The 278,928-nt window shown below is 40.2% G+C and overlaps 13 protein-coding genes, 1 long non-coding RNA gene and 1 other non-coding gene across 19 annotated transcripts; 10 read left to right on the top strand and 5 right to left on the bottom strand.

Annotated features, from left to right (window-relative positions):
* Positions 1-3,663: 3,663 nt before the first annotated feature.
* mypn (myopalladin) lies at positions 3,664-40,462 on the bottom strand. Its single transcript, XM_030772225.1, is given in 26 exon segments — positions 3,664-3,833; positions 4,628-4,761; positions 5,756-5,921; positions 6,635-6,842; positions 7,885-8,011; positions 12,493-12,569; positions 12,656-12,805; positions 13,121-13,342; positions 17,962-18,039; positions 22,327-22,459; positions 23,955-24,001; positions 24,004-24,063; positions 24,065-24,106; positions 24,687-24,978; positions 25,183-25,452; positions 26,504-26,777; positions 27,205-27,276; positions 27,489-27,572; positions 27,575-27,604; positions 28,355-28,378; positions 28,628-28,769; positions 30,177-30,242; positions 30,651-30,795; positions 31,574-31,619; positions 32,596-32,771; positions 39,486-40,462. Coding segments are annotated over 26 exon segments (4,212 nt in total).
* A 10,427-nt stretch (positions 40,463-50,889) lies between these two features.
* On the top strand, positions 50,890-65,113 carry dnajc12 (DnaJ (Hsp40) homolog, subfamily C, member 12). Its single transcript, XM_030771120.1, has 5 exons — positions 50,890-51,040; positions 52,799-52,877; positions 53,931-54,070; positions 63,899-64,058; positions 64,375-65,113. Exons 1-5 carry the CDS (start codon positions 50,963-50,965, stop codon positions 64,455-64,457), a joined length of 540 nt encoding a protein of 179 aa, XP_030626980.1. The 5' UTR covers positions 50,890-50,962; the 3' UTR covers positions 64,458-65,113.
* Positions 65,114-69,860: 4,747 nt separating this feature from the next.
* Positions 69,861-73,653, bottom strand: LOC115809454 (protein yippee-like 5). Its single transcript, XM_030771122.1, has 3 exons — positions 73,569-73,653; positions 71,984-72,146; positions 69,861-71,312 (listed from the first exon to the last, which is right to left on the bottom strand). Exons 2-3 carry the CDS (start codon positions 72,122-72,124, stop codon positions 71,088-71,090), a joined length of 366 nt encoding a protein of 121 aa, XP_030626982.1. The 5' UTR covers positions 72,125-72,146; positions 73,569-73,653; the 3' UTR covers positions 69,861-71,087.
* Positions 73,654-84,138: 10,485 nt separating this feature from the next.
* sorbs1 (sorbin and SH3 domain containing 1) lies at positions 84,139-144,593 on the bottom strand. Its single transcript, XM_030771876.1, has 27 exons — positions 144,507-144,593; positions 132,793-132,835; positions 126,810-126,902; positions 123,520-123,633; positions 122,222-122,331; positions 121,594-121,729; positions 117,404-117,564; positions 116,879-116,939; positions 116,648-116,722; positions 114,456-114,488; positions 113,963-114,056; positions 112,992-113,106; positions 111,416-111,499; positions 103,905-103,954; positions 100,847-101,022; positions 97,014-98,465; positions 93,760-93,845; positions 92,933-93,100; positions 90,838-90,884; positions 90,191-90,305; positions 89,422-89,547; positions 88,954-89,148; positions 88,174-88,704; positions 87,190-87,285; positions 86,232-86,416; positions 84,593-84,699; positions 84,139-84,287 (listed from the first exon to the last, which is right to left on the bottom strand). The coding sequence occupies exons 3-27, from the start codon at positions 126,838-126,840 to the stop codon at positions 84,220-84,222; spliced, it is 4,416 nt and encodes a 1,471-aa protein (XP_030627736.1). The 5' UTR covers positions 126,841-126,902; positions 132,793-132,835; positions 144,507-144,593; the 3' UTR covers positions 84,139-84,219.
* Positions 138,328-139,271, top strand: LOC115809986 (uncharacterized). The gene is made up of 2 exons (XR_004025244.1): positions 138,328-138,486; positions 138,679-139,271. It is a non-coding gene; the product is annotated as an uncharacterized LOC115809986 (long non-coding RNA).
* A 2,240-nt stretch (positions 144,594-146,833) lies between the features above and the next one.
* pik3ap1 (phosphoinositide-3-kinase adaptor protein 1) lies at positions 146,834-161,912 on the bottom strand. Its single transcript, XM_030772226.1, has 17 exons — positions 161,885-161,912; positions 158,521-158,946; positions 157,587-157,987; positions 156,882-157,026; positions 156,571-156,713; positions 156,140-156,272; positions 155,704-155,900; positions 154,570-154,741; positions 154,040-154,111; positions 153,615-153,863; positions 153,223-153,285; positions 152,769-152,971; positions 151,972-152,038; positions 151,550-151,717; positions 150,115-150,185; positions 149,879-149,976; positions 146,834-146,945 (listed from the first exon to the last, which is right to left on the bottom strand). Exons 2-17 carry the CDS (start codon positions 158,924-158,926, stop codon positions 146,834-146,836), a joined length of 2,700 nt encoding a protein of 899 aa, XP_030628086.1. The 5' UTR covers positions 158,927-158,946; positions 161,885-161,912.
* A 2,115-nt stretch (positions 161,913-164,027) lies between these two features.
* On the top strand, positions 164,028-166,864 carry LOC115810301 (gamma-crystallin S-1-like). Its single transcript, XM_030772227.1, has 4 exons — positions 164,028-164,075; positions 165,218-165,253; positions 166,056-166,298; positions 166,589-166,864. Exons 1-4 carry the CDS (start codon positions 164,028-164,030, stop codon positions 166,862-166,864), a joined length of 603 nt encoding a protein of 200 aa, XP_030628087.1.
* Positions 166,865-173,032: 6,168 nt separating this feature from the next.
* kifbp (kinesin family binding protein) lies at positions 173,033-177,879 on the top strand. The gene is given in 12 exon segments (XM_030771556.1): positions 173,033-173,479; positions 173,632-173,730; positions 174,374-174,453; positions 174,808-174,997; positions 176,110-176,203; positions 176,402-176,517; positions 176,694-177,053; positions 177,055-177,075; positions 177,077-177,133; positions 177,135-177,173; positions 177,175-177,517; positions 177,520-177,879. Coding segments are annotated over 12 exon segments (1,902 nt in total). The 3' UTR covers positions 177,576-177,879.
* Positions 177,880-183,760: 5,881 nt separating this feature from the next.
* srgn (serglycin) lies at positions 183,761-187,533 on the top strand. Its single transcript, XM_030771886.1, has 3 exons — positions 183,761-183,883; positions 184,533-184,671; positions 186,665-187,533. The coding sequence occupies exons 1-3, from the start codon at positions 183,817-183,819 to the stop codon at positions 186,948-186,950; spliced, it is 492 nt and encodes a 163-aa protein (XP_030627746.1). The 5' UTR covers positions 183,761-183,816; the 3' UTR covers positions 186,951-187,533.
* Positions 187,534-190,568: 3,035 nt separating this feature from the next.
* vps26a (VPS26, retromer complex component A) lies at positions 190,569-197,396 on the top strand. The gene is given in 13 exon segments (XM_030771980.1): positions 190,569-190,624; positions 191,640-191,789; positions 192,618-192,650; positions 192,652-192,684; positions 192,686-192,695; positions 193,147-193,303; positions 193,556-193,720; positions 193,852-193,958; positions 194,118-194,143; positions 194,145-194,171; positions 194,173-194,188; positions 195,360-195,502; positions 196,358-197,396. Coding segments are annotated over 13 exon segments (984 nt in total). The 5' UTR covers positions 190,569-190,621; the 3' UTR covers positions 196,472-197,396.
* Positions 197,397-198,851: 1,455 nt separating this feature from the next.
* supv3l1 (SUV3-like helicase) lies at positions 198,852-207,416 on the top strand. The gene is made up of 15 exons (XM_030772046.1): positions 198,852-199,231; positions 199,427-199,504; positions 199,726-199,833; positions 200,386-200,500; positions 201,273-201,441; positions 201,810-201,921; positions 202,321-202,398; positions 202,711-202,802; positions 202,951-203,131; positions 203,490-203,583; positions 203,862-204,081; positions 204,435-204,515; positions 204,884-205,060; positions 205,651-205,799; positions 206,113-207,416. The coding sequence occupies exons 1-15, from the start codon at positions 198,949-198,951 to the stop codon at positions 206,522-206,524; spliced, it is 2,349 nt and encodes a 782-aa protein (XP_030627906.1). The 5' UTR covers positions 198,852-198,948; the 3' UTR covers positions 206,525-207,416.
* Positions 207,417-209,806: 2,390 nt separating this feature from the next.
* hkdc1 (hexokinase domain containing 1) lies at positions 209,807-229,668 on the top strand. 3 transcript variants are annotated; one of them, XM_030771544.1, is made up of 19 exons: positions 209,807-210,113; positions 211,472-211,634; positions 212,047-212,195; positions 212,821-212,940; positions 213,225-213,309; positions 214,357-214,367; positions 216,742-216,841; positions 220,879-221,062; positions 221,414-221,569; positions 221,885-222,118; positions 222,584-222,888; positions 223,914-224,062; positions 224,327-224,446; positions 224,890-224,985; positions 225,375-225,474; positions 226,010-226,193; positions 228,065-228,220; positions 228,959-229,192; positions 229,410-229,668. In XM_030771544.1, the coding sequence occupies exons 1-19, from the start codon at positions 210,051-210,053 to the stop codon at positions 229,546-229,548; spliced, it is 2,748 nt and encodes a 915-aa protein (XP_030627404.1). In that variant the 5' UTR covers positions 209,807-210,050; the 3' UTR covers positions 229,549-229,668. The 3 variants fall into 3 exon arrangements, with proteins under 3 accessions (XP_030627404.1, XP_030627403.1, XP_030627405.1); XM_030771543.1 differs by lacking the exon at positions 214,357-214,367 and having other exon boundaries at positions 213,225-213,320; XM_030771545.1 differs by lacking the exons at positions 213,225-213,309; positions 214,357-214,367.
* A 7,823-nt stretch (positions 229,669-237,491) lies between these two features.
* On the top strand, positions 237,492-255,596 carry hk1 (hexokinase 1). 3 transcript variants are annotated; one of them, XM_030771540.1, is made up of 18 exons: positions 237,492-237,577; positions 240,040-240,202; positions 244,742-244,890; positions 245,394-245,513; positions 245,754-245,849; positions 246,280-246,379; positions 247,452-247,635; positions 248,120-248,275; positions 248,484-248,717; positions 249,885-250,189; positions 251,247-251,395; positions 251,650-251,769; positions 252,189-252,284; positions 252,683-252,782; positions 252,902-253,085; positions 253,541-253,696; positions 254,195-254,428; positions 255,140-255,596. In XM_030771540.1, exons 1-18 carry the CDS (start codon positions 237,515-237,517, stop codon positions 255,285-255,287), a joined length of 2,757 nt encoding a protein of 918 aa, XP_030627400.1. In that variant the 5' UTR covers positions 237,492-237,514; the 3' UTR covers positions 255,288-255,596. The 3 variants fall into 3 exon arrangements, with proteins under 3 accessions (XP_030627400.1, XP_030627401.1, XP_030627402.1); XM_030771541.1 differs by having other exon boundaries at positions 248,487-248,717; XM_030771542.1 differs by lacking the exon at positions 245,754-245,849.
* A 13,854-nt stretch (positions 255,597-269,450) lies between these two features.
* On the bottom strand, positions 269,451-273,205 carry tacr2 (tachykinin receptor 2). The gene is given in 6 exon segments (XM_030771711.1): positions 269,451-269,578; positions 269,581-269,642; positions 269,967-270,163; positions 270,669-270,819; positions 271,370-271,564; positions 272,805-273,205. Coding segments are annotated over 6 exon segments (1,131 nt in total). The 5' UTR covers positions 273,203-273,205.
* A 1,398-nt stretch (positions 273,206-274,603) lies between these two features.
* On the top strand, positions 274,604-274,768 carry LOC115810991 (U1 spliceosomal RNA). The gene has a single exon (XR_004025252.1). It is a non-coding gene; the product is annotated as a U1 spliceosomal RNA (small nuclear RNA).
* Positions 274,769-278,928: the final 4,160 nt, after the last annotated feature.

A 278,928-nucleotide genomic window follows, 5' to 3' on the forward strand; every position in this document is an offset into this window, starting at 1 on the left:
CTTTACAACATGAAATGCAGATCTTGTGTATTACTAAATTTTGATTAAATGACAAGCAGTAAAAAATCCATAGAAATCCTCTCTTAGTCACCCAAAGATTGCTCGTCACTAACAACCACATCTAACGGAGAGAGTTGGTCTACTGTGTTCCTACTGGATACTAAACAATAAAAAACTTACTCAGACATATTGCAGCTGGTTAAGTAATTGCATTTGCATAGCAAAAGATGTCCCAGCTAGCCCATTTGCTAGCTATCTGTGTACAAAAAAAGCAGACCACCATTCCATTCCATTATGCTCCAGGGATTTATGCGGGAGCAGTGTCTGGCTAAAATGTAGTGTTTTTGAAAAGTTCCATTACACTGTAATTATTTAAGAAATATAGTGTCAGCTGAGGAGCTGGGGCGGCACAGTGGCACGGTGGGTAGTGCTGTCGCCTCACAGCAAGAAGGTTTTGGGTTCGGTTCCCGGCAGGGTCCTTTCTGTGTGGACTTTGCATGTTCTCTGCATGGGTTTCCTCCCACAGTCCAAAGACATGCAGGTTAGGTGAATTGAAGACACTAAATTGTCCTTAGGTATGAATGTGTGTGTGTGTCTGCCCTGTGATGGACTGGCGACCTGCCCAGGGTGTTTCCCCACCTTTTGCCCTATGAGCGCTGGGATAGGCTCCAGCACCCCCCGCAACCCTAATCAGGATAAGCGGCTTAGATAATGAGTGAGTGAGTGAGTGAGAGGAGCTGCTTGTTGTCTGATACTTCAAGTTTTGTCAGTCCTTGTCTGAAGAATCTGCATTCGAAACAGGGAGCGTAAAGAGAAGTCCTCAATAATAGTTTTCCAAAGGTAAGTCTAAAAATGCTTATGTGTGCTCTTCATGCAAATTGACCATTGAGAAAGCACAATATTCATTTACTGGGTTGTAAATAGTGATATTTATTAAATAAAAATAATCATTTTTAAAGCGACAAAGTATATAGGGTTTTAACTTCTTAATATAGCCTGTTAAAATAGTTCACAAATATTTCACTATCATTAAGTAATACTTATGAAGTAAACACTGGGCATTTGTAAAGTGCAAATCATCTCAAGGCATCAGCAGATGGTAACTGAAAGCCTTTCAAAACTTGCATGTCAGACAAATTATCATCATGAACATTACAGTAATTTACAAAAGCACTGGACAATACCATTCACAAGGTTAAGATAATAGTATTAATTATAGTGAACTGAAGTCTTTTCAGTTAAGTCATTAGTACAGTTATAGATTGCTTCATTAACACATTCTAACATCTTATAAATACATGAATTAATCATCTACCTAGTTACAGGCCATCAGTTAGGACGTATGCTCTTGATTTGTGTTTGATTCAACTAATGAAACCTTAAAACGTTTAATACAAACTTATAAGAGTGAAGTGATATCATTGTCATATACCAGACCATTCATCAACTACAATTATCCACACTTCTCTTCCTCCCAATCACCAGCAGCAAAATCACCTGTTTTGACATACAATACACTGCACAAGTCTAAAACTGTACAGTTCATTGAATAAGCTGCACTACAAGCATACATTCAGCAGTCAGTTTCTTAGATACATTGACTTGCTGCATAAAGCAGGCAGACAGGCCTTGATGGATCTGATTACTGTTGAACTAACTGTTAGGATGAACAAAACAAGTGACCTAAGTTATTCTGAGTATAGTATGATTGTGCTAAACACTGCATTTGGAAACAGAATACTTCTTGGTCTTTTCTCACACAACAGTGCAAGCTGTGGCAAACAAAAAACATCCGGTCAGTGGAGAAGAATAGCACAAGCGGAAAAAGCAACCAGATGAGTCACAAATGGACAAAAAAGGCAGAGTACAGCAGCGGTGCACAGCACAGCATTTTTGGATACGCAGCTCATCACGAATAGGCTTTAGCAGCAAACAGCCACTCATCAGCTAAAAACAATCCTGTGCACACAATCAGAGGCATTGGAGGTCTGCAAAAATGAAAATAAAATGGATGAAGAAATATCAGCTGATCTGAATTCCAGTTCCTGTTGTGTCAAGCTAATGACAGGAGACAGATTTAGTTTAAGCAGAATGAGTCTGTGGGCCCATCCAGCCTGCTGTTGATGATATGCGGGTAGTGTAATGATGTGCGGGATACATTAGACTGCTTGATAACAGGTGCACAACATCTGAATGGCAAGTCAATCCTGAACACCATTGCTAACCAGGTGTATCTCTTCAGACCTATGATTTACCCATCATCACATGGGTACTTCCAGCAAGATGATGTTTCATTTTACCGAACACAATTTTTTTGTAACAATTCCAGGAACATGGTTGTACAGACACCTTACCTAAGCAACCCAGTTAAGCACAGTCCCCACACCTCAATCCAGTAGACCACCTTTGAGGGTATTGTGCAGCAACTCTGTGATGTAATTGTATGAGCAAGGACCAAAATTCCCATGGAACATTTCTGAGGTTTCTAGAAGACATGTCCTGAAGTGTTCAGGCTGCTCTGGAAGCAAATGGATGTCTAATCGGGGGCAAGACTTGAGTACCTAACAAACTGGTCATTGAGTGTAAATAGTGAAAGAATATCCTTAAAACATCATTGACAGATCTTGCATAGATCTTGCAAATCAACTATATTAACGAAACCCTGTGTAATCAGCAACAGCATCATTAGTACCACCCCAAGTGTCATTAATCTGGATGATAAATTATGCAGGTTGGTGGTTTCAAGTGATATCCCATTAAGAATCTTCTTCACACTCTCTGAAACAAATCTTTTCAGACAGAACTCTGATTTATGAATTAAAGTCTGAAGCAAAACCTTGATTTGAAAATACCATTAAGAATTAAGATTTCATTTCCAGAGATGCCCTCCGCTAGGATCCTCTATTTTTGTAAGATATAAGTAATATCCCGAGACTTCACAGAACATAGAAGAACAAATTTTCCAGTGACCAAACTCATGACCAACCCTGTAACCACTATCATTTCATTTCATCCTAATTAGGGTCGCAAGAGATAAGATCTTGAAATTTGATTTGTATTCGTACAACTTCAGATGAAACATGTCCCTCTGTCATAAGTTTTTCATGATGTCCCCTAATGTCACACACATCAACCCTTTCTGTTCAGGAAAATGAACACTTCAGCAACACACATGTGCTGAAATAAATCGACTGGATTAAGAGGCTGAAATGACAACATGGCTCTTCATTCTGCCAAACTAAAATCAATGTCTATTACCAATTGGAAAATAAACAGATTTCAGTGGTTCCCTATGAAAAAAAAATCAATCAGCTATCAACAGCATTTAATGTTTATGTAACTTGATTATAAGTACAGAGGGCAGTGTTTGGATTGAAATTGATTTATGCATCAACCAACAAGGTTTTAAAGGATAAAACCATTTCTATTCCTGAATTCTGAAAAAATTATCTGCTAATGGAAATCACATATGACAAGGAAAAAAAATATAAAGGAGACAGTATTTGTTGCACTAGTCGTAAGATCTCAGACATGTCAGTTGAACGCGCTCCTTTTTCAAAACAAATAAATCACTCTGAGGATTTGTAATGTCAAGCCTCAAAGAAACATTATGTGTAGAAAAGCTTGGTGGAGACATATGTCTAAAGAGACCCTCTGTGTTCCTCACAGCTCTTCACTCTCTGGGGTCGCCTCCTGTGCAGAGCTGGAGAACATGATGTCAGTTGAAGGGAAAGCAGATTTTATGTCCAGGCCATGACCACCAAACGTTGCATAAGAACCTCCAGACTGTGAGAGTTTCTTTATTGGCTGATGGATCTGCTGGTGCCACTGGGCTGTAGATAGAAACAGTAGAGAACAAGCAAATCAGTCAATATGATCTTTGGCAAATATCTTAGTTTTACATGGGTTGATGTTTGAAACATGATGTTCCTTGATGTATGTGACATCATGTCTGTTTTGTCAGAGAAATGTTATTCAAGGTGTAAACTCTACATGGGACATCAGCCTAAAAAGTCTAAAACATTTTTAAGTTTTCTGTTACAGTGAGGATACTGTGGTTCTGTGTAAACACAAATTATCTGAATTCCAAAGTAATGAACTTACTTCGAATCTTGAATTCTCCACCTTATTTTGGATTCTTAAAGTTTGAGCTGAATGAATAAAAACATACTCTAGTCATGCCACATCAGCTCAATAGCTGCTGAATGTCATTGACACACCCTCCTTCTCTCTTTCCCTCTCTGCTGTCCATTTTGTTAAAATAGCACATACACTTCCTGATTTCTTAGTTAATGAATCCTTAGTTTCACCTGTTTTCAGCTAGTCTAGTCTTGTTCTGTTCTGTATAAATACTCCTGGTTTTCCCTTTCTGGGTGTGGAATTGAGTTCTCAACCTGTTGTGTACACTTGAAGTCTGAATCTTGAACTCTTTTGTTTCATCCTGTTCATTGCAAATAAAACTGAGAAACCTATGCATGTACCCAGAACTTCCCTCAAACAGTGACAGTCATTCTATCATGCAGTGACAACAAAAACAAATTAAATAATTATAATGTTTGATTAACTTGAATGTAGACAGCCATAATATATTAAATACTTTTACAGGTTATAATGGGAGACAACTTACCATATATATCAAGTCTGGCCGTGCACGATATGATTCCTGCTTCATTTTTTGCTGAAACTGTGTACCAGCCAGCATCCTCTTTCCTGGTTGGTTGAATCAGGAGGCAGACATATCCTGTGGCATCCTGGTGTATGCTGGGTTTGAAAATGTATTCATCTGTTAGATTTTTTTTTTTTTTTTTGGAAAATTGTAATTTATTCCATTTAAAGTGGCTCCTGTGCAGTGGGTGGGGTGAAGCAAGAAGTAAACACTTTTGTTTTGTTTTGTTTTGTTTTGTGACTGATTAGTTGGCTAATTGGCTATAAAAGTATTATGTTGACATGAAGTCTCAGGATCAAGGTAAAAGTGTGCTTCATCAGTATTTAGCTGTACTCAGGCTGTAAAAATAGACAGCAACATAGAGCAATAGTAAGCTCACTTGGTTCACTTTTCTGAGATTGCAATCATCAAAAATTTCACAATTCATTACTGCTTATTGCTAATTGCTAATCTAACATAACTTTTTTCTTTCAGAGTTCGTATCTGATTCTGTGTGGATCCAATCTCTCTTTTACTACACTGATTAGTCTGACAGGCAGGAGAGACAGAATGGTGACCTAAACCTGATGAAGGGATTCTTCAGTGCCAGGAGTGAACTAATCTTGTTTTCTACTAAACATTTGTTCTAAAAATTTTACAAATTGCAAAATTCAGCACTTTCCTTTCCTTTAAACAAATGGTTTAAAATGCAAAAATACACCATAATAGAACCAACCAAGTTCATCTCCACTGTACCAAGTTGAGCTCCAGTGATGTTAAGCAAGTAACAACACTTTTTTTTCAGAGTATAAAAAATGATAAGTATCAGATGTATAATGAGAAAGTATTGTCAAATAAAGTTCAACATCTGTAAAAATGTACTTAAGTACTGTACTCAGGTGATTTTTTATTCAGTTAGTCTTCACACATTGAAAAAAGTCAGTAAAGGTCAAGTTAGGAAAGAAATTCTTATGACTGTTCTTTATGGGACCAGGCAGAGCAGGAATAATTAATTGTGGAATTACATAATGTGTGCTTGTCTTTCTTTTCCACCAGATAAGGAACTGTAGAACTATGTAAGGTTTTCATTCACAGACTGAGGAAACTCACCTGAACCTGTCCTTAGATTGGGTTATGGTGTCATTGTCTTTTTTCCAGTAAATCACAGGTGGGGGCATACCCACTATCCTGCACTCCAGGCGGATGGGGAGACCCTCTGCAATGCCTGTGTTCTGGAGCTTCTCCACAAACTGAGGGGGTTGTTTGTTCTCTCTCTCTGAAAAATTATTTCACAGCTTCTACTGTCATGAGAGTAGGGCTGACCATTTCACTATATCTTCTTCACTAATGTTTTCTAATTTATCGAAAGAGATGATTCACATACAATTTCGGCTAACATGATGTAATCTTTGGCTGGAGGGATACTATTAAGCATAAAATAAAATAGCTCTCATGCAGTAGTTGAAAATATAAGCAAAGTCAAACTGCCCCTCTAAATAATCAACATTCTGCAAAAAGTTATTGATATAGCAATAAATCTCCCTTATTTGTCAAGTTGAATGAAGAGATATTATCGACTAGATTCCATGGATTTCACAGGCTGTGTTCCATTCTTCATACTGAATATACTGTAGTTTCCTGTATGAAGTAGTCTCGTCCTTCAGCATACTCCCCAGAGTATACAGATGGGGTCAAATGCTTACATTTGAAGCATATTTTAATACACAGGTGAAGCAAGTAATTAGCTTTGGAGATCACACATTGCCTCACAAACTACCATATTCTAGCCATCTGAGCTTTTCATGCACCTTATCTGGAAAATGCCTTGATTTCCCTGATAGTACCAGTAATGAACTAACAGTAGAGGCAGAGCTGCTCCATATTTGCTATGCATATTAACCAGAACTCAAATACAAATAACAGAACACACCTGCACATGCACACGACACTGTAAAACAAACTTGATCATTATACAAAAAGAATTCTCACCAACAACTTTGAGTTCAAGGCTGAATGAATTTTGCCCAGCTTTGTTTGTAGCAATGCATGTGTACATGCCAGCATCATTCTGTGTGAGTGGGTCAATAACCAGGGAGTGGATTCCATTCTCTCTGACCAGCATTCGATGACAGACATCTGGATATATAGGTTTCCCATTTAGGAGCCACATGAGTTCTGGGTGAGGTAACCCATTCACCTTAACAGATGAGGACAGTACAGTCACAGTGTAAACAAAACTAACAAATCTGAGAGGGGTTTCCCTGACAACATAGTTGCTCTCAATTCAGAATCTCAGAATTTGATCCCATATGTCACCTGTCACGGTGAATTTGTTTGATCTGTACTAAGTCACTTTCATATCTAAATGAGTTTGTATGATCTGTTCTAAACCACTTCATATCTAAATGAATTTGTATGATCTGTACTAAACCACATTCATATCTAAATGAATTTGTATGATCTGTGCTAAACCACATTCACATCTAAATGAATTTGTTTGATCTGTTCCAAAACACGTTTGTATCTGAACGAATTTGTATGATGTGTACTAAACCGCATTCATATCTAAATGAATTTGTTTGATCTGTTCCAAAACACGTTTGTATCTGAACGAATTTGCATGATCTGTACTAAACCACATTCATATCCAAATGAATTTGCTTGATCTGTATTACACTAGGGGCAGCACGGTGGTGCAGTGGGTAGTACTGTCACCTCACAGCAAGAATGTCTTGGGTTCGATTCCCAGCCAGATGGCTGGGGTCCTTTCTGTGTGGAGTTTGCATGTTCTCCCTGTGTCTGCATGGGTTTCCTCCCACAGTCCAAAGACATGCAGATTAGGCAAGCCAGAGATACTAAATTGCCCCTAGGTATGACTCTGTGTGTGTGTCTGCCCTGTAATGGACTGGCGACCTGTCCAGGGTGTTTCTCCACCTTTTGCCCTATGAGTGCTGGGATAGGCTCCAGCAACCCTAATTAGGATAAGCGGCTTAGATCGTGAGTGAGTGCACTAAACTACATTAATATCTAAATACTCATATTAAAATTTTACATCTTATGAAACATGGACAATTCAGTTCAAATTTATGAACTAAGTGAAAATCTATTAACTCATTAAAAGAATCTGAATTGAGCACAACCCCGTCAAAGAAAATAAAAGCCAGGAAGACAGACATAGTGGGCACAGTAACGAATCCTCAGAAATATAAAATAGATAGGTGGCAAAATAATTCTGATACCTTGCAGTCTAGCCTACAGAGTCTGCCCTCTTGAGAGACCAAGTCCCCTGGAGCCTGAAGGAAATGAGGTTTAAAAAATCTCTCCTGAGTGGGCTCTCCTTCTACCTCCTGGACACGTGTGCGCACCCTGCAGGAACAGAGAGGTGACATTTTAGATGGATAAACTTGAGAGCTGTATTGCTGAGCGAAATAAGCACAAAAGTCCTTTTCTTAAAGGTGCCTCACACAGTTCATTTTGCTGAGCTGTGCACTTCCTGGTTAGTGCTAGAACTGCCGTAAGCAGATACCTGGTATTGCCATGACATTGTATGAAGAAATTCTGTATGCCACATAAATTTTTTCTAAGTACATTTTCCTAAGTGCATTTTCCTAAGTATGTGAGACTTTAAAAAACGACCTAGTTTTCTTTTTTTTCAATTCAAAAAGCACATTAGCGAAAAATTGACACAGTACTTCTCACATCATACAACCCAGCATTATGCAAAATAGAACTGGCCCTTAAGCATGAACTGTACTCTTTTTCTACCTGAGACCCCTAAAAACTCACTCTTCAGGTTGAAGTTCTCTCCACACATTTTAGTTTAAATTGTCCTGTCAATGTGATTAAAGTATTGTGGGCAGTTTAATGATTTGCTATGTAAAGATGGAAATGGTAGCCTATAAAATTCTCCTCAGTGAGAATGTGATTCACAGTTAACCTATGACATGACAGCGCAACACAATGGCAAGATACATCAGGTATCAGTGCCACGGCAGGACTGATGAAACTATGATATGCACAAGAGCATCTTCTGCACACAAACCTCTGAAGTTGTTTGCTGACTCTGTTTGTAGGAGGGGGTAAGGGGAGAATGAGACTAGTAAAGAACTGATGTGTAAAGGCTCTCCTTCGAATATGTGTGATTTGCACATTTTTTCTGTGGGATTAGCTGTTTTTCCTCATGTGATTATTGCTGCATGATATGCATTGTGATATGTACATTGATACGTTGTAGCATTGTTTTGTACTGTTTTATAGACTGGCATCAATCTACATAATTTATACATACTCATTTGTTGTGTTTTTATGCCAAGAGATAGTAAAGAAAATGAGAAAGTTGTACTGATTGTGTAGCAATACAGTAGCAGTGCACCCTCAAATTATTTATTCAGCCTGTTAAAAACATATGACAAGACATAAAACCAGCGGACATGATCTCAGTGTTAATAGCTAAGTCCATTATTTCTAGGATTACAATTTTGAGCAGGATCTATATTGGATTTTCACTCAAGATCTTAAAAAAAATCTCTGCAAAAACTCAAAAGGGATCTTTAAATACCTTGAGCTAAAACTACTGATCCTTGAAACCAAGAAATAAAAGTAAATCCTTGGTGATCTTCAACAGACCTTTGAAGATCTGAGTAGGAACTTTAAGAATTTCTATCTTATTCTTAGTAGTCATGCTCAGCTCACACATCCTGTCTACAATCTTTTTATATCCCACACAGACAAAACAAGATTGAGCTGGTATCACAAATGTCATTAAAATAAGGTACACATCTCTTGTTGTGATGATAACTGCTATTTCTGCAATGTAATGAAATTAGAACATTTCACCCTTCCCTGTGACAGGGCAGGAATTAGAACCAAATATACATTCAAAAGATGAATGGTGCACCCGGTACATCGGATTGTTTCATGGTGTTACTGTGTGACACTCACCGTTTCTTTTACATGGTGGCAAGTATGGAACCCACCCTCCCACCAATGCCCTGGAAACTCTCCCTAACTGTGGACTCAGTGTGGAGACCTGGGGAGAATTGTGTTACTGTTATGTCTACCAAAAGAAACGTGCGGTGTAGGGGTAACACACTGATAAGATGAGTCTAAAATTTCAAAGACCAAACACTGAGATGCACATACATGGGATTTTCCTCCACTGTCAAAGGTCTCCACTCTTTCAACTTATGACACAAGGCCAGTTTTTCAGTTAAGGGAAGAGAATGACATGGATGTGCTTATTGTGGTAAAAACATGGCCAAGGTGATTCACACTTGGTTTAGATTTTTTCACTCCATGTCAAACTTTTTTTTCCAAAGCTGCAGCAAACTGGTAACAATAATGTAATGAATTCTATTTCCTATTTAAAAACAAACTTTTGAGGTAGAAATTGCTTTCATCAACAAAGAGAGGTAATACACACCAGTGTATAGGGTTTCTCAAAGTAGCATTTTAATTTGATCTTTTTAGTGCTGATAGTTCTTGAAAACATTCATCAGTGCCACCTTCATCTGCAGGAACCAAAAATATTTATTCATTCATTTTATTTGTTTATTATGTGCTCACACCTTTTTAAAATCAGCTGTTTTTGGGATGGTGTTAAATCGACACCAAAGGTAGCCGGAAGTTAACAAACATAAATCATTTCCCTGTGTACAGCCTTGCTCGCAGAGGTGTATTTGTATTGTTTTGAGTGTAGCAGTAGGGAAGATTTCCTTGGAGAACGCATCTGTACTTAGTAAGACAGGAATGGTAATCATTCATCATTTACATTGTGTTTTGTAGAGTGTGCAATGAGTGACTTTAGAAAAACCATTTTGATGAAAGGGATCAAATAACTTGCTTTTTGTTTGAATCATAGGTCCATTAAAGGACAGACACTTGGAGAGAGGCTGTAGCTGAAGGTTCTCTGAGGAAAAATTGCTTCCTGAGAGACAACTTTCCCAGAAAAGCTGATTCACATTCTTTTTATAAAATGCAGTCCATAATTGTGACTAACCCTGACCGTGTTTTTGCCCTTAAAAATATGTTCTTTTTCTATTCTTACTGACACTTACAGTATAGGTTGGAACGGTGGAGGCCCTTGTGAGTGGAGCAATAACTATGTGCACAAAAGTGTTTGGCTTTTAAAATTTCATTCTGACCAGTGTGGAATTCCTGTGTATCATGTCCTTTGGTAGGTGTCATAAGAATTCTAATCGTCTTAACACTTAAATTCACGCTTAGTGACAGTTTCCAGCGTATCTATAATTGGCTGTATTCTATACATATCACCATGTAAAAGAAGCAAAGAGTGTCTTTCACTAACAACATGAAACAAGGCAATATACAGGGGAGTGTCATAAGCCTTTGGGCAGTGTAAATCTGATAACATCAGCAAAAAAAAAAGGAAAAAGATGGTTACAGAGTGCAAATAAATTCAATGTCTTACAGAGGACTAGACTCAACATTAACTTATATTTCACGAAATTATGAATTTCATGAAAGTGCTTAATTAGTAATGCACCTAATAATTTTAGGTATTTATGAATTACACTTTGTTGAAATGATAGCTCTAAGTTACAGTGCGTTTCACATTTAAATTCCCCTCTAAGTTACATGCAAAAATATAAATTAATCAACCAAAAATATAGATACTGCATATGAAAGAAAAATTAAGATGTAGAGGGAAAACAAAGAAGAAACCTTAATTCAGCAAGGCAACTTCAGGTTGCGTTAACACAATGCTTTGACTCACATGCATATAGAGATAACAAACCAAAGTGTGAATCTACAGGAATCGTAACATACTATTGTCATTCATGAGGAAGATTTGCTAATATGCAAGGGACTATGTGGCAGTTTTGTTTGGTCAACTAAACTTACTGTTTTTCAGACTCTGGAAAAAGCATTACCAACATTCTCCCAGTGGGTCAGTGAACAAAGTGACCATGTAAAAAAGTGACTGTGTAATGTGGTATCATTTTTACTATCATGAAGCAACACACAGGAACATTCCTTGATGCATGCAATTATTCTGTCTGCAATTATGTGTGAGATGTTACATATCAAGATAATCTTCAGGATTTGTGCATGATGAAGACTGAGCTAGAGACGTTAAACAAGTCAGTTCCTTTATGCTTTGCTAGTGATGGTATACCAGCATTATTTACCAGGCAAGACAAAATGAGATTACTTCTTATAAGGACTAAATGTCTTTGAATTTGGTAACTTATTGAAACCTGAAATTATACTGTTTCTACCCTTGATTTGTCTTTAAGATAATGTGTACATTTAGCTCCAGTGACTGCTATATTATGAAGGCTCTCTAAAATTATATGGTGTGTGATACTTCACAGTATAATGAAATCATTGATATATAGCATACCATTCTATATGATATATATATAATCATTGCTATAATGTAATTATTGCCTGTTAGGGTCATTAAGTAGCTTCAGTGTTTCATATTTCGGCATCCAACAGCACAAAAAGATCATTTTACCAGACTGTCCCTCTTTATGGGGTTAGATACGTACACTTGACCTAAGCCTTCATACATAAACTGTCTTGCAAATAAGTTGCACCTGTATCTCATCTGCTAATTTGATTTGTGGGACATAAACAGAGAAATGAGTTGTATTCATCCTCCTCTGTCCTCTGTTCTCTCTGTCAGCTCCAATGTGGAGAGGAGGTGCAAACTCTGGTATTAATGTCATAACTGCTTTAAGAGGAATGATGAATAAATACCTTCCTTTTGCATTAAATACTCACTGAATGTATCAGAGTTTGAATACTGCTTGCTGGTTAATGTAAAGTAAGGATTTTAAATGAAGAGAGCAGTGACTTGCGTGTGTAGTCTAACTCACCTCTGGGTGTGTATCACTGGTCTGTTGCGCACAGGACCCACTTGGACAATCAGGTGTCCAGAGCAGCTTGCTCTTCCCTGAGGTTGTATAGAGACTGTTAGATTCTCAAATCCCATCAGTGAAAATGATATGAATGCAAGTGAGAATGCTGCACAGTAATTACCTGAGGGTTTGCTGCCATAACAGTATAATTACCATCATCATTATTGGTAACAGCCTCTATGTGTAAAGAGCATGTTCCATCACCCTCTCTTATTTTCTTGTATTGCTCATTTTTCTTTAGAATCTGTTTTCCATCTTTAAACCAGTAGACCTGAAGAGGAAAAAAAAAACCTAAGAAATTTTGGACGTTGAGCTTTCAGATCTTATGTGTGCCTCAGCTTGGAGCAAAGGATGAACCAATGACACAGCTGTGATTGCACTGGATGGTTGCTATAGTTTGAAAACTATTATAGAAATGTTGATGTCCGTAACAGGGGTCAAATAAATGCAGAAACTCAAAGATTTCAACTGTAATCAATTAACTCCCAAATAACAAAGGCAATAAATGAAAACAGACTATGCTCCAGGGGTTTAGTTTGGCTGCAGTATGTCCTACAAATTTATCAAAATTCTATAAAATTCTCACCTTAGGTATAGGAATTCCAACCACTTTACAGGTGAATGTGACAGGGATGCCCTCAACAGCCCTGTAGTTCTTTAGCTTCTTGTCAAAGAGGGGTGCAATGCATTTCCCCCTGGGAATATCATCATGCTGAATTTCATCATCTGACTCCTCCACTGGAGTGCGCTCCAAACGGAACTCAATCTCACTCATCAACCTCTGCTCAAAGTTTGACACCTTGTATTCCTGCAGAGAACACAGAATTTTAATAGGATCTGACAGATCCTGTTCCAAAGCTTAATTTAAAGTCCTGTTTTTGAAATAGCATACAGTTTCAGTATATAACATACCAAGGAACAGATATACCGTTATTCCTAGTAATGCACTATGCACTACTGTTTAAAGACAATTTATTTCTAGTTAGATACTATACACTACTGCTTAAAGACAAAACTCTGAGTGCCCCAGTCACAAAAAAATCCTTCATAAACATTCGTACATATATTTGCAAGTACTCATTGTGCAGTGAAACATGAGATCCATAGCTTGTCAACCCATACTGATCTTCACCGTCAGTCCTGTTGCCCTGATTCAGTCCAGCATGTGATGAACCAATGGTCCTGAGAACTTCTGTGACTTAACTGCTCTCACTCTGTGACCCATGTAGACTCACTCTGTGACCTAACTGATCTCACTCTGTGACCCATATGGACTCACTCTGTGACCCACGGAGACTCACTCTGTGATGTAACTGGTCTCACTCTGTGACCCATGTAGACTCACTCTGTGACATAACTGGTCTCGCTCTGTGACCCATGTGGACTCACTCTGTGTCATAACTGGTCTTACTTGTAGATTTCCTGTTATTACTATGATAATCTAATGGTGAGGAAAAATACATCAAAATGTATTTTGCTATAAAATGTCAAATACCCCAGTTGTAAAACATCAAAATAAACTATAAAAATACTGGAACCAAAATGTGTATAAAATAAATAAAAAACTTATTTTGAAAATACAAATACACATTTCATGGGAAGTGCTGTTGCTGAAGCATGTTTAAGATGAAAATTAAATTATATTAATTAAAAGTTCCACAATAGATGGATGTGTGTTACATGTATGTCTGTCTGACTGAAATGTATGTATTGGTTCCCATAATGACAGTTTGCAGCTCTAAAACCATGTCTGCCAATGTCACACGGATTCAATTATGTTTGTGAAACTGAAAATGAAATTGATAGTCATGAAGACTCACTCATAGCTTAACTTACATGACTGTTACAGTATATGATTTATATGACTGTGTGCTTACCAAATTTCTTTCTCATAAAAAAGCACAAAAAGCAGGCTAACAAGGCAAGTTATTGAGCATATATATAAGTTAGGATTATATAATTTTTTTGTGTGTTTTCTACTCTACTCGATAAAAAGTAAAATGTATGTTTCAAAAAACAATTTCTACAAAAATCAGCATTTAGGTTAACGCTTTTACACTCAATGCATCCCCAATGCACAAAAATACAAGTCATAAAAAAGGTTTACTATTTCACAAACATAGCTAGCTAACACATAGCATAGATGACACATACAATGAACCATATCTTCAGCCTGTTGTTTAGTGAGCAGCTGATTATTTCGATAGGTAGTGCACAGCCTGCAACTCTCCCTGATAAAACCATGAAACAGATAACTACAGCATGAGGCTCATAAATCCATATATGTTAAATAGTATCGGCACAGCTTGGTAATTACCATAATAGCACAGAACCCAGCAGCTTATTTGGTCAGAAAGGATCAGATGACAGTTCGCTTGGTGAAAGGGTGCCAAAGCAGGAAAGGCAGGGGGCAGTGAATTCAATTAAATGAGCAGACCAAACTAAACCAAACCAAAACAAACCAAAAAAGCATAGCAAAACAAAAACCAAAACAGAAAGAAGAAAACAAAACAAAGCACCGAACACCAGCAGAGCTTCCAGGTTCATAAGCCTCTCACTTTCCTGTCAATTATCCATTAAAAAACAGATAATTGATTATCTGCTATGAGCAAAAACCTATTTAAAACAGGTAATTCATATAAGAAGGTGAGCAAATTCACTGGGTAATGTATTTTTGTTGCTGTGTGTTTTTGTCTAAACTTGAGAATCCCAATAAAATTTTAAAATGCAAAAACAAATGTGATGTGTATGTTTATTAATTAAGCTGCCTCAAATTAATATTTAGTCACAAATTATGTCAGTGTTATGTTAGAACAGATGTTGATTAAACATATTTTTGTTAATAAGTAACACTATCAAGATCTTTTCAGTCAAAGAACTATAACACCAGCTCTGTTTATAATTGGTGGCTGAGTAAAACCTGGACAAGTGGCAGGGAGAGATAGCTTTGTTCTCTAAAGACACATATTGTGGCCATAGTGATGTTAACCATTGAATGAATAGATGTAATTGTCAATAATGTCTGTTTAATAGGTGAAGCTGTTAATTATTAAGACTGATCAGCAACAATGGGATATTGCTCTGTTTCACAAACTGAGATGATGATCCATTTCAAATTTACAGGAGGTGTCTTTTTCATTCATGTTAGGTAAATTTAATCATCACCCATAAGGTACTATACGTTTTTAATGGGAAACTTCTGACTGTTTTTTGATATGCTGTTGCTCGTTTACAGTCCAGTATCTCACTATGGCCTAAAGGACACCATGGGCTGTATCATAGGGATTCATGAGCAGCAAACAAAATTAAGACAGGTAATTGTAAGGTGATGAACCAGTGTTTGCCCATCACCCTCACACACTCATGTAATCTGCTGCAACAAAAAATGGGCAAAGCCTTTCACTCAGCCCCATGTTCTCACAGAAGGTTCTGGGGAAGGAAACAAGAATGGGGGCAACCAGAGAGGTGTCAAATTTTAGTTTTCTTTCCCATTTTTCTTTCCATACTGTATATCAGAGGAACACTGTTTTGACCAAAATGAAGATCTGCCCATATGAATTGAAATAAACACCGGAGTGGTCGAACTTGATGGTAAAGGTGCAGTAAACACCCCAGGCTATGCCTCCAAGTAAGTGGCAGAAGAGGTAGAAGGAGAAAAAACATATGAACGGTAAGGTGGCTTTCTCAAGCCAAACTAATTAGGTTTATGAAACATCTGCAACAGGCCATGCCCCCAACATGACGGATGCGGTAGCCCCTGGCTACATTCCCAATGAACACACATCCCAGAATACAATTTCATGCAGGTCCCTGGCTAATCACTTATCTGTTGTTCTCTGTGTGGTTTTCATTCTGTGTATAGATATCTCACTCAAGTGGATCTTTGCCATTTTTATACATGGGTTTTTTTCTAATTATTTTACTGCTTGGCCAGTGTAATTGTAGAATGAATTGCTAATCATCCTGAGGTAATTATTTTACAGCTTGGCTGGGGTAATTGTAGAATGAATTGACAATCATCCCGAGGTAAACCAAACAGAGAACCACTCTAATTTATTTCTTTTTCTTTTTTTAAAAATCGTTTTCAATGCATTGTTACATAAAATGTATTGAACGATGAATAGATCCAATTCATTTTCATAAACAGCAGATTTGTGTATTGTTATTGATCATAACATTTTGGCTGTGGGTGGAACATTCAGACCAAATTCAGCATTATTTTAATTTGTATGCTTTTTGATACTGTACAGAAACTCATTAAATTCTGTGATGCAACAGAGTGATAGCTAGATGTGTGGCATAAAACAGAATGATGCTACAGAAGTATGGAGCCCAGTGCACAGATCTAACACTTGGGGAAAGTGTGTTTTCATATCCAGAAATCTGCACACTATAGTGTGCATTTCAATTGTCATGTTTTCAACACAGTTAACTGCTTTTATAACATTCAATAAATGGGAAATTTTAAACTAAATTTTATTTCTCAAATTATTTAAGCATTTGCAAGATTTATTTTCTTTTTGTGTTTATTCTGGTCATAAAATTGCAACTTGAGCTATGATTAAATGAACTGTTAAATAAGTCCTCCTGGCTCTGCCCCTCCATTCTAACTTTAAACATACTTTAATATTTCATACTAAAAATACCACTCTAACTTTAAACATGCTTCAGCATTTCATACTAAAAATATCACTCTAACCTTAAACATGCTTTAATATTTCATATCAAAAATATCACTCTAACTTTAAACATGCTTCAATATTTCATACTAAAAATATCACTCTGACCTTAAACATGCTTCAATATTTCAAACTACAAAGAAAGCTAGAGTCAGGAAATTTATCAATCTATATCTGCCAAAAAATTAGTTAACACAAAAGAACCTAAGCACCATTTGGATTGTGGGCATTGTCTCTTCAAATCATGTCCATTAGTTTGTGACTGTTTCAGAGGTCATTTGTAACTACTCTTGTATGGCAAATCTGGTTATTTTGGACGCTAGCCCGCAAGCCTGTTACTTGGAATGTGCTTTGGAAGGTTTGCCTGCTCTATCCTCAATTACCAAGCACCGCATATAACAACTATGTAACAAATGTTGTTTATTTGTTTTGGGTTTTAATTTTTTGGTTTTTTACTTTTTAAAGGAGAAACTCACAGAAACTCACATGTTTTCAGAATGAATGCTGGCATGTTCACTGGTGCTATTGCACTGAGACCACTCTAAACACACAGCTTTATGAAGGTCTGCATGATGCAAGTTATGTATGTTCAGTGTTCTGGTTACTGGGATGGCATATCAACAGAATAATTAATAGAAAAAGAAAAGAAACACAAATGTGGGGACTCTATATGAAATGGAGTCAAATAGTACACAGACTCACACACTGAGGAAAGCAATGTTTGCAATGGAAAAAAAATTCTTTGTACCTCATCATAGTTAATGACTGTTGCAGTGGGAATGTTTGGTCCGAGTGGTCTGCTTTCTTTGCCCTCATAAGTCAGCTTCTATGAGAGGACAGGGATGAACGATAAACATACACACCACACCACACAGAAATGTGTGATCACTGCTACGACAAAAAAGACCAGTTGTTATGTACATGTTGTTATATGGTCACACACAGTGGTGAGAAAATGAAAGGTGCAAGTAGATTCATAAGGGTTGTTATTGCTTCTGGAATGTGTCTTTGTTAGTGCAAGAGCGCAAAAAAATTACCCCTTTCCAGAAATCAAATATTCACATGTTAATTAGTGCAAAGTATTAACAAGTCTAGCACTACAGGACTTGAAGGGAAAGAGTAAATCTTTCTTTTACACAGCTATAAAAGTTTTTGAGCAGATGGGGGGGGGGGGGAATAAATATTCACTTTTCTAAAAAATATACACAGTTTTAACATTTTTGGCATGGTTGGAGTGCACTGTCCTCCTGCCTTAGCGTCTGCCCATAAAATATATATATTGGTGAAACTGAGTGATACATATTTGAGGTCTATAGAGAAAGGTAAAGAAACCACTGATGTATCAGTCACATTTGCTTTTTTCATATATCTGCACTAATATCCTACAGTTCTCTTTGACAGCCATAGCTAATTACGAGAGATCAGTGCATAACTAAAGACCTAACTTCTCCCAATGAAAAATTTCACCTTGAAATTCCTTCATAGAAAAATGTAGATTTTACCTTGATTCAAGAAACTGCAAAGGAAATAATAATAATAATAATAATAATAATAATAATAATAATAACATAAGTTTATTTAGAGTCCAATATCACTATTCATAGTCTCAAAGGGCTTGTCTACATGTCTACAGCAAAGTCAAATCAAAATTATATTATCCATAAGTTCGAGAAAACAGATAAGTCTTTAGTCTGGTTTTAATGGTATGGATAACTTCTGTAGGTAAACCATTCCAGAAGAAGGGAGAGCGGGTAGGAAGACGCTCGGTTGGCCAGCGGACTTCTTTTTAACTCTTGGAGTGACTAATAGCCCAGAATCTTGAGAGGGCAGAGTGCAAGAGGGGTTATAAGGTGTAATTAAGTCAGGCAGGTAGGAAGGCACAAGCCCATGTAAAATTTGCTATGTTAATGAGAGGGCCTTAAAATCTGCTCTTGCATAAATTGGGAGCCAATGAAGGGAAGCCAGGACAGGTGTAATGTGGTCAAACTTGCTTGTTCTGGTCAGAATTCTGGTAGCAGCATTCTGGACCAGCTGAAGACTTTTGGTATAAGAGGCAGGTAGGCCAGAGTACAGAACATTGTACTAATTGAGGTGAGACCTGACAAATGTATGAACAATGGTTTCTGCATCAGCCATACTTAGAAAGGGCCTAATTTTAGCGATATTACAGAGGTCATAAAAGGCAGTTTTGGTTGTGTTTTTGATATGAGTGACTAGCGAGAGACTCGAGTCAAAAATCACACCAAGGTTTTTAGCTGAAGAGTTTGAGAGATGATGCAGTTGTCAAAATTTAGGGCAAGATCACTGAAAAGATGCTTATGCGTAGGAGGACCAGTGACCAGCATTTCAGTCTTGCCTGCATTAAGCATCAGAAATTTGAAGACATCCAAACCCATAATAGCACAAAGACATGCCTCATAGGTTAGCCAGTTCAAAGCGGTAATTGTGCTTGGATAGGTAAGAAAATCTGAGTATTGTGAGCCTAACAATGGAAGTTAATGTTGTAACTACGAATAATGTCACCCAGAGGGAGCATGTAAATAAAGAATAGAGAGAGATAAGAATTAACCAAGAGAGCGCCAGGCCACGAATGCCAATTTGATTTACCAGGCGCTATAACAATAGAGGTGTGATCGACCATGTCAAATGCTGCACTCAGATCAAGCAGAAAGGTAACAAAGGTGTAACCTCTATTATTTAATGCAGTTTAATACAGTCTTCCATTATTGTAGGCATCCGGAACTTGAAAACACCTTGATCGTATATAAAATTTCTAATCATACTGAGCATATCTGATAACTGATGATTGCAGTTGTGTGGCTAGCACGAACACAATGAAACGAGGGGGAAACCAGATAATGAAGGACGTGACACAGAATGGTGTGAATACTGAAATGGTGATGTTGTTATTAGGAGTTAGGACATTGATGGGTAGTAAGTATGCAGGCTTGCTTTGGTGTCTGTTTTGTGTTTATTTTTGGTAGCATTTACAAATGTAGGGGATAGGAAAAAACAGCATCCAGGTTGCTACGTTTTCCTACAAAACTGCCTGCATTTGCTTTGATTTCTGCATCTTAACTGAATGTTGTTTATATGTAAATGGGATTTCCCTCTTGATCAGAGTGCTATCATAATCCAGTGATTGACAATACATGACTTTGTAGAGTAAACTGAACAACAGCTATTGTTGGATTATCCACCAGCAATGCTTTTTGGTGAAACTATGTGGGATGGAGTAAACAACCCATTTCAGTATTGGTCTACAAAGGTTTTCTGGGAAATGCATATTAAATTCATGAGTGCATTCCTTATGTACTAAAGCAAACTTGCTTTTAAATTTCTTGGGATTCCTTATCTTTTCACTCCAGGATGTTGATCAACCTAGTGAGATAATTTTACGTGGCTGCAATGTATTTGTACCATTGTGGGGCATTTGTGATAGGAGCACTAGGAGCAAGAAAAAAGAACAAGAAGAAAGAAGAGAACAGGTGCTTTTAAATATTTACTTGGGTTATTATAAAGAGTTACTATTAGTATTATCTTGACAGTTAAAAAATATATGTTCCTCGAATTAGACCAATTGATGAAATCACAAAGGTTCATTAATTTAATTTTGCATTTGCAGCAAGCTTCAGAATGTCTAGACTGCTCACCCATCTCAGATAGATGCCAATGTATGTCACAACACATTTCACCTCTATGTGGACGATTATTCTTTGGTTTCTTCAAAAACTTCACATCTCTACTGAATGTCTTTTAACCCTGTTCAAGCACAAAATCAACTGGAATAAATCAGAACTACCTTTAACAAAACTTTTCAACTTTCAACTTCAGACAAAACCTGACCTTCACATGAAACTTTTCAACAAAATTAACAATAAGTATCCCAGAAATTCTTCTTATGCCATTCCGCAAACTGAGAAAAGGTGAGAGGCCTTAAGCACCCTGAGGCATTCAGAAGCATGTGCTTTTAAGTTCCACGTATGACCTTACTTCCATTCTACTTCCACTTCAAAGTCCTCTTTATGCCATCCTATAAGACAGAAAACAGCTGAGGGGTCAAGATATACTAAAGTAGGACCTGATTTACAGCAATAAACCTCTCAAGCTAAGTGAAATCTAAATTCGGATTGGTTATGTTTCAAATTGTAGTACTTTGGCACTCAGCAAAATGATCCATTAAAATGCAAACTCCAGTCTTCCCATGTTTGCTCCTAGTGGAAATACAGTAGGAAACCTGTTTCACTCCAGGGGAGACAGCAGGGTGTATAAATGTTGTGTAATGTCACAAGGAATACCCACGGAAAACAATCTTGATTTAACATAATTGTAAACCTTAAATGCAGACATTTCTGTATCTCCTGCAAATAAATATACAGTTTATTTCTACTGAAAAATTGATGTCAGATTCTTTCATGATAAATTTTTACTTCTTTGTTGGTTGTTTACATTTGCATTATTCAGCTGATTATAATTGATTTGACTATTAAGCATTCAATACAGTTCATGTCTTGGATCCAATTTCACTTCCACTCTAAGGCAATTCTGTTTCCAAAATAAAACTGAGAATTTTGTGCTATAAGACAATTTTAGCTAATGTTTTTCCTCTTGTGAACAAAGTACCTCAAAATGTTCTGCAAGCCTGAATAACATGGAATCAGGCTGATGTCTCAAACTCTACTCTATTCCACAAAGTCAACTGATTTCTGATGAAGAATCATCCACTGCAACTTTCACTACCAAGAGTAATGCCGTGCAATGTATCATGCCTCACTTTTGACAAGAACCCAAAACCCAATGGAATGTTAAATAAGGCAGACACTTGTCCATAGATTTGACTAGAGACATTACTAGAGTCAAATAACTGAATCTTGCCAAGCTGGTGCATTAACATTTGCTATCAATACTTATTTCTTGCATGTAACAAATATCATGAATGAATTTTTACTGGAAATGGTTGGAGTTTAGCACTTACATGTTACCATTGGATTTGAGGCCTACCTTAATACAGTGATTTAACTAAGCACCTACTGAATCAACTGCAGCACTACTCAGACTTCGAAAAACCAAAGCTTAACTGAAAGAACAATCAGCAGCTTGAGACATCCGGTACCTGTTGTCCATATGGCGTTGATTCATCTTTAAATCGTAGTTTTTTCTCAATGTTTTGTAGGAGGGATTCACTCACATCGTGTGAATCCTCATCTGAAATGGGCCGAAGACCTTTTGCATTCTTCCTTAGGATGCTTGGAGGCCTGAACAACAAGTAAACTTATGTCACAAAATTTAATTGCAATGAAGTAATTATGTGCCTTGTTGTAATATGGTTTTACATGGGGCAGGCAATATAATGCAAACACATAAAGAAAGAGCACTGTTTTGAAGCAGCTGAATCACAGCTAAAATGTTGTTTCACTTCATTTGTGTGTTTGTGTTTCTTTTCAAAACCAGATCCTTCACTAATTGAAAAAGCTCAAAAGTCAAATTTTCTGGCAGTACTGCCCTTTTTGACTTCAAGATAGGCTGATGTTTGAGAAAACCAAAAGGAAACTATATGAGCCTTTTTCTCAACTTTAAATATGGTTCTAATATTGATGTATGGGGCTGTCAACTTGTGTGAGACATTGAACATGAAATTATAGGAGAGGAAAATGACCAGGTGTACCCCATGACTAAAATGTATGTTTTCACAAGGATATATTCCATATTCCAGTAACTCTGCTAAACAGGTTCAGTAATCAATACTGGTCACTTAAACACGTCCCCCCATTACCAGGTCTAAATATTATTGAACCTCAGGGGGGAAATTATGGAATGTAGAGTGTGAAGTAGACTACTACATCTTCCATCCTCAAAGAACTGGAGACTTTCCCTCTTGAAGAAAAAGTTTAGAACTCTTAGGTGAGATGGACTTTTCTGAACACAAACCTAAATGGAATATAAGACAACCAGACAACCAGAGTCTTGACCAGAGCTCTAAAACACATGAAGTTAAACAGTCATACTAGTCATCATCGCTTTTTGCCAAGAATTACAATTACCATGAGTTTCTTTGGATCTGCTGCTTACTTTACTAAAACAAAGAAGTGGGCAGCCAAACTGCTTATCATTTAATAAATGTTCAAATGTTGTTTGAGAAAATTTTGTGTGATTTTGTGAGTTTTCACTTAATACATCACCTTAATAGAGGTTAATTTTACATGAGTCATTCCAATGACAAGTACACTATGGATATCATGAAAAATATTCAATGGACTGCTTAAATGAATTGGAATCATGAATGATCAATATGTAGCAACAATAGAATTGTCTCAGCTTGAGTTTACTCTAAAATATATTTAATTCATAACTTTTTAAGACTTATGCTTGGGATATTTGTGATATGCTGAATGTCTCATCAAATCTTCAAATTTGCAACCATAAGGAGAAACAGGGTAATACAATGCAAGAATAATACAGCAATGAAATGCCACTTCCTGTAGGTTGAAAATCATGTTTAGCCAAAATACCAGTGATTTGAGCAGCTATTCCCAGTCCACTGACCATGATCTGAAGACCCAGGTAGGCAGATTCAAAATCATTTCAAAAGTTTAACCTTGCAAAACTTATACCAGTACACTTGCATATTCAAATGTTCTCTGGGAAGAATTTCTTGAATGAATGAAAGGCGGCAGCTCAAACTTTACATTAATGCAGCTCTAATGCAACAGAGTTCTTTGTTCTCACATTGATACAACTTACACAGCAGGGGCACTCATAGGCAATCCCATTGCATTGGTGGGAGGCGAGTGTGGGCAATGATGGCAGGGACTGAGCTCAGGAAAGCCACTGGGTTTTGGATAGGACTGGGTTGTGGAACTGCTGGAGGATGGAGATGGAGCCTGTGGGGGTGACTGAGTCCAGCAGTGCAAACACAGAGCTCAACCGAGCAGAGGGCACAAAGTCGTGTGAAGATATGTGGACAGTGGGGACTATTTGGAGATTCAAGGACCCTGCGTAGGAACATTCTTGGGGACTGAGTGATATAGCCCAAAGGAGAACTGCCCTCTAGGGTCAGATCCTGGAGTGTAGTAACTGGGCTTCTGACAGGGATAATGTCTGGGCAGCAACAAATTCCTTAGGTCTTGCATAGTTGAAGGTCTGTGAGGTACTAACATTGGAGACAGGACTTTTTTCTGTAAGTGATGCCTGGATTGGTGTTCATAAATGGCACAGGGGTGACACTTGTGGCAGGCACAAGAGGCTTATTCAGCAGATGTGAGGGAGCAGTGCTAGGCAACGACATATGGCCTGCATCTAGCTGTGGAGAAGAAAAGGTCTTCAAACACAGGTGATAAGCCTACACTGATTTGGGCAGCTGGGTTAGTGTCCAGCTTTGTCACAGCAGATGAAGTCTCTAAGGGCACAGCAGCATTCAGATGATGTGTTGGGATGACAGCCATATCCCTTTGGGGTTGTGGGGGCAGAGCTCACAGGAGAAACAGAGGCCATTCTCATTTGGGGCATGGAGGTGGAGTTCAGCTGAGTGGAAGGTGCTATGCTGATGCTGGAGTTCAACTCAGTAGAAGGAGTCATGGAATTCATACTCAGTCTGGCATTAGGATTAACACCCAGTTGGTTAGATGTTTCTGAACCCAAATGCAGCACTGGAGCACTGTGTGCTATACTGGACTGGGGCATAGGGATGCTGGGATTTATAATGGGCTGGTTAACAGGTGGAGGGGAGACCATGCTTAAATGGGATATGGGGTTGATGGAGGCCAAACTGTGTTGGAGTGGGAGTGTGGTGGAACCCACGTTCAACTGATGAGCTGGAGGTGTGACTCCCATGTTACATTGAGATACTAGGGTATTTTGATCCACAGCAGACTGGGTCATAGAATTTATCTGAGCATTGGGAGCCATATTTGGTTGAGTTACTGATAAACTAATGGCTTACAGGAGTCGTTTTCAGATGGGGCACAGGTACAGCAATGTAGCAAGGGAGTCTGGGTTGAGCTCAGCAAAGAGACAGTTGAGGCAATCAGTTGTGGAGTATGCCTTGGGTTTATCAAGGGCGAGGGGGTCGGATTTATGCTTGGATGGTAGGGAATTTTGGAAGCACAGGGTATTGTGAGTCACAATAGGCTTTATGTTTTCCACATCTGACCATGAAGGTTCCTGATGGTTTTGTGTACTGTTTCCTTGTTGCTGCTCCAAAAGCACCTGATTGTGGAGAATCTGAAGCTGCATAGGATCTCTGAAAAGAAATTTGACATTACAGTTAAGAACAATTTCATTATTTTTAAAGTCATCAAAAAATAGTTTTTGGGGGGTCTATGTTGAGACAGGGGTTATTTTTGAGCTTTAGTTCTCCTGAACAGAAAAGCAGAAGTGAGTTTGGTTTCCTTCAGAAGGGTCTGACTTATTTTGGTATGCACTAACATATGCATGAAAATTCTAGTAAAGTGAAAACACATACAAAATATGGTAAAAAATAAATTGAGTATATAAAGTACGTAAAAGTACTAAAGTTGAGAAATTGGAAAATCATCATCATGTGTTTGAAGCAAAGTTAATGTTGGTTTATGTCAAACTTTCTGATTCCATTTCTGCTCAACAGAAACCTCCTCCCACTTAATAAGAACACTGTAGGAACCGTTTCCTTTTCAAAGAATACATGAACATTGGCCACTTGGGGGAGACATTTTTATATATCACAATTAAGTTTTATGTTTGTTTTATGTAAATTCATTGCTCCAGCCTTTAACGAATCCTGTGTTATTGTTAAATGTGAAGTCAACATTAAAAAACATTACCGCTGTTTTCATGGTTTATTACTTGGTATGGACTTCTCTGACTACAAACATGCTGTACAAGGTCCTCATCTCCAAGATGAGAACATCTTTGAACTTGATGAATCTCTCTTGACAGACCAAAACTTACTAGATTCACAGCACGTACATTGTTGGGTCTGAAAGCAGCACTATACTGTTCCGCCATACTTATTCCACTCTCTTCACCTACTCTTGCAATTATAGGTTGTGTGCAGATGATTAAATGAGCAACCTGGGCAATCATGACTTTTCCATAAACGATATGTAGCGAGCATTACTGATGCACCTAAGAGCTACCAACTTCATGGTAATGGTACTGCTTCATATAACAAGAGAAGGGTAAGGTGATCTTGTGAGTGCAGACCTTCATTATGTTTTAATAATGTTAAATTAATATATGAGCTTCCAACACCTTTTCAAGGATACTTTGATAAGATAACTAGCCATTGTGCGTGACCCATGAACAATACTCACAGTTTTGGTTTAGCCAGTACTGGAGGTGGTTCCTTATTGGTTGATACTGGATATATGTCTTCACTGGATTTGCTGCATGGGATGTCATTCTCCTCTTCCACCTCTTCGTCCTCAGGTAGTTTGAAGGTCACACGGAGTCCCACCCGAGAGTTGACTCTTGATTCATTGGGATTGACCAGAACCCCTTCTGGTCTGGTCTTTAGACAGGAACTGGAGGGATCTGGAAGGGTTACAGCAGAGAAGAACTTATGATGGTTATCTAAGGTTCTGTCAGCTCAGGGGGTCAAGCAGACGGTAACGTACTGAGAGGATCTGGCCCTCCCTCCCATGCTGTATAGACATCTTCATCCAAAATTTTGGACTAGCTTGGAGTTCTGAGCCACTGAATGAGTTTAAAGCGGAAGCTTTTAAAACAAAACTTAAAGGAGTCTTGATGCAGCATGGAGGTTCTTGGGTAATAGATTCTGTCATTGGTAGTCTACTTGAGAAGTACACATGCTAAGTGTGTGTAATGGAGGTAGGTGGAATCTGAGCTTACCATTTTAGGATGTGCAAAAAACAGAGTTGATCAAAAGATGGTGATGAATCTGTCATGGCCAACGATGCTAAAAACACAATTTTTGCAAAAGCAAACTTGAAAGCTGCTTTCTGCTATTATCAGAGGAGCCTGTGTCTTACGTTTCAGACAAGAGTTGTTGAACTCTGGCTCTTGTGAAGAAGGGGACTCCACTGTTGGTTGTTCATCACTTTGGCAAAGCTGTTGTCTTCATTTCCTGTTGAGGACAAAGAGCCATAGAGTGAACCATACAAACATACCTCTCCTTAAACAGGGCTTTTTCATTTTTGTATAATATGTTATATGTATATTATGTTGTATGAAATCCTGTAATCTTGTACACTTAATCACAATATTTTCAGTCACAAACAATTGGTCTTGCACAGTGTATGGTTGATATATAATTTTACAGACTTTAGAGAAGATTACCTTTCACTGTGAGTGAGGCTGTGCTGGAGACTGTGCCATACTTATTGCTGGCTGTGCAAGTGAACTTTCCAGAATCTTCTGGAAGACCTCAGCGATCACCAAAGTACATATCTCTTCTACAAGTCACGTGAGTCACATTGTTATTATTACTGCAATTCTATTCCACTGCAAATACTTTGTGCTATTATGTTAACGTGAGATAAGTGCTAATAAGTGTTTTTAAAGTGTGCACTGTACATGTGAATACATGTACATCATAAACATCTGACAGAAATTAACAATGGAGTTTTTGTGAATTTAACATAATTTACTGTCATTACAGCAAGCATTTTGATCCTCAGAACACTGGTTCTTCATATTTGGGAATAATTAATAATTATATTGTTATACAGTTAATTCTATTATTATAATTACAGTTGTTAAGTGGTAAATATTAAGATATGAATATATACAGCTCATCTTTATTCTAATCTATACAGATTATGCCTTTTGAAAATCGAGGCCATTTGACTGAGAGATGGCCAAGATGGAAATGATAGACACTTTTCTTTTTTTGAGAGATTTTTTTTGAAATGGGAAATGCAGCCAAAAATCGTTCAGTTCAGTTATGAAATTAGAAATTTCTAAGTGACTAACCAACCAAGCAGCCAACAGGAATGTAGCCAGCACAAAATCAACTCCTGTCTTCCAGTTCTTTCCCTTAAACTCATTAACAATTTTGTGCAACAGTCACAGTTATTAAATTGTAAAAGCACTGTGTCATTTGGTCACTCTGAGTTCAAAGACATGCTAACAAAGAGCTGACCACTCAAAGCCTGACTATTGCAGTAAGGCCAACAGGGCTAAAGCATCTAGAGCACACATACCTGATTCAGCTGTCGATCTTGGCTCTGTTTGTTGTGGGACGAAGAAGAGAATTTTTTATTGTTAGTGAAACATTTTCCTATAGTAACGGTATTCCCTGTACATATTCACAGTGTTCACAAGTTCAAAACATTAATCATTTGTAAAAAAAAAACAAAACAAAACAAACAAACAAACAAAAGAAAATCCCACAACCACAGAACTGCTGAGAGAATGCTTTACATACACGTCTCACAAAACCTTTTTTTCCCCAGGAATATTAAAATTGAATTTACTCTTCTGCAAAATCCGGAAATCGGGAGAGTCCTCTATAAATGTGCCTTCTCTGTACCACTGGACTTTGGGGGAGGGGACGCCTTTCACACGACACTCCAGGACCACCAGCTGTCCCTCATAAGCCACTAGATCCTGAAGGCTCTGGACCAAACCACAAGACAGAACAGACTTTACTCAAACAGGTAAGGGCTTGAGGAGGCAAGGTTAGAAAGAACACTCTTTCATTCTAAAAAGGTTATAGAAATGAAAACTACAAATGTTTTCCAAAAAAGGAAAAGGAGAAGAAAAAGAACATTGTGATAAGCCAAATGGGTGAGAAAATGTTCAAGTGTAGTTAAAAATAATTGGCTAGAGTATAAAGATTAACACACACACTCATATATATACTGTGTATGTATGTATATGTGTGTGTGTATATATATATGTATATGTGTGTATATATATATATGTGTGTGTGTGTGTGTGTGTGTGTGTGTGTGTAGAGACTGCAGTGTTAGCACTGCATGAAAGGGTTACCTCTAAAGAGTTTTTGTCAGTTTTGGGTGCCCGAATTCACCCATTGGTCCAAACTCCCTTTTCAAATGGTGGTGCCATCTTTCAAGATGATAATGCACCAATTCACACTGCTAAAATCGTTAAAGACTGGCATGAAGAGCACAACAGTGAAGTTGAACACTTGGATTGGCCCCCACAATCACCAGATCTTAACATAATCGAAAATCTGTGGTATATTTTGGAGCAGCAAGTAAGGAGCCACTTCTCTCCACCATCATCTCTGAAAGAGCTGGAACAGGTTTTACTTCAGGAATGGAGTAAAATTCCCTGTCCAAAAGTTGTATGAATCTAGTCCTTTGGCAGTTATTGGACCAACTCGATATTAAATAATAACACTGTTATTTAACAAGGTGTCTCCATTATTTTGTCCAACCCTTGTACATATATATATATGTATACACACACACATATACACACGCGTATATATATATAAATATATATAAATCACACAACAAAACATTTCCTGGAGGTGAACATGCCCTTGAAACTTCCTTTTAATTGTAAGTGTTATAACTTTTCTTCCTACACATAGAAAAGTTTCCATAACAGTGGATTATGCAAACTAAAATTTATGCTAATTTATGTTAATTATGTTAATGCAAAATGTTTTCAAATAAAGTTAAACATTTAAATTTTACAGTGCACAAATGTGAGACATGTTACCTTTATTGCTGAAAACCAACAAATTAGCAACCATAAAACAACGAGACAAGCAACTAGCATAATTATATACGTGTATGCAATATTGTAAGGAGAGTTGACACTAATTGTCTTGTAGTTTGTATATTTAATTGTAAATCTGCTTATAGGAGGAGAACTCATGCTTTAGCTGCTCAAGAGAACTACATTTTTTTTGATCTGTTGTTTATCATATGATAATTTGTGTTTTATATACAGAATTGTGAATTGTGGTTCGTATAATCCACTACAGCCAAACAAATTTCCTCACTACAGCATGAATGCAGTCCACTGGCCATGTCCATCATGATTTACCTTTGTGAAAACAGGTGCAGCTATTATTGGCTTTCCATCTAAACCTTGAGGATAATTGTTCTGATTCTGTCCCGAGAAAAAAACAAGAACACTTATGCAAATTACACAAACAAATACAAGTATCCGTAATTATATTACTACATATATAAACATATATAACAAATATATATACATGAATCAATGGATTGCTTTATCAGAAATGGATGCCCTCACATCATCATGATAAATTTGAACAATGATCAGGCAAGCTTTTTTTTTTTAAATGGCCATTATTTCTGGATGTGATTTGGATGATCTCACCTCAACCATATTTGGTTGTGATGGATGCACTGGTGTGTATTCTTGGTTAAAGGTTCCTTGGCCAGCAGTGGTTGGTGTTGGAAGTATAATGGTTGGAGTAGTGGATGGTGTTGATTCCATGGAGGTAATTGGTGCTGGTGACTCTTCTAGCACAGACAGTTGAGCAGCACTGACTTTGGCAGACGGAGTTACCGTAAGCACGGGCGCAGTGGGCAGTGAAGGAACCACTTCTGTGGGCAGTGTTGTCAAGCCTGTGTTCCCAGGTTCTGACCCAACAGACTGTAAAGCAGCTGTTGTATGTTGAACTCGCTTGTGTTTCCTTAATAAAGAGGAAATGATTGTATTGAGAAAGAACGAACAACAAATAGGTGATGACATGTAATTGGACAACTGCTGTAATAAAAAGGTGAAACTGAACCCAATTTTTTTTTTCTAGCTTGAGGCACAGCCCTTCACACCCTTTAACCTATAATTTACAGCAGCAAATGTCTCCAGTGAATGACAGGACAAACTTCTTAATTTTAACTGCACTGTCTATAATAAGTTAAATTTAGTCCACATAGGTTACATAAGGTGCATTACATTCAAGTTCCTTAGGAGAAAACTCACATCTCCAATGATAATATGTTGAAACCCCCACAAATTTGCATTTGCATCTGATTTTATCTCTGCCTTAAACTTCATATAGACACACAAACTACAACACAAAAATCCACTCAACCTGTAGATGAATGGTGATCTTATTCTCTAATTCAGAGATTTCCTTTTAAAACCACCCACAAAGAGTTCTTCAAAAGATCTATCTTTTTGCCATACACAACCTGTTTATTTGAATTATTTTAAAATCTAGGAGGCAATTCCTGCCTGTTTGAACAAGCTCATTCAGTATTTGAATCCAAAAATCAGTATTTGATTAACCGATTCTTTTTAATCATTACTACTAAGTAAATTTGTAGCGGTAAATACTGTATATATTCTTTATGTTAAAATATAAAATTCAGCTCAAAACTGCCATTATCTACAGAGGTTTTCCCTCATCTTCATTATGGCCTAACACTATGGTCAGTTAGAGCTGCAGTTAGAACTATCTCACTCACTGTGTCTCAAAATGCTGCTCAGCCTCTGAATCTGACGAGGAAGCACCTGTAAAACAAAATAAACAACGAAAAATGTCAGTCTAGTTACATTTACAAGGAGGTGCTCAATGTACCAACCAAAATGACTTTGTTTATGACAAGAGTGCTATGTAAAATGAACAGGGGTGGATTATACTGAAAATGATGAATCTCACACACTAATAAGTGACTTTCAGATGAAAGTGTAGAACACAGGTAGTACATAGATAAGCATGCCCCTAAAACCTCAGCAGACTTTTATTTATGTATTGTATTTTATGCAAGAAATGGAATGTCGGTCACTTCATCCCCAAAGCTGGTTGGTAAAAAACATTATTAGCTGACGATCACACAAGTGGTTGTTCTGTATTACAATACTTAACATCAGCACTTTTTATGCCAGTCATTGTCACAAAGCAGCTTTTTACATGGAACAGGCCATGAGGACCTCGATAAATAATCATTTAAATAGGACATTTAAACATATTAATTTACTCTTTTAAACAGGCATAATATTGAATCTAATTATGCCTACATGGCAGAATTCTTTCTATCGCTGCCATAGGTCAGATAAGTTGAGTCTTTTTCACTTACAGATACACAATAGACAATAATATGGACACTGTGAAAAATAAATCATGCACATCGTCTTGGAAAAGCACCCAAGTACACAGTCCTCATATGGAAAAGACATCAGCATTTACAGCTGTTAATATTTCATATTCATAATTAATCCAAGAAGCTTTATAGATCAGTCAAAGCGGTGCCACTGGACTCTGTCACCGGAATCTGATTAGCTGTGCTGTCTCCCTCGATAAAAGCCATCGTATCACTGCTAATACTGAATGGCTCAGCAAGCTCACTTATGTAGTTTTAAGGTCTTAATAAGCGATCTGATGCTGAAATGCAGTTCTTACTTTTATGCATTCTCTTTTTGATACTTTGAATCCGGATGTTGATAAACAGTGTCTATGTAACAATGACGGTAACTGTAATGTAAACACCTTCAATGTAGATTTCTGCTGACGTGGAATCGGTGCCGCAAATGTTTGATGCAAAACATGAGTATCTCCCTGTGTCCTCTTCAAAGGCTTCAGCAATGACCAGTGAGTGTAGCTCTCCGTTATTGATAATCTGAATATCAGGGCTGTTTTCCAGCTCTTTCCCCTCACAAAACCACCTGGAAAAGTAAATATATAAACAATTAGCAGCTTAAACACGGATTCATCTGTGCATATCGCAAATTATAGACTTGACAATAATGAAACAAAAATAGAGAATGAAAAGCACTGGAACTAGTCAAATAAACAATCTGCAAACAGTAATTATAGGAACTGAGTAATTTATGGTGCAGACATAACAATGTGAGGTTTTTATAAGGTAAAAAAAAGGTGAAAAGCACAGGTTTTTGCTACTTTCGGTTAACTGGAGTAAAGTATGCTCAATCACTAAGTGGTCATGTCAAGAATTTTTTATCTATTTATTTATTTTTAAATAATAATCAATGTAACACATTGCACTGAGGAGACAGCCCTGCCCCTGTGCTCCAGTAGTGAGCCACCAACAGTACATTCTTTTTTCAAAAAAAAATCTGTCTCTCCTTAAACTCTTAAGTTTAACAATGAGAGTTAAAGCTTTGAGGAACTGCTATTTGTATACTACGATATGAAACATTTTCATTTCCCTGGTGATGACACAACATCTCAAGAGGTTTGAAGGACAAAACAGAAAACAATTAAATTGCCTTCATTCATAGATGTTTAAACTAGTTTAAACTGTTTAAACTAGAAGATTTATGAGAGGTTTTTTTCCCTGTGTTGATTTTTTCTTTTTAGTTTAATTGTGTGTAGTGACTACATCATAGAAAACTGTTGAAGGGGCAGTGTGGAATACAGGTTAATTAGAGGTCAGAGTGGAATACAGGTTAACCTTCATGTCTTTTCAGATTTTGGTTAAAAGTATCATATGGTCCACTGAGATTATATCGACCTCTCCTGGGGTTAAAGTTGAACAGTACTGATCTCTGATCAGTGGACAGTCCTCAGCACAAAGCTCCTCTAGAACACAGAGCCTTTAATGAAGATGTCTTTTTCTGAGTCCACAGAACCCTTACTCACTGACCTCTACACATGGTGGAAATGATTCTGTTCCGATTAGCCTCTGCAGCAGAATCTGCAGTGGAGCATTAGTTTAGTGTAGCAGGTGAAATGTAATTGGAGATAAGGCCTGGTATCAGACACACTTTCTGACCTGCTCATAATAAAGCTGTTAGTGTCCCCAGTCATAGATGTCAAATTCAGCGGAGAAAAAGCATTAATCCAGTTTTTGGTCCAAAAAGCCAGATTTATAGGACCAGAGACAAGGAAAGGCGATTAATATTAGCATATGCCTTTCTGTGATTTTTTAAAACTTCTTTATTTATTTTTCTTTTTTGGATAAATGATGTGCCAAATAAAAAATGTGTTTAGTTGTTGCTATTTCATTTAAATACTGTTATTCCTCTCCCCTCAGTCCATACCACAGCCATTTTTCTTTAATATTAATTCACTAGTAAGATTACAAGGTTTTTGTGACATATGATTAATATTTTCCTGTTAAAGCAAAGTAGTTGTGCAAACATAAGTGTTACAGTGATACCAAGACTGAATGTGTCTGTCTGTGTGTCTGCCTTGCAATGGACTGGTGACCTGTCCATGGTGTTTCCCCACCTTTTGCCCAATGAATGCTGGGATAGGCTCCAGCACCCCCCTTGACCCTAATTAGAATAAGCGGCTTAGATAATGAGTGACTGACTCAAAACACTGCCAAAACACTGAAAACACTGCCAAAACAGTGAAAACAATGCCAAAACAGTGGAAAACTGCAGGGACCACCTCAAAAAGACGACAAAACCGGACAATCAAAGAGACAAAAGCTAATGGACTTAAGGATGGGAGAATGCTATCTGCTTCTGACTTTCTGTATTATAGCATTAGACACACCAATAGGTCTTTCAGAGATATGAGACCTCCACTGACAGAGAGAGAAGACGCAGGATCACATACAGATTAATTCCACTAAATCAGACACTCCAATACAGAAAGTTATCTCTGTAAATTTTCATTTGATACATCATGGGCTTATTCAAATCTCTGATGCTGCAGCGGATAATTTTTACAAATGGAACAAATGACAAAGGATGGTATTAGCAACAATTGTGCCGTGCCCAAATGCAATGTCTGTAATGTGAACAGCCAGGGCACCTCAAGAGGTGTGCTAGTGACCAAGGCTAGCACCCATGACCTTGCTAGTGTGCCCGACTCCCTTACCCAAGGTAGCAAGTTCGAACCCAGTGTGGGACTGTGTGTGTCTGTCTACACAATGCTGGTTTCTCATGCAGATCTTACAAACAGTGTATTGTGTGCAGGTTTGTGCTCCCTTGCTTTATTGCTGGATTTGTTGTCCAAACAGTTGGATTTGATTGGAGAGGAATCACAGGGAATTCTGGCATAAAGAAAAGACTAGCAGATTATTCATAGTGTTACAGGAAATCCAGCAAATATATTGCTGATCATTAAGTAAGTTTAATCACATTTTATAAATCTCTCTGGTTGCAACCCTATAGTCAAAGGTTCATAAAAACCACTCTCTTACTGATTGTCCTTATGGTTTCAAGTGTTGGATATTCTCTCTTAAAAATGACACCTTATACATCATCATGCACTCAAAATATACTCCAACTGTGTAACCTAAAATGCATATTAATTTTATACATTTAATTTCTCACCTCAGGTGTCAAATTAAAATTCACAATATTAAGAAAAAACAAATAAACTAACAGACAACTCAAAATGAAGCATTGCTCTGTCTGCCCATCCCAAAGCTCCCTAGACAATTTCTGAATCTTACTACTTAGAAAATGGCCACTGAAGTGTAATAAAGTAAATGTAACAAAATGTGTTTTGCATGTAAACTCACCCTCTCTGTATCTCCCTCTGTTGCTAATTAGCAATGAAGAAAGACAGAGAAGATATTCTCAGAGCAAAACAGATTTATGCATGTATCAGGTTCTACTTCCACACTCCTGGCCCACGTATCAGGGATGCAGTTCTACACCCATGGCTCAGATAGACCCATGGCTCAGATAGACTCATGGCAGAGTGGAGTGCTGCACTGGGGATAATCCCCTGACACATCTCATGAAACACATATTCAGTGACAGCTGTCCTACCACATCATTTCCCCCCCCCTCTCTCTCTCTCTCTCTCTCTGTCTCTCTCTCCCCCTCCCTCCATCTCCCACTTCTTATCCCATTCTCTGTCTCTCACGCACACACATAAATACACACACGCATGCGCGTGCACGCACACAGACACACACACACACACACACACACACACACACACACACACACACACACACACACAGAGTGACAAGCTTGATTTGGGTGAATAAATTAAACATCATGTATTGAAGTTAATAACTTTTAATTATTATCTGCTGTTTGGTTCTTCTCTGTTTTTATGTTCTGAAGGTACTACCAGTATACATACACTCACCATCAAAACTAGTGCCTTCCTGGACAAAGATGGTAAAAAAAAACTGTTAACATGCTCAAACAGACTGAAACATTACTATTACAACAAAATGTACGAAAAAAAAAAAAACTATACAGATGTTAGAAGAAAATGTTTTGTATAGTTTTTTTTATCTTTAAGGATAAAGATTATATAAATAACACAAGAATAATCTATAAAATCCAGCAAATTATGGAGCATAAACATCCTACTTTTTTATATGTTATATTAGTCTTCGATGCACTCTGATTTTCATTCCAGTTTCACTTGGGTGAAAGGGCTCACAAGGAGAGCAGTGGTAGGTTCAGAGGTTTGTGGTTATACCGCTTAGCAATATTAGGGATATAAAGAAGCTGTAAACAATGAGACATGGCTGACATGTCCAAGTTTGGGAGATGGTGGATAGGTTTAGGAGGTATCGATGGGGCTATAGCTGACAAATGACCAGACTTGAATGCTCTTGAAGCCACAACAAATCTCCTGTTTTACTATCAGATTTGACCTCTGTGCTTAGAGGCAAAGTGGAAGAGCTGCCAGAGAAAAAGGTTTGATTGAGACCAACAAATGTAAGCTCCTGCAGTTTGCTCAACACCACTGGCACAGGAAGTGCTTGCTATGGTCAGAAATGAAAACAGAGCTGTGACCAATGTGTTTGGTATTAAAAGAAGGATGTGTATGCAGAAAAGAACGGGCTAATATTTTGCAATGCAACCTCACACTCCTGCCCAACTTGTATTGGGAAACACACAGTTCTCTTAACTATCTTGTTTATTTTTGTCTGTTTTTCTCCTGGCTTTTTCTCTCTCTCTCTCTCCTGCTGTGTGCAGAGTTTTCAAACTTAGTAACTGATTTCTGTGCTGGATGGTACAAATAACTGAGTATGTTACGGTTTGCCTCATGTCTTCAGGCTCAGTGTGTTGCCTGCTTTTTCAACCCCCTTTCTTCACACATTCATTTGATAGGCCTGTTTGTTATTGAGCTGAGACATATGTCTCAGCAGTATTCAGAGAGTTTATTTTAATACTCCTCTGGCATTGTAGTGTGTGTTGAAAGTGATGTCCTATGGAATACTGACCATCCATTCAACAATCCTTTCAGTTTGAGAGACAATTGTACTTGTGTTAAGCATTTTTATGTATTTTCCTATTTAACTGCAAAAATGTACTAGTTACTTGTGTTTAAGATTGTTTACCACAGTTTTCTGCTTATTACATGTTTTGCCTCTGTTCCTCTTTAGAAAATGAGACGTCTGAACACAGGCTGTATTGGAGAGACTGTCATGGTTATTTTTGTTATGTACAGTTTATTAACTTTAAAGTGGCAGACCAGGGGCTTGAGTGTTTCACTGTGTCCTGTCTGGAATGGTTGGGAATGTTATTTGTGGGAGTCTTCCGTCCCTTTGTGTGCACTACGCATAGCGTATAGCTTGTGTGCTTATGTGTGTGTGTGTGTCTATGTGTGTATTCACACTGTATGTCCGTATACGTTCATGACTGAATCTGGTGATCCCTTAGTTAACCTCTACAGTCAACCAAATCTTTGGTCCTTCTCACCTTGTTTTGATGAAAGCATTTTCTAGAAAACTTTAAGCCATATCATTGTAATGAAAATGCACAAATGTTATACTGAAACAATTGAAAACTTGTTTCTCATGTGATCTGGTCCTAGTACTTCTTTATGGCAAAATATTGGTAAAAATCTTTAATTGAATTCATTTTTATACCTCAGAACCACAATCTCTAGTATAATGCTCTGTCTTATCTGTTGTAAGAAGAGCCTATTCTGAACTGAGCATGGGTAAATGAGAACCTATTCTGAACTGAGCATGTGTAAATGAGAACCTATTCTGAACTGAGCATGGGTAAATGAGAACCTATTCTGAGCTGAGCATGGGTAAATGAGAACCTATTCTGCACTGAGCATGGGTAAATGAGAACCTATTCTGAACTGAGCATGGGTAAATGAGAACCTATTCTGAATTGAGGATGGGTAAATGAGAACCTATTCTGAACTGAGCATGGGTAAATGAGAACCTATTCTGAACTGAGCATGGGTAAATGAGAACCTATTCTGAATTGAGGATGGGTAACTGAGAACCTATTCTGAACTGAGCATGGGTAAATGAGAATCTATTCTGAATTGGGCATGGGTAAGTGCTGAGTTTTGAGCTCTTTAATCAAAATATCCAAAGTGGCAGAGGCAGATTTTGTTCGTCTATAGGAGGAACTGGTTTACGCAGCCCTCCCTGCCTTTCCAATTTGCTCACAGAAGGATGTCAAGCATCTGGTATAAACTGTGAGCTGAGATTCTTCCTACGGTATTCTCTAATCTCATAAAAACGTTCTAAAAAAAGGTACAGCCCTGTTGTCCTTTCAGGCTAAGGGTGCAAATAGTGCTAAAACAATAATCCCAACCTTTTTATTAGTAAAGTCATAATTTGTGCAATTTTATTGGATTCCGTGGAGTTATAAATAAATTAAAACATATTCCACATGTTTGTAATTACAGCATGCTTCGATATTGATACTATCAAAGATTTTTCTTTCTTTTTTTCTTTTTTTTTTTTGAAAGTGACTATTTTATAAATTAAAGCATGTGATGATCCCCCATAAGAAAAAGGTAAACTCAACATTTTCATGGAATATAAACTATGAGGTTTGAGGAACGCAAAGCAAATGGAGCATCAAAGCCAACATCATAGACTCCAACTGGCCAACCCCTGAGTGCTTAGTTTTCAGTCACAACCCATACATTTTGCTACCATCAGTGAGACAAAATCATACTTATTTCAGCAAGTTACATGATCTACCCTCAAGAAAACCTCCACATATAGAAGAGATAATTTGTATTACTGTATATACCAACACAGTGTATGAAATGCCAAGTTTCACCAAAGTTACAGGATATTACCTGGGTAACATATTGAGTGCAGCACTATGAAAATTCAGGGTTGTCTATTACTGGTCTAAACTGTTAGGGCCATTGATGTGATTGGTTTAAGCCCAGGGGTCTCTGATATGATTGGTTCAGACTTAGAGCCAGATGATCCAGAGAAGATGATCAGGATACAACATAAGCCTCCCAAATAAAGTTAAAAAAAAAAGTATGAGTACCTCAAGGCAGTCTTCATAAAGTCACTCACCTATCTGAAAAAATTGGAGACCCTTGGATTAATCATTGGAAAGATCTAATCATTTAGTCCTCAAGTGAACATTTAATATGTAAAGATGGCACTCGTTATAAAGAATGCAACTCAGTAACTTTCATTTGAAAGAATCTCACAAATTTTACCTTTAACAGAGACATTAGAAATTCTCTGGATGTTTAGACTGACTCACCGAACTTCAGGCGTTGGGATTCCTCGTACAATACAGTCCAGTTGCACCTTACTGCCCTCAGGCACCTCCCTGCTTTTAAGTTTCTGAATGAAGTGTGGAGGCTCGTACAACTGCTCCTCTGAAGACTGGGCCTTTATCGCTGCTGATTCACACTCTACTTCTGACAAAGGCTCACACTGGACCGCTGTCACAGGGTTAAATGGTTCCTCTTCCAGCCTGCTATCCTGTGATTGAAATTCCGTCAGCTCTAATTGCTGGTTGATATGAAAGACAGGCCTTTCCCTGTCATTCAGATTTAGGGAGGTTGACACACTGCTGGCTTGTGCTTTGTTCTGGTTCTGTCTACTGTGTGCTTTGCAAGCCCGGGGTCTTATCCTCTTGGAGCTGTTGGCTTTGAAGAGAGAGGAGAGCTCCTCTATGAAATCAGCAGCCTTATTCAGGAACTCTTTCTTGGACTGGGTTTCCAAACCATATGGGGTGTTCCTCACAGGACGTTTAAAGTCCACATGCTGATCTCTGCTCGTCCTGCTGATCCTGAGCCCATTATCTTTGATGGATTCCACCGACTGTCTCTCGGGTGTGAATGGCTCAAGTGTTGGTAAGATGTCCATTTTTTCAGGGGCGTATTGAGTTGAGTTGTGTGTTGAGTTGAGATCTGTGCCCATGTAGGGGACAAATGATGGCTTGTGACTCTCCTCTTGCTCACTGGGTTCATGGCTGATGGCTTGACGGGCCAGATCAACACTCTTATCCAATTCTTCCTGACTCAGGAAGGCTGAGAGATCAGGGAGCTGGAGCTCCTCGTGGACGTTAGAGTCCTCAGCTGATCCTCTGAAAGACCCATACAGCAGATGTGGTGAGGAAGGTGTGTCTGGGTTGATTCTGCTGTGTTTGTGGTGGACTGCAGTCTCAGCCAAGTAATTGTCCAGCAAAAGTTGTGATAGTGATGGTGGCTGATCCTTGCTGTTTTCCTGCATGCTGAAGTGAGAAAAAAAATGTCAAGGCAGTATCAGAAGAATTTAAAATATAAAGATGCTTACTACAAAAATTTGGCATGACATCTTTGTTCAATTCAAGTGTCCAACTCAAAACTGCAAGGTGGAAGTTCAACATAAAAAATGACCCATATTCTCTAAACTATCCTATAATCTATAACTAAACTATAATGTGTAAGTCATCAAGAACAGCATTACAGTTCACGCTAAATAAATGAGACTTCAGACTTGTACGTTAGTGTACATTAGTGGTACTTTTCAATTGTAAATGATGTTCCTACACAGTATTTTTTTTATCATTATTTAATAAAACAAATATGAGAATAAGAGTCCCCGTTTTTGGTAATGACATGCGTTCTGTGCAGTTTGCAATGATAAAAAAAAAACAATAGTTCAATCAGAGTAGCCATAGTTTACAAAATTAAAGTTAAATTAAAATAATACATGGAAAAGTAAAGCTGTAATACCAAGTAAACTGTATAAATAATGTATAAATTTTCAAACATTTACAAAACTTGGAAAATTGCCTAAACTTGAGTAGTAAATTAATCTGAATTTGAGTAATAAGTGAACAAATCAAGGACAAAACAACAACAACAACAAAAACAACAACAACAAAAAATAAATAAATAAAGGGGGAAAAAAACAAAAAGACAAAAGAAAAACAGTGTTTTATTTGCCATTATTGTTTAATTGACTCTTGTCTTTCATTAATTAATCTTGTACAAGCATATGTACATAGGTTATGGATCATACCTACTCTACCCTGTTGCATTTTCAGTGCCATTATTATCTCTGCACCTGTACTCATTTATCAAGTAGCTTTACTGCTAAATTAGAAAATTAACCACAACGTCTTCTAAATTAGAAAAGTCCTTTATGTAAACATTTGCTCTTTTTAAAGTGCTGAAACTAGACCACAAAGGGACAATGACATGATTGTGAATTATGAATCGTAGATTCTAGTATAAAAGCAGTTTGTGTTCATTAATGTCAAATTAGTTTTTCGAGGTGAATATATAACCATTATGCTCAGTTATGGATCACATGGGTGATATTTTCCACACACAAAAGTTGGCTTTATATTTAAAAAACAAAAAAAAATCTTGTTCTCATTGTTTCTGGTGTATGTATGGTTAAAATAGCTTTACATGTTTTTTCTCTCCCAAAATCATGTTTCACTATAAAATATCAAATGGGAGTCCTTTAAGTGAGACAGCCTAATGTGTTTTCAATAAATCTTTTAATCACAAAATCCCAGATTAAAAATTTGTCAGTCTTTACTGAAAGCAGAAATGGGATAGGTCTGCAGATGGTACTGACACTCAAATGAGTGTAGTTGACTCAGGCAGGAATGCCCTTCCAGCAGAGACCTGACCAGGCAGCTGCTCTGTACATTAATCCTTTCCACACAGGCCCCTAGCCACCAAGTCATAGCTAATTATAGTATACAGTTATTTGACATGAAAAAATCAAAGAAAAAATCACTACAGCTCCTCCTTTTTGGAAAACAAGAGGACCATTGTCAAAAACAAAAAGACAAAAAAGGTACAAATGGTTTTCATGAGCTCACACATCTATGGAAGACCCCAGATACAGGGGAAACACTTCACAACACACATTTTAAAATAGAAAGTGACCAAGCCTGACTAACCTAAATACAATCCACCAGGACAACATGCAGTTGGTCAACAGCAGTCTCACCGTAGTCCACACAATCACACACTCGTATAAAGCTCAATGCGGCATGCATCTGCAGTGTTCTTAATGCAGGAATGATAAACACAACATCAACACGAACACCAACAGAGAAGACTTATAAAGCACCAGGAAATAGAATTATTGCTTTACCTTAAGATTAACCCAAATGTCTGTGGAAAGCTTCTGAGTGCACTCTGAGTGTTTAAAGACAATGAGATTCCAGTTCGCATGAGCCAAACCCCTGACAAATACAGGTGACACTTGCTTTCTTCTCTGCACAGGCTTACACCTGGAGTTTACAAGAGCAATACAGAGACAAGTAGCTGGAACAATCTGTCACCAGAAAAAGTGGAAACATTTGTCAGCGCATGAGAGCTAGGTTATTTTGGGGATAGCCTCAGTCATGTGACCAAGAAGAGTCCCACCTCACTGGATAGGGTGAGAACTATGAGTAAAACGAATGCTAGCCCAACATTCGTCTGTCAAAAGATCAGCTGTACAGAATTAGAAACTTCGCTGATTATTTCTTGCCCACACTTAAGTAGGTTAAACAGTAAAACAAGGTGAGAAAAGGAGTCATTCAAGTATGTTCACAGGCAGAGAGACAGACAGCAGAATTGCTCTATTATTCTGAAAAAAAAAGAGTTTTATAGATTTATGTAAATCTTGGATATACTTCTTAAGCTGAAAACACCACTGTTTGTGTGAGTAAAGTAATTGATAATGTACAGCAAGGGAGAGCTTTGTTGAAAACAAGGTAATATGAGACCAAGACAAAGTGCAGGGTTTTTGATCACCCTGGGTTGGCTTGTTTTCCAACAACTCACCTGTTTGCTGTAAATTCTTGCTGTTATTGCAGTGCCACTTAGTCTTTCTTGGTTTATTTCAATACCAATGAAATACAATACAATAAATAAATGTTATAAAGCCTTTAACTGGGAGCAACATGACTAGATTAGGCACTACACTGTGGCTGACCTGCTGGGCCACAGTTCATGCAGAGTGATATTACTATTGGTGTGACCCTGAGATTCCTGAACTGGCCATCATTCCTCAGTCAGAAAAGAACAGAAATGATGACTGCTCATTGACCAGTGAGAGTGTAGTATGCAAATAAACAGTGGAGTAAATGGAGAATTAAGGGACACCATTGCCAGCATGTGTCGTAGATAATCTTTCTCCTTGATGCAGTTCTTGCTGTGAGCAGCTGAACAAGTTTGTGCTTTTGCACAAAATGTAAAAATATAGTTGTTGGGTAGTTGCTGAGTTGTATCTGTTATTGGAGATGTAATACTCTAGACCCTTCTAAAATCTCGGTCAACATCTAGAAGCTCTGGACCTCACTCTGGACTCAGACAACTGGTCTGAACTTGACTGTAAAACACGGATAACAAGCAGCTCGTGCTATGACCAGCTGTGATCTGTCATATTAGATATGTCCATGGTCCTCACTGCATGACCAGCTGTGATCTGTCATATTAGATATGTCCACGGTCCTCACTGCGTGACCATCTGTGATCTGTCATATTAGATATGTCCGTGGTCCTCACTGCATGACCAGCTGTGATCTGTCATATTAGATATGTCCGTGGTACTCACTGCATGACCAGCTGTGATCTGTCATATTAGATATGTCCATGGTCCTCACTGCGTGACCATCTGTGATCTGTCATATTAGATATGTCACTGCATGTGAATGATAAATAAACAGAATGTCTGTGAGACCTCATTTTGTATGTCTGCCTCTAACTAAATCCACTGTTTGCAGGATAAATATTCAATTTTGCCTTGATTTTCTGGTGATTAAAAAAAAACAGATTTTCTTTGAACACTGACTGAACACTTTGAACACAATTTAATGCAGCTAAGTATCTTGTCACGTATTAATACACCTGTATACGCTATTGTCTATGGAGACATTTTGGGTGCCACAGATTTGCCCATAACCTTATGTTGTAAATGAGTGTTTAAGCAACAATATTTTGTGTTATGTGTATTATGTGTTTTTACATGTTCATGCATAGGATCAACAATAATAATAAAAAAACTGTAATCCTGTAATGCATCTTAGAGAGCAACATGAGAATCTTGCCTTTAAATGACACATGCGATACTATCACTTATTTAAAAACTCAGTGTTCTCAAACCAGGCTCACATCATTAAATACATTCAAACTCACTGCTTTTTAAAAAACTATTATGAGTATTTCAGATATAAAGTATAAACGGTGTCTCCACACCAGCACAATAGCTTACAGTTGTAGTTCTCAAAAATGACTTGGTGTTTTTGATAATCATTATGGTAACTTCCACACAAACAGCACCAGTCTTGATATTAATTTGAAATGTGATAATGTAATATACTGTCAGAATGCAGTCCTGCCCTGACTCTTTGGCCTCAGCAGCAGCAGAAATTTGGCGGCTAACGAGCTAGGCCGTTTTTTTTTTTCTTTAGATGACCTGTTTCCGTCTTACAGCTAAACGGACATTGTCAGAAGTTTTCCCTGTTTTCCTGAATTATTCCTATTTTAACATTATCATTGTTTTATTATCAAGGCTTTTTTTTGTTTGTTTGTTTTTTTGTTGTTGTTTTGTTGTTTTTTTCCTCTTCATGCACATGATTTTCATCTACACCATTTATATGTTGTTTTGTTAGATATTTGTATTAAAAACTAATTTAAAAATCATTGTTCAGATATCCTGAAAGAATTTGTTTTCACAACTGTCGAGGCTCTGGGCTATTCTATATGATCCTATACATTCCTAAAGTTACCGTGTGTAATTATTTTGTGTATGTAGCGCAGTTTATTGTCACATCATTCTCCCTCCCTCTGAATCAACCTATTAGAATTCAGCATCACTGGTCTTCTGATCATCAATCTAACGGGCCCATCGCTCCATCACTGTCTGCACCGGTTTTCTGGTAGTTAACTCTTTAGTTTAAGTGTATTTATAACTCTTGTGTTTGTCTCTTTCCTTTGTGAAGTCTACTTGTACAAGCTTGTACAAAGCTTTCTCATCCTCTTTGCACTTGCAGTTATTTCCAGTCATCTCTGTAATATTCCAAGTTTCGAACCAGAGGACTTAATACACTGGATGTGGTCTGAACAAACATCAAGGTCTCATAAAGCCACCCCCGCCCCCACCTAGGACTTTCTGACAACACCACTGTAATGTTCACTCCAGCATACAAACCACTGCTGAGCTAGGTCATAGACTTGCTGTTTTTGTGAATTTCGCCCCCAGAGCAAAAAGTAGCAGGGCAGGATTTGCAAGGTGTTTCGCTGTGTGGAAGCCTAGTGTAAAAGTAAATTTATAAAAAGCAAGTAAAGCACATGTGTTCTGTCCGCCAAGATTTTTCCCCACGGAAATTATCCCAACTTTTGCCATGTTTGGTTCTAAAACCAGTCAAAATGCGGGCCAATTCTCAAAAGGCATCAAGGCAGAACTGGCTCTGCACCAGCACCTGCACTGTCACTGGCACCGGCCTGGTGGAAAAGAGCTACATGCTGGCCCCATTCTCCCTGGACCCTATTCTCCACACCTTGCTTTGACGCCCTGCTTTCTCCACTTGCACAGCCACTTTATTGGACAATTAAAAGACAGTGCACAGACACTTTTATAAAAGGTATGAGGAGATCCTTCCATAGCTGCCAATATTTAACACACGGATATTATGGCTGGCAGATCCAAGTACATATCCATGTTGCACTGTCTGTCTGTTTGCACAGATTTATACTTGTTTTCATACTGGTTTACTGTTTACACACTGTTTTACCGTTACATACTATTCTTATTGTTTACATACTGTTTTACAATGTTGCACCATATTATATTCAATGCACTATGTCTTCCCATATCCATGTTGCACTCTCTGTCTGTTTGCAAAATCCATACATGTTTATACACTGTTTTTACAATGTTGTACCATATTATATTCATTGTACTGTCTTCCCAATGTGTCCCCCCAGTTACTCCTTTCAGTATAGTGTTTTTCTATGTTTTTTCAGCATAGCCCTCTATTCCAACTTAGTGTATTTAATTATCCTCCTGAATGTGCTGCTGTCTGTCTACGTTGCATGATATGGTTTAAGGAGGACATCATTTCGTCTCTGCTGTGTGCTGTATATTGCCGAGATGACAATAAAGCTCTACTTGACTTGAAGTCTTTTTCAGTCAGTCACTCACTCTCTATCTAAGCCGCTTATCCTAATTAGGGTTGCGAGCGGTGCTTGAGTCTATCCCTGCATTCACTGGGCAAAAGGCAGGGAAACACCCTTGATAGGTCGCCAGTCCATCGTAGGAAAGTCTTTTCATCACGGCACTACTCCTAGTCTTCTCGGTCATTCTCATTGTTACATTAGTTATTAGCAGGGGTGGACAGTAACGAAGTACATTTACTTGAGTACTGTCATTTTTCGAGTATCTGTACTTTACTTGAGTGTTTTTGGAAACTTATGACTTTTACTCCACTACATTTGAAATACAACTATTGTACTTTTCACTCCACTACATTTCTATGAAGGTTCTCGTTACTCGTTACTTTAACGCATAGCTTTGAAGTCAGCGGATGAATTTTCTTTTCTAAAATGCGATAGGCCATATTGTGTTCATCACAGGGGAAAAACCAATCACAGTAAACTACTCCAATGCTGTCAGTCAAGTGCGTGCTGCATTTTTTTAACAACTGAACTTGGCGGTTTTACTGATGGCTACTACAATGGAAGATAAAGATGATAAAGATAAAGGTTCCTCACCAGAGCAGCCATGGCCATATCTTAAGTCCATGTCTGAGATTTTTTAACTGGTTTCCAAGCTAACTGCTTCCCGTATGCGTTCGCGCACTGTGTTCGCCTAACACTTATAATCATTTGCCACAGTAGATATGAGATGTGACTTGAAAATTGCGATTTATATGTTTGTGAATGTGTGACGAATCTGGTGACAGAGGCAGACCACAATTTCTACTGTTAACACAGTGTGTGAACACGTACGGAAACCAGTTGGCTTGAAAACCATTTGGGGCATAACACCGGATCCTGTATGAATCCACTGCTAACGCATACGGGAATCAAGCGGTGACGATGGTCATCCAGCTGTTTCACATTTCAGACAATGCTATGTAGTAGAAGTAAAATTAACGTAGCCTACAACATTATGACATGTTTATCCTTTTAAGGCCAATCTGAGTTAACCTAGTGCCTGTTTAACTGAAGCTATACACGGTCTTTTCTAGAGGAAGCATTTGGTTCAACTGTGTTTCTATAGGCTTTGTAGCATATTCCACAAGCTTTTTATTCTACAGGTTCTACAAGCAAGTCAGTGCATTCAGTAGGTTGTTTCAGAGTCATTAGACTCTGTAAATGCATTGTTGCAACAATACAACAATGCGATGACATTAAAAAGAAAATGTACTTTTGAATACTTAAGTATTTTTGAAAGCAAGTACTCCAGTACTTTAACTCAAGTAAAAATTGAACTGAACAACTTTTACTTGTATTGGAGTAATATTTGACCAGGAGTATCTATACTTTGACTCAAGTAATGGAATTGTTTACTTTGTCCACCTCTGGTTATTAGTTATATACATATTGTTCTATGTTTCTCTGTCCTGCCACTGGGAGCCAGAGCAGTGTATTACAGATATCTCCCCTCTCTAAAAAACACCTGATTCAACTCATCACCTAATTATCAGACCCTTCACTGAATCAACCACATGACATGTTAACTATATGAGATCTTGTAAACCTTGATCCATCACTCCTCTGAAATCACTGACTGTGTTGACAGTATAGTACAGTCAGTTTTGATTCTTCATCTTCTGTAAATTGCAGGTAAGTCTGAGAGGTCTGGTCATGTGGAGTGTCTCCCCCCTGTCAGAGCAGGAAACAAACCCTGGTCATATAGGTAAGGGTCATTTTGTAAGGAAACAAACCCTGGTCTTAGGTAAGGGTTATTTTGTAAGGAAACAGTACCTGATCTTAGGTAAGGGTCGATTTGTAAGTTCCACATCTTTGTGATACAGAGCACTGGTGCAAGTCACTCTCTGCACTCTATGGGAGAGACAATGCTCTATTTCACCTGATCTGGCATATGCTGATCCACTGCTTCAGGGTTAAACATAGCGATGAAAAGTGACACTATTTAAAAACAAATAAACCGCACATCAAATTGTCTGTCTGTATTCTGTCTGTCTAAAATAGAGTCAGCTGCCTAAAACCACGGCTACACTGCATACTATAGCATATGAAACAGAGTAGAGCCCAACCGATAAATCGGCCTGCCGGCATGAGCTCATTGTAGATAAATCAGTATTGGCATTTATAACAACTGATAAATGACAAGTAGTTCTTCTGCTGTAACGTGAAAGCCAGTATCGTCGATCAAACATCAAAATTACATTAACATTTAACATTAGGGAAGTTGAGTGTTGTAGGCTAAGTGGCTGCCAAACTTGATTGTAGGCATAGGCGTAAATCATAGGTGGGACAGGTGGGACACATCTCATCCAATATTCAGAACAGTGGTGTTTGTCCTACCCAATATTTTCCAGGATTTTGCTTTTAAAAATATTAATATATTTGTCGGGAGAATTCGGTTCCCAGCTAACCTACTGACCGACGGGAAAAAAACTTTTAGCCGACGAATTCAGTTACATGTGCATAAACGTCTCTGTTGTTCTGGCAAAGTTTATCAATGACCCAGCACAAGCGGTGTTGAGAGGGATTGTGGGGATAGTGACATCTTTCCATGCACAAGAACGATATGAAAGAGGAAACTCACTGATTATTTTATAGAATAAACAGTTGTGCTCGTAAATTTCAAATGTCCCAAAGCTATTATTAGTAGTAAAGCTATTATTTATTCTATGGGTGGCACTGTTGAATCTCAGGTTGATGCAGACCTGTCTACTCCACGCATGGAAAATACGTTCTTGGATAAATTAGCAAGTAATTAATTTTTTTTTTAATTAATAGGGAACAAGGAGTAATCGTCAGAGTAATGATTGCCCCCTCCCCAGTTGAACGACTGCCACCCCCATATTGAAAACACAGTTACGCCTTTGTAGGTGTATTTATGGAACAGTGTGGTAGTTCGAGCGAGTAAACAAACAAGCAACGGTCATTTCACCCAAATTTTTCTCAAGGATAATATATTTGTGCTCGTTTTTTTTTTTTCATTTATAGTCTCTCTTTGATGTTCATATGGCAGGCCGCCACAACACAAACGCTATTTCCTTTAATGTTCATTGGGAGTAGTACTCTTTAGTTTATAATGGATCTGATCATTTTTAAACTTTTGTATTCTTATACATTTTTCTCTTATTTATCAAAACCTTAATATATTTTGTTGTACTTTTGTTAAAAGTACTTTTTATGACGATAAAACAAGTTTATTTTTAAACTACGTTATGTCATGTTATCTTCGTGAGGACTCTTAAATAACTATACATAACAGATGCAGGCAGTTACAAAACTGTGCTTTTACATAAAGGTGTATGAATCTCTAAAATGAAATTTGCTTACACCTGAATGTTTTCTTCCCCATGTTTTTTTCAGGCACACCAATTCAGTCTGCTCTGAGTGGTGATAACCAGGTGGTGATAACCAGATGTCAGCAAAGTGGTGGTCTGAAGCAGACATCTGACGAAGGTGTATAACGTGAGAAATGAGATGTCTTCCATATTGCTGTGAGAATGAACAGATTAAGGCTGTTAGACCTCAGGATGAGTAATAAGAAGGGGCTTTGTGAGCTTTCATACTGAAACGCACCAGACGATGTCAAAACCCCTGGTTCATCTCATTCCCCTATGGCACAGCCTAGTTCTCACTCACTATCTAAGCCACTTGTCCTGATTAGGGTCGCGGGGGGTGCTGGAGCCTATCCCAGCGCTCATAGGGCAACAGGTCGCCAGTCCATCGCAGGGCAGACACACAGACATTCATACCTAGGGGCAATTTACTGCGGGAGGAAACCCACACAGACACGGGGAGAATATGCAAACTCGACACAGAAAGGACCCAAACCCGAGACCTTCTTGCTGTGAGGCGACAGCGCTACCCACTGCGCCACCGTGCCACCCCCACAGCCTAGTTCTAATACAGAGAAAAGAAATATGATTGTAGATTTAAAGATTTAAGTTTTTTGATGATGGGGGGCATTGTTTACTCAAATTCTCCTTAACATATGGTGTTACCTTTTCTTTTAAAAAATTAATATATTAACACACCTTAGGCTGAAACTAGGCTACAGACTGAATTCAGCATTTCAAAAGGACACCAAATTGTTGCTGGATAGGAGAGATCGTTGATTTTTTTTTTATTTTTCAATAAACAGAGAGATTAATAATGACATATAATTTAAATAATGATATGAATCACAGTTTACTGTGGCTTTTCAGTGTGGAGGTGATGCAGCTCTCCTGTGCTTTCTGACTAAGACTACTATGGGAATTCGTCTTGTGTTTGTTCCTTTAAATACCCAAAACCTACACGCCCGAATCGTAATGTCTGGATGTTAAGTGATCGTTTAAACAACTTTTGTTTTAAACAAAGAATCAGTATCCAAATAGCAAATTGCAAATAGCAAATTTCGTCTTCCTGCGAAATCCAGACAGCCATTTTGTAATAATGTCAGATAACTGCCCAAGTGAACAGTGCGCATGCGGAGTAAAGCGGTATGAACAAGCTCAGTGGAACAACGGAGCTCCAGTGCAAATTGTGATGATCTTTTATCTCTTGAATGACTCAGTTCTGATCGTGTACAAACAGACCATCTCACATGGAAGCTATACTAAACTGTAGATCAGAGGATTTAGAGGACTTTTACGGTCTACTAGGATGTGACGAACTATCAACGGTAAGGATATGAAGTCGGCTTTACACCTCCGTGCTCCCTGCAAACACAGCTTGTAGTAATTTGCAATCCGTATAAACCATGGAATTAGTCGTTTAACAGCTCAAAGTAAATAAGGGATTCATGCAGATTTGTAAACGCAAGTAAACCACTGCCGTAGATTTGTCCGAAACAGTGCCTGGAGTTACGTACAGAACACTCTTGAATATGGGAGTTAAAAATAAAGCAAATGGAGTTGTTTTGGTAACGCTCGGGAAACATGTAACAGAAAACTGTATGTTTGATTGACATGAAGCGTCATGTAAGAAACAGCTGATTTTGACCCACCTTATCAAAATAATTATCTTCAATCCTCCGCGCCACCTTTCTTTGTACACACACACACACACACACACACACAGAGTGTTCGGTTTCACAGATTTTTGAAAATCAAAATAGTACAAAGAAAGAAAGAAGATTAAAACAGTAAAGATGTTTAATCGAGGAAGACATTTAAAATGGTGCATTTCCGCATTGATTTTAATTAATTAAGATTTGTTTAACCAGTGAGGTGCAAGGTTATTACAGGGAGCACAGAGGTGGGCAAACCTGCATCCCGAGCAGACGTAAGCAGGCCCAGTGATTGGAATGAGCAGTCCAAGCTTGCAGTTGTCTAAGCAACGGAGTTGATGGGCTTGAAGTAAGCATGTGGTAATTGTCAAACCTGATGAGTCATCCCTTACCCTGTGTTCATCAAACAGAAGACAGCATGCATGACAGAGAAGAAAGCTGACAACCTCAAGGAAAGGGTACTAGCAGCTCTTTTAAGGTGTCAAGTGCAATTTCCTGGCATGATTTTGGTCTACTCATCTTTAAATGGCAAGGTAAATGCCAGTGAACTCAAAGCCATTCAGAGTGACCACCATCATCTTATGGCAGAATGTTTCTATCTAAGTGGGAGTGGTCAGTTCAAGGACATCAGCACACCCATCCACAGAGCACGAGGGGTCACTGGTCTCAGAAGCATGGACACAATGTAAACCATGTGGCATGACTGTCCCAAATGACCAGGTCTCAACCCAACTGAGCACTTATGTGAGATCTTGTCGTGGTTCCTGACACAGTATTGTCAACCACTATTAACAAACCAGCAAACGGCGACTTTGCTCATGGACAAGCAGTATTGCATCGCCACAGACACTTGAAGAATCTTTGCCAAGATGTTCTGAAGCTCCTTCTGGTGACTTTTGGTGGCCCAGTGCCCGATTACGACACTTTATGTTAATGTTCCCTTTGTTTTGGCAGTTATCTGTTGGGTAATAATTGATATTTTGAATCATTCTCAGTGTAGGAGGTACACAATGAAAATGTTTGGGAATGAACCACTAATGTAAACAAATGGTTCATTGTGTTCTGAGTAGACAGTATGCTGAGTGGGGGTAACCACTTTATGTGATTCAAAAGCACATTAGTTTTTTTAGGCCAAGAAAGAAGAGTCTTTGAGTAGATGGACAAAAACTTCTAGCCACTTACTCCAACCCTAGCCTTATTTATGCCAGGGTTTTTTTGTGCATTCAAAAATTAAAATTAAAAAAAACCATAATTGTTGATTTTGGATCACAGCACCAAGTAAACTCAGTATGTATTAGGGATTTTTGTTTTTATATTTTAACAACAAACAAAATCATGTCAAGTAGGTTTAATGTTAGCAGCTGTTGTATGTAAGACTCCTCATTGACAAGCTGACATGATAATCTGTCTGGCCTGTTTTTTTTCTTCCAGACAGAACAGATCCTCAATGAGTTTAAAGTGAGAGCTTTGGCTTGTCACCCAGACAAGCACCCAGAAAATCCCAAAGCAGGTATTCACTTACTTAAGTGATCTCTGTGTTTTGTTTGTCCATACAGTCACAATACAAAAAAAGAAACAATGAAATTGCTGAGAAGAAAAAATCAGTTGTTTTTTTCAGAAGGTCTTTATGCTGTGTTAAATGAAAATGCCATTTAGAGTGTAACAGTTGTGTTTTGAGTAATGTCCAGCGGTTTTAGTTCAGAAAATGCGGAAAATTATCTTATTTTAGCTATTTTTTCTCCTTCATCTCATTCAATATGCAATCAAACTCCAGCTGAGTAGAAGGCAAATTAACACCCCAAAACACATTTAATGGCACCATGTTAACTATAGCTGTTGGTACTGAACTATCACACAACTATAACACTAGAAGTACAGAACTACCACAGATAAGACAATAAGACTTGAGTCTCATTGTAAAGCATCTTTTATGTTACTCTGAAAACCTTTAATCTGCTGCTGAGTAGAATTGGGAAACATACAGCTTATGTAATAAGCTCGTGTAGGCAGGGATCACAGCAAGCTACTGTGTAGCCACTGCATTCAGTCTGCATAGTATGTCTGTACTAATGCTGCTGTTCTCAGTCTGCATAGTGCGTCTGTAAATATGTGATGCTAGCAACACATGTTAATAACAGTAAGTAAGGCTTTAGGAATATGAGTATATTTTGTCACATTCGATCTAGAATTATAATGTTATTTAAGTATTTCCATATTGTGATTTATGATTTCTAAATAATGAAGCACTTTGATTTTTACATGGTTAATTAAATCCTTAATCAAAATTAAATGAGCCTGGCTTGTTTTAAGTATTTAGAGTGATTTGCCACAAGTGATTTGCCAATGATCATACAGTCTAGTAATCTATGCATACTTTATATAAGCACATGTCCTGACAATGACACAACTAAATTTTTAAAATGAATATCAGTGCCTTTGTGATGTTCCACATGAAGACACTGCCTGTTGTTCCATGCAGTTGTCAAAACAATTTGAAGCAAACTGATTGCATATGACTATTTTGAGCATTTGAGCAGTAATTTTTCATGCTTTTTCTTTTCAGTGGAAGACTTTCAGAAATTACAGAGAGCCAAAGAAGTGCTGACAGATGAGGGCAGTAGAAAGAGATATGATTTGTGGAGGAGGTGTCAGATCGCTATTCCCTTTTCAGAGTGGGAATCCCTCAGTGACTGTGTCAAAACCGTATGTACTGTTTATTATTTGGATTCACAGTGTTTTAATCAATAAAACACTGTCAAGTCTTCTATAAAGTCAGATCATGTTTGTGAAAAGTATGTTTTACCCAAATCTTTTAAAATTATACACTCATTTTCACACTCTTGATAGATGAGGACTTGGTGTTTTATCTCTTTTGTTTTTAAATTCATCATGTTTTACGTCATTATTACATGCTATGCCATATGATGGCGCCTCTTAGGAGCTGAACTCCAAAAGTTGCGTTGGCATGTCATTGTTCGGTTTTGTTGTTCACCAGCAAAAAAGTGTCAGCACTTTGTAGTTGTTATGGTTGAAGCAGCATGTTCAAATGATTAGTTAGGACTTTATCACAGAAGGTATTGTCTTCTAATTGTTTGCATTCCTTTTGGTTGTTGTTGTTCTTTTGTTCTCCTATAATTGGAGCTCATATAGGGACTAGTTTGTTTTTATATAAAAGATAAAGTACTGGCAATGCCAGTGTACAACAGAATGATTTTAGGGACAGATGAAATGCCACTTTAATGCCAACTCCAGTCCAAAGTCTTGTTTTTAACATGAGTGTACACCTTGTCCAGTTTGATTTATCAAACTGACTCTGTAGCATGCCACACTACATATTTGCATCTTAGAATGTCCACCACGTTAAAGTAATATTGAATTTCGAAGCAAGTCAGCATGCTTGTTCTCTTAGACCACACTAGAGCAGTCTGCTCTTCATTTTCAGAGGAACATTTACTGTCTGATTGACTGACCAAATGAAATTCAGGGGGTGACGAAAAAGGTGATCTAAAGAAGGTGAACTAAAAATCTTCCCATTACATAGTAGAGTAACACTAAGTTATTGAGATGCCCTGGGTCATATTGATCAGGGTAGACTGAGTGGTAGTACAAAAACAAATCTTTTTCATTTAAAATCCAATTTGTGTATATTAATTATTTAATATTATTTACAATCTGTCTTCTGGTATGGAAGCCTTACTTTTAATTTGAATTTAAATTAAAGATTGTCTAAGTTTTAATTTTTCATTATGTTATTGTCTTAAAACAAAGTGTGCAGATGGGGGTTTGCAGCATTCCCTTGGATGAATTTCTGCATGCACAAACTGGCATCTGGCATCACCAAGCCTGTAAAATATTTCTGTTCAAGTCCTATGTTTTCATATTTTTCAGCCCTTGAACTCGTTCATTTTGTAGCCTCAAAAAGACCCCTATCCCCTAACTGGGAAGCCATGTTTGGGCATTAATATCTTGATAAGTATTGTTCCTAGCCTCACCAGACTTTGTAGGATGGAAGACAAACATGTTTTCTGTGTGGCAAAACCATTGAAGGCCTGTACTGCATGCCATTTCATTTTTCTAAAGTCCTAGATTTGGGAAAAAAGTGCAAGATTCCTGAATGAGAGTGATATTGAGGGTACCACACACCCACATTTTTGCACTAATATGATATCAATCATTATTTTTTTCTGCAAATACAATCTTTTATGAATTTTGTGCCAGTATTTGAGGTCTCTACCACCAGTGGACATGAAGATATCATGAATAAAACAAGGCATAGTTACATTTTTGGTCATTTTTACAGGACCAAAATGGTATGTGGGGTAGCCAGTAGGAACTTAAAAATGTACAAGAAAATTGTTTGATGTATGGTTGCTTAGGGTAAAAAGTGCCAAAGTGAACTTTTCCACTAAGACAGTGCTGGTGCGGAGCCAGTGCTGGTGCGGAGCCAGTGCTGCCTTGGTGCCTTTTGAGAACTGACTTTCTACAGGTCTGGGAACTGAACGATATGTAGCGAAAGTTTGGGTAATTTCCTTGGGGAAGAAATAATGTCGGACAGAAACGCATCTGCTTGCGTTTTGTAAATTTACTTTTAGGCTAGGCTTCCACACAGTGAAACATCTCATGAATTGTGCTAAAAATAGTAAGCCTGTCACCTAGCTCAAAAGCTTAAACGTGTTGTTAAATGAACAGTGGTCTGTTTGCACCAACCAGAGCCAGGAGAGAGAGAGAGGGTTTTTTTCTCCCGCTCTGGGTCTGACTACGTTCATGTAATATGTAAACAACAGCCTGTGTTGATGTAGGCACAAATGGTTGCCAATACATCTTTTAATCATATAGCCTACACATTTTCATGCTATGTATAGCCTTTAGCCTACCGCTATCTTGGCCACACTTTTTTTTATTACTCTTGTCTCTCTAGAGAACATCATGTACCAAACACATCAAACGCTGAACTGATTGGCTGTTGTGTGGTTTTTATTTGCATAGCCACTGACCTCAGCGGTTCCAACTGTTAGGACCAGCTTTTTGGCACCAGCACCAATATTTTTTCAGTGGAAAAGTGCGGCCCCGGTGCTAGATTAGGCACCAGCAATGCATCAGTGGAAAAGGGGTCCCTCCGTTTTTCCTTCATACAATAATAGACAGAGATTCTGAGCATGCATGAGCTCTAAGAATTCGATGGATAAGGAGGGAGATTCAAACTTGGCAGTGCGCGCCTGCTTTGTTCCTTAAAAATATCTATCCACCTAATTCTCCATCTAATTAGTTCTCCAAACGGATTGCAAATACGCAAATCTCATAGTGGACCAACTTGAGAGATTTATCAACGATTGCTTTTAGCAGTGCGTCATGGAAGACACTTGCCTGCCAACAGAAAACACTAACCCGGTGAAGAGGAAAAAGACCGACTCCTCCACAAGCACGGATGATCTCACCACCACCGGAATCGAGGTCAGTGTACTTGCCTCCATTAATAAAAAACTTGATGTCCTTGGCTTGTTGCATCAAGAAATAAAAGAGCTGTGCGCCAGCCTCAAGTTTACTCGCCACCAGGTTGAGATGCTCCAAAAACACAATTCAGAACTTCAAACTACGATGAAAACCCTCACGAACCAGATGAACTTTGTCTTGAAAGAGAATAAGTTTATGAAAGAAACCATCCTGGATTTACAGACTAGAAGCATGCAAGACAATCTGATATTCTCTCGAATTCCAGAAAGCATACCAGATAACCGGGAAGCCCTCATTAAAGATTTTAAGCGGCGCAATCTAAAAATTCCACCGGAGACTGTGAACAACTTTTCACCGTGTTCACCGCCTCGGCACACGCACAAGCAAAGGTCCCCATGCTATCATCGCAAAATTCGAACACTTTCAGCAAATATAACTGGTGAAACACAGAGGGAAGGAACTTGAGGGGCACCAAATTCAGCCTCAATTCCTTTGGGAAATAAATGAGCGCTGCAAACTATGGCTAGTTCTTAAAAAGCACAGGGAACAGGGCAAGTGGACTTCCCTTGTTGTGGACAAACTCTACATCGATGGACATCTATTTCGAGACTGTAACACCACACCCTGGCTTTTCTGAGACCCCATTAAAACCAGCAATACCAGCTGCTAGCAACTAACCCTCCTACTGCTGTGTAACTAACTCCACTGTCTTGACTGCGCAACCTCAACACCAACACTCACACCCTCTATGGGAGGTAATCCCTGCCAAAACTAAAATGAAAATGAAAACGGTAAAATGAAAGTTCAAACCTCGTTTTGACATTTCTTTTTCAAGACCTGTGCGCACATATCCTGCCAAAATGACAAATGAAATTAGATAACTCGATTTTCATTTTCATTTTCGCGACTAAAAGTCTAGGAAAGGAAAAGTCTAACTAATAATGTGACAAAAAGATATTTTAAATTTATTTTTATTTTAGTCAGGAAACACTCATGAAAATGAAAGTTATCAAATTTGATTTTTCATTTTGGCAGGATATGTGCGCACAGGTATTGAAAAAGAAATATCAAAACGGGGTTTGAACTTTCATTTTACCGTTTTCATTTTCATTTCAATTTTGGCAGGGATTACCTCCCATACACCCTCTACCTTACTTATTAACTCACACTCTCATGCACACACTACCTATCACACTACCTACACACATATATATTTCTTTCTCTCTTTTTATGTTCTACTCTGTCTCATTGTAATCTGTTTGTCTTTGTCTTTCTCTCTGTATTTCTCTCCGTCTGTCCGTCCATCTTTGTTTAAAAAATTGGGGGAGAAGGGAAACTGGGAGAAAATGGGGATATGTAATTAACCTCTTAACTGGGATGACACTGCATTATGATGCAAGTAGGACGATTATGATGTTATTCATTTTACTGTTAATGGATCTTTATTATTCCTGCATCTTATTTTTGCCAAATGTGGTATTGCAAACTAACACTGGCCCACTACAAATTTCATATCTGCTCTTCCTATTATATATCTCTAACACACACAATATTACTTAACACTCAGCTTTAAAACTGACTTCAATCCTTATAAAATATGTCACTCAAATTCATAACCTGGAATATCAGTGGGATTTCCTCACAGGTGAAGAAAGTTAAAATTTTCAACCACCAAATCAAATTACAGGCTGATATATGCTTACTACAAGAAACCCACAAGACAGCAGCTGAATCTCAGAAGTTAAAAAACCCACATTTCAATCAAGTATTCTCGTCAACCGATAACTCAGAGAAAAGAGGCGTATCAATTTTAATAAACAGAAGAATACCATTAATTCATAACACCACCATTACTGATCCTGACAGGTATGTCATGATATGTCATCATCAAGCATTAACAGTAACAATATCACTATAGCAAACGTATACGGCCCCAATACTGATGATCCCACTTTCTTTCATACATTTTTCTCTTCACTGAATGAAACCCCAAATTCAACAATAATAATTGGAGGTGACCTCAACACTGTCATCGACACCAACCTAGACAGGTCTATAATATCGGGTAATTCTAGAAATTGGCACTCCACTAAAACACTAAAGCAGTATATGAATGACTGTTGGAGATTAAAAAACCCATCAACCAGAGAATACACATACTTCACCAGTCATTCTCTTGCATAGACTTTTGTCTTACCAGTAATTCAATTATATCTGATATTTCAGACTTTCACATCCATCCCATCATAATTAGTGATCATGCCCCTGTATCCTTCAATCTAAACACTAAACAATTTAAACAACACTCACTCAGCTGGCATTTTGAGAATGCTTAAAGATCCTGGTTTTAATACTCTCTTCAGAGAAGAATGGGCATCCTTCATGGAAATGAACAGTTCCCCGGAAATCTCAGCCTCATTACTTTGGGAAACTGCTAACGTAGTACTGAGAGGAAAAATCATATCATACTCATCACACAAGAAGAAAAAGGAAAATGAGATCGAAAAGAACAAAAACAAAAACTCACAGAATTAAATAACAAATATGACACAGAACAATGAATTAACAACAACCAATTTTCAATTGAACACTATTATAAACAAGAAAAACGAATTCATACTGCAAAGACTAAGACATGACAATTTTGAACACAACAACAAATCTGGTAAATATCTGGCAAACCAACTAAAACGAGGCAAAGACAAATCCATTATCCCATTCATAAAGAACTCAGCAGGGGAAACCATGCAGACACCTACAAATATAAATAATAAATTTTGGGAATTTTACATTAAATTATACACCTCAGATTATGAACCAAATTTAACAGACATCCACTCCTTCCTCAATAGTATTGACCTTCCTCAGCTTAACATGGAAACAGCAAGTTAACTAGATGCGCCATTAACATTGGAAGAATTCTATAGCGTCCTCAACCAGATACCAAATAATAAAGCACCAGGTCCTGATGGTTTCCCTGCTGAGTTCTTTAAGCTTTTCTGGCATACAATCTTCCCACTTTTCTTTAGAATGACTGGTGATATTGAACAAAACTCACAAATCCCACCACATATGAACATAGCACTCCTCTCAGTACTACTGAAACCTGACAAAGACCCGACCGTATGCTGTAGCTACCGCCACCTATCACTCATGAATACCAATCTCAAAATTATCAGTGAAGCACTAGCCATCAGAATTGAAAGAGTAACCCCATCACTAATCCACTCAGACCAAACCTGATTTATCAAAGGAGGAGACTCATCAAATAACATGCGCAGATTATTCAATTTAATCATTACATCCCAAAAAAGTAAGACAAAAAGGATACTTGTTTCATTAGATGCGGAAAAGGCATTTGAAAAAGTAAACTGGACATTTCTATTCAAAACACTTCAGAAATTTGGATTCAGGGAATCGTTTATTCAATGGATAAAAACACTATGATTCACCGATGGCCACAGTTTCTACTAGCGGACTAACATCAGAGTTTCATGCTACACAGAGGGACCAGCCAAGCATGCCCACTCTCACCATCACTTTTCACCCTGTTCACTGAACCTCTAGCCACTGCAGTATGCCAAAATCACAGCATCAAAGGAATCCAAACCCCTAACACATACCACAAAATCAGCCTTAGGCAGACGACATACTGCTTTACCTTCAAGAACCATCAAACTCTGTACAAGCATCCATGAAGCTTATTAATTCATTTCCTGAAATATCAGACTACACTGTAAACTGGACAGGGGCACTACAGTGAAAAACGTGCTCCTCACCCCCTCAGGTAATATTAAATATCTACGCATAAATATCTCCACCAAGCTGTCAGTTGTTCTTAACTGCACTCCACGATTAAAATCAATAGAAAATTACTTAAACCGTTGGACAAAGTTACCACTCTCTCTAATTGGCAGAGTAGCAACTGTTGTAAACTATCTCTTCAAAATGACCCCAACTCAGCCCACTACTAACTGGTTTAATTCACTCAGCTCCATGACAACTAAATTCTACTGGAAAAATAAACCACCTTGGATTAAACTAGCAACTTTACAGAAACATAAATCTCAAGGAGGACTGGAAGCACCAAACTTCTACTATTATTACCTGGCTAATCAACTACAGTATATCTCAAACTGGATTCAGCCCAACCAACAGAATAACCCTTGGATTGAATTAGAACAGTCAGAATGCAATGAAATTTCAATCTTCGACTTGCCATTCCTTAGTACTCCTATAAAACACCACGATTGCTTCAAAAGTACCGTAATCTCAACAACCCTGACAGCTTGGTGGAAAATTAATAAAATCTTTAAATTCACAATGTTACCATGTAAATATACTCCAATATGGCACAACCCTGACTTTTCACTCAACAAATCACCAGTCCACTTCACCAATTGGAAACAGAGAGGTATCACACAGCTTCAACACGTCTTTCAGAATAACACCTTCATCACTTTCAAGGAATGGTGCAAAAGCATAACATTGGGAAAGAACAATACTTTCAGTACTTACAATTAAAATCCATTCTAAAATCCAAAATTAATATAATTAACAACAACCTACACCCACCCCCACTAGTGGAAGAAATGAAAAAAATAAACAATACTAAGAAAACTGTCCAAAATATACAAACTAATATCATCCATGCAATGAGCAATATCTCTCCCCATCCAAAACTGGGAAAAAGACGTATCGCTCTCTACCAATGCAGACTTCTGAACTCAAATCTGTAGAAACACTTTCACAATGACAAACAATACTAATCTTCAACTGTTACAATATAAAGTAATCCACAGAACATATCACCCAGCACAAGATGAATAAGATTACAGCTCCCTTATTGTGAGCTGTAACATCTTACTCTCTCCGTCCCTCTGTCTGCTCGGGGATCCCTCTGTGATCAGCCCACCAATCCAAAACCCCAAACCCATACTCATTGCCCTAGCAGGAAACTGAAAACCCACCTCTTTAGAACACACCTGTCCCCCAATGCCTAACCTCTCTTCCCTAGAGGTAAAAAAAAAACAAAAAAAAACCTTTGTCTTGTATTTCTGTTTGTAAAAGTATTCCAGGGGCGCAATGCGAAGGGGCAATTTGACGCTCAGTCTTATTATGATCTCTGTTGAAGGTATTAGAAATCCGACTGATGCACCAATTGTAAGTCGCTTTGGTAAAAAGCGTCTGCCAAATAACTAAATTGTAAATTGTAGCAGTCGCCAAGAAAACTATCCTCTTAAACTGGAAAACAAGAAACACAATAAATGTCACACAATGGTTAAATGAATGAATGAATGAATTTGTTACATTGCTCATCATTTTCGATAAAGTTATTTGAATTTTTTATTGAGTATCTTATTCTGTTTCAAATATGGGATATAAAATTTAACCACTCCATTGAATATAGCATCTACCAGAGCTAATGCCTTTTTATAATGAGGCCCTGAAAGTAAAGAATATAGCTTGCATTAATGACATACAGTAAAATGAGCATACAGAAAACATGTATTTCTTTACTCTAATCAGTATTTCAGAGGCTGGGACACACATAAGCAGAGATAATAAAGGAAGACCCTGCTTCTTCATTATGGATGCTTTTTTCCTAGAGGTAAAACAGTGCCTTTAACTATGTGTATTTATCTATGAAGGGACCATGGAAGGACATGGGCACTTGGTACATTAAATGACCATACATTAAGCTATTTCTACATACATTTTCATTTCCTACTAGCTACCCTACATACCATTTTGGTCCTATGAAAATGACAGATAATTGCTACCATACCTTGTTTTATTCTTAATGACTTCACGTCCGTTAGTGGCAGAGACCTCAAATATTGGCACAAAATTAATAAAAGAAAAATGGGTTTATAATACCCTTAATATCACTCTCGTTTAGGAATCTTGTACTTTTTTCCCCAAATCTAGGGCCTTATAGAAAATCAATAGGCATACAGTACAAACTTTTAATGGTTCAGTCATACTGAGAACATGCTTGTCTTCCATCCTACAAAGTTTGGTGAGGCTAGGACTAATACTTTCCAAGATATTAATGCCCAAACTCGGCTTCCCAGATAAGGCGTTTTTGTGAGTGAAAAAATTAAAAATATCAAGGGCAAAAAAATAAATATAAAAAACATTGTACAGAAATATTGTACAGGCCTTAGTTCTGGGACCCAAACATTATATAGACAAACTTTGAACAAAATCTGAGACGGAGCTGCAACCACTTTCCTGGATTCTGTCTGATTTGTCATGGAATGAACTATATATGTGTGTGTATGTATGTATGTGTGTGTATATATATATATATATTAGTATATATACATCAGCTCTATCCTGTACACATCAGCACCTTTGGTTGGGTTCTCTATATATGTGTGTGTGTGTGCGTGTGTGTGTGTATATATACACACACACACACACACATCAATACATATACATCAGTGTATATGCATCAGCTCTATCCAATACATATCAGCACCTTCGGTAGCGTTGGATTTTCTTGTGATTTTACAAGTAAACGAACCGGAGCAAAAGCACGCTTGGAGAAAAGCTTTATTTGGTGGTGGTGGAACCCGGCAGCAAGTCAGCTTGCGCCGCAGCTTAACTCAGAGAACTGTTACCGTGATCGGCCTTTTATACCATGAAGCAAACAGACAATAGGTGTACAACGTTACTTGATGCAAATCAGAATCTAGGTGTTAATGCTAAATTCCCCTTTTGTCTGTGATGGCTGCCATTCACCCATTACCGGTTGTATTTTGCCTTAATCAATTGCTCTTGGCTGCAACAGTAACGCGGCGCCAAAGGTGTGAAGCTTACTTTGTATCTATGGTAATAAGACCGACAGTTCTCCTATCATGAACCATGTCTGTTCAGATGTCACTATAATCTTACAGTAGGGTTCTCCTGGGGTAAAAACATGATGATGTAAAGGCAAAAAAAATAATGAACGTTTCCTGTAAGCTTCAAAAATTTGAACTAAGTCCAAGCACTGACTATGGCTTTCAGAATAGCAGCATCTAGTTCTTACATTTTGTGGTCTTTTCATTTTAAATTCTTTTGTATTTCTAGTCGCTGCATTGGGCTGTGAAGCCCAAGAAGGAAGCCATGCTGGAGGCACCACACTGTGGATTTGACTCCAGTCCCCAGGGCGCAGTCCCTCAGGCAGACGGCGGAGGCTCACTGCAGGAGCAGTGTTCAGACAGAGGACTTTGTGCAAATCCCCAAATAGGTACTGGAAAAAGGCCTGGAAAACAGGCTCATCTAGCTTTAGCACACTAGGAACAAATAATTACATAACGTAAATTGTATGCATGGACAGAGAGTGTAAAGCTCTGTTTTATGAACTAGTAAATGATTCCAAAGTGGAGACATTTTATATGTTCACACATTTTGACATTTAGAGGCAAAATTATTTACAGGCAGTAACACTCTAAAATGATTAACAACCTCAGTAGAGAAAATAGGTATGAGACAGGGCCACTTACCCATCCTTTGCACTGTTTTTTTTAAAAATTAATTAATTAAATTACTGATTTATTTTCCAGGGGACTATCAGCAGCAACATTTTCGCTGGGCAGGAGATGTTCCTTCAGGTCTTTTACAGAAATTCAGAAATTATGAAATCTGATTTTAAAAATCTGTAAAGACCTTAACATTCAGTTGGCCAATTATTACAAGAATGCTGTGATACCTTTACCGTGATCCAGATGCCACATTCCTTACTCAGAGAAATCATTATTTTTCAGTAACATTACAAGAGTGGTTAGAGTAGTCCCTTCAGATGAAGAATTTAACTCATAATATATCATTTACTTTCAGGGGTAAGATCAATCCAAAATAAGGTAACCTTAAGATGAATCTTATTTGTCTTCTAATAGTTGCATTTTACTTGTCTTTACCACTCCTCTAGAGGTGGGGTGTCCAGACTATTTTGACCAAGGACAAGACATGGCAGTGAGGTGGTAACGAATGAAAATTCCCTTTGAGCTTTAATGTTGTAGAACACATCTGGCGAAACCTTAATGTTAGGCCAGAAAATGTCTGTCTTTATTTTTTTATTATCACAAATGCGACCAGCAGCTCTTGCTATGGTTGATGTAAATAATATGTTGTGGGCAACTTCTGTGATGTTGCATTTCTAATGTTTTAATGTTGTTTTTACGTATGCTTTTTCCTGTTCTTATTATTGCTGAAGAACTGCTTGGCTCTTGTGGGGACTATCCACAGTCACTGTTTGTGGAAATCTTTGTGTGTGGGTATGTGTCGTATGTTGAAGAACTCCTGGACAGAAATACTTTTGTAGGCCAAACCGTTGGATATATTTACTGCTGCTATGTAATGTACTGAGATGAAAAATTAAAATAATTTTTGTTTTTTAAATTACCCTCTGTCTTTGTCCAAATTTTGTTTTTGGATTGGTAAAGTCTGTGCTGCATATGCTATAGCAGCTAGAAGAACCATGGATGCTTGCCTCCACCATGCTGACTCTCCAGTACATCTTCACCTATAGGACACACTAATTCCAATTTCAGGGCCATCAAAGAGACCTGTGTTGGCATTATTCATCACTGCCTCCCTAGTATGAGACTAGATAACTTGTCTGTCTGCTCCCTTCATTATGGACTCAGACTCTCTTTCCTCATTTACTGTAAGAAACAGTGCCATCATGAGTCAATAGAGCAGACATTCAAATTGGTCATCGCTGTTTCAGAGGACACACAGTTGATCTGTGGTTATAGAGAGTCACCAAAGAGGGTGGGGAGCTGGGGTTTGGGCTGAGAACATGCATCGCTTTTAGTGGTCAGTGTGTGTATTAGCTCTGGAATTCCCAAGGTTTTGTTACTGTAACTTCTTGGAGCATTCAAAGGCTGAAGCACACTCCACACACAAAGGGCCAGATTCATTACAGGTTTGCTAACATTTTAAAATGTATAAAGATGTGACCGCAACATTAGTTGCAGTTAGTTGAAATTCCATCCTGAAGTCAATAGATCTGACCACCAACTACAATAACAGTAATAGCTCTTTACACTAACATAGCATATGTAGCCACAAAAACCAGTCAATTACTCTAATTATTATTTACAGACTCCTGGAGCCATACTCTGAATTCCTTTGTGAATTTGTGGATTTCATCTCAAACCTGGTTCTTTCTTTAGACAAAGCATTAATTGTTAGAGACTTTAATATTCATTTTGATAACCCGGAAGACCTAAGAACAGTGTTCATGTCCATTCTATCAGATAGATTCAGTAGTGGTTAATCAGAAGGTCACAGGACCCACTCATAATGGTGGTCACACTCTTGATCTAATACTAACATTCAGATTTAATATAGAAAATATAGTCACACTTCCATAGTCTGAGGCCATCTCAGATCATTATCTCATTTCATTTAAGATGTATCTTAGTAATAATATATGCACCTTGTCACGCTGTCGTGTCAAACGAACATTCCCATCAGCCACTGCACAGAGTTTTATCAATAATCTCCCAGAGTTATCAACTTTGACTGGATCACCAGAACTTGATCAGACAACTGAATGCTTAGAGTAAACGTTCCACTATACTCTAGATAATGTAGCTCACTTAAAAGAAAAATAATCAGAGAGAAAAAACTAGCACCCTGGTACAATGATCACGCATGCACCTTAAAACAGACCACATGAAAATTAGAACGTAAATGGTGTCAAACTAAATTGATAGAATTCCAAATAGCATGGAAGGAGCTATAGAAAAGCTCTTAGTGCTGCTGGATCAACATATCTCTCCTCCACCCTAGTAGAAGATAACAAAAATAATCCTACATTCTTATTTAATATCTAAATTAACTAGGAATAAGACCGCCACAGAAACATGCACACTATCAGTATGTAGTGGTGATGACTTCATGATTTTTTTCAATGGCAAAATTGAAAATATCTGGCAAAAAATTCAGACTATGAATTTCAAGCCAGACAATTTGATAACCAACCCTGCAAATAACAATATAAGTATATCAGATCAGCGATTCGAATGTTTTACCCCACTTCGAGTGACTGAACTAATTTCACTAATTTCATCATCAAAATCATCAACTTGTGCACTAGATCCCTTACCTACACATTTCCTCAAACAGATACTACCAGGAGTAATCAAACCTCTTCTGAAAATAATCAATTCTTCCCTTAGCACTGGCTATGTACCTAAATCCTAAACCAGCAGTTATCAACCCCCTGACTACAAAACCTGATCTCCTCCACTGTTTGCTGTCCAACTATAGGCCAATATCAAACCTTCCCTTTATCTACAAAATCCTAAAAGAGGCTGTAGCACAGCAGTTACGCTGATACTCACATAGGAATAACATTCATGAAATGTATCAGTGAGGATTTAGGCCTCATCATAGCACAGAGACAGCACTGGTTAAGGTAATAAATGACCTATTACTGGCCTCTGATGAGGGTTGTGTCTCCTTGTTTGTGTTGCTTGACCTAAGTGAAGCTTTTGACCCATTGATCATACTATTCTCCCCAACAGACTAGAAAATGTTATTGGAGTTGAGGGAACGGCCTTCTCCTGGCTCAGGTCTTATTTGACTGATTGTTATCAGTTTGTTGATGTAAATGATGACATCTCTACACATATTAAGGTAAAGTTTGGTATTCCGCAAGGTTCTGTTTTAGGCCCACTGCTTTTTTCTTTATATATGCTGCCTCTGGCTAATATTATTCATAAACATGTCATTAGCTTCCACTGTTATGCTGATGACACACAGTTCTGTGTTTCAGCAAAGCCAGATGAGAGACACCAGATTAATAAAACTGAGGAATGTATAAAGGACATTAGACACTGGATGCTTATTAACTTCCTTCTATTTAATTCTGATAAGACAGAAGTACTTGTACTAGGACCATATGCAGCTGGGGGTAAGCTCTCTGATTACATAGTAGCTCTGTATGGCCTCTCTGTTCCATCATGTGCAGCAGTAAAAGACCTTGGTGTGATTATTGACTCCAGTCTTTCATTTGAAGCTCATGTACATAATATTATTAGGATAGCCTTCTTTCATCTCAGAAATATTACTAAGATAAGAAATATAATGTCATTACACGATGCAGAAAATCTAGTCCATGCTTTCGTTACCTCTAGGTTAGGTTACTGTAATGCCTTACTGTCTGGATGTTGCAGTAGGTGCATGAACAAGCTCCACTTAGTCCAGAACGCAGCAGCCAGGGTCCTTACTAGAACCAGAAGATATTATCATATCATCCCTACTTATCCACACTGCACTGGCTCCCAATCAAATTTTGCATTGCTTATAAAATACTATTATTGACCTATAAAGCACTGAATGGTCTAGCACCACAGTACTTGAGTGAACTCCTGGTCATTTATGATCAGCCATGCCTACTTAGATCAGAAGGGGCAGGCTGTTAATAATGCAAATTGTGAAGGCGACAGCAGGGGGCAGAGCCTTCTCTTACACAGCCCCACAGTTATGGAACAGTCTTCCAATTAGTATTCAAGACTCAGACAGTCTCAATGTTTAAATCTAAGCTTAAAAAATATTTGTTTAGTCAAGCCTTTTGTTAATAGCTCTTTATTAGGTAAAGGAGCAGATCTGGAGGGTACTCGGGCATAGAGTGTTTTGGTGAACTGGGATGTTTGGATGCTATTGCCCCCTCACGCATTCACTCAGGTTTTGTTGACGGTGGAGTGACTGGCCGCCTTATGTCCTAGGGTGTCTGTTTTACCTTCTGGCTCTCCCTTTTAGTTATGCTGTCATGGCTAGTCTTGCCGGAGTCCATGCTGGCACTCAGCATATTATGTACATTGTCCTTACCCATTATGTGACAATGAGCATACCTAACCATCTGTGTTTCTCTCTCTCTCTTCACATGCTATTCCTGAGATACCAGTGATCCTGCCCCCTCCTGCTCTCTGGACCTGATGCCCACTTCTTGTTGGAATTCTCATCACTTGAAAACCATTCAGTGCTGCTGAGGATGGCCCCATATGGACAGCCCACAAATACACTTAGAAACTGTGAAGATAGCTTTGGACTGAAATTTATATGAGGTTTTGCTACAATAGCTTAGGACTGCAATTGCCACGAACAGTTTTGTATTCAAGTCTCTATTAGTGGACAACTGATAACCTCAGCAAAACAGACCATGTTAAAACTAATGATTTTCCTGATTTTCCAAAATTGCACTTTTTGACTATGTAGCACACAGTTATAGAATGGAATTGTTTATAATTGCACGATGGGGTGTCACCCAAATGAGGATGGGTTCCCTTTTGAGTCAAGTTCCTCTCAAGGTTTCTTCCTCATATCGTCCCAGGGAGTTTTCCTTGCCACCTTTGCGTCTGGCTTGCTCGTTAGGGATAAACTTGTTTATTTAAAATTTATATCCGGAATTTATATATTTCTGTAAAGCTACTTTGTGACAATGTCCATTTTTTAAAAGTGCCACACAAATAAAATAAAATTGCAAATTGAATTGAATTTAATAATATTCTAGTGTAGGTTCCCAAGTACCATGTCTTAAAGCTCTGATGAATGCTGGATGACTGGAGCAGGTTTTTGGAAGTTCATGCGAAACACAGACTTTAGATACTTCAAAAATATCAAAACTTTTCTATAATTAAGTCCAGAAATTTTGTTTGTTTCATGATCTTGAATTTTTACACTTTTCAAAACACAGTGTAATACAGTATCCCTCTTTGGATGCGAGATCCTCCCCCAGAATGCTATGAAATGTAAAACTGCTTTGCCATGTTTAAAGCATGTGCTCTACCCAGGCTCTAACACCTGAGCTATCCCCTTTAGCCAAAGGTTAGGACTGTTGAGTTAATGTTTTGGTGTTGATTACAAAAAATACTTACAATTCAAGCTACCCTCATTTGTCTGCCTTTTCATGAAGCCAATCACCATCAGTTAGAATCAAGTCCAGTTATGGAAAGGTGAGATAAATGTGGGGGGAAAGGTGATTATACAGAACAATACTCTTTATTCAGAAGAAGCCTCATGAACTAAGAAAAAAAATCAACAATATAACATAATATGTACATACTGAGGAAAATACAGATATCAAGATAATGGTTCAAAAATGTAAACGACTAACATTTTAAAATGAGAAAATACCGTAATTGTGGTAACAACCAATCATAATAGAACAATTAACATTCAATATGTAATGATCATAAAGTGATTACCTGTATGTACACACATCTAGAAGGGGCCTGGCAGACAGGAAGAAAAATTGGTTGACTGCTCCTGACATTAAAAATGATAATGACAAAGATTTGGTCAGGAGGATGTTACAAAAAGTAGAGCTTTATATCAGCATCGCAGCAGCGTGTTTCCACCAGACTGAGTTGGAATGAGCAAAGCCCGTGAACAAAATTTGCCCTAAATTTTCCCTCTGTTACACTACTGAGAGAACATGTTAACAAAATATTTCTTCATCTCCATCAAACCATATCGTGGTTTTCAGATAACAAAAAGATTTTAAAATGATCATACCAAATATCCCCATTAGAATGATTGGTTCTTAGCATACAGCCCCAAGCTGTCAACTAAAAGCATTTTTTTTACAACAAAAACACACACAAACTTTTTTTTTCTGACACTGTGTTCCATGTGCAAACATGTAAGGTGTGCATGTTTTGGCTGTGCTAACATCAGATACAGACAGTGAAAAGACAACATTCCTCACTGCCAAAATCTGGCATCATTCATCACTGAGCTCCACTCTGCCTTCATTAAAGTGTCAGCAAAGTACACATTAAACAAGAAAAGGAAAGGACATATCACAGCCTAGTGAGAAAACAGACTGTGACACACACAGTTGAACAGCATGTTCTGTCTGTGTGTTTAAAAAGAGTTACGCTAAGTGAGGAAACCAAAATCATCTGGCAAGCTGTGACTGGCTTATTGCTGTGTTAATGGTTTGATCAGTTGCCTGAAGGAGGAATTACATATTTACTTGGCTGTTTTCGAATAGGTCTGGTTTAGATGACTATAGTTGCTGGTATCATTGAAGCTTTAATCTAGTACTTGTCTTGGATCATTCAGTAAACTATAGATTATGCAGTGGGTAATGGCTGCATTGGTCAACAGGTGTATGTATATTTCTCCAGATATAACAGTAACTTCATTGTGGTGACAAGCTTAGCCAGGAGGCAAGTCATTGCTCCTGCAGAGAGTCAATGAGGAGTTCAGGAGGAGAGACACAGCATGAGTCAGCAGTCCTGCAGAGTCAATGAGGAGTTCAGGAGGTGTCGGAGGGCAAGTGCTCCTCAAAACCCTCGCTCTCTCTCACCAGCGCTCTCTCCAGGATGACACGTCCCTCTTTGTAACGCTGACTGTCCTCTGTGGCAAACTCGTAGATCCACCCCAATTTGCTGTTGCAGTTTTTGCAACTGACATCCCGTACCATGTGTCTCCCTGTCAGCATTACACGATCCTGCACCTCGCTGTACTGCAGGTTTACCACCTACACACACATACAGACAAATCATACACATATACAAACACACTTCATTAGAAAACCAACTGAAAACAACTGGTGGGAGCGAAATCCAAGAGGCTAAACTGTCTAATCTGTTTTACAGATTTACATGTTCGATGAGTATCATTAACCAGTCAGTATGCATGAACATGAGTCCATCTATACATAGGTACTATGAGAGATCCAAAGTGAAAGCGTGACTTGCTGAGTGAAACTGTTTCTTAGTAAAAGCAGCAGAACCGTGTGTGCCTGTTTGTGTGCATTTGCACAGTCATATGATGCCTGGTTCATATGCTCACTCAGTGTAAGCATTGCAATGTAGAGTTCTGTGTGTTCACCAGCAGTAGCACATGCTCATCTCTCTGTGAGTCAGACAGTAAATGCACAAATCAAGGCCTTCTATGGCTGCTCTCATTTATCTGAGGTCTGTATGCAACTGCATGCTTGCACGCAGAAAATTAATAAAATGAGCTGAAATTTAATTCATGACTTGAAAAAACATGGAGACAGTGAGAACATACACATTGACTGAATTTGGGGTGGGTATTTACTGTCTCTGGTGTGAGTGTATTATGTAAGCAAGAGAGAAAGAGGGAGAGAGAGGCAGACAGACAGACAGACAAGCAGACAGACAGAAGCACATGCTGTGAACATGCCTTGTTGAAGAGGAAGGCTCTGCCAGTGGCTCCAGTGAAGCGTGTGGAGATGAGCTCAGAGCGGTTGGTCAGGATGGTGTCACAGTTGGCGCAGGAGAAAAGGCGTGTTCCGCCGATATGGTCTAGGAAGATCCGCCCCATGGCACAGCCCAGGCCCAGACGTCTGTGCAGGGGAGAGATGTGAGGATGACATGTGATGCTATGAGTTTAGAGGTCAGTTTTGGGGCTTAGCTTATGATCTGCATACCAAGGCAATGGCATGAAAACTTACAACTCCATGTGCTTTCAGAGCTCAAGAGTAATGTAGAATCAGTCATTTGTTTTAAGTAATGTAAAATAAATATAGCGACTGCATTAATGCTACTATTTAACATATCGCAGTTTAGTCATTTAGAAATGTGATTAATCCGAGCCTGTCTGTACAAGCCTGGTGACTGCAAATTCAGCTCTATTTAGTGGCTGCGTCAATGCGACATTGGCATGTCTGTTAAGCACTGTAGAGTCTGAAGCCACGTAGTCAAAGCTCACATGTTCTGACTATTCTGATCAGTAAACTACGATAAACTGAGAAATATGAGATATGTAGAGATCTGCATGAGTCTAATGCGCCCAAAGTGGTGAAATGATCTTGGACCAGAGTCTGCACAGATCTGCGTTTAGTTCTACATTAACGAACCTTTAGCGGCCGGCGACGATTCTTCTTTAACCACTATCGAAACTAGGCAGTAACATTTTAAGTGGGACGTAGCTGTTGCTAATAAGAACAGAGAACGCTGCGTCGAATACGGTCTGTGAGCTACAAATTTGGACAACAGCACATGTGGCCTTCTGTAAGACAAATTACGCCTTTCGAAAAATAACAAGTTAAAGGGCATATTTCCACCCTGTGCTCCCTAAGAAACAACGCGAATCGTTTGTGTGCCGCCGCAATGCCATGGGAAAGAAAGGAGCTATGGACAGTTTCGGTGTACACTCAGATCTAAAAATACGAACGAAAACTGTTCCGTATTAAATAGCGACATCGATGTGTCGACACAGTTCTGTATTTGATGCAATTACATTCTTTCCGTATGCCATTGCTAAACAGGAATTAGTTAAATGAACGATTTTACCACACAAAGCATAACTTATATAATCGTGGTGTCAAAAATATTTACGTTTAAACTTACAACTTTCTGATAGAGTAAACATCAGTCAAAACTTTTTCACAATTTATACATCTCAGTATAAACAAAAAGTTCAACAGCGGACAACAACGGATATGTGTGTGCCACACATATTTTGACGTAGTCGTCGTTTCGCTTAGTGATAAACTGAACATGTTATGTCTGAATAAAGTAAACGCGCTAGGTCTTCACACATACACGCACACATGGTAGGCAGCTATGGTCAAAAAGATGCAAATGCAGTATTTGGGAATAAAGCGCACCACAAAAGAGACTGGGATTATGTTCCTTTATACTGATCTTGGACTGAACCCGAATTATTGAACACGGACAAAAACACAGCTGGTTAGTCCAAATTTCTACAAGTTTATATTAACAGGAATAATAGTTAAGTTTCTACTTGTTTAGAAGTCTCTCACCTTGAACTTGAAATGTTTTTGAATAACAATGATCTGGGCAACTGTCAAATTCCCTGTTTTTCTGTGATGTTCTAATTCCAATGAAGCTGATTTGTTGTCTTCTTTCAGCTGTTCCTGCTGATTATTGTCAACATCCGGTAAAAAGACGCAGTAAGCACCGCCCCTTAAGAACAGCTGATCGAACGCACTGGTCGCTTGGCTCCACCTCTGACCTTCTCTGATAAAAATAGCTGACCCCAAGTCATTTTACCTTTGCCCAGAACTGCGACGATATAAAACATGCGTTATTATTTTGCTGTTTTATGTTCTCAAAGTTTTTAGGTCCAGATGTTTGTGGCTCTCCAACAGGAACCGTCATTGGATGCGAAAGGCAACGTAGCACCTGTGTCAGACAGATTTAACATTTAATTAAACCTGAAACGTCGATATCCTCATACAAAACTTAGCAGTTTTGAAGAGCTTGATGCCAAATCAAAATTTAAGTAAATATTTTGTACATGAATCCCTGATATCATTTTTAAGGCACGATATCAGAATTCAAAAACTTATCAAATTGCAAAAGACTGATATCAGTTTTCAAACGAATTATGTCATTTTTGCTGGTATCATGAGAAATATCGAGGTAAGATCACAAGGTAGTGATTAGAAATCACACGTTCCTGTGTTCCTCACCCCCATGTTTTTAATCTTTGTCATGGTCAGTGTTAAGACGGTTCATTGTCTCTTTAACTACCAGTCACTAAACTGACTGAGCTGAGACCACACCCCCTGAAGTGAGCGCATGTCCAGACATCTGTCAGCTCTCATTAACCTTTAGAGCTGAATGTACTGTTATGGACAGAATGTCATAAGTTTCTTTTTCACTGCCTATTTAATTAGAGTTTTTATTTAACTGAAACTGTGGATGCACGTAAGGATAATGGTTCACTACGTTTTGTAAGCTATTTTTCATGGCAGGGTAAATACAAACATAAATATAGCTGCAAGCGGCGATGGCAGGCCCTCACACCTCTGACGATTCATGACCCGTGACATTTCGTCATCCAACAATGCACTCAGATCTGAGGGCTGTGCTACGAAGCGAAGTAACTGACTTGTCCAGGTAAATTCTGGTTAATTTAACTTAGAGGAAGTAGTAAACCTCCGAACAGAAGAGCCCTGTGGCTTTGTTTTACCAGGAGAATGAAACCATAGGGCTCTTCTGTTAGGAGGTTTACTACTTTCTCTGAGTTAAACTGACCAGGAGTTTCCTGGATAAACCAGTTACCTCACTTTGTAGTACAGCCCTCAGATGTGTGTGCCAAATTAAGTTTCAGTTTAAGTTTCAAGTTTATTTAGAGCCCAATATCACTATTTACAGTCTCAAAGGGCTTTACATGCCACAACAATCAAAATCAAAACAGGATGGCACCCCCTGGCTTAATCCTCATGTGGCACCCCCTGACTTAATCCTCATGGCGGGCAAGAAAAAACTCCCCAAAAACCCTAATGGAAAATGGGAGAAATTTTGAGAAGGACCACAGAGAGAGGAGACCCCTTCTTGGCCAGACAGGTGTGCAATAGGTGCCGACCCAGCAGGCAATTACAACTTCAAGTAAATACAGAGCACAAACAAAGGGGATGGCGATGCTGACAGGAGGCTGACAGGGGGATGAAAGATGGGAACACCAGGATCAGTCCAGAGGGCAGGAGGAGTCAGGATCACTGGTATCTCAGGAGTAGCATGTGTGGCTCGACAGAGAGAGAGAGAGAGAGAGAGAGAGAGTGAGATCATTACATGATCATAGCAACAGCTAAAAAGCTTAAACCACTTAAAACCACTTAAAACCACACAGCCACATAACATGCCCAACCCACTTGCTGAGGGATCGGCAAAAAACACAAATATTACTGTTATATTAAAGTTCACGTGTGTCTTCAGACAATACAAACATCAGTGTCATGATTCTAAATAAAACTATTTGAAAAAAAAGAAAGAAAATTGTTTCACATGTAAATGTCATTACGCTCAATGACTGCTTACACTAACACATCTTTACATAACACCTGTTCATGCAACCAGCGACACCTTTTGTGTGCTGTGTAAATATGCATCTCACAAATTTTCTTTATTTCCATGCAGGATGCTGAATTGCATGTAATATCTCATTTTCAGACATTGCCCTTACTTGATATGCGTGTGCTTAAAAAAAATGTCTTAAACAGTTTTAAACATTGGAAGTATCAGTTTTTGCGTATCAAGTGGCCTACAAGGACATAGTTTTGGCATGTAAGTCATAATGCTCAAATTCTAAACATTTTGTGCAGTTTGACCTTCATGAGCAAGTCTGTGATGAACTACCACACCCCCCTTTGTGCCGCGTCACACTACATGCAATGTTAAATATTGTAAAGTTAGGAGCACATTTGCAATATAGACAGAACCACTGTGAATAATAGGTTTTTATTTGGTACACTATATGTTCAACGTCATTAACAACTCATTGATCAAGAGAAAATACAAATAGAAATATAGACGCAAGGAGCAATAGCGGGCCCTCGCACCTTCGGCAATTCGTGACCTGTGACATTTTGTCATCTAACAATGCACTCACATCTCATATGTGTGCCAAATTACATGGTCATAGCAACAGCTAAAAGGATTCGGTCTTATCAACAGAATCATTTTTACGTGAACCAAGCAATCTGTCAAAAGTAGTACCACAAACAAGTGGGCTTCTTTAGATTAACCATTTCCTTTGTAGGCTACACAAGCAGGCATAAATGCATAGGCTTAAATGCATGGTGAAAGTTCTTGCTTATAAAAGTTTCTAAATTCCCTAGTGGAAATTCCAATAGCTAGTCTATTGGAATGAACTGGTCTGAAACAGTCTGTACTGGTTTCGATTGGTTTCAATTGGTTTTTCAGATTCTAATGGTTTGCCCAGTTAAGAATACCAGTTGAAACCATTTAAAACCCATTTAGACCAACAGAGCCATGGGCAGTGGCTGCTTGACCAGTTCCACCCAGTTAAAACCAATAGGATGTAACTGGTGTTGTCTGCTATTGATTTCAACTGGAAAACAATTGTTCTCAACTGGTCTAACAAACCCAATACTTGCACTTGGTGAGAATGCACTCAAAAATAATGAAATATAATGAAATGAATTGTTTGATTCATCAATTAACAACGTACAAAGTGCACTAAAGAGAATACATTGTTTTTTGAAAATGTCAAGTCATTTGTAAAACGTTTTAACCGTTAGTGTTTCTTTTAAAAATAAGTGTTTTTAAATTGAATTAATTCATATTCAATTTAAAAGCACTAATTTTTAAAGTTGTATATTGCTTAAAGAAAGTTTTTTGCCTTCTTATTGGTCAGTTTTTATTAATTATATTTTGCAGGCTGTAAACTGACCAAAGAAGTGCACACACTATTTATTTGGACATGATCACAACTTACTGAAACAATTATATTACATCAGAGCAAGCATTTTGATCACACGATCAGCTTGTCCTCTGTCTTGACTGAAGAGATACCTGGGAAGGGGCGTGGCTTCTAGCCCTTCTTGAGTAATCTGGTGTATTCAAAAATCCTTGCTGTAATGTCGCACGAAGGCAAGCAATCAAAATCCGTGAATTTCTGTTCAGTTAAGAATTTATGACACATTGCTGTCCTGCATGGTAAGACATCTAAATTCATCATTTCACCATTTCAACACCTTGCAAGATATCAAAATCCCTCAGCAATTTAAAATCTGCAACATCTTGACATCATACATAGCAAATCTGACCTGAATCCAATGAACCATGCAGGAGGAGTATGTCAAAATGTAATGTGTGTCAAAACGCACAAAATCCAAAATAACTCACTTCCGGTTGGGAATAGCTAATACAATGTAATTGCAAATTTGTTCGTCTTGATGAAACCCACATGCCTACAAAATTTGGGGCATGTAGGTGAAACTACATGCTGGGCACAAGACTCGATGCCATATAGGGGTGCTATGGAGTCCCCAGAGGCCAAGCCTCCATCTCCGAGTAACTGTCATAAGCACTGATGTGTGTGCCGAATTTCATGAATTTCGCCTATGGGAACCCCCTAAAAATGGCTAAGTCTTGAAGAAAAAGAATAATAATTATAATAAATATAGCTGCAAGCAGCAATGCTGCGGCCAACCAGCTCATGGGCACCATGGAGACAAGCAATCAGAACGACCCTGGTACAAGACTCCAGTCCATCACTGTGTGGGCAGACTGACCCCCACTCTTAGAGCTTTAGCAGATGCCAAGAAAATCCACATAGCACTCCCATTGCCATAGAAAACCAGGGAAAAAAAGGATAATACCAAGATGGCTATAGAACAAAATGGACAACATAGAGGGTTCATAATTTCTCAATTGGGGTCCTTTACTGTGATAACTCACAAGAATTTTCCATGAAATATCTGCTTTTCTCTGAAGTAATTGGTATTTTACTACATTTTTACTTTTTTCCTGGTATAACGCCCCCATGTGGCCAAAGTAATCCCCCTGGCAATGAAGTTTTTCATGTTTGGCATCAATCCATGCAAGCATTGCTGAGAGAAGCTCACTTCCTGTTTTAAAGGCCACGGCATCAAAGTTCATTGGACAACTGCGGCTGTATGGGTTGGCCTAGCAAAATTCTTTATACAATTTTTGGTCAGACTGGTTTGTAGATGATATGCACCGGATTTGGTGGTGATAGGACCAACGGTCAAAGACTAGTTCACAAAAGTAGGCTTTTCAAAAAACTCAATATGACGGACGATCCAGTATGGAAGATTTTCAAGAAATGGATCCATTCTCCTCAGCATGACCCAGGCAAGTGACACAAAGGTCAGCACTCTAGGTCAATCAGTTCAAAAGTTATAAGCAAAAATGTACTGTGGAATTTGGCCTATTGGTGGCGCTGGAGCCAATGATGGAATGACACCAAATTTGGTGACTGGATACCTTTTACTCTGCTCTATGAGGGTGCCAAATTTCATCGTGATCTATGAAGGGCTTGTATGGTCTACTATTGAAAATTACTAATTCCAAGATGGCTGACAAACAAAATGGCTGATGGCTAGGGGTCATAGTATTCCAGTTAGGGCTTGATACTGTGATGATGCACAAGAAGTTTCGATGAAATATCTGCTTTCGTCTTGGAGTTATGGGTATTTGAATACATTTTTTAATGTTTTTCTGGTATAGCGCCACCACGTGGCCAAATTTAATGAAACCTGGCAGGTATCCAGTACACTGCTAGTCAATGAAGTGTACCAAGTTTGGCATCAATCCAACCAAACATTGCTGAGATATGCTCACTTCCTGTTTTGGTGGCTTTGCCGTCGAAATTCCTCGGACGGTCACGGCCAGATCCTTTGACTTAGCAAAATTCTTTATACAATTTTTGGCCAGACTGGTCTGTAGATGATCTGTACCAAATTTAGTGGTGATTGGATCAATGGTCTAGGATGAGTTCACAAAAGTAGGTTTTAGAAAAATTCAAAATGGCGGAAAATCTGGTGAGGTGAAAATTGACGACAGCATGTCCATTCGACTCATCATGGCCCAAGGATTCAGGAGACAAAAGATCACAGCTCTAAGAGCAGTGGTTCAAAAGTAATAGGCCAAAGTGTACCTTAAAGTTTGGCCTGTTGGTGGCACTAGAGGGCTGCATGGATTGACCCCAAATTTGGGGCCTAGATACCTTGGACTGTCCTCTATCAATGCACTAAATTTCATCAAGATCCACCAAGCGGTTCTATGGGCTGCCATAGACTTCCAGAGGAGAAAACATAATAATAGTAGTGAAAAATTCTAACAATTACAGTAGGGTTCCAGCAGCTTCGCTGGTTGGCCCCTAATAATCCTTATGAAAACAACAGGGCCTTGCACCTTCGGTGCATGCGCCCTCCAGTGGACACCGGAGGCGCAGCACCTTCGGTGCTTGGCCCTTAATAATATTAATCCTTAGGAAAACAATAGGGCGTGGCACAGTGGGTCGTGCTGTCACCTCAAAGCAAGACGGTCTCAGGTTTGATTTCTGGCCGGGCAGCCAGGGTCCTTTCTGTGTGGAGTTTGCATGTTCTCCCCGTGTCTGCGTGGGTTTCCCCTGGGAGCTTCGGTTTCCTCCCACAGTCCAAAGACATGCAGGTTAGGTAAATTGGAGACGCTAAAATGCCCCGGGTATGAATGTGTTTGTCTGTGTGTCTGCCCTGCAATGGACAGGTGACCTGTCCAGGGTGTTTCCCTGCCTTTTGCCATTTGAGCGCTGGGATAGGCTCCAGCACCCCCCGCAACCCTAATTAGGATAAGCGGCTTGGATAATGAGTGAGTGAGTGAGGAAAACAATAGGGCCTTGCACCTTCGGTGGACACCAGTGGCGCAGCAACTTTGGTGCTCAGGCCTTAATAACCCTTATGGCAAGACATATATAATTATGATATATGATATATAATTATGATATATGATTATGATAAAATCTCTGATTATGATAAAATCTATACTTTTTATATTTTTAATCACTCTCATCAAATAAAGTTTCTGCATGACTAAGTTGTTCAGCTCGGACTACTCTACCTATGTTTTATGGAAGAACCATCCACTGCCTGCAATGTTTATAGTCATTACACTTCAGTATTTTGCACATGTAAATGAAACAATAGTAACATTTCTGAGTTTAGGCCTGGAAACTGTTTATATCACTGTTTATTATATTTTTGTATTTCATCAGATGTGTGGTAATATTTTTGTATGGAACACGTGTAGAAGTCATACTGCCTGATTTCTCACTTATCAAAAGAGCACAAATGACTTGCAGAACTGGTCGATACTCTTTAGCCATAGATTTGGGCACACATCATAGCTGATAGAAAAGCAATAAGGTCTCTTTTAGATGATGGTTTGATTGGGTCACATGATCTACAATACCACTCACGCACTGTCAGAAAGTTCAAGTGAGACATATTACAAAGCTATTAAAAAGTTTTCAGTTAATTGTCTGGTCTCACATTGGACTGTCTGAATCTCTGCCTTAATGCCATCCAGCTGACTGAGAGATTCCACTCTATAGTATGGAACACCACGGATTTGTCAATTAGTCATTTAGCCTGAGAATTTCAAGGCTGTCCAATAGGAGGGTTCCTTAACTCTTTTCCGATTCGACAGATTAAACCACTGGCTGAAATGATCTGGCTAACAGGCAAATCCTCCATTATTTTGGAAATCTGAAATAAATTGGAGGTTTACACAGTGTTTTCAAGACGTACTGCAGCCAGCTGATAATGGAGATCCTGATGTAGTTAGAATAAAGCTACATTTTACCTTACTGAACAACAGAGCAACAGAGCCAGCCAGGTTCTTTGATATAGTTTATTAAATATTGCATAATACTGAGATCACAGCAGTAAATGATGTTTCTTTTTAAATTTAATATCGTAATTACAACAGCACCGCAAATCAAAGCAAACAAACAAACCCTGCAGTGTGCACCTCTGTAAATGGAGGATTATGATAATGACTAACGCATGAGAGGCACTGAGTCACACATGTTAAATGTGGACTACTGCGTGGACGTGGCTGTCATTTCCTTCGGTAAATACTACAACTTGTGCTAAGGCAGTCGATAACATCCCTCAGCAGGACCTTCTGTGGTAATCAAGGCAAAATTAAAACCAGGCACAACTCAATGAAACCGATTGTAACAAAAGGCATGAAAATTCAAACACAGTGGGAGCTAACGTTAATTCCTATACATTGTACTGTCTGTGCTCAGCCACTCTAACCCTGTGTTTGGCCAAAAGCCTTCAGACTAAATAGACCAGGACACTCGGAGCTTTCTGTGACTTCAACCATGTGCATTCTCATTTTAATATACATATTTACAGTTCTTATAGGCTAGGTGAAAATACAGATTTACATGTTTGTTCATGCTTAACGCGTGGATTCCCTACACGGTTGTGTACTCTCATGTTTTAAGGGTGTGGAATTATTACATTCGTATGTCACACTGTACCTCCAGTGTGTTTGTGATACCATTCAAATCGAGTCTGTTCTGACTGACTCTGACAAGGTCTTTGAGACTATCAGTAAAATTCTTAAATTGAGCAAATTTTTATTTACTGGTTTAGGATTCCTTAATCAATAGACAGGTCTGCCAGCAACACGTTCAGTAGAAAATATGGGGTTAAAAAACACTGCTGTTTGTTGCGATGTGTGTGATAATACAAAGCCAACACAAAGCCAAAACCATAGAGAAACATGTGCAGGACCTCATAAAGACACTGTAAATGGAGAGAACCTTCTGAGACTACATACTCATCCTGAGCCTCTGACAAGCTCAGGAGTTTAATACCAGTGTCACCCACTAGAGGTCATACTCCTGAAAGATGCAGAGGCTTAATGTGGCCTGTGACAATTTGTCAGCAACCTCCCTGATAATCAGAATGCTGGATCCAAAACATATAGGTCAATATTTCAGTAACTGGTTGATGACACATATTAACAGTGATTGTTTCAATTCAACAGTGTTAAAACACTACTTATATCTTCAGTTTAGTTTGTGAAAAATGACACCAGCACAAAAGTGGAGACAGATTTGACCACTTCACACAAATGACTAATCAGGCGGCAATTAGAGGTTACAGGTTTTTCAGAAAAACAAAAGTATTGTCCAATATGTTAGAGGAATATTCAAAGATACATATGTAAACCTGCAGAGGAAAATTGTCACTAGCATGGTAATAAAATGAGCTGTCATCTGATGTCCTTGCATTGCACCTTAAATCTACAATCATACACATATACTGATTGCTCCTCTAGAAAACAGGACACACTGTGGAGATGTGTAGAGCAAGACACATTGTCCCGGGGTCAGTACTCTACTCAGAAGCTTAATAATTATTCACCCTTTCTTTGTTTTTAGAGATTGGATTAACTGTCCGGATTAAGCATTGATTAATTGGTTATCTCTTAATTTAGCATTTACATTTTCATGTGTCATTTTGAAGTTTGTTTTTCTTTAGTGGCATGAGCAAATGCTTAAAATGTTATATGATGGCATTAAGTGCTTTCTTTTTTTTTAACCAAGATGCATCAAAACTGACCTACAGTGCCAAATCAGACAATCAGGTTTATTCAGCTGTCTTTGGATGTATAGCTTAATTAGACAAGTTTAACTTGAATGATGACTGCTTCCTCAGGTACTGAGCACAATCATCCCAGTTCTTTAAAGAGAAAAAACAAATAATAATGTTCAGATGTGTAAAGGTTTCCAACACAATGGGCATCATCTGTACATGGTACAAATTTCCACAAGGCACCAATGCTAAGTGGGGCCAGTACATCCTCTGATATATCAAACACTGCATGGAGGTTTTCCATTCAGAGTGCAGTTTGGAACAGGACTAGAGTTAAAAATTGTCCAAGGGCACTCTGTCTCCACCTGCAACATTAACACTGATTTCTTGAGTGCTTTCAGAGTTTTTTTGTTTTCCAAAAAATAAACTGAAACCATACCCAGACTTTTAAAAACAGCATGGGCCATGCATTCAAACAGGTCGAAAGGAATTCTGAAATGCAGGTGTTGGAATATGATTGGTTGGACCTGGTCCAAACGTCTTTATGTAGCATGAAGCTTGAAACTAGTGTTTCAAACCAAACACAGTCACTGAATTTCCACTGGACATGGGTATTGGTCCAAAAGACCTTGAGCAAATATGTAAACTTTGCACATAAATACCACTCTAATGTCTTTAAAAAACTGTTATTGCACATGTGGTTCCTTAATAAATAGTGATAGACAATCTGTATGTCTGAACATGTGGCATTTGAAAAGACAGCTGAATTAGCCCTGATGTCTGACACATATCGCAACCTTTCAGAGATCACCACATCAGGGTCTTCTTTTGGACCACTTACCAATCCAGAACCTTTTCTGTACTAACATATCCTTCTGTTCCTTCAAAAAAACTTCAAAAAAACAAAAAAAATCTAATCTCTGCAATTCAAATGACACTGTAAGACTAGAGTATATACAACATATAATAATGACTAGCTTTCTGACAGGTGTTTTGGCTTATACTCCATTGTTTCTGAACATACGGTGAGTCTGTCAAGTATATAATGCAGTGAAGGTACTGCATGCTTTAGTTTCAGCTGTGAATCTACATTGGAAATTCTCTGTCTTGCTCCCCCTGCTGGCCTCTATAAAAATTTTTTATTTTCATTCAGGGTTATTAAAAGGACCTCACCAGGGTAGCAGGAGGAAAAAAAAAAAAAATCATGCCAGTGAAATGGCAACTTCTTGCCATCCCTTTAGTGTCGTTAATCGTCTGAATTTGAACTTGAACCAAGCTGAATCGAGTTTGCTCAGCTGAAAAAGGTGGTGAATTTCACTGAGTTAGTTATAATTTTAAGAACCACCCCCCCCCATGTGTTCTTCACTGACATGCCAGGAGCCTTACTCATAACATACTCAGACATATGCATTCACCTGGCTAAGATACAATCCTCAAAAAGAGAAAAAAAACAAACAAACAAAAAAGGAAAAAAAAAATAAAAGTCAAACACTCAAGCGCTACAGTAATGATATGCCAAATGCTTCAGGCAGCCAAAGGCAAACTTCACAATCTTCTTAGACACACTGTACAGTTTTACAGGTTACAAGTTGACGGCCTTCACGTAGTTCCCAGGGAAGGTGCCAAACTGTTTCGTTCTCTTGGAGGTTCCTGCACAACAGACAGAAAGGGTCAGAGCCATATTCAAATATCCAGCTTTACAGCCAGAGAGTGGAAAAAAGATAATAATAATAATAATAACAATAATAATAATAATGGGTTTCACATTTCTCCATTCATATATACTCAAGAAAATGTTTATGTTTTGGAAACACAGCTAAAATTTCTCTCGCACATTTCTGCAGAATAATTTGTTGAATGGACTAGGAAGCCAAATGCAGCTATCAAATCTAGTCCAGCTCTGACGCGCTGGGGCAGTGATTTGACTGTGCTCTGACTCTGTGGGCGACACATACCGACGAACCAACCGTCATCACACTTCTCCATCACGCTGACCAGATCTCCTTCCTGGAGTTCCAGCTCATCTTCATTCTGTGGCACATAACTGTATAGAGCCTGGAAACTACAGTACAACACCACAAATCCATCAGACACAAAACTACACCACAAACCCATCAGACATATAAAACTACACAACACTACAAATCCAGACACATAAAACTACACAACACTACAAATCCTTCAGACACGAAAAACTATACAACATCACAAATCCATCAGACACATAAAACTACACAACACTACAAATCCTCCAGTCACATGAAACAATACAACATCACAAATCCATCAGACACATCAAATCCAGCAAATACAGAGGTCAGGTCGTTCCAATATGTGTAAGTTCAATTAAGATTTTCTTTTTGTTCAGCTCCAGCCTTTCAGTTATTTCCTGTGAAAGGCTTAAGAATGAACCACTGCACGTCATTTGTCCCAGTCACAGTGAAGGAAAAAGTGAAAAATTATAGGATACACTGGACCACATTGTGCACCACCTGACTATAGTGTGTCTTCAAACTAGACTGCTACCACATACATGTGTGTGTGAGTGTGTGTATGAGATGTGTATGTGTGCACAGTCTCTTCAAATCAGTCTAAACAGTTTTGCTCTTCCCAGTGTTTGGTTTGATTTTGGCTCTTACAGAAAAATCCTACATGCACTACAGTTAAAAGACAGGCTGTGTCCGAAATGGCATACTACATACTACTCGCATACTGATCTTGACGTAAAAGTAGTAAGTAGTATGCAGTACGTGAAAAATAAAAATTTTGCAGTACACGACAGTTACCCGGATGATGTACTACTCTGGCGAAAATTTGCAGTATACAACCGGAGCTCACTTCGTCGGGTACAGCATCCCATGAAGCAACGCGGTGATTTCCAACTGTCAAAAAATTTTCAAAACATGGCGGAAAGCGACAGAACCAGCTTCAACTTCAACTGCAGCTGCAGTTCCGAATATAAATGTATCAGTTGCATATTTTGGTGTAATAAGTCTTCATACGCTTTCTTATAGGGCTACTTTTGATACATATTTGTGGTAGTCACGTGTTGTTCGATTTTAACAGAACAGATAGCCCAACCAATAGCAAAGTGTAGTGCACTACACGAAAGTTCTCATAATTGCATACCATACTGTATACTAGCGTGTGGAGTAGTGTGCAGTACGCAGTGTATACTAGGCTAGTATGCAGTACGCAGTACGCTAGTATGCCATTTCGGACACAGCCACAGTGATTACACACCTGACAACAGTGTACCTAATTCAGGCAGTCTTCCAGACATTACACAACTGACAACAGTGCACCTGATTCAGGTAGTCTTCCAAACACTACACACATGACAACACTGCACCTGATTCAGGTAGTCTATCAACCACTACACAGCTGACAACAGTGCACCTGATTCAGTTAGCCTTCCAAACACTACACACCTGACAAAAGGACCTGGATATATTATAAGGATAAATAAGCAGCATTGTGATGAAACTGGGCAACTGTAGTCCACACACATACATTACACACACACATGCGTGCACACATTACACACACACACACACACACACACACACACACACACTCACAGCTAATACTCACATTCCGCAGCTCATACGTCCAGGCTCGGGGCTGCTGCTGTGAGACTGGGGTTGCTGGGAAATGATGAGAGAGTGTTTACTTGGGTGAGGCAGGAGTTTGTGGGCAGAGTCTATGGGACGTGACAGCGTGCTGCAGTACCTCACTGAGGTCTCAGCAATATTCATGATCTCATTACACACTGCCTCCTAATGGAGGGGAGGTCAAGATGGAGAAAGTACCCAGATCCCCAAGCCCAGAGGTCAACACCAGAGTCATTCAGACGGAAGTGTGGGTTGGCAAGTGGGAAGGTTAGAGGAAACAGGAAAGAAGGGATCCAGTAAGTAAGAAGGCAGAGAGGAAGGAGGGAGGGTGTCCGTTAAAGCCGGGGAAGCCGGGGGTGGTGATGGAATCCAGAGGGCAAGCATGGAAGAGCAAGACAGAAGAATGAGTTTATGAAGAAAGAGTGCAATATTAGTCAAGATCAGGGAAGACATGCATCTATCTTACACACACATTTTTAATTCATGATTAGGATAGTTCATTCCCAGTCCATTCATATGGTTTTCCTTCCTGCAGTATTTTAGTTTAAGCCTTGTTCTACCAAACCAGATTCAACTTTTCATCTGCTTGAAAAAAAAGGCTAGTTGATTACTTGAATCAATTGTGTTAGTGCAGGGCTAAATCAAAAATGGTAAATGCAGAGTGAATCATAGGTATGGATTGAGCAAGATTAAAAGTTACTGAAAAATATATAGAAATGGAAAAAAATGAGAAATTAAAAGGATTGAGAATGACAGGTTAAACAAACAATCCAAATAGATCATGAACAGCATAATATTTTCCATTGTCTTATGCACATAAACATTCCACAATGTGGTATCAAATGGGTGTTGTATGTATCAGGTACAATCTAAAAATGTGACCGGTGTCATGTTTATCTTTAAGCAGTGGCTGATTGTTCACGGTGGAAGTCCCTTACCGTGAATGAGTTTGCATTCATATTGTCTGGGATGTCAAACAACATGACTGGACTTCTGGAGGATCGCTCCTGGTAGTCGCTTTGGCTCTTCAAAGGCTGAGGAGAAAAACAACATGATGGGAAAATTCAACCCGTTTGAATGTGGTAACACCAACACAGGTAAAAAGTTGCCCTGAGGTACAGCTCCACGGTCAGCTCAACTTTATTCACACACTTGGATGTTAGAACTTGGGAAAAGAGAGTCTGGCTCTCAGTCTGTGCCTCAGGGTAACAGGAGAGTTTGGGAAACAGTTGTGTGTTAGTAACAGGAATCACACTGTGACAATAAACCACACATGATGTAACCCTTACTTCACAGAGGAAATTGTGAGGAGATAGCTTTAAATAGGCCTTCATAGGTACTGTTGTCATTGTGTTGCTATATTAATACTGTATATTTCTTCACTCATATACAAGCTGTAACACACGAGGATGACATGGCCTTTCTGTAACCTGTGTCATGTTTGATCAGTTTCGATCAGCTCCCTCCAACCTTTCTCTTAAACACAAGCACAAGACAAAATGGACAGTTTCCTGACATGAATCAGGTTGTTTGAAATCCACACAGTAACCACAGAATCTCAGGCACTATCACTTTCTCCCAACTTCCAAATCAATCACGACATGCACAGCCACGCATCATCCGAAACAAGCAGCAGAATGTATTTTAGAACACATTTCAGTCCCCACACACTCAAAACACCTCTACTGTTCTCTCTCACCTCAGCAGGTTAGTAGTGTACACACGTCTCCATGCAGTTTGTTTCTGTGACACCACCCACACAGTCAAAGCTCTGTACTAAAGACATGTGTGAAAATTCATCCTTGCAAAGGCTAGCTGTCCAAGCCACAAGCTAATAGTCAAAACCTCTCTCTCAAAACCTCTCTCTCACTAGACTCTGCCTTAGTTGTGTCGGGCTGCACTGCACACCATGCAGGATATACCTCCACTGGTCTGTTCCCCCAGTCATAAGGGACCTGACGGCCACTGCCTCCCCTGTCTCCCTCTCTCCCCTCAGTCAGCTCCAGGGGGCTGGCACCTGCCAGCCATCCCTCCAGCCCAGCCCCCCCACAGGGACTCAGGCTGCGGGACAGGCGGGGGGAGGGTGGGGAGAGGAGGAAGTCCTCACCCTGGGGGGGAGTGAAGGTGAGGAAGGGGGTGGCGGAGCTGGGGCGGGGTGGGCAGGGGGGTGGCAGAGGGGAGGATGACGGGGAGGCTGTTGGAGAGATGCCGTAGGGGCTCCCACTGACAGGGGGCACGGGGCTGGCAGACAGAGGGGGGGGCAAGTACTCGCCCAGTCGGTAGGACAAGCTGGGCAAGGGAGGGGGAGGAGGGGTAGGGGCCGCTGGGGGGCTGCCCCCACCCACGGTCAGAGAAATCCACTCGTTGGAGATGGCGTGAACCTCAGGAGAGACGGAGCGGCATGGGGAGCGCGGGAGGGGGAGGGGAGACGTGGTAAGCCGGTTACGTATTGGCTTTAAGAGGACAGGGAGTCATACAAGAGAGATGGAGAAAGAGAGGAGAAGGGATAATGAACAGACAGGGAAAGGAAAAGTGAAACATCAAATAATTGAAAAAGAATGAAAATGAAGAAAAATGAAAATTGCCCAATGAAGCCCGTGTCAAACTTAAAAAAGAGGAATCACTTTTTCTTACAAAGATGTCTTGAACAGAGTTCATCCAAATGAGACTGACAGGTGTGAAGGTCAATGAGAACTCTTTACCTGTGGGGAGGCATTTGTGCTGCGGTGAGGCGATTGGCTGAGGGGAGGATCTGGGTAGTCCACGCCGTTTTTGACTCGGGGTCTTTTGTGCACCTCTATGTAAGTGACAGGGAAGATGCCCTGCCTGTTGGTGCCTGAGATTTTGCCCTCATACCAGTTCTCATCCACCCTGCGAATCAGTGTGATACGTTCCCCCTGCAGGAGAAGGGCAGAACTGCATCAATACTTTATACGCCAAACTGATCACCAAGTTACAGTGTTTGGATGAAAAGAACCAGGCTATTTTTTATAATTTGTATAGCAATTGTTATAACAGTTAAAAGTTTATCAAAAACACTTTTAATGTCCATGTAAAAACACTGCAGCATGAAATTCTTACGTGTTTCAGTGTGTGTGTAGTGAATTTCACATCCTAACTGGGTCAGAGACTGTATTAGACTGAGAGGAAGCACAGGCCCTTGGCTATACCTTTCTGAAGGACATCTCCACGGCCGTGTCACCAGTGAAATTAAAACGGGCGATGGCCTCTCCATACTCAAGCACTTGGACTGGAGCACTCTTCTTAGGCTGGGCTTTCTCTGTGGGTGGAAGGAGCTGGAAGAACAGCCAAGACAGAGAGGTAAGGTATAACTGAACAGCTAAGGCAGAGAGGTAAGGTATAACTGAACAGCTAAGACAGAGAGGTAAGGTATAACTGAACAGCTAAGACAGAGAGGTAAGGTATAACTGAACAGCTAAGGCAGAGAGGTAAGGTATAACTGAACAGCTAAGGCAGAGAGGTAAGGTATAACTGAACAGCTAAGACAGAGAGGTGAGGTATAACTGAACAGCTAAGGCAGAGAGGTAAGGTGTAACTGAACAGCCAAGACAGAGAGGTATGGTATAACTGAACAGAGACTCCAATCAGCCCTGCTACATATAGGAACTGCTCTATGTCACTGTTTTAAAACCAGCTCTTCCTCATCTAATGCTAATAACAACAAACACAGAACTGTCACAGAACAATCATCTGCCTAAAACTTCATTAGAAGAACTGACAATGCACCCCCCTCCCCCACGAGACAAACCCAAAACACAAACAAAAAACATTTTTGCCATAGCTTCTATGTATAGAGTACGATAAAGAGTATCAATTAAGTAAAGGAGAGGTGACAAAAGCAGTTTATTTACTGACTGTTGTTTAGGCAGACATTACAATATATTCCAGATATGATGTTCTGAGACAGAGTTGACGTACCTCAACGTAACTGCGTGGGAAAATGCCCACTCTGCCATGGTGCTCTCCTTCATACCAGTTCAGGTCCACCTGTCGGTAGATGTAGACGATGTCTCCCTTTTGAAATGGCAATTCCCTGAAAAAAGGAGAAGCGTTGAGTGTGATAAAGAATCAGTTACAATGCTCTCCAAGTCTTTTTCCTTCAACCACATAGACATTCTTTTAGAGTTATGTTCTTGGCTTACACCTCATCTTTAATCATAGCGAATTAACTATCTGTGGGTGACATGAACAAATGCCTCTTTGATGTAAGTAAACACAATGTATGTTCTTTTAAAAATTAACAAAATCTGTCACATCAGTCTAGAGGCCTTGAAACAAGATAAGAAATGATTATAAAGATGTCCACAAATATATTTTAGATTTATGAGATTTATTTAATAAATGGAAGCAGTTGCTTATCATCACTACCTTGGATGGGTCAAATGCAGAGGTCAAATTTCCCCATTGTGTGGACAAATAAAGTAAACTTAACTTATCAAATTTGTGGAAATGAGCTATGAAAATAAACCAGAATGCTCAGTTTCATTAATTAATTAATTAATTAATTTGTTTATTGAAAACAGTTAAACGAATGCCATCCACAGGGGAGTGGGAGTGTTACTCACTTTAGACTCTCTGCTTTGAAGTCAAATTTGGCCAAGGCAGGCGTTCTCTGTGAAAAGACAAGTTACATCATAAATCCGTAGAATCTGAAGAGGCCATGTGAGGACAACACTCTCAGATCAATACTATAAGATATATGTGTTATATTATCTTATACAGTATTATAAGATATATTAATGTACATGTTAAAGGGTGATAGTTTCTCCTGCTCTGTGTCTGAGTTACACATGCTGTGCATCCCCATAAAAAGGGTGCTCTGTGATGCTTCATTAATTAATTCATTAATAATGTGTCCCTGCCCCACACATTGTGCTGCACGTTCAGAGCTCTGTTCACTTTTTCATTTAGCCCACTGCAGCAGTTCTGAATTCTATTAGTTATCGACCAGGCCTTCAATACCGTAGTTTAACAGCTGTGAGGGAAACAGCATGACTGTTGTTTGTAATAGTACCTTACTGATAGTCTCAGCAGTTGTCAGTGCCTGTTACAGTGTGTAGATAGACACAGGAGGATGGCTGCGCTTCAGTAAAATGTACAGGTGATCAGGTATCTGTTTAAAATCTGTATATACTGCAGGCATCCACCACTACATTTACCATATATTAATGTACACGCTAACCAGTAGCTGACCAATAAATCATTTTTCATTGTCATCGTGATATGAACATACGCAATAAACACATCGCAAAAGACTGCCTGAAATGCGACGAATAAGAAAAATCATTTTGTTTACACGTGCCATGCATTCACATTCAGCATGTGAACATTTGACTTATCAGATGGAGCCCTGGATACATGGGCCATACATATATACCATTTAGACAATCAGATGAAGCCCCAGTTAGGTGTCAACTACCCTCAGATTAATAGGTGTCAATTTGGTGGTGACTGCAAGGTTAGCTAGCACAATGGCTGAGGAAGGAGAGAAGAACGAGGAAAATGTGGTTGACAAAGACCTTGTGGTGAAAAAGAATAGCACCTCTGCTACTTGGAATTATTTTGGATTCAGGAGAGACAATGTGTTACAAACACAGGTATTGTGTAAAACAAGCTGAACAGTTGTGGCAACTTCCAGAGGAAACACAACCAACCTCCATTACCACCTGCAATACAACGATGAAGAACTACACAAACAATTCAAAACCAGCCAAAACACAAAACCACAAATGTCGAGTAGCAGCAAATCTAGAACCTTGCCATCGTTGCAACAACAGTCCATTTTTTATAATTTTATAATTTTTATAATGTCTTTTTTAACTTAATGTTCTGTTTAACTGGGTGAGTAATCATGCGCAACTTGTTCAATAAAAACATGTTTGAAATAATTTATTTCATTTCCCTATTCAATGGGAATAGGCTATTCAGTGTTTGGGGTCTATGTTAGCAGTGCACCTATTAAAGCAGAAAGACAGAAAGAACTGTATTAGCTAATATGCACACCTTAATATTTGTTCATTTATCGCTAGTCATATCGTCATCACAATATTGAACAATGTTATCGCACATTGCAGATTTTCCTCACATCGTGCAAAAAAGCTTATGGCTCAGATCATGGTATCCAAATTAACAATGTTATAAACTAATGCTTTACACTTAGACATGCTGTAGTAGGCAAGCTGAAAAAATCTGGTGTAGTGCATGAGTGTAAGGTGAGATAGTCTTTGCATGCTGTCAGACAGGCACAAACCACAGAGTGGGGAGTATAGTTTCAACAGCTGCTTACAGCATTGTTTATAGGATTTATGACAAAGCAAATGGGATCTTATGATGTGGGGTCAAAAACCAGGAAAACCAGGTAAATAATATAAATAATTTTTTTTTCACTATTTTGAACAACTTCATTGTTGCACATGACAACTAAGTTGTTTGAACACAGTGTGTTAAGGTACTTCACTTAATACAGCATCAGTGTGGCTGAGAACTAGACAAAGAAATCTGGAGCCATCAACTAGCTATTCAAATACAGGAACCATCAGCACATCCACAGCTGTCACTGTCACAAAAACAAACACACACACACACACACACACACACCCACACATGCACAGACACACATAGCCATATCTCATCCAGGGAAATGGGGAAGGTTGAGTGTACCTCTGACCCAGACTTCCGTTTCTCCGTGTTGTCGATTGTGAGCAGATCTCCGAAGCGGTCGTTGGTAATGAACTGGTGGTGCGTCAAAACAATGCCGGCATGCCGTCGTGATGCTATATCAGCCTCCTCCTGTTCTCGCTTCAGTCGCCTCTGCTCCTCCAGAATTTTCTGCCAATAAATTGAAGGTGTTTTTGATTATCCAAATATGAACAGACATGTAATGCTCTCTGTAGCACTGTTGGTGTCTCACCATCTAGCCCATCATGTGTACTTTATCAGCACTGTATGTAACGTGTGTCTTTATTCTTATGGGTCTGATCAGTAGCCTTCAGTGCAGACACACTACTGCACTGTATGGAATTTACCGTCATCCTCTTTTCAGAAAACAAACCTCTTCATTAACTCAGACTGATCAGTCTATTTGTTTTCCTTGAAATTCTTTAAAATGCCAAACTATGAAAGTAGAGAGGGCCTCAGCATCCTGTCTAACGAAGAGTTACTCTCCTGCTACTCTCCAATTGGTATGACATGTGGTGGGATGTGGCTTCCAGGGCTCATTAGGATTCAAAGAAATCTTCTAACTGTAACAAAATTAATCAGTATAGATTATACCATATTTGTCTTGTCTATGATTATTTAGTGTGACAACAGTAGACATGACATGTAATATATTAAAGACTTTCTTATGTCACTGTTGACACAATGCTGAACATAAAACAGCCCCAATATAGTTAATATAGAATATAGAAGTGTGACAGAGAACTATGAAGGAGAACTGTGAAGGAGAACTGTAAAGGAAAACCATGCAGGAGAACTATGAACCATACCTCTTTATCTCCGTACCGTCTTCGCGCGGCCTCATCTGGGCTCTCTCCACGGTCCCCTTGGCTTAACGCATGTGAGGAATCTGAATCTGTCAGAAAAAAAGGAAAAGAACTTTATCATTCTGTTCAATAAGCTGATGTGATTCATCAAAGAAACATCAGGTTTTCAAGGCATCCAGGAGTACTTAGGAAAATGGCTGAGAGATGAATCATGACAATCTCACAGTGAGAGCAAAGCAAAAGTATACAAATGGGAGCACAACATAAGTATGTACACACAATGGCTTACAGACATTTTAAAAAGCTTTGCAAATACAATTATCACAATTACATTCATCTTGGCTAAACCTGCGTGAAACATTATGCCAGTTATATTTGACCCAGCCTGTGACCATGTAAAACAACAAAAATCCAAAGAGATTACTCAGATCCATTATGGGCTGTGTTCACACATGGTTCCAAAACCAACTGGATATCTGTGAATCCAACCTGTGTCTTGCTATGTGAGATTCACATTGTCACGTGGTCACACCCTTGGCCTGTCATAATAATTTAGTTCACTACCATGAAGTGTCGCCCAGCATTCTCACACTGAGGTTACTTATCACATATAGAGTGATGGAGAGAAGCGTCAGTGTAAGCTAAAATGGAGCTACACTATCAGAGCACATCGCCAGGGTCTTGGGAGAGAATAATTATCAGTGACCCTAGAAACAACGCCAATAAATATTTAAAAGCCCAAAAGTCCTTAAAATTTGGCCACTCCCCTTGCTGACCCCTGAAGAGGCTCAAGAGGATGCTAATGTAAATGGCGACCTCCCCCTCCAGCTACAGCAGAGAGCCATGATTTGAACAGAGCTCCTGTTTGCTGTGCTAACTGGTATTCAGTTTGCACATGTCGGTCAGGTTCAATGCATAGTTAAAGTTAATGCAGGTATCAGAAATGAGCAATTTTGAAAGTAAATGTAAACAGATTGGCCTTAGAATCAGATGTAGCCTGCACTGTAAACGCAGCCTAAAATCACACCAGCCTTCCTGTTGATTTTGAAAATGGTATGTTGATGGGAAATATAAACTGTCTTTGTGTAAATGTGTTAACATTCCCATGAGATTTCATCAAGAGACCACTGAGCTCTCAAATGCTGAAGCCATGGTGTGTCAAAATGAGACAGTGAGATGTCAAAACCGAAAAGGATGAAAAAGTTGAATATGTCTATGTGCTCTGTGAACACATGTTGAGTCTTGGTCGTTTTCATGTTGGACAATACACAGTAAACAGAGTGAAGAGCATGGAAAGAGTAAGAGTAAAGAAAGAATACTGTGACATAAGACCAACAGAAAGAGTAAGAGTTAAGAAAGACTACTGCGACATAAGACCGACAGAAAGAGTAAGAGTAAAGAAAGACTACTGCGACATAAGACCGACAGAAAGAGTAAGAGTAAAGAAAGACTACTGCGACATAAGACCGACAGAAAGAGTAAGAGTAAAGAAAGACTACTGTGACATAAGACCAACAGAAAGAGTAAGAGTTAAGAAAGACTACTGTGACATAAGACCAACAGAAAGGGGATCTGCTTATTTGTAACTCTTGGGGAACTTCAGTCATGAGATCACTGGATTTTAGTTTATTGAATAATTAATTTATTAGTGTTTACTCACAATGACAAACCAGTCATATGTGAAAAATGGCACTGTCTTTCTGCATCTCCTTTTTTGCATTTTTCCATGGATTTGACTTAAATTCTGACTTTTTATCATCAGCCCCATTTGACTTTCGTGCTGACTCCCCTTGGGTGAATCTAAGGTAATATCTAAGAAATAATTTAGGTCCTCAAATCAACTTTTTTTTACTGGTTTAATGGTTTGAGATGGTTTTCATTTCTTGCCTGCAAATACAATCATGTTGTCGTTAATTGTACGAAGCAATGTCCATCTTTACACTGAGGAACAGAAAAAAATGCTAAAAAGGTCAAAACTGCTAAATTAAAACTTTCTGTTTATTTTTATGACTATATTGCTGTAACATTTTTTAATTATTTTTTAATTATCATGCCTCACAGGCATGCGCAGCAAAAGCAATTGCTAAATCAGAGTTAATGGTTAATGAGCTAATGGGCATTGCCTTCGAAATATCAGCTTCCTAGCATGAAAATTTTTTGACAATACGGTTCTGTTTCAGCTGGTGGTGTTTTTTCAGTTGCTACTCAGGTAAGTGCTAACAGATGTGAGTTATTGTGAATGTATGAGGTCACTGGTTGGACTCATACTGTGAAGAAGTACATATTTATTCCTTTGTAGTCTGACCAGTCTCAGAGCAATGGTATTTCAGCAACGTTTGGATGAGGTTTCTCAACCACCTTCACTCTGAGAGAACTATGGGTTTGAACACTTTGTGTGATAAAGAGCAAATCTTAGCTGCACTGGATTTGACCACTTTTACACAAATTATTTAGTTGGCAATTTCAAAGAACATTTCTTAAGGAGATAGCAATACTATGTTTTTTTATCATGTGTATACTAATTCTTGCTTTGAGTATTTACCTCTTTTTCCCACAAACTGGTTAAAGGTTCTGACACATACTTTGTCTTATATAATCACTCTATGATTTTTAAAAACCTACGTGTTATATTAAAGAAAATAGTGGTTAACACCATGGCTCCTTTGGTTCTTACTTCAGAGCATGTTAATTAGCTCTCTGTGGTCTTAAAATGCATCGGCTTGTACTGAAAAGATTTTCTTATTTTAAACTGTCCTGTTTTCTTTTACTATTCTATTACTATTTTCTATTACTATTTTTTGTCTAGTTGGATGGTGAGATTTGGTTGACAGACATGTGTATGAGATTTCTTGGTCAATTATGCTGACCATTTTAGGTTCTGCTCTTCTAGACAAATATTTTTTCTTTTTTATTTAGAAAAGAAAATGCTTGCAACTTGCATAAGGCTCAATGGAGGGTTGGAAAATGACAGAACAAATGCATGAATTCATTCATGGATACACACAGATCCAGAGGTGTGTGTGGCTTCCGGCCAAACACCTCCAAAAGTCATTCATGGCGGTCATGGGGTCACTTTTCAAAAGAACCACAGAACCACGATCACACAGCATTGAGATGATGAAAGCATAATCACGCCGTGGAGAGACAGAGGAAAAAAGGCGAGGAAGAGAAGAGATCAAAGGAAAATGAATGGTCACAGACATGGTCAGGTCTGATCATGTATGTGGATGACCCATAGAAAGGCTCCAGATAGCCACCTCGCCAGTCAGCAGCCTTGGACTGCAGATGGTTTTTATTGTCGTCTGTGTTTTCCCCATTAGTGAGATCATCAGCGGTACTCCTCTCTGTAGGTGAGCCCTCCCCGTTGCTCAGCCTCTCCAGCACCTCCCAGGAAGAGTGGCGCTGAGGGAGGAGAGGCCTCAGCTCTGGAGAGGAGATCTTACATGTTGAAATGGCTGAAGTTGGCTCTCTAGCCATGGCTTTGGTGGCTGAGACAGCGCAAGTTTTTTTGGCTTGATGACTGTGAAGAGACCGGCGTAAACGAAAGGGTGCAGGACCCATGAGGTAAAGGTTCCCTGGGAAAGCACTCTTCTTGTCCTGGGCCGACAGCTTGTCATGAAGGGCAGTGGCCTGCTGGCGTTCGTGTCGACGGATGGTGGTGAAACGGGTGTAGGAGGCAGGGCAAGATCCTTTACACTTGCTGTGTTTCAGGTGAAGGTGCAGATGCTGGGTGGAGAGGTGATCATGGTGGTGGTGGATGCGTTGTTGATGATCCAAGGGTGGGGTGACCGATACTGGGGAAGAGCTGGGCGAATTCTCTGAGATGGCATTTCCCACACAACTGTCCTCCATCTCTGCTTCAACTTCTATTTCTAGACACATTTCAGATCTGGTCATATCTCCATGCTCAGAGGAATCCACGCATTCTTCACCTCTTGACAGACTAGTCTCCTCTTTGGGTGGTATCTTGTCCAGCAGGGGGCAGCCTTCTGTGCATGGTGCTTCAGGGATGACCAGTGACTCAGCAGAAAGTGCGGTTGGCAGGTAACAGACAGGGGCTGGGCTGTGGGCGGGGCTAGGGTTGCTGTGGAGTGTGGGCATTGAAGCAGAACGTACAGGAGCAGCATTGGAATGTTGGATGATTCGCTCAAACTCTGTCACTCGGAAGGTCACAGCATCCCGGGGGATGTTCCCGGCTTCGGCCCTCTCTACAATGACGTCATCCCCTGGCCTTTCGAAGAGGGAGGCCAGACTGCGGACGCTACCCTGGGGGCTTGAATTTAGGGAGGTTGGCCTCTGGATGTGGTGCATGTTCCGGTAAAGGGCAGAAAACTCAGCAGTATTCCTTCCGGAAGTGCCGCTCTTTTGTGCCATCCCACCCTCGGTCAGACCATTAGCCCTAAGGTCAGAATTCGGCCTAGCCCCCCGGCATCTGTTGTCTATGCTGCAGGCCTCCTGGTAAAGATCCTCAGAGTTATGTGCTTTAGGATGGGGCATGGTCTTAGTTCTTCTCTTCTGGTTCTCATCACTGGGGGGCAGCAGCTTGGGTTTGAATTTGGAGGGGAGGATTTCAGGGATGCAGGCTTTGGCAGCATATAATGACTTCTTATTCTTACACTGGGAAGCTAAAGCATTACTTGCAAGAACTGAGCGACTATTTACAGAGGAGCAGGATGAAGTCAAATAGCCATTCCCACCTTTGTAATCCGCTGGCAAGCGTGTAGAATAACAGAACATAAAGAACGTTAGAGACAAACTGGCATGCACTAAAAATACAGTGCCAACAGATATGTTAGTTAAAACCAACATAAATAACATAAATAACCTAATTTCACCACTAAGTAACTTAATAATTCAGACATACATTTTTCATTAATCAAATTATGGCTCCAGAAAACAGTGCAACAATGCCAGCTAATGAGGCTGAATTCTCAAGTTATAGTTGGTATTATAATAATATAACCTGTGCTTTAAAAACGATGAACATTCTTTCCCTGCAAAGAAAAAAAGCTACACTTTTATTGAAGTATTAAAATAAGCCTTCTAGAAAACCTTTTCAGTGCTACTCAAAAGGCTAAGTTCAGTCTAATGCAAAAGTGAAAATGAAGCCTTAAGTCAGTCTAAACCTGATTGCATTTTCTGCTTTGTGGGTGTGACTCACACAAGCCTGGATACTGGGGTAAACAGTTATTAGTCTTATTAGTTTTTAAATATTGAATCATTTGTTTTATACTGTAATTCTTCAGTTTCAGTGCAACTAACTTCTTATTTAAAGCTTTAGGACTGGGAAAGCCAGCTCTGAAGTTTTGAGAGAAGCTTTCCTTGGAAGCGCTCTTTACAAGACAATCTGTTTTTATTTTAGAGTGAATTGCATTATTTAAAGTTTGAAAAGACAGAAGGTTCTATTTCATGTTTCCACAGGTGTTTCCACACTAAAGAGGCAATGAGAGTCTTAAATAGAAAAAGAAAATTTATTTCAGGCTAAAACAGCCCAGTTCTGCAGGCCCTTGCGCCTAATTCCGCATAATTCTCCAGTATCTTACTCATATCATATTCTGCCATCCATTACCAATCAGTGTTAACAACTGAAGAAGAAGAGAAAAGAGCCTTTTACTTTGAAGGCTTTTAGAAAGCAGAGCATGAAAAAAACAGATGGTAGGACATTATGAGTTCACCACACATTGTGAGCGTATCCATGAATATAGCGGCACAACACTGGGAACAAACACTCCCACAATGTAGCTTTATCTGACTGCTTCCTGAGGCGCCCAACACAGCTCAGTATCTAGCTCTTTAATGAGGGGGAAGTTTCCAGGCATGCTGTGTAAAAGGAGAGTACATGCTAGTCGTCTGAGGAACATCTGCTTGTAAAGTAGGCCTTGTGACTCAGCCATAATCTGCCAGTGTGCTGCCTCACACTGCCTTTCAAAACACACTGCAAGGATGTTTCTAATTACCTCATTAAAGATATGGGCATATGTTTTTAGCGCAGATTAACACTGAATACTTCCTCAAATAAGCATCTGAACGTAGCGAAAGAAAAAAAACACTTGAGGCAGTACACTGGTGCATATTTTAGCATTAGCCTGTTGTTGTCTCACAGGCTAAAACTTCCTGTAGGTCTTATAATAGAACCTAAAGCTCCTCAGGCATCTTGGTAAATTACTGACACATGTCTGAGAGACGTTATGTTCTCCGCATTTAGCAGGAGTGGAAATGAACATTCATCAACACTGCTATCTCCAATTTATATGAATTATATTTCACTAATGATATAACAATTACAGAAAAATATGTTAGTTGCCTTTTCTTTTCTTTTCTTTTCTTACACTGTGATTATTTTGGTCATGTTGAATGAAGCATGTCATCACTAAGTTATGTCCTTCCATCTGCCTAAAGTTTGGAAAGTGTTACTAATGGAAGACACGTCATTCATTCCCCTTCATCCACTCTCTCCATTGGTCCTCATTTTTCTCACACACACGCACACACACACACGCACACACACACTCTCGGACCACCCTTCCAATCCCTCCCTGCAGGCATTCCCGGCCCCAGGTCATGTGTGTAGCCATTCCATCCTGTGACCTTACTCTGACAGCTGACTTCCTCATGTCTGGCCACCCTTTGTGCATCTTGCTTGTTTATCTCTCGCTTGCCTGCCCAGGCTTCAGAGAAAACAGACCCCTTGATTATCTCTCACCCTACTCACACCACCTTCCTCCTCATCCACGGCCTGTAGCACGCTACAGACAAACCTCACAGGCTCTAAAGCCATGCCTCTATCCTGGGCAGAGATAGTCAGCATTAGCTAACAACAACCTGATCTGGTCTTTAAAGGTAATCCATCAGAGGGTTAGCAGCAACTTACTATGGAGAGCAGCAAGGGACATTTCAATCTGTAAAAATCACTGAACACAAGAAGAAAAATGGAGGCCTAGGCAGGGTAGCATGCTGCAAACATTCACATATAAAAAAAAATACGCATTATCAAATATTTGTGTTTCATCTGTTTAGCAATGGGCCTCTATTTCCTTAAGAATGGTTTTTAGTTTTAAGCTTGGCTGGGGACATGTGACTGGAATCTTACCTTTGGAGGAGGTGCTGGTATGACGTCTGTTTAGGGCCCTCAGCCCTTGCAGGGGGATGTCTCCTCCCTCCAGGACACTCTTGTAAATGTGACGGTCACATTCTGGAGCAGTAGGGTCGCTGGAGGATGATGCCCCCTCCCGGTCTCTCTCACTGGGGCCTGGTTTACAGGCAGAGCTGGGGACAAACCATGATGACTGTTACTTCAAAACTTTTGTGCTGTGACTTAAGAAGGTGTCTAAAGATAAATGAACTTTGAAAAGAATTGAGAGCAGGTGTTCCAGGTTTTTCTTGTTTTCTGAATGTCATTCTTGTGTTTATCTTCACAGTTCCACAGTGAAAAAGTGAAGGACAGAGAGATCTTAATCTTTTTAAGGATTACTGCTGAACAACTCAACAAGCACAAACTTTTCTTACAATTTAGTTATTTGGCAGACGCTTTTTACCAAAGCGACTTACAATCAGTGCATCAGTCGGATTTCTAATACCTTGTGAGCAGAGATCACAATAAAACTGAGCGTCAAATTGCCCCTTCGCATTGCGCCCCTGGAATACTTTGACAAACACAGATACAAGACAAAGGGGTTTTTTTTGGTTTTTTTTTTTTTTTTTTTTTAGGAAAGGGAGGTTAGGCATTGGGGGACAGGTGTGTTCTAAAGAGGTGGGTTTTCAGTTTCCAGCACCATCTGAGATTTTAAATCAAGTTAAAATCAAGTGTCCTTAATTCCCCTTAGGCTTCAGTGTCTATGCTTTAAATCAAATTATGTGCAAAAGAATCTCAAGTGATGCAGCAGAATGTTTCCATCCCCAATCAACTGTTAGGAGAGTGTTTACATGAAGTGACGACAAAGTGAAGAATTAGGCTGTCTTATCTAATCCAGGCCTTTGGTGTTTAGACCTTGAAAAGAAGACAGCATTCCTTGAAAGCCAGAGAGCCAGGATGTTTAAATATTACCACATGTGGCTGCCACAGGGATACACCTGTGCTCCTCTCCAGCTCTCTCTCCATGTTTTAAACAACATTCTCAGACATTAGCTCTCCTAAGCTTGTGATCTTGCTCCAAAGTGGTTAACAACATTCAGTGCACTCGCTGAATATCAATAAATGAAACAGAACATCAACAAACAAAAACAAACATGAAACCCAAGTTGTGTCACAACACGTTTGAATAAACTCTCTCCTGCACAATAAATAAACAAAACAAACAACTAAAATGAATGACTCAATATTAAGCTGTTGGTTCATTTTAAGCACAATATCATGTGAATTAGATTAAGTAAATGCTAAGTACACAAATCACTTCAAAACTGTTTCCTCTACAGCAGCTCATTCTCTGGCTGTAATCAGCACATGCCTTGCAGCCTTAACACACTGTCCTTTCTCTGCTGCATTAATGCTGAGCAAAATTCTGGAGAAATGTTCTGCACATTCAAGGCATGTGCAAGGCTACCGTTTCACAATGGTAGTTTGTATAACTGAGGAACAGTTAAAACTGTGGTTTGATACAGCATTGAGAAATAGACTAATAAATTCCTTTCAGGAATATGCATACATGACATAAGTCTTTTGGAACATCTCCACTGGCCTCCAGAGAGGTCACCTCTGACATATTAGCACGTCGTGCCAGACGGCAGTGTCCTGACTGGCAAGGAACCTGGGCACTTACATAACAACTGCTACTGGGCTAGAACTCCTGCCAGTACAATCAGAGCCTTAGTATTCATAATACTATAAACTTACACATAAAACAAGTCAAACATCAACTAATCTGGTGGGCTGAGGTTAACACCACCAGTTTGCTGTTCATTTTTTGAAAGTTGAAAAAGGTTTCCTGCAGTATTTCCTTTGGACACATTGCTTTACCCCTTAAAAGCTTTACAGTCTTTTTCAGGCCTCATGGATTACTGTAGCAAAAGTGGACTGCTTTACATATTTGGAAATCCTAAGCTGCCTCTAAAGCAAAACATCCTTCAAACATCAAAGGCATGCCTCACAACCAAAACACCAAGTGACTCACATTTCTTGGGAGTCTGACTGTTCAAAAAGTTTGTTCATGTTGAACAGTTCTGTAAAGATGACATCCATTTTGTCTCAGCATGATGTAGGTTGTACTTGGGGATGTTGTTGGAAAGACATACTATGTGGTTAGTTAAATTGATGAATCGAATTCATTTAGTGTTGGAATATATGATTCAAATCTAATAAATTCTGCCTATTTTCTTTCTTTCCTCAAAGGGTTGAGTACGTCATACATCACATGTGTCATTTTTACTTTACATTTTCTTTTTAGCAGTGTGTGTTAACACACAGAGTGGAATCCTTCAAAGCGAAATCTGAGCATTTTTATGGCAGTGAGATGGAATGTTCTCCCTACCTCTTTGGAGAGGCACTGGGAGAAGTTTTGGCCATAACTGAGCCCACAGAACAGAGAACTCAGCTGGGCCTGAATTCCACACATTTTGTCCCAAAAACTGCAACAACCAACTGAAAGCAGGCCATCAGAGAGAGTCCACGCTAGCAGCATGACTGGTACCCAAACACCCGTGCTTGTGCTGAGAGGAAAATGTCCTCCTAATAAAAGCAACTGGCTTCTCACCTAGACAGGGGAGATAGTGGTTTCGGGAGGGGGATTTCTACAGTTGGTATGGGTGGGAGTGCACATTCCCTTTTCTTTCCACAAAAGACATCCAGGTTTTATTTTCAGACACTGGTTTAACATGGAATAAATCACCACATAGTATCCATGCCTTCCTCTGCGCCCCTTCACACACACACAAACACACACACACACACACACACACACACACAGAGGACAGCTTGTTCTAGCATTGCTAACATTCTCTCCTGGAGACTCCTCAGGAAGCGGGAGTCTCCTTCTGAAAGAAGGGAAATCACCCTTGGATGAAAAAAAAGAAAAACAATAACACTGACAGCTCCTTGAAACACTTACAGTCAGCCAAAAGACATACCAGATACACACATACTGTAATGAAACTGAAAGTTTCAGATGAGGTCTAAGAACATTTGCAGTAGCAGACAGGAGGAAGCATGGACTTACTATTGCTGTAGTTCGGAGGGTGTTTCCAAGGGGCTGAAAGAGGGGGCACTCTGCAACAAACCAAACAAAGAAGTCATTGATAGCTCAGCGGGTAGGACTCTGGTAAATAGAAAAGATGAAGGCGCATCAGTTAGTGTGGTCAGTGGTTGTCTGTCTCTTCAGTCTTGTGTGTGAATCCAAAGCTCGGGAACTCTAGAGCTCTTCTGGATGAAGTGTAGCAGGGAGGAGTAAGCGTGTATTTTGGCCTGCATGCAAGTTAGGGGGGAAAACAAGCGACAGGGAGCAGGGGGTGGGGTTAGAGCGCAGAGAGTCTGTGAGGGGCGCCCATTAGGGGAGGGCGTTATCAGCAGCTCAGCCAATAAGGCTCCATCTCTCACTGAAGCCCCCTCTATTGTCTGGGAATGAGTCAGTCTCATTACCAGCCGACCAGACGAGGAGACAATTAACCAGCTGGTGTGGAAGAGGGCCAAATAACATGGACACACACACCCATATCCACACACATGCACATGCGCGCGCGCACACAGACACACATGCAGGCTTTCAAACAATAGGCAGACTGTCACGAAAATGTCCACAAATACAGAGCTGAATGAACATCCACAAACATACCCACTCCATATCATTCATACAAACACACTGAAAGCCCAAAGCTGTTAGTAAATAAACAAATTACATAAAAAATACATTTTGTGTGGTTGTGCGAGCAGGCATGTCATGTGCAAGTTTTACAAGGACTATGGCAGGAACTACACCCCCTCCGCACCCCCAGAGATCCCCAACCCTGGACAGAGCCATTCGCTGGGACAACAGCACTCCCTTGCATTTTGAATGGTTTAGAGGCATCTAATTTTAGGCCACTGTTTCTGTTGCTTTTCTCCAAGCAGACGTCACGGAGGGTAAAAATAACAGACACGATAGCACAGCTATGAATAAGAGCACAAGTGTTGTTTGCAAATAAGATTGCACAATCCTAGCCAGTAACTGTCCCTTCAAAGGAATGCAGCCCCCCCCCCCCCACCCCAGTCCCCAAATCTTTCCTCCTCTAACCTACAGAGATCAGAACAGTGTTTCCACTGGACAGTCAGGGGTCGGAGGATCATTAATAAACTTTTCAGAAAATGACTGTCTAGCTTTGTATGAAGAGTGTTTCCATGTTGCTGATCTTTAGCTGACACTATTTTTAAAGAGCCATGCGCCAGTTGCTTCGCCCCTTCAACAATGCGTGATTTATAACACCACTAGTTCTTTACTGATATTATCTCTGTCGCTCTTCCTCATCACAGTGTCTGTCTTATCTCTATTACTGTTTTCTTTTTTATGCCCCGCAGAGTCAAAATGGCATCCCGTGGGTTTAAGACACGCACAACTGCCCCTGGTGCTGATGCACAGAGTAGACAAGCAGGAAACGAGGGGGTGTGTTATCTGAGCAGGAAGCAAAAAAATCTGGATTTAAACATTCTCAGGAGATAGTGAGGAAAACATGCCAAGTGTCTGTGAAATGATAGCTGGGGAAGATGCTGAAAAGTGACAGTGACACACGCACAGGCAAATGATATTGTCCATATTACTGAGTACAGTCCATCCCGTTAGGGTTCATTAGAACACAGCAATGAGACAGATATTACGAAGGCATTCAAATAGTATGTCAGTTATGGTAACATATCTTATGTCAAGTATTCCATTTTTAACAGACTGATGCTGAAGAGGGCAGAACAGCGAAGCATTTTATTACTGAAACAACACTCCACATGACACATGTGCAAACCTGCTTTAATGAAGATTAACCTCTGAATACAAAACCTGCTTTAATGAAGATTAATGAAGACTAACCCCTGAATACCAAATTTGCTTTATCGAAGACTTACCCCAAATCATGACCTCAACCAAACCTCGACCTAAACCAACAGCTACACCACATTCAATGTTTAACGCAATAATATTTTTTATAATTGTGATCATGCTTGTTTTAGTGAGTTTTAAGCATGAATATGTCTTAGTGAAAGGAAGTTAAATGGTACTTTCCTACAAATATCATTTGACATTTACTAACAATTAGTGTCTCTCCCTATTTTAGCATTTTGTCCAGCTTCCCTTTGCAAGGTTAGCAACACAATACTTTCTTCTATAATATTCAATGAGACTGGAAACCTGACTGGAGACTGGAGACCTGACTGGAGACTGGAGACCTGACTGGAGACTGGAGACTGGAGACCTGACTGGAGACTGGAGACCTGACTGGAGACTGGAGACCTGACTGGAGACCTGACTGGAGACTGGAGACCTGACTGGAGACTGGAGACTGGAGACCTGACTGGAGACTGGAGACCTGACTGGAGACTGGAGACCTGACTGAGAGGAATCTTCGACCTTTCCTCCACACAAAGAATCTTTCCAAATACTTCTTCATGTTCATGTTTATGGATTTCAAGCTGAGAATGAACTAGTTTTGAGTGTATGTGTGTGTGTGTGTTGGCATGTGTGTGTTCTGTGGTGGGTCTAACCAGGCATATAGATTGATACTTTTTTACTATGTTTTGTGAAATCATTTTCCTCACTGTGCAAAGGGTTAAGATATACTTGAGTTTTTCACCAGGTGAGTTTAACCATGTTCCTGTGGTCCTTTTGCCATTGATCTAATAGTGCTATATGGTATATGATAGAACTCTTTCAGTAGTTAAGTGTCTTATGACAGACTTCTGTAAACCTGGATTAGTGAACATATGCATTTTAGCAACCAGATAACGCAAGGAACGGGTTCCATATCACAAACACAATATACAAGCCTTTAACAAAAAATATTCAAATGAACACAATACAAATCTGTAAATGATAACTGTAATTTTATAACCTGGTTCAAAAAAGATATGTTTTATATGGTTTTGTTACTTGAAAAACTAAACTGATATGATCTGAATGTTGGATTTCTCAGGATAGCATAACTGCAGTTTCATGTCTCAGTAATGACCAACATGTGACATGACTTGGTGTGCTACACACACTAATTCAATTTCACTGGCCACGTGCAGCAAATCTTTTTACAGTGTTAGAGTTTACTCCAGGAAATGTACTAATATCTGTGATATAGACGTGCTTCAAATGCAGGACAAGGGGCTTTGGGCTTGGTTTACCTGCAAACAGTACTCAGTGAATCTATGGTATGGAGGCCTTAAAAAAGTTCTGTTTTTATTTTGAAAGTCATTCCTGCCCTGCTTTCCACCCCCATGTGCTGGCGTTGCACTGTAACATATGTGGGAGAGAGGTGACATGCCATGCGGCGGTAAACATGGTGATTACGTTACAGGCGCACAGGATGGGGAAAGAATGGAAAGTTACTGTCAGTGTGTGACTGTGGACACAGGGCTTTGTAAGAGCCTCATCTCTGTCAGTCCTCTGCTTTCTCACATAGCTGTGTCCTGCATGCAATGCTTTTTTCATAACTGTGGTTTCAAGAGCACCACCATGGCTCCGCTTCACCTTGTGTCCTTTTCACCACCATATGTGGCTGCGTCTGACTTAGACCAGTGTCAAACATGATCATAGCATCTGAAGGACTGAAAACAAACAAGTAAAAATTCCTCAATTTGTAATATAGTACTCCAAAACTGTTCGCTAACAACAGAATGTGTTCTTGTTTATTATTTTTCAACTGGCTTTAATGAATACTCAAAACCAATTAAAATCTAATGTACCTAGATCCAAACAACATGCCCTTGTGGATGAGGTCTAGCTTCATTCGTGATTACATTGAAGTATTTCAGCTTGTGGCTAAACTGATTAAACTGTGTTTTTTCCTCTTGTTTTCAGTAGTCATTTGCTTAGCCACCAAGAATCTTCCCATTCTGGCCTGACACTGAGTGTGCTATTTTGGGCTACCTCATTAATGACACCATTGACCACAAACCAACACATCATCATGAGCAAGCTCTGAGACATCTGTTCTACTTAGCCTTGCGAGCAATATCCATGACTGCCAATTCACAGGCAGCATTAAACCTGGAATGGCACACTGTGCTATTAGAGGGAACTCAGGTTTGCATGAGTCAGAGAAGGGGCGAGAATTAGACCCTCGCCCCATGCTGTCTATGGCAACAGGCAGCTCTATGACATCATCCATCATATTCCCTGGTTACAAAATGCCATCCTGATGGCTGAGCCTGTCGGTGACGTCATATCTTGGCAATGGCTTCACTCACAGTCATTTCCTCCTGTCAGGAGTGTCATTTGCTTCCTCCTTGACAGCACCTTTGTTTTGTGTTTTAATTAAGTTGTGTTTGAGTCAAAGAAAAGCTTCAAGAAGCGTGTTCCCTCGCGCTGAACAAGTGCACATAGCATTTTAAGAAATATCAGGTATATTTTAATAATTCTACTCAATTATCAGAAGGACTCTCCTACCAAACCAGTTAGTAACACATTGGTCTACTTATTTGGTGTGTGTTGCCATAGCAACACTAGTCACTGTAACTAACTACAGTAGCTTAAGAACTGTTCAATGTTTATAATGTTTAGTAAGAACTTGTGGGGAAACAATTAGGCTACACAACGCTTGTGGCTTCAATGACATAAATTGATAAGCTAGGTTCTCACGAGAACTCAAAACGAACACCACTAACTCCAACAACACACACCATAGTTGCTAAAAAAGACTGATTTGCTAAACTTCACAATTTACCTTATTCATTGATCATTTGCTAGCTAAATTATGTGGAAGGTCATAACATTAGTTTGTTAGCTTAACTGGTTAATGCTAATGTAATAATGGTATTTTTAAAATTTAATTTGGTCTGATGTTTTTAACTTCCTCATCTGTTCTTTCTCTTTGGCCTTGTGGTTCAGGTATTCCACCCCACTGACGGTTATGTAGGTTCAGTTTCCGAAGGTGGTAGATTCATCCAAGCTCACTAGTTTTATTTCTGGGCCTTCCTGTTTTATGCCGGGATCAAACTACTCGATATTTTTGTCTTTCACAATGGTCACCATGTCAGATTAGGCAATCATAATGCCATAAATTCTTGCTGTGTCTTGGCTGGGAGACTGACAATGCTACAAGTATGACCCCAACCAATCATCGTATACTGCTTTTCAAGACCTTGCGCAAGCTCATAGGTAGTCGGGGAGGATGGCTGTCATTCATCCTATTGGTCAACGTCAAGGAACATGTCGTAGGAGATGCCAGACTAGGCAGGAAAATACAAAAAATTCTGAACATGCTAGACTTTTCTTGTTGTGTGTCGTGTTTCGTCATTATTACATTATGTCACACTACAAGGGGTAAAGACACCCGTTCATCATTCACGACGTTCATATTTGGGCCCTGGAAGTTCGGACACTGGAAGTTTGTCCGCGATGACAAAATCATGTCAAAATCAGGCTGGAATCGTGTAGTCTGAACCCGGCATTATGGAGTTACAGGTTAGAGCTGGCTGTTTAAAATGATTTCAGTTTAAACCTTATCATTTGTATTATAAAATTTGTATAAAAATGTCTTATATACAAGTCCTCACATTTACAGAGATGTTCTTTGGGAATGGTAAGATCTTTATTTGGACTTTCTACAAAGGGCCCTGGTTGGCTTTGAGAGCAGTCCTGATTTTACACACAGGAAGGATGTGGACAGATCTGCCCCTGGACAGCCAATGACATTCCAGCTTTACCCTATAATTCTAATGTTCTACCCTCAGATCGATTCTAGTCAATGTCAGTGAGCGTAGAGTAGAGCATAACCATTCAAGCAGGATCCATCGAGCAACCAAGCGTGCGGCCAGAGCTGCATTTTTGAAAGTAAAGTTAAAAGTTAAATAGAACTAAACATGACACATACTGCAAAAGCTCAACACAAAGCTCAGCACATAATGCTCTTTCTGTTCATTTTTGACATAGACATAATTATGTTGAGATGTCGACCAATGGATGTTTTTAGAAAAGACCACTGTGACTGCTGAATCACCTCGCCATTCATTGGCCTTTGATATGGTATGTTTCTTAAAACATACTCATCATTTATTCCAAGACACCACGCTAGTGACAACACACATCAAGCACTGTGCCACTGACCACATACTCTCACAGATCTTCTATGCTACACCGAATGCGCTGACACCACGCCAACATTGCATTCAGTATAGCAACTATTCCAATTTAGTGAGGGGAAGATGCCTTGGTCCTGCTGTCAAGGGCAGGTGATCACGTCAGGCTAAAATTCAACAAGCCCTTCAGTAGACTTCATTCTTCACAATACTGGAGATTAGGCACAGTGGACCAGATAAAACTCAAATTCTGCATAATGGCTTTAGAGAGGAAAAGCAGAATATGCTTTCAACTGGAACTTCACCTTCTAGAACAGCTATTCCTATGCCTGGGACTGGCACCAGCTTGGTGGTTGAATTACTCTCACTTAGTGAAACCCTTATCTTGAACTTTCTCATTTTTCCATGATGTGTCAAGTCGAGATGGCAAACAAGTGTTTGTCTTAGATCAACACAGAGAACTTGGGGCCTGACATCTGACAGATTTACTACAGTTTTACTGTCATATTTTAATAAGGGCCAAATTCTGAAGGAAAAAAAAACACCAGATGATTTACTAAAGAAAAAAAAAACATAGTTAACAGATCTAACTCTCAACAGGTATTTAGGGTAACATCTTTTGAAGTTGTCTCAGTGATCTGCCCAAATAAACAGACTGTCATAGATCGAGTATAATGAACAATTAATGACGGGCTTCCACTCATATCACAGGCACGGCGCGCTGCGCCGCGCTTACGTGTATTTCCTGACAAGTGGTTCATTCAAAGCCATCCCAATTTCATTTCCATACCTAACAGGATGTTAGTGCTTCTTCATTTGGCAACACAGCTGGTCCAGATGGCCGTTCTGTGATAAAGAACTTCTTCACTCTACACACAGTACAGTCAGTCAGGTTGCAGAGGCCTGAGGCTGGAACCAGCCAAATGACTGGTTTTAAACATGGCTACAGCACACAGGTCTATATCATTTCAAGGAAATCACAGCCGCACAAAAAGTGCCCTAGGATACTTTAGTATTTATTTATTTTTACCCTCAGTAGGACTGGTTGTTTTTAGGAATACGTGCTGATCAGAAAATGGCTCTTTAGAATATTGTTTGTCCCACTATCTTTTTCCCCCTCTCTGATGCTAGCAGTAAGCAAGCCATGACAGGTAGAGTTACCAAAAAACTTCACTGCTCTGAACAGCAACATGATTGAAAATACTATGATTCTGTGAATGAGGACTCAAAAGATTTCCAAGCTACCAGCTGTAACTCTTGCTTTATTGGCAAAACCAGAAAGTGTAAAATGGATCTGGTAATGAGTGGAGTGAAAAGGGACCAGCAACAGGGCAGGAGGAGGATAGAGGCTTGGTCATGAACCAGGAGTTGCAGAGAGACAAGACGTTGCTTTAGCTACTAAACAGAAAAGGTTATCACATGCATACTGGCAATGTTTTGGGTTTTTTGTCTTTGTTTCTTTGTGTTTTTAAACTCATGACTTACCGTTTTGGTAAACTCCATCTCTGAAAAGAATCTATACCAAGGCTCATTCTCTAAATCTACTTCTTCTGGACTTAAGTCCTGTGGCTATGAGGGTATGGCAACAAGGAAGGGAGGACAAAGAGAGAGAGAACACAGTTGAGATAGTTGAGCACAGAGTTTACAGACAGGGACAATGAGTCTGAGTAATGTACGACACATGACATGTCAATGAAGGAGACCTAAGATGGAGCTCCTCACAGTCATGCTGAGCCATGGTTTTAAGAGGATGGAACAAAACCAGTTGGATTACCCTCTTCCTCAGTGAACTCACTGCGGCATGTCTGTCATATCTCAGCTGTCACAGCTTTAGGAAACCGGAAACAAGGGGAGGGCGCTGAGCCGATAGTTTATTAAAAGGGTGATGATGGCGACGGTTGGGTGTCAACCACAAATGAACCGCAAATACTGGCTAAAACATTATTGACTTAAGACATCTAATCCAAATAGACAATTAATTTAACAATGACTAGGTTTTTCATGAATTTTCAAAACAATTTTTTCCTGAACTTTCTCACTAAATAACTTTCTAATTACAGATTTTTACCCCTTTTTGCTGTGGCACAAATACCCAAAGCAGTCCAATACTTCTCTCCAAGAGTAGATTAAAAACTGTTAGGATTAAACATAATTAAACAATTATTAGGAACTATTTCAAGTACAGTTCTATCAAGTTCAACTTGATTCTGCGCAGTCATTGACATTACACTGAGGTTTTTGGGGTTTTTTTATCAAGCAATGCACCGCATAGCCATATTCTACACATAACAATCGGTACTCTTACTGGCATCAGTACTGCCCTAGTTAAGAGCCGAGAGCTGGAGCCATTTTAGCTCTACTGAAAAGTATAAGCACCTCAGTTAAATGTGACTATGGCTATACTTTCTCATTGCTCCTGCTGAGAATTGGAGGCATTAACAAACACTCTGAAATCCCTGACAATTACTGATGACATATACACTGTTAATAAAACATCAAATATCCAATGTCTGCCACAAAAACACTGACTGATATGTACACAGACTGAGCTGGAAGACAACATAAACAGTAAAACGAGCTGTTAACCACGACAGGAGCACAGACAGGTTGTCCATTCCCTGTGTCAACACTACAGTCACGTTCACGTCCGTGTACCATCCTCTATTGATGAACTCGCCACAGCTCAATAAGTACAGCGAGGGCACTTTGCCTGTATTTGTAGGTAATTTGATTCGCATTGTGGAGTACTGAACATGGAGTCTGTACGACAAAGCATGTCATGACTACATGCAATCCACTCTATTTACATTTACTGTAAATACTGTCTAGAAAACCCTCAGCCTCTTTGGAAAACCTCCTTCAAACACTGCACTGTCTCGTATTCAACCCCTCGAAGGTAACATGTCATGAAACAAGACTAAAGAGCAGAATGATGTATGTACAGATTTCAGTCTACACACCATGGCCATTCTAGTGAGTGCAGAAGCAGAGTCAAAGCGTCACACTACATGCATGTTCTCGATCCTGACACAGACGGAGCAGGACGAACAGAGCAGCATACCGGTCTCTCCAGCCTTAGCACAGACGACTTCCCCGGCTCGTACTCAAATATACTCTTGGGCTCGGCACGATACTTCCTGGTGTCCACCTTCTTTTCAGGGGGCTCCCAGTCGTTCCTGCAGGGAGGCAGCAGGAATGAGCAAAACAGAGAGAGGGAGAGAGTGAGAGAGAGAGAGGGAGGGAGAGAGAAAGGGAGAGAGAGAGAATCCCTGTTGAGGAGGAGAGTCGCCATGGCAACCAGCGATGGCAAGTTTTGGGAGGGTGTTTTAATCAGCACTGTCTCTGTTTATGTTGCTAAGGGTTTGCTGTGCCCTGTGAACGATTACCAGTCAGGTTGGGGATGATGTCTTAGAACCAAGATGCTTCCGGTTATTTTTCATGATGAGTGTATGTGACACACACACTTCAAAGGGCCAGGCGCTGGGGTAATTCCTTTGCGCTGTCATTTTTACATTAAAATTAATGAGCGTAAACCATTTTCGTAGCTCCTGAGGCTCAGTGAATTTAGCCTTGGACTGGGCCTATGATCAAGATGGTAACAGCTATTCACCAAACACTGGGCTAGCCATCTGTTTCTACACACAGCCAGTCCCACACACATGTACACTCATTCCGTCTCTTTCTCTCCCTATCCCTCACTCTCATATTCTATGGTCCACTGTAAATGATACTTTACATTACATATGCTCTGAGACCAAAGGAAGGAAACCAATCCCTCTAAGATAATGAGATTTAGGAATTATAGAGAGATATAATGTAGAGACATCTGAGTGTTTGTCACATCTGTGTAATGTTTAGCTCAAAGACAGTGTTTATCTATCATGGGAAATCTAGTGACCTTGTAGTTGCAACATTTAGATGTAACACTTAAAAGCAATATATATATATATATATATATATATATATATATATATATATACACACACACACACACACACACACACACACACACACACATATATATATACTCACCGTTTAGTCTGAGGTTTTAAGGAAGACGTTCGGGTTGGCACAGGCACCTGCCCTCTGGATTTAGAACTGGCCGCATCCACTGCACTTCTCTGCACTGAGAAACACAAAACAGAAATGAGCCAACAAAAAACAACATAGTACGCACAGTGTAGATTTTGCAAATTCAAATCCTTAGACTGCATTTTGAAATATTCATGGTTATTTGTGTGAACATGCTCAAAAGCTCTCAAGTGATGAGAAGGTGAATGAAGTCTGTTAGCTCCAGACAGTGTCCTCTGTTCTGCACCAGTCTTACTCATGTAAAACTAAAAATACACTTCATTTAATATCAAACCATCTTCCCTGAAAAGTTACATAATATGAATATATTCATAGCTCTAAAAGACATCAAATACACCTCTGACAATGTGACAGGGCCCGTAATACAACCACACTCTCAGTGTTTTACTGTGTTTATAAAATCACAAGTCTCACAGTCCAGGAAAACACTTACCATCATCTCCAAAAGCGTAGGATGGAGCATCATCTGGAAATGAATCAACACAACTAAATGAGTTCAGATAAAGCTGCAAACATATCCAGTGATGGGGAATGATGGAAAACACAGATAATCAGGGCTTATAAATATAAGCCATTTCAAACACCATCCAAACTCTCCATGAGAGAGAGAGGACTTGATCATGTTCCCATGTTTTTTAGAGGTGAAGAAAACACTAATCTGTGAGGAACGTCATCCCCTGTCACCCTGCAGTCTCCCACCCCTGTGCCATCAGTCCTACAGCACTCTACGGCCCCTACTGTAACAGGGGTGAAAATTAGGGGGATTATCATAGCATGCATAGCAGCCATTATCAGCTGATCAGCTAAGTCTGGCACCCAGTGTTTACTCCACATCCAGTCAGACCAGTGGATGTCTGTCTGGTTATTGTGAATGCTTTGGCTTCTCACAGCCTCTCTTATCTCTCTATATGCCCATCTATACCTACGGCAGTCTCTGTTTTATGATGGAATAGCCATGAATTTAGACTTTGTCTGGTCCAAAATGATTTGACAGTTATTCCTAAAATGAAACATCATGCATGTCTGATTGTGGTCATATCTGTGGTGTTGTAGCTGTACACATGAAGCAGTTTTTGTGTCCTGATTTCTGCTGTGCTGATTTCTAAAGACAAGAGCTCCACGCAGTATCTTTATTTCATTCAGTAGCCGCACCTGGCAACGTTATAATCACTCATAACAGGTGGTTCAGTGTCTACAGATATACAACTCTGCCTCTACTCTGTAAGTCCAAGAAATGTGCACCAAAACACACGTTTCTGATCAGCACAATCACTTTGGTTCTTGTAGGTTCTTTGGAGCTCTGTCCTCTCCTTTAGTCTTTGATTGTTAAAGAAACTTTGACTACAGAGCTGTGCTCCTCTAACAGCCGCGACATCAACGGACTCCAACTCTCCAATAGCTGTGTAAAAATGGACCTGATCGATCAGAACCGTTTTTAATAAATCATGGGTTCTATGGGGTCACATGAAAATTGTTCTCCTCTTGCTGTTTCAGTGACCAGTTGAATTTTGTTGATAATAAGTTCATTAGTGAATTTTCTTGAGAGAATATACATTAGAGAGTTTTGTCAGAGGTAAAGGCAGTCGTGAGTTTTGCCACTGGTATGTACATTAGTGAGCTCAATCAGTAGTGTGTACATTGGTGAGTTTAATTAGTAGAATGTACATTAGTCAGCTTAATCAGTGGTATGTACACAAGTCCTGAAAAGCCCCACATAAACCATTTACTACTCACATTTGACAAGCCCTGCTCTGCCATGACAGACCAAACAGACACAGATGCAGTAGAGCAGTTCACACAAATCAGCTATGCATTGGTATATTTAAGACTTTCAGGAAATGGGATTATACAAAAACAAAACATTTATATCAAAGTGAACAGACTGAGGGGGAGTGAGATATCAAATAAGAGCAGTACACACTGCACCTCTATTAACATCCCTGTGTAAGCAGGCAGAGATGAGTCACTCTTTCTTTCAGTGTAAAGTCAGACAGTAGGATAGTATGTGATGGACAGAGATGAGTCACTATATCACACAGTGTAAAGTTAGACAGTACGAAGCATGTGAGGGACAGAGATGAGTCACTGTATGACATAAACTCAGTGTAAAGATATATCAGTATCTATATGTGCTGATATATCCCTCTTACACTATGATCCTTAATGGACATGAAAATCTAAGATATGCACATACTGCATGTGTATTTAACAGCACCCTCTAGTGGCCATTCCTGCTTCAGATGTCTCTGAATGTGACATGGCAACCATCTAAAATAACCATAAATAATAACCATATACAAGAAGCATAGTGATGTTTACTTTATAATATATGCGTAAAGAACATTATGATGTGTATATATACATACATATGCATGTATAGTTTGTATATATAAATACACACAATTGGTGGTCAGTTAGAGACAAAACAGACACCTGAAATAAATGGCGTCAGATTAAATTTATCAGAATTGGACTAAATTAAACAGTAATTTAAAGTAAGTTGTGAGCTGAACTAAAATCTGGCCTGTAGCATGGCATCAGTTCAGCTGTACATTAGAGGCGGTGAGACAGGGGTGTAAAGCTGGGGGAGATGGAGTTCTGGCTGACTGACTATGACAGGGATACCTTTGGTTCTCAGCGGCCTGTCATTGGACTCAGGGAATACGTAGGTGGGACGGTATGGGTTTTCCTCTATGGGCTCTGAACAAGACGGTTAAGAGACAGAACACAGGCTGACAGAGTGAACATACGCACACAAACATGACTGTAACACAGACTCAGACCACAGACAAACACAAAGAACATATAACATCTAAAAATGATTAATACCATATCTGAGCGTGTAGTCCAGTTTACCTGGAAGTCGGTGAATCTGTTTGAACATGTTTTTGTACCAATCCTTTGACTTCTCTGTGTTCTGTAGGACAGGACAGAGATGGTTTCTCAATGAGCAACTGATCTAAAAGTACAGTACAGATTTCAAAACTCACCGATCACCGACGCCAGACACTCTTACATTGAATTTATATTAGCTTCTATTATAATGACAGCAGCAACCACAGTAACGGTAAAAATAACGACGCTGTCTGATATAAGTTAAGTTAAGTTTACTTTATTTGTCAACACATTGGGGAAATTTGACCTCTGCATTGGACCCATCCAAGGTAGTGATGATGAACACACAAGCACACACACCCGGAGCAGTGGGCGACCACAGTGCAGCGCCCGGGGAGCGGATGGAGATTAGGTGCCTTGCTCAAGGGCACCTCAACTGTGCATATTGCGGGAGGGGAAACGTTTAACTAATCATAAACGTTTAACTAATCATAAACGTTTAACTAATCAGAAGGTCTGATGAACAGGTGGCTGAGTTGTGTTTACCCGCATGGGGGGCCTGGGCCTCTCTGGTGGGGTGATTACAGCCGACATCCTTCTGCCATCCATCTCAGAGGGCTGAGGGGGTTCACACAGCCCCCTGTCTAGACTGTCTGATGGCTCCTGAGGGTAGAATTTACCTCGCTCTGGGGTGGGGTCTGGAAGAGCTTAAATAAATAAACAAACAAACAAACAAATAAATAAATAAAAATTGTAGTTACAAAAAGCATTCAGCATGGCATCACTGCTGTTTTGTCAACATATGTTTCCATATTTCTTATTTGGCTGAGTATATTTCCATGGTTATGTCTGTATAGTCCAAATTGGCATTAACGTTACACATAAACATGATTAAGACACGGAGGGGCAGGCTTGGCCCACCATACAGGGACAGAATTACTGGAGAAAGACAATGTTAGTCAGCACAGTGGGCTGATTTTCACACTGTTCACGCATATTCACACTTTTGTCATATCATGCACATAATATCTTCATTGTCATATCACGTGCATAATGTTTTCATACTAAAAAGGCAATATTTATATCTGACTGCGTCTTTTCTCTCTTTTGCTCCTGTAATCAGTAGTAGTTGAGCCAAACACTCTTGAGTGGTGTCTGTGAGGGAAAACAGTCAGAGAAAGGGAAAGCAGTAGGATAAAGAGAAGACAGTGCACTTTCTGATGGGGGGTCAGGGGAGGGCAATGGGAGCACAGTAAACAGAAGAAGTGAAACACGGCTAATGGAACATATGTTTCAGACAAGAGCAAGACACATGGCGCAATCAGCACTGAAAGGACAAGACAGAACAAGCACAGGGCAAGGGGAGAGCCAGAACAAAAGCAAACAAAAGCAAACAAAAAGACAGTTTTATGGCATTATCTAGTTCTTACCATTTCGCCAAGTGCATATATTATTACTGATGTGTCTTGATGCATATTATTACTGCTGATGTGTCTTGGTGCATATAATTAATGTAATCTAGTATTGATATGCTCACAAATCATCAAAAACTTTGATTTCGGCTAATGCTTGACAAATCACTTCAAACAATCTTTTCCGAAAACTACATGATCATTTCCTATTTGATGTGAGAATAACATTTGTAACAAAATACAATATGGTCACAGCATAAAGAATATTCTGGAACAGACTTGTGCTCAGTCTGGCAGAAGGTGTGTCTAAAATGTGAAGAGTTGTATGCTCACCACTGCAAATATAAAAACATGATTTCTACATTTTATGATCTAATGAGGAAGTCTGGAATTTGAAAATGACATCATAAGATGAATTAATCAATAAAAATCATATCCAGTTACATTTGGAGTTTAAGACCAAATACAGTTTTGATTATGGTATTAAACTGAGTTCCTTAACCAAAATAAATTTGGCTACAACTGTTTTTCCATTAGAACTTCACGTCATTATACGTGACTCGCCGAGAGACTATCAGCAAAGACATTTTCTAACTCAAAGCCACGTCTTCTGTGTCACAGTGATAGTAAGAACAGTTCATCCTCCACCTGACTACACTCTTTATGGACTAATGATTCGTTAGGGTGAGAGGTGATGAAGTTAATGAAGTTAGCCAGTCTAGGTGCAACTATGAAATACACTGATTTACCCCTCATAGGGGAATTAGCATTAGCATTATCTACAATTTATCAGAAGATTTCAGTTTATCAACAGATACAATGTTCTACAAAAGATTTAAGATGAGGGTTTTGTAATGGCATGTTTATTGAACAATTTCACTCCATAGTGTAATATCATTCTGTAAAATTATTACTACTCTGTTTATCAGGGAAGCTGGTGTGAGGAGGAATCTCTTTTATTTATGAATATTACAGTTGGCCCACTGTTCCCCTGCATGGGGAGAACAACCTCATCACCAACTTCCGCCCTCCCTCCACCCACACCAGGTGCATCATCCGAGATAAAGCCTGACGTGAAGAAAGTGATTAAGAAAAACGTGTCATTTTTTTCTTTGTCATATTGCACTGGTAAATTGACTTTATGGAGCTCCTGATGAATCAAGTCACTGAAATGAAACATTCCCATTAAAACCATTAAAACATGCAGCAGTCAGCCAAAGGCAAACACATCCCAACCATCCCAGACTGCTCAACTCCATATCAATATTTCATACTCTGCATTAAGCTCATCCACTCTGCCTAGTCTATGCTCCATTAAAAACTCGGAGTCTTTCATCAAAGACAGAATGATGATGTTTTCTGTTTTCTGAAGACAATTGCTGTGAGCAGTAAGGTAGTGCTGTTGTCCTCTTGTGTTGTTTATGAGTCACACAAAAGCAGAGCTCTAGAACTGCTCTAGAGATTTTCGCTGCTCACAGTACACCTTCATATGTTAAAAGAGATTTTCACATACAAGATATAATATGCAGACATGTGTGTGTAGTTCTGTGCACAGGGCGTGCACAATGAAGAATGAAGCAGAATGGTTAAGGACACACACAGGCACACAGTGTGTGGATAATGCCTGGACACACAGTGTGTGGGTAATGCCTGGACACACAGTGTGTGGATAATGCCTGGACACACAGTGTGTGGATAATGCCTGGACACACAGTGTGTGGATAATGCCTGGACACACAGTGTGTGGATAATGCCTGGACACACAGTGTGTGGATAATGCCTGGACATAAAACTTAATGTGTTTGCTCAGGGCTGAGGAACAACATGAAGAAAACTCAAAGGAAAGAAAGCACGATCAGAAAACAGCTTTGAGCAGACATTTGTATCATACCTTCAGCATTAAGCTGAAGCTTTTGCTGCTCTGCGACTGAAGGAGAACAGATGAGAAAGACAAATGAAGGCCCTGTGTCAGTATGACCCCAGCCTCACTGCTAACACACAACGTCCCCCCCGTGTGAGTGTGACCCCAGCCTCACTGCTAACACACAAAATCCCCCCTGTGTCAGAATGACCGCATGAAACATCAGAGAGAGCAGAGCTAATGCTTACCGCCTTACTCCTGATGACACAGACTCTAAACATGTAGGCCCTATCCTTGTCTTTCATAATCTGGGACAGTTCTGTTCTCTGTTAATTTTATCGATCACAGTCACCTCACAGGGTCAATTATGTTTTATGCATTCTAATACTTTTCCATTCGTTTAATGCAGTCTAATACTCATCCATTTGTTTTATACATTCTCATACTCACTTTCATGTCATCCCACTGTTTCACTGTCTGGTTAGTCACTGCCTTGCTTTCCTTGTTCCAAATCAATTAATAATTCAATTAATCTGGACACCTGGGTTTCTTCATTTAGTCTGCTTTTCTGTTATTGTAACAGAATAACAGAAAAGCATGGTTTTCTTGGTTTTCTAATGGTTCTTTTGTATGGAATTAGTCTGAGCTAACATTTTTGCCCTTACTTGATGTCTGTGATAATCCTGTGATCTGTAGGTTTAAGAAAACCTCTGTGAAGTCTGTGCTGAATCTTGGTTCCTGTGCCTGTTCTGTTCCTGGTCAGTTGTGTTCCCTGGTTATACCCTGTGTAAGTTCCCTGGTTATACCCTGTGTAAGTAACGTCTAAGTTCATCTGTGAATGCTTCACCTCTCACCTCCAGCTCAAGACAAATGCCTTCTCTTAAAGAGTTTCAGTACATAAAAACATTGCAACTCAGTGATGCAACTTCATATTTTTTTTAAAAAAAGCTAGCTGTTGCAGCTCAGATATGATGGACTCCTATTTGTTTTCTTATACTAGACACAAGATATTATGGTAGATCAATAATATAATTTTTCAAAAGTCATCATTTTTACCATTTTTAAAAAGTAATAATTTTTATAATTTCTCAAAGGTTTTGCTGCTTCACAGGTCCCCACAGACCTGGTTTATGTTAATATGATTACTGACTTCACATGAATCATGTACCTGTCTTCTCCAGTAGTTTTCCTGTGTTGTGTAAAGTTAAATGTCCTGGATTACACTTCTGACAGAGAGAAAAGCAAGGTGTGACTGACCTCACCTCTAATTTGTTTGAGTTACAGACACACACACACACATATGTATATATGTGTGTGTGTGTGTGTGTGTGTGTGTGTGTGTGTGTGTGTGTGTGTCTGCGTGTGCCGTCATATGAGTCTTTAATGTTAACCACGAGTGAGTGTTTAACCTGTGATTTCATTTTAAACTGTGTCTCAGTGTTTGCTGTGGTGGCAGGTCGAACCTCGGCTGTGCTGGAGCAGGACGATGGTGGGGTTAACACTGGTGGTGGGTGGGTAGGGCACTGTAGCCTTGGCCAATGACGACGCAGTCAAGTTGGGTGTGATGTGAGACTGGTCTGATCTGACAGACGTGTCGACCTGATGATGAGAAGGGACAACGTGACAGATAAATCAAACACCAGAGACCAGAACATGAAACTTCTGACTTGCAATGATCATCTCTACAATAGATCTGTAGATGGTTCTGATGATGGTTAACTGATTGAATGTTTTCAGTGCACAGTACTTCTGTGTGCATTTATTAACAGATATATTATATCCTAACTCCTTAACACTGCATCCTTACACCATGATGTCAAGCTCCTGCTAGGCACCGTCAGCCAAATCTGTCTGCAGTTTACTTTATCAAATCACTTTGATGCCTTTTTCATGAGTCCACTTAAAAATACACCAATTAATGGCTTAATGTCTGACAAAACACTATTTTAAAAAGCAGTACACTAAATGCATTAATTCCGTTATATTACTCAACTCATTGATCAGAGGGGTTTCTTAAGCATTGATATGTGTGTCCAATTTAAATCTTGCCCAAATAAAACAGTTGTTTCAGTATGTCAGATAACAACTTACCTGTAGAGGTGTTTTGTTCGTTTGAACTGTGTTGGCTCCTGTACTGTTTACACACCCTTCAGTCAGTCCTGTTTCTGTAGCACCTCCATTCACAGTGTCAAGCCGGCCACCTAGAACAAATCCAATCCCAGAGCTCAGAAAAATCCATAAATCTCCAGGAGGCCCCTTTTTTAAGGCTGACCGAGCTATGGAGTGAAATATGTCTCTACGTCTGCCCCCAATTGGCAGTGAACCTGTTTGTTTTCAATACTACCCACAAACAACTTGACGACAGAAAACGATAAATTTTCAATTAAACGAATCAGCAGGCAGCTTTGCTGGGAATGAGCATTTTTCCCGAATGAGGCTCCAGCCATAGAGATGCTAATTTCCTGCAGCGATGGAGAGAAACAAAAAAAAAAAAGTATTCTCTTCCATTCTGTGAACTTTGTGATCGGAACAAGGGGCTCTTTGAGCTCACTGTAAGGAGTGTTTGTTTCACTGGGCTTTTTATTCAGGCAAAACAACAATTAAATCACCCCCACCCCCTTGGCTTTGGCAGCACACCAGCAGGGCCCTGACGCTCAGCCTGCAGAAAAAAAGTCCACATTCACAGCCTGTCATTCCAGTGCCCGGTGTGGGTGTACTGGAACAAGAGGAAACTTTGACAAACACATGAGATTGAGTGTGTTCATGCAGAGTTATTTGGACTTTCACTCTTCCTATGGTTAATATCAAAACATCTGTGGCATAGCTACAGTGTGCTTTGTAGCGCTGCGTGGTATGTATGGATTTCTGAATAATTCTACTGTCAGTCAAAGAAATAACATTTTATATGGTATAATCTTCCTTATTCTCTAAACTCAAAACTACAGTCAATGAACATTGTCCTTTATCTGTCAGTATAAGCCAGAGAATAAATATATAATAATATAAATATCTAAAAATATAAAAATAAATCCCGACAGGACGAACAGGACCCTGACGCGCAGCGGAGGGGTCGTATATCACCCTAAGGGATTGTTAGGCCGCTACTGTCAGATACAAATGACCATGAATTTCTATTACAATAAGTGAATGGACTACTTGCGGATTGATATGAAAGATGTGAATCAGAAGCACAAAACCTGTTGCCAGTGGCAGCGGTCATTAATTTTTTTCAGCGGTTATTATCTGAATGTTGGGATGACCCATTCAATTCAATGGATCTTTCTGCAGCATTCTGAGGAGCCGTATAATAAGCAGTAGTACTGGTCACTAAAAAAGCTATATCAGTGTAATATAAAAGGTACTAGGTTTTATAAGCATTGAAGACTCACTCATGGCTGTGTCTGCAGGCACTTGGCTGATGCAGTCTTCATCATCTATATGAACCAGAGTGGCCTTCAGTGTCACGGTACCCTTTCCTTTGCACACGCGACTGGGGTCCAGCACTGCAAGCAACATTAATACAGACACATTGTTCATGAAAACAACAAGAGCTCTAAAGTTCATTTGTTATCGTAAACACTGCGTTTATCAAACTAGCCCATTACAGAAATGCATTTTGACAGAAAAATATGGCGATTATATAAGGGCTCAGTTTAAACATTAAAAATGCAATACCAGCACTGATTTCACTGAACTGAGCATAAAGTCATCTCCATTCTCATTTCCTCCCTTAGCAGACGCTCTGCCCCAGAATGACTGGTGTGAAAAACAGTCAGTTTATTGCTTACAGAGGCTGAAAACATGCAAGCTGTATGTAACAGTGTGAGTCAACAAAGATAAAATGCAATTTTGCAGTAATTACATAAGTACACAGCTGTAAGGACCCTCTGTGTGGAATGAGTCATATTGGAAATGAGCTGCTCAGCAATAAATCACTTTAATTCAGTTCAGGTCAGTTTTATCCGTATAGCCTTTTTTTGCAGCGAACAGTGTCACAAAACCGCTTCACTGAGACCCTTAGTGAGAAAGCCTGAGGTGACAGTGGCAAGGAAAAAACTCTCTATGGCTGAAATAGGAAGAGCCCTTGAGAGGAGCGATGACTCAAATGGGGGAGCCCACCCTCCTCTGGCTGACACAGGTATTATTGTCAGATTATAATCTAGTGTAGGGGGAGACAACGGCAAAAAATTTGGGAGAAATGACCAAAGTGAGACAGCAGTTATGAAAGTGGTTTCACTGGTGGTGAAAGTGCGGTCACTGAAGGTTAAAGGACACTGTGGGTATTTCGACCAGGGTTCAGTCGGGGGCAGGGTTGGAAAGAGCATGGTAGGCAAGGTCAGGAGGTGTGTTTATTTCCCATGTTTTTGGGATTCAGGGCAAGAGATGGCCTAACTTTAGGCATGACTAAAATGACAAAATGGCAGATTGTGCAGCCAGAACCATTTTGTATTCTGAACTGAAGTAGGACATGTTACCAAATATTCACACATATCACAGAGAAGAAAATAAGGTCTTCCTTAACAGAAAGAGGACATATCTGTAAGATACTATAACAGACCTGTCACCATGTGCATGCAAAGCCTGAATGTTCACATGCACATGAAGACTTTTGGTATGTGGCCCAAATCGAATGATTTAGAAATGATTCAGGCTAATTAATCATTACTCTAGGGTCCATTACTAACCGAGGGAGATCTAATACTTCAGTACATGTTGGGAAATTAACTTTTAATTGTCTTCTGTAAAACTGTGCTGTGCTTTTGATAGTAACATTACGTTTAGAGGACTCATAGTGAAAAAGCATAACCTAAGGGGTTCATGCTCTAACTCCCACTGTAATCAGCATGGCTCTCTATTGGAGTGTATCATTCTTTATTAGAGTGCATCACTTATCTACACACACACATCCAGACACACTTCACACCTAAGTCTGAACACACTTTAAACATGCATCTGAACACACTTTACACACTCATCCAAAATTTTTCTTTCTGTAGAGGTCTGCATATTAGTATAAGTCAAAATGTGTGACCTTTCAGACTTCAGGCTTCAGTAACACAAACTGCTGAGTTGTTTAACGTATCAAGAGGAACTGTTTCTAAAGTCATGATGGCATACCAAAAACTAGGGAAAACTATTTCTGGGAAGTGTAACTCTGGACAGAGGCCAAAACTCTGTGAATTTGACTGCAGAGCACTAAAACACATTGTGTCAAAAAATCACAGAACCACAGGTACTAAAGTGACTGCAGAGCTAAACCAACATCTCGCTAACCCAGTATCAACCAAAACAGTTCATCGAGAGCTCAATGCAGCTGGACACCATGAAAGGGCTGCCATTGCCAAATCTTTTCTTTCCCCCATCAATGTTCAAAAATGCCTAAAATTCTGCAAAGACCATCAGAGGTGGACAATGGACCAGTGGAAGAATGTCATCTTCTCTGACGAATCATCCCTTGCACTTTTTCTTTGTTCAGGACAAATTTATGTATGGAGGAAGCCAAAAGAAGCCCTTGATTTCAATTGCGTGACCCCAACCATTAAGCACAGAGACGGTTCTGTGATGGTTTGGGCTGCAATATCATGGAATTCTCTTGGTTAGCACTGCATGGTAGGGTTACCACTAAAGAGTATTTCTCAATTTTGGGTGACCAAATTCACCCAATGGTCAAAACACTCTTTCCAAGAGGTGGTGCCATCTTTCAAGACAATAATGCGCCAATTCACACTGCTAAAATCGATAGAGACTGGCATGAAGAGCACAACAGTGAAGTTGAACACTTGGATTGGCCCCCACAATCACCAGATCTTAACATAATCAAAAATCTATATATTTTGGAGCAGCAAGTAAGGAGCCACTTCTCTCCACCATCATCTCTGAAAGAGCTGGAACAGGTTTTGCATCAGGAATGGATTAAAATTCCCTTAGCCACGGTCCAAAAGTTGCATGAATCTATTCCTCGACGTATTGAAGCAGTTATCGCTGCCAACAGAGGGCCAACCCGATATTAAACAATAAAACTGTTATTTAACAAGGTGTTTACATTATTCTGTCCAACCCCTGTAAGTCTGAACACATTTTAAATCAGTGTCTGAACAGACATTACACACACATCTGAACACAATTTACACCTGTGTATTAGTTGAGTGAAAAAATAATGAAAAAATTGTGGTTTTGACAAATATAGAAAGTTAAAGGGAAGTAAACCCACCTCTAAAATGACCAGAGTCAAATTCAAACTTAAAATCTTTTTTTAAAAAAAAAATATTTTAAAAACCCCTTAAATTGCAAAAAGTCAGAGTTAACATTATAGCAAGGCATTTTAGGAGTAACTAGCATAATGGTTTTCTAGTAACAGCATCCCCTAAATACATTTGTACTGATAAACAACAAAATTTTGAACTAATCAAACCAGTTGGTTTCAACATTATGTAGGTCTTAGGAAACGGAATAAAGAAAGAATGTGCTCCTAAGCAACAGTTACATCACACTTCTGTAATGTGACAAAGGACTTGGAAATAAACTGGTGCTGCCAAAATAAAATGATGCATGTCTCTTTTAATGTTCCTTTCTCTCACTGCTCCTTTTCATCCTTCTCTCTCTCTCTCTCTCTCTCTCTCTCTCTCTCTGTGGACTGCTGGTAATGAGTGACAGTAGAAGGACGACCAGCTGTCCTTACCAGTGGGCACGAGGTCAGGGGAGCTCTTCATGGTCCGAACTGGAGTTATCTGCACTGAGGCACTGGTCCGTGGACCAGACGTGACTGGACAACCTGTCACATGAACAAACATGAGAAACCAGAGAAAGAAATTGACTACACAGAGACATGAGACAAGAATCTACAATCCACCAAACAGTATTGTGCAGGATGCTGTGTCACATTCATCTTTTCTCTCAGCACTGCTACACAAAACAGTTACAAATGCTCTCTGATTGAAATCTTGAATTATTTCAATTATATGCAAGATATTCATGCTTTCCTGGACACCTACACTAAATGTATAACTTTTTTTCACATAACAAAAAAATGAAGTACCACAAATCAGTTTGGCCCAGTATCAACATAATCTGCATCCCAAAAACGATTCAAACCTCAACAAATTAATCCTTGGGCTATGATGTCATTTCTGTACAATAAAATGTATAAAGTCTATGAAACAGAATTCTATAGGAATGATATAAGAGATAGAGTCCCCTCTAAAACTGGAGGAAAGAAATAATGGGAGGACTAATGGTAGAAGTGTATGGAGGAAAGAATTTAGAGCCAGTATTTGTATGATAATAAATTAGTAGAATGTCCATTCTATGATTGTAGAGTTAAACTCAGCAGAATGTCCTTTATGATCTTGGAGTTAAACTTATTGGAACATCCACTGTATGATCATAGAGTTCCATTTAGTAGAATGGCTTTTTCCCTTTGCATGACCTTGCCTTTCAACAGATTATAATTTTGTTCAAGTGTTCCCATAAGCAGTGTTGCATTTCACTTTAAGAGACTGGCTCCACCCACATTTTAAATCCCAGATGCTACTGGTCACGCTGTATAAGAATGGGCAGACCAGGTGTAAAATTATAGTAACATGTACCTACTAACATGACTAGCCGTGTATGTTTCTCTACTCTCTTTAAATAAAACAGGATTTGGTCCTCTTTGTGGTCTTTTGTCTGAATTATTCATTTTAAAATGAAATGCTTCACACTTTGGCAGAGGGACATGGTGTATGAGTTAGATAAGGTCAGAGTGGGCCTTGAGACCACAGAGTTACTTTAATAGATGCTGTTATTGAAGGAGCACAACCACAGCAGAATCAATAACAACATCCATAAAAACACCTCTCTCAGATAACCGGACAATCCAAACAGTGAGAAAAAACAGTAAAATTAATTTTAAAAGAAAAAAAAACTCAACAAGCAGCCCAGCTTGAATCCTGTCGTGACACACAGAACTGTGTAAATGTCTTCAGGAAAATGTGTTGATACATCCTATTGAACAGAAGGTTTGAATACTCTCACACACTCTAGTGTCTGTGGGGCCTAGCTGAATACTTTGACGGTCACCAGACCTCTTTGGTCTCTTAGTGAGGTGTAGTGGTAAAATACGATCACAGGTATATATTTTGTTAAGTGAATGGAACGTGTGGACATACTTTTCATCTTGTGTTACACTTCTCTCACTCAAACACTGGTTTATCAACCAAGCTCTCACACACCTGCCCCACAGTTTTAGAGAGCTCTCACTATCTATGGGTGTCAAGGCCGAAGGCTCTTGGCTGCACGTGTATATCTGTGTGTGTGTGAGACCTTGTTGTCAGTGTCTTCCACCATCAAGACTCTGTCTGGGCGCTCCTCTGATGACCTCCTCTCTGCTTTTGCTGTATACTCTACCTTTTGCTCAATAAAGACAAAAGAGCTACCTTAAGTCATCGTCGTGCCTGTTTATTATTTTTAACACTTTTAAAAACATTGATGCCCAACATGTTACAGGTTTGACATGCGTGCCTCGCCCGTAGTCAAGACAGCAGCACTGAAACGTTTCCCTACAGGCACTCATCTCACGGCCTAACTTAACAGTTTCCCTACAGACACTCATCTCACGGCCTAACTTAACAGTGTCCCTACAGACACTCATCTCACGGCCTAACTTAACAGTGTCCCTACAGACACTCATCTCACGGCCTAACTTAACAGTGTCCCTACAGACACTCATCTCACGGCCTAACTTAACAGTGTCCCTACAGACACTCATCTCACGGCCTAACTTAACAGTTTCCCTACAGACACTCATCTCACGGCCTAACTTAACAGTGTCCCTACAGACACTCATCTCACGGCCTAACTTAACAGTGTCCCGACAGACACTCATCTCACGGCCTAACTTAACAGTTTCCCGACAGACACTCATCTCACGGCCTAACTTAACAGTGTCCCTACAGACACTCATCTCACGGCCTAACTTAACAGTGTCCCTACAGACACTCATCTCACGGCCTAACTTAACAGTTTCCCGACAGACACTCATCTCACGGCCTAACTTAACAGTTTCCCTACAGACACTCATCTCACGGCCTAACTTAACAGTGTCCCTACAGACACTCATCTCACGGCCTAACTTAACAGTTTCCCTACAGACACTCATCTCACGGCCTAACTTAACAGTGTCCCTACAGACACTCATCTCACGGCCTAACTTAACAGTGTCCCTACAGACACTCATCTCACGGCCTAACTTAACAGTGTCCCTACAGACACTCATCTCACGGCCTAACTTAACAGTGTCCCTACAGACACTCATCTCACGGCCTAACTTAACAGTGTCCCTACAGACACTCATCTCACGGCCTAACTTAACAGTGTCCCTACAGACACTCATCTCACGGCCTAACTTAACAGTGTCCCTACAGACACTCATCTCACGGCCTAACTTAACAGTTTCCCTACAGACACTCATCTCACGGCCTAACTTAACAGTGTCCCTACAGACACTCATCTCACGGCCTAACTTAACAGTGTCCCTACAGACACTCATCTCACGGCCTAACTTAACAGTGTCCCGACAGACACTCATCTCACGGCCTAACTTAACAGTTTCCCGACAGACACTCATCTCACGGCCTAACTTAACAGTTTCCCGACAGACACTCATCTCAGGCTATTACTATGCTCTATAATTTGATTATAATATAACAGACAAAGGCAGATTACCGATGGTTTTGATTATAATACAGCAGACAAAGGCAGATTACTGATGGCTTTAGGAATGATGCCTCATATAAAGCATTGTCAAATGACTGCAGCACTGCTCTTGTTTTGGGACACTCAGCAGTGGACCCAAAGCCAAAGGCCTATGACACCCCATTATAGTTAGAGATTTAGTTGGAGTACAGGCATGTTACAGTAATGTTGCTTTGCTTCATACCCAAGAACGGTTAGAGAGTTAGTTGGAGTGAAGGCGTGTTACAGTAATGTTGCTATGCTTCATACCCAAGAACAGTTAGAGATTTAGTTGGAGTAAAGGCATGCTATTGTAATATTGCTTTGCTTGTGTCAGCAGAGACAGCACTGTCTATGCTTAATAAAAGCAGAGTGGAAGATAGATCAGACAGGGGACAGTGCACAGAAAGCCAAAAGATGGATGAGGGGATGAATGGAGGAGTCTGGCAAAGCACAATACTATTCCAACAATGGCTTGAGCCAGATACAGAGGACAGTTGTGTTCTTGCTGCTCAGTCCGGAGGTGACCAGACCATACGGTTACATTAAATGACACCAGACTAGGGCTGGGAATCGGCTGCCGATTCGATATGTATTGTGATTTTTTAAGTATTGCTATTCAATGTTATGATTTTTGGGCTGAACTTTCATTCTTGAAGAAATATATTTAATAAACATGCAGTGCATCTCCAATATTTTGACATATTTTCCCCAGAGTAATAAAATATAGTCTAATTATGGAGGCAAATAATTAAATCAAAGACTGCACGTCTGAGAAGTGCTTTTGTTTAATGAGTTTTACTGAGCAAATGTACTGAGCACTATTCACATTATGCAAAGCTGCATAGAATAATGTCATCTGCCTCTGAAAAAAAAATGTACATAGTCTCATCGAGCATTGGTAGCCACAGCTTTAGATTCGTTTGAGCTCAACTGGTGTTGAGCGAGATGCATAAGAATATTGGTTGTATTATTGCAATATTTTACTTTTCCATGGCAGATTTTGCATACAGCCATATTGAGATCAAGCTTCGAGTCAACTCTGTAGAATCCAAACTGATTCCACACTTTGGGTTTAAAAATTGATTTTTGTTCAGCGAGGTGATCGAAGAATTGCCATCAAGAACTACGATTTGTAACTAAATTGATTTTTCCCCCCAGCCCTACACCTGACCACACAGGTACACTGAATGACACCAGACCATACAGTTAAACTGAATGACACCAGTCTGTATAGTGGAACACTAAATGACACCAGACTGTATACAGTTACAGTGAATGACACCAGACCATACAGTTAAACTGAATGACACCAGTCTGTATAGTGGAACACTAAATGACACCAGACTGTATACAGTTACACTGAATGACACCAGACCATACAATTAAACTGAATGACACCAGTCTGTATAGTGGAACACTAAATGACACCAGACTGTATACAATTACACTGAATGACACCAGGCCATACAATTAAACTGAATGACACCAGACTGTATAGTGGTACACTAAATGACACCAGACTGTATACAGTTACAGTGAATGACACCAGACCATACAGTTAAACTGAATGACACCAGTCTGTATAGTGGAACACTAAATGACACCAGACTGTATACAGTTACACTGAATGACACCAGACGATACAGTTAAACTGAATGACTCCAGACTATATACAGGTACACTGAATGACACCAGACTTTATACAGATACACTGAATGACACCAGACCACACAGTTAAACTAATGACACCAGACTGTATACAGTTACACTGAATGACACCAGGCCATACAATTAAACTGAATGACACCAGACTGTATACAGGTACATTGAATGACACCAGACCTTACAGGTGCAGTGAATGACAAAGGTTCGGTCTTTTCTTTCTACCTCAAGGCACTCAGAGTTCCAGCATTTAGGCCTGTAACAAGTATTTCATAAATGTCTAACTGAAATTTTGACGTGATCACAGTTTCCTTGTTGAACTGCAGTTAAAGCATTTTTTTTAATGAGATGGGTCAAAGTCACATTTTTGTTTGCATCCATCAAACACGTTTCCAATGCCTGCGTGCACCCTGTAGCAGGAGAGAACTGTAGCTACCCTATCGGAGGACGCTCTGCCCGCATTGATTTTGTCACAATGTCATAAGGAGGCTAGATACATTTGCAGGTTAGTTTCTTGGTTTATTTAAATACAACAAAGACTTCCAAATCTCAGGATTTCCAGGCAACCAATGTATCCTGGGATTCATTTAAAACTTTAATTTGTTTGAAAAATAATAAATAAATAAAGATTTTTTAAATTTTACCAAGAGTGACAATTATATTGCTAATTGCAATTATTTCTGAAATAGTTAATTGTGCAGCAACATTTGGAATTGTTATCGCTCAACCAGCATTAACTCCATAAGACAGTGAATGTGCTGACCCCTTCACACACAGCTGTATAACGTATATGAGAGCTCACAGACCTTCTCTATGGGTTTTATGGACTTTTATACTGTCACCAAAAACTGTTTTAAAATACCTCAGCTTTAGTTTTCAGTTTTATGTCTACACATGTTTCATACACATTCTGAAATGAACCCTTATGATATATTAAAAAAAATATTGAAGTGAATATTTTTGAAAACTTTGAACTCCTTTACCCATCCCGGCTCTATCCTTCTTCATCCACTGTGGCAAAATGTTTTATCATTACTCTCCATCTGTATGTGTGCACAATGCTATTCTGTAATTTTTTTTCTCTTTATTCCTTGAGTTTGTATTTTACACATTCACATTCAGCATTTTCATCTCTGCCTCCACTGTATGACAGAAACACAGAGAACAGAGCTTGTTGTGAATGCTTCAAACTCAGGTGCATCACAGGCCTCAGTTTTCAGATAAATCTTAATTGTAACACTTAGTAGTTAATGTTTTGCAGTTTAACTAAAGAAAGGTAAACTTACTGGAAGAAGTGTCAAATCTCACAGTGCCCCCTGCTGGAGAGCCCTGAAATAGAGAAAGAGAGAGAAAACAGATGGAATTTTAAGAATGAAGAGAGGTGAAACTATTACTCTTTACTCAAGTGAACTTTTCCATTGAGAACGACAGATTACTTTCATCCAAAATATACCTTTTTATTAACCAACTCACACACACATCTGAACACTCCACACACACACACACACACACACACACACACACACACACACACACACACACACCCCTCAAAAGTCAGGCCTTCAGGCATAGAAAGTTTGCCAAAAACCTGCCTGATCACTGAAAATGATTTCTGTGTATTTAACATAAGTACACACACACCTCTCACCATCTGGGTTTTTAGCAGAACTCCACAGATCTCTCCTCCACTGTCTGTGTGTTTTTATGATATGTGACTACTACAGTGGCCGTTAAATGAGCATAACGTTACAGTCATATGAAGCGGTGTGTCAGTGAGGGTGATCATGCATAAACGGGCTGATTACACACACATCCAGCTAATGAAGATGCTCTCACACCTACGCTTGGATTTCATACTGAAACCCGATCTTAGGTGGTGAGGGCCAGAGTGCACAAGGACAGAAACATGTAGGTCACCACCGAGAGCGTTAACATCTTACTCCACGATTCACAGACCAACATCCTAAAGGTCTCAACACAAAATAAAATCCCTAACTCACACCCTGCTCTGGGAATCCATCTGCCTCCTGAGACTTCTGCGTTTAATCATCTTTATTCTAGCAGATCTCATAGTACATATGATTTACTCTTCTGTGACATATAGGCACTATAAATCTGTCTGACTCCTGAAGTTAAAAAACACCTGTCAGAAAGACTGAGTTCATGAATGAGTCTCACTCAGAAACCAAATCTCGGAAGTCTTATTCTATTTGAATGCTCTCAGTCCATTTATGCACTTTTTGTCTGTGTGGTTTGCATTCTCATTGCCTTTCCCAGCCGTTCCTAAGCCTCTTCACACACACAGCCTGGTGGAAACAGCGAGAAACCATGAACAAGAGCTCTCCTGACAGTCTTGTGTGTGCTGAAGGGAATCAACACAATCCAGACGTGAGCACAATGGACACAGAGGGTGAAAATATGTGCTAATCCAAGACGCACCAATGGAGCCTGAACACTTAACATTAACAGTGAGTCTGTTTCCTCCTTCCTTCCTCTAATATAACACAGAAATCTGAATTTCACTCTAATGTAACATAGATCTGAATGTTCTCTCCAATAGCACAGAGATTTGTCATTTGTCTCTAATGTAACAGAGAGCTGAATTTTCTCTCTGATGAAACAGAGAGAGCTGAATTTTCTCTCGTTACACAAAGGGAGGGATTTTCCTTTTCTGTGTCATTCAATCGCAATGGAGTACTTCTGAACTGTGCTTTCTTGTACTCACTCTATACTATAACACACACACACACACACACACACACGAATGCAGACACACATTACCATTCATTTAAATAGTGTAACAAAAAAGCTGATTATCCTGTGATATTTTCACACACATGCTTCACGCTCCGTGGCATGTCCTCCATCACTGTACACGACTCTTAAGACTCCAGACACCCCAGACTCTCTGTCATCAGCAGACTCTTGTTTCCTCAATAAAAATATCTGCCCTGACATCCACAGGGATTCCTGTGCCATGGACAGGACGGGACGGCAGGCCAGGCTGTGTTGAGGCCAGTGTTCAGTTTTAGACGAGCTTAACGGGGGGGGGGGGGGGGGGGGTAGTTTTGCCCCCATAAAGAACATGTGGAATGGACCGGTGATCACTTTAAGAGCAGTGCTATAATGAACAACACCCAGTGTGGTCTCAGAGCCCCTGGGAAACAGCACACATCTCAAATAGCATCTGTAAAATATCTCACATCTCTAACAAACAAGCTTTTGATTAGTGTAAAGAGATGAGCTGAAATGCACTTCCTGTCATTTCCCCCGGGGGAGACCCCACTCATCTCCTGACCTCTCCCCTCAGCAGGTCACTCACATCCGCTAGGATGAGTGGCTCTGTTACCACATCTTCAATACGCAGTCTGAATGTGGTGAATTGGGTGGCATGAAATATGATTTACCACTCAAACCCAGACCAGTCATTCTCACAGATTAGTAAGTAATCATAAAAAACACACACATATGAGAAAGAGAGATTTCACGTTCTCTTGATCCACCTGTTTCTTCTGTGCTGGTAAGTACCCTGTATTCTCTCTGGCTCTGTTTAACAGTAAAGTAAAACTGTGTGTGTGTGTGTGTGTGTGTGTGTGTGTGTGTGTGTGTGTGTGTGCGCGTGCATGTGTGTGAGTGTGTGTATGTGTATGTGTGTGGGGGGGTATCCCGAATACAGAGGAAAGAGGTGAAATCAGATGAGAGAAGCACATGACAACATTGCCCAGGGCAAGAAAAACAGAACAAGTAAACTGTGACTACAAATTGAGCTACTGCCTCTCAGTTCTTACCTAAGAGATTCATTCCAACTGGAAAGCAGTGGATTTTCTCAGTGCTCTGTCTCATGGTGTTGTGTTTTCTGACCGGATATGGACAAACATCCTATATTCCATCCAATCCACAGACAGCGTGTGTACCAATCCACAGACAGCGTGTGTACCAATCCACAGACAACATGTGTACCAACAGCAACCAGAGTACAGACACAGCCTCAGCCCTTTACAGGCAGCCTCTGTGTATTGCCAAAGCAGCACATCTGACAGTCTGTTTGGATTAAAGACAGCACAGTCCAAATACTAATGAGGGAGCTACTGTGGCCCATTAGCTTATAACACACCCAGTGGCCGCTGCCTGGCAACCTCATGTCCTGCCATCCATGTCCAGATGCTTTTATCAATAAAGCATCTGGACGTTCAGAAAAAAAAGGGAAAAATCAAAACAAACCAAAACAGTAGAACACCAGAAATAGTGGCAGACAAAGAGAGCAGGAGGAGGGGCTGGTTAGTGTAAGCCAATGACAGATAGGCAGAGTGAATGTAAAGCATGTGGATTGGTGTTTTAAGAGCTTTGGGATAACAGCTTTATCTGCTGTCTCAGACAGACAACAGCCAAACAACACTCATGGTGTCCGGCCGCAACAGCATGTCTCCCATTCAATCATTTACTGTTAAGAACCGAACTCTGTGTCTCATCTTTAAACTACAGTAATTTATCACATTACTGTACTTTGTTTTGGCCACCTTCAACAAAGGCAAACAACATTTCTAATGATGAAGCTAAAACTTTTCCATTCTCCCTCCCTCTACAGAAAATAATTGTAAAAAAGCATATAGCTCTTTATAACAGTGATTATATATATATATATATATATATATATATATATATATATATATATGTATGTGTGTGTGTGTGTATGTATCTATGTAGATGACTGAAAAAAAAGAAAAAATATTTTTTCCTTTTTGTTTCAGTCATCTCCACAAATGTATTATTAATGTGAAACAATAATGACAATTACATGCATTGCTGTGTTGTTAACAATATTGTCTTCATATTTTCTCACAATTAAAAACAGTAAACTATAAATGTGGTATAGGAGGAGCCAGACTTCACTCTGCCCACAGCTCCATTGACTTGAGTCTCAGCTCGACTGGTGCCCAGTGAACAACTGTGCTGAACACCACAGAGTCAGGCAGACTAACCACTGAATACCACAGAGTCAGGCAGCTGGGGTTTGTGCAATGCTGCTTCAATGACAGACCAAAAGCACTATCCACATTTGGCTTCACACTGCGTATACCTCTCCATCACCTGCTCTGCACTGCACAAGGCTTATGTTTAGAGACAACAAGACCATCTGAGCAGATTTCCTCAACAAGTCATCTGTTAGCTGCTTTCTCGTCACAACAAAGCCATATCCATACTTTTCATTGTTCCCAGATCACAACACAGCCATGTCCATCCTTTTCATAAGAGCTGTCCCTCAGGGCGCAACCAAACCCAGTCACTCACCTTCTCACCTGACATCAAAGTCAAAGTCTTCAACAGACAAATACCCAAGGGACAGAACACCGACACCCTTCAGAGACCATCTTTAAATATTCTCTCCATAGGTAGCACAGGCCTGGCTGCCACACCTCGTCCCTCTGTCCTGTCCCCTCTCAGGGTGTGACCTTGCCTGTGGTCTGGAAGGGCTTGGCTGTTTTTAATGCCAGCCTCACCAAGACGGGTTTGTCAACACCTGCCAGCCCAGAATGTGGCACCCACTCAACAACTGGGCACCACACCACGGTATCCAGACCCCTAATCTTAACAGAGCACAGGATGGCTTCCATGTGAGAACACTGCAGATTAGCTGACTATCAGCAGTTTCTGAGTCATCTTCCAGATTTTATAGGGACAACACTGTAAAACATGGCCATTCTCCCGCACGCTTTTACCATGTGTGAAAGCTAATTATTCCCTCTCCTTTCCCTTTAAGTTATATAGACCACCAATAGTTTGGCTAATGGCATTTTTATGGTGGGATATAGGGCCTGCTAAGGGCTGAGTGTGATGTCACAGGTCTTTTTTGGATCACAGGTACTGAATGATAACTCAGACAAGGCCCTCAGTCCTGACATTATCACTATAAGTATTTCACTAAACCAGCTCTGTGCTCAGGCCAAAGCACACAAAAAAAATAAAAAAAATAGGCCCAACTGGGAAGTACGCTGGTTGAATATATTTAAAAATCAATACGTATAGAGATCCCTGTGATCAGCAAAGCAGCAACATCAACACCATATGGGTGAGAAATTTATTCAACTGTCAGCATGACTGGCTCTTTGCTCCTATCTCTGCCATTCTATTTGGTAATGGCATGTGTTTTGAACTGCTGTATGAAACTAAACTGAATAAATTAAAATACCATTCAATATAAACACAAATAAATGTAAATCAGAATAGACCGCCCATTTTCTTGTGGGTGACACTGAGAAAGGCTGTGTGAATGGCACGCAGCTCTGAGCAGGTAATGTAAGTCTGACTGATTAAACATGTTAAAGTAAGACATAAGAGAAAATGCATTAAAAGACTCCAGAGATTCTGCCTATGTCTTAAGATGGCATTTAACGTAAGGGGCTTAGGAGATTATCTCAGAATTCTGAGAAAACTGAGTTATCAGCCTTCAATGGCCTACTAGCCTATTAGTCAGATGGACCACTGACAGCTTTGATCACACAGACTCTTTCCAGTTTTGATTCTTCCTGTTTCCAGAACAGCGAGCAGTACCAAATGCCTTAAGGTCTGACAGTCCGGCCGAGAATCTCACAGGAATGCCTCGTTCTATTTCTGCAACTTTCTTATCAGAGCACAACACTAATCCACAAAATAGCTCTCTCTCTCTGTCTCTCTCTCTCTCTCTCACTCTCACTCTCTCGCCGCACGGGGCCTGGTGTGCACACTGAAAGAAGGGAGCATGTTACATAACACAGTTTGACTTTTACTCTGTCAACAAAAGGACAGGCTGTCGCTTGACAGGATCACACAAACGGCTCCAAACATGGATTGAAAAGCAGGCCCACGGAGCAGCCGTCCTCCTGCTTTAATTGAGAAGACCCTCGCTGTACCATAAACAGACCTGAACAGACCTGCTGGAAGGAAGCAGGAGTCATTCCATGCCTAAAACAGCAAATTTAAACAACTATGGCTTAAAAGGAAATGTATGCTAGGCCCTGCATTAACGGGCCTTATTTGATGTGTGTGTGCGTGTGCGTGTGTGTGTGTGTGTGTGTTCTGAGAACACAGTGATCTATTGCATAGTGCTGTGGGGGCTAAAAACAGCAGCAGTGTAACTCAGGTGTGAGAGAAACGCACTTTGGCACTAACGTCTTTTGTTTTCTCTCTGTTCACAGAGCAATGCAACCCAGGGAAGAAGAGGCCTGGTCTTGGGTAGCTTGCACAGGATCAACCTGTTGGACAGAGAGCAGTCGGCGATCAGCACACTGTAAATAACCTGCTTCAGAGGAAAACTGTTGCCTGACAAAAAGCCATGATGTTACACGTGGACAATCTGGGAAGCAAGATTCACCGAGAAAAACCCTGAGAACGTTAAATCACTGGAGTCACAAGAGTGTGTTAACTTAAACAGGACCAAAAGTCAGGATCCAGCTGTCAATTTTCACTCACATATAATACATGAGCAGAAGAGATGGACAATTACTGAGGTCTCTGTGACTGGAAAAAAATCTCTCCACAACAAAAGGCCAAAAGAGGTCAAAGCCTAAGTGTTTACATAACTCTGTCATTTTAACATTACTGTTGACATAAATTGAAGTATTTTAGAAATGTGCTGTAATAACTAACTCTGATTATGCACAAACTATTTTATTGCTTGTTTGTGAAAAAGAAATTTCAACAAACAGGTTTATGCATATGCATGATGTGTAATGCTTTTGTAGAATGACTGCACATTATTAATGTGTAATAAAATTACAGTATTTCATCACAGAAGAAACACTTCCATCATTATAATCATCATCAGCAGGTGAGATCATTACTCAGTGGTGTGATTCAGTTTTCCCTGATTAGTCTTTAGACACTATGCCGCTGAAGACTGTGCGATACACGTGCTGTTTGTTTCCGATCTCTCCAGACAATCCTGTTAACCCAAATGACTGTCATACACTAACAATCCTGACAACCCAAATGACTGTCATACACTTACATTCCTGACAACTCAAATGACTGTCATATACTAACAATCCTCACAACCCAAATGACTGTCATACACTAACAATCCTGACAACCCAAATGACTGTCATACACTAACAATCCTGACAACCCAAATGACTGTCATACACTTACATTCCTGACAACTCAAATGACTGTCATATACTAACAATCCTCACAACCCAAATGACCGTCATACACTAACAATCCTCACAACCCAAATGACCGTCATACACTAACAATCCTCACAACCCAAATGGCACTGGGGGCTGAGTCAGTGGTAGCAGATGACCGATGGCACTCTCTCAGCGCCGGGAGCTTTCTCCAACAGGTGAGATACTGAGTAATAAAATGGACTCTAACAACGGTCTTTTCCAGAAGGAAGTTTCAGCAAACACAGAGCGTCAACAAACTGTTAAAAACATCCAAGCTATGCGCCTGGAGCCTGGTCATTAGGTCCTGGGCTGCCGATGCTTTCGCCACACCTAAAAACAGAACTCGGATCATCCTGACATTTCCAGTGCTTTGCTAATGGACTCCAACAGCATGACTGCATACCTATAGTCTCAGGGTCCTGTCACCACCTCAGCCCCCCCCCCCCCCCCCCCCCTTTTTTTTTACAAGAATGCCATCATGTCTCTGCTAACACATACACTCACACACACACATGCGCACGCGCACACACAGATTTCACAAACACTTGAGAGGCTGACAGTTAAAAGTTCACTAATAACTCTGGTATGAGTAGGCTCACTTCAAATTGTATAAGCTGTCATCTTCATTTTTAATAACGTGGCTCAGAGTTCATGTACAGCAGGGAAAGCTCTGCTATTCACAGCTGTCTGAATCACAGACTAGCATAAATAGGCTTCTGAGTTTTCCAGTGACCTGTGGGCTGTGCACTGTGGTTGAATCCCAGTGTATTTTACTGGTAATCAGTGAGACATAGTCACCTGAATGTCAGCCCCATACTGCTCCCAGAACAGCTGACCTGCCATCTGCCAAACCAGCAAGAGGCAAAAGAGAAAAGTTCTGTCAGCGCCATACAAACCAAACCCCGGGCTGGCTATTCACTCGCCTGTTTACCTTCACTCATTAGCATGCTGCTTTGTGCCCACAGACCTTGAAAAGCACAGCAGTGACAGTCACACACTTTGAGCACCACTCTAACACACACACTCTAGCCAATAGGAACCAAGGAGAGACAGGGGAAAGACAGAAGGTTGCCAAGCAACGTGAGGCAACATTAAGACAGTGTTGTGTTGGAGAGTGTAGTGCCTGTGGAGGAGACTTCAAGTCTGTAAGCTCAGTCATTCCTGTGCAGGTGATATGTGTTCATGTTTGATGTTTATGTCTATGGTGAAGAACTGGAGTTGGGAATGGTCACTAACAGAAAGAGAAGCGTGTCTGGGGAAGTTTTGACTCGTGTACCTGTTCACCAACACCTGCATGTGGGAAACCCTGCTGCTACTCCTGTAAAATACTCCTCTGGGTTATAATAACAGCAATCTGTGGTCACTGACCAAATACAAAATATGCTCACAATGACCAATCACAGAAAAAAAAAACAAAACAAAAAAAAAACCCCACCAGAAAAGCTTGTTAAGCTAATTCAGTATGTACTTGCATTCTCGCAGCAGAAATCTCATGCTGATTTGAGTATACAGGGGTCATTCCTATGTTTCTCTTATCTGTCATGCATAGCTACATTTATTGGAAATATACACTCTCAGTATAAGTTTTACATCCTGCTGCCTGTATTTACACATCTGTTGAGAACAAACGGGATTCCCTGGTGTCCCATGATATGCCCTCTCAACACTGATCCAAGGTCAGTCTGACTGGCTACATCCTATAGATAAAACTAACCAGTGAAGAGGAGAGAGGTTCATTATCTATATTAGTCATTCACCCTCTCAGGCAAACAAATAAAATGCTGAAAGAAACCAGTATTATTAGTTTAAATGACATGTTTGATATGTAAGAAAACAAGAGATTATTTTTTTATCTGTTTGTTTATTTTTAGCGTTACACAGAGATTATTTTAATCTATCATTTATCTTTTTTTATTATTATTTTTACACCATTGTAACTGCACAGCAATAAGAACACAATTGACTCCATCCTTAAGAGAGCAGATACACACAGAAGAATTATTAGAGACATAGAATAAGATATAAAAAGTTATCAGGCCACAGGAATGCAGCTGCCTCATTCTCTGGTCTCAACAGTCTGAGACTATTCTAAGAATTAAGATTGGCCATCTGCTCCAACCAAATCAGTTAAATGACGTCTCACATCTTTGGATGCTCTCTTGGTTGAACAAAGGACACAAGTAACATGATTCGACACAAAGTCTATAAAATATTAACCGTGCAACACAAATTATTCATCATCTGACTAAGGGGACTGAGTCCAAACTGGCTTACACTGGAGCTTCTGACAACGTGGGAAAGCTACTGCCACATTAAACCAGTCACAGTCTCATAATTATCTCTTTTCCCAGTCACCACAATGGTGCAGGGACCGACCCACTGGGAAGCAACTAAGCACAACGGTGCAGGTACTGACCCACTGGGAAGCAACTAAACCCAACAGTGCAGGTACCGACCCACTGGGTAGCAACTAAACCCAACGGTGCAGGTACCAACTGACTGCAGAGTAGACCATCACAGAGTAAAGCGTCACAGAGTAAACCGTCACAGAGTAAACCGTCACAGAGTGAACATTCACATTGTCAGCACCAGCGATATCACTACATTACAAACATACCAGGGCTTTACACATATAATATTACACACACACAAAATAACTTCAGCTTTACGTAGCAACTGTTACAGACATACCATGACTTAAGCTTTACATGGTTAATATTATACACACACACTCCAGGACTTATGGTTTACACAGTTAATATTACACACACACTCTAGGACTTACGGTTTGCACAGTTAATGTCACACACACACACTCCAGGACTTCAGCTCCACACAGTTAATGTCACACACACACTCCAGAACTTCAGCTCTACACAGTCGATATTATACACACACACACTCCAGGACTTATAGTTTACACAGTTAATATTACACACCCTGCAGCACTTAAGGTTTGCACCTCCTATGTTACACTCATACAGGGATTTCAGCGTTACAAAGCGATGTTACCGTGTATACATTTCATCATTGGTTTATTTTCTTAAGAGGTTTATATTAATTATATGAATTAGATTAATGAGAGAAGTACCTGATATCGGAAAGACAACACTGACAGCAGAGAACACTGAGGCATTCTCTGGAAGAGTCCACTAGCTTTCTTTATTCAGTGAAGTGAGTTTTATATTGCAGACTGAAAAACCGGGGTGAGATTTTGCTGTAACTTCATTATAATCGTGCCTGACCAGTGTTTTGACACGGGTCCTGAATCACTCCTCAGGGATTTACATGGGCCTATTGTCTGTTTTGTTTTGCTGGCACTCCTAATTTCTTGGATTTTTAAAAACTTTTTAGGAAGTACCTTTTGCACAATTTTTGATTTCTTCAATGATATTACAGCGGTTAAGTTACCCCAGGTCTGTCTCTGTTCTTCCACGAAACCATTAAACCTGAGCGATGCATATGCAAATTCGTTGACAACACTGTTACGTAGCTGGCGCCTAAATAATTCTGATTAGAATTCAGAAGTAATTTATGGATTTTGCTAAACCTCGTTCTGCGGTATTATGTTTGTTTCCCCTTTGAAAGTGCTGAAATACATGGGCAGCTGACTGGGATCGTTCAAAACTGCAGTTATTCTCAAGTACCAGCTGGAATCTAGATTCTATCATTGTTAGATTCGCATACACCAACATCTGTGTGAGTAGCAAACCAAAGTCTCACATTTTATTATTTAAAAAAAGAAAAACTATGAAGGCTGCAGAGAAAGCACCGAAGGTAGGCTATTAACATACGGATTTTTTCTGTCTGCTGATTCAGTGAGTAATTTACATGGGATTAAGGATGTTAACATCGCAAGTGGTTATACATTTTTGAAAGGTAGGCTACATCATTGACATGTTCATGACAATGCATGCGCTTTATGCTGTAGACCTACGTACGTGGTGGTTATTGTTACAGGGGAGCCTACAGAAAAACGACACAGTAAAAACGGAAACACATTTCCAGCGGTAAAAACAGTAGGCAAGAAAACCTAAGACGATGCGAAAGTCGTTATAGACTGTTTATACGAAAGTGGTTCACAGCGCATACCCGCGCTTTAATACTAGCGCCTTAACACAAGCGCCATTCTGTATAACTACTCTAATTCCTTATCCCGTATCTTTTGCCGTTAAACACTGCGACAGTAAACATAGGCCATATGAACAAGAAGGCTAATACACATGCCTCGGCTTTGCAACCGTAGGCACCAAAGAAAGATGGAAGAATTTTGTTTATTTTTCGCAGCCTGTCTGCCAGCAGAATACAGGCACGTGTAAATTGTCCCGAATTGAATTACACATCGTATGTGCTTAATTCCTTATTTGGATGACGCGAAGGAACGCGTACGGATGAACCAATACTGTCCGGCAACCGCATATTTTTCCTGAGGAATACACACAGAAACGCTGAACCCTGTGCGCTGACGTTTGTCAAGCATAGCGCATACGACATAGGAGACTGGTTGGACTCCAATTTTTCACTTTTACATCACTGAATTCAATAATTCAGTGTCATTATAAACATGGAGCCACTGAGAATTTCCGAACAGGACTGTCGCTTCTTAACATTCAAATGAGAAATAACGCCGAGATGCACGGGTAACCATGCCAGGACGCCGGCAGCCCTGCGCAGCCAAGCACGTTTACGTTACCACTGTGTCAAGTAGCCTGTGTGACTGAAATTGGTTTAAAGACTGGTAGATTTCCCATGAACTTGCGCCAGAAATTAATTTAGATGAATGTCTAACATCACTTAAGTATTCACATGCCAAAAATAGGACAATAAGTTTACCGAATAACGACCAGTATGCTCACCTTGGTAAGAAAGCAATCCAGGGTTCCCTGTAGGTAATACAACAGCACGCTGCACTTGGTCGCACTTTACAACGGCGTACGGCGCTGTCCACGGACCAGTCACCAGGCGCTCCCATTCGTTTCTACTCTCATTAGAATACATCTCGAACTGTCGCCTGTGCCTTTACCAAAGTGGGCGGAGAGGGGCGTAGTGCGCAATATCTCACACGTGTGTTTTTATACAGTGAGGCTGGATAAACGTGAGATAGTGTGCTTGAAAGGAGCCTGTAATCATGACAACAAAATCGATTAAACTTTGTGAATGGCCGCCCTTGATGAAGTAATCTCTCTCCGTATATCCAGGTGTCTGACTATGGAAGTGCTTGTGTCTGTGGCTAAACACCCATTTTAGGGTCTGTAGTTTTCCCCAGAGTGCGAATTATACAATGACAATCGGGCGAGTCAACTTTTTCTCCAGGGCTATATAGCATAGGATATATAAGCGTCTCGACCCCCCCCCCCGAACCGTTGTTTTTATCTCTTTTTGGGGGGTCCAAGTCTTAAATAGGGACGTCAGACCCCCCCCCCCCCCCCCCCCCCCAACCGTGATCTTGACGTTCACATTTAAGAAGGTTATTACGTATGTTTGCGCTCATGATCTACACGTAAGCGAGAATTGGTATCATTTTAAAGATTATTAAGATGATTATCTTCTAATGTCCTCGCGGGTAACGTTTCAATATGTCATTGCAATATTTCGGCTCCTGTATGTATGCAGTGAGTGATGTCACTTTCTGTTATCACAACCCCTTCTCTGTTTAAGAGACATATGTTATCGCTGTAGGTAGTGGAACAGTGCTGCGGTTGGTTTGAGGCGCTTTCCATTATTTTGTGTGTGTGTGTGTATGTGTGTGTGTGTGTATGTGTGCTGAACAATAAATTATTTTTGACATTTGATATTTATGACATTTTGGGGGAAAATACTCTGTTATCGGATTCTTCTTATATTCTTCAAGGTTAAAAAATTACAGTAATATGTGAATAAAATGTCTGGCACGCAGGCTCTAATTAAAGTCTCTTTGTGTATGTGTCAATAATATATCTCGCCAATATTTGACTTATTCTTTCCTGGACTAGTGAGCTTCCAGATAATCCCCACTAGATGGCACTGATGAAATTTTCGGGTAAAGTCATCCCTAACGAGCTAATCTTGGCCCTTTTGCCAAGGGCATAAAACATCATATCGTATTGCTTCCCAAAACATGTGTGGTGTGTCTGGAAACACAAAATTAAGTTTTCTGCCTCAGAAACTGTCGAATTAGTGAAAATGAAGAACTCCATCTGAGGGCAGATGAAACATGGGTCTAGAGGTGACATAAAACATGCTGGTTAGAGGTTAGATCATGTTTGTAATTCACCTAGCCTGAGGTAAAATGTCTTGTCTTTTTTAAGTACTGAATTCAGCCCTGTTTTCGGAAGTTGAGTGTCTGTAGTTTTTTTTAGGTCAACCTTTAAGTCAAACTGCTCCTTTTCTTTTGAAGAGAGTGCTGCAGTGTACCAAAACAGATACAGGAAACAGTGTCAACCCTCTTGACATTTATCAGTTAATAAGAGAAAGTCAGTGAGGGGCTTTCTCCACCACCACCTAAACGTTAGAACCTCAGGTAATGAATGAAATGGAAAAACACAGAGATTAGAAAGAGCACTATAATTAAACTTAAACACAAGCAGTCCAAATGGTTTATGAATATTCACTATAATTACATAAATTATGCATAATTCTGTTGTCTGTTCATCCATCATCTCTAACAGAGATAAAATGAGCATCATTCCCGGGTGAATTTTTCTTCTCTTCAGTTTCTGGACCTGGGCCTGTTGTCTGAGAGAGCTCATGTTTGTTTGCACCACAGTCATTTTCTGCTCATTCTGTAAGGCGACAAATATTACAGCTGCTACGACTTCATTCATTCATTCAGATTTTACTATTATACAGTAATAAATAACATGAGCAGAGACCAAACCTCTAAGCTAAATTATTCTATGGATTTTAATTTATTTCTTTGCAGCAGAGAAATACTACAATATTATTGACCACTAGCTCATACCAACAACAGTTTTTATCTCTCAGCGTTGGTTTCCCGTTACAGCAGTCTCTATAGCTTGTTCATTCAGGCTGTATCACCTGCTCTGATGAGTTAGTCAGTCCATGGCAGTCACAGCAGAGACTCCTGTTCTCCTCACGGTGAAAAAACACATTCCTTATTCTATTGTGAGAACTCAAAAGCTTGGGATGTGGCGTTCACTAGCAGTCTTCCATGTTCCGGCGGCATTGCGGTGGAAGCGGTGGGTCATCTTGGCCTGCGTGGTATGGGTGGGGGAGGGATGGGTCTGTGAGGGGGGAGCTGAGGAAGGGCCCGTGTGGGACTTGACACGTAGCGCTCATTTAGCATGTCTGGCAGTCTGAAAGACACACAAAAAACTGTTCTAATGCATGTTCAACAAAACATCTGTCACGGGTAGCACAGGTAGGTTAGGGCTGGCCATATGTTTGGCCTTGCTAATTCTATAGTAATGAAATGTGGAATCTGTGGGTAACATAGGGTATCTTCTGAGCCAAAGGTTTACCCCCTGGGCAAAAATCAGATCTGTGCCCTGTTCAGGTGACTGTCAGGTAGTCATGTGACCTCACAATGAGAGTACACCAAGAGAAAACATAACACAAACAAACAACATAAATAAATTTCAAATAAATGAACCAATACAACACACATACACATGCAAATACATATGTCTGTGTGTTTGTGTTTAAAACTTTACATGGCTTCAACATGGCTGAAAAGAAAAACCACACATAATTTGATTTACTACAAGTAAACTCTACCAAAAAAACAACACATGTGTTTGATTAAAGATATGTCTCACCAAAGGTCCATCTTTTAATCAATATGTTTGAATCTGTATTTGACATGTGAGGTTTAATGTATTCTGTTGGTTGAAAATCAGCATGCTAAGAATGCTATGGTAAGCACTCCGGAAAGAATAGAGGTATAAGGCCAAGACCTGAACAAACCTTCAACATTAAAAAACAAAACAATATACATTAAATAGGATTGTACAGAGGTATGACTGGTTGTATATTTTACTAAAGGTCATAGTGCTTCAGAAACACTACTGAAACAGTGCTGAAGAACTCCCATCACATCACTGATGCCTCAGCGTAAAATCGGACAGGAACAGGGCTACGGCTGGTCTGAAGTGTTTTCACTCACTCACTCACTATCTAAGCCGCTTATCCTAATTAGGTGCTGGGTGCTGGAGCTTATCCCAGCACTCAAAGGGCGAAAGGCGGGGAAACACCCTGGACAGGTCGCTAGTCTATCGCATGGCAAACACACAGACAAACACACTCACACACACATTCATACGAAGGGGCAATTTAGTATCTCCAATTCACCTAACCTGCATGTCTTTGGACTGTGGGAGGAACCCCACGCAGACACAGGGAGACCATGCAAACTCCACACAGAAAGGACCTTGGCCGCCCGGCCGGGAATCGAACCCGAGACCTTGTGAGGCGACAGCGCTACCCACTGCTCCACCGTGCCGCCCACCACTTGCATTAATGAATCACAATATGTTAGATCTCCAGAACTCTTTTTTACATTGATCAAATTAATATATTAATATAAGTTAAAAAGTGAAACACAGGTGGCCACTTGAAAAAAAATAAAGTTGGATCAAAATGACTTTTCATAATGTACTCTGCAGGTGGGAACAGTGTGTGTCAGACAGTATTATTCCAGGTATTTAAGAGTGTAATTAACGGTTATCATGCATTGAACAGAAATAACGATGTCCTAGTGTTTTAACAACTCCTACATCATGATCTTTGACTAAAGTGAGTAATAAAAAGACTGACGTGACAGTTTTGATCTGATAGGCATGTTGAAAGAATCCCATACACTCTCAGATATGAATGCTGGTTTTAGCACGTTGAAACATAAGACCCCATCTACAGAGCTGTTTTAAAAACATTAAAGAGAAATGAAAAATTGGTGAACCTTTACACTAATTTCCCAGTTCCTCTTTAAAAAGCTGTTGGTAGTTGAACTAGTTTCAGTGTTTTACTGGTACCATCATGTGCAGGCAAAACAGAATATGACGCGTGGCAATATTACTATAAAACAAAGAAAAACATTAGTCTCTTTACTAGTACACAGCAAGCAAACAGATTGTGCAGGAAGTTGAACCATAAACAGTGCGTAGACTAGTTCTTCTCACACTTTTCTTAGTATGCGTTTGCTGCATCGAGACACTGATACTTTATCTCTTTCACATCTGTAAAATAGATATTTAGTCAAAACCTCATGACATTTTTCCTGGTTCAAATAAAGATTCACTTTCTGTCAGCAACTGCCATACACAGCTACTTCTGTATACAGTACTCCATACAGTGCACTACTTCTGTAACTCCAGCCTTTGTGTGTGTGAGTGTGTGTGTGTGTGTGTGTGTGTGTGTGTGTGTGTGTGTGTGTGTGTGTGTGTGACAGACAGAGAGCGTGGGAGAGAGAAAGAGAGAGAGTGATATACAACATCTTAGCTTAATATTTATAAAAAACATGGAGATATATCTCTTTACAGTCGTTTCCTAATCACCAGTTTGGTTTTGAGGTTAGCAGTGTTTCCAGTGCACGCTGTGGTGTACCGCATAAAGGAGTGCTAGCACATCGTCGATCAGCCTACACAGGAAGCCAGTGTATCCTTAAAGTATATAACCCTGGGGCCTCATGCTGCTATGATCTCTAAACTAATACACACACACACACGATAGTCTGAAGAAAATATTAGCACATTTTTGATCATTTACACAAAAGGTGTAAATATATTGAATGGCATTCATTTGCTTAGTAGACATCACTTAGGAAGAGTCCACTACATTCACAATTCCGTGCACAGCCACATTTTTCAAACTTATTTCTTGTCATTTTTCTCTGAAGGGTTATCAGCCCTGGCCAATTTAGGACTTTCACAAGTAACTTTAATGGAACATAATCTATACAGCTGAGAGTGAGAAATGTGAGGGTGTTTTTTTCTTCTCTTTTTTCTTCACTTTTTCAGTGGTGGTGGGCGAATACTTCCTTTCAAGCTGTCATTTCCCTTTACGGAACCTGTGCATCAAAACCCAGTCTAACTAGGTTGTCTAATACACTGTACCTTTTTCTTATTTGCTATGTGTGTGTGTTGACAGCACTGAAACACATAAAGATTATTCCAACTCCTTAAATACATTAGTGCCACTATTCAGAGATAGTTCACATGGGCGACCAGATGCACCTTATCCTTGATAAACAGGTGGGAGGCAGCTTGTGTGTTTTTGTCAGGGGTGGACTCACCGTTCAGGCAGGCGGGGCGGGATTCTGGGGGGCGGCAACACAGGGGGGGTCTCATTAATCCGGGGGGGTCGAGGGGGGAGAGGACAATCCGGAGCCTCCTTCAATGAGTTTAAAAAAATGACAAAACGTTATATATTTATTTAAAAAAACACATAAAAATATACGTGCAGATATTAAAAATGTGAAGATTTTAAAACAGTGCTAATGAATATTATTTAGAAGGCCATCATTTTCACCTCATATTCACCATCAGCTCCACTGCTGTAACTGAACGTACTGTGTGTGCTCAATCTGTTACTCCCACTACCTGAAAAAGTCAAGAAATAAAGATGAGATTACACACATACTACTACATTCATTAAAGCACCGTCAGAGCGACAGGAACAGGAGCCTGTATGACCATGTTTGGACTGTCAGTTAAAATTAGCCCAGAAGCTAAAACCCACCTGAGAAGGCCTGTTTGGTTGCCTACGTGAAAGAACTGCCTCTGCTCTACTTGTCACAAAAACAGTCTATGGTCTAATAACCAAGAAATGCAATGGGTTCATAAAATTGTAATCACAGTTATAATCAACACAACAATTAATAAGAAATAAAGTAATGATGTAATGCCATATTTCATCATCAAAGTGTTCTTGTTTTTTGTTTAGAGCAATTATTATGTGCTACAAAGGTTTGAAGACACTCATATTAGAATGTTTCTGACAATTTGACACTCATGATACCTGTAACACTGAAGAGCTAAAAGACCAGCTGTGTAGTGTAAATGACCAGTTGTGTAGTGTAAATGACCAGCTGTGTAGTGTAAATGGCCAGTTGTGTAGTGTAAATGACCAGCTGTGTAGTGTAAATGGCCAGTTGTGTAGTGAAAATGACCAGCTGTGTAGTGTAAATGACCAGTTGTGTAGTGTAAATGACCAGCTGTGTAGTGTAAATGGCCAGTTGTGTAGTGTAAATGACCAGCTGTGTAGTGTAAATGACCAGCTGTGTAGTGTAAATGACCAGTTGTGTAGTGTAAATGACCAGCTGTGTAGTGTAAATGACCAGCTGTGTAGTGTAAATGACCAGCTGTGTAGTGAAAATGACCAGCTGTGTAGTGTAAATGGCCAGTTGTGTAGTGAAAATGACCAGCTGTGGCAGTGTAACATAACATGCATTGTCATACTTCTAATATGACATGCTAATATAACGTGCTTACACCGTATTTCCAGTTTACACCCTGTCATGGAAGTTTCAACATGAATGCCAGGCGCCCCAGACACAGAACATGGGCATTCCCAGGACCTCCGTCACTCTTTCATGTCGTCCAATAGCATTAAATAAACGTGCTGTAAATGTGAAAATGCATAGACTCGCTGCAGGTGTAAATGTAAAAATGCATAGACTCACTGGAGGTGTAAATGTAAAAATGCATAGACTCATTGGAAGTGTAAGAGTAAAAATGCATGGGCTCAGGAGAAGTTTATATGCTGAAATGTGTAGATTCACTGAAGGTGTAAATGTAAAAACGCAACGGCTCATTGAAAGTGTAAATGTAAAATGTGTAGACTCAGTGGAGCTGTTAATGTAGAAACACATAGTGTAAATGTGAAAATGCATAGATTCACTGGAGGTTTAAATGTTAAAATGTACATACCCACTGAAACTGTAAATGTAAATGCATGGACTCACTGGAGGTGCTGGAGGTGCTGCCTGTTTGCCAAGTCCTTCTCTGTAGGGGTCTGCTGACCAGAGGGGGTGGAGCAACAGTGCGAGGGCTGGGCTCATAAACCGAGCACTCCACCTTCATGTGTGAACCCCACTGGAGGTTCCTCTGTATCGGAGCCGTTATCTCAAGATCTGATGAAACATACACAGCCATGCAGACAGTAAATGTCATTTCCCAAAAGTAACTGTTTGTCTTCAAAAATGTCCATTTTAAACCATATTATAACAGGTTTTGTTGTCATTGTTGTTGTTGTTGGTGGTGGTGGTGGTGGTGGTGTTCTTTCTTTTGGCCATGGATTTTTAGGTGCTTTGGATTTGCAGTGGTCCCGATTAAAAATATAAGATCATTTTCAGAGGACACATGAAGTTCCCAGAATTTCTCTCACCATCTTTACTGCTTCGCTTCTCTTTATGTCGCCGAGTGATGCTATCTCGTAATCTCTGTAAATTTTCCTGGAAAAAGAAATGCACACTCATTTAAGAATTTAGACAGGACCTCAGAACTGTACCTAAAAAAACTCAGTCAGTGTCAGTCTGGGAATCATGGGAGTATTCTTGGCCAAGTTTCCCTCGGCATGACCACTGCCGCTCTGTGAAAAGAGACTGTTAACAGGTAGGCATCTGTGTAACTGTAGGGAGAGTCCAGCACTTTACATCTCTGTATGATTCTACAAGACTCAAAAATGTATCAAAAATGCAACATTTTGCTTTACAAATGTTGGAGGAAGTGTGTGTTGCCTCTGTCGCCTCAGCTCAGCTGATTACTACAGAGCAGGAAGGCTGCAGGATATCGGAAAAGGCCAATTTAGGTGAAAAACAGGGCAAGAATAAAAGGAAAAGTGATCCAAAACAATCCAAAATATCAAACACTGTTCTAACCCACTTAAGCATATGGCATTTTGTGAGACCATGCCTAATCCAACGCAGGATTAAAGCCAGGGGGAAGCAGGGTGGTTACAGCACATAATTAGGATAATGGAGGACCAACTGTCTCTACAGTAACAGGTTCATAGAACCATGTGACATAGTTTGAGGATATAGTGAACATATTGAAAGCTGTAGGAAAGAATTCAGGAAGATTGTTCTGTTGCTATCTGTTGTTCTGTTACTCTCGCTCTCTCTCTCTTTCTCTCTCTCTCACTCTCTCTCTTTACTGTCAAAGCCGTGAGCTTGGGCACAGTACCTGCTGGAAGCGAAGGGACTGAGATCTCCTCTCCTGGTCGAACTGCCAGGCCTTGAACTCCTGCACGGCCTCCTCCACAGTCAGAGCGCCCACCTTCACCCTCTCCTGCAGTACAATGAGCTGTCTCTGCCCAGGCGTCTTCATACCTGCATACGGGTCATAGGCACTGCTCAGGACTCGGTCTCTCACCGGCCGAACAGGTGCTGTCACGGGGCACAGCAGGATTGTAAATGGATTGTAAATAATTGTCTGTGAGTAAGTAAGTAACCCATTATAGAAGGTTGTAGAAGGTCACAGTTGTTCAAATTACTTGTCTCTGTGAAGCTGTTTCCCCAGTAATATCTGACACCCCTGTCCACTGGATCATTTCATTACAGTCTTACACAGCTCCATTTCAAGCTCAGGGAGAGACATGAGAGAGACATGAACTGAGATATGAGACAGAATGTTGTACCTGTAGACGACTCTGTGTCGGGGGGATTTCCCAGCGAGCTGGAGACCTCATGGGATGAGAAGACTGTGAAAAGGTGTGAGATAAAGGATACAGCAGCCTTATCACATGAACGGCTCATGAAAGAGAACCACTGAGAGATACACATGACAGCATGTTTTTAAATCGGCCTCTCTCTCTCTCTCTCTCTCTCTCAATGGATATATCTAAATCTATATCTATATTCATATCTATATTTATATTTAAATACAGTGTGTGTTTGTGTGTGTGTGTGTGTGTGTGTGTGTGTGTCTGTGTGTGTGAGAATCTCCAGGTTCCTCATTTTCAAATTTAATAACTGTTTTAAATAACATAAAAAGGAGACAGACTGGGCAGCAGAGACTGGTGTGTCCTACCTCTGGAGATGTAAGTTTTGTTCTCCACAGGTTCAGGGTTCATTGAAGGCCGTGGTATTGGGGCTGGAGGGCGGTTTATGATTTCAGGTGTGATGCCATCGACAGTATCGTAGATCTGGTCAGGAAAGCACATGTTGTACAGGTCTTCCTCGTCTCCATACACCTCTATATTCTCCTCCTCTTCCTCCCCTTTGTAGTCTTCACCGGACAGGCCCTCTTCCACTGGGGTCAAACATTGGTCAGACTTCACTACAGAAAGAACAGAAAAAAAGCAGATTGCTTTTCTCACTGGTCAAATGCATGTTTCCTGTGTTCATTAGACAAGAAACAGTTACTCCTTAGAGAGGACGAAAATAAGCCTTGTATACTGAAGACATTTGTCTCTGTGCTGGTCACTCTAATAAGGATGCGTGTTGGTCATCTACCTTGGAAGAACTTCCTGAGCATGGTCTCCTCTGGGTTCTGAGAGTTTTCTAAAGCACTGGCCATGTCCTCATCTGCACATACAGTCCAGTACACAGATATGAGCACATATGTTTCAGCACCTTTTAGCATGTTAGTTCATGTGAAACAATCAAACCTTCCCACAACAATGAGTTTATTTTTTAAAACTTCAATACACCCCTCAAAGCATTGCCACAGTAATCAGACTCTGTGTATACATCCATTTACTGTAAAAGCCCTATCCTACAGGGCAGTGTCCATACATGTTCAGAGTATAACTGGCTTCTGAGCAGAGCACTACTGAAAACTGGGTGAGAAGCAGGGAGGAGAGTTTTTGTGAAGTCGTTCAGTGCCTTTAGACAACAGAGCTAAAGTAAGTGTGACAACAGCTCATTTTCAGGTTTCAGTTCTCACCTAACACCACCAAATATAATCTCACTTCAGCCACTGGCTCACCAGACCACACACACATGCACATTCACACATGTAGCTTTGGCTTTGTTTAACTTACACAGGTCCTCTGCACATTCAGGGTTCAGCTCCATCATTGACATGTAGATGTCCTCATGGAGGGAGTAACCAGGGGAGAGGTCTTGCTGAGCATTGGACATGGGCTCATAGATGTCCTCCTGCTCCGGTGTTGTCACCTCCTCTGTGCTGGGTAGGTCTGTACCCGCTGACTCCTGAACATTACCAGTTCAAAAGCAATATTATTCAAGCATTTATTCAGGCAGTGTAAAGGACAGTAAAAATCAGAGTCACATTGGTTTATTCAACAACAGCCATCTAACCAAGTCAACCAGAAAACATGGTCTTACCATAGAACCAGAGAAGAAACAATGAACGTGAACTCAGGCACAAAACAAATGGAACTGAGGTCACGCCAAAACATAATCTAAACTTCATTGATTTAATTTTCTTGCATACAGTGGTTTGAGAACAAATTAACCAATGTAAGTAATTAATAATTGAGACAGTTTCTGCCAGTAGGAAATATTAACCTGGCCTGGCCCTAAGTGAGAGAATTTAGAGAATTTTAGGAATGTGCTACTGCAACTGAACATTCTCTCTCTCTCTCTCTCTCTCTCTCTCTCTGCCAATCAGTGTGAAAGACACAGCTATGGAGGTATTCATTATAAGAACTATGTTAGACCTGCACTCGATGACAACATGGGTTCATGTTCCCACACTGCCACTGTCATGTGTAACCTTTGTGTGTTGTGGCTCAGTGATCCACAGGCTGTACCAAGAAAAGCCCAGACACAGCTCACTGACAGCAGGCTGAGTGGAGGTGTAAAAAAGAAACAATGGCTCAAGGCAGAAAATATCATACTGCTAACCAAGCATAACATGTCATGGCCAATATCCTGTTTTTTCAACTATCTACAAGTTTTTTACATGTTTTACATTTGTCTTGGTGAAACCACTGAGCTCCTAAATGAGCCAGTGAGACAGTGGGTTTAGTGGTCAATTTACATACACAGTAACATAGCAGACAAAGGGACAGTGACAAAAGGCAAATGACACGACGCATGGACGATCTCTCCCCTGGGACAGTGGCTATAGCACCACAGTAAGAAGAGTAAATACAGAATAGGGAAAAATGAGAAGTTAATGCTGTTGAATATACAAAGTACTGACTTACAAGATACTTATCCATAAAGTGCCTCAAATCTGAGAAGCCATTCTTCTCTGCCAGTCTGTTTGGGTAATCTCCATCCTTATTGGCCACGCTGTAGGCTTGCAGGGCACCAGGACACTGCAGTAACACGGTCGTCAACTCCCTCAGCCCATACTTGGCCGAGAAGTGGAGCAAAGTGGGCAATTCCATGTTTTGCTGATCTGAGAGATCCAAAAAAGAGCAAATGTTCAAGGCTGAGCTGAAGACATCACAGAGGAGGTGTCAAAAGGTTAAAAGCAGTGACAAAGAGTTTTAGAAACTGAGCACTGAGGCGTGATGTTACAGGAAAGTGAAACAAAGAGGTTGATACTAAAATGAAAAGCCACAATTCACATTTCACCTCAGCTAAAAACTTATATAAGTCACATACACCAGTACTCCAAATAAATACACCACGTACTTGTAGATGAATTGTTATGCTCAAGCTGACTGATACCAAACACCTGTAGTCCAGTTGCCGGTAACCGCTGTTTGAGTGAGTCAGTAAGCAAAGTGTCCAGTGACTCTGTGAAGTTGGATGTGATGGCAAATGCCTAAAGGACAGATGAATGACATGGAAACATTGTAACATCATAACTGGATGGACCTGTGAGATTCTCTGAGACATCATAACTGGATGGACCTGTGAGATTCTCTGAGACTATGGTTCTGAGAGCTGTAGATGCAGGAGTGTGTTACATGGGATGGTATTAAAACAGACAAAGCAAAAACTACTGGGTTGATTAACTATGGAGGACAAATGTCTTTTTGGCTCCTCTGAAACATCTCTAAACTTGAGCTTTGCCATCACTTAACCATAAATCACGATTGTGTGGTTTTCATCACTTTTACCTGACACATGAACTGCAGGGGATCAGCTAATTTATCCAGAAGGCTATTAATCTCTTCCATGGCTGAAAAGTATGTGACATAACCTGAGCAGACAGCGGAGGCATTACTGTAAAGAGTTAGCATGACTTCTCCTGCAGGCATATCTGAAATGTAAGTAGCGACAGAGAATGTTAGCATGTAGAACATCAAGTGAAAGAAGAGGAGAGCGTTTACAGTAAGCATTATGCAAATTCATGTGAAAGTGAGGAACTGTACTTGAAGCAGTTCCTCTTTCTCGCTGGGAAGCACAGTCTACAGAGTGTCTGACTTACCAGGTGACTGAAAGCTGACTGTATATTCATTCACAAATGTCCCTGGAACCAGTTTGGCTGTTGAGTTCTGACATGAAAACTCCACTTCTACCTTTGCTTGACTGTCCAACTTAATTGCCATGATGATGTAAATATTCATTGTGCTCTTTCTCAGAAAAACAGAAAAAGCATACTTTAGCATACATGTAAAGTTAAAATCATACAAACAAGGGTTATAGAGAGCTGAGCTCTTTATGTGCTTGTCTAAAATCATAATGAAAATCTTTAAATATCTTCTGTTTTCAGTTGAGGTAAGTTTTTTTTCTCATTGAAAACATGACTACAGCCAGATCAAATGCAATCCTTATTTGTATACTGAGAGATGTTATGATCAATCTATATTTTTAGAACATGTCTGTGGCGAAACCACAGCTTGCAAGACAGTTTTACATCCTGGACCAGAACTACAGGTCTTGTATACAGTGTGGGCTTGTGGTGAGAATGCACAGCCGACTGCTCCTGTTCAACATGTGGTATATGGGGATTTTTCACAGTGTTGAACAACAAGAAAATGATATTAAAAAAAGATTTGGTTGTAAAAAAAAAAAACATATTGTAACAACCCCATCCACCTCATGGACAGCAGTGCCTGACTCACTGTTCTGATAACATTCCTAATGGTGGTTTAAACAGAGGCTCATTCTGACTGCTATATGCATGCCTTACCCCACACAGTATTCTGTCCGGCTGAACTATGAACGAGGGCTGATGGGTTGAGGTCTCAGTTTGACTCGTGTCTGATGTGAGACTGTTGTTCTGATCTGTCTGTGGGATCCAACCGTCAGTCTCAGGGTTCTGGTTGCTCTGACGGCTCTCAACTTCAGCATGCGAAGGTGAATCTTCATCGCCGTCTGGGTCTCTCACATCCTCAGACAGAACCTGGGGTGTGATTTGATCCTCTGGCGAGGTCTGGATTGTGAAGTCATTGTCTGGCTGGGTCTGGAATGTGATGTCATGTGGAGATGGGGTCTGAACTATGATTTCATAATCAGGTGGAGTATGAGGTGGAGTTATGATGTCATTCTCTGTCTTTTCCTGGGTGTAATTCTCAAGGACATCTTCTGAAGCTGAGTATGTGGAAAAAAGGGAATCAGAATCATATTACACATATTAAGAAAAATAAATTTCATAAAAAGGCATTAAGCATAAAGTACAGTTTAAGTTCTGAAAAACTGGAATATAAAATAATATTCAAAATGTATTTCCTGCTGCAATAAAATGTTTGAAGGCATAAGACGATAAAAATAAATATATATATACACACACACACACATACATATACACACACATATACATATACATATACATATACATATACATATACATATACATATACATATACATATACATACACACTTCTCATTTCTTACTCAGGATGTTCAACACAGTACAGTAATATCTCAACAAATGTCTACTGGAGAATTTTCATTTCATAACTTGATAAATACACTACTGTGCTTATGTTAGTCAGGAGTACTCTGGCTTGTCCCATCAGTAGGACAGGCAGAAATGTCTCATCAGTAGTACAAGCAGAAATGTCCCATCAGTAGGACAGGCAGAAATGTCTCATCAGTAAGACAGGCAGACATGGTAACCCTACCGTCAGCTATGGACTCCAGCACAGTGGAGACGTACATGCGTGGCTCATCCTCTGCATATAGCTTCCTCCACTTCACCCAGTCCTCAAAATAGTCGTCAAACTCTTCATTTTCAGACACCCCACACAAAAATGCAATGACTTTCTGAGAGGGGTAAAGAAGTTTACGGAAAGTCTCGAGTACCCCTGGTTCTCTTTGGATGTCCAGGAACACAGTTGACAGCAAAAGTAAGATGCACCTGCTATGGCTGAAAACTGACAAGTCAGCCTGCTGTAGGTAGCTCTCCCCATCCACGAGATGTAAGATCACTGACTCTTCAGGGAAATTACGAGATGCCTCTAGTATGTTCTTTAGATAATTTGCCCACTCCTCCGCTTCAATGGTGTGTACGATCAGCACTTCACACATGGCCGAGAACCCCAGTGACACTGCCACAGATTACAATAAAGAACATCTTCACCATCATTGTCAACAACAACAACAACAACAACCACAATAATAATAATAATAATAACCACAATAATAATAATTATAATAATAATAATAATAATAATAATAATAATGAAATTCTCAATGAAAGAACATTCTCAAAATGGAAACACAAGGATTTACAACCGATATACAAATCTCTGCAACAAAGTGTTTACACAGCCTAAACTTGGATGGTTTTCCACCTCAAAACATTTACATAGTAGTCACTGAGACCTGGGGGGTATTCCAGAAAGCGGGTTTAGTGAAAACTCAGGGTTAGTTAACTCAGACTAAGTGGTAATAGAAGAGCCCTAATGCTTCATTCTCCTTGCAAAACAAATTCATAGGGCTCTTCTATTAGGAGGTTTACCACTTGCTCTGAGTTAACTGAGTTTTCACTAAACCCGCTTTCTGGAACACCCCCCTGGGTTTGCCGTTCAGGATAGTAAAACAGATGGGCATAAACGCAAACCATCAAAGTGTCAAAAACTGATTCACTAGTATTGACTGAGACAGATAGGACTACATCATAGCCGCCATGTCCAGCAGCTCAGCAACAAAACCACATGATTCTGGTTAATTTTTCTTTTTTTTTTTCAAAAAATGTTACAAGAATGCAGAGTAAAGTAGAAAACTTGTAGGACATGTAACTGAGGATATGTTGTGTGAAATATTATATAAAACGTTAAGTCTCTTTGGATGGCAAAAACATAGCACTAAATTTCAGAATGTATGCCCTTCAGGCTTCCTCATTTGGTATGATTACACGCTGAAACAAACCGATGTTGTTTAAACAACACCCCACCCAATAAAAAAAAAAAACAGAAGCCAAAAACAAAAACTTCCAGCTGTGACAAGTTATTGTTTTTTTTTTTCCAAATGATATCAGTGGGTTCCTTTAGTTGGATCTAACCAAAATGAGAAGTTATATGAGTCAATAATATTTTCGATCATTCGATCAGTGCAATTCCACAAGCACCTTGGGTCAAACAGAGAGTCGCTCCACCTTTTACAGAACTGTGATGTTTTCATGGATGACAGTGCATGGTTATAACAAGTGCAATATTGTTGTAACGACAGTGAAAGTGGAGAAAATATTTGTATACATATTCATGTATGCAGAGGAAATGCCGTGGAGCTTCAGAGATGCAAGCACTGACAGTCTGCAAGGTTCAGGTGGTAACATCATTTATATAATATGATTATGTTTTGACCCGAAATGAATTCAGAAACATAAACAGTGGAAACATCTTGGATGTTAGGTTAACATCAGGTAAAACAACTGAAAACACTCCAGTGTAATAACACATAAAACTATGGTGTTTACCGCCATGAATGTCTCACTTCTGGTTTTCATTAAAGAGCATGTGTGTAAGTTTATGCCATTGCTGGGCATCAGGTAGTCAACAGCGAAAGTAATTTTCCTCTTTTTAACTAGATCATAGGTATTGTTAAGCTACTATTGTGAGTCACCTCCACAGCATAACATTAACTAAAAGACATTACCAACAACTTTATCCAGAGGAGTCAGTTCTTCTAAATTCTAAAGTCTTCAATAAACAGAATCTTTACAGGTTGAATTTGACTTTTTTTTTTTTTTGCTTTGACTTGTTACACATTGCAAAACATACAACAGCATCGCTATCTGTACTGCTTAAATAGAAAAATACTTTAAATAACATACAAGCAGACACGTAGCATTATCTTGTTGCATCTATAGTGACGAACCCAAGACAGAGGTAAATGGATTATTTAGAGATAACATAATTATTTAGAGGTAGTGTAATTATTTAGAGATGATGTGATTATTTAGAGGTAGTGTGAGTATTTAGAGGTAGTGTGATTATTTAGAGATAATATGATCATTTAGAGGCAGTGTAATTAATTAGAGATAACATGATTGTTTAGGAGTAAACTGATTATTTAGAAGTAGTGTGATTATTTAGAGATAAGATGATTGTTTAGAGGTAGTCTAATTATTTAGAGATAGCGTGATTATTCAGAGATGAGGTGATTATTTAGAGGGAAACTGATTATTTAGAGGTACTGTGATTATTTAGATGAAAACCGATTATTTCCGCAATTAACTGATTAGTTCCGCAATTAATTAGAGATAATGTGATTATTTAGAGCTAGTGTAATTATTTAGAAGTAGTATAATCATTTAGAGGAAAGCTCCACCATCAAGTGCTGAGATTAAACTAAGTTGACGGAGGCCACACGGCTGTCTTTAGATCTCATATTTGGTGGGTACAGACTGAAGTAAATAAGGGAATTGTTTGGTGTAACCTTGGCTTTGTACGGCTATCACTGCACATCGTTACAGGGCCAAGCAAACACTGTAAAAAAGGGGATTCACTCACATTCTTATCACCTAAACGCTCTTTCAAAAGATCAGACAATGCTGCCTCACTGTTTAAAACTTGTAAAGCCAACTTTATACAGGACATGATGTCAGACAGCACAGAAATAGTCTCAGTGGTCAGTAAGCTGCTCACATCCTGATATCACAACATTAAATATATTTGTTGGTCTTTTCTGGTGATTTTTTTAACAGTCAGTCACTTCCCATCACCATCATATTAAGTTGTGTTAAGGCAGCTGTCATTACAGGAAGCATTTTAGCTAACTTCCTTATTTAGCATATGTGAGGTATTAACCGTTTTGTACACAGCAATTTGTATTTTATGCATTTCAAACTGGATGCACAATAGAGGATTCTCTAAATGCCCAGCGGTACAACCCCCTCCTGATACAGACAGCTGTTACAGTAAAGTACATGCAATTTCCACCAGGCTGCATCAGTCATATAACTTGTTTAAGGACAGACACCACAACCTATGGATCAGACACCCAGCTGAACTCTTTACAACTGCCACAAAAAAAATTACTCACCTACTTCTGAATGAAAGACATCGAACTTCACCAGTTAGTAGCTTTGTTCCAACTTGGCTTGGTGGTCACTGTTGGTCCTCTTAAGTTTTTGTGAATGCTTTCTGCTGTGTATGTGAGTGTGTGTGTGTGTGAGAGAGAGAGTGTGTGTTTGTGCTGAGTCTCTTAACTAGGCTCAGCCTTACTGCCTGCCTGCTGTCCACAGCGAAACTGAGACGATGTGAAAAGCAGCAGACAGTTTCCTGATGGTGGGTTACAGCGTCACTTCCTGAAAACAGACTGCAGACCTACAACACTGTTTTATGTGAGAAATGTAAGGATGCCCCTGAGGGTTGTGTGTGGTAGATGTATCATAACAAACTAATCAAACATTTACAGAATTTAGTCTCAGAATCCAACAGTGCTACATAGACAGACAGATGTGTGTGTGTGTGTGTGTGTGTGTGTGTGTGTGTGTGTGTGTGTGTGTGTGTGTGTATGCTTTTCCATTTCATGTTCATTTAGTGTTTTTAGCCATCACACTTTAGAGTTATACCGACACTGACTATAATATTTTTTGTCATCTATCAGAAATGCTCTGGAGAGTTATTGTTTGATAATGCTGGACTGGTTGCCTTCACAGATTGTGCTGTTGTGATTTGGTTAATGGAGAGTTTAGTGGTTCTAGAGGCATATGGGACTTGGTTAATGGAGAGTTTAGTGGTTCTAGAGGCATATGGGACTTGGTTAATGGAAAGTTTAGTGGTTCTAGAGGCATATGGGACTTGGTTAATGGAGAGTTTAGTGGTTCTAGAGGCATATGGGACTTGGTTAATGGAGAGTTTAGTGGTTCTAGAGGCATATGGGACTTGGTTAATGGAGAGTTTAGTGGTTCTAGAGGCATATGGGACTTGGTTAATGGAGAGTTTAGTGGTTCTAGAGGCATATGGGACTTGGTTAATGGAGAGTTTAGTGGTTCTAGAGGCATATGGGACTTGGTTAATGGAGAGTTTAGTGGGTCCAGGTTGATGTGATTTAGTTGATAGAGAGTTTCGTGGTTCCAGAAGCATATGTGCTGTGAGCTGCTCCCACTGTCACAGACGATGAGGGACTCCAGCCCCAAGCTGACCGGGAGTGAAAAGAGAAAAGAAACAGGAACTTAATAATAACAATAATAATAAATGAAAGAAAAACAGAACAACACACAGTACAATAACAGAGCTTTGTGTCTGGGACAGATAACACTTCTCTGTAAACTTTACATTATATATGACACTTCTCAATAAACTTTACATTATATATGACACTTCTCAGAAAACTTTATATTATATATGATGCTTCTCAATAAACGTTACATTATATATGACGCTTCTCAGTAAACTTTACATTATATATGATGCTTCTCAGTAAACTTTACATTATATATGATGCTTCTCACAAAACTTCATATTCAAGAGCTGTTTTCACTCACAGTTCTGTTCATTTAGCTGACAGTCTTATACAGAGCACCTTCCAGTTATCACTGTCTACATCAGAGCACCTTCCAGTTATCACTGTCTATATCAGAGTTTAGCAGGTTTGCCTGTTTTTTGGTGTCACTTTTGGTGTTTTTTGGGGTTACTTACCCCACTTCTCTGGCCTTGAGCCCCAGACTCACATGAAGAATGAGTGAGCAGCCAGCATCACGAGCCATCTAACAAAATGATCTTGGGCTGGAGCCCTGCGGTGACCTTATTTTGCCTAGACCTTTAGAAATTTCTCCAAGATCTCCTAGATTTTTCTCTATCCTCTATCCACTCTCCATATAATCACTAACGCTGATTCTGCAATAAGTCATTGTATTGGTGCCAGCCAGAGGATGGTGGATTTCCCCCTTTTGAGTTTTGGTTCCTCAAAAGGTTCCATCCTATTTGAGAGAAAAGCAGTTGTTCCTCTTCACTGTTGCCTTGGGCCTACTCACGAGGGGTAATAGGGCTGGTATCCTGTAATGCTGGTTTGTGACTATGTATTTAAAGGGCGTGTGAACGGTGTTGTTAGTGTGTTTATATGGGATGTGTATATTGGGTGTATTGTTTCTGTTAGTGGGACGTTTGGGGGCTCATGTGGCGTGGGCTGGTTCAATAACTCCCAAAAACACCCATCCTGGCCTATCATTTTTTGCTTCTGAATGGCGCCTGCCCTGCACCACCTGTGTCCTGCTAAAGATGCCATTGTGGTATTCCTATCCTGCTGCAAGTCTGGGTGAGCTGTCCATGTTTTTAGTCCCCATGTCTGACTGTGGTTCAGTATTTCCTGACTGTTGCACCTAGACGTAATCCTCTGTAGTCTTTTTTGATTCCTGCAATCCAGTGTCTAGGTCACTGTCATAGTAGTTGAAAGTTGCTGTAAAGATCTAGATCTTATATCTCATGTCCTTACTCATCAAAAGAGCTACACTGCAGCATTGCAGCTGGTCTAACAAACTCACATTGCAATTTGACGAAATATGGTGCTAGTCTTTAGTATCACTGCTTTAGTGAGGTATGTGCATGTCAATGGAAAGCTGGTCAACAAACACGTACACATTGTAAGTTTGTTCACAAGCTTTACGCATTGTTTAAAGGTAGCATGGGCTTTCTGATGATATATAGGATTTCATGTAGGTTCACAAGTTTTTCCATATAGTTTTGAGACAGATTCTTAGAGAGTGCCTCTGTGTACACAAATAGATACTTGTTGAATGGATTTTCTAGCCTCCCTAAATTCTAAATAAAGGTTTTAAAAAAGTTTGATGATACGATTTTAAACAGGCAAACACGTTGTTGTTGATATTAATATTCAGTAACTTTCCAAGAAAACTTATTGCAGAAAAATGACTGATGTGTTGAAGGATGGCTGTCAGTTCTAATGCAGAATGTAATAATTAATCTGTAATAAAAATGCATTGGGTGTATACTAACCTTATGTCTACTTTACAATAATACAAGAAAAAATCTATCACAGATTCATGTTATATAGAGATAAACATTAAACAATTAAAGACTGAGCACTAATAGTGTCTCAATCGATCGCATTTATAAATAAGTGGATGTCTTTATCACAGAAGCCCAGCTTTGTAACTTTGCCTTTGTTTTGTTATCCCTGTATTTTCCCTCAGTACTGAATACAGAGTTAGCAACTGTATTGTTTCTGGCCAGTAAAGGGTAGAGTGGTTAACATGATAAAGGCTTTAGCTGGAAAGGGGCACTAGGCTGTCACTGAAGAGACCCATTGTTGGGGTAACAGTAGAGTTTGTGCTGACATGAGTGCCTGACTAATCTGAATAACAATGCCTGGGCTGTTTTTGTTACCACTACATAAAGCTCTCTCATGTCGTAGGCTTGGCCTTTCGTCTTCACCGTCGCAATGGGCAAGGTAAGGATCCTCTGGAACACGCCCACAGCACAGTTATGTCCAGCCTCAGCTCAACAGAGGCACTCGGTTTTCGTTCCAACTTTTCAGTCAGCTACTAATCAAGACTCTAAGGACCAAATGTATGAACTTTTGTTTGTCCAGCTCATTCATTTGTTTAGTCACTCCCTGAGTTAATGACATGTAGAGGAAATCTGAGAGCCCTTCAGGAGGTCAGGATAGTCCTGGCGGATGCTAACACTGTAAGCATGTCATATGCTGAATATAGGCAATAGCTATGATATCACTGGTCACGATGTAATCTCACTGTGAAACTCCTAAGACATCCTGAATGGCGAAAGGGTCAAACTGGCTGTGTGTAGGTAATTTTTTAACTTTGATGGTGCCAGTGCTGGCCAGTTTTTATCTTCAGTTTTGTCTAAAGTATCAATGTCTTAGTGAAATGTTTCCAATGCTTTAGATAATGTCACATTAGAATTTCACAGAAATAAAAAGGACAGAATGGAGGCATTATTGGGTCACTCAAGAGCTCAGTGTTTTGTAAATTTCTATGTAGGTTGAGTCTGATGTGTTATTTAGTGCAGGGCTACAATGCCAACATCAGGAACATAATCAGTGTATGGAATACCAGACTAAGACAGAGATATTTCACATGGGGAAAATTATTCCCTGGTGGTCAGCAGCACTGGCCCAGTTATATATCATTAGCACAAATGTGAGCTGATAAGTCATGGACATGAGTTTGGAGCTACTCTTGTGATGCTTTTCCGACATGTGGTGATGTGAGTGCTGGCTCTTTGCTCAGATCATCTTCTATGAGGGCCGTAACTTTGAGGGCCGTCACTACGAGTGCAGCGGCGACTGCGCAGACATGCACATGCACCTCGCCCGTTGCAACTCTATCCGTGTGGACAGCGGCTGCTGGGTGGCCTATGAAAAGCCCAATTACACCGGCTACCAGTACATGCTGACCCGCGGAAAATATCCAGACTACCACCGCTGGGCCGGCTTCAATAACTGTATCCGCTCCTGTCGTATGGTCCCTGCCGTAAGTCCTACAACCACTGAATGAACTGAAAGTCTGCTGTGCTCAGCATATCTGATGTAGGTCATTTAAACTGAGGTCCCAGACAACCTTGGTTTATATTCTGCCCTCCTCCATCAGGTCTACTCTCAGTGAGGTCTGGACAGATCAGAGAAAATAACAGATTGTCCATTTAGACTCACCTGACCAATCCTTTCTCACTGATAGGAGTTCTACTGAAGGAAAGGAGGCAAGGAGAAGTAGTTTATTCAGGATTAGATTTTTTGCCAACATGTTTGACTTGTCTTCTCTAGTACAATGGGAACTACAGGATAAAGATCTTTGAGAGGTCCGATTTCGGGGGGAAGATGATCGAGCTGATGGATGACTGCCCAAACCTCCAGGACCGGTTCCACATGAGAGACATCTCTTCCTGCAATGTCACAGAGGGCTACTGGGTCCTCCATGAGCACCCAAACTACAGGGGTCGCCAGTACTTCCTGCGGCCAGGAGAGTACAGCCGATACAGTGACTGGGGAAGTATGAGCAGTACCATAGGCTCTGTGCGACGTGTCACTGAACTGAGATAGTAAAACCTCATTCAAACCAACACTGTCTCCCCTAAAGAAAGGCTACCAGGTCCTCCACTAGCGCCCAAACTCAGGGGGTGCCAGTGTGTCTAGTGGCCAAAACAAAGCAGCCAGTGCAGTGACGGAGGGTGGGTAAACAGTACCATAAGCTCTCTGCACTGCGTCACTGAACTCAAACAATAAAACTTCACAATGAGAAACACTGTCTCCTCTCCTCTACAAGACCTGTCACTGTTGTGGTCCTGTCAGTGAATGCAGTAATGAGCAATAAATGTGGAGTGTACTCCTTACAGTAGGGAACAATGAAACTTGATATATTGGAAAACACCGTCATTCTTGCGGTACATATACGCAGTTAAAGCAATAGTCCATGGAATCTTTTTTAAAAGTTTCTAATGAATCTACAATTTTGTCTACACTCGGTAAGTGTTCCAAGTCCAGTTGGGTCATGGGTCAGTCCGGGGCAGCCCAGACCAAGAACAACACACTTTAGTAACCCAGTAAGTTATGAGGGAAGACACATGAAAAGCACAATAACTGTACAATAAGTTTGTCATTCAGACAGTTAAATGGGCAGAGGACAGGCCTTTTGAAATTTCATCTCTTTTTACACATCATCAAATAATTACCAGGGAGCCGCAGTTTGGGGTGACTACTGATAAACTAGTTTATGTGTAATAAAACACATTTATAGTCTTAACGTGAACGGAACGACAAAGTCTGCAGGCGTGTGTATGGAGTTAAAAGATGTTAAATTCTCATCCTCCATGGCTGCGGCCAAACTACCTATCTAGGGTTTGCCAGAATTATAAAAAGCGTTCTGGTTTTGCAACCATACATAAACACACACGCACACATTTGCCTGTGAACTAGTGATGCGCGGGTCAGGGTTTTTTAATACCCGCACCCGACCCGTTATGCGTTCCTCAACCACCCGAACGCGACACGCAAACCGCCAAACTTTAGCCTTTATAGCGATGGCGTCCATATCATAGAGTAAGAGATACCGTTTTCTTATTTAGTGGATGTTTCAAAAAAGGACACACACTCGTGTTGTGTAGGCTACAGCAAAGTGAGCAATGTTGCACTATTTCGTTTTTGGGCTGTTTGTCCAAACGTTAGCATAATACATTGACTGCAAGGCACAGAGCCTGTTGTATATTAGCCTAATAGTGTCTGGGTCTAGGCTAGTACATAAACAGACGAATTGTTCCAAACGGTGTTGTTTACTGTTGAATAGGAGCAAAACACCCCATAAAGACATGAACTCTCTCTCTCATACACACACGATGCATCCTGTCCATCTTAACGGGGGGGGGGGGGGGGGGGGGGGGATATGTTTCTCCACACAAAGGCAGAGGCAGAGCTAACTGGAGGTCATATTGTGAAACATTGGTTTAAATGTTTAAATATAAGCATGCAGTCAAATGCGTTTTCTCTCCCAATTAATTGACACCTGAGTCAACTTTAGTGAGTGGACCACAGATTAATCAAGTTTACGTTTCTTGTTTTGTTTGTTTTGCTTTGCTTTCATTCACCTGCCATGTACTGAAACCTTACATTTCTCTAATAAATTCAGTTTGACATAGATATTGAGTAAAAGACAGGCTCCAACAATTCAGACAAGACTTTAGCCACTTCCTCTTCCACCCGTGACACATCCTGTCACTCTCTCCACCAAGAGTTTCACTGTACACTGAAAGTCATGAACCAGAACTGCTTTACCAGTGCACAGCCCTGCTGCTGAGGTCATTTCAACATGAACAAAGTCACCCATTGACATCCACTGACAAGAAAAGGAAAGCACTTCTCTATGCAGGAAATTACACAACAAAAAATATTTTGGTGGTTAAGCGGTCCTACTAGAACAGATGAAAACTCATTACACAATTCAGACTATTATGTGGATTTAAACAATAAACTCTGTGCAAGGTGCCTCATGTTTTGTTTCATACCTTCAAGTGAAAGCCTAAAAAACCGCAGTCTAGGGATCTGCAATGATCTAACTGAAAATAAAGAAAAACTGTTTCCCCCCTCTATGTGACTAGTTTACTGAATACTGACTAACCTCAACAGCAAATGAAAAGGTGCACTGCTCTTCGGTCCTGTTTCCGACCGATCCTGATTAAAAAAATAAATAAATAATGAATCTACATAATTTCATAATGTATATTCTGTGTAATTTGTGTAAATGTGTAATTTGATTTAATCTTAACACATATGGACTGATGATACAAACTGAGTTTTTGCAAGTTAAATCTTTTCATCATTCTAGTTGGTGTCAAAAGCTACCCTCACAACTCTTGGACATGAACCGATAGCAGGGCCGTTCAGTGAAGGACCAGACCATGTGCTGAGTTCAGAGGTAACAGTTAAGAAAGGTATCCCTGGGCTCAGCTCTCACATCGGTCACAGATTTTTGACAGTGAAATTGATATAAATAATATATATATAAAAATATGAATGATTACTCTTTTAAGATGTGCAAGCTTCAACATATTAGATGTAGTATTTCAAAGTCAAGGTACAGTGAAACATTTTCAGATATTTCGCAGCATGTTGTCCATAGACTCTTTAGCTGGAAATCCAATTTCCTTATGTTTGCACTTTCCAGAAAACTGCCCCAAACCTTCCTTGTTCATACATGAATAGTTAATGCATTACTAGTCTGCTGGTCAACAATTGGCTGTCTCTACAGATGCTGCTGTCAGCCTGTGATTGGTCCCCGTTTGGGGCAAGTAAACAAGCGGCCGCTCCAATTGGTCTGTTAGTAGGTCAAGGACCCGCCCCTGCAGCTGATTGGTGGCATCCAGGCTCTCGCTCACTGTGCGCTGGACACCCAGCAGGGCCTCAGCCACGCCCACTGACCCCATCGCCCGTTCTGCTATGTGAGAGGCAATTCGGGCCACATTCTTGTTGGTCTCACACAACTCCAGGTAAAGCAGGTGGTTCTGACGGGCCAGAGAGTTGAATCCTTCTCGCACGGCCGCCGTGTGTTCCCTGTGTACTCGCAGAAGCTGCTGTTCAAACAACACTGAGTGAGGCCTGTCTGGAGGGCCTGGAGCCCAGGGGGGGCGGCAGAGACACCCTCAGCCCTGACTCAGGTTTCTTCAGGTCCTGAGACAAGATGTCCTTATTTGGCACTGTTTCCGCTTGGTTATCAAGCATAGGCCATCGATAACTTCCTCCTTTGATATGGGGTTGTGAAAACAGGAGGGTGGAGTCTGATGTGGGCTGACAAAGACCACTGTGTGTAACAGGTCTGTGAGACACATCAGCCTGTGGCTCCGTTTGCACTGATGTCATCTCCGGCACAACAGCTACAGAACAGAATATTCTTCTGATGGACAAATGAGGGAAAGTTATTAAAGAATGTACGTGACAAAACAAGCTGAAGTGGTTCAGTTCCTGAGCAGTTTCATTTAGAGAACATTTGTGTGTCTGTAACTTGGCGGTTTGTATTACATTTATTGCACTGGCTCACTGACTGTGAAAGGCATACTATGAGTGCATAGACAAAAATGTTTCTGCTGAAATAATAAGGAAACTGCTGTTTTGTTCTTTATACTTCCCTAAAAACATCAGAACATGTCAATAACCTGAATTTACATTTCTCTACATATCTGCAGTTGAAAAATAATTGTGTACAAAGTCAGTACGAGCAGGAGGTACCGTCTAAAAGGCCTGGTTGACTTGACTCTTCCTCTTTGATCAAACTGTGACAGTTCAGCACACTGCCCTCCCTTCTCTCCACACTGGGCGTGATGAGGGAGGATGAGGAGGATGAGGAAGATGGGCTCTCCAGATGGAGGCTGCGTCTCACTTCTACCACTCTGTCCTTGGCTCTGCGGTTTAGGTCCTGCCAGCGTCTCTTGACATCGGTGATGGAACGCTGCATGCCAGACGCAGCGCTCACGCGCTCAGCAATGGTAAACCAGATCTTATACTTCTCACGCGTGGTGAGAGGTTCTCCTTGGCAGAAAAGCACGTCCTCCATTTTGGTTACCTCCGCAATTAAGACCTCCAGCTCTTTATTGGTGAACTTGTGTTTGCGAAACCTCGGCACAGCAATGGTGTCATCTGGACTAGAAAGGGAGAAAAACAAACAGGAGAAATTTTCCCTTTTTTACCATATTTATGACAGACATATACAGACATGTATAAGAGATGTACATAGGAAAGAAACACACCTGCACTCTCCTTCATTAGCCAGTTCCTTTGACTCATCGGAGGCCTGAAGGAAAGCCCTCCGTTTAGCATACACTCTTTTTAATCTGTAACAATAAGCCTGAAAAACATAAACTGTCATTTCACATATGACAACAAATGTAGAAAATAAATATTTTAAACAAAACACATGAACACAATGCAATTATAAATACAGAATGCTGAACCTATGATGGAGTTCTCTCCCAGTCATATTCTATCCACTTACTGTGTATACTATAAATCAATTTAAGTTACCTCATTTGTTACAGTTTTCTGTTCATGACTCTTTACCTTAAGCTCTGCATGCAAAGCGGGGTGATGCTCCCGTAAATGCACAAACAGATTGGAGGTATTGCCTCCTTTTGTTTTCACTTTTCTGGAACATGCCTTGCAGATTGGATACTCGTCATCAACAACCTGCCCCTGTTGATTTTTGGGAAATCCAAAGAAGCGACCCCAGATTGGAGACTTAATTCTTGCTCTAGGTGGAGGGTAGAGATCTCCAGAATATTCCATCAGGTTTTCAAGTTGAATGATTAGGTGAGCAGAGGAAATCTTAAGAAGATATCTGCTCCAGTGATCACAGAAGAAACCTCACCGAGAGAATTCTTTTAATGATTGCAAAAGTGTGATGTATGACCATTAACCTGGAAGAGAAGATCGACTTTAATGCAAACAATTCAATTTATTCGTACCAAGGCAGCGCATGGGAGACAACTATGCGTGGTGTTGTGGTAGATTATTTGCAGTCCAAATGTACGTAAAACTATTATCTAACGATTCAGGTAGTTTAGTTTGCCTCAGCAATTAAGGGAAAAAAATTATTTGGGGAAGAGCGGCGCACTACGGGCAAATGAGCAGAACGTCTCGTTTTAGTGTTTGCGTATTCTGTGCAAAAATCTACAATATTTGCGGAGGGACTGTGTGAAGGCTGCTTTAAATCTCACTTGCAATACGACTCACTGAGCTAAAGAATATTAATCATGGCAGTTAATTGAATTTTCCGACAACGATTTGCTCTAAGAAATTTCTGAGAAAGATCAGTGCAACAATTTGCATTTGTAAAACCTAGCACGTGAAGTTACTTACCGCAAACTCCCCACCCTTGGATCGTGGTCGTTCCCAACAGTTAGCTCGCTTACTAACGATTCTGCACCAAGCCTCAGTCTCCGGTCACTATGGTAACGTGCGCAAATTATTATTTCTCGACAAACACCAGTCTGCGTCAAAACGAGTTTTCTCAAAAAAACAACAAAATAAAGAATTTGCTCAGTAAATAAATGTCTATCCCTCTCTTTTTGCTGTCCGTTGCGTTTACTCACGTGCGAAATTGTGCAAGGTTTGGAAGAGTGTTGGGCTGGAAGTTACGCTCTTTGCGTGGGGAAATATGACGTACAGTACGTGCAAAACCTCCAAATTAAATAAATCAAATCAGTGCACAATTTAACGTATTTAGTAATGATCCACGAACCTAGTAATGCGGTGGCTCTAATCGTAAATTTCTTCACTCCAGGTCGGAGGCATTTAGTCGACTATTTGCACTTGGACATGCCCAGGGCGAGGTGATGCAAAATGTCTGTGAGAGCGTCCCTTGTAAAACAGCGTGAATTTTCTGCTCACACAAGTCTCGAGAGCAGAAGCGCCTCTATCCTGTGCGTAGGCATTTCGCTAACAGCAGGTGCTGCCAGAGAGCCTAACTCAAGGATCCTCCTGCTTCATTTCCAACGAAGAAGATGTAAGCACGCAAAAAGCTTTAGATGTTCCATCAGTTCGTTTGTACCTCACGACTGTCCTCTCCCGTTTACATTCTCATTTTCATTTATTTGTTTCGATAGATAGACTCCAAAAACCGGACAGCATCATTTGTCCTACGTTTATTGTGGGTTTTTTTTTCACAAAACACCCTTTTCTCAGTGCGCTTTGCTGACCCCTGCTGTAAGATTTCAGGTTCCTCCCAACATGGCTTCCACACTAAGTCATGAATGGAGGGCTATATGCGAGAAATTTCGCCATGCGCAGGATCTCTCGGAAATTGAGTCAAAAAAGGATCCAGAAACTGACCCTTATCGCTCAAAATACAATGCGAGAGAGTTACTTAAAGAAATATGCAGTTCCTTAAAGAACTTTGATGTGGAGGAGGGGGAGGACCAGGATAACGAGGCCGATTATCAGTCCGAACAGAATTTAGATGGATGCAAAGGGTACGGATCCAGGGTAGACCACCCCGGAGATTATGCCGCCGGGCTGAAGCTTTGCAGACTCGGGGTAATCGAGTACTACCTGGGCGTGAACCATATTGAGACTGAGGAGCTCTCAGCTGGCGAGGAGCATTTGATGAGTTGCATGAGATTGCTGGAAAAGTGTGCCATAGCGCAGGAGAGCGTGTCGCTGTTTATACAGGCCCGGGTAAAAAATCGGTCTTGCACTTAATTCGTCTATTATGTGTCAAGTTATTGTTTGACAAGCCATGATTTGGTTTAACGTTATTTAATTATTCAGCCGAGTAAGTGGTAATGACAAGATTCTTACTCTGACTTAACTGTTGTTGTCTGTGGCAGAATCAGCTCGGAATTCTGTGGGCTGGCCGAGATGAAATTGAGAAAGCTCAAGGATTTTTGGAGACAGCAGAAGCAATCTATACTCGCTATATGAAAGAGGTGAAACTGGTGTCTTTATTTTCGTTTTGGAAGTTTCTTCTCTTCATAATTTCATATCTCAGTGAGACAATATGTGATGGTGGTGGAATCTCATCAACGCGGTTAACTGTCAGCGCGTCGGGAGAGAGCTGCGGAGTGTCCGTGTTTAGGCTATAGAGAGGCTGAAACACCTGAGTGTCATAAACTTAATCTGACTTTACCCAGCGGTTTGATCAAAATTCAAGCATATATAACAGCATTCATTAGACTACATTTTAGGCGACGTTGTCCTTTAACGTCACAGTGACGCAATGCTTATTGAAATTCACATTCAGTTTGCTATAACGCAAAAACGGTACATGACAATGAAATTATTTTCCTCTTTTCTGGTTATTGTGATCAGTTAATCTGATTTGACGCAGTGGTGTTTCAATGCCAAGGTGTTTCTCTGTAAGCTTTATTATCAGTTTTAGCCTTCAATCTAGTGGATGTTTTTTAAAGTTAAAAATTATGGAGTAGGTACTATAGTAGTGTGCTATCGTAGCTCACATCTGACGTAAGAGTCATTCTGCACTCATTACAGATGTAGTGTGAAGACTGTTCTGAACCATCATTGATATATTGTAGTTAATGTAGTATGAATATGTCTTGCTCTGTGTCACAGGATGGACACCCACCTATGGATCTGGTGGAGTTCTTTGTGTCAGAGGAGGACATGTTACCCCAACAGGAGAGGACAAAGAGGTGAGCAGTGGGTCCTGCTGACACAGTGACCTAACTGAATATGGCATCAGTCAGTGTCTGTATTCTCATTTTGTACACATCCCTCTAGAACAGGGTTGGGCAAATCCAGTCCTGGAGGGCCGGTGTCCTGCCGTTTTTTGTTTTCACCTCTTAGCTACCTGTTGATTTTCACCTTGAAAACAGGTGTGCACGCTCTCCAGCCAATCACAGATTGTATTTAGTTGGTCAACAAGAAAAACAGCAGGACCATGGCCCTCCAGGACCAGATTTGCCCACCCCTGCTCTAGAATATTCTTCCCTGCTCATTCTAGCCACACAGTCTCCTGTATAACTGAGCTCTTTTTCCTCTGACAGGTTTGAAATGGCTTATACCCATACACTCTACTACCTGGCTCAGGTTTACAAGAACCTTAAGCAGTTTGAGAGAGCGGCACAGTACTGCCACAGTACACTGCAGAGACAACTCAAATTCAAACCACTTTGATCCTCTTGAGTGAGGGCAATTAATGCAGCTACTCTGTCCCAGTATTACATCACAAGGTACGTCACAAATTACATCACAAAGTCTACTGTAAAATCAGCGCTTTCTCTTAGCCCAGTTTTTCATATGCTTCTTTCACTGTCTGTCTGTTTACAAAGTTTAGGATCATAAATGCCTTGGTTGCATTTTTGACATTCTGGTTAAGGTCTCACATGGTCTGTGTGTATTAATCTGAATGATGCCTTTAAGCAAATGTATTTCACAGAATGCAGTTTATTTTTTCCAGTGAACTGCAGCCCTTTTTATATGAATACACTTCATATATGAACATTCTTGTATAGTTAATGAACCATTCAGTGTTTTTTCGGTTTCTTTTGTTTTTCTTTCTTTTGGCCGTGATCATTGCAAAGGTGAAGGATTATAGACCTTAGATGTAGGTGTTTCATTGATCTGCATTGATCCTTACTTAGCGTTCATTGCCATTTTCATGCTGATTTGGAGTTGTATTACGCTGCGATCTGCCTGTTGGTCCACAAGTTAACTGTTTGATTCTTTCCACTCGCCAGTCACATCCTCTAAGTAAGACACTGTTTTCACTTGATTTTATCCCATTTTGTCCCACCATTCTCAGTGAACCCTACATACTGTTATGAGTGAAAACGCCAGCAGTTATGTATCTTGGTTATACGATTTTGGAGAGTTCTGTTTCTCTTTTCACCCTTAACACTCTTATCATCCCACCCAGTGGAACTGGGGCAGAATAATTAAAGTGTGTCAGGTTGGTGCTGATTTTGTGTGTAAAAGCTCTTAGAGCCCACAGTGAGGAGTGTGTAGTGTGTTCACTTACTAACACACACTGTTGGAGGAGTGGGAATGTCAATGTCTAAAAGAAATATGTTAAGTTATCTTTCAAAATATTCTCCTCCACAGAGAGTTACCCTCATGGTAAATGAATGAAAACATCTTTAGTGACATTCCTTATGTGTCCTTCATGTGATAGAATGCACAGAGTCTCAAAATGATCATATTTAAAATAAGAAGCTAGGCATCCATAGTGATTTCATAGATCCTTTTATTCTTGTGACTCCCTGTTCACCCACTTTCCTTTAAATCCTACATCGCAGTTGTATTTTAGCTTGTTTGGTTGTTTGTTTGGTTGTTTGTTTGTTTGACAGATGCGGTATATGGAGGGGCGGCATTGTCTGGCTGCAGCCAGTGTGATTGCTGGCTTGGCAGGAGAGGTTCCGTCTGAAGCTGCTGCCAGGGAATGTGAGTATGATTTTCCACTGTGGCCTTTTTAGAGATGCTTTAAGACATTTATGTCTTATTCTGTGATTGTCTATTTCCTTTTCCATGCGGTATTACTTAGCATGTTTCATTTTTAATACTTTCCTCAAATAACAAATTTTTGACCATGGGTTGTGTGTGTAATGAATAAACAGTGTCCACGTGTGTGTCTGTTGAAAGGCGAGGTGGAGTGCGTAGAAGCCTGTGAACAGTTGCGGCAGAAACGAGCTGAGATTGCTCGCTGCTGGATCAAATACTGCCTTAATCTCTTACAAGACGCCAAAAAACGCCTTGAGGTAATTCACGTGTCATGAGTGACATTAATAGTGACATGACTGTTTTTCTCTGACAGAATTCTTATTGCATCCTCTTCCATTTTCATTAAGCAAGTAATTGCATGAGACTGAAATTACATTCTTCAGTATTTCAAACTAGATGTGAATGAACTGTGTGTTGTCTCTCTTGTGCACAGGACAACATCGGTGAGCTGGACCTGGATCGGCGGGACGAGCTGAAGAGAGCTCAGCGTGAGGAGGAGGAAGAGAAGGAAAGAGGGAGGAAGAGCGCAGTTCTTTTTGACTCCTGCGATACGTTTGACTTGATCTGTGCCCTGGAGGAGAAGGTCAGCTGTGCCTTTCCGTTGGACTTTGAGGAAGCACGTGCCATCTTCCTGGTGGGCCAGGGCTATGTGACTCAGGCCAAGGAATACTTTGAGATGGATGGTCATGTGACCGACCACATCGAGATCGTGCAGGACCACAGCGCTCTGTTCAAAGTCCTGTCTTTTTTCGAAGAGGACCTGGAGCGCCGCTGCAAGATGCACAAACGGCGTTGTGGACATGCTGGAGCCCATCCTGTAAGGACCTTAATGCCCAGTACTACCTGCTCATCTGCCGACAGCTCCAGTTTGAGCTTGGCTGAGACTTACTACGAGATGATGGATCTGAAACTGCGCCGTTGCCAACAAGCAGGATGAGCTGGACATGCACACCATTAAGAAGTTCAACCACTTGTGCTCTTCATCAATCAAGTACTACCAGATGTTTCTGGACTCCGTCCGCTCACCCGAAGGTAAATTTCCTGAGAAACTGGAGGACGATCTTCTGAGACCAGCGCTGGTGGCTAAGTTCCGTGTTGCTCGTCTTCAGTCCAAGCTCATCTCCTCCTGCTTGGCGACCCAGCTGGAGAACCTCAGCCGATCACTGGAGGCCTATAAGTTTGTGGTGGAGTATTGTGAGGAGCACCCGGAGGCTAAGAAGGTTGTGGAGACTGAGCTGGAGCTGAGTGAGGAGATGATCTCCTTATACCCCTGAAAATCAACCGAATTAGATCCAAAATGGCTTCCGCTAACTGACAAGAGAGGAAGTCATTCAACGTGGCTTGTCTAGCTCTGTCTGATTGTGTGTGACTTTTCACTCACTGATTCCCTGTTTGAGCTTGAATCTGTTTGTGGGCGATATACTGACCCTGGATCAGATGTTTAAGAAGAGTTGTGTTCTTTGAAAAGTAAACGTCAGCTTAGCCTAGCCTGGGATATGGTGCAGCTAATGCATTCAAAGCTTTAAATAAACACAAATGAATTCGCTAAAAATCGCATGGCCTACACCATGACTGAAATTATGCCTTTGTTTCCAATGCTAATGCTGTTCTCCCTGTCAAGCTGGTGATGAAATTGTATTTTATGTATGTAGAAACATTAGAATGAAGTATTATTAATGTTTATAACACAACCATAATTATACCTGTTTACCTGCAATAAAAAAAAGTTCAACCTTTAACTTTTTAGAACTTTTCTTGTCTCTAAGGATTCACTGGCCAAAAAAGTGGAATGAGACGAGGGCATGCTGATGATTTATATTCCAAAACCACAGCGGTTTATTAATGTACACTTCAGATCACCTTTCTTTAAAAGCTCTCTCAAACCTTCAGTTTATACATTAATGAATAAAAACCTTGCCGATGATGTGCTACAGACTGGTTTTTAATGCACTTAGTGAAGGAACTGCTGAGAGTAATGACAGAATTAACCAATTGGTTTTCTTAGGTGGTGTTACATAAGTGGACAGATGGGGGCGCTGTAAGTCATCTCAGTGAAGACAGTCAGACTTGGTGCAATGTCTGGCATGGGCCATGAAAACGTTTTGTAACGCACACTGACTGAAAATGACTCAAGTGTTTAGCAGAGCACTTGACTCAGGGTCATAGACAACATGTGTCTCATCTTCTTATGATGAATTTAGGAGATGTGACTGGAGTGCTTATCTAGATGGGCCGTTTCTGTGGAAAGTACCAGAGTTCCTGTGAAAGCAAGTAATCTCTCCCTGTGGTTTTGTTTCATCAGTGCTGTGGCCAGAGTGTGTGTCATGAGATCATTATTAATATTTGAAGGTTGATCAAACTCATCAGATTTCACTCTATTGAGTAGCCTTTTCAGTAGGAATATTCTTTTGTTTCATTTCGAGAACTGTCACTTTCAGAGTAAAAAACTTCCCAAATTTTCTCACATCTTGATGGTAAGGGAAAGAAACGGGATTGGTCATCATCGTCCTCCTCCAGTGACACCCATCAATAATCCAGTATCAATGAGTTTTGACAGTAAAACTGTGGATATACGACGTGTGGATTTAACGACAAATATTGGTCATGGGAAAGATCCACTGGCACACATAAATAGCTGTGACTTAGCACTTACTCTGTAAAATGAAGAAGTGTTCCATTTAGTTTATTGTTTGTCTCAACTTTTTAGTTGTCATATTTTTTTGTGTGCTACTATAGAAAACATCACCTTTACATGTTATATGTATATGAAAAAGTGTCATATTGTACAAAAGTTATCTCTCTCTGACTGGTCCGACTGGTCTGGTCCAGACTGGTCTCCTGTGGGCCAATCTGCGGAGACCTCTCCACACAAAGATGGTGAAATTCTTACAGGACAGTTAAGCCACAAATAACAGCCTAATATGATTACATCCAGCTTCCCTCTTTAAAGATTTCAGCAATACACTTTGCCACCTGACTCTGACTGAAACTGTCGAGATGACAAGGTGTCAAGAATTGCCATGAATGTTTTTGATCATCCTCTAATAGCGCCGTCATTCATTTCTCATCGTTCAATCAATCCACCTGGTTTACAGTAATTATCATTTGTTGGCATATGACAATGTCATCTATGTTACCCATTAAAGTGTAAGGCTTCCACGAATGATGCCAAGAATCCAGAAATGCAAGCAGAAATCCCTCTACACACAGAGCGAGGAACACAAGGCCAAGTCTGTGTTCCCTGAACCCTCCTGAAGTGTCAGATACATCATGGTGTTAGTACATAAAGACTTCATGAGCTGTAACTGAGGCTAGGAGGGATTCCTCATGAACTGCTAGAGCTTTATTGAGTCAGTTGTGCTTTACTATCTCAGCAGTCATTGATATACTTCTGGTGTCTAGCTTAAGGAGGTGAATATGGTATATTTTCACGTGACTGGTCATCCGGTCATCCTTCCACACTGGTCTGATTGTGAGCTTTTCTACCAGTTGTTTGAACTTGGGGCAGCGTAGAAAAATAGTCTGATACTTTAACTACAGAGATGCATACATATATATTATATATTATATAGCTATCTATAACAGCCATAATGTGAAGGGAGTATCATACCACAGGGCCTCAGACTTTGCACAGAGGACTAGGGATAAAATGTGTTAAATAACCAGTATTTTCTGTGCGATATCTCTGTCTCCCAGTATAGCAGAGACGATGGCCCAGCTGGTGTTTATGAGAGTCTTCTCAGTGTAATTTACAGAGGCAATGGTAGTCTCTAATTTCGTGTGGCGGAGTTCCCACTGCTGAGAGGTTTATTCTCGCTGACGGTGATTTTGGGCTTGACAGACACATTACATACAGATCCTCAAGAGCACAAACACCAACAGAATCTAACAAAAACACACAACCCTTCTTCCCTCACTCAGACCCCACTTCAGCACTCCAGGTCTGACTCCAAACCACATGGACGTCTCATCGCCTTCCAGACGGGTTTCTCCAATCTGCTTAGAAATGCTGCCAATCAAGTGTGTCTGCAGTGAAAGTACTACTCACCCAATACAGAAGGTATCAGCATATTCCAATTATGCTGCAAACAGTGGAATGTTCCAAAAAAAAAGAAGAGAGTCAAAATAGGTTTCAAATTTGGAGCGGTCCAAGCACTACGTCCTCCCGAATGAGTCAGTTTTTCACAGTACGCTGACCTGTGGGTAATGTTTAACAGTACACCGACCTATGGGTAATGTTTAACAGTACACCGACCTATGGGTAATGTTTAACAGTACACCAACCTATGGGTAATGTTTAACAGTACACTGACCTATTAGTAATGTTTAATAGTACACCGACCTATGGGTAATGTTTAACAGTACACTGACCTATTAGTAATGTTTAATAGTACACCGACCTATGGGTAATGTTTAACAGTACACCAACCTATGGGTAATGTTTAACAGTACACCGACCTATTAGTAATGTTTAATAGTACACCGACCTATGGGTAATGTTTAACAGTACACTGACCTATTAGTAATGTTTAACAGTACACCAACCTATGGGTAATGTTTAACAGTACACTGACCTATTAGTAATGTTTAATAGTACACTGAGCTATGGGTAATGTTTAAGAGTACTGACCTATTAGTAATGTTTAATAGTACACTGAGCTATGGGTAATGTTTAACAGTTAGTCTGAGACATGATGGAGGCATAGTGAGCCATGAAGCTACAGTTGCTGATGTATTAACAGTGTCTGAGTGGCAATACGTGCTTGCTTCATAAAGGACAGGAAATTTCACCAAAAACACTCTTGCTTGTGGGTGAATATGAGCACTGGACTGTGTGCCATGGAAGTATGTCTGATGCAAGTAGTATTACAGAGAAACTGCAGACACTTGTATAACAGACCATTGGCCTCTGTTCACATTATTTTGTGTTGTCTTTAAATACTCTGTACCCTCTACAAATAGTATCAACAACAGACCATGCTAACAAATGGCAATTCATATTTGCCTTCTATTTCTCTTTAATTTTACTGAGAACCCAGTACAAATGCTTTAACAAACATACAGATATTTTTTGGTCTAATCTGAATGTATTTTGTATCTTGCCATTTCACATTGCATCGTCTGTGTGCCATAGGGAGATATGAATATTCATTTCCGCCACATGACTGTTCTAGGAATTTCATTGGCATGAAGCCTCTCTGTTTCAACCAGTGCGCTGTCAACATTTTTAATTTTTGAGTAAAATGATAAAAGGTACATGAATGCTGATAAAAAGAATTAACATCTGTGGGCTACCTTTATGGACACACAGTCTTTTTTTAGCCTAACACTGATCTTAGAAACTTTTTGTGTACTCTAAATGTCAACATAAGAAGTTTTCAGAATAAAAGATGGGTGTTGGAGAGCCAATATGACTTTCTTGGTATTGTGAAAGTTGAAAAAAGCCTAAGCGTTCAATGACTCTTAAAATGTTGATCACTTTCCCGTCTTGATTTGTTTTCCCTGAGTAGAGTTGAATGCCTCTTTATAGTTATGACATTGTCATTTCCTGTGGGTAGATTAGAACAACCGATAGAACCACTTCCTGTAATTTATTTCAGCTCTATTTCAGCTGGAAACAAGTGTCGATGCACTGAATGCATAAACGAGGCTCCAGTGCTATTGTTCAAATAGAACCAATTGCCGCACAGTATTGCATGTTTTCCTAACAGGAATAATTACATTTCTTAGAGGATGAAACTGTTTAAAATAAGTTCTTTTTTAAATTAAGAGAAAATTGAAAAAATGCAGCTATCAGACAAAACTCTAAAGCCAAGCATTTCCAGAAAAAAACATGTTTCATTAATGAATTAATGCTGTGTGTTTGACCTGAACATCAGCGCTGCCTTCCAGTGGTTCACACCAAAACCTTTTACTGGAAATGTGTTAGTTCTTGTTTCCCCCAATGCCTTACTCACTCATTTTCATCTAGGCCAAATATGGGGGTCAAACTCAAGCATCATAAGGGCAAGGTGAAAATGGGCTTAAAGCAAAATGCAGTGAACCTGAGTGAGCCTCCATAAACTTGCACTTTCGGCAAGTGAGAATTGTAAATGATTGTTTTCTGCAGACTGCAAGCCAAGCCAAGGAAGCATTTTTGAGGTCACAGTACCATTTTGAGCGCTGACTGGAGTCTTAAAATCGGCAGGGTGAAAGTGAGACCATGACAGAGTTTAAGTGTCCATTAAACAGTTATGTAAGATTCATTTCACTTTAAAAAAAAAAGAAACAAATCAAATTAAAAAACAAAAACGTGCCCATTCTATGTTGAATTCTATGTACACTGTCAGAGTGGAGCAGACAAGTCCAAATTTTGGGCAAGATCTTTGGACCTCCTCAAAACTTTGGCTTCAGTCCCTTCTTTGCCAAATAAAGAATGGAGAGTGCTCAGGCAAAAGGATAGAACAGTAAATAAATAAATCAGAATGACCAATCCGTAAAAACAGTTTCTCAGAAACTTTGACTACACAGTAAAAAAAAGACATATCTGAGCTAAATTTTACAGAAAAAAAAACTTTTCAATGAACATACATAGACCTTACTCTGTGCTCAGAGTCTGAAGATGTCCTGATGTTTGATGAGCTCAAATATACTTACGGTCATTAACGGAATAATAGAGCTAATATAGGTTAATTCAGTTGCTTTTGCCTGTGCTAAGCCTAATTATTAAAATAAAACTGTAGCCTATTGATGAAACTCACGGACATCCCCCGGCAGCCCATTACGACACCTGTGGAAATGAGGGAGACGACACTATATCTGCTGCCCGTGCCACAGCCTCATGCGGCGAGCAGCGCACTTAACGCCAGCTGTCGTGCCCGTACCATTCACTGAATACATGTATATGAATATACAATTTACAGCTGTGTGGAAAAGTACATTTATGTTACTTGACTGAGGACCCCAGTCTCTCAGAGCATAATGGTTTCACACTATTTCCTTTGTGTTGTCACATATTCAACATTTACCTACTAACCTTTGAAACGATAGTCTAACTGACCTTGTTAAATCAGAGTGTGGAACATCATTTAAAATTTCATCTTAGTTCTCAGCTTGCTACCCTCCCCATCCTTTGTAAAGAAGTGAGGTGACTATTCGGCACAAACTGGGGATTTGGAGCTGAAAGAACGCAGTATTAATTGGCCCCATATACGTCCAAGCACGGGCAGTGTAGCTACTTGACTCTTGCTTGCAATGAAATTAATCACTGTCCACTTTATATTAAAAATACATTTATGGACGAAGAGGTCAGCGCTCCGCTTGCTTTGCTTTGATAGACTTTTTGACCACGCAATCTCCCCACAACCAAGGAAGCAGAACATTACGTGGTACGTATGAACTTTCCGCAGCGTATATAAAATCTATTGCCAAAGTAAGACGCTGTAGTCTGATTTCAGGAAACAATGACGCATACGTGGGCAGGGTCTTCAGGGTAGTATTGTACAGCGCAAATAATTTCACTTTAGTCTCTCTTGACGTCCTTTCTTCGTTAACTGTAATTTAAGAAGAAATCGATTATGGGTATTTGCTATAAAATATGCGCCGTGCTGGCGATTATATGCCTCCTTGAAAACCACACACTCGGTAAGTTTCTATAGACAATCATTTTGACTTAGAGGATTCTACTAAAAGTTCAGATGGCTCAGTATATTTATTAACAAGTTACGGATTTTCACAGAAGTTTACGAATCTTTCGTGGTACAAAAATGAAAACAGATAGCGCGGTAATTTAAAAAGTGAAATGTAATCTAATAGTTTTTGGGTGTGCCTCTGAGAATAGCTCACATTGAGGTAGGAAAGGAAGTACAGGTAATAAAACCTTAGAAATATAGGCATCTCGATGGAAATCTTAACTACTTTTTTATCTTTAATGTGATAAGTCCTCCGGTATTAGGCTGAACATCCTTTAACTTAACTCATGCCGCTGCCTATAAATACCGTTACATTTATGATATGATAATGGCTAGAATTACCCGACTGCTATTGTCGTGTTTTTGACAATGAAGTATGGCGAACAGTTACATAATTCACTAAATAACAGCATTACGGCGGACAGTTGTTTTATAGTGCAGTAGTTTTACGAAATTATCCCACTTTTTCTTATGTCGCCCGAATAATTTTACGATGTAAACAGTGTGTGAAAAGTAACTGGTAACAGCCATCGGATCTCGCTCATCCCCAGTGTGTCGAGTACTTCAAGTGAATTGAGTCCATTTCGGTTTTTTGGATACAGGGGCTCCAACTAAGGGCAGGTATATGTGGGTGAAATGCAAGCCTGAGGGGAAGGACCCAAATTGCCATACACAGAAGGGTCCATGGATGAATTTGCCCGGGCCACAAGACCGCCTCCCTGCGTCAGCTACAAAGACAATGTGAGTAGCCGTTCTTTTTGACTGTAGGGATGCGGTAACACGTTGAAGGAGGATAGGTTTATCTGTATGGTGAGAAAGCCTGAGGTGTAATCCCTGTGGTGGTGACAAAGTCTGTGTCCCAGTAATGACGTCTCTGTGCAACCAACGTGCAAACTAAAGCAATGTAGTGTGTGTCACATACGCGTAGGATCAAGTTTGACTCTGTGTTCACTCAGCCAAGAAACAAAGCTTTGATGCTTTAGTAATTGTTTTGATTAGGCCAGCAGATTACATTAACAGTACTGCACAAAGCTGGACCGGTATTTAGAAGATTATATCTATGTATTACCTAAAGTAACCTCACCACAAGTTTAATGTTTCTATAACGCTATGACGCCTGTGTCGAAGACAGGTAGGCTATATATCTATGTGTACGTATCTCCAGTGCACGCCGGAAAGAACATGACGACATGAACTCTCCTTTCTGTGAAATCCCAGAGACCTTGAAAGTAATTAGTCATCATTTGTCTTTCCTCCGAAAAAAAACTTTATAGAGTCGAAAAAGGAGAGGCATTCTTTCATCTTTTTACTTTCTTTCTGTCTTGTGTTTTTTATGCATACTTTCAGTTCTTGCTAAGATGATCACAGTGAAATGATTTCAATGTCATAATGTGTAAAGTTAGATTAACATCATTGTGTTGGCACACGGAGGGACATCCAGTCAGTACTAAACACTGCCCTTGTACAGGAAGTCTCACAGAGCTGAGCACACAGCTTCTTCCTCAGCGGTTAACTGCTCACATGTGTCTGTCAGAAACACAAAGATGGGCATGACCAGAATTTATATTTCAGAATTTTTTATTCGTTTCGTTTTCTTATGTACTTTTTTTTAATTTGTGCTTTGCATGTTCTAATATATATATATATATATATATATATATATATATATATATATATATATTTGTGTGTGTGTGTGTGTGTCATTTCAACCACACAGCATCTATCACATTCATCCATCTGTTCTCTTAACTTCTCATCAGCCAAGAACCATCGCCCTCCACTTTGGCCTTACTTTGGTTTGAAACTGTCTTTCAGATGTAATTGTTTGTTAAACATATCTTTTGTAGATGATCTTTTGAATTGTATATATTGAGAGCTTATTAAGCAATTGGTTCTGTTTTATAATCTGTTTTTATCATACTGATGATTGGAGTCATCTCCTCAGTGAAGCATGCTAGTTCACAGCCTGGTATTGGCCCAGTTTTTAGCCTGTCTCACATGAGTGCAGGGGCGTCATGAACACACAGTGGGCTATAACATAGTGTAGGTTTTGTCTGCGGTTTGTGTGGATTTCACACATTTTCAAGTCATGGACCATGAATTTGTCACCATACCCACTGCATTTTGATGTGACATCAATTAAAACTCTGCTAACTTATTGTTTACAAAATGGGATGTTCCCTGGTCCTATATCAGTTCCAGCCTGTTTGTCAGAGGGTAAATAAACATTTAGAAACCATATAGCTACAAATATGAGGCTGCCATAAAATTTAGCACAAACTTAGCTGGGTGCCTAATCAAGTATTAAAAATCCTAAAAGTCCTCTCTTTAGTCATTAAATGTTTATTGGATCTCTGTAACAACTTTCCTGGCAACTAACCCTAAAGAACTATGACCCCTTCAAATATTTTTGTTTTTGGCCTTGTTGCTCTTCACCTCTCTTTTGTGTTGTTTTACAGTAAATTGCTTAAGAAGGAATGCCACGCTACCCTCCCAGCACATTGCATTCCCAGTCTTGCCCTTATAACTTTAGCAGAGTGTTGTTTTTCGGTATCGTGCTATGGTTCTTGCACTGCTCTCAGTTTTACTCAAATACATTCTTGCAACAAAGAATGGGGAAGGGGTGGGTGGGGGAAGCATTCCCAGTGGCTTGAAAAAAAGGCAGGAAGGACCCAAAGGATGTCTGCTCAGCTCTTGGAATGGCCTTGCGGTCTCTGTTTTTTCTCTCCTCCAGAGTTCCAGTGGAGTCCAGTGAGGTAGCCTCCGAGGAGGTGGAGCTCTCAGGTGATGGCTCAGGCGGCGGTAGCATCATCCCTGTGCTTCCTGAGCTGGGCTCCGGAGACCAGTGGATGGCCGACACTCAAGACCAGGTGGAATATCAGGCTGAGGTGCCAGTGTCTGCCCATCTCGGGGAGGAGAGCAGCGGTGACTTTGACTACTCCAACTACATCTTCCCTGAAAAAGTGAAGGCCAACGGACCCAGCACAGAGGAGCTGAAGGAGGAAAACATGCTACTGTAGGCATCTGGGATGCACCATCTGTGTTTTACATGTTTGTCTGCTCTGAGGAGCTTTTTTCCTCCCTTTCAAGGATGCTCAGCTTAAAAAGCTTTTGACTTTGCTTTTCATTTGATATTATTCCATTTGAATGTTTTTAAAATGTATCAGTGGACTATCCCTCCCTGTGCTGTGGTATGTATGTTCATTTTTTCACAATTTGGTCTTAAAAAAGAAAAACAACATGGGAAAATGGAGAGTGTAAGAATTGTCACAGTCAAACTGAAAACAGTCTTTGCCCTTAAACAGTCTTTTGCGGGCTTTATGTCAGGAGGCTAAACTATGCAGCACTAATCAAAATGCGTGAGGCATTATGTGTGAATTTCATATTTAAAGAAGAAATGTTAGTGCTATTGTTTAAGTCTGCTTCATGCATGTCTTCTTCTTATAAACAGATCACCTTCTATAAATGACTTATGGTTGAACTCTGATTAAGTCTGACTTTTTCATACAGATTCTATTTTATTAAAGATTGTATTTTATTGTACCAAAAGGACATCCAAGACAAAGAGCATTTACCAAATAAATCAGTATTGACACCTCACAGTAAATGGAGCTGTATTTCAAATAAACTTTAAAATGAATTAAAGGCTCTCTCTTTCCACTTACTTCACTTGTTTTTGTCTTATATGATCATCTAAATAAATGAGATGTCAGGATGGCTTATTTTAAATTTACAGGCTTTGATTTAAAAAAAAATACTTAAAAATACAACATTAATTATTATTTATAATTTATGTAACTTCTGTTCTTTGCCTCTTTGTACATGTAGACAATTTTTAGATTCTTTTCTGTATTTTCATTGCAGTGGTTTTGAGCATTCGTCAGGTGATTTGTTCAATTCCAACAAGGCCTCACATATACCACAGCTTTCTGTTTACATTCAGACATTCACAGCTTTTCAGGCTCTTTATGTCATAACCTCATGCTGTTTTTGTTTTGTTTTTTTTTACTAAATTGCACACACTGTATCAGTTGTTGTTTTTCATGGTTGTGTTTTTGTCTCTGACTTTGCTCTCATGGGAGTCAGAGGAGTTTCTTCAGACCCTTTTATCAGACAGAACAGACAGCATAGTAACAAGGCAGGACAAATGCAGCCAAAAATAACACCATGATAGGAGTCTCTGTTTTAGTTTACATTTCTACAGGCCCAACAACTCTAACACAAATAACATTTCCCTGTCTCAAGGCAACATTCTCCTTTATCCAAGACTCAAAAAGTTTCAAAATCATTTAACAAGTTAGCTATACCGATTTCAGACATAACACAGATACATCCTGTGCCGCTATTAGAAAAACTAGCTACTGTGTTGAGTATGTGTTCCAGTTATAGGCTGATCACCCTCTTCTGTGGTATGATGTGCGAGTTGCGGGATGAGTCAAACATTCTGCTCCACAGCTCAAGTGGAGGTTGTCTTTAAGGTGAACTCCAGTTCCCCCTACAGCATTCACATCTCTGACACACCCCTCAGCACTGGGATGCCTGTCACTTCCAGTGATGGAGAGCCTTCTGATTCTTCAGCAAGAAAATTTCAACTACATGACATGTGAGAGTAATTTTCTTCTTACTCTAAAGAAGTGTAGGCCTCTCACTGTTTTCTTAAACTTCCTGTTCTATCTGGGTGTTATCGCAAGTTCTTGCTGAATGTCACTAGCGGGTTTCCTCTGCTCACAGTATCTCATGACCTGTTTTGTTTAAGTCATAGGAAAATGTGTGGTGTGTTTGTTAAGCTGGTCCTGTCAGTAACAGATAGCTTTACTTGTTGCATTTTAAAGAAAAGCATAGGATCTACCATTTTTTTCATCAGTTCAAATGGCAGTGTTTAAGGGTATTTATGGACACTCTCACAAAAGTGCACATAAACTTTCATTACATGAGATGAATGTTTAAGATACATAGATGTATAACAACACTTCTACAAATTCCCAGTTTAAAGAGAGTTATCTTGATGAGTAACAGTCTGTAAGTCATACATCCTACTATATTATTTATTCAGTTCATTCAGCACACTCTCATCCAGCCACTCACAAAAGTACCACAGGTTTCAGTGTGTGTCAGTACTCTTAGAAAGCAGATTTGAAAGCTCAGTTTTACACAATTAAAAATGAGCAAATTCAAACCTAAATGCACAGGAGTCAGCAAAAGGAAGCTAGTGTGTGCGATATGACGTAAGATATTAGTACACCTGAGTTAACTCTTCTGTCAGAAAAGGACATATGGAAGCAAAGTTTCTATAAAAATTATATTTTGTGTAATTACAGTTTAGGTTGAGAGAAACATGTTTTTAGTTACTAAAACAGTGTTTTTACGGCCAAAAACATTTCTGTATTTTCCCAGCACTACTGATTACTCAAAGCAGTTTTTAGTTCGTATACTACCAATTTAATAGCAGCTGTAAAGAGAGTTAACACTGAAGTAAATTCCTTTCGCTTTCCCTAACAGCACAGCATATTCCATCCATTTGAAAACGGTCCTTATAACCACACTTAATACTGCTCAGACCAACGAACACCACAACAGTGAAGAAAAAAAATCATGTGACTATATGGTCACATGGCAAAAGTATTTCCTATAGACAAGTCACAATGTGAAATCGGCAACATAAAGGAAATAGGAAGTAAGTATCCGCGGTGTCAAAGTAAAAGTTCAATGCTTCATGAAGCTCCTTCAAAATTGCTATTGCCCAAGAAGTCATGTTTGACTTCGATCGAATTTTCGTTTAACCTAAATATTATTTAGCAGTCTATCAAAGGATAGTTCAAAGGATAGCTCACTTTATGGCTACTTATTACGTTACCGACTACTGCACTATGTGCAGAAACAACTTTTATTCCTATTTTCCTATTTATCTTATAATATTCTACAATTTAAGTCTATGAAGTGTTTGGTGTGTGCTGACGGTGTTGTTGTCACACTTGAATTTCCCTCAGGATTAATAAAGTATTTCGTATTCATATTCGTATTCGTATTCGTATGAACTTTCCAACTATCCAATTATCAAACGACAGTTTTTTTTTTGTTTGTTTGTTTTTTGTTTTGTTTTTTTACCAAAAGAAAAACACACAGAGAGAGAGAGAGAGAGAGAGAGAGAGAGAGAGAGAGAGAGAAAGAGAAAGAGAGAGAGAGGGAGAGAGAGAGATTTTTGATATTCTCCATAAAAAAATCCCACCCTACTACATTACTTCACATTCCTTCTTTTTTGTTACGATCATTTGGGATTGCCAAGACTATTTTAGTTGAGGTTTTGGACTCAAAATTAAAAGGTTATGAAGTAAAACTTTATTGTTCCCATGACAACACCTTTGTTAAGCTAGTCCCTCTCAGAAGAAGTGTTGGTTTTACTATAGCCATATATGACTATAGGTCAGAATGGTCTTGCAGAATGATTATTATCATGGATTGTTGAATAATATTTTTTGCCAGTATGTGAATTTAGAACGGTGATTAAACTTGTCTTGAATTACTATATGTACTATATGTACTATATGTGAATTACTATATGTGACTTTTATTTTGATGTACAGACTTACGGGACTCTGTCCAATGCGTCGAGATTCACTCGATGTAGAATGATTTTCCACCTTCCAAGGGTTTGGAGTGAAGCACGTAGCAATACTCAGGATTTCAGGCTGAAATGGTGAGTCCTTAACTAAAAGGTACATTCGCTCAACACTGTCCCTCGTACAAAATTACTGCGATGCTGGGTCATTTTAAATCTTTGAAAATTGCTCAATTATTTGTTTTACTCTCTGATAATGCTGCAGCAGTCTCCCAGCTAGCCAGAGCCAGGCCAGGGAAGTCGACATGGAATTGTTGTGGGTGATGGTGTTTGGAGGCCTTAGAGATGACGGTTGCTTCACCAAAATCAGTACTTTTCTGAAATGCGTATGCAAGACACTTAAGATTTACCCTTATCGGTAGAAATAAGTTCAAGTCAGACAAGTATTGTGTTAGTAGGTAAAACATTCCGTGCACGCCTCCACTGGCCGCATGTAAATATTAGTCTTAACCATCGAATTAATGTCACCAGTGAACTGCTTTGTGGAGGATAAGCGGATAAATGTTGTATTGCGTGTAAGTTATCTTTCATCCAAATTCCCACTGCTGCGGCTTTTATGGGTACTTTTCTTAAACAGTAACATATTGTAGCCAGGAATGTAACCATTTCATTTAAAAGGGCTATGTCTGGGAAAACGGGCTGGCTACACTGCCTTTGACCACTTTCCCAACACAGACTAAATCCAATGTGTTAATAGTTATAAGAAGTGGCTAGTTTATAGCTTGGCGAAATTTACTGAGTCCGGGAGCGACATGCGTGAATCTTTCTTAGTAACGTCAGTGCGCTGTTCAGGGTATGCTGAAGGTACCGTTAAGTGTTGTCTTCTGCCTCAGAGCTGTGTGCACTAAACAGAACCATCAGTGCACACAGGCCATTTATAATGGCTTCCCCGTGAAATTATGCTTTATTTTTATCGCCGACACTGGCTAAGGAAGATTTTTGCAGTTCAATTGTTCATTGTTACGTGTTTAATAATGGTGTATAATGTTGTATTATATCTAATTATATAGATATAATTAGTAGGCGCATATATTATTTGACGGCAAGGGATTTTTGTGCGCTATAATGGTATTCTTAAATTTGGTTATTCCAGAGTTTCCTTGGTGGTTTATTCGGTCCTGTGTGTGAAATTGATGTCATACTGAACGATGCGGAAACTCGGAAGACGGCCGAACTGAAGACAGAGGATGGGAAAGTGGAGAAGCACTACCTGTTCTATGATGGAGAGTCTGTGTCAGGAAAGGTAAGGCCAGAGTTAGGAGAGATTGCTATTGACCAGTAAGGTCTTCTTCTAGGGGGAGTTGACTGCAAATACAAACATTCAATTTTTTGGTAAATACTTGGTGATAAACACTCTAAATATTAATTTATTGACTGTTCTTCAGACGTATAATACTATAGACATACCTGGTGGTTAATGAAAATATACAGATTTTATTGTTGGTCACTGCCACTGAGCAAGGGTCTATGAGGGTAGGCATCAGATAGTGCAGCCAGTGAGGACTAAAGGTCATGTGATTCTTCTATAAATTGTATTGTGGATACACAGATACATACATTAGACCAGTCTGAACATCAAACTAAACAAACTCAAATGTTTGCCGTTTCATTGTCCTTGTTCTGGATATTATTGCAGCCAGCTTGTCATATTGACAGAACAGTTTACGATTGCAGTAAGGAACATAGACTATATTCCCTGTGCCTCTGATGTGGAGTCTTCTCATTAGAAACCAGGATGGTTCTTGGAAGTGTTTTCATTGATGATGTGCTCTTCGATTTTATTGACAATGTCACATATGTAAAACACATACTATGATTAATGTTTTTCTGGTACTCGGGAAATAGTGTTCTCCTATGCTGCCTACCATATCTGTATGTATGAGAGAAAGAGAGAGAGAAAGAGAGTGAGTTTGTGTGTGTTTAGCTGAAATACATAGGACATGCTCAGCTCTTGGCATGACTCAGTATAAATGCAAACCTTCTGCAGTCCATTGTGTAATGTAACCTACTGTGGGAAGCAAATTATAGTCAAATGTTCATTTGTCTCATTTTCCTCGCTTTCTTTTCCAAGGTAAATCTCAATGTGAAACAGACAAGCAAGAGATTTAGAGCATCAAGGAATTCGAATCGAGTTTGTCCGGGCAGATAGGTGAGTCACAGTAGTGTTTTGAGTGTGTATATGGGTTTGAGTTTCCACATTAATGCAGCCATTGTTTTGAATTGATGTGATGTGTAGTGGCAGGGGCTTCGTTCCAGTCTGGACTGCCGTGTTGAATGCTTAGCTGAGCATGTTGGCAGTCACATGAAACCCCGATACTCAGCTCTACTGCACGGTCTATCTCTCTCCTGCCAGCACCGTGCTCTGCTTCAATGACCTATTATGACTCAAAAACTATAAACTTAAACAAGGTTCTTAGGTTCATGATGAAACCTGGGAAAGTTAATGTAATGTCAGTGATTGGAAGTGTTATTTGTGTAATTTCCTGCTTAGGTGGCAAACTCCACCAGCACAGATAGATATGGATAAAGAAAACAGATTAAACCTCTGTCTGTCTCACGTGATGTGTGTGTTTCATGTTTCATACCCATTTTCTTGGCAGAACTCTTCAGTGACAAGAGTAACACGCATGAGTTTGTGAACCTGGTGAAGGAGTTGGCTCTTCCAGGCGAGCTGACTCAGAATCGCAGCTATGACTTTGAGTTCATGCAGGTGGAAAAGCCGTATGAGTCCTATGTTGGCGCCAACGTTCGGCTCAGGTCAGCACCACACACAGTCGCTCTGTGTCTCACAAACATGCAGCAGAACTGACTGCCCCACTGCAGGTCTCTGCTCTCTTTGCCCACTGGACATTTAGTGTGGCTTCAATCGCATCCATTTAAAAAAGGAGAATTAAAGATGTAGCAAAATAGTTTTCTGAACCTTATACTGGAAAGAGTCAGATGTTCAGAAATCAGTATCAGTTTCCCTGTGTGAAACACTGTGCTTGTTCCCCTTGTCATTTCTGGCAGGTATTTTCTGAAGGTGACAATAGTGAGGAGACTGTCTGATCTGGTGAAAGAGTATGACCTGATCGTTCACCAGTTGGCCACGTACCCTGACGTCAACAACTCCATCAAGATGGAAGTGGGCATTGAAGACTGCTTGCACATAGAATTTGAGTACAACAAATCCAAGTGTGTCCACATTACCTCTGAAGAGATAGTAGAGGTTTTCACACAATCACTCGTGTGCGTTTAACAACGGAGAGTTTCCTTTGTGCTCTACAGGATTCTAACCATTAAAATGTTGTGAATTATTTATCCAGGTATCACTTAAAAGATGTGATTGTGGGCAAAATCTATTTCCTGCTGGTGCGAATCAAAATCCAACACATGGAGCTTCAGTTAATCAAGAAAGAGATGACAGGAATAGGTAGGTGCTGATGGACTGGGAACACCATTCAGAGAAAGGAGAGTCTTGTGTGTAGTATGTGTGTAGCTGCAGGTCTGTTTGACTGTAGGGTTGTGTAGTTCTTTGTGCAGTGATCATTGTGAAGGCAGGTGTGATGAGTCATGTGACTTTCCTCTTTAGGACCCAGCACAACCACGGAGACGGAGGACTGTAGCTAAGTATGAGATCATGGATGGGGGCTCCGGTCAAGGGTGGAGTTTGGTTTGAACCCTTTTTTCACCACATCTGCAGAATATTTCCTGTGGTTTACAGCGCTCAGTGCGAAGGGGGCAGAGTTCCAACCTCAAAAAGTGTGACAGCACAAATTTCAACAACATTACAGGCTTTAACTGCTAAGCATTTTTTAAAGTTTTAGCGAAGTTTTTCTTGTTTGCCAAACACCAGGGCCGCTCCATCAAAATGGCTTTCTGTAGATCTAGCTCAGCCGTACTCTAAACCGTGAAGTACCTTAGGTCCTACTGGAGGTCATGTGACTGTTAAAGAGCAAAGTTAAGTAGTGTATAGTTCCATAGCGCATCACTCCAGTACTGTAGTAGTGTATAGTACTAATAGTACACCCACATGAGTACTGTAGTAGTGTATAGTACTCATAGTGCATCCACTGCAGTACTATAGTACTGTGTAGTATATCCACAGCAGCATTATAACAGTGTATAGTACCTATAGTGTATGCACTGCGGTGCCATATTAATACATAGTGCCCAGTGTATCCACTGCAGTATTATCGTACCCATAGCATGGTACATCCATGGCAATATTAAAGCAAGTTCAATATTGTTGATTCAGCTTTCAGCTAATCTGATGGTGGCAGTTTTGGTCTTCAGTTCTTTTAGAATATGGTGCATAACCCATTTGATTAGGTAAAGAAAAAATATTCTACGTTTTGATCATAAAATGTTGTAATAAATTGATGACATTCACTAAATTTAGATCTAGAATTTAGATGTTTAGTGGTAGTTCTACCTAAGTGTAGCCATGCAGATTTGACTCAGGCCATTTGGCCAGAGGCTCATGTTTGTGGAGGACCTGTTACCATGGCGATAACCTGTGATCTCTGACCAGTAGCAGGACTATTGCACATTTTGGTTTGATATAAGTATGCACTTGTTTGTGCAATTATTGTCATTTTGTATTGTCTTCAAAAAAAAAGGGGGGGGGTGGTATGTGTAAATCTGCAGCCATTTTTCTGACATTGGAAACACAGTCGTTTATTTAGGACAATAAATTATTTATTCTGTATATGTGTAGTAATGTCTGACAATGGACATGATATAGACCCAGTAAATAATGATATTTGGGGTTTTTTTTGTTTTTTTTTTGAGTGGTCTTTTCCAGTAACAGTGTTCTGTCTCCGACTGGCAGGTGAATCCATTCCCATCCGTCTGTTCTTGGCCGGTTACGACCTGACTGCTACGATGAGAGATGTCAATAAGAAGTTCTCGGTCAGGTACTTCCTCAACCTGGTGCTTGTGGATGAGGAGGACAGGAGATACTTCAAACAGCAGGTGTGCAAAGAAAAAGAAAAACCATCTCTCATCTCAGTAAATTTCACATACGTCACAGACTGGTCAGATAAGGCCTCTTTCACTATTCATGCCCACAGTGGTCATCTGATCACTACCAGTCCAGCTAGAGCTAACCCCCTTTTAGTGTGACACAGCAACCAGCAAGTTCTGCTCTGTCATTCGTAATTTCTTCCTTTTGCAGAATGGCATCTATATCTAAATAATTTTAAAAAATTACTGTAGTTAAGAAAAAATGAAATTTTCATTTGTCCTGGGGTTAAAAATACTGTGACTTTTGATTTGCTACATTCTGCAAACTACAGTGATGGTGGAAACCTGCTTTTTCAGGAAAGATGTGAAAAAATTATGAAAATATTTAAAAAACACCTTGAATTGTTCTAATTTCTGTATAAGCAGAAATAAGTTGAAGTGCAGTTTTCCGGAGTGGGTCTCAGGACTGTTCGGACAAAGGGAGGGTCTTAATCCCATGACGTGGAGAGACAGTATGCATATCGTCATTGCACCCTGACGACTGTCTGTACTCATGTTTCCTCTCACAGCTATCGATGGCTTGGCCACATGTTGTCATTCTTGTCTCTCCAAACGCTTTGACAAAGAGCATTTGAGCATCTTGTCTCTTATTGTTAGACTACATAACATTTTCCCTCAACTTGACCCATGAAAGTTGAGGGTTTCTTAGGTTTTAAGTTTGTACAAAGCCATTTGTTCAGTTTGGCTGAACATTTATGACTGTGAAAAGCTAGCTAGTCAGCTTTGTATGGATATACTAACACTTATGAACTTGTGAAGAAGACAAATTTTGTCAAAACTTCTCTTTATCTCCGCTTTAAACAGGAAATTGTGTTGTGGCGAAAGGCTCCAGAGAAACTGAGAAAGCGTAACTTCCACCAACGCTATGAGTCTCCAGAGCCGCGCCCCACCCTCTCTGCCGAGCAGCCGGAGATGTGAGGAGGACTGGCAAACCAACCAATCACGGGACACATGCTCCCCTCAATCGCAAGAGAGGAGAACCCCTCCCACCGAACATGCATACAGACCGCCTTCAGACCACTCTCCACCACTCGTGGTGATTTGGCTGTGTCTACTCTGCCGTCCACAGCAAGCAACCTGTTAATACATAAGGACCTGTCTCCTTTTTTGTGACATTAGAGAATGCACTGGAACCAATGGAAGCTACAATGTCAATCATATAGCACGTTTCAGGGGTCCTCACCTCTCTCCCTAGATTAGTATTTGGGGTTTTTTTCCCAATGCACTTGGTAATGTTCTTGATGCTCCACACACAGAAAACTACATTTGGATCCCTTAAATATTGTGTCCTTTAAAATGCTGTCTAGATATATGGAACTAGAGGTTACTGTAACAGTTGGCATTGACTGCTGGGTCACCGTCACTGGTTGATAAACAATAGAAAGGCATTATTCATGTCACCAGGCCATAGCACCGTAATGAGTCTGCCATCCACCTGAAGGGCTTCATTTACTAAAGCTGCTAGCATATGCAGCACATTTGGACTTGTATCATGAAAAACCAAAAACAATGCCAATGTTTGGTCAATGGTCAATTTCTTTTGAACCAATTAAAAGCTGTTACTCTTTTTGCCTGTGCTAACCCCATATTCTGGTGGCTTTAGTAAATCTGGCTGTAAGATTTAAAAGATATCAAACTCATGTAGTGTCAAAACTGTATGTTTCCTTTTCATTTAACGAATGGTTGTATTGCCAACTACATTTTCCACTTTGAAACATGTCAGATGCCCTGTGTTTTTGCCAGACCGGCTTTGGGTTGAAAAATCAAGGTGAAGTGCTATAGTCAGTTTTGTATTACAGGATCAACCTGATAGGTTAAGACCCCCCCCCCCCCCCCCTTTTTTTTTTTTGTTCTTTGTGCTGTTTGGGGTGCTTGAAATGGGCGCTTAGACATTCTTATTTCACTGTATTGTCTCTTAAATCAGTAACTACTGAGATGATTCTCTGTAGACTTGACTAGGACTTACTGAAGGACGCTTTCATACGCTAGGTCTGCGTCATCTGGCAGTATCTCTAAGGCATATGCAGACAAAGTCATAATTTTTGTTATGTTGTTTACATATGTGGCACTTGTCTTGCATGACTTTCTTCCTTTTTGAACTCTCCTCTGAATCTTCTGAGTTGTTTGTGGACCTTAAAAATGTACATATCCTGCCTCGACCTATTTATCCATCTGTCAAATAAAAACAGAAAATTTATATTCAACCGCAAACTCCTTCCTATGCATCACATCTGCTTGCAACCCTCAAATTCTGTCAGGTGAGAATACATTATTAATTTTAAATGCTGCATTTTTAAGCACCGCGGCTTGTCCAGTTTCGCACACCACTGCTGCAGTTTTAAGGCCCCAACAAACTATTATCTCTTCGTAGACCTCAGACTCAAAAAACAAACAATGCTCAGTTTTATTATTTAAATATAAAGCGACTCAAATAAAACTTCTAACTAATAATATTTTGCCATGCGCTTTTACTAAATACAGCATACTACGGATATCACGTGCAACCAAGTGGCGTCAGAAGATTCAGGCGGAACGTGTAGAGAAAGAGATCTAGGAAGTAAACAAATTTATGCGCAGACTTTAATGTTTGAGTATTAAAAACAGATAACTTCGTATACATGGGAAATCTGTGAACAGTTTAAACGGTAGACCGTTAAAATGTGTCGTGACATTTTAGAGTTTTTAATTCATGACGTAATTCTTGGTTATATTCATATCCGTTTAGTTGTTATGCATGTGTGTGTAAACCAGTTCATAGCAAGGAACGCAGCGTTTGGACAGATACCTTGAAACATTATCCCCTAATGTTTGAGTTCGGTTCTGCTTTTGCAGAAATTTCGTTTGAAACGAGTGTATTACGTGCTGTGGGCACTTACTATTTGGGTGCTCTATTGCCTCCTACTGCCTAAACTATTGAACAACTACACAGAAGTCATGTGTTAGAAGAGTGGGTGCTGACTTAAATGTAGAAACGTGGGTGCTACGGCTATGCTATCAGTGATGCAGTTCATTCAAGGGCCTGGTTTGTTAACGTCAAGGCAGCAAATAAATGCCTTTCATACCGTAATTCTTCCCTTTCATTCAGCCGATATAAAAATACAACTTCCTAATAAATAATATTATTTTAAGTAATCTTTAAATATTTAGTTGCTCGTGTGAAGGACTGCGTGGATTTAATGTAATCTTCTTTTTATGTGCTGGTGTAGGCATAATTTCGAACACCTAAAATAATCTGGGGGCCTTTCACACGTTGCTCCAGTGGAACAGGCAATGAACGTCCTTAAGCGACTTTTGCAAACCTGTCTTGAGACTGTAACTAGTAGTTCGTTATGGGATTTATAACTTTATTATTAAGATTTGTTTGATCGGGCAACGTCATATACTTCACACCAGGAATGTCGGTGAATCGCTGTGCTTACTTGTTGTCGCGTGTACATATACGGTGTAGGGTATGCTCCCTGTCCAGTTACCTCAGTGCTGCTGCTGTAAACAGTAATTCAGGGACTCGGTATTTTTCTGGAGATATTTTAACAAGTGCTTCGCCCTCTCGAAGACATGCGTCTTCGAACAGCTCATCACGACCACCTGACACTTCGCTCTTTGTCCCTATTTCCATCAAAACCGATTATGATGGAGACGGGTCTGTTGGAGCCGAGCTGACGCAACCACTTGATAAAAGTAACTCCCAACATGTATTTTATATCCTTTTTACTTCCAAGTCGTTACGAAAGCAAAGCGGTGGTCAGTAGACAGTAGTAGTCAGCGAAATAAATTGTTTATATCTTTTGAATGTTCGAGCTGTGCCACCCAGAAAATCTTGGACATTTCAGTTATGAATGCAGTTCTCTCATCACATCTTTGTTTTTCATGCAGGTGAACTTCTTAAAGTGTTGAATAGATTCTACAAAAGGAAAGAAATGCAAAAGTTAGCTGCTGATCAGGGTCTGGATGGTAAGGGACTCCTTGCTTAGCACCCTCATATTAACATATTCTACAGTACCCAGCGATGTAATCTCACAGACATTTCTTTACATGTTTTGCAATGATTATGATGATTTTCTGGTCAGTTAATCCACAGTGCTGAAACTACTAATACAATGAAGCATTTTTTGCCCCTGGATTAGTCTTGTGTGTGTTATGTGTTGAAGATAAGCTCTCCTCTCTCTGCACAGCTCGTCTTTTTCATCAGGCCTTCATCAGTTTTCGGAAGTACGTGCTGGAGTCCGCCACTCTCAGTGCTGATCTACACATTGTCCTTAATGACATCTGCTGTGGTGCAGGTGGGTATGCAGCCTAGTCATGGCTTTCAGCAAGGCTTTACTCTACTGCTGATACTGAAGAGCCTTGATTTTTTGATGTAAATCAGAAATCTTCATAACTTTTGCTGTTGGTTGCGAGAAGCAGCCTAAGCAGTGAGTTTCCTCATTAAGTGAGAGTGGGTGTAACAAACACTGAGGACCAGTCAGAATTCCCTGTCATGTTCTCAGTGATGTCATGTCAGTGTAAACATTTCCTTTCTGAGAGAGGGCTCAGCCCACCCCCTGTATCACTGCCCACCCCCTGTATCACTACTCACCCCCTGTCTCACTTCTCACCCCCTCTGTCACCACCCACTCTCCGTCTTATTACCCACTCCCCATCTTGCTACCCTTTCCCTTCAATACTACCCACTATCTGTCTCGCTATTCACCCCGTCTCACTGCCCACCTGTCAAACTACTCACTTCCTGCCTGTAGTTGGTCTGTTTGGGTTGGCTCCCATCCTTCATTGTTAATCTTCCAATGATCTTACACCTGCACACTTGAGTAACTGAAAAATGTGTTATTTTCCAGGACACATAGATGACATCTTCCCATATTTCATCAGACATGCCAAACAGATCTTTCCTATGTTGGACTGCATGGATGACTTACGTAAGATCAGCGACCTGCGTGTTCCAGCAAACTGGTAGGAGACAAAATAATACAGGTTCATTTTCTGAGCTTGTGAGAGTAACTGCATGAACCAACAGAATTCACTCAGATTATTGTTTGAGTTATTATTCTTATAGTGACTACGAACAAACTAAACAGTCAACGAGAGGCTAAGTGAGGGAGTGTTGCACCGCTGACTCGCTGCAAACAATAAAATCCTTTTCCAGGCATCTATGTTCGATCATTTATTTCCACAAACAAAAACAAGACTATTTCAGACGTCAAACCTGAATACTAGCACAGCAAGGCAAAGCAAAGCAAGGCAAGGCAAGGCAAGGCAAGATCATGAGCATCCAAACAATAAGTGCAGTCAACAAAAATACACACTCCCTACTCACCCCATCTCCATGCTGCCATACCAGTGAACAGGTGAAAATATTCCCTCATTCTTTCAAACACTACCTACACCTACACCCACGTGACATGCGTGACAACCATAAACCCAGAAGCTTATGCGCAAATACAAACATGAGACAAACATTTCACAGGACATGGCATATGGCTCCTATAATTCTCACTGTTAGACTATTATCTACTAGTATTCTCACTGTTAGACTGCTGTGTGAACCAGAATTTATAATTCACTCTGAAACTGTTTTGGAGGTTACATATTAAGGTTAGATTCTGTTGTCAGGGTAAAGGCAGGAGTACAGCTGAATAGGTGATATGTATAACTATATTCTGTCTTTCATAACAACATGTAGGAGTACTGTAACCATGGTAATGGGTAACCAATTTTCTGACAGGTATCCTGAGGCGAGAGCTATACAGAGAAAGATTATCTTCCACGCTGGGCCCACAAACAGCGGCAAAACCTATCACGCTATTCAGAGATACCTGTCAGCCAAGTCTGGGGTCTACTGTGGCCCTCTGAAGTTACTGGCACATGAGATCTTTGAGAAAAGCAACACTGCAGTAAGCTTCATTCTTCTGTCCAGATCTCTCCTCAGACAAATCTGTTCAACACAGCACAGCAGTTTCTGCTTTAAAATCACTGGGCTTTGAATGTATTTGAGGCTTTGGAGAAGGTTCTCCAGAGATGTTCTAGATGTTTCTGACAGACTTATATATTTTATCACCTCTTCACTAGATAAGGAGATCTGTAGACACAAACTTGCCGTGTGCTAAGGAGTTTGTTGTCCAGTTATGTTGACAATGAATGATTATAACAACAGATCACAGCTGCCTTTAATGCAATCAGAGAAAAAAATGCACTTGAGTAAAATATTGGCCTTGTTTTGCTTGCCAATTTTTTTTTTTTTTTTTAAACCCTTTTCCCTCAGGGTGTCCCATGTGATTTGGTGACAGGAGAGGAGAGAACGTTTGTGGATCCAGAGGGAAAGCAGGCAGGGCATGTGGCCTGTACCATCGAGATGTGCAGTGTCACAACCCCGTGTAAGACCTGGAACAGTACTCTCTTACTGCTGTCAGCAGACAGCTCCATCTTCATAGCTAATGTCTTACATTTGCCAAATGATTGTGATCAGAGTAGACACCCAGAAAGTCGTATGAGTAAAAAATTAGGCCCTTTAGCTGTCATTTCATAAAACCAGGCAGTTTCTGTTTGCCTTTTCTATGTTAAATCTCTGCCTTCTATAGTGATGATGAGTGAGGAAAAAAGAGGATGTGTTACTCAGGATCTGTGTTGCTGTGATCATTCTGTCCCTGTGTTTTTACCTGTGTTTTTACCTGTGTTTTTACCTGTGTTTTTACCTGGGTACAGTCACAGACCGCAGGCCGATGGCTTTCACGCTTAATCATTGTGTTTGTGTAATGTGGTGTCTGTGTGTACAGATGAAGTGGCTGTTATCGATGAGATCCAGATGATCAGGGACCCGTCCAGAGGATGGGCCTGGACCAGAGCTCTGCTGGGTAAGGCGCCAGTGATATGGGCACTGTTGGCTTTCACTGCTGTGACCTTCAAAACAGCCATGTGTAGTCATTCGTTATGCCTAGACAATGATTTAGATGAGTTCCATAGATTTACTGTAAGATAGTCAAATGGAAATGGAAATAGCTGTGTCCTGTGGAAGTGATTTTAATTGAAGCCATTACTAAAACACACACACACACCCATGAAAACATCCTGGTTAGAGTCATGCAGGTGTCTGAGAATAACATGGAGTCTCCTGGATGGTCATTGTTTGTTTGTTTGTTTGTTTATGTGTGTGTGTGAGTGAACAGGTCTGTGTGCTGAAGAGATCCACATGTGTGGAGAAGCTGCAGCCGTTAACTTCGTCACTGAGCTGATGTACACCACTGGGGAAGAGGTGGAGGTGAGTCTGGGAAATGTAGTCATGGAAAACGAATATTGTTGTCCTCATCGGCAGTTAGAACCCAGACCTTTTGAATCAATACTAAATGTCTGGCTATATAGCCTATGAAGTTCATTTTTTTTTGTGTGTGTGTGTGTCTGTGTCTAAGGTTCGTAACTATAAGCGGCTGACTCCGTTCTCCGTGTCAGACCGTGCAGTGGAGTCCTTGGATAACCTCCAGCCTGGGGACTGTGTCGTATGTTTCAGTAAGAACGATATCTACTCAGTGAGTCGTCAGATTGAGGCCCGCGGTCTGGAGTGTGCCGTCATCTACGGCAGCCTGCCCCCAGGTAAGTCTTCAGCAGATACTCAGACTGTACTCAGACACACAGCACAACAGTGCAGTTAAGATATGCAGAGAAGTAACAAAGCAGTGGATGTGTGTCCATTGAATGGATGGGATGGTTAAGTTAAATACCAGTGAGTGTGTGTCCATTGAATGAATGAGTGATGGGGAAAGAGTGCTTGCAGTACATTTCACTTTGAATCTTAATGTGTAAAGACCATTCATCATTAAGTGACACTGGAAGATCCTGAATGACCATCAGTGTCCCATACAGAACAATAGGTCATGGATAGGTTGCTTTTTCATGCCCTTTTGGATCTCTCCCAACACTAAACTAACACAGTCAGTTCTGTGGTCCACAGGGACCAAATTAGCTCAGGCCAAGAAGTTCAACGACCCAGAGGACCCCTGTAAGATCCTGGTTGCCACGGATGCAATTGGAATGGGCCTGAACCTGTGAGTGGACCTTTAAACCACACGGCCTCGTGACCCCTGGTTTATTTATTCAGTTATTTATAGAAATTTTTGACTGAAATAGACCTGAGGTTGGTTACAATCCTATTTTTTTAGCCTTTGACCTGGTTTCCCACTGACAAGTCTTGCTTATCCTTGTCAACAGGATTAGTTTATCATTAATATGATTCCTGATCCATTGTATTCCATGTAAAACTGAAACGGCACAGACATTGCGGTTTATCACATAAATAATCAGTTTGTTTCTGTAAAATGACCAGGAGCATTCGCCGGATCATCTTTAACTCCCTGGTGAAGCCCAGCATGAATGAGAAGGGAGAGAAAGAGCTGGACACCATCTCCACCTCACAGGCCCTGCAGATTGCCGGGCGGGCGGGCCGCTTCAGCTCTGTGTTTAAAGAGGGCGAGGTGACCACCATGCACCACAATGACCTTCCCGTCCTCAAAGAGATCCTAGGCAGGCCCGTGGACCCCATCGAGGTAGTGCAAACGGCACACACACTGGCGCACACACACACATGGTAGTGTCTGACACAGGACGAAATATGCACCTCTCATTTTACCCTCACGTAGAGAACACCAGAACTTTCTCATGTGAAGAGGATAATTATAACTGAGTAGCATTTATGTATGTTTATAAAGACTTTGTAATTTGTTAACTTTGACTTGAAAGATTAACTAAAACATTTCTAAGACAGACAGTTGTAGATGTTGGCCTGGCTTAACATAAAGACAACTTAAAAACTTGAAAACAGAACCCAGATCAACTCTGTAATTGTTCTGTAATTTACTACCATGCCGTTTGGCTCACTGGTTTCACTGTGTTACTCCAGACAGCGGGATTGCACCCAACAGCAGAACAAATTGAGATGTTTGCGTATCACCTTCCTGAAGCCACTCTCTCAAATCTGATCGTAAGCATCCTGGTTCAGTCAGTTATTACACTCTCTCATCAATAACAGCTTCATTTTTTGTTCAGTTCTCTTTTTCCATCTTAGAATTTGTTATCTACTTTTTGCTGTTTGACACAGATACTGAAGACAGTGATACTTTTGTCAAAGAAGTTAAACAAACACCAGTTTTAATAAACAATAGTTTAATAAACAGTATTCTTCCCAGCTTTGTCGCAGTCTGGGAGCACAATAGTTTCGATACACACACCCATAGGCAAAAACAGTCAGGCGTCTGTGTGGAGCTCTGGCAATGGCTCTTTGCTCCACTGCAGTGTAGAGACTCTGTTAAAACAGCAGTTCTTTTTACCAGTTATCCTTTCATCCCAAAGGATATATTTGTGAGTCTGTCCCAAGTGGATGGCCTATACTTTGTGTGTAACATCGATGACTTCAAGTTTCTGGCCGACATGATTCAGCACATTCCTCTGAACCTGCGCTCGCGCTATGTATTCTGCACCGCCCCCATCAACAAGAAACAGCCTTTTGTCTGCACATCTTTCCTCAAGGTACTCCACCATGGCCTAGCTCGCTGTGTAAAACTCCATTACCCATGAGTACACTACCCGTTGTGTAGTACAATGGACTCATGGACTCTGTAGTCAGTCCAGTTCTAGTACTCTTGACATTGTTTGGACCCAGTATGACTGACAGCATTCAAACACAATGCTCTGTCTCCTGTGTGCATGCGCAGTGTCGCCCTAGCACAGTCACGTCGTGTCATGGTTGGATATCCTGATCATGGCTGTTTCATAATGATAGTGTTGACTGAAATGGCTCCCCAGCCAAAGATTTTGTTCACTGTGATTAATAATGTGTCAGGCAGTGGACACCAGAGTCTTCTGTGAATGAGAATCTCTTGCCAAAATGTTTAGCCTTGTATGCAATAAATGCATTTTGGAAAACATTCCAGTAAATTTATGATGTATATGATGAAGTGTCTTACAAAAAATGTGGTCTTTTTTCAATGAATGTTCCTGGCATCAGATGCCACATTCCAGTAAGAGATAAGGAGGCAGTTCAGGGTAATGTTACACGCAGAGGTTTATAGAGGTTGTGTACACTTTATGGTGTGTTGAGAAAATTTGTTCTGTGATAGTTTGCCAGACAGTTCAGCAGAGACGAGCCGCTGACCTTTGACTGGGTGTGTCGCCACATCAGTTGGCCCCTTGTTCCACCAAAGAACATCAAAGATCTGGTTCACCTGGAGGCAGTTCATGATGTTTTGGACCTCTACCTTTGGCTTAGGTAAACTCTTCTCTCCACAGGAGGAAATATCCTTATATCCAAATATCCACAGGAGGAAACATTTTTCATTTTAGTGAGAGGTGTTTGTCACAGGATGTGTCTGTGATTTTATGTTGCTTGTTCTGTTTTTGCTCAAAATTCCATTGTAATTAAAGCAATTATTTAAATAATTGGCTCATTTACCATTTCTTTGTAACCTATAGCTGTTAATCTCAAGTAAGTCTTATATATTACTGATTTAAAGAAAAAAATAGGTGTGTTATGTCATTCTTATGGGCAAGCTAATTCTCTTTCCCTCCTTCTGTGAGGGCAGCTATCGTTTCATGGACATGTTTCCGGACGCCAGTCTGGTCCGAGAGATCCAACAGGAGCTGGACTGGATCATCCAGGTCGGCGTGCGTAACATTACGCGACTCATCCGGGCCACAGAGGCGCAGGCCGCCTCCCCCTCAGGGAGGTCTGAGGTTTTGTCCAAGCTTGCCAGCTCTGTTCTCCAAGGCCCTGCACCTCCTCAGAGAAGGGGGAGAGGCTCAAAGAGCCAGACTCCTCATGAGGAGGCCAGCAGAGTGGACACGTCACTGACCTCCAGGCTGGTGCAGGAGGGACTGCTGACCTCTGACCTTGTACAACAGCTACAGCGAGAATGGGCGAAAGAGCAGAAACAGAAAGGCAACAATGTGACTGCAGGAAGTACAAAGAAAGGGATGAAAAAGAAAAAGAAATGAGTGGACTTTTCTGTCTCATAGAGGGTTTTACTGAGTGAGCCACCCTCAGGTTGAATCCTATAGGTGGTGACTGTGTAGTCCGTGGCTTTACTATCTGTATCAGTGCCCCAAGAAGCCAAAGTTACAAAAATATTCATAAATAAAATATTACAAATGGGGACATGTGTTGGACAGGAGCAAGTTACAAATACTTGCCTAGAAGTTCTTTCAGAACAACTGAGTGAACCAAGAGAATTCTCCCTCTTCCAACTGAAACTAAACTTATAACTCATCCGTATTTACCAGTCAAAGGGTTCCATCATTTCATCCAGGTCGACATTTGGAATCAACAGAGAGGACAGAAGGAAAACGTATATACCATATAGGAAATACAGAAGGAATACATATAAACCACCTGTTTCTGTAAAATAAACTGAAGTCAGGGTTAACACTGATTCAGTTCCTGTGCAATGTGAAAAAAATGTAGTTTGTGTTTTTCAGACAGTTAATCACTGAGATCCAGCCAAGTGACAGGGCAGCCTAATATGTTTTCTAGAAACTTCCACACGTGTTGGAATGGAACTGCCGCCTTTTCAAATGGACATTAGTTGACAACTGTGACATTGCTCTGTGGCCACATTCAGTCTGCTAGTCTGTTTGACAAACTCTGTTTTTATCATGCCATGAAAGTTTGAGGGACTCTTGCTGTCTGCTGATCCTTGTGAATCTTTCTGCTGGCCCCGAGGTGCTGCTGGGCATGGTCTGCTGAGCAGTGTTTGACAGAAAACTGACAGTTGGTTTGTTCTTAAAGTTCACTAAACCAGTCCTCATAATACAGTGTCCAGCTCTGGCTGGGATTCATGGAAAACTCCTGGTGTCAAAATATGGAAATAAATATTGAAGAGTTACCTAATAAATTTTTTGCCCCTGTATATTTGTGATGGGATGAGAACGTGAAATAGAGACATTTATGAGATGACTTTTAAAATGTGTAGAGTAACTGTTTCTCTGATGCTATGAAAGGCTTTTTGATACTATTAATGGTTTTAAATCTACAAAATTAAATTTTACAGGAAAATCTATCACATGATTTCTGTTAGAAAAATCCCCATGAATTTGCACATAAGACTATATTTTGGACAGCCATATATACCAGACTATATTTGGGACACCAAGCTTGTCTTACAGAAAGAAATACGCAAATACATAAAAGGTTCCTCTTCCCTTTGAAAAACACAGAGATTCCACTCATCTGAAGGTTTTGTGAGCTAGCCATATATAAATGTGCTGCAAACAAAAGCTCATGCATTTGACATACAATTCATTACTCAGCGTCATTGGTTTAGCCATTGACAATCATCCCTGCTCTCCCCTAAAATCTATATAACAAATGTGAACTTTGCATTGCATTTCTAAATGGATTTATTGCTTAATGCGTTTATTCATTCAGTTCTTTTTATTTATCCAGTTTTCTTCTTGTTTTTTCAGTTTTAATTGTAAGTGAGGTATGGAAGTATTTTAGAGAGGATAGATTAAAAAAATGGAGTACACTCCAGCTGAAGGTGTCTCACCACAGTTCTTCGAGTGCAATAACTGTTCACTGTTTACTCCCAGCTTGCCTTAACTAGCTGACCGTGTTTCCGTGCCCATGAATAGACAGAGGCTTATTGGGCTATAGGAACAAAGACTGCAGTCACACTTTTCCGTACAAATCTGTGGATCTGTATTTGTGAATAAATCATACAGAAATAGCATCTGTTATAATTATTCATTTACTATAGTTATTTATTTAGTCTTGACAGAGACATTAAAAATGAATTATCATGAGTATTATCTCTATATTTTCATGGTATGTTCCTGGCCTTTGCTAGATCCTCTGAAAACTGAGTGAAGTCGTGACGTTTGATCAGTTGATTGGCCTTGAAAATTCTAGTTACCAGTCCATTACTGGTAAAGACTGGAGATGCTCAACCCTAATGTTCATACTATCTGTCTAGCTCAATTGGAAAACGATACAGGCCCAGGGAAAGGATGGTCAAAAATAAAGGCAAATGAACTCAGACACAAAGTGCAAAATACCACAGTTACGTTGTATTTTGTATTATGTATTTTTGCACAAACACATTTCATTAAAAATGCTGTTTTCAAGCACATTTAATTGACATTACATTTACTTTTACAGTACATTTTAATTTACATGAATTAAAACTGTAATAATAGATGTCATAGAGAGTCAGAAAAAAGGCTTTGCTATATTACAAACATATTTAGTCTGTGTACTGATATTGATTCTTCACATATAGATGGCTCTCTGAAGACCTGTGGTAACAAACCCATGGTCTGGGTTGCTATGGAGCAAGCAGCTGAATAGTTAGATAGCACATGATTTACAGTTCCCCTTGATCACGTATAAACAGCAGACAGTGTATCCTGTACAGGATAAGGCTTATAGAATCTCAAATTTCAAATAAATATTTCAAAGACATATAGCAGAAATACAGCCTGTCCCTGCTTTGGGTCACAAGGTTTGAAATTTGTTTAAATTTAATTTAACAGCAAAAGTAATGTTCAAATATTACAAAAGAGCGTATCCAAATTGGGTAATTAGGTGTTGTAATTGGGTAATTAAATGTTATTTTCATGCACCTGTAATTAAATGTTGTTTTCATGCACCTGTAAGAAGTAGTGTGGTATTTAAATAATGAATTCACGTTGATGTATTGAAATGAGGGATGGATATTACATCAGTCTACTGCGGCTCAATCTGCTTGTCACATGTTACTGAAATACTGTCCTTATCTGTCCTCATTTGTCTGATGGAAAAATTCAGTGTAATTGACAGCTGAGAGAGAACCATCACACGCATTTTCACCTGGTTTTTTTTTTTATTGATTCTTACATTAGCAAACAATGAAATGCTTTACCTTGGCAGACGCCCTGCCCCCTCCCTGACTGCCCCCACACTAACCCTGTCCTTGTACTCACCAGACAAGGCTAGCCTAGCCCCAGGCCTCATCTCTTCCTCAAAGTTACTTTTTTCTCCACTCGATTTATTTCCTTTACCCAGCACAAAGGATGTTTGCATGTTTTAAGTGCCCTGAATAGCCACAGTTTCCCATGCAGTACCGTTGGACTCAATCTTGTTTTTACAGGTCTACAACCACTGTGCAGACCCCATAGGATAGTCCTACTGGAGCCGAGCCAAACGCATTGCTAGGAGAGATCTGAGGGTGTGTGTAAGTGAGTGAGTGAGTGAGAGAGAGAGAGAGAGAGAGAGAGAGAGACGTATAAACCTGAGCCATTAATTATTGAGCCAAAGGAGGGGTGAAGCAGGGATTAACTCTCTCTCAGAGGGAAAAACAGCTTCTGAGAGAGAAAAGTTGAGGGAGCAGTGGTCAGTGCTCTGGAGGAAAACACAACTCAAGACAGGCTTTAAACACTGAAGGGAAGCATTTCCAACTTCTGATGAGATTTGAATGATTCTCCATTCAGGCCAGGGGAGTTCTGTGGAAGTTTGAGATTGGTTACCCGAGGCAAGGAAGTCAAGATGTTTGCAGTGCACTTGCTCTCTTTCTATTTCTCCAAGCTACAGGAGGACCAAGTTAAAAAGGTGACTCTTTAATCATTATGTGGTTTTGTCCATTTAATTCATTGGGTTGTTCCAGTAAAGCAATTAGACTAAATGTCGTGAAGTGTTTTCAGATCATTTTCATCAGAATGACACAATTAGACATGAAGTGATTTGTTCTGTGATACTGGTCTCTACCTCACTACCAGATACTGCATTTTCTAATTTTTCCGATCACACCTTAACTATTTGTTTGACTGCTGTACTTCATACTAGAGACCTGTGTCTAAAAGTAAAATTTGAAATGGCCTTATCTGTAAATCATCATATAAGTTGAATGTGGCTTTCACACTGACTGAGATGGTGTGGGTCTGTTTGGTGAATGTGTATGTGAGAGCAAGACACAGCGGGAAGCCTGTTTGTGGTTGTCCACAGCTCTCTTGTACATTAGCCTGCTGCCTCTGACCACAGAGCCTGTGTATGGTGGAGGGTGAGTGTGGTTGCGTAGGGGTTTGAGGAATCATTAACCCTGGTGAATCACAGTTTATTTCTGTGTGAGAGGACAGTGGGAAATCTGTGGACACAGGACCTTGATCTCTCATTCTATCTTTTTTTTTTTTGGATAACCAGATTATCAGATCATTTCTGTTGTATGGGTAAAGCACATGGATGTATGCTCTCTGTATCTGTTCACTTGCTTTAAATCTTTGATTTTCTGCTTTTAAACTCTTTTTGTTAGATGTTTTAAAAGTATTTTTATTGCACATTTCTACTTCAATAAAATCTTATCTGTATTTGTGGTATAAGACTTGTATCTCCATTGCATCATGATTTTATCTTTCAGTGCAAAGGAAGCCATGGATCTGTTAATCAGCCAGGGTGATTGTCTTATTCTGTTACACTCATGCATTTCTGTCTTCTTGTTTAATCTTTTTTTTTCCTCATCAATTTACAGTCAAATTAGATGGTACGTTTATCTGCATGTGGTTTATCTGCATATATTGCAGCACCCATTGTGCACAAACTGTGAAATGTTCTCAGTCTGCTGATTTGGTTTCATTCAGTGCAGGTCCCCAGGTGGTCTGGTGCCAGGGAACCAAGTATAGAATTATGGGTAACAGTACAGTCAGACTTTTTACAGTCAGATGACCTACACAGAGTGACCATTGAGTAATCTTTTCCCCTGTCCTATTCATTCCTCTGTCTGTAGGATATCTCCAGTTCTGGCCTTGTTTTCACATGTTTAGCCTTAGAAATGATTTTTGGTGTGATAACTCTGTCATTGCAGTGCCATTTTGCATATGTACATGTTTGTAATGAGTGGTAAATCAAAGCCTCTTTGGGAGGAGTTAACAGTGGATTTTATCCATGTCTAACTCTCATCCCATCCCTGACGACAGGTCGATCGCTTCCTGTACGCGATGCGGCTGTCTGACGATCAGCTAAAAGATATTTCCGCTCGCTTCCGTATGGAGATGGAGAAAGGTCTGTCCAGAGAGAGCAATGCCACTGCCGCTGTGAAGATGCTCCCCACACATGTCCGCTCCATCCCTGAAGGCTCAGGTGTGACCTCACATCCCACTTATATCACATCAGCACTGATCTAGGAACAGTCACAACCCACACACTACCCAAACAGAATGGGAAAGACATTACTGAAGTTTGATTATGACTTCGTTAGGTTGTTCTTTTCATTTTACACTGTAGATGCATCTTTTTTGTCAGTATAACCATTTGAACATAAATACATGCCCGTTTATATACCTTTGTTCATAAAGGCATAGAGACATTGGTACATTGTTTAGTACTAATGTGATCAGCTAATCCACAACGAGTTCAATATAATTTACTATGAGTTGTTTGTAAGATGTTACTGATTAATAATACATTATTACCCATTGTACACAGTACAGTACATTGTACACAGTAATTTGTTTAGACAAAATGTGTAATAAAGTGTCTATGGTTTGAGCAGAGAAGGGCGAGTTCTTGGCCCTGGATCTGGGTGGATCTAAATTTAAGGTGTTGAGGGTGGATGTGTCGGCAGATGGAAAGAAAAAAGTCCACATGGAGAGCGAGACCTATCCCATTCCTGGGGAGATCCTAAATGGGAGAGGAGCAGATGTGAGTGCCTAACACACTTAACACTTAACTTAACCTGTGACAACCCTCAGTCACACCGCAATCTGACGGGCTCAAGACTGTCACTTCAAGATAAACTCTCATTTTACAAGTTCACAGAATCATTACATCATAATGTACAACTTCTACAAGGTGTAAAAAAATGTGTATTTTACTTGCTTTGTGTGGCAATAAATAGAATTTAGTTTTTAATTCCTAACCTAAGGAACATGTGGTAAACTTGACTGAAATTAAGAGCTTGTACCAGGTGAAATCAACAGACAGAATAAATTGCACTGTCCTGGGCAGTAGTTTCTGTGGCCTGTTTCATAAAAAATCTTCCTCCCCTCTCCAGTCCCCAAAGGGAACAGGTTAAAAGCACTTTTCAAAAAAACAAAAAACGATTTGTCCTGAGGGAAAAGGAAAAGCTCCATACATTGACACAAGCCTAGATAAAGAAAAGCCCGGTCAATATTTTGTGGAAATATTTAGTAACTGGAGAAACAGTCTGTGGTCCATTATTGTCCGGGTCCATTATCACACCGGTTGCGTACTGTTAAACCATCTGTTACACTGTTGAATGGTTTGTCATTGTGTCTGACACCCATGACTGCTATTTTTCCTCCAGCTCTTTAATCACGTGGCGATGTCTCTGAAAGCCTTCATGGAGAAGCACAAGATCAGTGAGAGAAAAACCCCGCTGGGCTTCACTTTCTCTTTCCCCTGTGCACAGTCTAAGATCGACGAGGTAAAGGACGTTTGTGCTGGAGTAGCCTGTGCTCACTAGACACCCTGAGTCAGCTTGAACATTACAATTTGAATGAAGCGGCAAAAAGAGTGCCAAATATTGTTAATATTCACCCCAGTCCTATCAATAAAATGTAACTTTGATAAGAGGCAGTAAATCACATGTTCAGCTGTCAATCTGTCATCTACTCACTTTCAATCAGTCCACCAATAAGAGGTGACTGATTGGACTTTTCTTCATATGATTATGGTATGATGCCATGGCTATTTCTCCTTCCTCTTTAGGGTGTGTTGCTTTCGTGGTCCAAACATTACAAAGCGAGGGGTGTTGTGGGTGTCAACGTGGTCCAGTCTCTAAGGCAAGCCATCAGTGATGTCGAGGTAAAATGTACAGTTTTATTTCCGTTGTTAATCAGATAAATATAAAAATATTAGAATGTTCAAATTAGTGCTGGGCAGTGCACTGATACATCCGGTTTCAGTTTCTCCTACGGTATTGTCATGCCAATGGTATGAGGAAAATCTGGTTAATGGTTCACTGTGAATATTAGACTTAATACTAATATCACTAATATCACTAATATCACTTTGCCATAACCTTGTTTTGGAACCTGAAACCAGTGAAATTACAGATATTCTGAAAAACTCTATGTATAGCTCAGCGCTCTGAACACTGAACCTAGAAATTATTCAGAATAACTCTTCATTATACGTACATATAATAAATAACAGCATTAAAGTAGCAAGTACAATAATACTCTTCGAATTCAGTACCTCTAGCTAACTAAGTTCCTGGATCACCACATTCAGTAACTTGGAAATAACTTTTCACGTACACAAAAGGTAGGAATGCGAACGTACACGATCAAATTCAAATGGTACAGAATGAATCTAATGTTGAATAAATTTGAAATCAGGTGGAATTTAGGCACATCTGCTATACACACACATACAACAGCATCTAAACTACTAACAAGAAGACAAACAACTAACGGTAGTCAGTAACAATATCCTCGTTACCTAAAGTATGTATGAATGAACAATTACGCGAGTATGAGGCATCACTCACGAAGAGGCACGCTTAACCAAAAGAACTATCTGAGTGATGTTCTAGTGGAGTTACTTACACACAAAAAGGGGTAGTGAGGAAAGAAGAGAAAAGGGATGAGGAAGAAGAAGAGCAGGCCCGGCCACGTTCAGGTATGAGAGACCGGAGTTATTGAGGTTGGCAGTTCGAGACCGTGAGTGAGACTTCGTGTCGGTGCCGGGAAAGTCTTTCAGCGTCGCGGATCTTCCGTAGCGGTGAGCCTGGGCCGATTCTTCGTGGAGACGAGCAGGACAGAACGGACGGACTTACATTACGGCTGATACAACCGGAGCTCAACTGGAGCTGAACCTTAGCGAAGCTGAACTGTAGGAAAGCAGAGAGTCGGGCATTTTATCTGTGCTTTGCAGATGGGGGTTGCTGCTATCCTTTTGAGGGTGTCTCTGCCTGAAGGGAGGAGACACCCCTTGAAATTTAGAAAGTATTCATTTGAGCTCGTTTGAAATAATTTTACATAACTTTTCCCCATTAAAGTATAGTAAAATTACATACTCGTCGCATTTTATGTTTCCGAACAAGACCAAATATGGTTTCTTTATCATTAAAAACAGCAGTTACACCGATGGTCATACAATTAGCTGCTCGTGACTTGGCTCCTGGTTATTTTTAAATTTTACCGCGCATTTATGACTATACGAACAGTTATGACTCGATGTTCGTATTTAATCGCTAATATCGCATGGTTAGTTTTATTTCTCTTTTTCTCTACATAGTTTGTTCCCGAGTGGAGCAATGCGGATGGGGCCTGTGGCATGGTCTGAATTCCATTCTCACAGGGAAACTAACCTCCCGAGGTGATCTAGTCTCCCTCACAATTAAACGTTATCAGCATTTGACCAAATGGTCCGAGGGTCACTGCGCTAAAACATCGAGCCTGGCATCTGTTAGGTGTTACAGTGAGTGGTTTCTGCTTTGGGGTGCATTGGTCCTGAACGTAGGGAGATCTGGGCCATAAAGAGAGAACTGGAATCAAAGGGGATGGGGATCGAGAGGTAGAGTGAAAGTGATAGAAGTAGATAAAGAAGGATGAAAAAGAGAGAGAAACTTTACACAACTGCAACTTTAATTGGTAAGGAACACTTGATGTTAGCAAATGTTCTTTTCTCTCTGAAAGCTGCACAGTGTCCGCTTGAGAATACGAAATTTTCATCTTCCGCCTGACTGTAGCATGGCTGAGCGTATCTTTCTTACTAACGGTTAGAACTTTATAACACAACAATTAATTATAGGGATGGGCATTCCAAGCAAAAATACCATTCGGTAGTCACTGGGAACTATTCGACCATTCTTCGTGGATCGCCCACAATAAAGGAAAATGATAGACTTATTTCTGTATTTCTCATATAACGACGTATCAGTGTTAACACAGCTGACAAGGTGCTTGTGCGAGTTTATCGTTTCAGTCAGTATCACAACAAACTGTTTAATACGTTGGGGGGAAATGCGCGCTGACCTCACCTAAGCCATAATGATACTGATAATGATTTTGAACATGTCTAAAGTCTTATCAGACCTGAGTGATGGCAATGCTGACATGACGATTCATTTTTAACACGTCCGTCTCCATAAAGGTTAATTTCAGCAAGTGTTCAGGCCTATAGCCTATTCCGTATTTTCATTTAGAAAAATGAACATGTCCTCATGGTCGCGATGAAGACGGGAGCGCAGTCTGTTTACAATAAGTCCGGCCGTGGAAAACACCCTCTCTGATGGCACAGACGTCGCGGACAGTATTCCCTTACTAATTTTGCCAGTCGGGGATATTTGTTTTCGTTGGCAAGTAACGCGTTACTTACTACCAGGCGCTGGTAAAAATAAGGGAAAATATATATTTTTAAGACAAGACGATAGTCGCATAAGCTATTCGATTTTATAATTCGAAAATCATGACCCATCCCTAATTAATTACCCAAAATTTACTGTCCTTAACAGGGCAAAACACCATGGTGCGCAACAATTTGTGACACATTAAAATTTGGAATGTTTTATTGGTTAAATGGAGAAATAAGGGAATTGTGACTGATCAACAGCCATTTTAATACTTGAATACCTTGGCTTGAAGTATAACATATTTTGAATTAATGTTAAGCTTGTTTCTAACTTGTGCAATAGAACGTGTGAGAAATATCTCTTTGAATACTAAAACACTTTGGGTATCTTAGGTCAGTTTATAGAACTATCTTAAAATATTTTGTTTTAAAAAGGAAGCAATGTGAAAGCTATCTATTTATTTTTAAGTTCTGTTTTTACTATGTTGCAGTTTGCACAATAAAAATTGTTTACACTCTGTAACTCTGTTTAATGCATGCTGATTCCTTCATATATTGTAGGCATATCATTTTGTGGGGTCAAGCAAACCCTATAGTGAACAAAGCCTTCATTATATACATGATGAAATGTTTTTATATTCAGTGTACTCCTGACAGTAGAATAAGCCACTACAAACCTATATGAAGGCCCAGTCATGCAAAAAAACATCTTTTTTTTTTTAAATATCGTGATGTACTGTGAAACCACTAGAATCTTAAAAAATACTGTGATACAAATTTTTTGTCATACTGTTCAGCACTATACTTGGAATCTTGGAATATTAGAGTATTAGAATATTAGCTATTAGAATCTCATTGTATCAAATTAATCGTCGAAGATTAGAGTGTGATTTGCAGAATGTGATTTTTGTATGTCTTGTGCCTGGAGGATGTGGACGTGGACGTCCTTGCTCTGGTGAACGATACAGTGGGAGCGATGATGACCTGTGGATATGATGACCAGCAGTGTGAAGTGGGAGTCATAATCGGTGAGTCAACAAATCATCTCATTATTCAAACAGGGTCATTTAAAAATCTTTCTCACCTAATGTATTGTGTTTCTGAGGGGATTTTTTCAGTTTCTGGCTGAACAGGGCTGGTTTTTAGATCACATACTCAGGCTGATGTTGTCTTGCTCTAATGAGTGCTTGGGACCCAGTTTTGAGACTGAGACTGTTAATCTGGGATTGGAACACATCTTTGACTCAGAGACTGTTACTCTGAGATGGGAGACTGTGCACAGAGTCAATTCAGTTCATTCTAGTTTAAGAATGTGAAAATCTCATTGATCAAAAGTTTTGAGAATTCTTTGGCTTTAGGAAATGCTTTGGCTGTTTCAAGCACAACAGGGCAACAGACAATGGACGGGCCATTTCAGAGAGTCTCGCTCCCAAATTTCCTAAAAGGACCAGCTTAGTCAATTCATATTATACACAGGGGTGGACAGCAACAAAGTACATTTACTTGAGTACTGTAGTTAAGTACATTTTTCGAGTATCTGTACTTTACTTGAGTGTTATTTTTTTTGGAAACTTATGACTCTTACTCCACTACATTTGAAATACAAATATTGTACTTTTCACCACACTACATTTCTATGAAGGTTCTCGTTACTCGTTACTTTACCGCATAGCTTTGAAGTCAGCGGACGAATTTTCGGGACATTCTAAAACGCTTAATGAAGAGGAAACGTTTAGCTTAAGATATTGACCATTTTCTTTGAATTTTGAATTTTCGATAGGAGCAGGACCATAGCCCAGTAAAAATTGTAACGGAGGACTAAAAACATGAGTAATTTATTTTACAGCTGTACATTGGTACTTATTTTTTACCTTTTTTCCAATAGAAATTTGAGTTTCAGACAAGGAATCCTGCATTCTGTCGAATTTAGCGCATGTGAATCACAGTATAAAACATGAGCAGCAAATCAACTTTTAGGACAAATTGTTGAAAATATTCTGAAGTTATTTATGAATGCATTCTATATGTAATTAGCTAGCTCGATAACCTTTAGCTGATACAAAATGTCATTCGGAAGCACTGCTGCCCCGTAGTGAACATATCGGTACAACAGAGATGTGAACTTGGTAATTATGTAAAGTAAATATTTACCTTGGGTGACCATATTTTGGTTTTAAAAAAGAGTACACGAGTTAGACACTAAAATTTTACGCACCGCTTGTACGCTCCCATTGTTCTTCTCCCTCCGACTGTCGCATGTGGCAGAAACATGGACGCTTAACACTTGAGAATAAGTTCCATTGGTTAAAATAAGTGTTATTTTTGGCGGATTGATACGAAAATAGGGAGCCAAGTTACTTACTTCCTCCAGTGTTACACATATTTCCTGATATTAGAAGATATAGGAAATCATGATGCCGTGCAATCAGAATAATCATTTTTAATAAGAATTTTTAAGATGGGGAAGAGCTCACAACAAGAAATGTGTGAGAGCAATTTGGTGATCTTGGCTTGTACTTTTGGTGTACAGGTAGGCTATAATGGGCGGCAATGGATAGGGCAGCGCTTAACCTAACATGGTGCTAACGACTGTATTCCTTGGAGTTTGGTTTTGATTTATATGTGTATATATATATATATATATATATATATATATATATGAAAGTGTTCATGACAAGATATTGCGGGAGAGAGTTCTCAGCCTAGGCCAGATAGGGCTAGATTCTAATCATACTTCACTTACTTTCAAAGTCAATAATCAAAGTCTTCAGAGTCTGATGCAGTATACGTTTATTGCATGAACTCAATGCAGCATACAACAAACGGAGCCGGTCCCGGCAATGACTAAATTAACCTTCACAAAGCACCAATTTTTTACACGTATTCTAATCAATTCCCCAAAACAGGATATGCATTGCCTCATCTCTTTTCTCTTGGGTGCCCCTGCCGGCCCAGCCTTGCAGATTCTCCACCCACACTGCAATATGTCAGTATTTCATAGTCTCCCTTTACAACAAGCATAAGTTGTCACCAATATTTACTGCCCCTCTCATCAGTGGAAGAAGACATACCGTGTAACCTTGAACGTTTCACCGTCTGCGTGCTTTGTTAATGACCACAAAGCACTGGCAGAGGCCCCCTATCTCACATGCAGCCCCTAAAGGGCCCTCTTCTTTTTGAGCAAAGAGCTTGATATTTCTCGTAATACCAAAGATTGTATGGTTACAACTTTTGATACAAATAATTACATTAATTCATTCCTACAACAATGGTTACATGGTTACATTGCGTTTAAGCCACGTTAAGCTTTTCCCTTATAATGGGCCTCAACGGAGAGGAAAACGCTTAACGTAACATAACGAGTGTATTCCTTAGATTTTGGTTTTGATATTTTGACATGTGGAAGCGTTCATGGCAAGATATGTGTGAGAGAAATTTGGTGATCATTGATCGCTGTTTAGGTACATTAAGCTACGTTAAGCTTTTTCCTTACAATGGGCGGAGAGGAAAACGCTTAACGTAACATAACGAGTGTATTCCTTAGATTTTGGTTTTGATATTTTGACATGTGGAAGCGTTCATGACAAGATATGTGTGAGAGAAATTTGGTGATCATTGATCGCTGTTTAGGTACATTAAGCTACGTTAAGCTTTTTCCTTACAATGGGCGGAGAGGAAAACGCTTAACGTAACATAACGAGTGTATTCCTTAGATTTTGGTTTTGATATGTTGACATGTGAAAGTGTTCATGACAAGATACGTGTGAGAGAAATTTGGTGATCATTGATCGCTGTTTAGGTTCATTAAGCCACGTTAAGCGTTTTTCACGTTAAGCGTTTTAGGATGTCCCCGAATTTTCTTTTCTAAAATGCGAGAGGCCATATTGTGTTCATCACAGGGGAAAAACCAATCACAGTAAACTACTCCAATGCTGTCAGTCAAGTGCGTGCTGCATTTTTTTTAACAACTGAACTTGGCGGTTTTACTGATGGCTACTACAATGGAAGATAAAGATGATAAAGATAAAGGTTCCTCACCAGAGCAGCCATGGCCATATCTTAAGTCCCTGTCTGAGATTTTTTAACTGGTTTCCAAGCTAATTGCTTCCCGTATGCGTTCGTGCGCTGTGTTCGCCTAACACAATCATTTGCCACAGTATATGAGATGTGACTTGAAAATTGCGATTTATATGTTTGTGAATGTGTGACGAATCTGGTGACAGAGGCAGACCACAATTTCTACTGTTAACACAGTGTGTGAACACGTACGGAAACCAGTTGGCTTGAAAACCATTTGGGGCATAACACCGGGTCCTGTATGAATCCACTGCTAACGTATACTATTTGTTAGCTAGCGAAAATGCCGAGTTAACGTTACTGACAAAAATCCTTTCAGAAATATATGTTTTAATCTTGTCAGGTAAACACAGTAATATTTGTGAGGTCAGCGGATTCACGTAGGACCCGGTCCCAAGACGAGGGGGGCGGGAATCAAGCGGTGACGATGGACATCCAGCTGTTTCACATTTCAGACAATGCTATGTAGTAGAAGTAAAATTAACCTAGCCTACAACATTATGACATGTTTATCCTTTTAATTAAGGCCAATCTGAGTGAACCAAATGCCTGTTTAACTGAAGCTATACACTGTCTTTTCTAGAGGACGCATTTGGTTCAACTGTGTTTCTCTAGGCTTTGTAGCATATTCCACAAGCTTTTTATTCTACAGGTTCTACAAGTAAGTCAGTGCATTCAGTAGGTTGTTTCAGAGTCATTAGACTCTGTAAATGCATTGTTGCAACAATACAACAATGCGATGACATTAAAAAGAAAATGTACTTTTGAATACTTAAGTATTTTTAAAAGCAAGTACTCCAGTACTTTAACTCAAGTAAAAATTGAACTGAACAACTTTTGGCTTTGACTCAAGGAATGGAGTTGTTTACTTTGTCCACTTCTGCTTATACATTACTTACATATATTCTGTGCATGCCCAAGAATTTGCTTTTGTTTTTCTGTCCAAATGCAAATACTGTCAATAACCTGGATTTTTATATTTGTTCAGGTACTGGCACAAATGCGTGTTACATGGAGGAAATGAGACACATTGACCTGGTAGAGGGAGATGAAGGCAGGATGTGCATCAATACGGAGTGGGGTGCTTTTGGAGACGATGGAGCGCTTGATGATTTCATCACTGACTTTGACCGGGAGATTGATGCCGCTTCCATTAACCCAGGAAAGCAGCTGTAAGCCTGGATTTCAAACCAGCTAATGAGTGTCTGGGTTGAACTCACCTCAAAAAGATATAGACAAACCGCACAATAGGACCCCAGGCCTACTGAAATGTTTTACATGCTAATGGAGTCACATTTAAATTAATTCAAACTACCTCTAAAATGCAGTGGTCAAGGGGAGTGCCATCCTGCAAATTTTGTGAAAACCTCAAATTTGCGCATGACCTTTGGTGTTGGTACTTAGTTAAATTTACTGTATTAACTACTAAAAATGACTGTATTCCCAACTGAACAAATAGCCTGCACAGAAAACAGTGACAGTGGTTTTATACTCTCTGTTTGTGTGGCTTACTTCTCCTTCAGGTTTGAGAAGATGGTGAGTGGGATGTACCTGGGAGAGCTGGTGAGACTGATCTTGCTGAAGATGGCCAAAAAAGGCTTGCTCTTCCAGGGCAGAATTACCAATGCTCTCCGTACTCAAGGCAAATTCCTGACCAAGCATGTCTGCTTAATTGAGGAGTAAGAAATTGTTTTCAGTTTTGATTTGTTTGTGACTTATGATCCTCAGGAACTCACTCTGTTATTTGAAACAAATCCTGCACTGATGTTTGTTTAATGGAGAATTTGGTGATTTTAAGTGCCAGTACTCAAGATATTAGCAGTGAGGAACTATCGAGAAAGATTTTTTTTCCATGCTGAATATGTTTCTCTATTTGGAACAACCACTTAAAACAGCTAATTTTTTGACATCATGCTTAGGATTCCCTTGGTTTAGTAGGTGTATGGAGTAGGTGTATAGGCGCACGGATTGGTAAAGTGTTTGGATTTTTCCAGGTACAAAGATGGGTTGAAGAACACCAGACAGATCCTGAGAGACCTCGGATTGCATCCCACTGCAGACGACTGTATTGCTGTCCAGCACGTGTGTACCATCGTCTCGTTCAGGTCAGCTAATCTGTGTGCCGCCGCCCTAGCTGCCATCCTCAACCGGATCCGCGAGAACAAGAAGCTGAAGAGTCTTAGGACTACGGTGGGAGTCGACGGAACCGTCTACCGAACACACCCACAGTATGTTAGCCACACCTTATCTAATGCTTTAAAATCTCTCAGTTATTCACATATTACGAACAAAACTGACCAGTAGGCAATTCGTTATTTTTTCACAGGGGGGATGGCCCAATGGCCAACAGGGGAAATGGCCCAGTGGTCACTGACACTACTCTATAGAGTATATTGAGGGATGGCAGGTTAACAAGGGGGATGCATTTTGGTCATTTTGCTAACAGGGGGAAGGCCCCCCCCACCCCCTACAAATCGCCTACTGGTTATGACACTGGTTGTGTAAGCATATTGGATGGGGATTACAAAGGAACCATTTCAGCTGCATTGTGTTTATATTGATATAGACATGATGCAGTGATACTGCTAATATGGTGTTGGTACATGTTTTGTGACATCAGTAGTGCTTTCACCGTTGACCTGTTTTACAGACAGCTCCACCTCAGAACAGCATTTCTCTGGCTGTGTTTTCAGGTATGCAAAGAGGCTCCATAAGGTGGTACGGCGTTTGGTGCCAGACTGCTATGTTCGCTTCGTGCTTTCGGAGAGTGGGAGTGGAAAAGGCGCTGCCATGGTAACAGCAGTGGCACAGCGGCGGGCATCCCAGAGGAAGGAGATTGATGACACATTAGCATCCTTCCGCTTGAGCCTGGAGCAATTACAGAAAGTGCGCGACAAGATGAAGGTGGAGTTGGAAAGGGGCCTGAGGAAGGACTCGCATGGCAGTGCATCTGTGAAAATGCTGCCCACATACGTTTACCGCACACCTGATGGGACAGGTGAGCAGAGAGAGCTCAGGAGTTAAATACTCATGATGTTTAAACATGCAGCTCCTGAATGCATTGTCTGAAAACTTTGTCCAAAAAAAGTGTATTAAATTGCAAAAGCAACGGTGTAGAGACTGAACGCAGTAACACAGAGACTGGAATTGTCCAGTGACCTAGTGACCGCAGTGACACTAGACAACTCAGTCACCATGTATGGTCATGCACTCTGACAGTAGGGACAAGAGAGATAAGATAAGCGATAATAAATATGATAAGAGATAAAATACAATAAATAGAGAAATAAGATCGTATACAAGTGCCAGTGTGATAAAAATAAGGTTCTGACGTTGGTGGAGTCAGTGGAGCAAGTGAAGACTGAGGTTATCAAAGTTGCATAGTCTTGCATTTGACAGCAGCACATAGAAAAGACTTTCATTGTCCCAGAAGTTGTCATACACTGGACACAGAATCACAGAAAAAATACGCAGCTGCCTTGAGTTTTTGCTTTGCTGACAAACAGAAGAAGGCACATAGCCATATCCTAGGTAAGAATGAGGTGGTAGGTGTCTTGGCACAGGGCAACAGGACACTCTACTGCTGGGATTCAGAGTCAGTACCTGGCAAGGCCAAATTGCCCCACGGTGGCATCTACCTGTGTTCCCCTGGGTGGGTGTGATAGAGGGCACCCAATTCACACAGAGGGTCACTCAGGCCCACTGGCCTGATAATGCTCTCCCACAAAGGCTGTTAGATCACATGGCCGTATGGAGCAGCACACACCTCCACCAAGGCCCAGGGTTATGAGAACTCATGGGTAACTGGGCTCCACTAACGTTGGGAGCTGTGGACTAGCAGAGTGAATTAATGAGTTTCCACACGTCATATACATTGAAATAATACTTACTATACTGGCTAACAGTTGTGCACTTATACTCAATGATGTAGGTGAATATTTTCTTATACTCACTGATGTAGGTGTATATTTTATGTGGCTCATTGTCAGGGAATGAATTCTTCTCCTTTTGTTTTTACCACAGAATCAGGAAATTACCTTGCCCTGGATTTAGGGGGAACCAACTTCCGGGTGCTGCTGGTTAAAATCCGAAGTGGTTTACGCAAATCAGTCCGCATGTACAACAAAATCTACGCCATCCCGCTGGAGATCATGCAGGGTACAGGAGAGGAGGTATGGTCATTTCTGACTGCATATTCTCTGGAGAGGGAGGTTTGGAGGCACAGGCACCAGGACAGGACAGGAGTTTTTGAGGCAGGAGATCAGAGTTCTGTTCATGATCAAGGAGTTACCCATTTTAGCAAAATGGCACACAGTTGGATCAAAGTTTTCAAATTTTTATGAGGTTCTACTGAGGTCCTCGTACTGTGTACAGTTGGTCTTCAACAGTCTCTCTCTCTCTCTCTCCCTCTCTCTCCCTCTAACTTTTTTGTTTAGCTCTTTGACCACATTGTCCAGTGTATCTCAGACTTCCTGGACTACATGGGCATGAAGAACACCTGTTTCCCTCTGGGATTTACCTTCTCTTTCCCCTGCAGGCAGACTGGCATTGATAAGGTAAAGAAACATCGCAGTACTTGACTGATAACAGATCATCTGTTTCCCAAGTTTCTTTTTTTATTGGATGGTGAATGGTGGGTTGTCAAGCATATGTGCTCCAAAACATAATAATTTCATAAAAAGTTGAAATAGCACTCTTTCAGTACTCGCTGTATAAGTTCATTTAAGCACTCTCATTACATCTAAGGTGTGGGAATTACATGTGTCTATTGTATTATATGTGTTTGTGAATTACATGTGTCTATTGTATTATATGTGTTTGTGAATTATACATGTCTATTGTATTATATGTCTTTGTGAATTATATGTGTCTGTTGTATTATATGTCTTTGTGAATTATATGTGTCTGTTGTATTATATGTCTTTGTGAATTATATGTGTCTGTTGTATTCTATTTGTGTGTGAATTATATGTGTCTGTTGTATTATATGTTTGAATAGGGAAGTTTGGTGAATTGGACGAAAGGCTTCAAAGCCACAGACTGTGTCGGCCACGATGTGGTGGACATGTTGAGAGAGGCCATCAAAAGACGAAACGTGAGTGTTCTGTACAGTGACATACAGCAAACTCAGAGTTTCTGTGAGGATTTAACTTCTCTGCTCATGGAAATTGTGTATTATCACCATCAGTGTAATGTTTACATTATCTTTGTATGAGGCACTTTTTCATGATTCCACATAAGAACATTATGTACTTCACTGTTAAGAAAACTGTGAGGTCCTCATGGATATAGAAATTTCCATGGATGTTTTTATCCTTTCTATGGATAATTTTATCCTCAGCATTTTACTGGCTCCATTAACGCACAGAGAGTTTTCTCCTCATGTGTCACTGCATCTCGTGAGGTTGATCACACATAACGTGTTTTAACAAAGCATTTAAATGTTCCAACACAGGTTGAAGGCTGACACATTATCTTTTGTAGGATTTTGACCTTGATATTGTTGCTGTGGTGAATGACACTGTGGGCACAATGATGACATGCGCGTATGAAGACCCTAACTGTGAGATAGGACTTATTGCTGGTATGTTTGAAAAAAAATTGTGTTTAACAAAGAGATTGATTTATGCTCTCAATGTATGTACTAATTTTTTACTCTGATTTCCAGCACCTAAAAAAGGAAAAAGTCAGTCTAGTAATTAGTAAGTAATTAGTCTAATAAGGAATACTTGTTAGGTTATTTAGGTTTCATAGTCTGTCCATATGTGTATGACACTCATTGGTAATGCACAATATTGGTAATGCTCTTACTCAGGTAACTGTGTATGGTCCTGTTCCAGCCCACAGGCTCTGCTGAATTTTACTCTTTCGGTTACATGTTTAATCTGCAGGCACAAGCAGTAATGTGTGTTACACATTTACTCTGTAGACACAAACAGTAATGTGTGTTACACGCTTACTCTGCAGACACAAACAGTAATGTGTGTTACACGCTTACCCTGCAGATACAAACAGTAATGTGTGTTACACTCTTACCCTGCAGACACAACCAGTAATGTGTGTTACACGCTAACACTGCAGACACAAACAGTAATGTGTGTTACATGCTTACTCCACAGGCACTGGCAGTAACGTGTGTTACATGGAAGAAATGTGTAACATTGAGACAGTGGAGGGGGATGAGGGCCAGATGTGTGTGAACACAGAGTGGGGAGGGTTTGGAGGGAACGATAACATCGAGGATATCCGGACCAAATATGATCATGAAGTGGACACAGGGTCCCTGAATGTGGGCCAACAGAGGCAAGAGCTTCTACGTTTGTTCTGTCTAACAAAGTGTGTTATTGAGTAAATACGATTTTATTAACTTATCACAGTGAAGCTAAGAGAAATACTGGTAAAACAAATGTTTCTGAGCCAGACAGAATGTCTTCTTGATCTGCTCCAGTTTGAATACAGAGCCAGGAAAAGAGTATAGTATGCCACCTCACTCTTCTTGGCTTTGGATGCAAACAACTTGAGGGAGTAATGGGTCAGGCCACATTATTTCCTGATTTCTGCTCAGCCCTCAACACTATACAACCTCATCTGTTGCTCAGTAAACACAAGACTGAGGGTAAATGGGGGTGTGTCTAAGGAAGTGACATCATCCATTGGCTCTCCTATGGGGTGTGTTCCCTCATTACTTCTGTTTGTTCTGATGACTGTCATAGTCATTAAAGAGGTCACTACACTCATAAGCCTCCAGCAAGCTTTTGATGACTTTGCTGACTGATATAACCAAGCCTTTCTACAGTTAAATGCGAAAAAAACAGACATGACCATTGACTTCAGGTGGCACCCACCTGTCTCTAAGCCCACGGTCATAAGGAATCAGGAGGCTTACGCTGTAGCTTTTTATTAATATCTGGGCATAGTGATGGATCATAAACTGACATTAGCAAATAACACAGTAGAACTGTATAAGAAAGGTCAAAAGCTCTTTTGTCTGAGGGAAGTAGCTAGGTTCCAAGTCAATTAAACCCTGGTGATTCATTTTTATAATGCCTCCACAGTGTCAGAGTTCAACCTGGCTGTCATTTAAAAAAATCTCCTCACACAGATTAAGGCAAGCATTAAGATGGTTGGAGTCCCGTTGGGTTGATTGATTTTTATAATAGGCAGGGAGTTAAAAAGGGAGAATCTATTCCTGTGGCTCAACTGGTGGACCAAGGTGCTAACAACACCATGATCATGGGTTTGATACCCAGGGAACACACATACTGTTGAAAATGTATATCTGTACTGTAAGTTGCTTTGGATAAAAGTATCTGCTAAATGAATAAATGTAAAGCTATGAAGACATAAAGCTATTCTGTCTGACATTAGACTAAGCTCCACTCATCTCCCCCAAATTCTACCTTCTGGATCCTGTTACAGATCCCTCTGAATCTGGACCAGTAGGTATAAACAATCACTTATTCAAACTCAACTGCACTGCCTAATTAAGCCATTTAATTACTTATTTATTTATTTGGTGCACTTTGCTAACTTTTAAATTGGTGAGTTTTAACTGCTGATAGTGCCTTTGAAAAACAGATAGTATTTTTATTGTCTTATTTTATTTATTTAGAATACTTTGCTAACTTTGTAAGTGAAGACTTTTAATTTGCTGATGGTTATTTGCCTTGAGATTTGTATCCTATGTGATGAAGACAGCCAATATTGTGTTTTATCTGTGTTTAGTGTTTTGTTGTAGTTGTCAGTTGCCCTTTATTGGGACAAATAAAGTTGAAGGTTAGGTTGAAGTAAACTCCTCTCGAAAGTTAAAATTTATGGTGCCCATACAAGATTTTGTATCAAGAAAGGAAAGGTTTTCATAATAACCCTTGTAGTGCTTTAAGAGGGCTTTCAGTGCCTTGTCAGGCTGTTGTGATGTAGTCTCTGCTATTGCATGGTGTGCTGTTTCTTACAAAACACCCCGCCTCCCTTTTTTAAATTGATTGATATTGATGTATCACAAATACTTGGTATTTGGTAAATACTTGCGCTGCCCACATGATGGAGCTGAAACATCAGTTATTTCACTGTGACACGTTACACAAGCTGTTCTGCATAGTGCAGTAAAAGGTACAGAACATGTCTGGAATCCTGTGAGACAAGGCTCCATTCATCTGTTGCTTTTTTCTCTGCAGGTTTGAGAAGATGACCAGCGGTATGTACCTGGGTGAGATTGTGAGACAGATTCTCATTGACCTGACCAAACGAGGACTTCTCTTCCGTGGGCGCATCACAGAACCTCTGAAAACCAGGGGCATCTTTGAGACCAAGTTCCTTTCCCAGATAGAAAGGTACAGTCTAAACAACACAGGAAACTGTGTAAACAGAACCTGTAGGTTCCATACAGAACTAATGCCAAGTTTGTGTCTGTTTTGATTCAGTGAAATCAGCTGATCCACTGAAATTCAGTTAGTTCTTTGCATTTGTCACCATTAATTCTCTCAGTCCTGTCATCTGGAATGAATGTGAGTTCATAAAAACAACCCATCCCTGCACATTACACTCCAAATCTAACACTCAGAATATGAATCCTCTCTAATATGCTAAATGCTTTGATTCCTGAAACAATTAGTGTACTCACTGCTGATTTAATTAAACTGCAATAACATAAATTTCCAGGAACTTTACAAACTAAAACCCATTACAAACTGAAAGTCAGATAAAATAGCACTTACTAAGTTCAAATTGCTTATTTGGCTAAAATCCAATAATTCTTTATAACACATGACTGATGAGAGAGTGATCACAGGGTAACTGTTGGCCAGTTCTCTGAATATCAGGCACCAAACATCATTACAGACATGAGGATAACAGACAGAACAGATTTCAGAGCCAAAGTCTGCAGAGACCTCTCTATCTTTCAGTGGCTTCAGATAATTTGATCGAGAGGACGACCGAATTAGGACAGGCAGTCAGTGCCAGAGCAGGTGGATTCTGTCATAGTGAGAAAAGCATTGCAACAAAGAATATGATGACATCATATTATGGAATCAACCTTACATAGACTACCATTCTCTGAACACCCCTAGTGACCGTCTGGCGCTACTGCAGGTGAGGGCCATCCTGCAGCACTTGGGTCTGGACAGCACATGTGATGACAGTATAATTGTGAAGGAGGTTTGTGGTGCTGTCTCTCGCCGTGCGGCCCAGCTCTGTGGAGCCGGAATGGCTGCTGTGGTGGACAAGATTCGTGAAAACCGACGGTTGGACCATCTTCACATCACTGTAGGGGTGGATGGTACACTTTACAAGCTCCATCCACAGTGAGTATATCGTCTGTGTTTGTGTGTGTGTGTGTTTATGTGTGTGCGCGAGTGTGTGAGTGTGCATTTCTGTGCATATACAGACACATTCACAATCAGTCGACCACACTAATTATTATTTTCAGTTATTGTCAATATTTCATTGCTAACAGTCGATTTTAGTCCTCATACTTCAGTGAGGTGTGTAGAGCATCACTGAGCTTTACTGTTGCTGCAGTTTCTCGGGGATCCTTAAGGAGACAGTGAAGGAGCTGGCACCTGACTGCACTGTGGACTTTGTGCTGTCAGAGGACGGCAGTGGGAAGGGAGCAGCTCTGATCACAGCTGTGGCTCGTAGCAGTCAGAATAAAACGTAATGCTGCTGTACTCTCTTCAGTCTCTCACAACGCACTCTGTGTTCTTGCCTCACACAGAAGAGTTTATTGATATGATGGAACATTGCCAATCTGTACAGATTAAAATGTGTTGAACTGACAGCTCTGATGTGCTTGGCTTGTTGATTGTGTCTGGCTTTTTGTAGATCACATTCAGACGTATCAGATATTATACCTTCTGAAAATCTAATCATATATCTCAGGACAATATGGAAAATTATTTAAAAATGTTAGAATACATGACATTAAAGACATCCACAAATTGATAGGATGAGGATTTAGGATTTCTTAGGGGGTCAGCAGAGTCTAAAATGAGCAGAAAGTGAGTTGCTGGCCAGTCAGATTCATCAGTGTAAATCAATGTAAAACATGTAAACTAAGCTCTTGAATTTTCATAGAGCCAGTTTTGATGGTACTGTACAAAAGGGAGTGGCAGGTGGGGAATCAATGATTTTACACACAGCTTACTTTATAGCAAAGAATGACAGAAGAAAATGTAAAAATAAACAAATATTAACATTATACAACAGTTAGTTTTTTCATTGAGTAATCTGATTGGACAAGACACTACACAGAGTATGCCAGCATTGGCATTGAGATGTTTTACTATCACTTCGCTTTCCAGATGTTCCGATGCAATCGTTGATTACACCAATGTGAATTTAATTCGGATTTACCGAAAGCACAAATGTGGAGACGTTTCCGTATGTGATAAAAAAAAAAAGAACCTAGCGAGTCTGCAGTTGGGTATGATAAACAATAGCTAGCTAGCAAGCCTACCGTATATGTAACCCGTCCATGTATGCTTAAAAAGTAGCTCGCTAGCCTGTAGTGGGCTATGATTAAAAGTGGTTTGCCTACTGTATAGCGAGCCTTTACGTGTATGATAAAAAAAAAAAGTAGCTGGCAAGCCTGCTGTCAGGTATTAAAAAGAGTAGCTGGCTAGCCTTTTCATGTCTGATAAAAAGCAGGTAGCTAGCTTGCTAACTAATTTGCAGTCAAGAAACTGTTTATGTGTTGCATGACAACTAGGGTTGCCACCTTTTATGTGGAGAAATAAGGGATGTCCTCCAAGATGCATGTGTCAACTCTGCAGCTGTTACCTGTAGAGGAGTCATTAATTGGATTGAAAATGTGTATGGATTAGGCTATTAAATACAAAAGGATACTTTGATCCTTTTTTTTCTAAGGCAGAAAAAAAAACAATTTTTAAAAGTGTATCATCTTTATGGCTGATACAGGATAGACCGATAGGATTATTTCTTTAGATGTTTTAAATTGTACATTGTCATATTTATATAATGTATCATATTTATGAATTATAAAATAAATAACTATCTTTACCTTCAGCCCAAAATCTAAAAGAATGAATGGAATATCAGGATAATATTTGCACTAATTATTGCCTAGCTATTTGTATTGGTTTCTGTGTAATATAGGCTGACGTAGGCTATAATTGGCAATATTCTTTTAATTAGACAATATATCATGTCTGCTTCGGGGGAAGTCTGAGGCATAAGGAATCGAGCGATTCCACTCTGTGGAATCTGCTCTGCTCGGGCATGGGTAGCACCCACAGCATGCTGTTTAATGTCAGATATCCCTCCATGGGCGACCAAAAAAGCTCGACAGCAAACTGTACGGTTTGCCTTGTATTCGTCGCCAGGGAAAGGGCTGACCCACTGATCATTCAGCCCAGTATCTCAACAGCCAAATAAACTACAAAAAAAACATAATTTGTTGTCTCAAATTATCGCTATTTGATAAACAGCCTTGTTTGTAGAATTGTTGTATAAAAGCAATATCACAAGAGAGGGAGTGCTGTTATACTGTATATCAGCACAGCTGTGATTATCTTCAGCACTCGACCTGTGGCCTCCCGCCTACAACCGAATCACAGCTGTGCTGATATGCAGTATAACAGCACTCCCTCTCACGTGATATTGCTTAAGTGACGAAGGCCATATGGAATTCAAAATTGGAAATGCATTAAACCTTTAAACCATTATTCACAATATTATGTGTATATGAGACATTATTTACAATATCCTGTGATATAATGTTCACAGCATATCACAGCTATCATTCTCCATTACACTATCTCATACCAGTCATTCTCTGTTATAGCATGTCACAGTGGTCATTCCCTGTTATAGCATGTCACAGTGGTCATTCCCTGCTATAGTATGTCACAGTGGTCATTCCCTGTAATAGCGTGTCACAGTGGTCATTCCCCGTTATAGTATGTCACAGTGGTCATTCCCTGTTATAGCGTGTCACAGTGGTCATTCCCTGTTACAGTATGTCACAGTGCTCATTCCCTGTTATAGCGTGTCACAGTGTTCATTCCCTGTTATAGCGTGTCACAGTGGTCATTCCCTGTTATAGTGTGTCACAGTGGTCATTCCCTGTTATAGTATGTCACAGTGGTCATTCCCTGTTATAGTATGTCACAGTGGTCATTCCCTGTTAGAGCGTGTCCTGCGGCTCATGAGAGAGGATGGTGATCTGTGTATTTGTGACTGTCGGGAGTCTCATGATTTTTTACAAATATATGATGCACATCATCATTTCCATTTCCCATCATTTCAGAAGTAAAAAAAAAAAAGTAAGAGTAAAGTAAAAAAAAAACGAAAAGGTAGAGGAACAGCTAAAACACAGAAAAGAAAAGAAAATATAATGATATGAGAAAATGGCAAAATCAGCAGAGTAAACAATCTATACAGCTATATACTGCAGTTGTATATACATTTTTATAACACCAAGGGAAAGAGAACACTTGTAGATTTTTATTTTGGCTTATTCGTTGTACTTCTCCTACTCTAGCCTTTGTCTTCATTCTCTACATCCACTCCCTCTTTGTCCATATTCAGTGAGCGGTTGTGCATGGGCGGGCACAGAGAATGGTGTGTGCCAGCTGAGCACACTGGAATGCCGTGACATTGTTCAGACCGGCCTCACTTTCTACAGCCTCTCAGCAGCATGGAGGCCACAGGCTTCCCAGTGCTCTCCAGATTCTGTTCCCCACTCAACCAGTGTCCATTTAGCCTAGCTCACACAAGGTCCAAATACATTTCATAACCTGAAAAAACATCCATGCCGCAAGACCATTTTACAACTGAAAAACTGAATTTAAATGTCCTGAACTGAGTGAATTAATGTTGATTCAGCGCAAATCCTGTAGTTCTAACTTATCTGGTCTGCCGTGCCTTTCTTTGCTTTGAGTAAGACTCTGTGCTCTGTTAACTCTGTTACGTCACACACATACACACATACACTCACACACGCACACACACACACAGATACACACACACATATGTGTCATACTGGAATTGTGAGTAATATATTGGTATTTTACTCAGATTTAAAACATTTAACCTATATCTGAAGAAGCTGTCAGTTTTTTTTTATTATAGTCAAGATGTATTTACTCTACATGATTTGCATGATTTTTCACGTGTCATTCAATCCCACTGTGAAAGCATTTGCTCAGTCTGCGCCACTAAATTCTGGTACTAGAGCTAGCTGGCTACGCAGAAACAGAGAACATATGCTGTGTGACCTCACACAACCAGCAGGCATGTATTCCACCACGTACGCGCGCACACACACACACACAAGCAGCAAGCATGTATGCCAGCACATCGACACACACACGTACACATGTCTATCCAGGGCTCCAAGGCTTACAGCCTAATTAACTCTGTCACACAGAGATAGTGTGACTCATTTTTTAAATCGATATTGGGATTTTTGGTTTTCATAATTATTGTCTGTTTTTTCATTTAAAAAGTAGAAGAGCATGAAATGTAATAATAACTACCTCCTTGTGGAATCTCAAAGAATCCATATGAATAATTCTAAGAATTTCATTCTTTATTTGTAAAGTGCATGTATTATATTTTTCATGCACTTAAAAAAGCATCTTTTTTCTCATTGAGTGAGGACCTAAGCTGCCATTGAGACACAGTACAGGAGCGTGAACACAGTTTGGAAATGCAGGGAATAGAAGCAGGGCTCAGTGCAGCCCCACATTCACGGCTGGATTACATAAGCACACTTACTTAAATCCTTCTCAATCCAATCTGTGGAGGCAAATTGTTCGGTCACTTAATCTGCCTGTGGCACACCTTTCCGTCATCCAAACACAGAGCAATACGGAACCACATGAGGTCCTACCATGTTCCAACTTCAAATTACACAATACAAATTACAGTCTGGACACAAACCTGAATTTAATATGTTTATACAGATACTGCAGAGAGGCTTTACAAATGGTTAAATTCAAACCATTTGACACATATTGACTTTGATTTGAAATTTCAGTCTGACCTAATCTATCAGATGAAAGTCTTAGTCAAACATAAACATGTGAAGCACACAGTTCACTTTGCTTCAGTCTGCAACACACACACACACACACACACACACACACACACACACACACAAGCAACTTTTTTCATAAAACAGGAACAGGCAGAGGCTGGAGACTCTGAAGTCATCTCCAACATCCAGGGCACCCTCTCTTCTGAAATACGCCATCTGAAATACAGCCTGTTTATATTTGAAAAGTAAAAGTGCTTTATGTTTCTGGAGATTACCTCAAAATCTCTTGGCTCTCCTTTCACTCAACCAGCCTGTCTTGTATCCAAAGAGCAATTCACAAAACATTTACAAAAACTTTCAGCTCCGTAAAATGCACTAAATGTGCCGTTGTCTAAAATTTTTAATAGTTATCACCTGTTTGTGGAGTAGTGGAATATAAAAAAAATTGTACACAAATACTGAGCCTCTTTTTTTCACACTGGTCCCATCATTCCTCACATCAGTGCAGCATTTTGCAACAAGATGAGTTATGATCTTTCTTTTGTATAACTGTCAGTTATGACAAACATGAGTATCTAACTGACCTTTTTTTTCAAGTAACTGCATTTTAGGCTCTTCAGAGTTGGCTTTCAACATAACAACAGAAATTTCGGTCTGTATTACATACAGAATGGAATCAGTATTTTTCCTCTCAGCAAACATATTAAGGAGACTGAACTTCATACTCAAAAGTCAGCCTATTTCACACACGTTTTTTTTTCGTCTGTTTTAGAAAGTCACATAAGTAAGTGGCATCTCTCCATAAAACAGGACGTGTGAAGGCATGCCACTACAGCTGCATACAAACTTACTCTTACATCAACCACACTGCACTGGGTGTGTGCTTGTCAGAACCATAGTTTCTTACTAAACTGCTTAATCATGGTTACAGTGATTGGTGGATTTATACACCATGAAGATAACATGGATTTTTTTGAAACTTGACTGTTTCTTTAGAACACAAAATTACATTCTAACAATGAGTCATGTTATAGTTAATTTAATTACCATATCAATTATGTAAGCACCATAAAATGTGCTGATTGCTATATTCATCCTGATAGGGTATGTCATCACTATACAATGCTAAGAACCTCATATGAAGGTGACATTGATAACAACTGTGCTCCATTGCCCTTAGGTCGTACTGGCCAACAGGAAATACATGAGAAATCAATGTGTAATCTATGGTGACTCAGATGCACGGTGTGCATGTTAATGTTGTCTATACCATGAACAGCCACACTCAGCATTTCGGTGCAGTACAGTTGGAGCAGAAAAATGCTTAAGCAACCCCAGGGATTAAGGCTGAAAGACAGTTTTCAATTTGATCTCAATCTGTGATTTTCTTCACACATTTCCAAACATTCCCACCTTAAAATCAAGCAGCATTTATCTTAATCTCTTATAACTTAAACACCCAGTGACAAAATCACTTTAAATGAAAATAAATGAAGCTTGAGCTTGTGAATGAGAGATGCTGGAAGAGAACCTGGTCTACAGTCTGACTGACTGTACATCTTGAGGCAGAATGTGAAACCATAGTCATGTTGCTGAACTCTTGAGCTCATTTGCAGCTTTTGGGATGGGGGGGGCAGTGGTGAGGGAGAGGAGTGAAAGGGGGGAGTGTGGGAATGTGTGAGGAAGCACGATTTGTAGCATGTTTTAGTCACCCAATAACGTCAGCTTTCATCACAGCCGTATCCCTCAGGACACTCATTCAGAGACTAGGGCAGTGGGCAGAGAGAAAGTACCTTTCACACTAAAGCAGGGAGCATCTCTCAGCAGAGAGAAATCTGACTGCAGTATTGGTGCTGGTGGATGTACACGGACTGGATTCATTTTTTCTCTTTCAGGTTTTGTCGCTGTCCGTCTGTGCTTGGACCCAAACCACCACTCTGTCCTGAATTGTGAAATGTTTCCATGGGGAAAAGATACAAGTTCATCAAACCAACCACAAAACCTAAGCAGCTTCAGTTAAAAGGCAAGATTCGATCCTATGGTATATTGTAACAATGTGCAGAGCAGAGTAGAATGGTCCAAATCTAAAAAAAAATTATCCCTCTGCTCCATTTTGACCTCATACTTTTTTTTTTTTTTACATCCAAATGTAAATTAACAAACATTTAACCATTTAAAATAAATTATGACCAAAATAATAGAGGCTGCAATGTTACTGTTAATCTTCACTACAAATACAAACATTCATTCGTAGGATTCTCTGTAACTGATCTTGGACTTCAAAGGCATATTTTGTGTGACAGCACTGGGCAATAGACCCTGCACAGGGTCTTTCAACAGGCTGTGAAACAGTTTTCATTGAAGTTTGATTTTTTTTTTTTTTTTACCTGTTTCTAAAGTCAAATTGCTAATCTGGATTTTTGGCATTGAACTTCTGCAACTAATATTCCTCTTGTGTTTAATGAGCTTTTTTTGTTTGGTTTCTTTGGTTGTGAATATGTTTCAGGGCTTTGTGGTGAGTGTTCAATGCCAGGTTACTGGAAGTGGCCTCATGACTTTCTTCACATTCTTTTGAGATGGGTGATGCAATACCAGACAGAACAGAATTCAACACTAAACTGTTTTTTTTTTTCATTGAGTCCAAAAGGAAGGCAAGGTATTCCACGGAAATGTCTGACATAAATTCCCAAGGAAAATTCTTGCAGCTGTGGTTGCAGTTTCCTGTCTTGTAAACCACATGACTATAAGTCCCACCAAGCATTTGGAAAGGACAGAGCCTTGCAATTCCTTGTACTCGCACGTTTAACAGTGAGTGGAGAATAACTTTATGGTGGACATTAGTGAGAATAGGGCAGTAAACTGTGGAGAGACAGGGAGTGGGGAACTGCACACACAGACACGCTGTCATGTGCTGGCATTACTCAGCACAATTATCTCCAGGAAGTGAGTCTTGTGAGTGTCTACTCCACTGGGTGGGTGAAGAAGCGGAAGACCCGCACAAGAAGATAGCACATGGCCCAGCTTCTTACTACGCACCCCCCCCCCCCCCCCCCAAAGAATGACGTACTGTGGGACGTGCTTTACGTGCCTCTTTGCTCTTCACTGTAGTAAAGACAGAGGAGCTGGCCTCTCCTCCAACCCCCTCCTCCCTCGTTTACCGCAAAACAGAGAGGGCGGGGGAGAGAGAGAGGGTGGAGAGTGAGAGCAGAGGGAAGAGAAGAGGGAAGGGAGGGAGGGACGGAGGCAGGCTGTCAGCTGCACTCAACTTCAAGAGCCAACTCACCCAGTTCAGCCAATCAGGGTACACTGTGTGGGCGGGGCATAATCCAGTCCCCCATCACAGCCCTCACTGCATCTCAGGCAAGCCTATTACGTGCTGGCTGACTTCCTAGGCCAGAGGAAAAGAGAGAGAGAGAGAGAGAGAGAGAGAGAGAGGGAGAGAGAAAGGACAACTGTGCTGTCGTGCTGAGTGGGAACGCTGTGCATGCCGGCTATCTTTTTTTTAATTCTCTCATCCACATCGCCTTGGAGTGCCCAGAACAGCACCTCCACCTCGCTGTAAAATAATTAGTGAGCTTTTTACTTCGTTCTCGTGAGGTTTTCACCACAGCGGTGGAACAGGATGATAGCTGCACAGCTTCTGGCCTACTACTTCACTGAGCTGAAGGATGACCAGGTCAAAAAGGTGAGTGTCTAGAGCAAGCAACTAGCTCTCCTCTCATTACCTTTCAGAAACAGGCAGGTTTAGGCTTGTGAGAAATGTCAGGGCCTTCGAACAACAGGTGAAACCCGAGCGTGTTTTGACTCATTGGCGGGTCTTGAGTCATGCGATGCGCCCTACATCACGTCCCACTGGACAGCTTTAGTCTCAGCGTCACACAACATGCAACTTCCATGCCAAGCAGACGGAGAGCATGATTGTGTGCGTGTGTGTGTGTGACTGACTGAGAGACACATGTGTGAAGACATCACGACACTGCACTGAAGCTGTGCTGCAATGTCCTTGAAATCAGGATGTGGGTGTCAGAGAGTAACCATGAAGAAAGAAAGGGCTGGGTTTTTTCCACGGCTTTGAGCATGCTTAGCAGTGTTTGTGAGTGAAGTTAAACCAGAGGGGGTAGTCCTGAGCTTCCTTAAGAGTTCAGAGCATCAGGTTTCAGCTGTTTTGGACAGTCCTCCAACACCTCGCTACAGAGTGTATGTGGTTGTTTTAGCTTGTCACAGTGAGGGGAAAGAGGAGGAATGCAAACATGGAGTAGCAGAGTCTGCGTTTGTGTGTGTGCCTGTACACAGCGGCTCGAGCTTTTTCATGTCGACCCTCCCAATATTACGGACGGTTATTTTCTTTATAGTAACGCTAAAATAAGTTATTGTATAGGAAAGCCTCAACTGGACTGTGACTGGTCGCTTGAGTTAAAAATGGAGATGAATGTGTAACTAGTAGAAAATGTGTTCAAAATGACAAAGACAAGAAGACACTCACACATTAGTCTACGTGATGCCATCGTTAAAGGAAAGGAGAGCTATAGTGAGACTCTGTGAAACATACTACCTCGACTACACCAAATAAAGTAAATGTAGGCTAACTGGCCGCAAAGAGCTTACTTCCTCGTTTGAACGGACTTCAGACAAGCCAAGGGAAATGTTGGTTTATTCCCCCATAAAATTGTCGGAGTTTATTCAAGCCACGAAACATAGCCGCACTAATTAATTTCTGGAGGCATTTTTCAGCGAGAGACAGTTGTACGACTATGGCGTTACCATGACAACAGCAGACCCATACGTGACCAGCAGCCAGCTCTCACGTGCTGCAAATACTCGTGTTCGTTCCTCTCACACTCGCATATAATCGGAGAAATGCCTTACCTTACATTTTATTCGTGTAGTGATAATATCATTCATATTAATTTCAACAATTCAGCATTTACACACACACACCATTTGTTGAAACTGTTTTATCCTGATGATGAGGTGGATTACGTAAGGCCAACTAGATACGCCCCACTAGCCACACGTGTGTGTAAACCGAATAAAATGCCTATTTGTTAGTCTGAACTATAACAGTGTAAATGGAGAGTTTAGCCGTAGTTGTAACGCCACTTCATACGACCCCAGTCCAAATTAAGCCACAAAGCTACAATGTGTCATAAATATGAAGGCATTTCCCCATTCTTGACGGATATGATAAAATTCGTTATAACAGGAAATAGGATCTGTGACCTACAGCAGGTAAAATTAATGAAAGATATTTGCACACTAACTCATGTACGGTATTGTCCAGTGGTTGTTTCTACACATACAGTATGTATGGAGAGTACATTGTAAGTGATAAGCTACCATTTCCACACTCAGTGCCTCCAACTGTATTAGACGAATCCCGGTGAATCAGCGTTTGTAAATGAAAATCGTTAGTCATCTACAGGATATGCAAATAACATAGATGCTCATTATGACATCAATGAGGCTTTCACGATTCGCCACTGTGTTTGATGGAGAAGAGTCCCTTTTGCTGGAATCCTAGTGCGATCTCCTAGGATGTCATCTCTGATTCAGTCACACCTATTTTCAACCTCACTTTGTCAGTGACAACAGCTCAGATAACATCTGCACTGCTAGAGCTGTTATATTTTTGTCCTTTTCAGACAGTGATGTGTTGCTCAAATTAACCTTATATCAACTAAATGTAACATGTTTTACATTGGAGTTTTCTTTTATGCTTAATTCTTCTTTTTTTACAAGTTGCAATGGGCAGTAATAATAAGCCTCCAAAACTTGGCCAGTGGTTCACGCGCTCCATCACAGAGGAGTTGCACTGTCTTAATGAGTAGTGTGACCTCGTTTGAACCACTGTTGTAATGAACCGGTATTGCATTTCAAAGACAGGTGACAGTTTTGGGAGACCTCAAAACAACCGATATGCGAGATTCAATCTCTGATGTAACCTTGTAAAAAAAAAAAAAAACATGTCTGACAGGCAACTAACATATTTCCTACTTCTCATAATTACTGTCATAATCGCTGTCGGTTTACATTGTTTGGTTGCCCAAAGATATTTCTAAGAAAATTGTTATAAAAGTTGTTCTTTTCAGTATTAACTGATGTTTCACGGTAAAACATGATATTCAAGATACGTTTTCTGTCCTGTAGATCGATAAGTATCTGTATTCCATGCGTTTCTCTGATGAAACGCTGCGGGACATCATGGCTCGCTTCCGCAGGGAGCTGGAAAACGGACTGGGCCGGGACACCAACCCCACTGCAACCGTCAAGATGCTGCCCACATTCGTCAGGTCCATCCCTGACGGATCAGGTATGACCAAACAGCTTTTTCAGAGAGACTTCTCTGCTGCTCTTTCTCTTCATTCATTTTAATTTTCATTGGGTCACACTCACTTGGGAAAGGCCAAAGGAAGGATCCTAAGACCTTTTCGTTACTGTATAGCACAGATGGTTGATTCAAGACAGGGTCAGTGGATGCATTCCAATATCCAGACTTATACTCGGACATGTGATACGCTCAGAAAAAGGCTACAGATGGCAAAAGACACAAAAGAAAACACTCCTTTGTTTTGAGGGGGGGTTGACATAGTTGACCAGTCTGCCATAATACAATTATTTAACTTAAGACCTTGCAAAATGTAGTTATGCTGAAACAGGACGAGTCTCAGGCCACTGAGAGAACTCATTCACTTTCAGTTATTGCTGCTGGTCAGTTTACCTCTGTCAATGTCATGTAATAAATAAACGTAATTTAATTTCAGTAAAAATGTCAACTGTGATTAAGACAGAGTAAAATATGGTCAACATTTCTGACCGGTGTGACTTAAACTAGTGAAATATTTTTTGATGTTGAAAAAGAATATTTTTGTGTCTTGTATGCTGGTGTCATGTTAGAACTGATACAGCATAAGGGAAAGTTATGTTGTATCAGTTCTAAATCAGTGGTGAGTGTTGAATGAAAGGGGGGCGGGGGCAGTAAGACTGAGGGGTGTGCCATATGTTAAAGAAAGAACTCCTGTTGGGCAAGTTGGAGACTGTAAGAACCAGTTAAACCTGTGTTGCTGTCTAGTTTCTGTACCCCTCTAAATACACAAACTAAATACAAGAGATTTGACCCATTTTTTGCTGTTTCAAATGCAAAGAATAGAAGTCTTACACAAGCTGCCTACTGATTTTCATAACCCTCTCTCTCTCTCTCTCTCTCTCTCTCTCTCTCTTTATCTATCTCTCTCTCTGCCAAGTATATCTCCGTTTAAATGGGAGAAGTCTGGTATATAAAATGACTGATGTTTAAATGGGAGAAGTCTGGTATATAAAATGACTGATGTTTAAATGGGAAAAGTCTGGTATGTAAAATGACTGATGTTGAAATGGGAGAAGTCTGGTATGTAAAATGACAGATTTTCACATCTCTGTTCTCACCATGATTAGAGGGAGTCTAAGAACTTGTTTAAAATGTTAAGGTTTCATGAATGAGAACATGTTAAAAATGTTATGATTTTACGAATGAGAACATGTTAAAAATGCATGTTAAAGGTTTCATGAATGAACCTTTGGTATTTGGTATAAAACCACTGGATCTAGGTGATGCTGCCAGTGCTCTCCCACACACAGAGGACAGTCTGTAATCACACTGATGGCTGCTTTAGCCTGGACGTGTCAGCGTCTCTTTGTCGATGCCCCACAGCATCCAGGCCACAGCACGATCTTACGTCACAGATTACACGGATTATCCATCCCTTAGCCTGTCATGTGAGAGTTTAACCTGTGTGTTTTACTACTGTCTCCCAGCAGTACTACTGTCTTTCTCTGTGTTTTCTACATGACAAAAATGTCCAAAACTTTGAATATCAGTTTAGCAGGGCATTGATTTCCTGTGCGCTGACTGTGAAAGGAATGCACCTCATTTATGTGTTTTGTAGCGTCTTTTAAAGTTTAACAGTTGTGTTGTCCTGTGAGTACCAGAGTTTTTTTTTTATTTTAAATGAATTCTTATATGAGTATATTTTAATTCATTATTAATGTGTTGTTTCATACTCACTCTGATGACATTAACTGTTCTGACTGTTTTTATGGCCGTCATTTTATGCCATGGATTTCAGTGGCTAAATTTAGCAATGTAACTAAAAAGGGCTACAGCATTTAATGCTGCTGTTTGACCTTAAAACAAAATCTGTAGTAGGCATTGCAATGACCTGTGTGCTCCTGTGCGAGAAAGCCTGTCGTACAGAGTAGAGAACAGTGTAGATAATATACAGTGTCCATGTAACATGTGACCATAACAGTGGAAAAACAGCCTCCTCTCCAGTCCACATATACCTCAGTGGAGTAATTTAGAAACATTTTGACTGAGTAATACAGAAATATTGTGTATTATTTAGAGGTATGCATGCAGCATTATAAGGTTTTGCCTCTGTCATGTCTTGTGTATGTGTGTGTGTGTGTGTGTGTGTGTGTGTGTGTTGCACTCTTGTGTGTTCAGGAGTTCACTGCTGTCCAGAGTGATGCACAGCTGTTTCTTCAGTTAGTAATATAGCATACGTGTACATTTCTCACAGTAATATAGCATATGTGTACATTTCTCACAGTAATATAGCATACGTGTACATTTCTCACAGTAATATAGCATATGTGTACATTTCTCACAGTAATATAACATACGTGCACATTTCTCACAGTAATATAGCATACGTGTACATTTCTCACAGTAATATAGCATATGTGCACATTTCTCACAGTAATATAACATACGTGCGCATTTCTCACAGTAATATAGCATACGTGTACATTTCTCACAGTAATATAACATACGTGCACATTTCTCACAGTAATATAGTATACGTGCACATTTCTCACAGTAATATAGTATATGTGCACATTTCTCACAGTAATATAACATACGTGCACATTTCTCACAGTAATATAACATACGTGCACATTTCTCACAGTAATATAGTATACGTGCACATTTCTCATAGTAATATAGTATATGTGCACATTTCAGCAGGACCAAATTTCCTAAGGTGTGTGAGTGAAAGATAAGATGCCGTCAGCGTTAGTGGAGGGTGGGGGGTGAGAGCTAAATAAAACATCAGTGCAGGGCAGTGGGAGAGAAACACTGGACTTTTTATCCTGATGGTGAGTTTCATGGTGTGCTCACTAGCCTCATTTTTGTTGTTACATTAGATGCTTTTCTTGAATGGTGATGTGCTCTGCTGATGGCTGCATGGTTGCCTATGCAGTAAGAGTTGAGTGTTTTAAAAAAAGTGATTTCACACAGAGAGAGACTTCTAGTCTGTGACATCCCTCACACTGGTGACCTTCTGTGTGGACAGCATGGTGCAGGTGGCTGAATGGGGTGGCGTGGTCACTGACAGCGTGAGCCTTTTCCCCAGGCAGACATGTGACCACACCATCACACACCAGCCAAGGAATCCACTATTATATCTCTCACGGCTCATACTCATAAAGCCATTTACACTTCACAAACTTTACATCTGACCTTTATCTCATGCTTATGCTGACATGGGAGCTATGCCATAAGTTTTAATACCTTACACAAATGGATAACTGCTTAATTTACTTAAGTCCATTGGACTCTGCTGAAGCATAACCTATGGTATTGGAATGTGTCTTTATTCTGACCTTGATAGTGATGTGTACTTGAGATATCCCATACTCTATAGCAGAGCATGAGTCTACATCACTCCTGTTATATGTCTGACATTTGAGGTGTGAAGGGCTCAGCCACAGTGCTGTTTGCTTATTTGTTCAGCCAATAGATAGCGTTGAATACCCAACAATGCTCTGCTCTCCTGACACTGTTTCTATGTACCACTAGAGATGTCCGCATATTACTGTGAAATGGTCTCTCATTAAAGTAACCTTTTCAAGCAGACCACATTACACTTAAAAAAGTCAACATCAACAGGTGTTTTATGTCTCATTTTCATGAAAGTCGAAATTAGTCACAGGGAGCAGAAACTGCATTACACTTGGTTGTTGCTTGGCAACAGGCAATGCCTGCACAAAAAAAGATATCAGCAATCTGGCCACGTTGAGCTGCCTTGGTCTCAAAGAGGAGATCACGGCCATAAATGATGTTACCTCATGCTAATATGTCACTCAGCTCTCTCTCCTTTTGTCTTTGTAAAAAAGGCCGAACAATCTCGTAAAGGCCTGCTTTGTAGTGGAGTTTTCTTTAAGAATTATGTTGCCAAGGTAATTCAGAGAGAAGAGGTTTTTCCCACTCTTCTTGCCAAGAGGTTTTCTTTAAGAGTGAACATACTCCCCCATTCTCTGGCTCACCTTGGCATTAACATGTGACAGGGCTGTGTTACTTCTCCGGTGACATATTACCTTATAGTTATGACATCCTACTCAGTCATTCTGACTCTGAGCATGACAAAGCAGTTCAGAGGCTAATATTAATGTAACAGACTGACAGTTATGTTTGTGTTAACTCAGTTGGTTGTTTGTAAGTGCATTAGATAAGATTGAGAGCAAAGGTCTAATGTGATTGGGAAAACTCAAGTGTTTCAGTGGGTTTCACACATTCAGAAAGCTACCTCAATATATACCATATAATTACTTCACTCTGGTAATGGTGTAATTGACAACTTCATAGACATCATTCAAAGTTTCTTAATGCTAACCTGACATAAGATAGAAATCCAGTGAGGACCAGTCACCGCCACCTGTATGAATAAGTCAGATGTCATTTTACCAGTGGCAGATATGGGATCCGCTTCCCCCCATTGTCCAGTACCACTGATGTGTTTTGTCTGTCTCACCAGTTCTGCCTTTCAGTATCTCAAGCAAAACGTTTGATATTTAATGTTTCTAACAGAAAAAGGTGACTTCATCGCCCTGGATCTGGGCGGATCAAACTTCCGTATCCTGCGTGTGAAGGTGTCCCATGAGAAGAAGCAGACGGTGCAGATGGAGAGTCAGATCTACGAGACCCCTGAGGATATCATTCACGGCAGTGGCACTCGGGTACCACACCGCCCACACACAGACATGCCTCTTTATTCAACACTACACACCTCTACTCAATAAACACTACACACCTCTACTCAATAAACACTACACACCGTCCACATACAGACACGCTTCTTTATTCAACACTACACACCTCTAATCAATAAACACTACACACCGTCCACACACAGACATGTTTGTTCACTCAACACTACACACCTCTACTCAATTAATGCTACACACAAATCAGAGTTTTTTTCTTTTCCCATGGTGCAAAAAACCCCCCAAACTGTTAATCTGTTTATGCATGCCCATCTTCTGTACAAGTGGCTGGGTCACTCATACAGTGTTAACTAGAGAGAGGGAAAAGAGTGTTTTTGACCTTACAGGCCACGTGTGATCTGTGAATTTAGCCACCTTACCTAAAATATCTCAGTTTATAAGCATACTACATATACAGATACTCTTAAGGCCTCACTGTAAAAAACTGTGTTCTCTGTGTTCTCTGTGTTGTTTAGCTGTTTGACCACGTAGCAGAATGTCTGGGAGACTTTATGGAGAAACAAAACATCAAAGACAAGAAGCTCCCTGTGGGTTTCACCTTCTCCTTCCCCTGTGCTCAGTCTAAATTGGACGAGGTAATAGAACATCGAACTATGTTTAATTTGAATGACTAGTTGGCTTTCAAAAATAAAAATTAGAAAAAAAATCACTCAATCTCAAACATATTTCAGAAGTCTCTGAACTGTAGAAAGATTGTTTTTTAATTGAAATGTTATAATACTCAGCAGCATTGGCAGTTGGGTGTGAGAGAAAACAGTCATTCAGAGTGGTGAGACATGTATTATGTTTAAGACGATAAATATTTGCTTTTAAAGGGCATTTTACTGACTTGGACCAAACGCTTCAAAGCTAGTGGAGTGGAAGGAATGGATGTGGTGAAGCTTCTGAACAAGGCAATCAAAAAGCGTGGAGTGAGTTTTTTACTGATTTAAACTCCTTTACAAAATTCAACATTGTACTTTATTTAGAAGCAGTTAACTGTGAAACACACTATCAGGTTTAAGGTAGAAAGAAAATCATCAAGTCTCATGTACAGGCTTTGTGATGGTTCTTAACATAGAAATGATATCTGTAGAGGTCTGTGGGATTATTTGATATCCGGGATTATGTGACATATATTGGATTATGTGATGTTATATGTGATTTGTTATATGTGATATGGTATATTTGATTGATATGGGATTATGTGATATCTTTGGGATTCTGTGAACTCCATGGGATTCTGTGATTTCTGTGGGTTTAAGTGATGTGTGTGTGATGTCTGTGGTATATGTGAAATCTTTGAGATTAAGTGATGTCTATGGGATTAATTGATGTGTGTGGTATATGTGATGTCTGCAGGATTATGACGCAGATATCATGGCTGTGGTCAATGATACAGTGGGCACCATGATGACCTGTGGCTTCGATGACCAGCGCTGTGAAGTTGGTATAATTATAGGTAAGACAGTCTCAAAATATCAGTATGCATTCTCTTCTCTCTGAATATTATCTGAGAATTAACTGAGAACATCCAAAAGAAAGAAGCAAAAAGAAAGGGAGAGGATCATGTCTGTATATGATTCAGTTTGTTTGGTTCACCAGCAGGATTTCTTTGAAAAGAACAAATGATTCTCCTGTGACACACCATTAATTCATGTCTGTTTCACAGAACCACATACCTGCTTTAACATCTCACCAAAGGTCCCCTTTCTTTTGGTCTGTATACCCCCCTCCAATTTGGCAGTGGCTAATTCTCTGGTATTTCCATTCCCCAGTCAGCAGCACTGCTACCAGGGTTTGAACCCCAGAGCTCTGTGGTACTTGTATAGCATCTTTTTCCACTGCACCACCCTAAAAATCTTGTTTCTGTTCAATGACTGTGAATGGCTCGTGTGTATTTATGTTTGGAAGCTGTTTGTGCAGTATGTGTGCCAGTGTCGGGCACAGATGAGGTGGTGTAGTGTTAGAGAACTGAGATGAACTAAAATGAGCCCCTGGAGATTTTCTGTAAGAAAGAGATCTTTCCCACCATGAGAATGATTTCTAGGCATAACAGTTCTAAATTGGCTGTGCTGGATGGTTGCTTAAAAAATAGCATCAAATAAATATCTAAAGATATGATATAATAAAGATAAAATATAGGCACGGTAAAATCACCAACCAATATTAACAAACAAACACAACGTTTTTCAGATTTTAATACAATATATGGCTTCTAAAAAGAAGTGCTGTGTTGCCCAAAAGCTTGTTGAGTGTGATGATGATGCCTTTTAGTGATCTTATGTAATGAGTTGAAATTTGTGGCAGGTGCACAGACCTCACAGAATCAGACACAAAGGGTTTCTAATGCCCTTGGCTGATGTTCAGTGCATTAGGGATCATCTTATTCCACAGAAACTAATCATGTTCTGATAACATGCTATCCTCTGTCCCTGGTTCGTGTTTTACTCATGTTACCAAAATGACAGTACGCTGAAAGTTTAGTTAAAGATTCTTGTCATCCGCTAATATGTGACCTGATGTCTGTTCAGGAACGGGCACAAACGCGTGTTACATGGAGGAAATGAGACACATTGACCTGGTAGAGGGAGATGAAGGCAGGATGTGCATCAACACAGAGTGGGGTGCATTCGGAGACGACGGAATGCTGGAGGACATCCGCACTGAGTTTGACAGGGAGATTGACCGTGGATCCCTGAACCCTGGGAAGCAGCTGTGAGTCACTCAGCATTCCCGTTCCCGTCCCATACACCACCTGATCCCAGGATTCCACATTCCTTCACTGTCTGTGTTTAACTGTAGCAGTGCTGCATACTGTAAAAACTAACTGAATAAGAGCAGAGTTTTCCCCATAACCTGCACTGATGAATCCCTACGCCTGCGCATCAGCATGACTGAACAGGAAATGTGATGTGACTGAACAGCATGGCTAACAGTAGTGAGCCCTTGGCACTGATAGGCCTGTAGTGTTTATGTGTTTATGTGTCACTCTGTGGGAATCTAAAATGATTGCTAGACACAAATCTAACAGTACAGGGTGTTCAGAGCTGGCCAACTGCTGTTACAGTGACAAGATTATGTCTTCAGATTAGGATAATCTAAATGTCCCTCCTGTTCTTCAGACAGTCTTGGTTTTCTGATCTCTCCTGTGGGTCATGAGGGTGTGTTTTTATCTAAGCATTGTAAATGTGTGTGGCAGGTTTGAGAAGATGGTGAGTGGGATGTACATGGGGGAGCTGGTGAGGCTGATCCTGGTGAAAATGGCGAAGGAGGGGCTGTTGTTTGAGGGGCGCATCACGCCAGAGCTGCTTACCAAAGGCAAATTTGAAACAAAGCATGTTTCAGCCATTGAGAAGTAAGTTCCTTCTGTCTCCCTCATTTTCCCTCATGCTCTGGTCTGACATTTAAGTCTTACTAGTGTGCCATACTGCACATCTTATTTTGGCCCCTGAAGTATTTTTATTATTATATAATAATCCATATGAGACCGATTACAATGACTGATATCCATCTCATAATCAAGTTGTACACTAAACACTGTGTCTGCTCCTCACATGGTCCAGGAGTAAGGAAGGTTTGTCCAAAGCCAAGGAGATCCTGACACGCCTTGGTGTGGAGCCATCAGCAGACGACTGCATTGCTGTGCAGCACGTGTGCGCCATCGTCTCCTTCCGTTCCGCCAATCTCATCGCGACCACACTGGGCGCAATCCTCACCCGCCTGAAAGACAACAAGAACGTCCCACGTCTGCGCACCACCGTGGGCATCGATGGTTCACTCTACAAAATGCACCCACAGTGAGTATTCAGCAGAGCCCATCAGCACTGAGCCCAACATCACCTGAAACACTAAGCCCACCGTCACCTGAAACACTCAGCCCACAATCATAACCGATGAGGACTTTTAGTTACCTCACTCAAAGGGCTGTTATCACAGAAAACAAAATAAATGAGTTTATGTTGAGTACATGGAGTTTATATCATATGATTTACTGAAGTGGTCACTCCACAACTGGAGGGCTTGTTGATTGTGGGGTTAAGAAAATAGTTGTTTTCATCTCTCTGGCTTTGCCTGATGTAATTGACATTGCCTGTATGGTGCAAAATCTAATGACATCTGACGCTGAGTATGCATGAGAGACACTCGCAGTGATACTCATGGTTAAAGATCATTCAGTCTATATGATACATGACTCTTCATAACAAAGACTATAAATACAGCTTGTGCCTACCAGCATGGAGACAGCTGTCCATATGTTTGCTTTCTGTTTCTATGGAATCACCCCTCTCCTTGGGTCTTCACTAACTGGTTGGTCAGGGTGTGGGGATCACTGTAATCCATGAGGAGGTTTGCTCTGATGATGCTGTGTGATTGTCACATTCCTCAGAAACCTCTGAAGTCACAGAAGATTACAATTTACAACACCATCTCGTTCTTCTTTCCACATGACCTCTGGTATTTAGACACCAGCCTCCAAACTAGACTCAAGCCTACAAGGGATAGCAGCTGTCAGTGTGCAGATAAACTGGAGAATGTAACTGCAGTGTTTTTATCAGACTATGCGTATGGCACAGTGACAGCAGACGGTTGTTTAACTGCCCATGGCTCCATTCCCACACACCTGTTTTAAAAACAGACCCGATTGTAATGTACACTGGGCACATGTTGAACAGAGGAGAACCAAGCCTTCTGTGAGGTAGAGACAGAACATACTGTGTCACAGAACACAAGAAATACAAACCTCTCCACGGTCCAAAGCACAGGGGTTTTAAAATCAGGACTGTGCGATGGCTGCATTCCAGAATGTTCTGAAAATAAAGTTTGCCTTCTGCATGCCAAACTCACACTCATGGCTGCTGACACACTCTCCTCCTGTTAGCATTACAGTTGTAATTTGTGAGCAATTCTGTCTTATAAATATATGTTGAGCATGTCCTAAAAACAGGGCCCCTTGTCCATTTTAGGTATTCCCGGCGTCTCCATAAGACTGTGCGTCGTCTTGTGCCTGAGTGTGACGTCCGTTTCCTGCTCTCAGAGAGCGGCAGTGGGAAAGGTGCCGCCATGGTAACGGCCTGGGCCGCCCGTCTGGCTGACCAGACGCGCCAGATCGCCGAGACGCTGGCGGAGTTCCGTCTGACCCAGGAGCAGCTGCTGGAGGTGAAGAAAAGGATGAGGACGGAGATAGAGAACGGCCTGAGTAAGAAGAGCCAAGACACTGCCACTGTGAAGATGCTCCCCACTTATGTCCGCAGCACCCCAGACGGAACAGGTAAATCCCCAGAAAACTGTTAACAGTGCAGCTTAATGTGGCTCTGATGTCAGCTGGCTTTAACTCAGGACTTCTGAATGAAAGTAGCATGTTTAACTGTCCACATTTCTGCTGTTGATACTTCTCACCTCTGAACGACTTGGAACTTCTTCTCGCTCTAGTCCGTGCATGGTCATAACAATTTGACCTTGGTGCTCTTTCAGAGCAAGTCCAATGATCTGATTACGTGAAGAATTTGTAATGCTTTTTTATTAAAAAAGAGGCACAATAGTTCATTTTCAGGTGACTTTGGGGAGAAAAAAATCCTGCCTGTGAGCCAGGCAATGGAAAGAAAACAAAGTATTACTTTTCACACCAAACATGAATACAGTAGATGACTGTAGCGGGCTGTGAGGTTAGCCATGTTAGCCCACCCCTCACCATGCTATGATCAGTCAGACACTTCCTTTCTCTTCACATCTGAAAAGTGATATCATAATCATGATGACATCACATCATAACCAGGTAAAACCCTTTTATGGAATAATTCACTGAAAGACCAGCGGTGCTAGCACATGCTAGCTGTAACGGGTACCTACACCAGTCTTGCTGTTAAGCTACTCCATATCAGCTCATATTAAATCTCTTTATCCTCGTGGCATTGTACTAAACCATAATCCTGGACTTAATGCACATGATGTTGTATTTTTGGTCGCCCAAGCCGCAACGGACTCTAATCAAGGTCAAAGGGTGTTCCAAAACACGACCCAACCAGAACGCCACAGGCTAATGCTAATGTTGCTTATTGTTTATTATTGTTTATGTGTATATTTGTTTGCTTACTTGTGTTAAGGTGGACTGTTAAGGTGCAGTCATCTGATACTGCTCATACCAGAACCGACAGCAAAAATTTTTTTTGTGTCACTAGATTTCTCAAATAAAATGTCTTTGACCCACTGCTTTACCTGCTAATCCATATTTCACTTACAGTAATGGGCACAGTAGAATTAGATTACACACATCTTTTACTCATTAAAAATGACATTTGGTAAGTGTGTTCTGTTTCTGTTTCACACAGAAAATGGGGACTTTTTGGCTCTGGATCTGGGTGGTACCAACTTCAGGGTGTTGCTGGTAAAGATTCGCAGTGGCAAGAGGCGCACAGTGGAAATGCATAACAAAATCTATGCCATTCCAATAGAGGTCATGCAGGGGACAGGCGAGGAGGTGAGTTCGTCCTCCCACCAACACTGTGTTCTGAACAACAGCCCCTGGTCTGATAGAAGTCGACTTATTATGTTATGAGAACATTTTTCTGATAACATTTATGTAGCAAACATCTCACTGGACTTATAAACTTGCTGTTACTTGTTCAAAATGAGAGAATGTAAGAAAAAAAGCTATAAATTATAATGTACACCTAATCATAAATTCTTCAAATAATGATGAAGAAATCATTTCCTTGCCTTGGTCTCGTGCAGCTATTTGATCATATCGTGGCCTGTATTTCTGACTTCCTGGATTATATGGGGATGAAGAATGCACGTCTGCCCCTGGGGTTCACCTTCTCTTTCCCCTGTCGACAGACCAGCCTGGATGCCGTGAGTACCTGCGAAAACCACTCAGGGTTTTTTTTTATCATATGTAAAATCATAAAGCATCCATGAATAGAGCCGTCAAACTTTAATACAGAAATCTTAAACGTCATAACTAGTCAAATAACCTGTTCTGGTATGTTTGTAAGTGGATTAAAACTCATCTGTGGGGAGGGGCTTTGACTATAGCTGGAAGTGGAGCAGAGGGATGCTTGTATTCACCTCTAGACCATTCCCAGTCTGCATATTAACCCATAGAGAACACATAAACACCGTGGTTTTATTCCTCCCAGTAAACACCCAGTTTACTTCTGTAGGATAGACCAAACAAACATACTTTATTGTGGTGAGTGCACCATCTTGCTGTTTTTTAAGTGTATTCATTGGTTAAACAAGGATTCTTGTCCCTGTGTTCTGGTGTTCAGGGTATTCTCGTAACCTGGACAAAGGGTTTCAAAGCCACAGACTGTGAGGGAGAGGATGTCGTTAGTCTACTGAGAGAGGGAATTAAACGAAGAGAGGTGAGTGGATGTTTTCACTATCAATATTTAGAAAGAAAGTTCTTTCGATCTGTGCTGATGACTGAATGTTTGGACTGTGTCGCCTGTGTTTTGACAGATTCTCTTATTCTGTTCTTTTATTGTCTTTCCTTTTTTTTGCTTAAATCAGTTCTTTTAACTCAATCTGTGTATATCAAGTCAAGAAACAAAACACACACACACACACACACACAAAAATTTAATTTATTAAATGAATGAATTTATTTGCATTTACATCAAGTTTTATCTGGAACTGTAGTACTGGAAATGCAGATAGGTAAGGGGTTTACTGTAGAGAAGTATGAATGACACATGTCTCGGTTTATCCCTGTGTAGGACATTAAGTGTGACTGGCGTTGTGTGTTTAATCTGATTTGCAGGAGTTTGATTTGGATGTCGTTGCCATTGTAAATGACACGGTTGGGACTATGATGACCTGTGCATATGAGGAGCCGTCGTGTGAGGTGGGCTTGATCGCAGGTGAGTTCAGTCTTTTCTGTGATCTACCAGAGAATGTAAGCATTTCAACAACCTGGCCCCAGAACGACCAGTCATGTGTTATTCACAATGTGACCTGTGTTCACCTGTGTTGTTTTTAGGAACTGGCAGCAATGCGTGCTATATGGAGGAAATGAGGAACATTGAGACTGTGGATGGGGACGAGGGGAGGATGTGTGTGAACATGGAGTGGGGGGCGTTTGGAGACAACGGTTGCCTGGACGACATTAGGACAGAATATGACAGAGCTGTGGATGACCTCTCCCTCAATGCTGGAAAACAAAGGTGACAGCTTCACCCCATCAAGACTTGCCTCATAAACTCAAACTAAATGTATCTGCATTAAAAATCTCAGGGATGGATGGAATGATGGATGGATGAATGGATGGATGGAAGCATTGAAGTTGTGGATTTACTTTGATTGTTAATTGATGTTAACAGTTAACTTGAATGTGGTCTCATATGTTTACAGTCCCATCACCTGTTGGTCAGGTGAAAATGGTCATTGGGCCTTTGATCTTGAGACTGTTCCTATCTCACATTACAAGTGTTCAGCTGTAAAAATGTGTGGTGTTGTGTTGTAGTGAAATTTATAGGTGCTGTAGTGATCTTTATATGTGTGTTGTAGTGATATTTATGTGTATGTTTGCAAGTTTAAACTGAAGACTGCCTGTAGGGTCAACTGACCCTGCAGTAACCTAGCATCTCACTGAGCACTCAATGCCTGTCTCGTTCCTCAGGTACGAGAAGATGTGCAGTGGGATGTACCTGGGCGAGATTGTCCGAAACATCCTGATCGACTTGACCAAGCGTGGCTTCCTCTTCCGTGGCCAGATCTCCGAGACCCTGAAGACGAGGGGCATCTTTGAGACCAAGTTCCTGTCCCAGATTGAGAGGTAGAGACAACATGTGTAGCACTATGTTCATGCTCCTGCCTGTTAAGCAGACTATACACTGAGTCATGGCTCAACAACTGCTTGCTTCAGATCTCAGATTTAAGGCAGATTCTGGTTTTACATCAAGTTTCATGTCCATGCTGGGAGAACTGGCCTGTGCATTTTGGATGCAGGCCTTTGTGTAATTGAGTGAATAGATGTTTTTTTTTGCCTACATCAGAATAAAACACAGCAGTGACTGCAGACAGATTTATTTCTGGACTCATCTCAGTTCTAAGAAGATAACATAAAGAGATATGAAAACACAATGACTATAATGACCCTCAGGTCTCGTAACTAAACCCTTGATATATATTATCTATATATTAAAAAATAAATTTGTGTTATAGTGAGTCATTTTCTCCTGGATACACACACAGTGCACAGAGGGTTGAATGTGATCATTCATTTGAAATGGTTATGTTTGGGTAATGACACAGTCTTTATCTCAACCCCTAGTGACCGTCTGGCGCTACTGCAGGTGAGGGCCATCCTGCAGCACTTGGGTCTGGACAGCACATGTGATGACAGTATAATTGTAAAGGAGGTGTGTGGTGCTGTGTCTCGCCGTGCGGCCCAGCTCTGTGGAGCCGGAATGGCTGCCGTGGTGGACAAGATTCGTGAAAACCGAGGGTTAGATCATCTTGACATCACCGTGGGAGTGGATGGCACACTTTACAAACTCCATCCACAGTGAGTTGCCAGTGATCGCTACACTTTCACTTTTTGTTTATAAATGTTTGCTGAAAGTGTTTTGAACGATAGTACCAATGTGCTTTTGTGATGGGCATATTGGAACTATGAAGAGAAACAGCATATTCTCACAGCAGGATTGTCTTTGGCAATGAAAAATGTAACTCTAACTTCTATATCTAATATAACAGTGGTTCTCCACTTCAGTCCTGAGGACCCCCTGTCCTACACGTCTTTGTCTTAACTCTCCTGAGCTCAGGACTGACACACCTGATTTCACTGATCAGTTAATCATCAGTCCCTTGATTAGCTCAATTAACTGTGCTAATGAAGAATTAAAACAAAGATGTGGAGGACAGGGGTCCTTCAGGACTGGAGTTGAGAACCAGTGTGATATAATAAACCATATAATAGTGTAAATCACCCCGTTGTGTAAATTTATATTATATGTGTAAAAATATTTCACAGAAAGAAAGTTACACAAAAAGTCAATGTGAGATTGAGCCAGAAATGTACTAAATCAACATTTAATTTTTTATAATTTAATCAACATTTAATCATTTAATCTAGTACTAGATCTCCCACCTGCTGTCTGCAGCCTCTGTTTTAAGCTGTGTCAGTAGGATTGTTTGTGGTATTTTCTATGGATGTATTATTGAGAAGATAAGAGACTTTACACATTAAATGTCTTGTGTGTTTATTTCTCTACAGCTTTTCCCGGATCATGCACCAGACTGTGAAGGAACTGGCTCCAAAGTGTAACGTCACCTTCCTGCTGTCAGAGGACGGGAGTGGGAAAGGCGCCGCCCTGATCACGGCCGTCGGCTGTCGTCTGCGTGAACAAGAACAGAAGAGCTGAACCATGTTGAAAGCATTCTCTTTCCCCATATCTCTCTATCTCTCTCTCTCTATACTGAGAGCATATATGTATTTACTAGGCGCCGTGACTCAACATTTCCCCTCATCTAATGTCCCATGCTTCCATTCCCAAAGCGCAGTAGAAAGGAATGGACACTGTCATTGCTTTGTCTTTCTCTTCTTTCAAATTACTTGTCGGTGTGAATCATTGTTTGTGTCTGTGTGTGTGTGGAAGGGGATGGGCTGTCCTTCTTGATCAACTATAGATGTTGTAACACTGCTGTAGATCTTTCTATGGATGTATATTAGCAAAAGGGAAAAGATATTTCAGCGCAAAACAGATGAATAATGTCAAATTCTTTTACCATTTATATATATATATATATATATATAAATATATACAAATATTATTTATTTTATTTTTGTATTGATGGCCGTATTGTTAAGATTGGGAGAGACAGGAGAAGAGCAGAGAAGAAGAGCAGGTTTCATTCTGTTTTATGCCATGTTTAGTATTTTGTGTTGATGTTTATTCACATTCAGTAGAGGGTCCAGAGTGATGAAGTCTGGTCCCATGTAAGTCTTTCTTTGAGAGTTCAGAGGAGGGCGACTCCAAAAAGTCACACACATGCCAGTCACGGCTGCCTTCCTATGTGTTACTCCCACAAACGTTACAATATCAGCTCTCAGCAGTCTGCACAGTCTGTGCCCCTCAAATCTCTCCACTCAGACAGTAGATTAACAGAACGGAAAACCTCTTGCCTTTGCCTGTTAGACCCTGGTCTGAAAATAGCTTTCCACACTGGTATGTTGAGGACAGAGCCGTGGTGGCAGATTGCGCTGTACCACTTCGGTTGGATGATGTGACCATGTGAGCGTCTGCTGCCCACTGCGTGCGAACGCAGATACGTGAGTGGATGCAGTTTGAATTGATTGACAGGCTTCTAGTTGATGTCTTTGTGTTTGCTCTGGCTGGCTGTTTGTGAGTGACGCAGTGTCGTTCCAGTGCACCTGTGTAGTGGCTCTGAAATCTTGTTGATGAATGCATGCCTTACTTGCTAACAGAGGTCCAGTATCCACTCATTTTGTACAGAGACAGAGATACACTATATGGCTGCTCACTGCGACTCCATAAAAGATTGATAAAGTGTTAAAATTCTATTTTGATGAGGAACTAAATTTGTGTGGCCCATCGTTTCCCTGCCTTCCCAAACAAGGCAAGGTAAAGTGCAGTGTGTTTCGCTGACATGCTCCTGTGTAACGCTAATTTCTGTACAAGATATGTAAGATGTATCGACTAATCTTGTAGTCTTACACCCTTGCAGTCTTACACTCTTTTTTCTTATCGACTGAGGATTGTAAAGATTGTGTAAAACTATAAATGCTTTTGAACTGTAGGTTAAGACAATACATGAGTGAATACATTTACAGGGGCTTGCTATAAACTATTTCCATCGTAAATGAAAAAAAAAAGTTTATTTCAGTGGTGATACAATCATGCAGTCGAGTGTGACCTTTGTCCCCTGTGTGGATACACTTGCCACCTCTGTCCCACTCTGTTTGAGAATAATTTAAATGAACGTTTTGGATGAAAATGCTGATTTATGCTTGGATGTTCTGTTTCCACTAGCAATGTTACTGTCTTTTATGTTTTAAACAACACAAATCAAATGTGTTTTAATGATTTTGAATCCCACATTAAACACAGACCAATAAAAAAATTCAGATCCGTTTCTGGAGAGCTGCTGTGTAATCCTGTGTCATGCTGTGTGGCCTTCACACATTGTCCAATGTTAGCTCGATACTCTTACCTCTCACCTGCCCACAGGTCACGGTGTGGTAACATCTTAACAGTTTATAGCAGTCTCATCCTGTCCTAATACAAAGAACCAGAGATCAAATGGTGAGCTGTCACACTACACATTCAATACATCCACTCTAATACATTACCATAGCGGTATATTACATACATTACTATAGCAATATATTACGTACATTACTATAACAGTTTATTACATAGATTACTGTAGCAGTACATTACATACATTACCATAGCAGTGTTTTACCATACTTTACTACAGCTGTGTATTACATACGTTACCATAGCAGTATATTACTTACATTACTATAACAATGTTACATACATTAATATAGCAGTGTATTACAAACATTACTATGTATATTATTACAAACAGTATATTGTATACATTAGTATGCCGGTGTTTTACTATAGCAATGTTTTACATACATTACCATAGCAGGATATTATATACATTACTATAGCTGTATACTCTATACATTACTATAGCAGTGTTTTACATACATTACTATAGCGGTATACTATATACATTACTATGGTAGTGTTTTACATGCATTACCATAGCGGTATTTTACACACATTACTACAGCAGTATATTACATACATTACCATAGCAGTATTTTACATACATTTGTATAGAGAGGTGATTCTTCAACTTTAGCATTTAGCATTTAACATTTGTTTTTTGTAAAACTGCATTGCTATAGTTTATTTCTCCATTCTGTAGAAACACATCCTGATAGTGGCTGTGATGATTTTATTAAATAACACATTTCACTCCAATATGAAGTGGAAATCATTATTTCCTGTTGTGGAAATGACTGTTGTGGACATGACATATCATGTCATATTTCTTTTAAAATCTCATGATATGTTAATCTGATAATGTCAGTTTTAGAATAAGCATTAAATATACACAAAATACACAATATAAAATGAAATTGGTCCAGTTGTTTTACATTCACGTGAAATATAAGCTGTTTGGAAATGACACCCAATAAACATACTCTCAATTTATTTACCTTGATTTTTCCTATTTTTATTACCCCCTATGCGATCACTTTTTCTCCAGCCATGTGTCCCCCTGTTGAGTGGCTGTTGCTATGGTTACCAAGTATACAATCCCTAAAACATGATCCCAGAATTCTATTTTGTACACTGTGATGGAAATGACCGTGAACCCAAGGGACAGGGGTTCTTTTTATGAAAAATACAGGAAAATGTGAAGAAAGATTGCAATACATAATATATTTCATTAAAATTGACATTACTGTCTAATTTGTATTTGAATTCAACTGTGATGGAGCCGTCTTAGGCAAGGAGGCAGCTGGAGTCAAGATTGTGGTTTGTGGCTGAACACCCAGTGAATTTATTTTTGTGCCAATAATAAACAGGAAAGAAACAAAAAGAAAAAAAACCCAAACCAAAATAATAACGTATTTATACTATTTACACCGTTCTTGCCGGAAAACAAACAAGACATAAATCCTGCCAGACTTTTCAATAATTATTTTCTCTCAGGAAATACAACTCCTACAAACTCCCACAACAACCAACCAACAACAGCCCACCCCGTCTAAAACAAAATGGAGGGCTTTTATAGTTTAAAAACAGGATGTGACGCAAGCGGCCCTCCTGTGAAGTTCGCGGGACTTTTCTTTATAATACCTGAGGCTGTGACGCACCGGTTTCCTTGACGTCACTGCCGCAAATCTTACCTCCGGGAAGCATCACACAGGTAAGCGACAGCTCTTACAGTTAACAATCAACAATCAACATTTACACAGACAACATAACCTAACATAGCATTTGTAACGGTAATTTGAGGATAGTGGAATATGCAAATGGATTCGTTGGCCAACTTAATCGAAAATGTTATAGAATGTTAACGTTAGTCTCTTTTCTCTATTATTTACAGATCAATAAACGAAGACGTTGGACATCACACACACACACAACAAAATCACAATAACAACGATCAATAAATATTTAACTTGCACTCAGTCCGTGTTATGTGGTGAATGTGTATGTTTGTGTGGTGATTGTATATAATCAGTTCGTGCCTGCAAACAGTCCATACGTGACGGAGAGTTGATCCGTCACATTCCCTCCCCCATCTCCAGCTGAAGGAAGGGCCTTAGGTCTCTTCCTCAGCAGCTCAGGATAAACAATCAGCAACCTGGTTGGATGTGCCAGTCCTGTACTTTACTGAGAAGTTAAAAGGCTGCAGGGACAAGTACCACCTTGTTATGCGGGAGTTGGAGTCCCGCATCTTATGCAGCCATTGGAGTGCTCAGTGGTCAGTCTCTAAAACAAAGCTCCGTCCTAACAAGTAATAACGGAAGGAGTCTACCGCCCACTTGACTGCAAGACACTCCTTTTCAACAGTGGACTACCTCATCTCCCGGGGAGGCAGCTTCCTGCTGATGAAGGCAACCAGCCATTGGTCACCCCCCTGCTCCTGCAAGAGGACAGCTCCAAGGCCCACCCCTGAAGCATCTGTCTGCACAGTAAAGGGCCGGGAAAAGTCAGGGCTTTGAAGTATGGTGTCCTCACACAGCGCTTCTTTCAGGTCCCTGAAGGCTCGGTCACACTCCTCCGTCCAGCGCACCTTCCCTGGCACTGTCTTCTTGGTGAGGTCTGTTAGGACTGTAGCTCTGGACGAGAAGTTTGGAATGAATTTTCGGTACCAACCCACCAAGCCCAGGAAAGATCTTACCTTCCTTTTGGTAGTCGGGACCGGAAAGGATTGGATGGCCTCCACCTTCCTCAGCTGTGGCCTGATGACACCCTTACCAATCACATAGCCCAGGTACTGGACCTGTCGATGGGCCAAGGCACACTTCTGGGGGTTGATCGTGAGGCCTGCGGACTGAATCAGATGAAGCACCTTCTGGAGATGTGTTTTGTGGTCCTCCCAAGATTCACTAAAAATGACCACATCATCCAGATAGGCAGCTGCAAAGTTTGCAGTCTCCTCCAGTACTTGGTCCATAAGCCTTTGGAAAGTAGCTGGCGCCCCCTGCAGGCCAAAGGGCATAACAGTAAAATGATACAATCCAAAAGGTGTTCTAAAAGCAGTCAGTTCTTTAGCCTCCTTTGCTAGCAGAACCTGCCAGTATCCTTTCACTAGGTCTAAAGTAGTAATAAATTTTGCCTCACCCAGCCGCTCAATTAGGTCATCAACGTGAGGCATTGGATAGGGGTCAAACCTGGACAGAGCATTGATCTGTCGGAAGTCGATGCAAAAACGAATGCTCCCATCCCTCTTGGGCACCAGAACGATGGGACTACACCATTTACTGCTGGAGGGCTCAATTATCCCCATTTCTTTCATTACTTCCAGCTCCTCCTGAAGCACAGGTAGCAGTCGCTCTGGGATCCTGTAGCACTTCTGGCGAACAGGAGTACCTTCTTTAAGGTGGATGTTGTGTTGCAGCAAGGTGGTTAACCCCGGCTTCTCCTGGAAAAGCTCAGATGGCAGAAGAGCCTGCAAGTCCTCCTGCTGTGCTGTTGTCAGGTGGGACAGGTCCACAGACTGATCCGGTTGGTAGGTGGGGAAGTACTGCTCCTGAACCTCCTCCTCTTCACTGACCACTCTGACCAGAAGCTGCTGTTGCACTGCCTCTGTTCGGCACTGGAACTCTTTGAGTAGGTTCACATGGAACTTCTGATGCGTCTTCCTCCGCTCTGGCATGAACAATTCATAAGTGACTGGCCCAGTCTTCTTTGTTACTTTATATGGGCCATTTCACTTGGCAAGGATCTTGCTCTCATGTGTGGGAAGCAATAACAGCACCTCTTGTCCGGGTTTGAAATCTCTGGTTCTGACCTTTCGGTCATACCAGTACCTTTGGGCTCTCTGGGCTTGTCTCAGGTGGTCTTGGGCTAACGCTGTCATTTCCTCCAGCCTCTCCCTCATTTTCACCACATAGGCCACAACTGTCTCTCCGCCTGCTATTGGTTCCTCCCAATGCTCTCTCAACTGGTCTAGTGGGCCCCTGACCTGTCGCCCGAAGAGCAGTTCAAAATGAGAGAACCCCGTTGATGCCTGAGGAACCTCTCGGTAGGCAAAAAGAAGATAAGGCAGCCATTGGTCCCAGTCAGCCCCAGTCTGAAAAAACAAAAACAAACTTTCTCAGCATACTCTTCAGTGTTTGATTGAACCTTTCAACCAAGCCGTCTGTTTGGGGGTGGAAGGTGGCGGTCTTAATGCCCTTGATGCCTAGTAGTTTGTACACCTGCTGTAAGAGCTTAGACAGAAAATTAGTGCCCTGATCCATTAGCACCTCTCTTGGCAAGCCTACCTGAGAGAACAACTGCAAAAGTGAATTGGCTACATACCTGGCTTTGATGTTTCTGAGTGGGAATGCTTCAGGGTAACGTGTAGCATAATCACAGACTACTAAAATGTATCTGTTCCCTGATGTGCTTCTCTCCAAAGGGCCAACAATGTCCATTCTTATTCTCTCAAAGGGAGTGTCTATGATGGGAAGTGAATATAAAGGGGCTCGTGCAACACCTCTCCCAGAGGTTAACTGACACTCTGTGCATGTTCTACAGAATTCACTGACATCAGTGTACATGCCTGGCAATACAAACCTACCGCTTATGCGAGCAACTGTTTTGTGTTTTCCTAAGTGACCTGCCCAGGGGACTGAGTGCCCTAAGTGCATCACTTGGTGTTTCATGGAGGAGGGTAATGCAAGTACCTCTGTGTGTCCCTTCCGCTGGTACAGAATTCCTTTCCTTACCAGGTACACCTCTTCCTCTAGACCTGCCCTCTTCTTCCTCTCGCCATCTATTTCAGACACCTTCTCAAACCAAGATTGCAAAGCTGGATCCTGGCCCTGCAAGTCAGCAATGGGATGTTAACATCTAGAGGAGGATCAGGCCTAAGCAAAGACAACTTTACTTGACTTAGGCTCCCCTGCAAATTTTCCCCTCTGTCTCTGAGCTCTGGTTTTAGCCGGTTTAGGGGGGGTCTACCTCCAACTCCACACCTTCAAAGGGAGGATCTTTAAAACCATCAACTGCAGCCTGTGATCTGGTTCTAACCACATTGCAGGACTGTGACTTAGGCAGCAAATCAAATAGGATAGGTACATCCTGACCTATGACCACAGAGTACAGCAACTTAGGAGCAAGAGCAACAGGCAAGAAAAATGTCTGGCCATTGACCGTGAGATAAACCTCAGTGGTAGGGTAAACTCTCTCGTCCCCATGAACACAACACACTCTCACCTTAGAGTCACCCCACTTCTCTCTGGGTACCAAGCTTTCACAAACAAGGGTCTGGGAACTCCCTGTATCAACCAAAGCCCTTTCCTGCTGGCCATTAACAAGCACTGATACAGTGTGACCACTAGCCTGTTCTGCAGAAACCACCTGAGCTGGCCTAGGCACAAAGCACAAAAGACTGCTTGTTCTTTCGAACCTGGCAAAAAGGCTTGGTGTGGCCTAACTGCCCACAATAAAAACATCTCACCTCCTGTTTGTATGCCCTATCCGGTGGATTGGTGTAGGGTGTGGGTGTCTTGGAATGAGGTTTACTACTAGTGTAGGTTCTACTAACAGCAAGACCTGGACCCCCTTCACCCCTTTCAGACTTACGCTTGGCCTCTTGCTCCCGACTGAAGAAGGTCCTTCCGCTGCCTTTTCTGGCTGAAAGGAAGACTTCTGCCAGCTGTGCGGCCTTCTCTGCCATCTGTGGGTCATGCTCTTTAATCCAAACCTACATCTCAGGGCTGACCATGTGGAGGAACTGCTCCAGGATCATCATTTCAGCAATTTCCTTTACCGTTTTCTTCTCTGGCTTGATCCATTTGAAGAAGTTCTCCTTCAGGCGCACATAAAGTTCCCGTGGCGTCTCACCCTGGTGAATGTCCATGGATTGAAACCTTTGACGGTAGGTCTCTGCTGTGATCTCATATTTCGCTAAAATCAAAGCTTTGACCAGCTCATAGTCCTCGGTATCCTCGCACTCCATGGCTACATAAGCACTACGGGCCTTCCCAGTCAATAAGGGCACGAGGCAAATAGCCCAATCATCCCTGGGCCAGCGGCAGACCTTGGCTATCCTCTCAAAAGTTGTGAGGAAGTGTTCAATGTCATCATCTGGAGTAAGAGGATGTAGCTTGGGTTCTTTGAAACCAAATGGGGCCCTGTGCAGCTCCTCCTGCTCCGGGGCTGACCCTTGTGCTGAATCTGCTTCCTCTCCTTATATATCGGTGTTTACTGACTTAGCTGCGCCTGAAGCTGATGGAACTGGTGCTGGAGGCTCTTCCATCTTTGCTCCTGTCGGGCAGCATCTCTGTTGAGGCGTTCATCTCTGGCGGCCTGCCTCTCCATGAGCATTTGTAGCATTCCTGACAGCTCTGAGACAGTAGGGACTGAGGAAGACATGGGTTGGGGTAGGGCCTCCGTAATGCTTGCTGCAACTGCTTCCTCCTCTGAATCATCCGCCATGGCACTGCTTCTTAAGATCATGCCCCCCTCCTGCTTTTGCTTAGGCGGCATCCCACTTCTGACACCAATTGTGATGGAGCCGTCTTAGGCAAGGAGGCAGCTGGAGTCAAGATTGTGGTTTGTGGCTGAACCCCCGATGAATTTATTTTTGTGCCAATAATAAACAGGAAAGAAACAAAAAGAAAAAAAAACCCCAAACCAAAATAATAACGTATTTATACTATTTACACTGTTCTTGCCGGAAAACAAACAAGACATAAATCCTGCCAGACTTTTCAATAATTATTTTCTCTCAGGAAATACAACTCCTACAAACTCCCACAACAACCGACCAACAACACCCACCCCGTCTAAAACAAAATGGAGGGCTTTTATAGTTTAGAAACAGGATGTGACGCAAGCGGCCCTCCTGTGAAGTTCGCGGGACTTTTCTTTTAAAATACCTGAGGCTGTAACGCACCGGTTTCCTTGACGTCACTGCCGCAAATCTCACCTCCGGGAAGCATCACACAGGTAAGCGACAGCAATTAACAATTAACAATCAACAATCAATAATCAACATTTACACAGACAACATAACCTAACATAGCATTTGTAACGGTAATTTGAGGATAGTGGAAGATGCAAATGGATTCGTTGGCCAACTTAATCGAAAATGTTATAGAATGCTAACGTTAGTCTCTTTTCTCTATTATTTACAGATCAGTAAACGAAGACGTTGGACATCACACACATCCAACAAAATCACAATAACAACGATCAATAAATATTTAACTTGCACTCAGTCCGTGTTATGTGGTGAATGTGTATGTTTGTGTGGTGATTGTATATAATCAGTTCGTGCCTGCAAACAGTCCGTACGTGACGGAGAGTTGATCCATCACATCAACATTATTTCAATTTTAGATTAAAAATAAAGCAGGGTTGAAGGTCCAAAGTCTGGCTTAGGGACAAAGGCAATATAGTAAAACCATATATAAAAGGCCTCTTATTATATAATATAATTAATGACCGAGCTATTATTTATTTTTTTGAGTTCTTCTTGGTATGAAGTAAGTGTGACAAAATGTGGAAATGTTTTTTTTTTTTTTTTTAAATTTCCCCCAGGGACACAAAAATTACCATAGTTGAAGAATCACCCAGTAGTGTTATACATTCATTACTGTAGCAGTGTTATACATACATTACTACAGCAGTGCTTTACATACATTCCTACAGCAGTGTTTTATATACATTACTGTAGCAGTTTTATGCATACATTACCATAGCAGTGTCATACATACATTACCATAGCAGTGTTTTACCTACATTATTATAGCAGTGCTTTATATACATCACTGTAGCAGTGTTATACATACATTACCATAGCAGTGTTAGGCACACATTACCATAGCAGTGTCATACATACATTACCATCTCAGTGTTATACATACATTTCTACAGCAGTGTTTTACATACATTACTATAACAGTGTTTTATATACATTACTGTAGCAGTGTCATACATACATTACCATCGCAGTGTTATACATACATTACCATAGCAGTATATTATATACATTACCATAGTAGTGTTTTACATACATTACCATAGCAGTGTTTTACCCGCATTATTATAGCAGTGTTTTATATACATCACTGTAGCAGTGTTTTACATATATTACTACAGTGGATTTGTGGTGGTCACAAAATCAAGCGCACACTCATTCACAGGAATATCAGTTTACGTATGGATGTGGCAGATAAAAAGCTACTCTGCAGCAGAACGAATGTGTTTATTTACAGACTGTTTTAAGGTTTTCATTGGATTCTACTTTTAAGACTCACAGGGCTGGTTATAGCCTCATACAGAGACAATGCATGCTTTAGAAAAGCCAGCCTAACCTCTCTGATCAGTCATAAGTGAGATGTCTCACCAGCTGGCTCAGAGCAGTGTGACACAACAGATATGTGACCAGGACTGTGGACTAATTAACAAAGACTCTCACAGCACTGGACCTAACACATTACAGCAGTTCAGAGTGTATCTGAGCTGCATTCTCACATGGAACACACAAATCCACCATCATATCGGCTATCGCTTTTTATTCTTTCACTACAACTGTTTTAGTAATACATTACAGCAGAATACTCTCATCCATTACAAATAACAAATCAAATGCATGGTTTCAGAGAGTCCAGATATGAAAGGACAGGAATAGAAGAAGAATGTATGATGTGAGAGGCTGATCTATGTTGAGTCATCTGACAGTGAGTTCATCTTTATCTGAACAAAATGCATTTGATTCACTAGAGTAAGAGCAACATCACTTTTAATACAGTATGAAAAGATGGTATCTACGTGTCACTTCCTGAAAGCATGTTTTTTGTGTATTTGAGTGGTCAGTGGAAGATTTCAGTCCGGTTGTAAGTGACCACTAATTCCCATGGTTGAATGGCCAATAAGAACGACATGACATAGGATCAACTGGCATTTTTAGTACAGATTTAACAACTTAATGCCCCGGCACAACACTATTCTATTACAAGCAGTGATTTTCAATTTGGCAGAAGCCATAGGCTACTGATCAAGCAACAAACCATTATAGAATATTTACAGTATTGACCTGACCAAATAGTCTGAAAAATGACATGTCTGTTAATGCTTAAAACAAAGGGTTTCCAAAAACATTCTTCCATATGTGATCCATTTGATAGACAAATATTTCATCTACAACATAATATTGAACTATATAGCTCATCAGTTTCTATGTAATTCATTTATTTTACCCTTTTCTTTTAGGGCGACGTCATGAAACTAATTGATGCTATGCTACTGGCTGACATCTACTGTGACTATTAAGTCCCACCTTGATTGACACAATAGCTGAGCCCACACAACAAAGTTCTGAGGGAAAACGGTCAGTTCAGGATACAGAGAGAAGAAATCGCACAAAATATAGATTTAAGAACAATTAATTTACATTTAGATATTTGAAATATATGATCAGATTTGAAGTTTGAATAATTTGGTGAAGACATCACTGTCAGTCTTTTCTTGGCTACGGTGTTTTGACATGACTGAGTTTTGTTAGGAGATGGAGAGTCACTCACACTAGAGGTGAACCTTCATGCAGATAGAGTGACCTCTGGATCCAATCCTGAACTGTGTTGTGTGGTATGACCGTGTGGTTCATACACACACACACACACACACACACAGATATATACATATTCACACTAATATTTTCTAAGGGTGTACCCAACATACCAGCTGGTATTGATATTTCTACTGAAATTGTGTTTGCACATTAATTGTGGTGTAATGGCCTTTTCTGTTATATTTGTTTTGTCAGGATAGTCCTGTAATCATTTTCAATGAATTCTATTTGTTACTTTATTTTTATTTTCTGACCAAACTTCTCAGTATCATTATTTAATCAATTAAACATCCCTTTCATTTCAAAGACTGGCACCAGCCCCATGTCTAAACCTGTGCTTACCCTAGAGGGTTACTCATAATTCATAAATATGATGCAATTGGCTAATTGCACTCTAGGTCTGAACTGTGAATGTTTACTGGCTGCACTATTTACTCATGCACAACATTTTTGTTAGCTATCTGTTTCATTTAGGGTGAATGTACAGATTAAACTCTACATTTCCAAATCAATAAATAAAACAGTAGTTACCATATCACATCATTTCTTTTATATATATCCATATTCTGCTGTAATGAAAATAACAGTTTTCAATACCAACAGACAACAAAAGCAAGTGAAAGGCAAGCGATAAGGTACAATACATCATTCAGTGTATTTCCACTCTGCATGTTGCTGCATATCACCCACACAGAGGAGATTTTTCTATGATGCACTGAAAATACTGGAGTAATGATACAGTGAAGAGGACCACCAGCTTTTTCCTTCATGATTCACATCCTTCCACTTCATATGCAGGTGCAGCACTTAGAGCCTGTGACCTATGACCTGTGACGTGTGACCTGTGACCTGGCCCTATTCCTCCTCAGACACCAGAGAAGACCGATGGCAGGTGCCTGCCACCAGTGTGAACTGAACCAGGGCAGACAGGTTAACAAACCAGTAACACAGCCACAGAACTAGACCAGACACACTGGGCATCACCCCTCTGCATGTGTAAAGAAGGATTTCGGTCTTAACAATACCAAACAGTCATATCCACAAGGAATGCAATAGTTCAAATACAGGATATAAAAGAAAATAATTGTTCATCATGTTAAATATATGTATGCTACAACATATTTTTGGATCTATATGCACTCTGTGTGTAAAATACTTATAACAGTTGTCAATGACTAGTAAATCATTTCTTCTTCAAGTAACAAAACATAATGCTTTGCTTTTAAACTGGGGAGGTTTAAAAGCAAATATACCTATAGAGGTACATCCACATGGACAATGTGTAAAAATAAAAATAGCATTTTACATCACATGCATCCAAACACACAACCAAACACACAACCATACTTCACAGGACAATCTCTTTTTGATACATTGTCCTTTATCAGAAAAGCAGCTCACCCCAGTGAAAAGCAATGTCACATTTTGTGTCAGAGCTGCTCTGGACTGAACTGAGCACACACATGTCCACACAAACACACACACACACACACACACACACACACACACACACAAAATAGCCTGATAGATAGCCGTACATTCTGACATGGCCCAAAATTTTTTCAAACTTCTTGCAAAGCCAGTGTTGCCAGATGGGAAGTGTTAAAGTATCATACTAGAGGCTTGAAATTATCTTATTTTGAGGAATTTTATCGTACGAGAGTGATAACCAAGAGAACAAATAGGTGTAAATGTGTAATTTCAGAAAACACGTATTTATTGAGACAAACGGCTTTTTTCAAATACAATAATTATCGCACATCTGGCAACGCTGTACACAGCATAGCAGCACGGTAAAACACATTAATATAATATTTTACTTTTCACATACAATAATATGTCAACACATTAACATCATTATAACAATAAATAATTTACTCAAATAAGGGACACTATACTGAACGGCCCAAATGTGCTGATGCACTGTACATGTTGTTCTCATTCATGAAATACTCATAGAGTTTGGATATGTCACTGCTTTATAGTCGTTCACAGACTGACTGACCAAAGACAGATTCCACTTTTCCAGTCATTCCTCATGGACCAGACTCCCAGTTATCCGCTTTATATCCCTCCATATCAGCAGTCCTTACCTACCCTCCTTTCTTTTACAGAGCTCTGACCTTTTGGAACTAAAACCAGAGTAAATACTACAATCTTTTGGTAAATAAAGTACTAGGTTGATCTGCTGTCTCTTTGGAACTTGAGACAGTGTACAGCATCATTCGTTTTTTACACTTTGAGTCCTCTTTGAGGTGCAGTACCTTCTAGAGCATATTAACGACGCTACAGCCTGTCAGGAAACAGAGGAGCTCAGACAGGTCAGGTCATTTTCTGACAAGGTGAATGAATATGAAAATATTACAGAGCTGACAAAAATTACTTACCATAGGGACACATCACTTGACCTTTAGGCACATATTTACAGCTGGGACCATTTCTCAAACTGGTCTGTGAATATCAGTGTCAAACATGCTAGATCTGATCTTAGCTAAAACAAGCACTTCCAGTCAAAGCAGCAGCACAGTAATGAGTAAGGCTTGGTGCTTATGCCATTAGAGTAGGTGCACAGTCTGTGTGTACTGTGGCCCTATTCAGACTCTCTTAAATCAGAGCGCAAAGACCCTGCGGAGGTATCTGGTGTGAAGTGTGTCCGTGCGTGGCAGTGCAGTTATTGTTTCTCCTGCGTGAGGTGTGTGTGGGCAGTGCAGTCATCCTTTCTCCTGCAGGAGGAGTGCCTAAGCCGAGATCAACTTGGATGTGGTGTCCTCCCTCTCGCTGCCCTGGTTCCGCAGCACCATGCTGGTGGTCTCCGTGCGGTAACTGCGAGTGGTCCGGAAAGTTCTCATGTGCTGCAGCTCCATCTGTCTTTCTCTGAGACCTTGATGAAGGGGCACCAGCGAAAGGCTCGTCGGAAACCTGAGCGGAACCTGGAGACACACAGGTCAGACTGAGGTCAGGGTCTGTGACCCCTACACACTCCTACTACATGCAGGATGTGTTTACTGAAATTAAATGACTGTTTAGGCACATCAGGCTGATCTCTACACACATCTTCACAGGTTGTAAAACAGCCATGAGTCATGATGTGAAAATCATTTTAGCATTGTGATACATCACAAGTGGTCATCTTAACTTGGCTGGAAACAGTCTTATTCAGGTGTTAACAGTAGCTACATATGCTAAATCCAGTGACTGAAATGGATAACCACTGTCCTACATTATGTGTACTCAGAAGGCCCTTCCCACGGTACCGTTGGTTGAGACAGCAGTAGATGATGGGGTTGTACATAGTGGAGCTCATTGCTAGCCAGAAAATGGCCAGGTAGACCTGCTGAATGTAATGCTGTTTATATATGTCCTTGTTGAAACTGCCCAGGATGAAGTAGATGTGATAAGGCAGCCAGCAAATGGCAAAGGTCACCACCACCACGATCATCATCTTTACCACCTTTAAAAAACATGCAAGGAAGAGGTTAATTGTCTGAACCAGCCTCAGTGAAATGTCTGTAACTTACAAAGGACTGCACAAGCAACAGGCATTAGTGCTCTGTCAGTAATGACACCCTGTTATAAAGCGTCTTAGGAATCACTAAAATGTGTTTAAAAATGAAAAGAACATTTGAAACTACATCTATATGATGCAAAGCATTTGTTATTCTCCATAAAGAACTTATACGTCAATTATCAAAGCATTTCAGTGTGTTATAAATGTAACATGTGAAAAAGCCCTGTGGTTAAATGTAACATGTGAAAAAGCCCTGTGGTTAAATGTAACATGTGAAAAAGCTCTGTAGTTAAATGTAACATGTGAAAAAGCCCTGTGATTTTCTAAATGTAAACTGTGACATGAGAAGGGCTCTGAAACTAAATAAAATAAAAAAAACTAGATCAGTAAAGTTCAGGTGCTGGTCCAGATTCATATGGAACCCGTGAAAGCATGTTGACCTGCTAACCTTACGTTTGGCCTGGATCTGGTTCTGATAGTGGTCTGACGCCTCCCCGGGGATCTCACTACCCCACAGTCTCTGACCTACCAAGCTGTAGGTCACCAGCATCACCAGCAGGGGGAGCATGTAGATCAGGATGATTACCGCTATCTGGTACCTGAGAATACGAATCACTGCGTTACTGAGCTGTCCCTGTATTTCTGAAACACGTTTGCATCACTGACACACTTTCGTTCGTTCTGGCCGATGCCTTAGTAAATTAATGAAGGGACTAATGAGCAAATGATTACGTCCAATAAACGGCAGTTAGTGGGCTCAGAGACAACTGCACGAATATGCAACAATATTCCTAGATTAGATGATTATGGCAAGTTTCTTCTAGTTTACCGGGACTGCAGAATAAAAGCTTCACTGATTAAAAAAACAGTTAAAAATGAAAATATGACATGTCATGGTTCTGGTTGTTCTTGTTTTATCAAAGCTATAGCAAAATTTCACATAATTACAGATGTTTGTGGCATTAACCAAAGGTGAATGATAGATCATCAAATCCGACAATGACAAAAACACACTTGAAAACGGTACATTCTCCTTAGGTGTTGGAGCTATAAATAATCTTGAAAGCCAATAGTTTAATGTACTTTCAGCATTTTCACACCCGCTAAATTTAACAACTTTCTGAAAGAGTAAAACTGATTTGTCCTTACGAGAGGTGATGTTTCCCCCCGTAGTCGTCGGGCCACTCCACCATGCAGACGGTGCGGGGTGGGTAGAATTTGGTACTGGAGTAGAAGCACTGGGGGAAGGCTAGAGAAAAGGCCACGGCCCAGATGGTCCCTATCATCACTTTCGTCGTAGTGGAGGAAAGTCTGGGCTTTAAAGGATGGATAATGGCCATATATCTGTGAAAGTAAAACAGTCATCTCACTGACAGACTGGATAGCATGGGAAAACTGTAATTATGTGTTGGTATCGCTTCAGAATCGACCTGGTTTGAGGCTCAGCGACATTACGCAGCTTTAGGAGTCAGAGCCACATGGCGGTCCCAACATTGGCCAAATGGGTGAGGCACAAACACCAAGCGAACTCATTTTCGCTGTCTTTGGTAAAGGTTTATGACTAAGCAGCCTGCGCGCAGAATACTACATTTAATGAGTCAGTGTAAACGGAACTCTTCAGTGAGCAGATTTAGAATTCGTATTGTTCACAGTTAATCTCTTTAAAACAGGTTCGTCTTTTGGACATCATTAGTGGATACTCAAAATAGAGTGTAGGCCTACCGTAAAAAGTTTATAAGTTCATACAAGTAATATGTGTGAACTATGGGAGCTTTGACAATAATAAACTAATCCATTAAGAGCCTTCACAACCCTAAATGTCTCTGTAGGGATACTTTTGTGATTATTTTTGTCGTAGAAGTTCACGTTGCTATGATGTGCATAATCTAAATAACATTCCTCATATTTATAAGATATGTAGGATTGCATGCGACGTTTATGATGCAGTTAACTGAAAGATGAAACTACCAGTTTTGGATATTTGGATGTTGTGAATTGTGCGCGGAAAGGAAGCAAACATTAAATTAAAAGGTCTACTCGTCCAGTTTGCGCTGCTTGTTTACGCGCGCGATGGCAACAGTCTCTGAACACAATGTTACTATCACATATTACAAGATTGCGTATTGATGTAATCGACCTATACAGGGTTTCATCACTATCTCATGAAACTGGAGTTTCGGATGCAATTTCATCACCAGTCCTCTCTCCTGGCTGGATGAGTAATGGATGGGTCCGAGCGCGCACACGGAATGCACTCGCAAACATTTGTTCATTTAGTGATAAAGTATTGTCTAGCCGAACAAACAACAAAGCCGGCATGTTCGCATACTCAGTTATATACTGGATTCTCTATAGCCTACATATAGATGCTGGACTGTGATCAGACTGAAAACACTATCATTTACAGACGAAAATAGCCTACAAGATATTCGTATCTCATCCACCACAATTCTGCCGTTATAGCTGCATTTATGCATTGTAGAAAATCAGAGCATAACCCATGCTAACAGACTCCTATGTGACATAGATCTTGCATCCAATAAAATATTTGTAAATGCAAGGGGTGGGGAAGGGCTATGCTTACCTGTCGACAGCAATAGCCGCCATGGAATAAATACTTGAAAACATGGCTGTAATGGGAAAGAAGTTCTGAAATTTACAGTATCCTAAACCAAAATACCAGTCGTTATGCAAAGCATAGACAAAATTGAAAACAGTGTTGAATGTTGCCATTGAAGCGTCCGAAAAAGCCAGGTTGACAATAAAGTAGTTGGTTACCGTCCTCATTCGTTTGTGTGCCAAAATGATCCATATGACGGTGACATTGCCTATGATCGAAACGATTACAATTAGAGAATAGGCAATTGCCCACAGTGCCACTTGCCAGTCAGGTTGCTCAAAAAGGTTAGTAGATGTCTCGTTCCCGTCCTCATCATCATAAAGAATAGTTGTAGATGATAAGGCATCCAAAGTAGTATCCATCTCCGCTGGTGATGGTTGGGAACTACAATTCGCTGTAAAGCTGTTACGACAATTAAGTAATAAGTATCGTAGTTTCGAGGATCATCCCTTGGTTACATCACGTTCTTCACTCATAAAAATCGACTGTCTCTAAACTGTCCACAAATTACAAACATAAAAACAGTCACCATTACATCAGTAAAGAAAAAAAAGAGGACTAGAGCAAACCTCACCAATGTGCCTCCTCAGAACTCCTGAATTTTGGCCAAAGACGGGCGCGTAATTGTGCCCACAGCGATATGAGCTCAGAAAGGGATTTGTAGCCAGAATAGGGGGTGTGAAGGGTTTGGAGCAGTGACGTCTTTGTGAAACATTCCAGTTGCGAATGCAGCCTACTCGCGCTGTTACACACATGTCATCGATTGCTCATTCTGATATATAGTTTGTTGCTGGCTGAATTTGTAAAAAAGAAAACAGTATTTAAGCTATCGCTTAACTGATGCGTTTTTCACAGCAGTTTATAGTCACCCCGCAATGCGCATAATTGAAGTGAATTACATGCAATTTACAGCCAACAAAATCGATCTATTACCAGTTACCCAGAGTTGTCTTATAACCATCTCCGTGGCCCTTACATACCGTCCTGAAATCAGCATATAAACAGGATTGTGAAGGAAAAAAATCAGACTTAGTTTCAAGAGTTGTGCAAGATGGACAACACAAACATGTCGTCATCAGGTCAGCGTTATAAAGACAGAAATAATGGATACTACAAATTTGGCCACATAAGAAATATTATCTCGAGTGCGTAGCCACGCGATGATGAAACGGTAAATCAAAACTCAATGACATTTTCTTCATAACGTATTGAGAATACACCATATAACACATAACTTTAATAGTTTGTGAAGCTTTTAAAGGAAATAAACGAGACTGTGTGTTTACTAGTTTTGAACACTGTTTATTTTATAGCCAGGTGTTTTTTTCTGTACAGTTCTAAATCAAACTCTCTCTCTCTCCACTGTTCTGAAAGGACCGTGATTCATTAAAAAAAAGAAGAACAAAACCAGACAGTTTTAATAGGCTTGCTCTTATTTTTACTACATACTATAATAGGCATTGTCTACTGATGTTGGGCTTGGTGCCACTTCAGTGCAAGACAACCTGAACCGCCAAGACACTGAATCCGGAGACACTGATCACCAGGTCATTCCAGAACCTTTGTTCCAGTGTAACTTTGCAGTAGAAAATATAAGTTACTCTGAAAAAGAGCATTGATTAGAAGAATAGAATATGTGAAATGTTCTCATTCATTTCAGGTTTTCATTAAATATTCTATTTTTCAGTCAGCCAGAAAATTCCTGAATGTTGTGAAAAATCCCTTATGGAGTATTACGTATTTAGCCATAAACATATTTATCCATACTCAACTGGCAGGGGAGACACCATGAATCACGAAGGTGGTTCACCCAGGGTGAGGTTTAACCATTGCACTTGGGCTATGCTGACCTCTGCAAATTCCCCAAATGCGGGAATCTCGACTGCATAATTTGTGGTAGTGGCGGACTGTGTTCGCGCTCTCCCCTGATTTAGGGCAGCCGTGGTGTAAAGATTAGAGAACTGGGCTCGTGACTGGAGGGTTGTCGGTTTGATTCCCAGTACCAACATCCACGTGTGCCCTTGAGAAAGACACTTAACCCATAATGCTCCCTGGGTGCAAGGAATGCTGCCCACTGCTCCTATGTCTGGTGTCTCCTTTTTTACTCTACATGTGGGAAACACAAAACTAGAGTTTTGTGTTAGAGTTTTTAATGGCACAAGGACAGTAGAAGAATGCTCTCCTGTGTTAAAGCTTACAACAGAGAGTGGCAATCAAACTTGAGGAAAATTGATGCTTTTCCATAAAAGCTTAAATTCTGTGGCAAACTGACTGAAGTCAAGTAATTTGCCTGCACAAGAGAGAGACCCTGCACTCTCTGTGTTTGAAAATAAGTGTGATGGGATTTAGCATATTAGCATCCATTTGAAAGGTCAGAGCGATAAATCGCGTGCTCTTTAAGTGGAGGCAAGAAGGACAGAAATGAAAAGGGAGAGTTATTTTCAGGAGAGGTTTGAAATCCAGTTTAAGCAAATATGTTTTTGCCCATATAGTACAAGTGGTGATCCTCTAGTAGACTGTTTCATGTCTGTGGCAAACAAGCAATGGAGAAATGGAGAATGGAGACAAAACCAGTCAAGCTAATGAAAAGTGCAATGACATACATGAAATGACACAGGACAAATGCATCACCTTCAGTGCAGATAGTACACTACATCTGTACACATGCACTTCAGTCTATTCTATTCTATTCTTGATGTACTTTTAAACAGTAATAGGAGTGTTTTCATCTCATATTTCTGATCAGTCACAATGCTTTTGTGGCAATGAATTCTCTGCCAGATTGTTCTTTGGCACTTTTTCCTCATTAAAATTCAGTAACGAGGCAAGCTTAAAATCATTACAACCATTTTTGCTTAAAAAATGCAGTGTAGTTTGAATCTAGCCCATAAACCATGACTGCTCCATTTGTATAAAATGTTACAACCAACATTATCATTATTGTTGTTAATAATAGTAGTAGTAGTACTTAGCACTAGTAGCAGCAGCATTAGGAGCAGTGGGTATAACAGGAGCAGTAGGAGCAGTGGGTATTATAGGAGCAGTAGGAGCAGTGAGTATTATAGGATCAGTAGGAGCAGTGGGTATAACAGGAGCAGTAGGAGCAGTGGGTATTATAGGAGCAGTAGGGGCAGTGGGTATTATAGGAGCAGTGGGTATGACAGGAGCAAGAGGAGCAGTGGGTGTAACAGGAGCAGTAGGAGCAGTGGGTATTATAGGAGCATTAGGAGCAGTGGGTATAACAGGAGCAGTAGGAGCAGTGGGTATTATAGGAGCAGTAGGAGCAGTGAGTATTATAGGATCAGTAGGAGCAGTGGGTATAACAGGAGCAGTAGGAGCAGTGGGTATTATAGGAGCAGTAGGTGCAGTGGGTGTAATAGGAGCAGTAAGAGCAGTGGGTATAATAGGAGCAGTAGTAGTAGAAGTAATTGTATTGTGTGTTTCTTATCTGCATGTGCAGGCTAGATTTCTGTCCTATCCCTCTGCTGTCTTTATCAGTAGAGACAGTTCTACATGCATTGCATTTATCATGTGCACAGAGCTTACTCTTAAAATTTGATGTAATTACTGAGTTTAATAAAATATTGTGGAGTCAGTTTTTTCCTTGTTTTAGTAGATTTCACTGGCCTTTTCTAACACTGCTGGGAGAGGGCTTCTGTCTCATCACAAGATTTGTTGTTTTTCATCTTGTCTCTGACATTTATATTTATCAGAATTTATTGACCTCTACAAAATATCCCTCATCCAGTCACACACTGAAAGTGTATTTCATATGCAAACTTAACCAGACAGACTTTATCCTGAATGATCTGTCTAACTGTTGGATTTAGAATTCACTCAAAACTTTATTTATAGTCATGTCACAGTGAATCTGATTATTGTTTTGCCCTTCATAATAACGCAGTTGATTGATATCTCTTGTTACTTTGATCTAGACAATTTGCAATATTTGCAGGGAAAGAAGGTACATTCCTCTTTTTCCCCTCAGTTCAATCCAAGCTGTTTATCAAGTGGGTTTCTTGGCAGACAATGTGTCTTGAGTTTTCAGCCACTCGTGCTGTTCTGTTTGGCAACGAGTCATTGAATGTGTATCACTTTGGATTGGCTTCTTCTTCATTTCTGTCCTACACTCATTTGACTCATTCAACACTGAAACATCTGATTTCTTCTCAGTATATCTGTTTATTTTGTTCAGCTGAGGCAGCTGGTTTCTTAACCCTCATGTCCTCAACAGTTTTGTTACAGAACACATCTGGTCCTGAATGCTGTGGTCATTTAGAGCAGTGATTGTGCTGTGGTCATTTGGAGCAGTGATGGTGCTGTGGTCATTTGGAGCAGTGATGGGGTTATGTCCATGGGGTTTGGGGAGGGACGCATCTCAGCAAACACGTGGCCACTCTTAAGGTGTGTAAAATCACAAGCCTGATGTGATTCAGTGGTGTGGAAGTTAGAACTGTTGCCCTGCAATGAAGAGGTTCTGAGTTTGAGTCGTGGTCATGGCTCTGTTGAGTGTTCATGTGGGCACTCTCCAGTTTTCATTCCATGGCTAAACATATGGATCTTAGGTATCAGATGCCCTGGCCCAGATTTGGAGTTGGGTAATGTATGGCAACTGCCTATTGCTGATGTATTGCAAATGTAGAGAGGAATTCCCTAAGGGAGTGTCAATAAAGTATAACTTAACTGTGTTCTTTCTCATCCTTTGCTTGTTGATTCTCATTGTGGTTTGACATGAGGCAGTCCTGTGTCCTGGGCAGATATGGAAAACATGACCCATGAGACTGAGGCCTGTGTGTGTTCAGGATTAAGAAATCATGACAAACTGAACAAACGTGACAAACACAACATTCCAGTTTCTCAGTATTTCTAACAGGTACTGTCCCAAAACAGTTTTTTGCTATTGTTGTATTATTTTATGAAACACAGAAGGGAAACTTTTAAGAGATTTCAAGAGTAATTCACTAGCCACAGTACAAAGTCACAGCAAATAGTAGAAATAGTAAAGTAGTGTAAATAAACAAACAAACACACAAAAGTCACATGTGAATTCTGGATTCCTTTTGGATTTGTCACAGAATTGAAGCTGAAACTGAAACTTTTCTCCGTGAAATGTCCAAAATCCAGAGGACTTTTTGCGTAAGGATGCAGGAAACCCATCTCTATTTCAGAATCACAGTTTCAGACTTTTCATCGTTCCCTATGAGACAAACTGATTTCTTTTGGAGAACACAGTGTCCATTCTCTGGCCAATACGAAGTCATTTATCACATCTCAGGTGCCAGCTTTTATAGCTTCAGACGCTCATGCTTCGCACAGATAAGAATCACCATTAAGGCAGTGGATTGTTTGGGTAAAATCTTAAATCTACAAAAATGCCAAATTGCCTTGATTTTTCACTGATGGTCTGTACAGGCAGTTAAAATGGTACATGATAATTAACAAAAGCAAAATTACGCCTACATAGGGAATGTTTAGAAAATCCATTTATCCCTGTTAATTTCTCAATTAATTTACTCTTGACAGTCCAATTTGAACAATTCGAAAGACAAATTTCATCATACCATCTAATTCCTTTGACGGTATCGTGAAAAGTCTTTATAAACACAGGTGGCAAAAGTAAAAGCAGAATTAGTCTTGCTTAAAAAACAGTAGTACTCTAAACTAAACTGACAACCGTTTTTGTAAAGTGTAAGTGAATGACTATTTTATTCTTACTTCTGTCTTTTGGGAGGAAAATTTTAACTCAATCAAAAGCAATTTATTTTAGCAGAAGTGCCTATACGTTTATCCTTGTTACATCTGTTTATAAAGAATTGCGACTTTGATGTCTGTTACTAAGCGAAATCTGGGTGACAGATCACGTGAGAACCAGATACGTGCTGTAATACTCGAGTTGTGCTGAAAGGTGGTCAAAATGTCTCTCTAATTGGATAAACAAACGTGAATGCACAAGCATAGATAGTTTCTATTTCTGCTGAAGCACGAAACTGCACCACAAATTATGAAACTAATGTTGAAAAAATGTGATTTAACGAATTAGTTCAATAAGCAATGCACAAATACACAACTGTCGTTCAAGAGTAATTTC

Source organism: Chanos chanos, chromosome 4 (assembly GCF_902362185.1).
Source record: "Chanos chanos chromosome 4, fChaCha1.1, whole genome shotgun sequence".
Taxonomy (NCBI): Eukaryota; Metazoa; Chordata; class Actinopteri; order Gonorynchiformes; family Chanidae; genus Chanos; species Chanos chanos.

What these genes read in the sequence shown, in the direction of transcription:
- dnajc12 (XM_030771120.1), top strand. Translation starts at nt 50,963, where the DNA reads ATGGAAGCTATACTAAACTGTAGATCAGAGGATTTAGAGGACTTTTAC. An exon ending in CCCAGAAAATCCCAAAGCAG is followed by an intron (nt 52,878 to 53,930) that starts GTATTCACTTAC and finishes TTTTCTTTTCAG; the next exon opens with TGGAAGACTTTCAGAAATTA. An exon ending in TTGTGCAAATCCCCAAATAG is followed by an intron (nt 64,059 to 64,374) that starts GTACTGGAAAAA and finishes TTTATTTTCCAG; the next exon opens with GGGACTATCAGCAGCAACAT.
- LOC115809454 (XM_030771122.1), bottom strand. Translation starts at nt 72,124, where the DNA reads ATGGGGCGGATCTTCCTAGACCATATCGGCGGAACACGCCTTTTCTCC. An exon ending in GAGCCTTCCTCTTCAACAAG is followed by an intron (nt 71,313 to 71,983) that starts GCATGTTCACAG and finishes ATGTGTGTGTAG; the next exon opens with GTGGTAAACCTGCAGTACAG.
- sorbs1 (XM_030771876.1), bottom strand. Translation starts at nt 126,840, where the DNA reads ATGAAGAGCTCCCCTGACCTCGTGCCCACTG. An exon ending in CGAACAAAACACCTCTACAG is followed by an intron (nt 121,730 to 122,221) that starts GTAAGTTGTTAT and finishes TCTCATCATCAG; the next exon opens with GTCGACACGTCTGTCAGATC. An exon ending in TTAAAACCTCAGACTAAACG is followed by an intron (nt 113,107 to 113,962) that starts GTGAGTATATAT and finishes GCCTCCCTGCAG; the next exon opens with GAACGACTGGGAGCCCCCTG.
- pik3ap1 (XM_030772226.1), bottom strand. Translation starts at nt 158,926, where the DNA reads ATGTGTGAAGTGCTGATCGTACACACCATTGAAGCGGAGGAGTGGGCA. An exon ending in ACTTTATGGATAAGTATCTT is followed by an intron (nt 154,742 to 155,703) that starts GTAAGTCAGTAC and finishes GGTAATGTTCAG; the next exon opens with GAGTCAGCGGGTACAGACCT. An exon ending in TGAATGTGCAGAGGACCTGT is followed by an intron (nt 154,112 to 154,569) that starts GTAAGTTAAACA and finishes CTGTATGTGCAG; the next exon opens with ATGAGGACATGGCCAGTGCT.
- LOC115810301 (XM_030772227.1), top strand. Translation starts at nt 164,028, where the DNA reads ATGGCGCCTGCCCTGCACCACCTGTGTCCTGCTAAAGATGCCATTGTG. An exon ending in CTGCTAAAGATGCCATTGTG is followed by an intron (nt 164,076 to 165,217) that starts GTATTCCTATCC and finishes CTCATGTCGTAG; the next exon opens with GCTTGGCCTTTCGTCTTCAC. An exon ending in CCTGTCGTATGGTCCCTGCC is followed by an intron (nt 166,299 to 166,588) that starts GTAAGTCCTACA and finishes TGTCTTCTCTAG; the next exon opens with TACAATGGGAACTACAGGAT.
- srgn (XM_030771886.1), top strand. Translation starts at nt 183,817, where the DNA reads ATGGGTATTTGCTATAAAATATGCGCCGTGCTGGCGATTATATGCCTC. An exon ending in CCTTGAAAACCACACACTCG is followed by an intron (nt 183,884 to 184,532) that starts GTAAGTTTCTAT and finishes TTTTGGATACAG; the next exon opens with GGGCTCCAACTAAGGGCAGG. An exon ending in GCGTCAGCTACAAAGACAAT is followed by an intron (nt 184,672 to 186,664) that starts GTGAGTAGCCGT and finishes TCTCTCCTCCAG; the next exon opens with AGTTCCAGTGGAGTCCAGTG.
- supv3l1 (XM_030772046.1), top strand. Translation starts at nt 198,949, where the DNA reads ATGTCGGTGAATCGCTGTGCTTACTTGTTGTCGCGTGTACATATACGG. An exon ending in CCACTCTCTCAAATCTGATC is followed by an intron (nt 204,516 to 204,883) that starts GTAAGCATCCTG and finishes TTCATCCCAAAG; the next exon opens with GATATATTTGTGAGTCTGTC. An exon ending in TCTGCACATCTTTCCTCAAG is followed by an intron (nt 205,061 to 205,650) that starts GTACTCCACCAT and finishes GTTCTGTGATAG; the next exon opens with TTTGCCAGACAGTTCAGCAG.
- hkdc1 (XM_030771543.1), top strand. Translation starts at nt 210,051, where the DNA reads ATGTTTGCAGTGCACTTGCTCTCTTTCTATTTCTCCAAGCTACAGGAG. An exon ending in TGCAGGGTACAGGAGAGGAG is followed by an intron (nt 224,063 to 224,326) that starts GTATGGTCATTT and finishes TTTTTTGTTTAG; the next exon opens with CTCTTTGACCACATTGTCCA. An exon ending in CTTTACAAGCTCCATCCACA is followed by an intron (nt 229,193 to 229,409) that starts GTGAGTATATCG and finishes CTGTTGCTGCAG; the next exon opens with TTTCTCGGGGATCCTTAAGG.
- hk1 (XM_030771540.1), top strand. Translation starts at nt 237,515, where the DNA reads ATGATAGCTGCACAGCTTCTGGCCTACTACTTCACTGAGCTGAAGGAT. An exon ending in CATGTTTCAGCCATTGAGAA is followed by an intron (nt 248,276 to 248,483) that starts GTAAGTTCCTTC and finishes CACATGGTCCAG; the next exon opens with GAGTAAGGAAGGTTTGTCCA. An exon ending in AGGGAATTAAACGAAGAGAG is followed by an intron (nt 252,285 to 252,682) that starts GTGAGTGGATGT and finishes TCTGATTTGCAG; the next exon opens with GAGTTTGATTTGGATGTCGT.